The sequence below is a fragment of the Ochotona princeps genome, chromosome 11 (genome assembly GCF_030435755.1).
Source record: "Ochotona princeps isolate mOchPri1 chromosome 11, mOchPri1.hap1, whole genome shotgun sequence".
NCBI lineage: Eukaryota > Metazoa > Chordata > Mammalia > Lagomorpha > Ochotonidae > Ochotona > Ochotona princeps.
Window position 1 is genome coordinate 31,621,580 of NC_080842.1, and position 288,358 is coordinate 31,909,937.

General features: G+C 36.3%; 3 protein-coding genes across 6 annotated transcripts; 1 reads left to right on the forward strand and 2 right to left on the reverse strand.

Moving 5' to 3' along the window:
- Positions 1-32,487: 32,487 nt before the first annotated feature.
- LOC101528925 (disintegrin and metalloproteinase domain-containing protein 29-like) lies at positions 32,488-34,985 on the reverse strand. The gene is made up of 2 exons (XM_058670410.1): positions 32,762-34,985; positions 32,488-32,636 (listed from the first exon to the last, which is right to left on the reverse strand). Exons 1-2 carry the CDS (start codon positions 34,752-34,754, stop codon positions 32,608-32,610), a joined length of 2,022 nt encoding a protein of 673 aa, XP_058526393.1. The 5' UTR covers positions 34,755-34,985; the 3' UTR covers positions 32,488-32,607.
- A 17,592-nt stretch (positions 34,986-52,577) lies between these two features.
- Positions 52,578-76,570, reverse strand: LOC101529174 (disintegrin and metalloproteinase domain-containing protein 29). The gene is made up of 2 exons (XM_012931215.3): positions 76,464-76,570; positions 52,578-54,985 (listed from the first exon to the last, which is right to left on the reverse strand). The coding sequence occupies exon 2, from the start codon at positions 54,831-54,833 to the stop codon at positions 52,593-52,595; it is 2,241 nt and encodes a 746-aa protein (XP_012786669.3). The 5' UTR covers positions 54,834-54,985; positions 76,464-76,570; the 3' UTR covers positions 52,578-52,592.
- Positions 76,571-103,870: 27,300 nt separating this feature from the next.
- Positions 103,871-227,026, forward strand: GLRA3 (glycine receptor alpha 3). Of its 4 annotated transcripts, XM_004579034.3 has the most exons (10): positions 103,871-103,941; positions 135,832-135,959; positions 144,911-144,978; positions 166,322-166,545; positions 183,082-183,164; positions 196,410-196,547; positions 204,821-205,035; positions 214,935-215,078; positions 217,261-217,305; positions 226,379-227,026. In XM_004579034.3, the coding sequence occupies exons 1-10, from the start codon at positions 103,871-103,873 to the stop codon at positions 226,655-226,657; spliced, it is 1,395 nt and encodes a 464-aa protein (XP_004579091.2). In that variant the 3' UTR covers positions 226,658-227,026. The 4 variants fall into 4 exon arrangements, with proteins under 4 accessions (XP_004579091.2, XP_012786849.1, XP_058526394.1 ...); XM_012931395.3 differs by lacking the exon at positions 217,261-217,305 and having other exon boundaries at positions 226,379-226,779; XM_058670411.1 differs by lacking the exons at positions 103,871-103,941; positions 217,261-217,305 and adding an exon at positions 218,290-218,302 and having other exon boundaries at positions 135,881-135,959; positions 214,935-215,082; positions 226,393-226,779.
- The last annotated feature ends 61,332 nt before the right edge of the window (positions 227,027-288,358 follow it).

The window sequence follows — 288,358 nt, forward strand, 5'->3', positions numbered from 1 at the left end:
CTTGTCATAATAAGCATAACCACTAAAACATTTGTATTTTCATAAGTGAATCTGTTTTGTTAAATGCACACTATTTGTTAATAGTGACTATAGGATTTTTAGTGACTTACAATCTTTGTTATGTATATTCTTTAGTAATCTTTTTCTAATCAATAAGTTCTTATTTACAGATGTGGAATTGTATAACACCCAGTATAATATGAAGTTGCAACACCAGTTATCAAAATCAAGACTAAAATACCCTTCTTACACATTATTATTTACTCTCTTAAAAACATTTTGCACTGTTATTTATGTTGTGTGACTTATCAGAAGCATTAGAAACATTACTTGGTCCCAGCATGATAGCCTATTAGCTAGATCTTAGCTTTGCATGCACTGGGATCCCATATGGGTACTGGTTTGCATCCCAGCTGTGGCCTGGGAAACTAGTAGAGAATGGCCCAAAGGTTTGGGACCCTGCACCCACATGGGAGACCCAGAAGAAACTTCTAGCATCTGGCTTCAGGTCAGCTCAGCTCCAGCTGTTGTGGCCATTTAGAAAGTGAACCAGCGGATAGAAGATTTTTCTCTATGTCCTTCTTTCTGTAAATCTGCCTTTCCAATAAATAAATCTTTTTTTAAAAAATAAAGAAATGATACATACCACTTGAGCCATTACATAATGTACTACCTTCTAGGGATGCTGGATTGTAAATACAAGGAAGTGGTACAGGAACATGTATTCAAATATGTCCAAATGCTGACTTCACTGCTATCCAAAAGCCCATCCCTTGGATAAGACTTAAAAGATATGTTGAAAAATGAATCTATTGATGAATGCTTTTATTGAAAATATGTAATATTTACCCTTATTAAAGACATTTTGCAAATTAAAAACTTTTGGCAAAAAATTTGCAAATCTAAATTTAGAAGATTTACCACTTTGGTTCATGTTTTTTCTTTGTTCTTAAATTTTAGTGTGGAAATAGGGTTTTGGGGTACCTCACCTGTACTGCTGTTAAACAAATTAGTTCTTTAGATTTCTGCATTTATAGGCCATATACTCTCTTGTAAGATCAACTATTCTGTTGCTTTAACATTGTATCTGGAGGGAACATCTAAATATTTCAATATCTGACATTGTTGGAAAATAAAAACTTCGGTTTCATTTGTGCTCTCTGGAGCAAATAAAGCAGATCTATTCCCTATTACCCTCATTCATTTTTAAAGTGTTGCTGAGGATGGAATGTGTTATAGCGATTTGCACACGTTTAACATCACTTGAGGCAGGAACTAAGCATGATGGAATTTGGTCTTGTATTGGTAAGCTATAAGAAATCTAAACAACTTGTTCAGCATATGAATTCTTATTTTCTAGTAGACATTAGAATGATTACAGGAACGCGAGTGCACACACGCACACAGAGAGAGAAAGAGAGAGAGAGAGAGAGAGAGAGAGAGAGAGAGAGAGAGAGAAAGCACTCCATGTTCTGAGAAGGGATGTGATTATCTTCTAGATGTCAACTCATTCGTTATGGTCAGTTAGACTTAAATCTCTTTTAGGAGGGTAAAAGTCAAAGCAGAAATTTTTCCAAGCTTGTAAACAAATAAAAAACAAGAGGATTGTAATGCTTTAAGTAAATTAAAGCATGACATTTAATTATCCAACTTGTCTAACGTTTCATTTCTTTTCCAGACATTTCACGTATTATTGATGATACCGTTTCAAGAAGCTTCATCGCTTATATAACTACTTCCAGAAAAGCAGTAGGAGGGTTTGTTTCCATCTCAATTGAATTTCAACATTAATGTATTTAAGCATACTCACATAAATTACTCCAAAATTATTTTCTAATAATACCCTATGCAAAAGTATCATTCTGTTACTGCCTATTCTTGCTCTGTATGTAGCCCTTATTTCTTAGACTCTTCTATCATTGTCTATCTTAATTCTGGACATTAATTTCTTAGTTTTTTGTGTCTTCACATTCACATCTATTTAATTCCAAGGGATGTATTTTCGCATAAAATTTAGTTTGAATTTTTTTTTTCTTTTAGGAGGGATGTCTTTAAAAGATCTGACCCCGTGCTCGACTGCTTTTCAAAGTGCCTCTACAGAGGATATTTACCAATGCAAGCAGCTTCACCTTCTTTTCCTCTGAAATAAAGACAGGAAATCTCTGCCCACACGCTAAGACTTCCTAATGTCCTCCATCTACTTCTCCCTAAAGACAACCACTTCTCACTGAAGGTTTGTTTAGCTAGTGTCACAGATTTATAAAGATGAGTTCATAAATTGAGTGCTCCTGTGAAAGAGCTCCTCCACTTTAAATTTTTTAGAGTTTTTAGTTGATTTTATTCTCTTAAATATTCACATCTAAACTATTTGCACTGCAAATACTTCAGTACAAAACACACTTTTATGGATGAAAATGCAACAATTATATCTGATTATAGCAGTCTTCTTACTTTATTCTTCATTTTATCTTATCTGAAGTACATGAATGATCTACAAGGCTAGAAAACTGCCTAGTGCCTCATGTAAAATAAAATAGAAACTTGAAAATAGAAGTCAGTATGAAACATCATTATTCATCTAATTATTATATTTTCTATTATTGTTCTCCCAAACTTAGATAAATTTAGTTGTAACTTAGTGCACAAAATTAATGTTCAGTGTGTTGGCAGGTTATATAGTTAACTTTATTTGAAAGCAGAAAATGAAGAGATTGTGTGTGTGTGTGTGTGTGTGTGTGTGTGTGTATGACAGAGGAGTAGAAAGAGAGTAAGGGATAGAGAAAAATTGATCTTGCATGTGCTAACTATCCAAATGACTTCAACAACCATGGATAAACTAGGCTGAAAACAAGAAACAAGAACTCCTTAAAGGTCTCCCAGGTGGGTATGAGGGACCCATTTGCATCCTCACAAGGTCCGTTTGCAGGAACACGGATTGGAAGCAAATTGGCTCGGACTTCACTGAGACTTGAACTAGGCCTCTGATATGGGATTCAGGCTTTCCAAGCACCCCTGTGCTCGCCCCTTCTCCTGCATTCTAATGAAAAATCTGCTGATTTACAACAAACAAATGCCAGTTACTTATTTTACATTTTATAAAATGGATACTAGCTTAACGTGAAAAAACACACACTAAAAACAGTTCCTATTTAGATACAGCACCTGAAGTTCTGTGATTTTCTACCTTTTCAACTAAAAATGATCATGGGCCCTTTTATTCTTAGCTAAGGCATCTAAATCTTCCTAAAAGAAGCCTTTATTGTGAATTATGTCTATGAAACCAGGATCCTTAAATTAAGATTATACCTAATCTAAAATATAAACATCAATTTAATGTTCTACTTACATGGTTACATTGTATAGGTTGTGTAGTGTAGCTTTAGAGCCACATTTCTAAAACAGTGGCCTATGAGCAAAAAGTTTTGTGGGAAGTGTTCCTTCTCCATCTATCAGGGTGGAACAATCTCTCTCCTGCTGATGTCAGTCAGAGGACTATTTCAGTGCTTGCCACAAGATTATCAGCACAGGATGAAGGAGCAGGAGACGGCCCTGTGTGGTTGCTCATGAATCTTCACTTGCAGTATTCTCGCTGAAAGTGTTTCAGCTTCCTAAGCTAAAGGATACATCAAATGTGGAAGAACCCCATTTCTTGTAAAGTAAAAGAGCAGATGAAATGAATGTAAAGTAAAATGAAATATAAGTATGAAAGTAATGAAATAAGAAGCTATATGAATGAATGTAAAAAGAATGAAAAGGACAAGAAAGTCGCTCATTTAATAAGGAAACAACAGAAAAAAATCTGGAAAACCAAATTTAACAGAGATAGAATTACTAAATCTCCTGAAAATGGACACTCATTAATTAGCACATTAATGATAAATTCTGAAGGAAAAGTCAGTATTTGAGATACCATGTATAAATAAGTAAACATTTACAGAGGGGTAGGAGTGGTAGTGTGGCAAACTAATCCTCTGTTGTCAGAGCCAGTATCCGACAAGGGCACAGGTTGGAGTCCCCAGCTGCTCCACTTCTAATCCAATTCTCTTGTTATGGCATGAAAAAACAGTGGGGCGTGGTTCGAGTCCTTGGGCCCCCTACATCCATGTGGGAGGCCTATAAGAGGCTCTTGGTCCCATCTTCAAGCAAGTGCAGTCATTAGGGGAATAAACCAGTGGATAGGAGATATCATTTTCTGTAATTATGATTCTCAAATAAAATAAATCTGTGTTTCAACTTAGAATTAGACTTGATCTAAATAGAATGCAGCATCAATAATAGTAGACAAGATTTTTTTTACTTATACTTGAAAATCTATATCTGTACACCCAATCTTCCTTTAACTTATAATGGGATTGTTCGATTTAGGCATTTTGAACAGAATAAATTTAACAGAATTGATCACTGTTACCCTGACTTAGTCCATTGCCTTTTATTCTTTGTTGAACCAGTAGCATCAACATTATCTATAAACTGATTATCAATGCAAAAACTCAGGCTTCAGAACACCTGGATCAGAATTGTCAAACCGACGGAATATCCAAGTGATGTGTATACATTTTAGCATAGAGAAGCATGGTGTAGATTTGTAATTTGATCAGTGGTTCCCATACATGACTACACAGAAAAATTACCCCTGGGAATTATTTATACAGGTAGCTATCTCCAGGATGCATAAGCTACTGGATTTTTATTGAACTGTTCTTTAGTTGAGTCAGAATATAGGTAGCTTGAAATGTTCACCATCAAGTGTTTCAAGGTTAGTCACAATTGGACAAGAGAGAACAGTGAGATGATGAACATTATACAAAATGATGCATGAAAGAAGTATTTGTGACAGACTCAGAGGACTGTGTCTAGAGATTCTGAGGCATTATTTTGGAGTTTTGGGACCATTGATTTAACCACGTATGATGACAAGACCCTTGGGCAATTTTTGTGACCTGTTGTGTAAGAATCTATCTAGACTCCATATTCCCAACCTACAATTCCTCTTTGGAACTAAATTAATCAGTTTCTTTATCCTTTTCATTGGGTTGAAGTTCACTGAACCAGGGAAATATAAATACATACAACACAACTCTAATATATGCTAAACACACAATCTTAACCTCCATTTACCAGATTTACACTGAAAACCAAAGCATGTTTTGAAAGATATTTTCTTGTCTTGAATTTTCCTAGCCTGAAGTTATTGGTGTTTGTGTTTCTTTGCCTAACTTATTTCTCTTCACATAATATTCTCGAGTTCTGGCATTTCTGTTGCAAATGACATGATTATACTTTATATCTATCTATCTATGATACTCCAATGTATGTATATATCTATTTTTATTTTTCTGTTCTTATGTTACTGGATACCATGGTTTATATCCTATCTTGGCTATTGAAAAATAAAGTAACAACAAACATGCAATAGTAGGTATTTCTTTGACATATTATGTATTTTTTAATTCCCTTTGGATATAGAACTAGAAGTGGAGTTGCCTGATCATATTTTGGTTTCTACTGCATAAATTGTAATTTTTATGATATATTCTATGATTTGTGATTACCTTCTTTTCAACTTGATTAAAAGGATGTAATTTTGAATATTGCCTTAGTGTGATAGTTATGAGAATGTGATATTAAAAGACTGGCCATTAAGTAAAAATCTATAGCAATAAAATATGTATTTACTAGAATATGCTGATTCCAGAGAAATAGAGTCAATTACATATGTATATAAAGAAGTTGTAAGAGTAGGCTGATAAGATGATAAGGGTTACCATGTCCCTAAGTGTGCAGGTGAGCTGGCAGCCCCCAGCCCTGACAGAGCTGACCGTCTAGCTCTCATCTGTGTGTGTTCAAAAACTAGAAAATCAGGGAGCCAGAGGAATAGTTTCAGCAACCTCAGTACCTAAGATGAGTTAATAATTCAGCTTTAGTCTAGAAGTAGGAAAATGGTTCACATGCCATTTGGAACATTATTAGGCAGGAAGAGTTCACTTTTTCTTAAGAGATGATCTGCCTTTTGTTTCTGTCTATTTAGGCTTTCAACTAATTGGATGAGGTCCACCTTTACTATGAAGGGCAAAGTTTTTTTTCAGACAATCGATTTAAGTGTTAATCTCATTGAAAAACAGCCTCTCGGTAACATGTAGAATAATACTTAACTAAATATTTGATCATCTCTTGACCAGGGCAAGATAATATTTTAATTAACTATTACATCATGCATATTAAATGAGAACAAGATGTGGAAGTGGCAATAAAAGTTATATGAGCTATATATCATTTTTCAAAGAACCACATATAGGTTTCTAAGGCTTATTGCAAGTCATTTTAAGCTAGACCTATTATTTCCTCCATATGTTCAATATTGTAGAGTGTATATAGCTTCTTGTTTAACCTCCTAGAATATGGATTTATAGAAATATATTGTGATAGCAACAAATAACTTTTTATTCAATAAAGAAATCCACATTATTTGAGCAGTAGGGTTTTAAAATTAAAGGAGCGTTCATGCAGCATGCTGTGTTAGAAATGCTTTTACACATATTCTCTCATGGTAATAACTGGAGGCTTATTGCCTTAGAATTTCCAGGTTGCAAAGCAAGTAATAAACACTGTCGAGTCAGAATACTTATTACGTATTTGTCTAAGACATCATAGTGATTGACAGCACAGATTATTATGTGTGCAACAACACTGTAAAACTAAATGGTAATTGAGAAATGTTTCACAGTAACTCGAAATTTGAAATAGCAATTTAGTAGCCATGTTCGCCTACTTTTTTGGGGTCTATACCTTATCGAAATATGTAGTTATGCTGGTAAATAAAGCTTAAGAAGTAATGTATAATATAAATCAACGCATATGAAACTTTCCCTAATGACTCCATAAGGAGCTTTGCAAAACCCTCTAAATAAATTGTAACTGGACAGCATTGCTAAAAACATAATGGACTAAAATGGAATACAACATATTGCAAATATTTATTCAGAAAAAAATCTACCATGGAAAGCATATGTCCCTGCAGTTGAATTCCCATTTATGAGGTCCACTTTGCATATCAGAGTGCACGGTTTGAGCCCCACCTTTTTTGTGTGTGCTTTCGAACTAGCTTTTGGTTGAAAAGGACCCAGGAATGCAGCAGGTTACGGGTCAAATACTCGAGTTCAAACCTTCCACATGGAGGGATACAAATGGGGCTCAGGGTTCCGAGTTTCAACCGGATTCAATTCTGGCTTTGGAGGCATCTGAAAAGCAAAGTAGTAAATGAAAGATCTCTCTCCATCGAACTGTCTCTTTGTTTCTCTCCCTAACTTTCTCACTGTCTCTTATTCAAAGAAAATGAATTAATATATTAATATATGATATATTATATGTATAATGTATGTATAGACCAGTCTTTGAAATTCTCAAGCAAGCATTATTCATCTGTTGAATTGAACAATATTATGATTAATTACAGGATCAGCATTTAGCTTTCCTTCATCAAAAATGAAAGGGTTTAGTCACTGTGGTTGATAGAATGAAAGTTTTTTTTGTGGGCGTTGAATTAGTTAATCTGTTGTAAAACGAGGATGATGAATCACAGCACTCAGTTCTCATCAACTGTAAAAGAATGCTTATGCATGACAAGAAAATTGATTGTAAGAGATGCTTCAATACTGGTACTCATTAGGCCACAATATTAATTTCTACTAGGGATATTAGAAAGAACAAATGCATCCTCCCACCAATGATTGTCATTGTGCCTTCCAATAAAAAATTTTTCAAAATCACAATAATGCCACATGTGTAAGAAAACCTGAAATTGGGTCCAGTGGCGTGGTCTAGCGGCTAAAGTCCTCACCTTGAACGCCCCAGGATCCCATATGGGCACCGGTTCTAATCCCAGCAGCTCCACTTCCCATCCAGCTCCCTGCTTGTGGCCTGGGAAAGCAGTCGAGGACGGCCCAAGGCTTTGGGACACTGCACCCGCGTGGGAGACCCGGAAGAGGTTCCTGGTTCCTGGCATCGGATTAGCGCAGCACCGGCCCATTGCGGCTCACTTGGGGAGTGAAACATCAGATGGAAGATCTTCCTGTCTGTCTCTCCTCCTCTCTGTATATCCGGCTTTCCAATAATAATAAAATCTTAAAAAAAAAAAAAGAAAACCTGAAATTAATGCTAACTTAGGTTTCCTGGAAGATTCAAAAATAAGTACATGAAAAGGCTAGTATTCATTATATTCCAGATAATGAATCTGTGACACAGAAGTTTGAAACACTCAATCTTTAACAACAGGAAAAAATAGCAAAATCTTTATTTCCATTAAGAAACAGAAAATGAATTTCAAATAATATCGCTTCGAGAAAAAGTAACAGGGTCATGGTGCTTATAATACTAAAAATATTTTGTCATTGCTACTAAACTATAATGGCTATCACTCATCATCAACAAATATCTGTGAAAAATGATCTAACAGCTAAAAGCCTGACTGCTTCTAATGTTTAAAAATATCAAATTTTGAGCAGACATCAATCAAAAAGAAAAGCAATTCATTGAACGATGTATTTTTGCTCTATAAAATAGCGCAATTTAAAACATTAAGAAATGGTTGAATTAGCTTGTTCAGCTACAGGCACGATTTAATTGAGGTCACATCTTTGTAAATTATGTGGACTATTTACATGCTCAGTGTGTGCTCGAAATATTAAACAGTGTTGTATTTGTAGCTTGCAAGTTTAGGAGTGTTAACTGTAAGAATGAAGTAAAATTCTGACACTTAAAGGGAATATGAATATTTAATTACTTGGTGATATTAGCCTGTATAAAAAACTAACAATTAGGTTAAGGAACCAATAATCCAATCAAGGTAAGTGGAACAAGAAAAAAACACAACATACAAGATTCATTTTTTGTTAAATCATGTTTTATCCAAGACATTTTTGTAGTCTCCTACACATTAGTAAGGAAACACATTACATTACCAAAAAAAAAAAAAAAAAAGATTTAGATGATGCCATAATTTATTCCTCCTGTCGTAAAAAAATATCATGGTTGAATAATTTATAAACATCTATGTATCTACTACAGTAACAGATGTTAGTATGTTGAAGATCAAGTTACCAGCAAGGCATATGGTATAGCATGTATTCTCTGCTTTCAACATAGTGTTTTGCTGTTGCATCCTTACAAGGTAGAATGCGGAACAAAAAAGAAAGAATGCTCATTACATTGTTTAATATAAATGCAACACACTGGTGGAACACTAATGATTTATTCCCTTCCCAATATCTTAGCCTCTTAACACTTTCATTTGATGTAAGGTCTTAGTACTTAAGTTGCAGAGGGTATACACAATCAAATCCCAGCCAATGGTTTCTTGTTAATTTGTAGTGGTTACTTCACTTACGTATGAACAGTGCCTATATAATATAACATAATATTTTATTATATATATGTATATATAATGACATTTGTCTATCAAGGAAAATTATACAATCAAATCTCAAAATATTACATTATAAAATATAATTTTATGTTATATTACAAAATAACATATATTATACTATAAAAATTACATAATATTGTATATTATACCAGGGACTTCTTCTGGATCTTCCACACACGTGGGTGCAGGGTTCCAAGGCTTTGGGCCATTCTCCATTGCGTTCGCACTCCACAGGCAGGAGCTGGAAGTGAGCTGGAACAGCCAGGACACAAACTGGTGCTCATATGGAATCCAGCCACCATGCCAGCACCCATGTTCCCCCTTTTTTAATGCCTCATAATTTCCCGGATTTATTTGTTGCTGTTGTTCAGAACTTGTAGTCAAAAGTGGTGGTCCTTTATTTAATAATGTAATAAGAGAATGTCACATGCTGTCCCTTTGGAACCAGATAAAACTGGGTTAAATTTCACCGCAGTCATCTAGTATCTCTGTTGAGTACACAGGGAATTTTTACCTTTTCGAACTTTAGTTTCCTTACTTGCAACAGAGAAGGAAACAGTTCTTCTCAAGTGGGTCCCTTGTGATTATTAAATGGCATGCCCTTTACAATGAGCTCTGCAGAGTCAGGCACATATCACAGGGTTGTGTCATCTTTAAAGAAAAAAAGACAGAAATGTAAATCCAGCGTATTCAGAAGATTTAAAATTTCAAGGAGGCATATAATTATCACTTATTTGGTTTATATAATTGGTTGAATTAAATATGTGGAACCAACTCTGAAGATAATAGTTCTATGTTAAGAGCAAACAAATTAGCAGTAATATTATTAACCTGAAAACATCTGAATATTAATTTTTATTATTTTAAAATAAATTAATACATTCTTAGGGACTTTGATGCATATCACTGTATGTTAATGTCAGGATTATGTAAGAAACAGAATCCTATTTTGCCTATGGCATTTAGTTGCTATTACATAAAACATTAAAATGTCTTGAGAATTTAAAAATATAGACAGGATTAAAACAAGAAAAATGTTTATAAAATCACAAAGTTTATGTAGGCATACCATACAAAGTCTTAAAAACAGATACAATGGATCCAGAGAGAAATAGAGAAATGATATAAAATAATTTTGGTGGTTCTTTAAAATTATATGAAAATTTTGCATGTATCTATTCTAATCTAATTTTTTCCCATACATACTTCAGTTTTTAAAAGCAGCAATATCCAGGCATTTTGTATTATGTTAGTCATTCAGTTAAGCTTATACATGATTTTTATAAATCAAAATAGGTTATTATATATATTTATAACAAAAATAAGAAAAGTCATAAGATTATTTGAAAACAACTATCCAGAACATCAGAAAATGACAACAATATCTGACGTTTTTATAGAAAAACTTTGATATCGGTCACATGTTTATTAAATATAGATGTACATATAAACTAATACTGGCAATATATAGATGTATATTTGTGTACACACATATATAACCTATTGTGTTAAAAGTGAATCAATATATTTTATAAAATTTATTTGAAAGTCTTATTCATTGAGGAAAAATTAACTTTATTTTTTGAGCCTCACAAATCTGCGGTTATAATACTTTCCTCAATTATTATTTTAATTTGACTAAACCATTAAATTTTATAACCTAAAATGGCAAAAATCAATTCATCTAAAAATCAAAATAATCTCTTAATAGACTAATTCAAATGGAATTAACCTGAGATATAATGCCTAAGAACCATTTATTTCAACACTCTTAAAAGAAAATTTACTGGGCCTGGCACCATGGCCTAGCGGCTAAAAGTCCTTGCCTTGAATGCCCCGGGATCCCATATGGGCGCTGGTTCTAATCCCGGCAGCTCCACTTCCCAACAGCTCCCTGCTTGTGGCCTGGGAAAGCAGTCGAGGATGGCCCAATGCTTTGGGACACTGCACCCGTGTGGGAGACCCGGAGGAGGATGCTGGTTCCTGGCTTTGGATCAGCGCGCACCTGCCCGTTGTGGCTCATTTGGGGAGTGAATCATCGGACGGAAGATTTTCCTCTCTCTCTGTCTCTCCTCCTCTTTTTGTATATCTGACTTTGTAATAAAAATAAATAAATCTTTAAAAAAAAGTAAATTTACTACAATCCATTTATTGCACATATCCTTTTTTTATTATTTTTAATTCATTAATTACATTGTATTATGTGACACAGTTTCATAGGTCCTTGGGTTCTCCCCACCCCTCCCCAAACCCTCCCACCATGGTGGATTCCTCCACCTTGTTGCATAACCACAGTTCAAGTTCAGTTGAGATTCCCCCATTGCAAGCATATACCAAACATAGAGTCCAACATCTTATTGTCCAGTCAAGTTCAACGGCTTCTTAGGTATACCCTCTCTGGTCTGAAGACAGAGCCAACAGAGTATTATCCCGATCAATTAAAAGCTCCAACATACCATCAGCAAAAATTTACATCATTATGGAATTAATTGACATAGTAATGAGTAACCATTTTTTCCATGTTTTCAGCCCCTCCACTACTACAACCCTACGGCAAGCCAAACTCATCCTTCAATGCAGTACTCCATAAAGCACACTTGTGTGTTTCACTTAAGAAAATGGTTCAGCTTGTAGCTGCACACAGGTAAAATAGATAAGATAAAATTGTTCTGAGTTAATGATGATTTAGTTGCAGATAACCTAGTGGGTGGATATATTAGTAAGCTTCCCAAGAATTCTGACATGTGCCTGTAGATGCGTATTTTCCCTGTTAGTGGTTGGAGAGCCAACTTGAGAGAAGTGCTGAATGATAAGATTTTTGAGACTGAGCTACCCTTGAGAAATCTAAAATGAAAGAAGCAGATGCTTACATAAGCTTACTTTTAACAAAATGTTTGATTCTTTATGTTGTAGTAAAAATAGCAGTAACAATGACAGCAGCACGAAGCCCTGACAAAAATGAAGAAATACCTCATACAACTCCAGTTAAATAAATAGAAAAAAGCACAGTACTCCCAGAAATGTCTTTCTGACAACTTATTGAGCAAAAAAGTGTTATATAGTTCATCAGTAAGAAGGAATAGCTGAGACACTCAACACACATTGTGGCACAGTAGGACAAGTCATAGCTTACAATGCCCACATCCTGTACTGGAATGATGAATCAAGTCCCAACTATTGTCATTTCTGATCCAGCTTCCTGGTGCTATTTTCAGACAGAATATCATGTGCTTGGACCCCCTTTGGCTCATTTAGGAGGACTCAATGGAGGTCTCGGACCCTGGCTTTTGCCTTCCCAGCTCTACTTTAGTAGCTATTTGGAAGTGAACCAGTGGAACCAAGAAAATACAGACACATTCTTTCTTATTCTCCTTTACAAATAGATGAAAAAACAGAAGAAATAAACATTTAAAAATTGCATGTAAGTATACAATCATTTAATATGTCAAATATTTACTTTATAGATTTTTTGTCATTCTTTTTGGGAATTAAATAAGTCGTTTTCATGTAAGTGGAGGTTTTGATTTAATTTAATTTCTACAACTTTAATGTTAAGGAAGTAAGAAGATCATCATTATGAGTGTCAGTAAGCTTATTGTTCATTAATACTCTAGACTGCCATTAAGAAACTATTTCTTATAATTAAATACTCACCATGGTAATAAATAGAAAATAGGGCACAAGACTTTTAGTGGATGAGGTTGCTAAATATTTGGGGGAAAGTAATCAATCTTTGATGGCCTCCGTGGTATCGTGAATAATATGAACCATGAATTAATTGATCATTTTAATTACTTCTAGATCTAAAATAATGAGATTATAATTTAACTCTTTTGAACCAGAAAATAAATAGGAAACACTCAGAAAAAAGTGTTTAAATTATGTATGAAAGCATATTTCCAACTACCAAGTTTTGAGAAAAATTATTATAACTTAGAGATCTACAGTTAGAGAGCAAGAAAACCAACATGTACTCATAAAAAGACATTATTCTGCCAATCCCATTTTGTAATTAGATGGAAAATTATTTTACTTGTTACTGATTCCCCTCAATGGCATACACACAAACATATTCAAATGCACATATGTAAATACATTTTTTTCTAGCTCTCTTTTCAGGGCAGATTGTGCTTGCTAATATTTGTAGGATCAGTGGAGATGAGAGTCAAGATGGCAGTATAGGATGCCAAAAGGTTTGGAATGATGGAAAATCATTAACCAAGGTGAAGCACAAGGGGCAGATTCCAGGAAAAGGTAGAGGTCAGGCAGTTGGCAGAGGGGTGCCTGAAGACCCCTAGACAAGGGAAGCAGTGGCAACTGTGGAGTGGTATTGCAGTGTCCATATAACCCAGCAGGAGACAGTGAGTAGTGATCCAAATTCCAGCAATACACGCTCCGGTGACATCCAGAGATCCAGCAGCGACCAGAGCTTCTGTGGCAACCAGGTGGGAAAGGGAGTTCATCATGACCTCAGTAGGTGAATGCAGAGAAAGAATTGCCCATTCTGCTGATTTGTTTGACCCAACCATGAACAGAGGAGGAGCAGCAGATTCCAAGGGCCAGTGAAGGAAAAGGGGGGATCTCACAGCACAGACTCCCACTGGTGCCATATTGGGCATCACCTTGTATAATGGGGCAGAGAGTATGGATTTGAAGGTATGGCCCAGAGTGGGCTTGTTCCTAGCTCAGCACGCTGTGTTGATCCCACAGAGAAAACAACACTAACTTCACATCCTGCAGGTTCCAAACATGGTGGGTCTTTGTGATCCCTGGATCTGACAACCAGCATCCATAAATCTTGATTAGTACCACATAATGTGCCATTTTGTGCAGGGGAGGGCAAGGGCTGTGGTGATGGGAGGAGAAAAGGTAAAATACACATGCGGTAAAACAGGAATGATCAGCTGTGGACAGGAGGGACAACAGTGACTTGCACAAGTGATAAGCTGGGAGCAAAATTATTCCAGCTTAGTGCATTGCACTGGTCCCCCAGAGAAAACAGTTCTATTGTGGGATTCTATACGCTCTGCCCAAAACAGTTCTGGGCTGCCCTCAGCCCTACAGCCAGCAGTTGTCAGAAATATCAGAACCACTGACAAACCAGTTATTTAGGACACTGGTGTCTCCCTAATCCTGGGTCTGTGGCTTACACAGCTTAGAAACAAGTTCTAAAGAGAAGAATCTACTAAACAGAATTGCAATAACCAAGAGTAAAAGAAGAGACAGAGGTACAATTAATATTACTGAACACTCTCCTAAAAAAGGAGCAAAAGCCACTGCCACCCTCAGAGTTCGCTGAGGAAGACATCAAGAAAATGGGGGATATTGAGTTCAGAAAACTTGTTATAAAGCTTCCGAACAGCAATGAGGAACACACAAAAATTTCATGGAATTTAAGGAATATGTCACACAGGAAATAACAATACTGAAAAAAAATCAAGCTGAATTATTCAAAATGAAGGGCACAATAGAGCAAATTACAAATTCAGTAGAAAGCCTTAATAATAGAGTGAATGAAGCACAAGAAGGAATTTCAGAATCAGAAGACATTTCTTGTCATAATGGAAAAACAATCAAAAAGTTGCAAGCAGAAGTGGGTCAAGCTAAAAAATACATAATTAAAAATTAAATTACATAAATACAATATATAATTAAAGAGTAAAAAACATAAGTTAGAAGCCATATATAAAAGTTATGGGAGTTCCAGAAGCTGCAGAAAGTGAAGCTGGATTTAAAGGTGTATTCAATGAAATAATAAGTGTAAACTTCCCTAATATGGAGAAATAATTGGGAAATAATATCCAGGAGGGACACAGAATTCCCAAAAGAGTTGACCAAAGTGATCTTCACCATAACACATGATAATCAAGTTCTCCTCAGTTGAAATAAGAAAAAGATCCTTAAATCTGTACTTGAAGAGAAAAGTCATCGACCTATAGACCAATCCCAGTCAGACTCACAATTGATCTTTCAGAGGAAACTCTAAAAGCTGGAAGGGAATGGAGTGATGCATTCCAGATTCTAAAAGGAAAAAAAAAATCTACCCATAGTAATGTACCCAGCAAAGCTCTCCTTTGTCTTTGACAATGAAATATAATTCTTCCACAGTAAAGAAAAACGTCAAGAATTCACTTCTCCAGACCTACCTACAAATGATATGTAAAGATGTTCTCTTGACAGAGCATGAGAAAAACACCTACCAAAGTCAAAGGTAAATATGGAGAGCATCCCAGTAAAATGCTTACAGAAAACCAAATCAAAGAACAACCCATTGCTAAAATGGCAGGACCAAACTGCCATCTATCCATATTAATCGCTGAATGTAAGTGCTTAACTCATCATTCTAGTGTCATAGATTAATGGACTGGATCAAAAACCAAAATCCATCCATCTGTTGCCTATCAGAGACAGATCTCACCAATAATCAGTGAAAACTGAAAGTGAAAGGATGGAAAATGACATTCCAAGCTAATGGTAAGGAGAAAAAAGTGGATGTAGCCATTCTTATATCAGATGATATAGACTTTGATGTGAAAACGTCATCATTTGATAAAGAAAGATACCACATAATGATCAAAGGACTCATTCAGCAAGAAGAGATCACCATAATAAATGTATATGCACCAAAAGCCAGGGAACCTTGTGCTGTGAAACAAATATTAACAGATTTAAATGGAGAAATATTCTCCAACATATTAAAAGTGGTGGACCTCAATACCCCATTAACATCAACAGAATGATCGATGAGACAGAAACTCAGCAAGGAAACATCAGAACTCACCCAGACACTAGAGCAAGTTGACTTAGTTGGAATTTACTGAACTTTTCATCCTACAGAAAATGCACTTCTTTTCATCAGTACATGGAGCCTTCTCCAGAATTGACCATGCTACAGGCCACAAAATAAGCCTCAGCAAATAAAAAAAAATCAAAATTACATCATGTATCTTCTCAGGCCATCGTGGTGGGCTTAGTCTCACCCACTGGTATTCAAGGTGGTTTTCCCTTTTAAGGTAGATGTTGACTCTACAGCCTGATGTGAGTACTGCAAATCAACCTGATTCTCCAAAACCAACCTGTGAACCACTGGAGGTTTTGAAAGGCTGGGTTTCAAAAAGGCACCTGCCAAATCAATTTAGTAACCAAAATGTGGGTTCCTGGGCAGGAATTGCACATCACAGACTACAATAAAAGTATCACTCAGTCCTGAGGACAACATCTGCTAGCTATAGCGATGCCCTAAGTTTCATTTATAAGTGCTTTGTGGGAATGGTATTCAAAAGTCGGCTCCTGCTATATTTGGACCCTGCCCAATTGTCTTGTGTTCATTGTTTCCCAATTAAAGGTCTTTAGCTTCCAGATGTCCTTGAATGCGCAATCTCATATGACAACCAACTTTCATCACAGCAACTTGGGTGACCCAAATCATTGCTCTGTGGATCCCATACCTCCAGGGGCCCATTTTATCAGGGAATAGCTAGAAGAAATCTGCCCTTCACTCCTACAGAAGCAGGGTTTGGGGTTCCAAGAAGGGGATCTGAGACTGTCCAAGCCTGCTGAAATCTTGGCCACACTTTCAAGTGGCACAAGAAATGCCCAACCATTTCTGAATGTGTTAAAAACATCAATAAGGAATGTTTTATCTGCAGGTTTGTGTACAACAAGGAATGGTCAGGGAATGCTTAAAATTCTAAGACAGCGGTCGGGAGCTATAGACTAGCAGCTAAGTCCCTTACTTTGGATGCACTGGGATCCCATATAGACACCAGTTTTAAGCCTGGCAGCCCTGCTTCCCATCCAGCTCCCTGCTTGTGGCCTGGGAAAACAGTCAAGGATGGCCCAAAGCCTTGGGACCCTGCACCCACATGTGAGACCCAAAAGAGGTTCCAGGCTCCTGGTTTCAGATCAACCACTTGGGGAGTGAATCAGCAGATGGACAATCTTCCTCTCTATCTCTCTTCCTCTTTGTATCTGACTTTCCAATAAAAGTGAATAAATCATAAAAAATTCCCAAGACCCTTCCTCAAACCTTTGGTCTTTCTCTTCTCTTTCTCTCTCTCCCTCTCTCCCTCTCTTTCTCTCTCCTTTTCAGAGGCACCTCACCTCCCAGCTCTCTCTTGAGAGGTGCTTTCCCCTTCTCTCTTCTTCCCATGTTCACTTAGTCCATTCACAGATAAAACCACTATGTCTGCAACAGGAAAAATAATACTATTATAAATTTTATATTCTGTTTTTAATAAAAAATGTGACATTGGCCTTAAATATAAATATTAACAGACACTATAATAATAATTAGCATTTCAATTTGGCTAAACCATGTATCCTATCTATTCTATCTTTTGCAGAATGCATGTTCTCTGAAAATATTTATTGAAATGTACCTTAAGATTCAAGATTGAAAAATACAAACAAAATTCTTTACACATAGTGTTTTCCCATATTATTAGCTGGATTCTCTACCAGTAATGGGTGTTTAGTAGGAACTAGTAAACATCAGAAGACAGAGAACTAATATTCAAAGAACTCCAGAAACTCAACAACAGCAAAACAATGCAGTTAAGAAACAGGCAAAAGGCATGTACAGATGAAATTCAAATGGGTAATAAACATGAAAAAATCCTCAGGCTCTCTACTATTAAGGTAATGCATATAGAATCCATGATGAGGTTCCACCTAACTCCAGTGAAAATGGCCTACATTCAGAAATCAACAAACAACAATTCCTGGTGTGGCTGCAGAGAGGAGAGATACCCAAATCCACTTTTGGCAGAAATATAAACTTTTACATCCATTATGGAAATGAGTATGCAGATTTATCAGACAACTGAAGGCATATGTAACATATAACCTAGTGACTCACTGCTAGAAATATATCTGAATGAACTGGGAAAAGTTACCTGCAGATCCATGTTTATAGCAGTGCAATTCACAATAGCTAAGACATCTAGAACCAACCCAGATGCTCATCAGCAGATGAATACAAAAAGAAAATGTGGTGCATATATGGAATAGTACTTAGTCATTAAAATAATAAAATTTTCCTATTTGCATAAAAAATGACCCAGCCAGCTGGAAACCATCAGGTTTAGTGAACTAAGCCTGTCTTCAAAATCATGTATGATTTCTGATATGTTAAAACTAATACAGAGCACACAAACAATATAGATTCTATAAGGGAGATTTATATTGACTTAAATTGTTCATGTATGGATACTACATATGTATATTATACATATATTATAAATACACAGCATGAATGGTAGCATCAATATAATTCTTAGATCCTAAGTAAATATCCTTTGTCAAAGTAAAGAAAGCTGAGACAATTTACTTCACTAACTTGATTTATTTTAGAATATTTATGAGTAACTCCTGGCTAAAATTTTAAAAAAGCAAAAAACATTTTCAGCTGTGTTTACTCCTGTATTTGAAGGAATCCACTATTGGCACATCATTAATGCAAACACTATCCATTACACAGCAGTGATGAAATACAAGAATGTGTAATTGGTTTTCTAGCAGACAAATATCATTAATGTGAAACACACTTGATTAAGCATTGCTGGAAAGGTTTAGTGTTGCTGGATATTGATCAAAGCCTAAATGATCACTGGAAATGGTAGAATGAGTTTGAAGTGAAATGGAAAATGGTTGAAGCTTTTAGGGTATTCTAGGCAATTAACTTTAGAAATTAAAGAAAAAAGATAACTACTGTGCTACAGAATTAGCTAACAACTTTGCTCGCTTTTGATTAAGCAAGAAATAGGAGAATTTGTTTTTAATGTCTAGATCTTCTACCTCTCAGGATAAACTAAATTAAAAATCTAGGATCTATATGGATACAATGTCTCTTTTAAAGTCATTTTAGCTGTGTTAAGATGAATAAATCGCACTAGTAAATACTTCCAGTTTATAAAAATGTGGATTTCGGTATATTTGCCATGTGGTCTTACTAAGATCTACAGTGTATTAAATGTAATGACAGTTTAAATGAAAAGCCAATTGGGAAATATTCACATTGTACTGCAGATGAAAGAAAACTAGCAAAACAAAAGACTGGAAGTTGGGACCCTGCAACCATGTGGGAGACCTCAAAGAGGCCCCTGGCTCCTGGCTTCGGATAGGCTCAGCTCCGGCTGTTGCGAGCACTTGGAGAGTGAATCATAGGATGGAAGATCTTCCTCTCTGTCTCTCCTCCCTGTATTAAAAAAAAAAAAGACAACCAGAGAATCCACTATATATAATGAAGGGTTCAATCCAGCAAGAGAAAATGACTTTTGCCAATATATATGATATATATAATATATATATATATATATATCTCCAACATTTCAACACCTACATGCATAACAGAAATATTAATGTGCCTAAAGGTAGATACAGACTGCAGTACAATAATAATAGGTAACATTTACCCACTTCCAATAAAGGACAGATTATCTGGACAGGAAAATCAATGAAGAAACATTTTTTTTTTTTTTTAAGTTGGAAAGGCAGATATATGGAGACTTTGATCAGTCATCGACTGATTTCCCAGGCCACAAGCAGGGAGCTGGATGGAAAGTGGAGTTGCCGGGATTAGAACCGGCGCCCATATGGGATCCTGGGGCATTCAAGGCGAGGACTTTTAGCCGCTAGGCCACACCGCAGGGCCCTATAAACTTTCTCTTGTTACTGTATTTCCTGTATCTCTTTGGTTTTGGTATGTTTTATTTCTATTAACATTGTTTTTAAAAATTTCCTTTTTAAGTCCTTTCTTGTTTTAATTATTGAAGAGTAAAGTATTCATGTAGTTACCAACATTTTTCTAGTTGTTTATTTATTTCTAGTTTTATTGCCATACTGGTTAAAAAAAAAAACTCAAGTTGATTTTTACTCTTAAATATGTGGAGAAATGTTTTTAACAATATATCATCTATCCTGAAAAATATGCCACTTGTTTTCTGAGCTGTTAAACAGAGAACTTTACAGATGTGAATTCCAATTGATATTGAGTCCAATTTAAATTCTGTTTCTTGAGCCAGGTGTGGTGGCCTAGCAGTTAAAGTCCTTGCTTTGAATGCACCAGGATCCCATATCGGTTCCGGATCTAATCCCAGCAACTCCACTTTCCATCCAGCTCCCTGCTTGTGGCCTGGGAAGGCAGTCGAGGATGGCTCAGTGCATTGGGACCCTGCACCCGCGTGGGAGACCCGGAAGAGGTTCCTGGTTCCCTGCTTGGGATCAGCATAGCCCCGGCTGTTGCAATCACTTGGGGAGTGAATCATCGGACAGAAGATCTTCCTCTCTTTCTCTCCTCCTCTCTGTATATCTGACTTTGTGATAAAAATAAATAAACCTTTAAAAAAAAGAGAGAGAAAGTTTATAGCAATCAGAACCTGCATGTGAAAACAGGTCTCAAATAACCTAATTATGAAATTGTTCCAAAGGACTATAAAAACAAGAGCATTTCATATCCAATATAGATAAAAAGATTGAGAGCACAAATTAATGACATTGAGACTAATGAAATACAAAACTCAATAGCATTAAGAGCTGTTTCTTTAAAAAGTCAAACATGATTGACAAACTTATATAGAGTAACCAAGAAAAAAAACAAAAGTTATTCAGGTGCATAAAATCAGAGATGGAAATGGAGACATTGTTACTATATCACAGAAACGCAAAGGGTGCTGTTAGAGATTACTCTAAGCAATAATAGGTTCATAAAGTTCATGACAGAAGAAATGGACAAATTGTTTCACACTTATACGTTACCTAGATTGAGTCATGCAGAAATAAAATATCTTATTCACAGGTGGAGACAGGCAGCAGCATGTCTCTGTGCCTACAGTACAAGGATGGACTCCCAGTGGCTGAGAATGTCCTGACAGTTGTCTGTTGGACTTGACGACATTGCCTATGCCCACACTGTTGGGAGGCACCTTATTGGCACCATGATGGACTTATGAAAATTCACAAAAGACACTCATTGTAAAACTGGAGAAGAAATCAGTGGAGAGGGGAGGGAACTTAGGAATGAGGAGGAAGAAACCCAGTGCCTGTTAGACTGCCATAAAACAAAATAAATAAGTAAATAAATAAATTCTTTTAAATGAACTGATGAAAAACAAAATGATAATAAAAAAGAAAGAAGAAATGAAGTATATAAACAGAGGAATTAGTTCATCAGTCTATTGATGCACATAGATGAAAAATTTTTCAAGAAAATCGAATCAAATGATTAAGTGGGATTTATCTTACAGGTGTAAGAATGACTGAACATGCACAAAGTAATACATGGACTTCACCGAATCAACACAGTGAGGTAAAAGGTGCTCAGGTGATTCCACGTGAAGATGCCAACAAAAGCATTTTTTTTTTCAGAATGGAAAGAATTTACACTAAGTAAACTTCATGAAGGAAATTCTAGAAGCTTTTGTTCTTCACATTATGAAAATAATCATACATGGAAACACAGGGATGCAAGAATATATAAAGACCAATAAAATGTATAAATTTGGAAAATTTGAGTAAAGACTGCTCTATGTAACAGTGATAGTCAGGTCTTATAAAAATCACCTTTGGGTTAAATATAGATGATATAAGTAACTCATAAACCTTAAGAGAAATTAATAGGAAGCTTTTCAAAGTCTGTGCAATTCTTTGAGAAGTGTAAGTTATATATGATTCCATAGCTATACAATGTACACTAGAGCATCATGCATTTAGTATGAATTGTTACCTATGGATAATATGTAACAATTTAAATAGATATACATGTGAAAAATAGAGTTAAAACAGACAGAGGGAGAGACAGAGAGAAGTAACTTCCACCCACTGGGTCACTCCCCACATGGTTGCAATGACCCATACTGAACTGATCTGAAACCAGGAGCACAGAACTTCTTCTGAGTCTCTCACATGGGTACAGGGGCCCAAGGATATAACCCATTCTCTGCTGCTTTCCTAGGTCATAAGTGTTGAGCTCAGTCAGAATTAGAGCAGCCAGAGCATGAACCAGCATCCATACAGGATGCTGTCATCACAGCTGGAGGCATAGCCTTCTACTCTGCAGTGCCGGCCCCTAAAATTGATAATCTAAAATGTATATTTTTATCTCTAGTTGCATTTTTGAAAACTGTACTGAAAGTCTATATGATCCAAAGTAACATAAGGAAATTCTGAGAATCCTAAGTTCAAAATAAACACAGCGTAGGATCATAAAAATGGTGAAATATATAGAAAACATAATTGCTAGACAATTACATAAACAATGATGGCATTAAGTGGAAAAGGACCATATGGTTTAATTATACATAAATATATAAATTTATTAGAAAGGAAACTCAATTTTGTACCATCTATGATAGTCATAACCAAATGTAATAAGATAGCAAATTTGTAAAAACAAAACAAAAACCAAAAAAATGCAACAGACAAAAAGAAAGAAAAGGAATGGGGTTTATACAAATTTCAAATACATGCACCTGGAGAACCTTATATTTAGTGAAATAAGCAATACTCTAATACGTGGTGGCTGACATATTGAATATAAGAAAAGTAAGAGTTAAATTGATACTTTGATAGTTATTATTTATAGGCCTGTCTATACTCCTTTGGAACCATGGTCTTTCAACTTTCTACCTACCGAATTCTTCATTTAGTAGAGTTTTAAGCCTGTGATTATAAAGTAAATGAAAGCATATAACCACAAGAATTTTTTAAAAGCAAGCAAAGAAGGAGGAGGGAGGGAAGTCCCATTAAGTTTTTAAATTATATCTTTGAAATACATGAAATATGTTCTCTTTACGTAAATAAAAAGGAAGCTTAAATGCCATAATTTTCCAAAAACAATATGCTGAATTTTTTTCTAAATATCGAACTAGCATGTCTTGAAGTAGAATTCACCTGATATAAATATTAACCATAATACTACTGAGGTCAAATAAATAGGAAGCTGTGACAACTGTAAATTTATTTGTATGGAAAAGCATAAACTCAAGACTCAAGGCAAGAACTGACAGAACAAAATGATAACCTAGAATAATAATAAGGTAATTTAAAAATATTTATCTGTGTATTTATTTAGTTAGAGAGAGAGAGAGAAAGAGAGCTCTTCCACCTATCTTCTGGTTCACTCCCGAAATAGCCATTATACAAGCCAAAACCAGGATCATGCTTTCCCTAGTATGAAGCAGTAGAAGATAGCCCAAGTGTTGGCCCCTGTAACTCCTGTGGGAGATCTGGAAGAAACTCCAAGTTTATTCTGCAAACTTAGGAATGTTTTTCTAATACTAAAAATGCACTTAATGATTGCAGAATACACTCTCTTTTCAGGTGCAAATATAATTCCTTCAAGTGACTTCATAACATTTCAAGGAATTAAAAGTATGCTGAATGGTTTCCTATACTATTCAAGTTAAAGATCAATAATGAAAAGATGGCTAGAATATTTTCTAACATTCAGAGATTGTGAGGCCTCCTCTTTCAAATAAACTTTGAGAAAAAAAGGAAAATGATTATAAATGCCAGTAAATAGTGGCAATGTAATTGAAGGAGCTGTATTTTGATGTAACTTCTTTGAAAGGTAACTTGATCGTATCTTTGAATCAATTACATTCTCTTATCATAAAATATATATATTAATAGAATCAGTTTGTAGTGAAATATCCAATTATGTACTCATTGGGCATTAAAAAAGCACAAAAATCATTGGCAACACTAATGAAAAAGGAGACATTATGTTAAGTGCTAAAGGTGAGGCACAGAAATCAGGTACATGATCAGTCTTATGTGCAATCTCAATAAGTTCTGGTGGAAGTTGATGGTAGCAGAATAGTTACTGGCACCTGACAAGAAGCACCAGGGGCTAGAGTGGGGCGAGCAGGAAGATTAGATGGGCTAGAAACGGGTCAACAAAAGAGATGTCACCTTTTAATAACAGGAATTTGTTCTGCTGTTTAATGCCATAGATAGGTACATACGACTAAAATAGTGCACTATATACCTTAAGATAGAAGAGGGGAATTGGTATCATAATATTGATTCTGTCATAGACACTAAAATTCATTTATGCAATAATCATCTAGGGCAGCTTTTCTTAACATGTGCATTTTACTAAACAGACAAGCTTGTTTGATGATTTATCTCCTGTAACAAGCTATTCAACAATATTTAGCCTAAAGAAATCTGATTGAAGAACTCATATTATGTTGAGAAAAAAACTTCTATGTTTAATTATCTGCATTTAAAAAATGATAACACAAATCTCTTACAGGTGATGCATTACAGTTGAGTAATCCCTTCATTAACATAAAAGTATATGGCAACATTAAATTTGTGTTAACTAATTTAAAAATCTTGTAATTATGAATCGTAAGTTGTGACTTCAAACAGCATTACCGTATTACCTCAACTATGCGATATTCTTTTTCCCATGCATTTTTAACCTTTTTGTTGTTATCATTAAGAGCAGATGCTCTCTCTTGGTGCTGTTAGTCATTGGAGACTACTCAGATTTAAGAGAGACAAAAAAGAAGGCACAAACTTTCCAGATCTCAGTCCTGAGTTCGAAACACTTATCACTTACCTGCTTTTGAAGATTATAAACATGATATAGAATGCAGATAGCTGATGCATGTATCATATTCACGTTAAATAAGCTAGAAGTACATATACATACATACTTTTCTTGACAACAATCATGTGCATATCATATAACATGGAATTTGTGACAATGAATCATAAAATGAAGAAAGAAGGAATATTATATTGCTGGAATGATTCAATATAGACAATAGTTATATGCCAAATTATATTAAATTCATACATTTTAATATGATTTGGGAAATCACATTAGGTTCATATATTTTAATCTCTGTATATTGACTCTCACATATGAAAATAATGTATTTTTCTGAGTGTGATTTATTTTATTATATTTAGCATAATGATCTCCAGTTCCATTCATTTTGTTGGAAATTTTTTTTACAGCTAACTACTATTTAATTGTGTAAATCTAACATTTTATTTTTGTGCAGACACCAGAAGATAGATATCTAGGTTGATTCTGTATCTTTGTTGCAATGAATTGGGCTGCAGCTAACATAGGAATGCAGGTATCTCTTTCATTTCCTTTGTTTATTTCATTAAAATGTGGTACCTGGGTCATATGGTAGATCTATTAAATTTTCAGATCTTTGCATTGAGTTCTTATCATTTATGGATAGTTATAAAATAATCATTTGAGTTTCTGCAAAGTGTTCATTGGGAGCATCCAGTAATCTCCAACAATTCTTAGCCAATATAAACTGCATCAGTGAAATACCAACTTAATGGAGGATCTGGGGAAATCTGAAAAGGGAGTGTGCTGATCAAGTAATGATAGATGAGCTTTAATAAACAAGCCAAATGAAAAACACTGAATTTAGAGAAAAAATATTTTTAAAGATATATTATTTGTTTGAAAGACAGATTACAGAGGGAAGGAGAAGCAGACCAGAGAGAATCTTCCATCCACTGATTCACCCTAAATAATCACAATGGCTGAAGTTGAGCTGATCCAAAGTCAGGAGCCAGGAGCTCTTCCAGATCTCCCAAGTGGGTACAGGAACCCAAGGATTTAGGCCATCTTCCACTGGTTTCCCAGTTCATAAGCAGGGAGCTGGATCAGAACTGGATCAACTGGGACATGAACTGGTTCTCATGTGGGATGTTGGCACCACAAAACAGAGGACTAGCTTGTTGAGCCACTGCACTAGCCCAGAAAAAAATAATTTCTAAGATACCGTACAATATCAGTGAGTTGACCCAACAGAGAATTTAAATGTAATTATATATTATATCATTAACATGTTGCCCTGAGTGTTAACCAAAAGTAGTATCAAACTTATTCTGCATCAGAAAATTTAAGCTTAGGCCATAACTTAAAACTCTTATGGGATATTATAAGCTGATATAGTTACACTGTAGAAAAAAATAAAAGCTCCAAGGAAAGGGGGCTAGAAAATGTTGCAAAAGTAGATCAGCATTTGTTTTATGTAAAAAACAGATTCTGAGAAGGGATACAATTGAAAACTGGAAAAAGGGACTCCAAGTTCTGCCATGATTTAATCTGAGGACTAATAGATCATGGGAACTCAGTTGGTTCCCACAACCCAACTGATTATTGCATTTCTGGAGTTCCATGGTAAACCTGATTGTTACAAGAAAGAATTTTATTTCTTTAATTAACCCAGAAGTGACATTATCTGCTCTGAATTTGCTTGCAGGATCTATATCCTCAAAGTACTATGAGTTGACGGCCAAGTCTTCCTCCTGGCAATTTGTTTTTGTTTACAAACAGAAGATTCCTTTGTACCCCAACAGTTATGATTTTAAAATGTTCAACTCTGTTTCTCATTGACAATTTGTTATCCTCCACTGGCACTTCTTTTAGGCTAATACTCCTTGATTCTTAGTCATTTGTTACTGTACACTGAATCTTTTATCTGTTGAAACCCAAGATACTACCAGCACTCAGATTTCAGATCGGGTTACACACAATTTTTACATGCAATTTCCATCATCTTCCTAAATCACAAGACAGTGTGAGGCCAATATTCCTTAAAACCAGGAGTCAAATGGGGTCTTCAACCTTTGACACATTTTTCAATTATATATTCCTTGTTCCATGGTAGTATAACATTGTGATGTCATGGCTACCAGATTTAAAACTAAATGGTAAATATCAAACAGCTTAGGACCTTAGCCTCATAAAGGTGTATGCTATCCTAGCCAAGGTGACTGAATGCACAACCCAGTTTATATTCCTAAAAATGCCTTCTTCTCTACACGCTTATACTCAGAACCCCAGTATCTGTTCAAACGTCAGTGGACTGGTTTATCTTCAAATATAATTTAACAGTATACCTGGACAGTCCTTCCTCAAGTTTTTAGGATTTTCTCTCATTTCTTTGCCAATACTCTTTGTCAAGGGATATGGAGAGCTCAAAGATTACAGTTATGTTACAATATGTACATGATATACTAATACTCAGTCCCTCTAAGGAAGTAAACATTAAATCTTACTTTTTTGTGCAATCGGGATATAAAGCTTCTCCAACTAAAACTCAGATCTCTAAACAGAAAATAGTTTACCTAGGACATATCTTCATCCCAGGAAAATATTCCATATCACTTTAATGAAAAGAAGCCATTATTGCATTTTAGAAAATCATAGACAAAGAAATATCTGTGGGCATCCTTAGGGAGAAGCAGGCTTCTATAGGATCTGGATTCTAGGTTTGAATTGATAGACAAGTGTGTGTATATGATCTTAATGTGTCCAGACCCCACACTTCTTAGCTAGGTGAATGACACAGAATCTATCAAAAGACTAGGCATTTATAGAAAACGGATCTCTATACTAGGAATCTCTATTTTAGAGATATAAATTTAAAGCTGAATAGCAAAGAATGGCCACCCAAAACTGGGCCTATTTCGTATCTGTGTAATACAAAACAGGGGGACACCTTATTAAATACCAGACTCTTCCATTAGGCTGAATACAGCTTAGTTTCAGTGTGTGTCAAGTTCTAAAGCCAGTTACTGTTCTGCCATCTGAAGATATGGTTGAAGTCAGACTACTCCTTGGAATGGGACTACAGGAGCCAGTGTTGTGGCAAATTTGGTAAAGAGACTGCCTGCAAGGCCAGCATGCCGCATGTGCACTAATTCATTTCATGACTGCTGTACTTCTGATCCAATTCCCTACTCAATTTTTCTCTCTGTAATTCCTCCTTTAAAATAAATATTTAAAATGAGAGAGAGAGAAAGAGAGAGAGAGAGAGAGAGAGAGAGAGAGAGAGATGGAGTTGGTCTACATCAGCATACCCGATACAAAAGACAAAACTCTGGATATGCCACATATTAAAAGTATGCTTTGGATTCCCTAAATAAAGTTATATTGAGAAATTGATTACTTCTAGGTTGCCTACCTTTGAATAAAATGGATGTGTACAATAATTAAGAGAACCTGATGGACTTGCATAAGGCCAGTGGGTTTAGCACCTATACCTCTAGGGGAGGACTAGAGCAGGGTGTTACCACCTATGCCTCTCTGTGTCCTGAGGTACAATCATCTGAGTCTTCAAAGAGCCTCTGCCCTTATCAGAAATGTTCTTGATCCCGTTGGAGTCTTTTGATGTCACATATCTTATTAGCTTCACATACATCAAGATCTTTGATGGCCTTGTGTGGTAGCCTAGTGGCTACACTCCTCACCTTACATGTGCTGGGATCCCGTATTAGTGCCGGTTCATATCCTGGTGGCCTCGTTTCCTGTTGAGGTCCCTGCTTGTGACCTGAGAAAGCAGTTGAGGATGGCTCTTGGGACTCTGCACCTGCATGGGAGACCCAGAAGAAGCTCCTGGCTTCTGGCTTCCAATCAGCTCAGCTCTGACCATTGCAAGAACTTGGGGTGTGAATCAGAAGATCTTCCTCTCTGTCTCTTCTCTCTATAAATATATCTTAAAAAAAGATCTTTGAAGTCAGAAACCTTGGATGTGTGTCCTGGTCTCAGAGCACATGATGCTTATTAGGAAACAACCTTTTCTGACTCTGGTACGAAGGAGAATCACATAGATGGGTGCACATGAAAAATGTTTCCTACTTTTGCATATCAGCTGAAGATCTTAACTTTTCCATGATGTTGATTTTTAAAATGTGACTATTGTTTTAGGCAATTTGGCTTATACCTCAGGTCAATTTCTAAATACACAGGTTGATGGACACTCTGCCTGTCATAGCCAACCAGCAGGATTTAGAATGTACACTTACAGAACAAGGAAGCACTTGTGTGGCGATTAATGGAATTGGTCACTTTTACTCTAATGGCAGTAGGTTCATGAAAAAGTGCATTGTGCTCAATAGAGATGGTTTTACAATCTGTGCAGGGGCAATCTATAATCTATAATCACTCAGTATTTAGGAAATAATAAATGTAATCTTCCCTTTTTATAGAGCACTCAACCTGAAATGCGTTTCTTCCTGATTTTGATCATGCTGATTGATAAGCTTGTTTGTTTCAGAATCCAAGAACTTCTCAGAGTAATTGCAGCAATGTGGGTGACACAGCCGTTGGCACCGGCTTGAAACTCTCTGGCTTGTCGGATGAACCCATTAGATGAGATGGGAATATATCTATACATTGGATGGGTGAGCCCTGTATCTCAAACAACAGAAAGCAGATGCAGAAGAAGCAATGAATCTGTATCCTTCAACCACCCTTTCATTAAGGGGAGGAAATCCCCGGGGGGGGGAATGAAATAGGATAGGTAGTTAGCTATCTTAGTTCACAAGTGGGAAGCCACACTTTCCCTGCCCTCTGTGACTTTTCAAATTATGTCTTAGTGATGTATTTCTGCTCATGGGGGTGGTATTGCACAGCCACTCCCCTTTCCAGTCCATAAGCCCAGTAATGGCGAGGAGTGTTCTGTCCCTTTTCTGTAGATACAGGACAGGAAGTAAACCACTTTCTCTCTTTCACCTTCCCCTTTCCTGTTCAACCTATCCCTGACCCATCTCATGTGTGTCTGTGATTTTTAGCTTTCCCAGTAAGTCTAGATCAAGGAATTTGTATCCCTAGAAAGGCATACAGAAGTTACAGAAGATGAACCTTCCTCTCTCAGCCTCTCATACAGATTAAGGGCTTAGTAACTCTGAAGAAAGAGGGTGTGCATAGGCAGGAGGGTAACCAGTGAGAACAGGCAGAAGTCATCCACTCTTCTCCGGAGCGTCACTGAGGTTTCGGCACTATCAGTATTGTCTAAACCCTCCCTCCCTTCCATGTAATAGAAAACTGCAACATTCATGGTTTCCATACTTATAATTGATCCTGGATAAAAATAATCTACATAGCTGTCAGCTGTGTCCTGTGATCATCATAAACAAATTATAAGGACATTGTAATAAAATTTGCATCACAAACACTCTCTCTCCCATCATGCACCTGATGCCAGGGCCCAAAATAGGTATTGAGAAATGACCAGTACTCGTGACTCATTCAAAATTCCATGCCCTGTGGATTTCCATTTAAGTTCCATCCAAGAAAACATCCCTTACACTTTCAGATCAGCTGGAGGTAGACTCTCAGTCTGAGCATAGCAGCTGTTCCGAGCATGTCTGTACCTCCTTCTTCAATGTGTTCTCTTTGCACGTAAATAAATTTCAGTTTTGATTTTTTCCTGTGTTACAGAAAAGAAACTGTAGCTACTTTCAGAGAATAAACCCATTCACAATACTTGGATTCTTTGCAGAGAGCTTGAGTCCCAGTTCTGCTCCCAATAGCAACTTCCTAATTTGAATCCTGGGAGGCCAGGGAGCTCGTTCGCTTGTTGTGAAGACCAGGTGAATGTTTCCAGTTTCCGGCTTAAGGCAGGCCCAGACCTGGTAGAGGTGAATATTTGAAAAGTTATTCACTAGACTGAGAAATCTGTCTTTATTCTCAACTGGCTTTTCTGTTTCTTCCATTTGGAAATATGGACTGAATTTGTAACAACTTTTAATAATTGTGAATGAATTAGATAAGATTATACCATAGTCTTATTAAAAATCAGAAATATTATGAATTTTTTTAAAAATAAAAGATTTTCTAGTCTTTCAACTTTGAAAGGCAGTAATTGAGTGTGGATGTTCACAGTTTTAGACGTCAGTGCCCTGGCATATACTCCAAGCTCTTTTAGAGACAAGAACACCTCCCCCCTTAAAAATGTAACATTTTAGTAGCAGTGCTCATGTTTGACAAAGGCTTATTTCCATATAATATTCAATTCTTACGCAGGTTTTTCTGCCTTTAGAAGGTCTCTCCATAACATCCTCTAAAAAATGAAAATCAGCAAATGGTACAAAAGAAAATGATAATGAATTTAAAGCTTCAAAGATTCTGATTTATTAATCTTGTTCTCCTTGGGCATGAAGTAGTTCTCATTTTCCTCTAACTGGATTGGCCATGCTTATATGATAATTTACATTAAGAACCTTTAAGGGTTCCAGGGGGAGTAAAAGAGCTGACCATTCATAAAAAATGTTTTTTTTTTTCTTCAAATTGTGAGATCTTGCATTCATTTGCTTCACAGGTTTCTGACATATATAAGATAAATATTTTTTTTAATCTGGAATTTTAGGTTTTTTTTTTCAAAAGAATCACTTATCTTTTTAGATTTACTAGAGTTACATAAAAGTATGAAGTTTACCTTCTTTATTTGATAAACCTTGTAACAAAAGAAGCCCAAATGAGCTAATAGTATCATATCTCATTTTGAAGTTAGTTATTTATAGACATAGGGGATTTCCCAAAGAGTTTGAAGAACAATGGAAATGAAAAAAAAAAGTTAGTGTGATGTCTTGTCTTCTGTTTTATCCATAATTAAAGGACTAATGTTTTATTCTAGTTACTATAACAAAAAAGAGAAAACACATTAGTGGTTTTGTAGGGTTAGAATCAAATATATGCAATTGAGCAAATAGGGATTATGAATAGAACTAGTAAAGGGCTACTTACTGGTTATTAAGTCAGAAGGACTTAGTGGAAAAAAAAGTGATCTTATTAATGGAGCTAAGAAACAAATGAAAAATGCTGGGTTTCCTTGAATCTGGAAGGTAGTAAAATCTATGCCTTATATATGAGAGTTAAAACTCTAATATAAATGTTACCAAGCAATCATGGAAAATTGGGAGCATTGATGAAGAACTCAATGAACTCAAAATGTATTGGACCAGAGGGCTATGTTGTTATCACTGGGACTGTTAATGTGAGACTTATCTGCAGTAAATTGAGAAAAAAAAGAGGGATTAAAACCATACATTATTTTCAATGGGAAACCTTCAGGAAACATGAGCACAAGTAAGAAGAAATGATAGCCCAGGTTTTAATTTTCCTGATCCACCTCCTGGTTTTCTGTAAAGCAGAGTACATCAAGAAGCAATGATATAAAACAGGTACATCACCAGTATGTTGTAAGTTATTTTTTTCTAAGAAATATAAGACAACAAATTTGCAGAAAAAAAGAAACTTTAATTAAAACAAGGAAGAGTAAGCAAAAACATATTGGGACTGTTTTTATTATCTTAAACTCCTTATGCTTCCAGCTGGAGATTTTAGTGATGATTTTGGTGTCATAGTCCGACTTGAGACTTTCACGGGGGTAGGAGCAGGTGTGGCTGGCTCAGGCTTCTGATCCTTTTGCTCTTTTCTCTTTCTCATACAAAGACAACAAATACAACATAAGAAAAAAATTAAAAGAATAATCAAAATTAGGCACAAGAAACAAAACTTCTTCTCCCTCTCTCTCCTTGGGGGTGGGCCACTGTCAATACTACCTCCATGTCCTTCTATCACACAGTTGGGTGGATCCCACAAATAGTTGCAATGACAGTGATGCTTATTGTTGCAGATGCCCCTCATGTTGCAGAATTTAGGTGAACAATTGCTATCCAGAGCAGATATATGGACGCATTTCCTGTGGATACAGAGATGTTCTACACCACACTCTGTGCCATCTTTCACGTCACCAACATCAGGTGTAATCATTCCAAAGTGATAATCAGTACCCCAGCAGGTTATGTCATCATAATGAGTCCAATGCGCAGTTGTATGTTCACTCAGTTGTGGAACTTGTTTCACATTATCACACTGAAGTCTTCCGCACAGGACATCTGATGTGTTGCATTTTTTATATACAACACCACTGATGCCACAGTGTCCAAAACGAGTACCTTGGATGTTTAGTTCTTTGTAGCAAGTCAGATGTGCATTTTTTGCTTCATCACCAAAAATACTCTTGCACTGTAAAGTGCGATCACTGCATCTTTTTTCATAACAGTAAGACGTGTCGTTACAGGGAATTCCATCTTCCACATACACATCATCTGGACACTTATGGGAAGTTCCATTGCACCACTCTGGAAGATCACATAGATTGGCCTCCTTTCTACACACGGAACCTAACGGTAAGAACTGGCAGTTTTTACAGCAAAGTCCAGAAGAACAGACAGACCCAGAAGTTAAAGTACAATTTGGCATACAACATGGATCTTTTTGACAGCGCTGTAAAGTTCCACAGTCACATTCTTCTTCTTCTTCAATAACACCATTTCCACAACGTGTCCAGTTAAAGATGTCTGTTGTATACTCATGTTCCAGCAAACATGTTGTCCTTTCCACAGTGTACCACCAGAACTGTTGATAACTACAATTGCTAAATTTAGGTGTTGGTGGGTTATCAAAATGCATTATACACTTAGGTTTCCCACATGCACATGGGTGATCATCATGGGTCATGCCCAAACTATGTCCTATATGATGGGCCATTGCAATTGCACAGAGTGACAGGCTTCTCTGAAAGAAGGTAACAACTCCACAACTCTTATAAGGTACGCACATTCCTGCAACTAACCCTAGACCACTTAATCCTCTTAAGTTCTTGTTTATGAAAAGCATTGCCATATCATGTTTTTTCCGGTAATACATGTTTAGATGTTTCCAATTGCAAAAAAAGGTAATAGTTTTTCTTACATCATCAACTACAATCTTATCATCATCATTCCAGATTTCCATAGAAAAAAGCATCAATCTAATGCCAAATACATCATAAATGGAATCTGCTACGTTTGAAATCACATATAGATCGCCGATCAATGTTGAGCTATTCCTTTTATAAAAATCATATAGAGAAGAATCAATCACCAGTGCAATTTCAATTGTCCTGTAATGAACCCACCATCCAACATAGTCACTTTGCTTCAGGGTGGAATCATCAAGCTCTTGACCCATTATTTCATCTTGTATGATGCCAGATCTCATGGTGCGAGATTGTGTTTCTTCACTTTTCATCTCATATACCAGATGTTCAAACGTGGTAGAAAACACCACGGGCATGATTTCATAAGCGACGTTGTTTATGTGTAACATTCCTTTAAAGCCTCCAAAGCAGGTGCTGAGAGCAACCAGGGATTCTGGGTCCCCCTCCACAAAGCCGTGATAATAGCAGTCATTCTGCACAAAAGGCTCGTCCTCTAAGAGAGCACCCTGGTCTGTGTAGGTGAACAGTGTGGGGTGTTTGGACAGCAAGAACTTCTTGACTTTGATGTGGACAATGTGTCTATGGCCCCCAAAGCGCAGGCTGTAGGAGAGCCAGCCTGAAGGCTTTTTGCTTCTGGCACTGCTGGTTACCTTCAAAGGGATGACCACCTCTGGGGGGTTGTGATTTGAATGATGCTCAGCTTGGGTGAGTCCAGGGAAAGACACAAGTACCCCAAGCCAGTTTAGCAGAAGCAGGAACCTCATGAAAAGGGGGGCTTTCATCAGAGTCATTATAAGCTACAGGTCTAAAAACAGTGGTGGAGAGCAGAAGCCAGGAATGGGAGCCACAGCTAGTCTACCTCCTTCTTCTGAATTGGTCAGTGTGCAGTGTTCACTAATAAGGATCTGTCTCGTGGCAGTGTTGGATCACCAGAGCTGCAGCCCTATAAGTAAAATAAGAAGCAAGATATGGAGGGCAGTGATTATGAGAGTGTACAACTTGGGAAAGAAACAGGTATGGGATAAAATGACTAGTGTTTTGACAAGAAATGATTCAAGAAAGTGCCTGAAATTTATTCCTAAGTATCAATTTGTAAGAAGCAGGCATGGAGGGGACAAAAAATAAAAATTAAACTGAAATAAAAGACATTGAATTTGAATTTTAGAAAAATTAATTTTCTGTTCTATATATGTATTTATATATATCTACATATATACTTATATAAATATATACACTATGTATTTACATAAATATATTCACATCAAGTGACTTAAAGTAGTGATAAATATTATCTTGAATTGCTGCAATGCAATTTTTAATGTTAAATTGACATAAGTATCAATAACATTTCTTTCCAAGTTCAGATATTGTTATTATTGCTAACACTATCATAGTTATTTAATGGTGAAACTCTTGCTATTTTAATTGTAATTGTTATATACGTTGCCTTGTCAAAAACGTTTTCTTTTTATTTCCTTGCCTTTCTCTCCTCACTAATCCTGCGAGAAAGGGTCATGCAGGGAACAGTTGTTCCTTCCACAAATATTATTATAGAGCTATGCTTTGTTATATATCATATAGTTACGTTTTGAAGATCTGTTTATTATGTATTGATTTTAAATGTGAAATGGCAGAGACAGAAAGACACAGGGAGTGCGCAGTGCGGTGACCTAGTTGCTAAAGTGCTTGCCTTGAATGCACTGGGATCCCATATGGCTGCTTGTTCTAATCCTGGCAGCCCCATTCCCATCCAGCTCCCTGCTTGTGGCCTGGGAAAGCAGTAGAGGATGGCCCAAAGCCTTGAAAACCTGCACCTGTTTGGGAGACCTGGAAGAAGATCCTGGCTCCTGGCTTTGGATCGCCGCAGCTCATGCCATTGAGGCTGCTTGGGGAGTAAATCAACGGACGGAAGATCTTCTCTTTCTCTCCTCCTCTCTGTATATCTGACTTTGCAATAAAAATAAATAAATCTCTTCAAAAACGACACTGGGAAACACAGAAACAAGTATCTTCTGCCCTGTGGTTCATTTCTCAAATCATAACCGTCAAGTGTGGAACACATGAAAACCTGGAAACATGAATTTCATTCTGGTCTCTCACAAGTATGTGGTAGTACTTCATACACTTAAACCATCTTCTTTTGCAGTCATAATTTGAGGTGAATTGGAAAATAATGTAGCTAGTATTTGATCCAGCACTTTGTATAGTACACAACCATTGCAAGAAATGAATTAACAACATGCTGGGTCAGAGCACTAGACCAAATTCTTTAAAGAATAGAGAACATGGCCCGGCACAACTGCTCAGTTGCTAAGTCCTGCCTTGTACCCACTTGGATCCTGTATAGACAACAGTTTGTGTCCACGATGCTCTACTTCTTATTCAGCTCCCTGCTTGTTGCCTGGGCTAATCAGTACAGGATGGCACAAAGCCCTGGGAGTCTGCGTTCGTGCAGGAGTCCTGGAAGTTTTAGGGGGACTGTACATATTATAATCCATAGTGGCTGCTTCATCTTACATTCCTAAGAAGAGTATATTAGTGTACATTTTGCCCACATACTCACCAACTTTTGTTCCCATCAGGTTCCATTGTTCTTTATCTACGTCTGTGTTCTTTATCAACTGTTTGGATGACAGTTGCTCTGCAGTATGTTGATCTATTATCGTGATGCCTTTGGCTTTGTTTATATTATTTATGATTGCTTTGTCTACTCAGGATCTTTTACGTGTCTATATATAAATTTTACATTGTTTTTAAGTTCTGCCAAGGATATTCTTGGTATGTTAACTGGAATTGCAGTGAATTCATCAATTGCTCTATGTAGTATGAATGCCTTGATGATGTTGCTTCAATCCATGGGCATGAAATCTTGCCAATTTTCATTTGTTTCTTCTTTTGTTTCTTTCGCTAATGTTCTGTAATTCTAACTTAAAGATCTTACATAACCTTAAGTTTATCCAAAAATATATATATATTTTAAATTGCAGCCATTGGTCATGCTCTCTGTCAGAATATTATTTGGGATAAAAGAACATAACTGATTTTTGTATTTTTAAACTTGCAACTTTGCCAAGTTATTTTATGACTTCAAATGGAGCCTTAGTGGAATCTTTCAATTGTTTTATTTTATATATGCCTGTAAATGGCAACTTTGCTTCATCCTGTCACTTTTATATGCATTGACTTCTGTTTCTTGGCTAATGTCTCTGCTCAAAACTTTCAGAACTATATTTTAAGTAAAGTGATGACAGTGGCATCCTTGTTTGGTTCTGGGCATAGGTGCAAATGCTTCCAGGCTTTGCCAGTTAAGACGCTGCCTGTGGGATTCTCATATTCTCCCTTGTTTTTGTCAAGGCATGGTCCTTCCTGACATTCTGAAGTTATTCCTTATCATGAAATGATAAGTATAATATTTGACCAACTTTAAAAAAATGACACAGTTTATAGCTTTATTGTTTTTATGTGATGTATATCATTTATTGAGTTGGATATGTTGAAACATTCCTGCATTCCTGAGATAAACCCAACTCGTTCAGGTGGATGTCTTTTTGGATGTATTGTCAGCTTTGATTTGCTGGTGTTCAATTGAGGATATTTTCGTCTAAGTTTACTTCTCTTTTTTTGCGGCATACCCTGCCTTTTGACTTGTTTACTGAGAATTTGAGATTAGTCCTTTAAAACTTTTTAGAATTCATCAGTGAACCCATCCAGCACCGGAATTTTTGTTGTTGTTGTTCATACCCTGTTTCACTGATTCAATCTGGTTATTGATTTATTCAAGTTTCTCATTTTTCTTCTGTGAATTTATTATTTTGGGTTTTCTCTATTTTTGGCTTGGTGTTGGGTCAATTAAATGATTAAGTAATCAGTGCAATAGAAAAATCTCTATCCTTTGAGGGAAGTGAAGTGTTGAAGTCTTACATTATAAAATCTATAGGGTAGCAATATTCATATGTTTCCATTTTGTTCATAACAGCTCACACATTGATCAGATCAATCAGACCAAAAAATTAACAAGGAAACAATGAAAGTATTCTCTGTTACAGACCAAATAGACCAAACAGCAACAAAACACTTAGTCCCATTAGATTAATAGAGTATACATTATTCTAAGTCAATAGCCTAACAGATTTTAAATAAGCTAAACTATCTAAGAAAATCACACAGTCTGAGAAATAATAAGACAGTTGATAAAAAGTTCTAGGGTTTGGGTGAGTAAGAAGATGTAAATAAGTCAAACCTGCCAAATAGTTGCTGAAGAGTCACTTTCTAGGAAACACAAGAAAAACCAGTAAGATCCCATTGTGGTCTATTAGGAAAGTCCATATATAGGAATTGAAGACCATTTTACTATAGTTCATGCTGAAATGTTTTAGTCATATAGCATTTTTAAAATAATTCTCAAAACTGTCATATAAGTAGAATTCAAGAAAATAATCACAGAACAATTACAAGAAAATATGTTAAAAATGGTAACATTTACAAAAGATTGAAATTTGATTGAAATGAAAAAAAATTCACATGAGCAATCAAAGAACCACTACACAGAAACATTGTGCTTTGTAAAAGCATCAAAAATCAAAAGACAGAGCAAATTGCCCAATATTGCCCAATATTGAGGTCTGAAAAATGTAGAGGACTCAACTTCAGCCACCTGCAAATCATAATTTTTAGCCTGTTCAAATGTGTACTCCCCTCACCTATGTCCAGGCGCTAGCTGCTCTACGTCTTCTTGTCTATTTGCTTAGAATACAGCTTCTACAGGGGCTATTCGGATCCTGTATGTATTCATTAGGGTTGTTTCATCCCTCAGTCCCTTCCCTTCCTAAGGATTATTTTGCTCTTTTCAACTTGCATCCCTAAATTATCTAATCTCTTACTTAGAAAACAGTATGGGAACTGACATGCAGCAATGTAAATCCATGTCCAACAATACAGGTTTGTCTCAAAAAAATTTGAAAGAAGAATTGAGACAATAAGGAACAATTATGTTGTTATTGTTTCAGAAGTCAACAACCCTATTGTTATTGTTTGAGAGATCAAGTAGATAGGGAATCAATAAAGGTATTGATCTGAAAAAAAGTTGAATGATTTTACCTAATTGATATTTATAAAGTAAGCACTTCATTCAAGAAAAGTATAGTATATAATTATACTCACCTGGAATATTCAACAATATAGATCACATTCTGTACCACAAAACATAGCTTAAGAAATCATACACTATATTTACTCAAATTAAAGTGGTCATAAATTAGAAAAGTATAGTATAATGACAACTATAAAATCCCCATGTATTAGAAATAATGGAAGAGCTATGATTCTTAAGTAATAAATAATAAAAGTTTAAAAACTCATTAATTCAATTCCAGGAGTCACCACTGATGATATTTTAAAAAATTAAACACTTCAGACATTTTAAATTTTGCATCAAAACACAAAACACATCTATCTTATCTGTATGTAAATACTATGCATAGTGGTTTTAAAAATGTACAAACACAAAAATAATTCTTAGTAAGTATGAAAAAATTTGTATTACAACAAAACTCAAAACAACTGCATGAATATTCAGTGTGGTTATTTTCTTTTCTCTGGATTTCAATTTAGATAGAGTAAATTCAATAGAGTGCCTTACAATAGATGCTCTATTTCTTATTCTTAAATATTCAGAAATTGGTGCAACACAAGCTATTCATCAACTTGTTACTGAAATATTAAGTTTGAAGGCAGAAAAATGACACGTATCTTAAAATAGAAAGAAGGATCAAGTTTGCCGTGGTAATTTGTGGGATATTTTCCCCTATTGACCTTTGGGTCCAGGTTAGTCAGTGAATAGACAAAGTAACAAATTAAGCCAAAAGCAAATGAGGTAGTAAAACAATAAAGTAGTTTTCATTCAAATAATATTTAAAATTATATTTATCATAGATGGATACTCAATGGTTTTAACAATCTGCATTTTAAAAACATAGCTTCTGTACAGCTAGAGAAACAATCAACAAAGTAAAAAGGCAACCCACAGAATGGGAGAAGATCTTCGCACACGACATAGGTGATAGAGGGCTGATCTCCAGAATATACAAAGAGCTACAAAACAACCAAAATGTCAAAACAAACAAGCCACTCAAGAAATGGGCACGGGAAATGGGCAAACACTTCACAAAGGAACAAACCCAAATGGCAAATAAACATATGAAAAAATGCTCAAGTTCCCTGGCAATAAGGGAAATCCAAATTAAAACATCAATGAGGTACCACCTAACGCCAGTAAGACTGGCCCACATGAATAAAAGCACCAACAACACTTGTTGGCGAGGTTGCGGGGAAAAGCGAACCCTACTCCACTGCTGGTGGGGCTGCAGGCTGCTACAGCCTCTATGGAAATCAGTATGGAGAATATTCAAACAACTCAAATTCAACATACCGTATGATCCAGCAATAGCACTCCTAGGAATATATCCAGAACAATTGTTTTATGAGAAACCAACATGCACTCCTATGTTCATAGCAGCACAATCAGTAATTGCAAAAACATGGAAACAACCAAAATGCCCATCAACAGAGGATTGGATAAGAAAGCTATGGTTCATCTACTCCATGGAATACTACTCAGCTATTAAAAAAAACAAAATGCAGTTCTTTGTGGCCAAATGGGCCAAACTGGAAACCATAATGCTAAGGGAAATGAGCCAATCCCAAAAGGTTAAATACCACATGTTTGCCTTAATTTAATATGATATGATGTTATGTATAACATGTTATGTTTTGAATGTTATATGTTGTGTATAAACTAAAATTGAAGTATAGGTGAGGTGGTCACAGAAGGTGGCTGGGAACTCGCATTTACTTTTAACGTATTGGTTACTCATTACTATGTCAATTAATTCCATAATGATGTAAATTTTTGCTGATGGTATGTTGGAGCTTTCAATTGACTGGGATGATACTCTGCTGGCTCTGTCTTCAGACCAGAGAGGGTATACCTAAGAAGCCGTTGAACTTGACTGGACAATAAGATGTTGGACTCTATGTTTGGTATATGCTTGCAATGGGGGAATCTCAACTGAACTTGAGCTGTGGTTATACAACAAGGTGGAGGAATCCACCATGGTGGGAGGGTTTGGGAAGGGGTGGGGAGAATCCAAGTACCTATGAAACTGTGTCACATAATACAATGTAATTAATGAAGTTAAATAATAAATAATTAAAAAAACATAGCTGAAATAAAAAATATTCTTACACAGAGCTGTTTAGCAGGTGCTATAGTATCCTTATCCTTCATCTACATGAGTGCAATTACACGAGTGCTAATTCAACTGTCCTACATGGAACTATTATGGTTTTTACAATAAATCATGTTTCTGTTGCTTTACAAAAGAAAATAAAATTCTCAGATATTGTTTATTTACGTAATAGTAAAGAGTCTTTACTCAGCATGGATAGAAAGCCGAGTAAAGAAAGCCAAACATGTTTGGCTGTGTTGATTTGCAAGTATACTTTTTCAGAAAATATGTAATTCATTTCCTTAAAAAGTTTACTTTTAGAAAAATGTTTTTATCAAATACAAATGAAAACAATATACTTGGGGACGCTGACAACATAAAAAAAATTTAATATATGGCTTGGTGCAATGGTTCAGTGGCTAGGTCCTTGCCTGGCATGCTGAACCTCCCATACGCACTCTGGTTTATGGCTTGGCTGCTCTGTTTTCCATCAAGCTCCCTGCTTGTGGCCTGAGAAAGCAGCTGAGGATGGGTCAAAGTCTTGGGATGCTGCATATGTGTCACATACCTGGAAGAAGCTCCTGCCTTGTATTGGCTTAGTTCTGGCCCTTCAGTCACTTGGGGAGAGAACCAGAGGTTGGAAAATCTTTCTCTGTCTTTCCTTCTCTCTGTAAATCTGCCTTTCCAATGGAAATAATCTTTAAAAAAATATAGAGTCTACTATTTTAGGCCAAGATGTCTAAATAACAGAAACGTTGTCATCTATATAACAAAGACATTGTGAGAATGAAGAAGGCAGTGGCTCAGGATGAGTACAAGGCTAGGACAATTAGAATGCCCTGTTGTCATCACTACTAATCCTGCTACTACTGTACTACTACCACCATCTCCACCATCACCAATACCACCAGAATCACCGCTATTATCGTCACTACAAGCTGATAAAGAATATGGCACATAAAGCCACAATACGAAGTAATTCTACATTCCTTGCTCATTATTTTCAGACACATAAAGGTACACATTTCGGAACATATTACTGAAGATCTAGATACGGAAATTTTTTCATCTCTTGAGGCCTATGTGAGAAAGCTTCAAACATTTGTGGGAAACTCTCATTATTTAATCTCATGATTATGTCAACTTTTGAAGTTCTTTCAGATGCCACAGTAAATCAAGCACTTTATAAATAAAATTCTTTATAAATTTGTATTTGAAATTCATGAACTAAATAAAAATAAAGATATATTAATGAAATTAAATTGATTGCTGGATGGAGCTTGTGAGAGTGGAGGGGGAAGCAGTGATTGATGTTAACTGTAGTGATTTTCTTGGATTTTGAAGGACATGTGCCTATTTTGGAAGATAGAGCAATTTTGAATAATTAGATAGTAAATAGCAATACACAGAGAATGCAGGAACATTTCAGGATAAGATATAACTTCAAGCACCAAAATGTAATGAGAATTTTAAAATTTCTTAGAGGTCATTGGGTGTGTTTTGAGAGATTAGATTCAAATGTTTCTTAGGACCTGAGCACAGCTGAAAGAAATTGAATAATTTCTAATTGGAGGTGATCATAGCCAAGATGATTTTTGTTTCCAATTTAGCTTGCAGTTCAAAAATCAAGGGATAGAAAGCAATAAATAGTTCCTGAAGTCAACCCTACCTGCTGGTGAATTCCAAGGAAACTGTGCAAGGACACATACAAAAATTTGAGTTAATAGGAATTATAGTGAATGAAATTCGGCTTCTATTTTGAAACTGTACACAATGTGAATATGTAATCTCCATTCTTCTGTTAAATGGAGAATAAAATTGACATGGGATTCTTTTCAGAACTTAATTATGAAACATGAAGTTATATTTCATACCTTACATGATGTCTTACGAAGTTTGTGTTGTTACCTTTCTATTTAACTAATTTATTTGCATTAATTTACTCCAATGACTTATGAATTCTTTTTTAATTAATTATTTTGCATTATGTGACAGTTTCATAGGCTCTGGGAATCCCCCCACCGCTCCCCCTCCATCTCCCCCTCCCCCCGGTGGATTCCTCCACCTTGATGCAGTATTACAGTTCAAATTCAATCAAGATTCTTTCCTTGCAAACATATACCAAGCATAGAGTCCAGCTACTTATTGTCCAGATGGGTTGAACAGTTTCTTGGGGAGACCATTTCTGGTCTGAAGTTAGAGCTGGTAGAATATCATCCCAGTCAATTAAGAGTCCCAATATAACATCAACAGCAATTTGCAATATTATGGAATTGACATGGTTTTGAATAACCAGTATGTTAAAAAAAAAAAAAAGCAAGTCCTAACCACAACCTATGATTAGCTCATTGACATTTCAATTTTAGTTTATATACAGGACCGGCTATAACTTACGAATTCTTAAACATCTTGATAAATCAGAACAATGGCTTGCTGGCTGCATTCTTAGGAAAATGGGAGATGATATATTTATGCCCCGCTAAAGTGAGGTCTAAGTTTCCTCAAAGGAATACAATAATTTTTCCATATGTCTAGTAGCTCTACTTGAACACAGCATCTCTTGAACTCACATGGAAAAGAGAATCTGAGTGTGTTTATAATCTATTCTTCTTCTAAGAAAAAAATCTATATTCTAAATTAGCATATAATAGATCTTATGTTAAAATGTCAGCATTAAACTTAATTAATTATTCCCATTGATTTACAGTGCTTTTTCATATTGGACATCATAATGGAAATGGATTATTTCTGTCATACCTAAGATAGCCTGTAGTTTTGATTTGCTGTGGACGTATTTAGAAGACACAAAGAACATAGAATATTTGGTAATGAGCTGGGAAGCTGCTGACTAACTGGGAAGTTCTAAATTGGTTAATCTAGTGATATCTCTGAACTATTTAGATACCATTTAATAAAGCACTGTGATAAGTTCCGTGGCCATATTAAGACAGAAATTGAATGCAATGTGTTCACCTGGTCATCTAGGTTTAGACTCTGGGAACTTAGAAGTTTTAAAAGTTTGGGTTCTCAGACCCATCAAGAACTTGTCACATCAGTATCAGTATATTTTAAATGCTCCTGAATAATTCTAATGTACAGCAATCTTAAAATTCATTTCTTTGGAGTTCCTATGAGTTTCTCCATTCTGAGTAGATTCTACCTACCAATTAGAATAATAGCTGAATAAGGGAATTTCATTGCCCAGGCATGGCTGACCTTAATTCTATTGTGCTAATTACATAAATTCGCTTAGTAGTGACAGATTAGATGCATTGTTTTTTGTTTTGTTTTCTGTATCAATTTTATATTCTCCTCTTCTCCAGCTATTCTCATTTATTAATCTGTTATGTCTAAATGGAAACTAAACTCTTCAAATTGCCCTATAGGCTTCTATAAAAAGTCAAAGTGTCAAGAATTTTAAAGAGAGAATCAGAAATTTATACCTATAACTTGTACTAAGAGACTATACTATTTTGATAACATGGGGAACAAATGATAGAAAGAGAAAACAGGAAGAGAGAGGGAAAGACCACACAGAACATGATTTATTGCATGTCTTGGATATGTTTCCCTATCTTTTTTCTTCCTACAGTTCGTAGTTTAATAAGCCAGATGTTTGACACATTAAGTTCAAAGAAAATATCATATCGTTGCATGCCTTGCTTTTGAATTCAAATTCACCCTTTTCCTCTGATAAACAAGACAATCTGGTTATGTTGTTTAAGGCAATCCTAATTTGATATTTTGAAAACAATATGTTTACTACTATTGGTAATATATATCTAATTCATTCTGTATTCACCTTCATTTTTCCTTGTGAAATATTTCACTCTATAATATTGCCTTATGTAGTGTTAAACTTCATTACAAAATTTAGTCATTTCTGTCATATCCCAGTAAAATGAAATCAATGGACCAGGAAATACTCAGGTTATAGACATTTGAAAAATGATCATAAAATAGCCTAATGAAATAAAATGCCTACCTAAAAGATCACTTTTACTTAGTACTAACGAGGACAAAACTGTGAACTATGGTCATAAAACCTGCTACCACACAACCAGAGCTTGTCAGCTTTCATGAGCACTGAAAGTGATGATGATCCTCTAAAATCACTTGTGTGAATGTCTTTGGCTTAGTAAAACTCATTTGTCCTTGTTCTCTGAGTGTGACAGAGACAGTCTTAGTCTCCGCATGCGTGTCCTGAATTGCAATCATATTAATTATTCAAAGAGGAGGTTCAATTTATTGGCAGTTCATTTCTATACTTTTGTTTGACAATGGAAACCTAAAATACATATGAATGAAACAAAAAGTGAATATGAATAAACCTATAGTAAGTGATTCTAAAACATTACATTAGTTTAAATATACATATAGAAAGACAAAATCATCAAAGTATACTAGCAACATGGAATTCTTTTAAAATATAGACCTAGAAGCTAAGTCATAAGCTTGCATCCAAATCCACTAAATATATTCATTTATAAATACGAAGACATTGCACCTTTGAGATAGACGATCATTTCCATGACTGCTCTTGATTCAGTCTTAATTGAATTGTTAACTTTCTGAATCTGTGGCTCTAACTTATAAATTTGTAGCCTATGAATTTTGACTTAATTGTAACAAATATGTATGTATTTATAGTACATATAATTGTACTTATGTTGCATTCTTAGGGACAATTGCTCTTATAGTTCAGTATTCTTTCCTACCTACAACAGACTCTACTTATTTAGATTCAATTTTTTTAAAAAATATTTTAAAAATTAATTAAGAAATTAAATAATTAAAGAATTAAAATTCTTTTGAGTATAAATTCAGTGCACTAATAACATTTTTCTCCAATCATGTAATATTGTGGCATAACTTTACTATCTATGAATATGTTGCATATGCTGCTATAGTAACTATAATGATATCTAGCAATAGACCTATTTGTCTCAGCATTTTTCTCATATTCTCATTCTACAAAGTTTCAAAAGATTTTATCAGTGACATACTTCACACGTACCTGAGAATATTCTTCACTCTTAAAATTAAGAACCTTTTCATAAGTGTTCATTGTTTAACTACCCCCTTATTTCTAAATCTGCCGAATATTGAACAGACCAGAGTTTGAGCTCTGCCAGCTTTTAGCTGTGTCTGTATTATTCAGTAGAGAAGTTGTTTTTGACATGTGGATTGAGTAATTGGAAAATATTATTTCTGAAATGTCAGATACTCACAAATTCATTAACTCAATTCCACAATATTATAAATTTGCATTTGATTAGCAGTATTTAGAGAATTTCTTAAATTTCACCATGCTTCAAAGTAATCTGTTTCTATGTTGTTACTTTCTGTGAGCTATATTAAATATGTTTTTCACATTAAAATTTTCATTGACATCTGATTTCTCCTGAATTTCATCAGTGACTTTGGAAAAACAGTTTTCACAGCATCTAACAAAGTTGAATAAATTATGTTCAGTTGCATTCTTAGATGTTACTGCAGTTTGAATATTGTTTCTTCCATCAAACTGATATTGAAATTTAATCCCCACTTTGAGGTTTTAAGAGGATGGAAACTTGATCTCATCATGGTATTTAGAAGTGGGATCTTTGGGAAGAAATTAAGACTACATAAGGCAACCATGATTCAGCACTGACAGCTCTTTAAGAAGGAGAGCAACCAGGACATGTATGAGCCCCCTTATCTCTCACCATGTAACACCTTATGCCTACGTGGGATTTTGTGAGCACGATGAAATCCTTGACCTCACACAAGAACTGTAAGGCCAGATAAATCGCATTCTTTATAAGTTACACAGCTTTGATCTTTTGTACATACCAGAAAATTATACTAAATATATCTCATGGAAATAATAAGCATACAGATTCATAGTATACTAGAATGCTCTGTTTTTAGTAACTCCAAATGAGGAACAAAAATTCCAATAAACAGGATTAATAGTAATCATAAATAATGTAAGTGACAATGGAATCCTATACAACAATGAAACAGAAACCATGCACAGCAGTACATGTGTTGTAAAATTGTATTTATACAAAGTAAAAGCTGAGTTAAATTACTCATCCTATTATATGTTATAATAGTAATTGGTATTGGTTTATAGTAATTGGTAACTAGAATGAGAAACCAGGTCTTTAAGGATTTCACTACAATTAATTTCCTTACACGCATTTATCATGGTATTTATATTTTGTATAAATTTATTTGATTTGGAATTCTATAGTTATTACTATGCCTGCAAGTTTTTTTATAATTCAATTGAAGTTGAAAAATTTTAGTGTGAAACTTGATTCTCTTGAATAATAAAGCATTATTTTCTCTACTTTCAGTGTGTCAGTAAACTAATCATGACAAGCTTATGCTGCCAAAATAGTAGCAAAAAACACAGAATAGGAGCATTAATTTTTTTTTATGGTTCTCAAAACTGAGTGATCCAGCAACAAGGAGTCAGTATGGTTAGGTTCACGTGATGGTTGTCTTCTTGTAATGCAGATAACTGTATTGTTGATGTGTTCTTACACAGCACAGAGACAGAATAAAGTAAATAATTGGGATCTCCTCTTAGAAGAGCATTAATCATATGATGACAACACCAATCTACTGTCATCATTCAATTCAAGTTAATTCTCAAAAACAAATGCCATCTCAATAAAGCATTAAAGATTCATGTATCTCATTAGGGGTAGAACAGAATTCAGTCCATAATGTTTTGTCTTAGGTCTTCCAAAGTTAATTGGCTTGCATGCAAAATCTTTCGACTTTATCCAGTAGTACACCAAGAGTCCTAATATATTCCGAAGTCTAGACCAGTAACATATCTAACTTAAAATTTCCCTTTATCCTTGAATGTATGAAATTAAAGTTGTGTTCTTCAAAAGTACAATAGTTGAACATGCATAGAACAGGTATTCTTATTTCAAGAGCAAGAAATCTGAAAGAACAATGGCATTCTTGTGGCACTGCTAATGGAAAGCATATCCTCACAGCTCTAGTAAGAATGAATCAAAATAACATAGATTTACAAAAAAAAACAACATTCACCTCTTCTGTGTCTTAAAGATTGGCAAGGCAAAAACTGGGGCCACATTAGATGTGATTCAGATCTCCTCTCAGAGCACAACTAGCTTCTCTGATTTCTCACAAGGCAAAAAACGAAACAAAAAAGGTCTATGCTCTCTTTATTTTCTTATTTTTCAGTTCCATTCTGGAGGTTTCCTTTTAATGAATTCAAACCCTAGCTACTCATGAAAATCCTCACCTCTAAATATCAAGACACTAGGAACTTATGGCTTCAACATAGAAATTTGTGAGGGTCATAAATATTTAGTCCATAGCATTCTCAATGCTTTCACCAGTAAGTAAATGTTTAAAAAATATCAAAAATTATAATGTGCAAAACATAAGGACTGGCACTTAGTAATCACTTCAATATTGCTCAGAATATAAAATTATTCATATAAAGGGAAGCATGTAAGATTAAAGATGCTTTTTAACTATGGATATGTGGGGCCACATGGATCTTTAGAAAATTACAAAGCAATCACTAGTCATACTATATTCTGAAGATTTTTGATTTGATGAAATATAGTCTTTAGTCTTAAATATTATTATAAAGATTCTACTATATATTTCTATTTTTACTCACAGTTTGTAAGTTTGCCATGTATTCTGCTCAGGAAATGTACATTTTTAGATAATTCTTTTCAAAATCCAGTGGGTTGTACACTGCCAAAGCATTTAATATACAACATTTAAAATACCCAGTGTCAAGTTTCTATATAACTAATCTGATGGAGATATCACTTCATATCAGCTTTATGCATTTCTTTCATATTAAAACACTCACATAGGCTAAATGGTATGTAGCAAAAGCATTCCAAGATTTTCAAATCCTTAGACACTTTTGCTTTTGTACACATTACAGAACATTCTTTTGGCTAAGGCTATTGAACTAAACATTCTCCAATTTTCATTATTCTTCCTTATTTTTCACATTTTACACATAAGTTATATATAGAAACCCACTTACAAGAAGGTTACATTTGTCTGGAAAAAGCTACCAGCTGTAAAATATAACATTAAATTATATGTCAGAAACTGAAATACATTCTAGAAATACAGGATAATATGGTTTGAATGAAAAAGGAATTAGAAAATACTATGTATTATAATTAGTGCTGTGGCACATTTGGATTTCCTACATAGGGAAAGTTTATGTTGGCAAGAGATAGTGGTGGCAGCTAAAACATGCTTACAAAATCTCATGGTCTGAATTGTCAAATTAGTCTTTCCAGAATTCAACAGTTTATTGTAAGAGAAAAAAAAAATACTGAGATATGTTTGGCAAGGTGATTTTGATCTCTAGCTGAGCAGAGTTGAACCTAAGCAGAGAAACTATATAGAGCATGAAAAAGCTATGGAAAATGGACATTCCTCTGTGAATCTATAATAAAGTTAGAAGAATTAAATTCTCCCAGAGGTGATGTAAGCATAAGAAAAGCAGAAGTCTTTTTTTTTTTTTTTTTAGTTTGTATGATTGTTTGTTTGCTGTGAGGGGTTTTTGAAGCGATCCCGATGGTCATTGCAACGGAGGGGGGGTCCAGAGGTGGAGCCAGGCTCGGACCAGAGAAAGCTCTCCTCCCTGGTCCCGAAGGAAGTTTATTGTTCTTCTGTTTCTGCAGACCACTCAGGGCTTCTGGTTGTCTTTCCGATGACGTCGGTTTCTGCACGGTAGTGTTTGGACTTCTTCCATCCCCTGTGGAAGCTCCGGTTGCGGGTGGGTGACCTCAGAGTACTCGGCCTCCGAGGGCATCCAATTCCCTGTGGCCTCCTTGGCAGTTGGGATATAGTCCTTGTTGCTCGTATTAATAGTTTGTGGTGAAGGTCTGGGAGTCTTCATGGTTGGGATCCAAGCTTCCTCCTTACCACCTGCTCCACTCTGGAGTGCTCCCCTGCTCCACGCACATGACCTCCTGTTAAGAGGTTGTCAGGATCGCACCTGATTCCCCCCTCATGCATTGGTATAGTAGTTTTATTGTTGTTTAGTGCCGCTTTGAGTCTGTTATCTATGAATTACCAGATTTGATCTTGATAGGCTATATTGTACTTTTTTCTCACTCTTTTTATGGTCCTGAAAGATTTCCCTGCACTCCCCCCCATTACAGGTTAACATAGCGTGTTGAGGGTATAGTAGGTTTTACAGTTTTTCGATGTAGATCTTAAGTATTCTGACATTAATAGTTGGTTTATAGATTATATCGCGTAAATAAACAACAGAAAGTAGAACTTGAAATCTGACAGGAAAGAGCTGGCATGGATTGGCTCATGCCTCGCTGGGTGGGTCACAAAGATTAGTTACTCCTCACCATGGTGTTGAGGATTTTCCTGCACACCCCCCCCCCAAAAAAAAAATGTTCTGCACCTAAAATGTTGACATATATCTTGTTAGAGTTACAAGCCAGTCTGGATTATCCTAAAATCTGCCAAGATCGGCAAAATTTTACTTCAACACAACAACTGGCTAAATACTAAGATGAAATGGACACGAAACAGCTGAATGGTGCCTTATGGCCATTTTAAGGTATAGAGCAGCTGGTCCTGTATATGAACTAAAATTGAAATGTCAATGAGCTAATCATAGGTGGTGGCTAGGACTTCTTTTCCTTTTTTTTTTTTTTTTTTTTTTCTTTTTAATACACTGATTACTCAAAACCATGTCAATTCCATAACATTGCAAATTGCTGTTGATGTTATATTGGGACTCTTAATTGACTGTGATGATATTCTGCCAGCTCAAACTTCAGACCAGAAAAGGTCTCCCCAAGAAACTATTCAACCCATCTGGACAATAAGTAGCTGGACTCTATGCTTGGTATATGTTTGCAATGAAAGAATCTTGATTGAATTTGAACTGTAATACTGCATCAAGGTGGAGGAATCCACTGGGGGGAGGGGAGGGGGAGGGAGGGGGGGATTCCCAGAGCCTATGAAACTGTCACGTAATGCAAAATAATTAACAATAAAAAAAAAGATTAAAAAAAAATATTAAAAAAAAAAAAAAAAGAAAAAGAAAAGCAGAAGTCAGCGACCTTTCTCTGTATCATTACCTAGGTTTAAGTCCCATCTGAATTCCTAACACGCCTCAGCTCTACCAGAAACATAAAACAGCAGCTTCTGTGGTTAGCACACAGTGATCCTCACTAAAAGTAACCAACATAATTGCCACTATGCCCTGTGACAACCATTAACTAATTATAATGTTATTACAGTAAAATTGCCGTGACTACACTCCAAATGATAAATACAGCTGTTGCTGTGACACTTCCAGGATTAAAAAAAAAAAAGAGGTCTTCTGTTCATCTCATTTACCAATATCTAATGCATAAAAAACTCAAAATTTAATATATACATACATATATATATATAATTTTATAACTTTGGAAGAATCATTTGATTTCCCATACTGTAGTCTATGTAAAGTGATAAAGTCTAACATCTTTATCTCACTGTATAAAAAAAGGAACCGAGAAGTGAAGATTTTAATCACACCTCATTTTGAAGTCAACTCTTGATAGGTTTAAATAATTTTCCAAAGATTATGCAGGGCAGGGGGAATAAAAAGTTACAAACCAAAAATAAGCTCAGTGGTGTGCTGCCCCCTCAGTCATGCTTTTATATTATGCCAAGACTAACAATCTAACAATCTAAAGTCAGAAAAAGAGAAAGCACATCACTGATTTTGAGGATGAAGAATAAAATATAAGGAATGGGGGAAACAGATACTGAGGCATAAAACATGGAGTTACTGAGCTACTGATTGATTATCAAATCAGCAGGACTAACTGAAAAATGGCGATTTTAGTCATGAGGCTGACAAATAAATAAAAGAAGTTTCAGGAGTTCCCTGAATCTAGAAGACTAACATCTGGCACTTTGTATCACGCATTTAATACTCTTCTGTACTCACTAGAAATTAGGAATATTGATAAAGAATTCAAAGATTGGTGGTTCAGACTTCAGCATGGAATGGATATATATATTCTCTGAGGCTGGCAATGAAGTTGTCCCAGAATGAATAAAGGACAAAGTGAATTCAAATCATGTGTCACTTCCATTGTGAAACTTTCAGCAAATACTGGTAGAAATAGAAAGACAATGTCACCCAGCTTTCTGTTTTCCTTCTCTTTGTTGGAGAACCCTAAAGCAGGAGGACTAGAAGAGCAGAAATGTCCAAAAAGCAGAATAAAACATAGCAACAGAAAACAGGTACAGCATTCTTGTGCTATACTATTTTCTAAACAATATGAAGAAGCAAATTTCAGGGGAAAAGTCTTTAAATTATATAAAATAAGGAATAATAAGTAGAAATCGCTAGAAATATTTGTTTTAATGGACACTCTTTTTAAGGACAGACTTTGGTGCATTTGTTGATGCCCCGGGGGAATGCAAGACAGGAGGGCTACTGGGATCACTAATATCTGGAAGTACGATTTGAACTCGTTTCTTTCTTTTTCTCTTTGAACACATAAAAGCTATTGAAGCACAGAAAATAAATAACAGAGAAAGGAAAAAAATGCCCGAGTAAAAACTATTTTTCTTGTCTTTTCTGGGGGCTGGACCACTGTCAACACTACCTCCAAATCCTTTTATCAGGCAGTCAGGTGGCTCCCACAAATGGTTGCAATGACAGTGATGTTTATTGTTGCAGATGCCCCTCATGTTACAGGATGCAGGTGAGCAATTACTCCCCAGGATAGATCTAGGGACACACTGCCTGTTGATACAGATATGTTCTGGACCACACTTTGTGCCATCTTTCACTTCACCAATATCAGGTATAGTCATTCCATAATGATAATCAGTACCCCAGCAGGTTACTCCGTTGAAGCGAGTCCAATGCGCAGTTGTATGATCACTCAGCTGTGGAATTTCTTGCACGTTATCGCACTGAACTCTCCCACACAGCACGTCTGCAATCTCACATTTTAGATATCTAACACCCTTGATGCCACAGTGTCCAAAACGAGTACCTTGCGTGTTCAATTGTTTGTAGCAATTCAGATGTGCATTCTTTGCCTTCCTGCCAAATATGTGTCTACACTGTTCAGTGCGGTCATTGCATCTTTTCTCATAGCAGTAAGATGTATCATTGCAAGGAATTCCATCTTCCATATATACATCCTCTGGGCATTTATAAGAAGCTCCATTGCACCACTCAGGGAGATCACACATATTGTCTTCCTTTCTACACACGTACCCTGATGGTAAGAACTTGCAGTTTTCACAACAAGGCCCCGAAGCGCAAGCAGACCCATATGATAAAGTACAGTTTGGCATACAACAGGGATCTCTTGAACAAAGCTGTAGAGCTCCACAGTCGCATTCTTCTTCTGCTTCAATAATACCATTTCCACAACGTGTCCAGTTAAAGATGTCTGTTGTATACTCATGTTCCAGCAAACATGTTGTCCTTTCCACAGTGTACCACCAGAACTGTTGATAGCTACAATTGCTAAATTTAGGTGTTGGTGGGTTATTTGCATGCATTATGCACTCAGCGTTCCCACATGCACAATGGTCCCCATCATGGGGCATGCCCAAATTATGACCTATGTGATGGGCCATCGCAATTCCACACACAGGTAAGGTACTGTTCAAGAAGGTTACAATTGCACAATTCTTATATGCTACACATATTCCTCTAGTTAATCCAAGGCCACTTAATCCTCTTAAGTTCTTGTTTATGAAAAGCATTGCCATATCATATTTTTTCCGGTAATACATGTTTAGATATATCCAATTGCAAAAATACTGAAAAGATCTTCTCACATCATCAACTATAACAAGATTTTCATAATTCCAGATCTCCATAGCAAACACTAACATCCTAACGCCTAGTTCATGATAGACAGAATCTGCTATGTTTGAAACCACATATACATCATCCAGCAACTTTGAAACATTCCTTCTATAAAGAGAATATAAAGAATTATCAATCACCAGTACGATTTCGATTGTCCTATAATGAACCCACCATCCAACATAGTCACTTTGCTTCAGGGTGGAATCATCAAACTCTTGACCCATTATTTCATCTTGTATGATGCCAGATCTCATGGTGCGGGATTGTGTTTCTTCACTTTTCATCTCATATACCAGATGTTCAAACGTGGTAGAAAACACCACGGGCATGATTTCATAAGCGACGTTGTTTATGTGTAACATTCCTTTAAAGCCTCCAAAGCAGGCGCTGAGAGCAACCAGGGATTCTGGGTCCCCCTCCACAAAGCCGTGATAATAGCAGTCATTCTGCACAAAAGGCTCATCCTCTAAGAGAGCACCCTGGTCTGTGTAGGTGAACAGTGTGGGGTGTTTGGACAGCAAGAACTTCTTGACTTTGATGTGGACAATGTGTCTATGGCCCCCAAAGCGCAGGCTGTAGGAGAGCCAGCCTGAAGGCTTTTTGCTTCTGGCACTGCTGGTTACCTTCAAAGGGATGACCACCTCTGGGGGGTTGTGATTTGAATGATGCTCAGCTTGGGTGAGTCCAGGGAAAGACACAAGTACCCCAAGCCAGTTTAGCAGAAGCAGGAACCTCATGAAAAGGCAGGCTTTCATCAGAGTCATTATAAGCTACAGGTCTAAAAACAGTGGTGGAGAGCAGAAGCCAGGAATGGGAGCCACAGCTAGTCTACCTCCTTCTTCTGAATTGGTCAGTGTGCAGTGTTCACTAATAAGGATCTGTCTCGTGGCAGTGTTGGATCACCAGAGCTGCAGCCCTATAAGTAAAATAAGAAGCAAGATATGGAGGGCAGTGATTATGAGAGTGTACAACTTGGGAAAGAAACAGGTATGGGATAAAATGACTAGTGTTTTGCTAAGAATGATACACGCAACTGCAATTGCCTGAATTTGATTTTCATGAGTACAGGGAACAAGTATTAAAGGAAAGTCAGAAAATAAACTTGGCCATTGCTATTGAATATGAACTGTGACCAAAATGAGTTAATTGTACTGCTGTGTGAATGTATGATTCTTAGCAAACAATTTCACAACGATCATTTTAAAAGTAATGACAACTTCTCTGGTCACATATCTTATGTTTCTGAGAGTCACAATTTTTATGTTTTTTTTGGGGGGGGCTTATGTAACAATAAATTTACTTTTCAAGTTTGAACGATAACATCATTGCTAATGTTACCAAAGAGATATTCAGCAAAAAAAAAAAAAAAAAAAAAAGGAAAACTCACGTGTTTTCAGTTTTTATGGTGCTTACTATATGTTTCCTTAAAAATACATATTTTATTGTTTTTCATATCCTATCTTTGTCTCCACTCTAGTTATGTTGGAATGAGATATTTGTTGTTTCCACATATATTGGTATCTCATGTAATGTGTTCCTTAATTGTGTTTTAAAGTTTTTAATTCATCTCTTTATTTGAAAAGGCAGAATGTCAGAAACAAAGGGAAAATATAGAAATATAGAGGTGTCTTCCACTGGCTGGTTCACTGCCCTAGATACAATTCCTCTCCTCCAGCCCGAAAGCAGAGCCCCAAGAACTTGGGCCATCTTCAGGTGTCTTCTCACACAAGCAGCAGGAAGTTGAGTAGCTGGGACTCTATCTAAGAGTATGCACTACAAGTCTTGATTTGGCCCACTTGGCCACAGCAATTGCCTAGATATTTATATAAGAAATAGTAGTATACTTGAAAAATTATTCCTTGTAATGATGCAGCTATGATTCAAAACTGTTTAAACGTGGATTTTTAAAAAAACATATTTTTCACGATCTCTATCAATTTGGGTTCTAGAACAATTTGTAGACAAGTTTTCTTGTTTCTCTCTAAATGTGTCTCAACACATAACAGCAGCAGCATAATTAAAGCTGACAGGAAAAGTCAAATTGAAATGTGATTATCTGATATTAGGAATATCATATGGGTTCATTATCTGAGTTTTATTTTAATCTCTTAGGTATTAGATTGAATGCTGTACAAATCATTAAACCAGCATGCTTAACAAGCATAGAAATACTGATGAAAGTTTCTGCTTGATGTCCAAATGACTAAAATGAGAGAGTTCAATGGAGACCCGGTGAGATGTGCCAGAATATTCTCTAGACTCAGGATATGCAAGTGTGCTGATTCACGTATAGTGGCAATATCAGACATTTGACAGTTTCAGCCTAAATACATTTGACATCCAGGATATATGCTGTGCATCTTGTCCATGTTATAACACCCTAAAATAGATTTGTGTTCCTAATCTTCACTTAATAAACAAGTAACTAGGTAATTGAACTGTCTTCAGAGGCAGCTGCAAAATCCTATCTAGTTGACTCAAATATGTTCTGCAATTACATTTTAATTACATTACATTAACATTTGAATGTAATGTATTGAAGCTGAATTAGTCATAGAGGTACCATCCACCATTTTTTCCATCTCATAGCACTTGTCTACATGACATAAGAATACTTCGAACCAGTGACTTTTGTTCCACCCATCATCAGGTATGAAAGTGGTCCATTGGTATAAGGTGGAAAAATTTCCCTCTACCTTAGACAGGCAATTAAGACAAAACTACATCAGAGTCAGAAGGACAAGATTAAAGTAGCGTTGGAAATCTCTCAAAATTATTTTTTTTTGAGAACTAAGTCCTCCCAAAATGGCCAGAACATACACACTGAGCATAAAGAGATTTGAGGAGAGTAGGAATCACCTCGAGTGATGTCAGCAATGTAGAAGACTAGAAAGTCCACACCCTCCTATTCCACAAGCCACACGGATTGAACAACAATTCTGTGAACCCATTTCTCATGTGTGAAAGGTTGAAGCTAATGAACAGTTTGTTCTGCAAAATTAAAATTGTCATTTTTTCAGGCGATTAAGGATGCTGTCTCATCCTTCACCCAACACAGGGCAATTATCCAGGAAGAAATCTTTGGTCTGTGATCTTCACACAGGAATGCCATTGTTTATGTGTTCAGTCTCCAAACTTTCCAGAGGAGCCTTCATGAAGGACTAGCTTCTTTCTTGACAGTATTAGTCCAAATAATTTCCCACGTTCTACTCATCCAATGAGAAAAAATGATGGCATAGATTGTGTTCCTTTTCAGCACGGAGTAAGCAGAAGTGAAATGCCACTAAAGACGAAGCATGTTGTGTATATTAAGCATAACAATTCCTCTAGATATTTCCAAAGAAATAATATCTTTCCACCTAATTTTAGGATGTTGGTGGGCCTAACACTGTCACGCTTCGTACCTCACAACACAGGGAACACAGAACGAGCTCTGAATTTTTGACTAAGGACACCAAAAGTTGATGTATGTTTCCAATGTCCAACTCTATAGGGCTACCAAAACTGACTTATGTTTTATGTTTAGCTAATATTGGAACTCTGAGTGTGTTGTCAGGCATTGCTTCTGGGAAATCAATCAAGGGAGAAAAAAGAAAATGAGTAGAAAAAGTGTTGGGAAAGCTCAAAGTGCTTCTGTGACCCTTCCAAGGTCGATAAATGAAGAGTGTTGTTTCAGATAAAATATTCACAGAATACATAGAAACTGATTGCTTGTATTCAAAGCGAGATTTAGAGAGACATATTTTGCAGTAAATACTTACATTAAAAATAATAAGTATCTCCAAATACAATTAAACTTCAGGAGCTATCAAAAATAAATTAATCAAGCCCAGAGACAGAAGAAAGAAAATAATAATTAGAACAGATTTAAGTGAAGTAGAAAATTGTAAAAATGAGCTAAATTGCAAATTTTTGTTTGTACAACAGGATAAATTTAGTTTCTTCAAACTAAGAAAAAACAGCAGACTAAAGGAAGGCAGAAATGAGAGAGACAACAGTACTTCCAATGTCACAGAAACAGAAAGAATTATTGACAAATGCTATGATAATGATTTTCATGCAACATTATGGCTACAGCAAAGATTTCAATATTATCAATACTTATAGCCTTTGTATTAGATTTTTATGGTTGCTATAACAGATCACCAATCTGCACTCACTTAAAGCTACACAAAATTATTATTTGAAATTCTGTAGTTCTGAATATTGGGTCAGACTACCTAAAAACAAATTCTCACAGCATGACTGTATGCTTTCTGCATGTCCTTTTCCTTCCCAGGTGATAGAAGCTACTCACTTTCGGTTGGCTCCATTTCTCCATTATCAGGGCCTCCAACAGATGACAATCTATTTCTCCTATCATTTCATTCTCAGTCTGCCTTTTTTGCTTCCTTCCTTACCATACATGGATCTTTGTCATTACATTGACTTCATTTGGATAAAACAGGCTTAGCTCTCTATGTTATGCTCTGCTAATTAGCCAATTGGTTGTATCTACAACATTTCATCTACCCTTTCCCATGCAAATTATTATATTTGCAGGTTTCAAGAATCAGAGTAGGAACATTTCTGGGAAGCAAATTATTCTAATTATTGCACACTTTTTCTCTTTATATCTATTCTCTTTTATGGTTTCTTTTGCTAGAAGATGAAGTTACCATTTGCAAGAGTGTAACAAAGCTGAGTCTTTCTAATGTCAAATACTGTGGGGCAAGTCCCACACTTGAAGAGAAAAATGACAATATTTCTAAAAGAAATGAAGGAAAGAAACCTGATTGTAGTATTACTCGAAGTATTAGAAACACTAAAAATTTCTAAATTTGAGGAAATGGGAAATTCAATAATACTTTACTTTTATTTGGAATAGTATGCCTTTCTGATAGGTTATATTTTAAAAGGATATTAATCAACACATCAAAATTCTTGAAATTTATTTCCAAGTATGAAAACATGATAGAAAACATGACCATTATTCCAACTTTAAAACTACTATTTAGTTATGGAAATATTAATTTCCTCATATGCTTCAGGTATATTCTATATACTTGTATCAGAATGCCATGCTATAACCTGGAAATATGTACAATGCTTACATTTCTTCAAAAATATTTAAGTGATTAAAGCAGTGGAAATGGTATTACATATGCACTGAATTATTATCAGATGATGCCCCACAAATCTGTATAATTAAAAGTATTGATATCAGAAAACAATGCTTCTGTAACATAATTTTATATATTCAATAACTACAAATATTCTTTCTACTAACTTATTTTTGGCAGAGTTAGTAGTTTTTATTTTGCATTCAATTCTGTGTAGTAAAGGAAACTATTATGATGCTGCAGAAGGCAAAGATGGCAAGGACTGTTACTGTGGATTTAATCCTAAATATTGGATATTGAGAGGAAAAAGATTTTTTTAAAGAATTATCAATGGAAAAAACGTAGATCATGCACTTCACAGATACAGCTCCAAAAAAAGACAAGTCTATTTCCCTCCTTTCCTCCCTCAGCTTGCCTCTTTTTCCCTCTCCCCCTTTCCTCAACTTTTGAAAATGCATCCCATAATCATAAGTTTAATTCACCAGTAACCATAATATTCAACAAGCAAAAAGGAGGAAGACCCATGGCTCCACAAGAGTATAAAAAATAGCCAGAAACAATAGTCTTAAAGTAAGATGTCTATTTAACTACTATTCATGTTTCATTCTATTTAAATGCCACATATTATAGAAAGCATATCTTTTTAGGAAATGGCTTAGCTCATTCACCAGTTGCATCCACTATAATGTAAAAGACAAGCTTTCACCCTTTTTTCATGGCTGTGTAGCATTCTATACTGTATAAAATTACATTTTCTTTATCCAGTCTTCAGCTGATGGATATCTGGGTTGATTCCTAACTTAATTATTATTAATTGACTGGCAATAAACATGGTTGTAAAGATAAACCTCTTCTAAACTGGTTTTATTTCCTTTGGATAATTTCCCAGAAAAGAACTGGCTGGGTTATATGATACATATTTTCAGATTTTTGAGAAATCTGAAATTTGAATTGGGATATCTCTTTCCTCATATCCTTGACAGCACTTATATTATTATTTTTTTAAGTTCTTGGGTTATAGCCATTCAAATTAGAGTGAGGTGAAGCCTCACTGTGATTTTAACATTTCTCTAGTGGCTAGTGATTTTGGGTCTGTGTGTTGGATATTTTAATTTCATTTTTTAATGATGCTTAGTTGAGTTCTTTGCTCATATCTTTGCTGGGCTGTTTGTTTTGTTGTTGAGTTTCTTGAGCTCTTGTATGTTCCATATTTTCACTGCAGAGATCTTTCACAATCTTGGTTAAAGTCATTCCACGTCATTTTTTTAAGCTACAGGAACTAAGTACTGATTTAACAAGTTCTATCTCAGCCACGGCATTGTCAACGTATTCACAGTTACTAATTTTTGAATATTGGCTTTTTTATTCTGCAATTATACCAAATTATCTCATGAGTTCCAATAGCCTCTCATTGAAGTCTTCTGGTTCCCAATATATGACATCAGATCACATGTAAACTGAAACAACTTGGTGTCTTTCTTTCAAAATTATATTCTTTTGATTTCTTTTTCTTTTTTAATGGCTTGGGCTAAAACTTCTTTTTTTTTAAAGATTTATTCATTTTATTACAGCCAGATATACACAGAGGAGGAGAGACAAAGAGGAAGATCTTCTGACCGATGATTCACTCCCCAAGTGAGCCGCAATGGGCCGATGCGCGCCGATCCGAAACCGGGAACCAGGAACCTCTTCTGGGTCTCCCACGCGGGTGCAGTGTCCCAATGCATTGGGCTGTCCTCAACTGCTTTCCCAGGCCACAAGCAGGGAGCTGGATGGAAAGTGGAGCTGCTGGGATTAGAACCAGCGCCCATATGGGATCCCGGGGCTTTCAAGGCAAGGACTTTAGTCGCTAGGCCACACCGCTGGGCCCTAAAACCTTGTAACTTTTATGCTCTCAGGAATTATGTCATGTGCTCTAGTATGAAGGATACTATATTCTTAAAATTATTATTTTAACTTTCAAAATATTTAAAATAATTTCTCTGTTATCATTATATTATTTGTATTATAGTTTCATGATAGACTGTAAAAAATACTCAAAATGATTCTCAACAAGAGACCACATATTAGAAAAACTTCATACTGGCTTTCAAATAAAGTATATAGACAATGCAATCTGGTTTTAGTTATTATTGGGAGTGTTAGTTTATTGAATTATGAATTTAAACTGTGATTCAGCCTGCTTAATCAAGTCTTATACTTCTTTGAATTTTATCAATTCATGAAAATCTCACTATATCCTTTTTTTAAAAAAAAATTTTCTTCGTGCAAATCCTTCTCCAGAATTTTTCTAGATTGTGTTAGATAGTACAACTTTTGGAAGCAGTCATATACAAACTGTATGCATGTGCATCCCAGGAGAAAGAGCAGGGAAGTAAAGTTTGTAATTTATAGTAATTAATACTTAAACACAATGTTTAAAATTTTTAGTACATACTTATTTTTAAATTTCATATGAAAACTTTCCACTTGAGATTATTTATTTGTGTTTTCTAAAATGTGTGATGTTGAAAATACTTACCCTTAAGCAGGAGGAGTATTTTTAAGAGTTCTATTGTACAGCATGATGGCTATAGCTAGTAACCATTCTCTATTTTCTTGCAAAGTTAAGATGTAGATCTTACATGTTGCCACCATTAGGATGGTAACTATTTAAAATAGCACAAATTCAAATTTTAATTAGCTAGAATTCACTATTTCACTATGTGTAAAAGATGGTAGCACATCTTTCATTGAGAAATATGTTGTTAAAATATTTAAAGAAAGTCATTGATTTTGTGATTATTAGTTTTTTATTATTGTGATTGCATAACCACAAATAATGTTTTGATTATTATAATTTTATGATTATTATGATTGCATAGCATTCTGCAGAATAATTTAGTATTGATGGTTGAGACACGCATTGATTATCAGTAATGTGACATGTAAAATTATTGGGTTATTTTGTAAGTGAAAAACTGAAGCCAGGATAACATGAATAGTCACCCTAGCTTCAGTTTTCCATTTGTAGCATGAGACTTCATTTCCTGTGTACTTTCTGAAGTAATTAAGCACTAAGAACACAAGATCATCTTGGAAGTATCCTTATTAAAAGATTAGATGTAAAATTATTGCATAGCTAAAGTTGCCCTCTATTTATGTGGGAAAAATAGATGATACGAAAAATATTAAAATATTTCCACAAGATACATTTGCACTCTACAAGTGCATTGCACAAGAAAACTAATTTGCTTTCTTCAATAAGTCAATGTTGCAATTGCAATAACAAAGATAAGGAGACAAGGACAGATTTAGAGCAAAAGAACTTTAGAGATAATTTAGTTCAAGTAGTATTTACAAATCAGAGGTATGCATTTATGGATCATAATCCACATAAAGGAGTTAACTGATTTTTATGGTATCAGATAAGTTAGATTACTTACAATCTTTTAAGTTACATAAAGGAGTATATTACATCTTATGAAAACAAAATATAACTATTATAAGGAATTTGTCTAGTGATTATTGAGGGTGTACCAGCGCAGTTGGTTTGTCCAAAGCCTTCATGCTATTTTACAAGCTATTGTCCCCTTTGTGTATATTCATAGGTTTGAGAATCAGAGCCATCTTCATCTCTTCATCCTCTAACAAAAGCATCAGTAACATGGAGACTTCACACCTTCTTGTCCCGTCTAAGCATAGTTAAATTCACAAGCCCCTTACCCATACATACAATAATACTGACAAACAGGGCTTGAAGACATTAATGAGTAGTTTAAAATTCAGGCTACACGATTTTTTAAAATTATTTATTATTTAACTTCATTAATTACATTGTATTATGTGACACAGTTACATAGATACTTGGGTTCTCCCACCCCTCCCCAAACCCTCCCACCATGGTGGATTCCTCCACCTTGTTGCATAACCACAGCTCAAGTTCAGTTGAGATTCCCCCATTGCAAGCGTATACCAAACATAGAGTCCAGCATCTTATTGTCCAGTCAAGTTCAACGGCTTCTTAGGTATACCCTCTCTGGTCTGAAGACAGAGCCAGCAGAGTATCATCCCAGTCAATTGAAAGCTCCAACATACCATCAGCAAAAATTTACATCATTATGGAATTAATTGACATAGTAATGAGTAACCAATATGTTAAAAGTAAATGCGAGTTCCCAGCCACCTTCTGCGACCACCTCACCTATACTTCAATTTAGTTTATACACAACATATAACATTCAAAACATAACATGTTATACATAACATCATATCATCTTAAATTAAGGCAAACATGTGGTATTTAACCTTTTGGGATTGGCTCATTTCCCTTAGCATTATGGTTTCCAGTTTGGCCCATTTGGCCACAAATGTCTATACTGCCAAAAGCAATATATACATTCAACGCAATCCCAATCAAATTGCCCAAAACATTCTTCATGGAACTGGAAACAATGATCCAAAGGTTCATCTGGAAGAACAAAAAACCACGGATAGCTAGAACCATCCTGAAGAACAGGAAGTTAGCAGGGGGAATCACAGTTCCGGACCTCTGGACATACTATAGGGCAGTGGTTATCAAAACAGCATGGTACTGGCACAAAGATAGAGAGGAAGATCAATGGAGCAGAATAGAAACACCAGAAGGAAACCCACACAGATACAGCCAAGTAATCTTCGGCAAAAAGACAAACGACAATCCAGGCAAATGGGAAGGTCTCTTCAATAAATGCTGTTGGGACAACTGGTTAATAGCCTGCAGAAACAAAAAAATAGATCCACATCTCTCACCATACACTAAGATCAGATCTAAATGGATAACAGATCTAAACCTACATCCAGAAACCTTCAAACTTTTGGAAGAAAATGTTGGAAACACTCTGGAACACTTAGGGGTAGGCCCTCACTTCCTAAAAAAGACTCCAAATGCAGTAGAAATCAAGACCAAAATAAACAATTGGGACCTCATCAAACTAAGAAGCTTCTGTACAGCTAGAGAAACAATCAACAAAGTAAAAAGGCAACCCACAGAATGGGAGAAGATCTTCGCACACGACATAGGTGATAGAGGGCTGATCTCCAGAATATACAAAGAGCTACAAAACAACCAAAATGTCAAAACAAACAACCCACTCAAGAAATGGGCACGGGAAATGGGCAGACATTTCACAAAGGAACAAACCCAAATGGCAAATAAACATATGAAAAAATGCTCAAGTTCCCTGGCAATAAGGGAAACCCAAATTAAAACATCAATGAGGTACCACCTAACGCCAGTAAGACTGGCCCACATGAATAAAAGCACCAACAACACTTGTTGGCGAGGTTGCGGGGAAAAGGGATCCCTACTCCACTGCTGGTGGGACTGCAGGCTGGTACAGCCTCTATGGCAATCAGTATGGAGAATATTCAAACAACTCAAATTCAACATACCGTATGATCCAGCAATAGCACTCCTAGGAATATATCCAGAACACTTGTTTTATGAGAAACCAACATGCACTCCTATGCTCATAGCAGCACAATCAGTAATTGCAAAAACATGGAAGCAACCAAAATGCCCATCAACAGAGGATTGGATAAGAAAGCTATGGTTCATCTACTCCATGGAATACTACTCAGCTATTAAAAAAAACAAAATGCAGTTCTTTGTGGTCAGGCTACACGATTTTACACTGACTGCCTCAAATTCATATCCTCAAAATTAAAATGTATTCATTCCATTCCAGTATTCCAAGGAGACTTCAAGTTATTTCTAGTATCAACTCTGAGGTCCAATTCAAAGTCTCATCCAATGTGGCTGGCATGTGACATAGAATTTAGGATGCTACTTTGGACACCTGTGTGTCATATATGAGTACTTGAGTGAATCCGTGCTTAGCTCGTGATTCCACATTTTGGATCATTTCCACTCTGAGTGGCATAAGGTGATGGCTCAAATAGTTGGGCCCATGCCATGTGGGAGATTTGAATTTCAGGCTCTTGGTTTCACTTGGTCCAGCCCTGCTGCTACAGACATTCGGGGGATGAACCAAAAGATTCAATGGCTTTGTATCCTTCTGTCTCTTTATCCTTCTCTGTGTCTATTTTTCTCTGCTTCATATTAAATAAACAAAAGGATAAATCAGCCAATAAAAGGAATCTATAATCATACAGTCATGATACATCAGATGCTGTTAATCTTGAAGCAAAATTCTTAGACAGCTAAGAATCTGTGAAACTAACAAGTCATGTACATCTAAAATAAAATGGAGGAACAGGTACTGGATAGATATCCTATTCCAAACACAAAATGGGAAGAAGGTGAGTGATGCGTCCATTTGTAAACCCAAAGAAAATACTATTAAATCTTCTTACAAGTTATTTTATTACTAGGCTAGTATTGAAGCACCCAAAAAGTTACTGCAGGCAACATTCACATCACATGTAAGCACCAATTTGAATCCTGACTGATCCATTTCTGATCCATCTCTCTGTTAAAGCAGCAGAATATAGCCCCGAAGTGTGCGGATTTTTGCCATCCCCATGGAAAACTGGAATGCAGTCCCAGGCTCCTAGATTCAATCTGGAACAGCCTTGGGAAACTGTGATCAATTAATGAGCGAACCAGCCTATGGAAGATATCCTCACTCCGATTCTCCTGTCTGTAACTCTGACTTTCAAATAAATCAGTGAACAAATATTAAAAGTGTTTTTGTTGAAATGTAGTATATATATATATATACCAAGAAATAAACATAAGTGTACAAATACATGAATTTTTGTGATTTTTGTGATTTTTCACACTAATAACCAATACTCAATTAAAAACAAAACATTACTAAAAGCGAAAGAGTCCTAATTAGCTCTCTCATCTTTAATGTAAGAAAAGAGAATGCATTGTCATACACATGGCATGGTTCAGTCAGGTGCTATTTTTTTATACACTGAATCACACGAGATCAACACAATTCTTATACTCCCCATATATTGCCTAACATTTATGAAACATGATATTTATCTTTTGGTTGACTTATTAAGCTTAACATTATATTCTCCAATTGTATTCACTATATTCTAAACTTAAGGGTTTCATTCTTGTTATGGCTAAGTAACATTCTGTCATGTATATTTATGTCATATATATCCACTCATCATTAATGTCATGACGCATTTGTATATCAGAAAGTTAAGTCTATAAAAGTGAAATTAATGACTAAGCCATTGTAATAACTTAGGGATGAAATAATTAAAAAGGGGACACATGGAGAGAGGAGGGGAGGGAGACAGGATGATCCCCTAAGAATGTAAATCTGTATCAAAGAGACAGCTATCAAGTAAGAAAAGTACTCGCCAGTGGATAGATATCTGTTGAGTTCATATCTTCTCTTCACTGTTGTGGACTGAACTAGTATTAATGTGAAAGTTACCATTTCATTCTCTTTGCATCAATTCCCAAGTGGGATAGCTCTGGCATAAGGTAGATCTATTTTCAGTTTCCTGAGGAAGCTCCATACTGTTCTAATAGTTAAAGTGCAACCAACAATGCATACCCTCACCAGAACTTATTGTTTTTTTGTGTATTAAAAGGTCTTGCTTAGCTTTTTTTAACTGGATAGGGTCAAATTGATACATATATTGTCAAGTATTGAAGAAAACAACCATTGTAGCTCTCTTGTGGTGACCTAATTATTTTATTTGAATTTCATTCATACAGTAAAATCGAACTTACAAAATAAGGAGTTATAAATACTTTTTACACAAGGAATAAGTAGGTGAGGTCATTAAATTTAAGATAATTACATCCATATCTAAAATTTGAATTGAACTTTGCAATTATCAATAAACTAGAAAAGTCAGAATTTTATTTAGTTCATTATTGTTTCTTCTTGTCTTCTGATAACTGATTTTTTGGGGGGGCTTCTCTGATTTCAATATCTATTCTGAGATACTAGCTTGCCAGAAAATCAACCACAAAATGATAAACTGAGGATTTAATCTTGAAATAAATAAATAAATCCAAAAATCCCCTATGGCTTTCCTTTTCATTTAATGGGATATTTGAAATAACACTCAGCTTTTATGTATAATGCTCAGTGTCAAACTCAGACAAGGATCACAGATCTAACTACTTTAGTTAATTTGTACATTCTCTCTCTCTCTCTTTTTAAAGTTTTATTTATTCTTATTGGAAAGTGAGATATATAGAGAGAAGGAGAGACAGAGCGGAATATCTTCCATCTGATGATTCACTCCCCAAGTGGCTGCAAAGGCTGGAATTGAGCACCTGTCTGAAGCCAGGAACCAGGAACCTCTTCCAGGTCCCTGCACGGGTGCAGGGCCCCATGGCTTTGGGACATGCTTGACTGCTTTCCCAGGACACAAACAGGGAACTAAATGGGAAACAGGGCCACTAGGATTAGTACCTGTGCCCACATGCAATCCCAGGGAGTGCAAGATGAGGACTTTACCCACTAGGCTACCACGCTGGGCACATAAATCCTCTTTTAATTACTCACTTTGTGTATCTGATGCATTTGAATAGTTCTGAGATATATCGTATTACTGTTCTTATTTATAGATACTTGTATAGATTATTTCTTTTAGAATTCAGAATTCTGCTTAAATATCTTGATAAATCATAACAATTTCTTGTTGGCCACAGTAATAAGCTGATTGGAGAAGTACTATTGATCTTTCTTGAAATCATACGCTTTTTTGAAGAGTAAAATAATTGTTTATGTAGTGATTGTGTATCAGAGCTTTTTCTTGTTCAGAGTTTAGCTTTTTCAGTTCAGAGTTATTATTAGTCAGATATTATACACATTAACCCCATAAACAGTATCATATCCTTTATCTCTTTCCCTTGAATTCAAGTTTACAAACAGCCACAATTTTTACTAGAAGTACAATTTGGTTTTACTATTTATAAGACACTTCAAATATGATATTTGGAAAATGATGTATTTAGTACCGCTGTTAACACATATATTCTCCTTCACTTTTCTTTCTGAAAGTTTTTTCTCTATAATATCACCTGAGGTCATGTGAAAATTGATGAAAAATCACAGCTATTTCTACCACACCCCAGTATAATAGGGACCATGGGCCGCAGAAACACTCAAGCAACAGACACTTTCACAAAAATGATCGCACAGAACCAACCCAACAAAGTAGACTACTTTTAAAGAAAAATACTCATGACGATGAAATTGTCTGCAGTGATCACAAACGTTACCTTATGTACTAACTATCACCGCATACTAATCATAGTTTCCTGGCTTAGAGTCCCAAAAAGACAGCAAACTTCCAGTCAAAATAACTTATGTAGATTTCTCTGAAATCTTTGTTGTCTGCAAATACCAGAGGGCGCTCAGGTCTGTGCATATGCATCTAGCATAGAAACCCTACTCTTTATAAAGTTATTTTATGAGAAGTCCAATTCTCTATTTTTGCTTGGCATTGGCAATGGAAATTCAAAGACATATGACAAATAAAAAATGCATATCTATAAATATATATTAGGTGATTATAACACATGGCATAGTTTTAGTATAATTTTCCAATAAAGAAAGTATTCAAGCATGGGAAATCCCAGAGCTTATGGAGTTCTATCATAAAACAATAATAAAAAAATATTTAAAAAAATAATTTTAAAAGTCTTCAAAATAGAGTAGCAACATAAAATTGTCTAATAAATATACATGGGAGCTTAAAAATATTTTTTGAACACCACTCATTTGTGAGTTTGAATAAGCAATCCTCTTGAGGTGGATGACAATAATTCTGGATTTAATTTAGTTCTGCTGTGAAACTGTTTGAGACTTCAATTCATCCTACAAATTTGTGAAATTTTGAATCAATTGAAACAAGCATATATATACATATGATTGTATTCATGTATAATTATTATTAGGAATAATTACTCTGATGTTTCAGAGGGTTTTTTTTTTTTTTACTTACAGAAAAAAGCACTAGTTCGTCAGCTCTTATTTTTCAAACTGTCTTTTAAACAAGTTTTGTCTTCCGGGGCAATTTTAGAACTTCAATTGAGTTTACTACTAGCATATATACTTACCTAGTGATGTAATGTTTTGTCTGTAACTTTAATAAATATGTGCATGTTAGGTATGCAGCTGTGGTAAGCACAGTGATATTTGAGAACTTGGAAAAATTTAACAATCTTTCTGTAACTTAATCCTCTTGATGACTGGCAAACATTTTCTATATTCTAAATTGTGTAGGAGGTTGTACATGTTTGTAGCAAAGTTCCATTGGATGATTTCATCCTTTGAAAACATGTCTTCTGGTACTTCATACTTATTCTCTTGCAGCAAGGAAAAAATAAAGTCCCCATTTAAAATTCTAGTTATTCGCTGAGATTCTGAAAGAATTGTCATTGATTTTCAACTAACATTTTTCCTTCTGTCTGGCTCACAAGCCATGTCTTTATGTAATAATCTTGGTAGCTACTTCCTTTCTTCTTTGAAATGGATACTTTTGAAATCTTAATTTTGGCACAAGTATAATAGGTATAAAAACTTCAGATTTAATCCTGTAAAACAAATGTTGTCAGAGAGCATTTGAATTGGACAGTTCTGAAAGGGAAAAAACTGAGCTGTTTAAAGTTCCTTCCTCTTACTCTTCCTTTATCTCCTTATGAAATATTTGCTTTTCTCTTTTCTTTAACAAAAGAACCATTTAATTAATCCTGTTTCATAGCCACAGGGGCATTATCATAAGCAAGAAGAGGCATGCTCAATTTTGAAGTGAAACTTTGCTTGTTAATGCAATTTTGGAGTCAGAGAAAAAAAAAAAAAACTTACTAAGTTCCCATACACCTCCATGCTTAGTTTCACCTATCTGTAGCATTTTATGGACCTAATTTTTCAAAATTATTGGATCAATAGTGATACATTATTAATAAGTATGTCCATAATTTTTTTCAAATTTTCTTAGTTCTTGCCGATGTCTGTTTTCAGTTCCAAGATCCCTCCAGCATTTCACATCTGCTATGTCTTTTCACCCTGTTGGATATGATAGATTCACTCTTTCCTCATGTTTGATGATCTTGACTATTTGGAGGAGTGAGCAGGTGTGTGGTTGAATGCATCCCAGTTGCACTCAGATATTTGTTCTTATGAGTAGACCAGATTATGAATTTGTGGAAAGAAGGTTATAAATGTAAAAGGTTTCTTTTTTTTTTCTTTTTATACCTTTTTAAAAATTACTATTTCAAAGTGAGGAACCAAGCATTCCATTTAGGTTGGCCACATTTTTACATTTCTTCAAGGAAGATTTTGTGCTGTCAACTTTCTCAACGGAGAAATAGAGGCAACTCCCAGGAAACCTTCATTTCTTTGTTATTTTTGAAGGATATGTTCAATGTATGTAGAATTCTAAATATGTTACTTGTTTCAACATCTTATATATCCATACCACTCTTCTTTTAGGAATTCACATAAAAAGTTAACTGTAATTATTACCATTGTTCCTTTTTTATTGATATGCTTTCCTCTCTGGTTTCTTTATTTTTTAAGATTTATTTTTATTTGAAGGACAGATTTATAGAGAGAAGGAGAGACAGAGAAAGATCTTTCACCCATTGGTTCACTCTCCGTATGGCTGCAATGGCCGGGGCAGAGCCCATCCGAAGCCAAGAGCCAGGAACTTCTGCCGGGTCTCCCACAGGAGTATAGTGGCCCAAGACTTTAAGCCATCTGCTACTGCATTCCCAGGCCACAAACAGGCAATTGGTAGGAAAGTAGAACAACTGGGACATAAACAGCACCCATATGGGATCCTGGAGCTTGCATGGTGAAGATTTAACCACTGACACATTTTGCAAGGCCCACGTTCCTGGTTTCTTTCAGCTCCCTCTGTCTCTGAGTTTTGTGCGACTTTATTGTAACTCACCTAGATAATTGAGTTTATTTGTTGATGTTTAACCTGCTTGGTGTGATTTGAACTTTTTGGTCTATCGGCCTTGTATCTTTCACTGACTTTACAAAGTTCCCAGTCATCAATATAGTAAATATTTCTTCTGCTCTGTTTTCTAATATTTCCATTATCAATATGTTATGCAATTTGTCATTTGTGTAAAGTGCTCCAGTTTCCTGTTTTTAATTCCTTTTTGTCCTTAAGTCTCAGTTTGTAAAGTTTCTATTGATACATAGTAAATGTCACTTGGCTCCCTTGTGGATTTCCAGACTACTGTAGGGTTCCTCAAAGGCACTCATAGTGTTATCTAATTGAGTATTTTTGATATGAGGTGGAGAGTAGTAGTGAGTAAATATTTTATCTTTTAGAGGGGATTTGTTCATGCTATATGGCTCATGCAAGTGTTTCTTAGATCCTTCATACTTTTAAGTAAGACAGGAAAGATAAAGGTAGCTGAAAATGGGCAAATGTCTACTCCTGCCAAGTGAGATGAGGATCTAGTAAATTATTATCGTTTGGGAAAAAAATGCACTTAAAACCTGAAAAATGCTCTGAAAATACCTTAAATCTGAGTTATAAGATATTCATCTTAGCTCTCTGCCATTTCTTCCTGGAAATAAAATCTAACCTCCAGCAGCTCAACAAAAATATCTTATGTGAATTCTTATCAGTGTCCAAGTTTAGTTTCTGCTTCAGATAAACAGAATGGAATTTGACTCTGTATTTTTCTATCTCCAGATTTTCAAGTGGCTTATTTCTTCTGCGACTTCAAATTTCCCACAGGTCCAAGAAAACTCTAGTGATATGTTTACACAACATATTCCTTATTTAAAGACTGTGTAACTTTTAAAAGGCTTTATGTTTTAAAGGCATTTTTATCAATGTGGAAGAGTTGCAGAGAGAGAAAGAGAGAAGGAGAGAGCGAGAGAGACAGACCGATATACAGGCAGAGACAGAAAGAGAAATATCTTCCATCTGTGATTCAGTAACCAAATAACCACAAAGGCCACAGTTGGGCCAGACTGAAGTTAAGAGCCTGGTATTCATCCAGGTCTTCCTAATGGGTGCAGCGGCTTGAGGGTTTGCAGCCATCTTCAACTAATTTTCCAGGAACATTAGCAAGAAGGAAACAGAGCTTCTGGAATGTGAACTGGAACCCAAGCAGCTCTGCTACAACATCAGTCCATTTCCAGGTTATTTATCAGTGGAGACACAGAATTTTTCTATGATATTTTTAACATGTAAATTATTTCTGGGGACTGTCATGGTGGCATATCAGGCTAATCTTCCACTTGAAACACTGCATCCTGTATGTATGTTGGTTTGTATTGCAGATGCTCCACTTCCAATCCAGCTCCCTACTTATTGCCTATGAATGCAGCAGATGATAGACCAAGTCCTTAGGACTCTGAAACCATGTGGGAGACCCAAAACAATTCCTGGCTCCTGGCATTGGATTAGCTCAGCTCCAGCTAAAATAAAAAATCAGGCAATCAATCAATCAAACAAACAAAAACCACTGTCTTATTTTTTCATTTATTAATACTGTCTGATACACATTTTAGTTCTTATTGCATGATTACATAATTTTTCAGTTTGTCTTAATATTTAGAAACAGTTAAGGGATCTTGATACTTACATTTGCATCTATGAAACCAAGTTCCCTATGGTTATAAGAAATTGTGGCAGGGCTGGCAGTGTGGCACAGCAGCTGAAGCTGCACCTTGTGATGCTAGTATTTCTTACAGGTGTGAGTCCCAGCTGTCTGTGTACTGCCCTATTAACAGCTCTGCTAATGTGCTTGGGAAGACAGTTGAAGATGACCCAAGTGTTTGAGTCCCTACCACCCAATGGGAGACCAAAATGCAGTTCCTTGGTCTAGCCTGGATCAGAGTTGACTGCTGCAGCCATCTCTGTGTAATTCTCTTTTCCTCCCTCTCTGCTACTCTGATTTAGTCTAACTAAATATTTTGAAAATAAAATAAAATTAGCCATGGACAAATTAGTAGTTGGAGATTCAGTACAATGCTATTTGTGTCATTCAAATTAATTTTATAGCGCCTAGATGAGTCTTGCTTTCTAATGTGTTTACTTATTTCTCTTGTCATTGCCTATTTATAATTCCCTTTGGAAATTAAAACTTTTGATTAAAACTTAACAGTCACTTCTATACCCTATAAACATAGATCTAACTTGAAAGATATTAAAATAATCACATGCATGTTGATTTATATTATGCATTATACTCTATAAATTATATATTAGGTAATGTTATAAACATTATTCAGTCTACATAGAATATACAGAAATACAATACCTTAATAGACTTGCAGATTTTTTGAGAGAGGAGACTGGTAGGTCAAAATGCATGCTCAATTAAGTTAGACACTCTTCTTAAGGCTAGCTTCAGATTAATGAGGTAACATATTTCTGGAAAATAGACAGTAGTCTTTTGTGCCACTAACCGAAAATTGGTTTCTGGGGAATATCTACTGATCTGATTTTGCCCAATACACATTCATGCATTTGTAAGATAATATGTTTTTTAGTTATTTGGACCCAATTATTTACTGGACTCAACAATAGGCAATGGCATTTGTTTCATCACTAACATTGGTTGAACACAGGACCAATTTGCCCTGCATCTGAGAGTAATGTCATATATCATGTTTTCAGAAATTGACTTGAAGCCACCAAGTAGTCATTGTGAGTGTTTCAGAAGCAATTCCTTTATATGTACACATAATTTTAAAAAATGGCTATGATACAGTTTCATAGGCTCAGGGATTCCTCCTACCATTGATTTCCCCCATTTTATTGCAATAGTGCAGTCCTTCAACAGTCACAAGTCCAGCATTCTGCTACCTAAGTCTATGCCTGACATGATAGGCATAGGCAATTTAGAAATTCCAGGATTCTATTGTCAAGATATATTTAGCAGTTTCATCGAAAACCCATGATACATATGGTAGCAGAGATACATACTACAATGTATTTTCACTTCTTGTTATGCTAGTCTTCATTATACAGCTCCTCCAGATGAGTGTGTGTATATATCTGTATGTATGTATATATATTCTTATGCATGTATATATATTAGATAGATCATGTATTTTTCACAAAGGTTGAAAATATTATACTGTATTCTCTGTGCAGTATAATAGGTTGAAACTGACCTGCAGTTTAACTGAAATTTTGTACTCTGTGGTCAATATCCACTCGAGCGCATCCTTACTGCCACTACCACCACACACATAAAAGATAAATTGTTGTGCTGGTGGATATATACATAGATCCAAAATATCACATTTTCTCTCATATATGCATAATTGTGTATCATTTTTTCAATTTCAAAATATAAAACCCTTTATCTGATAACTAGTCAAAATCAGGATTCATCTCAGAAGAAGCACCTTTATTTTCTCTAGACATTTTCAGCATCATGTAGCATCCCAAAGTATTCCCATCCCTACTGTACATGAGCTGCCTTAGTCAGAAAGCTGTATCGGGAGTTACATTGTTGTCACCGAGACAGAGAGTCACCTCTCAGGAGGACTTCATTCGAGCAGTGAGTGAAACATTGCTATAACACTTACCCTGACCGTTTATGATTTCATTCTCAGGATATGACCAGAAATAAGTAACCCTAAATTTGGTTTCATAGCATGTTTTTGCACATTTCTTATGGTGTTTTAACAAATTTTTGGGACAATTACAATATGAAGTCATATGTTTTCCTCTTCTAAATGGAAGAAGAGGGGTGGGATTTAAAGTATGACAGTGAGAAAGGGAACTGTTGGAGAGAAAATATATTCCAAGAAGTAAGTATGCATTGCCAGCAAATACTGCATATTTTAAAGGAGCACCAAAAAAAGGAAAACTAGGTTATGTCAACTTTATGATAAGTCATAACATCATGTTAACAGAAGCTTGTGCCAATTTGCCAATTACTGCTATCTGCATTAGACAGGTAGCAAACAGATACATGGGTATATGATATTTGTATGGAATGATCCTATAATTTTCTGTAAGAATTGAGGTTTGGTTTATTCAGGCAATTGGCTTTACCAAATTTCCCATGAAGGAATATGAATCAGTTGAGAGGTGGTTGAAGAGTTGATATTTTTAAATTTTATGATAAAATGCCATAGGCTCTGGGATTTCCCTTACACTCCCTCTTGCTTCCCCCCACACACTGATTTCCCTATATTATTACAGTAGTATAATCCCTCATAAACAGTCATAAGAATATCATTCTCCTATTTAAGTGTAGATTTTTAAAGCCTCAAATGCCTACAAATGCTTACATTTCCAGTCAAAAGATTTGTTTAACAAAGCCTGGGTCAAGTTACATAATATTTTATCAATTTAAAAAAATTGATGGAGTACCCTAACAGACTCAGCACCACAAGCAACCTTAACTAGGAAGAGGACTTTGAATTTTAGATAAACACAGCCAGATTGCTGATGTCTCTGTATCAGGTTGGAAGAGGCTGAGCAGGGGGCTGGGCTAAGCTCAGGTGGACACCTGATCCACGAGTACTGTGACATAATAAATGTCTGCTAATTCATGCACCTCAGCTTGTGCTAATTTGTCATGGAAATGAACACATATATGTGCTCTTTTCCTGCTGAAGCCAATGAAAGCCAGTTTAAGGTTTCAAAAGTGGGAAATTTACCACCTCGACCTAAATTTTCCTTCAAGTCTACATTTTGACACAATTTTACTTTTCTTCAGAAAGCTTGGAGACTGAGAAGAGCACACATCTAGGCAGTCCTAGAACTCAGATAAACTTCAGAGTCCGACAAAGCATGAGCAACATATTATAAAGTAAAATATGGCAAAGGTTAAGGTCCTTAAGGTACTGTGTGAGGCCTTTTAGAGTTATAAGGATGTTCAAATGCCTGTACAGTCACAACCACTAATAATAATTATCAATTTTCCCAGGAGAAAGCAAGCAGACGACTTTTCAAATGAAGATGTTAAAAGAAAGTAAAACACAATTTCATTATATACTAATGGTGAAATAATATTTGAATTTGATATCCTCTAAAAATGGGAGATAATTATTCTTAAACTTTCGCTATTTGAGGCAAATTTAAATCATTACTCTTTGGATTTGTTTTCTTTTTCTTAACTTTAAAAACAAATTCTACCTAGAAAATACCAGATTTGATGATTCATTTACCTATTCAGCTTTCTAGTGATTACTATCTCTTTACGAACTGATTCTAGAAAGGATGATGAAAGTATGGGTAGAAATTTGGAGGGATGAGTCTGACATCAATAAATTCATCAAAAAAAGCAGTATAATTTGTGCCCCAAATTATGGCTACTTCTCTAACTTCTAGTATGCATTATGAGTATAAGTCAATGTTTAAACTAATTATGACCTGTTTATGATTGAATGGCTCCTCAGGCATGTCCAGCAGCCGGCCATCAGGAGAGTGTTAATTTTCCAGTGGGCACCCACGCTACTCCATTTGGTTAGTGATGTGATGTCACAAAGGAGCTAAGAATGATTCTCAGTTAAAAGTCTGAGGGTGAAAGTCATGGGCTGGCAAGTGGCAAGTGTGTGAAGACCAATTGGTTTTACATCTGCTCAGGATAGTTGTTGTCTCCCAGAAACGGTTGGATTCAAATGGCAGGATGTTTGTCAGATGTCAAAGGGATTATCAGTAGGACAACTCTCTTTGGTATTTAGAGAATTTTGCCCCTAATGTGATAATGAAACATTAGAAATACGATTCCCATAGTGGACACTGCATTAACTATTTTTCTTTTTGTTTCTTTGCTAAGACAATATAATGGACTCTCCACTGTCTTTTCTATTTAAAGTGTACAAAACAGTCTTTTTCAAAAATGCTCTGGAATTTAACATCTGAAATGACAACATCTAGTTGTTCGTGAAGCCCGCAGTTTATCCTGAAATTTGTGCTTTTTTTGTCTGATGGCAGGAAGGTGGGGAGGGGGTGGGGATCTGGTCATAGGTAAGTATATTCAAAGGTTTCTGTTATGAACAGGAAACATTCAAGAAGTCTCCAGAAGGTCTCAGAAAACACACGTTGGTGTCTCTGTGCCTTCTCTCTCTCTCTCAACTTGCTGTTGTGTATTTGCCAGAAAAATAACATGGGAAAAATGAAGATGAAAATTTTGAATTAACTGTTTCTTGCTCTTGTTAAACAGAATTGAAGATAGTTTTACTGTCAATTCTAGCTTTCCTCTTTATGTACATAAAATTTCACATTTTAACGTGTTCAACAATCTAAGCAGCAAGTAGTCACAAATGCTATTAAGATCTCCAACTTCTAACAATTTATATTCTCGGTTTAAACAATTTATACTAAGAGATAGAAGCAGTGGTCATCTTTGATAAGGTTTGTTTTTCTTTATTTGATAATTTTGACCTTTTATTTTCAAAAGCAAACCATATTTGTTATCAAAACTGCAGTATTATGACATTGATATATATTTTCTAAATTTAATTTTCTATCCTTAATATAATAGAAATTCTGATCAAACCAAGGCTTAGTTTGGCATGTCTTTTAATTTCTGTTTGTTAATTTTATATATTTTAACATCCCCACTTTTACTACATCTGTAAGAAGCACCTGTGCTTGATTTAATTTGATTTACTTAAAGCCTTCATTGATCTGAACAATATACCTTAAGAAATACTCAGGGTTATTTCAGACTGACTCAGTGTATGCTTCCTGTTTATGTTGAATTTCAGCATAAATAGCAACAATCAAGGTGTTGTCCATTGATATCCTTTTTTTAAGCTTTCTATTTTATAAAAATTAACCTTGAAGAATTGCGATGAATATGAAAAAATCAAATACTTACATAGATTTTTTCAATTAATGACAAGGTTTCTTTTCAGTCTTTATGTACAACCTGATGTTGTTGGAATACATTCCCTTTGGTATCATGATTGCATGGCAGGGATATAGGTTATCAACATGGTTTCTGACTGGAGATGTCTTCTTTGATCACACGGCTAAGGTGGCAACCGATTGCTTCACTGGAAAGGCTGCCTTTCCATATACTTTCTTTTCATACTCTATAAATGCAGACTGCTCCACACTCCACTCCTTAGATGCACGCAACTCATTTCCTCAAAATACTTTTCTTTTTCATATTAAATTTTTTTCCGATACATAATTCACACAGTAGCACAATTTTCTTCAAGAAGGTTTTCAATTTTCATTGCTTCAGCAACACATTGGTCATTCAGTAGCGTGTTATTTAACTACATATTGTTGATTTTCCATTTTTCTTTCTGTTTTTTATTTTATTTTATGGCTTTTCATTGAAGGGGATGTACAATAACAATCATATCCAGATATGAAGATATAAGGCAGTATGAGTTGCTACTTTAAAATAAAAAATGGACTCCCAAATGAACTGTTAAACATATCTTGACAGAAGGATGCTAGACTCTGTTGCTGTCCATACCTACAATGTCAAGATACATTTAAATAGCAGAATAATTAACTTACAACCATTTATGAAAAACTATATTACTATAATATATTAAGGGAAATCAGTGGGGAGCAGGGAATAAGGGTAGCGGTAGAGGGGAAATCGCAGAACCTGTGGAACAACATCATAAAATAATAAAATAAATTTTAAAAAGAAATAAAAAGAAAGAGTTCAGAAATGAATGATGGTTGTATAACAATGTGAATGTACTTTATGCCATTAAATTTGTGCTTTAAAATGGTCAAAATAAATCTATGATGTAAAGGCTTAAAAAAAGAAGCATGCAACTCTGGGCAGTCGGCTATAGATATCCACCATGTAAAGAGGAATGTGACAAAGAACTTATATAAATATATTGAAAGCATCCTAGTGCTAAATAGATTATTTCAGGCTTTTACAAAGATCTGGGAGATTATCAACAAATCAGTTGTAGCTTAATTAACCACAATGCTGGTCTGTTGTTGAAAGTCTGTCCCCTGAACCAGACCACCAAATGACCAAGGAATTTGAATCTAAAATGTTCTCAGCAGACTGAGAACAGGAAGTAAAATTCCTGCTGGGATGGCAGACAACCTTGCTGCTGAAGCCTGCCTGGGGAAGTGTGAGGCATCCTGTCATTTCCTTTCCCTTTAGTGATTGTGGCCTAACTGTATCTGAGTACAAAATTTTTGCTATGTTCCTTTTCTAGTTAGATCTGTTTGTCTACTGGTATTGGTTCCTGTGACTCATGTTTGCTTATACTGCCACTTGGAGCCTGGTGATTGTTTCCCAAATTCCTTGTGACCTATTGTTAGAGTAGCTTGAATGCTATTGTTTAGTTAACTAGTAGGTTTTACCTGCCTGCTTGCCTTGCAAAAACCATGGTGTAAGCTGACCAGGAAAGCTCAATAAAGTGTGCATTGGTTCATCTTGTCATTGCATCTCCTGTGTCCCGATTCTTCTCTATGCGGTTGACACACTTTGAGTTCTGGTCCCCAAAAGAGGGACCCCCAAGAAGTGAAGCCTGAAGAGTGACCCAAAGAGAAGCCCAGAGGAGGCCGCGGTGACATCCACACTCTACTTCTTTTGCTATTCTTAGGTATCATATTCTTAAGAAAAGTGGAACACGAGTTTCCCAGGGTCAGATAGATCCTTGCCTAAAGGTTGTTGTTGAATTTAATCCTTGGTTTCCAGAGGACAGCTTTTTAGATTTGGAAACATGGGCTAGAGTTAAGCAAAATGTGGAGAAGGCGTTAAAACAAGAAAAAAAATGGTGCCAATAGATTTTTGGCCTGTTTGGACATTGATAACAGGAAACTTCCCAAAGTATGAAGGTAATTTCACAGTTTTAATAAAAACTATATCAGGGGTTGGTATTGCGGTGTAGTAAGTTAAGTTGCATCCTGGCGCATCTGCAGCCCATATAAGAAGGCTGGTTCTAATGCCTAGTGCTCCATTTCTGATCCACCTCTTTGCTAATGTGCCTGGGAAAGTGGGAAGAGTGATCAAGTACTTGTCACCAATGTGGGAGACCTTAATGGAGTTCCTGACTTCTGCAATTCCCAGCCCTGACCATTTTTGCAGAGGGGAGGGAAGGAGATAAACACGGGGTAGATTTCTTTCTCTGTCTCCTTGTCCACTGTTTTTTATGTGATATACTGATTTTCAAAAATGAAACCAACGTCATAAAATCTTGCAAGTTACTTGCACTAAAATTAATTCCTCTTACCTTAAACTACCATTCCCAACCCACTCTTTCTTCTGGTTATTTTCCAGGCTTATCCTAAGTGTTTTTCCTTGCTAATCACAATTTAAAATAATTCTGTTTTCAGGATAAGTATTTCTAATACTGTTTATTCTTTCATTAAAAATTTCTATTGTTCACTCAAGGTCTAACACAAATAAAATAAATAATGTTGAGAAATCATCTACAATTAGGATAATGACTTGCCTGAAGCACTTTTTATACCAAATATTAAAATAGTTGTATTATTTTATAGTACTTATTCATAGCTATGAATTGTTCTCTAAAGATTGTGCTTTTCTCATTCATGATTGTATTCCACTAGATTTTTTACACTAGAAAAAATCCCAGAATTATCCAAATCTCCTTGTTGCCATTTTTTTTAGAACTACCCTCTTGTCCTCTCACTAGAGTGATCTCTCCAGCACAACCTGCTTAGTTGTTGTATCATCATTTTCTTTGTGAGGATGTGCCTGATTTGCTGTTCCCCAAAGCGTACTCAGCAAGTGTAAGATTGTTTTCGGTAAGTTTTCATGGTGAAACAAAAGATAGCCTTGGGACCTGCACCCATGTGGGAGACCCAGAAAGAAGTTCCTGGCTCCTGGTTTCGGATTGGCGTAGCGCAGGCCATTGCGGCCACTTGGGGAGTGAACTATCGGATGGAAGATCTTCCTGTCTGTCTCTCCTCTCTGTACATCTGCCTTTCTAATAAGAATAAATAAATCTTTAAAAAACAGTTGAAGAATAAGTATATGATTATTTTCATGGTCGCTACAGAAAAAATGTATTGATTGAAACAACTGATATCTATGGTCTGACCGTGGAGTGTGTGGGTCAGAGCTGGGCCTCCTCAGTGGCTCAGACAGAGCAGAGGACAGCAAATTCAAAAGGACATGGATGGTATGACAGTACATTGGAGTCTCCAGAGGAAGCTTGGTACCATGGTAGAGGACAAAGTAAATTGATCCACTACTCCAACTAAGCATTGGCAGTGAATATTTGGGCAGATGGAGACTCTCAGGTGAACCACAGCAGCCAGTGGATTCTGGAGAGATTTCATCATGATTGGAGTGGTGGGATCAACAGCAATTCAGGACTGTTGAACTATCAATGCCTTGCGAGAGCTTCATGGCATTGTACATTGCTATTTTTCTTCCTGTTGTTGATTTTGTATTGTGGCTTTTCATTTAAGGGGATGCATGGTAACTGTAATGAATACTATCATATTCAGGTGTGAGGATACAATGCAATAAGCATCCCTACTTCCAGATCAAAGATGGACTACCAATGAAACTGTTAACTATATCTTCAGAATTGATTGCTGGACTCTCCGCCATTGTCCATGCCTGCAATGATGGACATATGACTTTATGAAAAACTATACTATAGTGATAATATAGGGGAACTCAGCTGGGGGAAAGAGACTTAGGTGGGGGTAAGGGAAATCCCAAAGCCTATGGAACTATATCATAAAATTATAATAATAATTAACAATTGTAAATGAAATAAATACACAATAAATTTGGAAGATAAAAAACCGAAAAATTTCAATTTTATTATAGCTCAAATTTTGAAGATTTAATTAAATAGCAGTAAGTATTAAATGTATAAAAGCATAGAATTCTGTATGGCCTTTTGGAATCATACGCAATTAATGACTTACTTTAAGTAGCATTAGCGCATGCATATGTACCAGTTTATAACTACTTTCAGATTTAAATAGGCTTAAAATTATGCTATAAAAATTTATTGACTTATGACAAAATAACTACTTCTATATATGGTTTTTCTTCCCTTAAGGAAGCAGAAAAACAATATAAATTTCTGTGTAGAGAATAATTTTCATGTTGGTTTCTGTTGTATGTGAAGGGATCAGAAGCATCTAGGTATTAAATGGCAACCGTGAAATTCATGAGAGTTGCAAAATATTGTTGCAATAATAGCTTCCTATGTTTGCTATACAAATTAACACATTCAGTAGCTTAGAAAAAGCTTACAATGCAAACTTATAACTTTGAAACTAGAAAAACTGAAATAGGCCTAAAATCATGGTGTCAGAGACTTGCTTCCAGACGTTCCAGGAAAAAGTCTGCTAATGAGAGCTTGTGGCTCCTTCATTTGCCTTCATGCTGGCTGTGTAGCATTTTCTATCTTCTGTGCTCAACTAATTTGTTTTAAAAAGATCTTTTTGACTATATTGGGCCCACACAGTGATCCAGATGATCTCTCAGTTTTATTATCACATCAGAAAATCCCATTTTGCTATAAAAATTGAGATATTCAGATTTTACAGCATGGAATGTGAACATCTTTGGGAAGTCCATTGGGAATCATTGATAGTTATAGTTGTGTTTTTCCCCTTCATCTTATAATATGAAAAAAAATCTCCCAGTCACACATTGAAAAAGCTTCGGTTGTTCAATTCTCACTGTTTCCTTTAAGATGTAAGAGGAATGCTCTTTTATCTTTTTATAAAATGAAACAAAAGTATTTACTTTGTAAGAAACAAACTCAGTTTCTCATACTGATCTGAGTTAGATTTCTATTTGCTGTTGATTTTTCATCAGCATGTGGTGACCATGAAAGCAGAGACAGGGTAGATACATGTGCACATGCATTCGTGTGTGTGTGTGTGTGTGTTTGAAATTAAACACTATTATTTACATCAACTATACAAGCTGTCCTTGTTCATGCTTGACAGGGTGCAAATATTCATCCCTGACTCTGGAATAGCCTATTTTAAGATTTGAGCTTCACATGTTCACATGGGGATTTTATCAAATTTATCCAATGTAATGAATCTTGGCTTCTCGAATCATCTTAGTAATATTACTACACATCAACATAGCATAGCTTTGTAGTATAATTCATTATGAGAAGGTTACTATGACACATTTTATCCCCCGCATGTTCATTCCTCAATATTTCCTCTGGTAATTCTATTAAGATGCTGAATTATAGGTTTATGAAGTTGTCCTTTTGTCAGTTGGAGATTACAATATTTGAGTAAACTTTAACATAAGAGGTTGAAATTTTAATTAGCTTGCTGCTTCAACTAATCTATTTTGAACAAAGTAGTCTGCCTTTCTTTCTGAGAGTTGTATTAATTCTTGTAAATATGGATGTTACATATCCAGCCTGAAAGTAGTGGAGGATGTGTTATTTTTATTCTTATCCTATAGAGAATAAACATTCTAGCATGTATGTCGTATTGTCTGCTCTCAGTCCACGACTTTCTTTTTACCTCCTACCGATCCTTTCAAAGAATTCAAATCTATATATTTTTAAAATCCTAATGCATGTGCCTGTTAATAAAAGGATCTCTTGGGAACAGTTGACTTACCCATGGTTTTGTTGTTGTTGCTGTTTTGTTTTGCAGTTTTGGCTTTTGAGAGAGAGAGAGAGTAGGAGAGAGAGAGTGAGAAGTCTTCCATTTACTGGTCTATTCCTTAAATGCTCACACAGTTACTAGGGCCTCTGGGGTGTGCCAGGCCAACCTCGGAGCTGGGAGCCAAGAATTCAATCCTGGTCTCTCATGTTGTGTGTCAAGGACACAAAAATTAGAGCCATCCCAGGTGTCTCCCATATATGCATCAGTGGGAAGCAGGAGTACAGCCTAGGCTTGTATTAAGGCACTCTGATACATGATGGGAGCATCACAATGGTATTTTTAAAGATTTATTCTTTACTCATTTATTTGAAAGTCAGAGTTACAGATATGGGGTGGGAGGGGGAGAGAGAGAGAGAGAGAGAGAGAGAGAGAGAGAAATCTTCCATTTACGATTTCCCTCCCAGGATGTCCACAATACCCAGGACTGATTCAGGCTGCAGCCAAGAAGACAGGAAGTTCATTTGGTTCCCCATACATGTGAGCCATCTTCAACTGATTTTCACAGATCATGTGCTGTATGAGAAGTGAAGCAGTCAGGACATGAAGCAACACTCGTATGATTTATAGGTATAAGTCGGCATCTTCACCTTCAGGACCGTGACTCTGCCGCCCACCACCGGGTGGCAGTTATCTCCTAGACAAACTCCCATTCCTCATTCTTTCTTTTTCATTTAAAAAATATTCATTCTCCCTATGTCTGAAATAGCTTTTTTAGTTACTGGAATTATACCATTACTTCCATAAACCCATATCCAAATAAAATTTCTGTTTATATTTAAATAGTGATATGTATGTGTATTTCCAACCTTTTACCTTTGGTAGTATATTAAGTGCTCTTGTAACTAGAACGATTATTAAAGAAGCACTACTTCATTTATCTGTGATTACTTTTTGACTAACATTGAATGACTTATTTAATTATTTGTGTGTACCTTTTTACTACATATCGCCTGTTTTTCAAGCCTGTTTTATATTTCGTAGTCTCACTTGTTAACTTTTTATGCAATAACTTGTTAATACTAATGCATTTCCCTGTTACGGTTAGCATATTTGTGGTCCCTAAAATAACCTGCACACATTCTAACTCTGGGACCTGTGAATTTTATCTTTATTTGAAAAAACTATTTGCAGGCTTAATTAACAGTTTTGAGATGTGGGAGTTACCCTTAATATAGAAGGTTAGGTCTTAAATGCTTTGTCAGATGTCTTTTTCAAAGGGGGCAAAGGCAGATTAGATGTGTGTACGCAGAGGAGAAGAGGTTGTGAAGATTTTTGAGAGATTCAGCCAAAAGATATCATTTAGTTTATGATAATGTGTTAGCAGCAGTTACAGGATTTATTGTATCCATTAATTAGATTGTTTGCACATTTTTTATCCTTCAGTAGTCATTCTATAAATATACCTATTTTTAGCTTTCTAACTCATTCCAATCTGTCAGTAATATAGTATACTGAATAGTTCTCAGACATAAGATATTTTTTTTCTTTGCAAGAAAACAATTTTTTTAAGTCACATTATAGTCAAAGGCTTAAAGTCTCAATAAATGAACAGCTTAACGGTATAATGTGAAAAGATCATTTTCTAATGAATCTAGTTTTTGCATTCTTGCTTCATTGGCTTTTGGGATTCACATATTTTACTTTCCAGAGATGCTTTGGAAACAAAAGCAGCACATTTACCAGATGACCTTTCTGTCTAGACTCTTAGTATCCATGCTTGAATTACAATCAAAACTAACACATAGAAGTAATTACCTGCTTAATCATATTTTTTTCTCTGTTTGCTTATTTGTCTTAGAGGCAGAGAAACAGAGTGTTCTCTCAAGCTGGTTCATGTACCAAAGCCTGTGATGCATGGGAACATAATCCAGTTGGTGACATCCAACGGGAGAGCGCTAATCCCTTAAATCATCACCACTGCCTCTGATGGATTTCCGGAACAAGAGGCTGGAGCCAGGAGTGGAGGCAGGAGCTGGAGGCAGGAGCTGGAGCCAGGAGTGGAGGCAGGAGCTGGAGGCAGGAGCTGGAGCCAGGAGTGGAGGCAGGAGCTGGAGGCAGGAGCTGGAGCCAGGAGTGGAGGCAGGAGCTGGAGGCAGGAGCTGGAGCCAGGAGTGGAGGCAGGAGCTGGAGGCAGGAGCTGGAGCCAGGAGTGGAGGCAGGAGCTGGAGGCAGGAGCTGGAGGCAGGAGCTGGAGCCAGGAGTGGAGGCAGGAGCTGGAGGCAGGAGCTGGAGCCAGGAGTGGAGGCAGGAGGTGGAGCCAGGAGGGGAGGCAGGAGCTGGACGCGGGAGTGGAGCCAGGAGTGGAGGCAGGAGCTGGAGGCAGGAACCAATCTTGGTACCAAAGCACAATATAGGCTTCCAAGCTACTATGCTGAATACCTTTTTTCACTTTTAAAGGTGGAAAAGTAAAATGAAACAGCTCAACATTTGTATGATTCAAAATAACCTGTAAACTTTACAATTCATATTTGCCAATAGATGACAGAGATAATGGAATAAATTAAGTGACAATGTTCTTTCTTAAGGCTAACAAAAATGACTCAATAGAGCTAATCAATCATATTTGCAAATAAGATTTCATTCTGGGCCCGGCGTGATAGCATAGCAATTAAAGTCCACGCCTTGAACGCTCCGGGATCCCATATGGCGCTGGTTCTAATCCTGGCAGCTCCGCTTCCCATCCAACTCCCTGCTTGTGTCTTGGGAAAGCAGCCGAGGACGGCCCAAAGCCTTGGGACCCTGCACCTGCGTGGGAGACTGGGAAGAAGCTCCTGGCTCCTGGCTTCGGATTGGCACAGCTCCAGCCATTGTGGCCACTTTGGGAGTGAACCATTGGACAGTAACTCTTTCTCTCTGTTTATCCTCCTCTCCGTAAAAAAAAAAAAAAAAAAAAAAAGGAAAAAGATTTGATTCAAAATAGGAATTAAGGGACCAGTGTTGCAACGCGAGTATCCCATACCAAAGTGCTAGTCTGACTCCCACATACTTTGCTTCCAGTCAAGCTACTTGCTAATGTTTCTGAGAAACCACTGGAAGATGGCTCAGTTGCTTGGACTCAGCCACCCATGTGGAGACCAGGATAGAGTTCCTAGCTCTTAGATTGCACCTAAACCATATTTGGTGTACCCATTTGAAAAATGAATCAGTGCATAGTTGCTTCGATTATTTTTTTAAGAGTGGAATCAAAATCCATAGTATCTTCTTTGCACTATCATTAGCTTTTTATCTCCTTACCCATCAGATGTTAACATAGTTTCACTAATTGTCTCGTGGATGCAGTTTCTCAATATCTTGACTAAATATTAAAGCTTGTAAGAACCCATTACTAAGTTACACACAGTCATCAGCTTTGTATCTAGACAAAGCAGTGTTAGAATTTGAGAAAAACAAAAGAGACCCTGAATAGATGCAACAATCTTACACAATTAAAACAAAGAGGCATCACAACAATAAGCTTCAAGATAAAATAAAGGGCAGTTATAACCAAAACAGTCAGGTACTCATAAAAATAGACATATAGATAAATGTAAATAAACAGAAAACCCATATATTAACCCCATACAGCTACAACTAACCTTTGACAAACAACCAAAATCAATTCCTGGAGCAATGACAGTCTTTTCAACAATCAGTGCTGGGAAATTTGGATCTAAGAATGTAGAAGCATTAAACAAGACCCCTACCTTACACAGTACATAAAAATCAATTTATGATGGATGAACAGTGAAGGTGTAGAAATGGCCAACAAGTTCATGAGAAAATGCTCATCACTACTCATCAGGGAAGTGCAATGCAAAACCACATGACATATCAGCTCACTGAAGTTAGAATAGCTAACCAAAAAGACTAGCAAACATTGGTGAAAGGATGTAGAGAAGGGACAACTTCTATCCACAATTCCTAGAGGTGTAAATGGTACCACTATTTTGCAAAACATTATGGAAAATCCTCAAAAACTGTAAAATAGAACTGCTATAGGATGCAGCTACTCCACTGCTGAATGTATTGATCCATTCAAAGGTCATGAGATCACTGACAAGATAGCTGGACTTCAATGTTTATAACAGCCAAGATATCAAATCAACCGAAGTATCTATTAACAAGCAAATAGATTGTAAAATGTGGTCTATGTGTAAAATGAAACATTATTATCTACAAAAATGAAATCCTGTCATTTTATACATGATGAAATTAGAGTACATTATACTAAGTGAAGTACCCACATGAGATCTCAGTATGCAAGGTGAGGATTTAACCACTAGGCTACCATGCTGGGCCCAGTAAACATATTTTTATCTAACTCCTACTCAGGCGGATCTTGATATGTATCAGCCACTGTCTAACTGTTTTGAAGCTAGTATTTCATCTGAAACTCATCTTCATCCTATGAATTAGATCCTAGACTCAAGTTTCATAAATGAATTGTCACAGGTTAAATAACTTATCCAACATATATAATTATATATATAATTACACATATAACATATATAATTATTATATAATATTATATGGAACTGTATCATAAAAAATTAAAAATTACAATTTTATACTAGATAAGAATAAAAGCTCAAAAAAAGAGCCACACAGAGAAAGTGAGAGCTCCCATATGTTGATCCCTCAGCCTCACGACAACAAAAGCTGGGCCAGAGTAAAGTCAAGAACTGGATGATCCATCCAGATCTCCCAGGGAGGGCGGTCTGTATCCAGCTATTTGTGGGGTTACCTGCTGCTTACCTGAAGCTGAAATCGGTTATTTAACATGTACTCAGATCCGGACATTCAGATATGCATGTCACATGCATCCCAATAGACACAATCTATTAGGCCAAATGCCTAGCCCTTTACCGACTTTCTTAATTGAACAATTCAGATTGCAAGGAAACTAACAACACGGAATACAATATAGTTGTATTTATAGAAAGATAAATAAAGGGATTTATTCTAAATAAGGGAATGTAGACAAATTGGAAAAGACCTTGGCAGTTTCCTAACAGCTGCATACCACACTGGTAATATACTCAAGAACATTTTGAAGTGTCTTAGCATTCAGCATTAATGTGAAAGTAAACATTATTTTTGGACAGCAGGCTAATCAGTAGCAAGTTTTCTTACAAGAAATACAATCACAGGACACAAAAGGTGACCCCAAAAAATGGAATTTATTGAAATTGTGGGATCCCATATCCTAGGGGTACCACACAGCTTTCGGAAGAACTGACTTAACGAAGCTTGTAACATGGTTTCCCATTTGCTAATAAGCATTAAGATTTCATATCCATTTTGAAAAACTGTGTGTAGCTATTTATTTGAAGGGCTATTTGAGAAGAGCCAAACTTTCCCTGGAATCCATATCACTAGCCCCAGGCAATAGCCTCTCTTGTGGAATAATTGGGTTAAAATATGATGCTGGAGTGTGAAATATGTTTCAGAGATGACAGCAAATGTTTTGTGTGCAAGTTGCAGGAACAGCAGCTATCTTTTGCAGTCCCAAATCTGTTGGTAAAATTTTGCTTGGAATCAGTTAGTGAGTTATTGTTATCCCAGAAGTCCAAAAATGTAGGATTATTTTAACAGTTTTTTGAGGGTACAGTGACACAATGTATAAATTCTTATTTATTTACTTAAAAATTTTATTTGAAGGATTATTGATAAGAAAGGCAGAGTTCCGGAGAGATGGAGAGTGAGTGAGAGAGAGGTCTTCCATCTGCTGTTCCACTCTCCAAAAGGCCGTGACAGTTGGCCCTGGAACAGACTGAAGCCAAGAACCGGAACTCCTCCCCGGTTTCCCACATGGCTGGCAGGAGTCCAAGTCCGCAGGCCATTCTCCCAGGCACATACTCAGGGAGTTGGGTCAGAAGTGGTGCACCTAGGCCTTGAAACGTGCTCACATGGTTGGCAGCACTACAACTGCAAACTTCAACCCCTGTGCTCCAGTGCCAGCCCTGGTGAATGCACTTTATTTATTAAAAGGCTATTTTGTCAACTGAATAATCTAAAAGAAAAAAATAAAGCAAAAATTCAACACTCTTCCTTCACACCACACACTGATTTCAATCTATGATTATCAAGGAATAGAAATGTTCAATTCACAATCACATTCTGAAAATATTTTACAACTGATTATGAACATCTTCATTAATCAATATCAAAATATATATCAATATCAATTTAAACACATGAAGAACTAACAGAAAAATGCATGACTCTAAAAGCATTGTCATAGTCTAAAGCTGCACTTCACACAATTTGAGGCAATGCAGTTGACTTGAATTTTGTGATCAGGTTGCAGTGTTGAGAGCAAAGATGATAGTTCAGGTCAGAAGTTTATTAAGTAATAAGGACACATACTGTATAGCATAGATATGAAAACAAAAATCTAGCACTTACATGAAACATTTGTGGGATAAACTTATCTCAAACAGGAGAGTCGCAAACTCAGTCGGCAAGGAACTATAGAAAGCAAAGACACAGTGCTCCAGTTAGTTCAGGGTTACATGTGTTGAATACTCCACTTAAGGCAATTCTATCAGCCAACCGCAATTTTTTCCTTTTTAAGATTTATTTATTTTTTATTGGAAATACAGACTTACAGAGGAGAGACAGAGAGAAACATCTTCTGTCTGCTGGTTCACCCTCCACCCCCTGCCCAGTGGTCTCAAAGGCCAGAGACAAGCTGATCCAAAGCCAGGAGCCATGAACTTCTTCAGGGTCTCCCACGTAGGTGCAGGATCCCAATGCTTTGGGCCATTTTCTATTGCTTTTCTAGACCTCAGGCAGGGAGATGGCTGAGAAGTGAAGCAGCTGGGACATGAACTCGCTCCCACATGGGATCTCTGTGCATGCAAGGCAAGATTTTAACTGCTAGGTTATCACACAAGGCCCAGCAAACAACAATCATGGAAATAGTACCTGTACAAACTTTCAACTACACAGAAAACCATACTAATTACATTTTCCAATTTATGATTCCAGTAACTGTTCAGATGCATTACTTTTGTTGATTGAGGGAGGGGAGAAAAACATCTCTCTAAGTTTGTTCAGGAAGCAGCTGTTGCTGTAGAAGACAATACATCACAATTTTCTAACTAAAAGATGTGGCAGATCTTCAATTGGTCTCAAAATTGAAGAAGGGAAACTAAAATGGACAGAGTCTGAAGTAATCTACTTTGTCTAGAAGTTACCATAGTCATTTCTATTCTTTTTTACTTCTTGTGAATAGAGATGATTCCTAATAAGTTATTTACAACAGAATCACTTCTTCTAGGAATATTTTTTGTATCTTGAACATTTCATTTACCAAACTATGAAATGAAAGGGCTGGCTCTGGTTAGTACATTTCCTATTCTAGAGGAAGGTTACTAGCAAGGATGAGTCAGCAATTCTAAGACTATTAGGCCGATTCTAAGTTAAGAGCATTAATCTAATCAAGTTTGATTTTTATTTATTTGTAATAAAGATGAAGAGACAGACTCACTTATTTTCTGTCTAAATCTACTTATGGCTTCTTCATATTTTTCTTCATATTATAATATTCTTCAAAATGTTGTCCCTGAAATTTGAAAAAATAAATATTAGTATCCTTTATCACATGTCTTAATTTTTTAATTAAAATGTTGCTTAATGTATCATTATTTAATGTTTATACATATCATCCTTGTCAAAGATACAGCCACACTTGCTCCTGTAGACATATTTATCTTATAGAATACATATTATCATAAATGGGAGAGAATTCAGTAATTATAGTAGATGATTGACAGGTAGGCTTATAAATATCTATGAGGGTCTTCGAACATGTATGGAAAATTTACACTATTGTTTCACTTCTTTTTTCCACAAGCTTTTTCAGCCTGCTTCACATATATAAACATGCATTCATACATATACACTCCTGTCAGTATTCACTGAAATTAGCAGAGAAAATGGCAAAACCATTTCTACCAAGCAGTGATCAAGGAGAGCCATAACTGCACAACACTACTCCCTCAAGAATTGGAACCTAAATCATCACAAGGAACCCTTTGAAAGAAGAGACTGCAAGAATGACAGCAAACCTCGCACAGCTGAGGGTGAATTCAGACTGCTATGAACTTCCCTTTATGCTAAAACAGAACAAACAATAACACTCAAGTGTGTGCCTGTTTTCCATGGGTTAGTGTGGGGTGAGGGGCTGTTCCAAGATGTTTTTTCTACATTAAGCTCTTAAGAATTTGGTTTAAAGGACCTGGAAAAAAATCCTAGACATCTATATTCTTCTTAATTTTATATGGCTAAGGCAAATAATTAACTACCTGTTTTATTTTTTCTGGAACTGCTACACACACACACAGAAAAAAAATATGGAAAGGTTGTTTGTTGGTATTATTTTTCCTGACCTCATGATTTCTTTCTCAAAGGTGCAAATACATAAGATTCATTATTTGTCAAAGGATATCTTTGTTTTGGGGCCTCAGAAGTCTGGCATTTAAACATGGAAAACAAGGTCACTATGTAGAACTCCTCTGGCACAGAATGTTCCTACTTATTCTTCAGGATCCAATCATTAATAACTGAGAGGTTTCAAGAAGTGTTATACTTGATGCTTCCAGGTAAGTAGTTGTAACCATGGCTATTGCAGAATTAGGAGCACTTTCCTTTTCTTTTGCTTACTGAAGATTACCACTTACTCAGAATGACAACTATGCTACCAATACCCACTAGGCATATATTTTCTTGCCACTGCAAATATTCAAATGCCTGCCCCTGAAACTGACCTCAGTGACAATGTGGGGAACAAAGTGGCAATTTTGTCTCTTTTGAAGGAATGCAATTGTTGTCTCACATCTGTGTTCTCAAATTTCCTATGTTCATGTTCTCTCGATTTCTCTCTCTCTCTCTCTCTCGTGTGTGTGTGTGTGTGTGCGCGAGTGTTGCTTCTACTTTCTTTAAGCTGCTGGGAGTACAAGTACATAAAGAGAAGATTATCTACATTATAAACGCCATGTTTTGCTCAGAACCTTCCTCCTCCCTGAAGGACATTTGTATTCTTTCACCACTTGGACTCCAATATTATTTGAGCACATGTTCTTTGTTATGGGTTGTCTTAAGCAAGACATATGCCAATGGAAGACTTAAAGGTGTAATAATCACGTGACACTTACCTTAGAGGAGAAAGAAGTACATAAATAGATGATCATCAACTATGAAGTAAATAACATTGGGTGAAAAAGTAACATGGTCTGATGACTGCTTAACCTGGAGTGGACCAGGGGACCTTTTCTGATAATTGAGGCAGAAAAATAAAGGATTAGAAGAGTTTAGCTCTAACTCTGTGTTAGAGTTAAGAACAAATATAGTTAAGCAGAGGGATATGTATTTTGAGGAATTGAAATTCAGCTGATTTATCACTTACTTGAAGTGATTTAAATCTACTTTAGAAAATGTTTTCTTATTGTATTCCTCCATCGAGAGTTCTTCATCCTCTACAAATGAGTTCAAACATGCCTGAATCATAAAATACATGTCTAAGCCGACGTGAAGTTCCTTCCCGTCACAGTTTGAAAGCCCAGCAGCTTTGTTAAACTTTACAGTCCATGACATACGTTCAGTAAAAGACAGAAACTTTGATTACAGGCCATGCCTTCGTCACAGTTCACTATCTCGTTACTAACGTTACAAACACACCAACTGCCCTTCCTCAGGAAACATTCCCAAATAACAAGTTAAAAAAATATCGCAAGGCACACAATAAATAAAACACAATCTGAAAAGAAAAGAGATGGTATAGAACAAGATTTAGCCATAATAGGAATGTAGGAATTATCACACTGAAAACGTAGAAAATGATTTATGTGCTAAAAATTATAGTGAATAAAGTAGACACCATGCTAGGAGATGTAGGTAACATAAGTTATGACAGAGAACTCCACAAAAATACTAGACATTAGGAAATCATAACAGATGAGGACTGACCTGCTGGGTTTGTCTGTATATGGGACACAGAAGGACAAGGAATCTCTGAGACTGGGGACATCTGAATAGAACCCATCAAAACTGAAAAGTAAAGAGCAAAAAAGGAATGGAGAAAACAAACGCTGTTTGCAGGAACTATGAGTCAGGTACAAACCAGAAAAGGGATGTCAAAAGAAGCTGCAGATGAAAGATTTGAAACAATAATGGCCAAGACTTCCAACAAATCAATGCCAGACATCAAACTGCAGACCCAGGAATCTCCAAGAATAGTACATAGAATATACTTCAGAAAGAGATAAATTATTTTTAAATGTGTTATTCAAAATGCACAAACTAAGACATAAAGGAAGAAAATTCAAAACGAAATCAGAGCAGATAAACAACTTACATAAAGAAAAGGTAAGAATTCTTCTTAGAACGCATGCAAGCAAAAAAAAAAAAAAAAAGAATGTCAAATGAGGACCTGGTGCAATAGCCTAGTAGCTAAATCCTCGCCTTACTTGTTCCAGGATTCCATACAGGCAACAGTTCATGTCTTGGCTGTTACATTTCCCATCCAGCTCCCTGCTTGTGGCCTGGGAGAGCAGTCGAGGATGGCCCAAAGCCTTGGGACGGAGCACATGTGTTGGAAACCCAAATGAAGCTCCTGGCTCCTGGCTTTAGATCAACTCAGCTCCAGCCATTGTGACCACTTGGGGAGTGAACCAGTGGATGGAAGATCTTTCCCTCTGTCTCTGCTTCTCTCTGTAAATCTCTCTGTAAATTTTTCCAGTAGATCCGCATTAAAAGGAATGTATAAAAACTCTTCAAGCAAAATGAATATTATACTGATCTGAAACTCAGATTATTATTACATTATAACTGCAGGGATATCTAATAGCAATATGTTTTCAGTTATGTATGCTTATGCATATGCGTAAGGTATTGAATGTATGAATATAGTAAATGATGGTAATGATACAAGTAATTGCAGAAAGAACAAAGTAGACATTAATCCAGCTGCAGTAACAGTTGCTTTGAGCATCAATGTAAGTAGATGTAGGAAAATATATCACTTTAATCCTAAGCAAATAAAAATAACAGTTGCTTCACTATATATAGAGCATATCTTAGGGCAAAACAATCACATTACAGATTACACAGGACCGTACATAAATATGCACAGATCAATTCTGCTGAAACATAACAACCATTAAAGGTTATGTACCTAATGACACTGCATAAGAACACATAAGGCAAAAACTGACAGGACTTTCAGAAGACATAGATGAATCCATTATGCTTGTTCATATCCACACCCAAGTTCAACACATGGGACTGATTTTACAATTTGCTGCGTTTTATTTTCAGAGTCTCTTGTACTTGGAATTTGGTTGTAACTATAAGCAGCAGATTACATGAGAGAAAACCTAAATGGCCTCAACTGGGACAGTATTTATTCCTTTTGCATCACACCAGGCATCTGGGAAATGGAGCTCATAAGGTAACCGTCATTCCAATCTGAAAGCTTTGCTTCTCTGAAAGACATTTTGAAGAGAATGAAAAGATAAACAGCAGATCAGGAGATACTGTTTGCAAAACTTTTATCACATAAAATACTGCAATCCAAAATATATAAACAGGATTTCAAACTGAGGAATAAGGGATCAAACAATATTTATGAAAGAAAATTTCAGACAGTAACACTTAAAATATCACATCGTGTGTATTAGTCACAGAATTCATACCACAAACATTTTGTTTACATAACACAAGAAATATTAACTTTAAAACTCCAACAACGAGAAAAGTTCTGACAAAACTCCATGTTCTGGCTTCCATACTTCTTACATGATTCGAAAAAATTAAACTCTATGTTTGTATGTGACAAGAAAATAGACTACGTTGAAATCTGATTCAGTTTTGACTCCACAACAGTGTTTCTTCCACAGTGGATAATTAGGCTTCTGAATCCTAATAACTATTAGAAGACATGCCAACCCCACATATCATTTTATTAATGTAATAATTTACTTCATTTTCTAAATTTACAAACTTATGAAAAATTGAGAAATTAAATGCATGTTTATCATTTGACAATTGTTTGATAAAATTTTAAACTATAAATGGAAAAATTTTGAATTTTATCAAATGTTTGTCAAATTACTCATACATGCTTATGTTGGATAATTTCTGTATACTGAAAGAATTTTGTTTTAATTCTACAAGCCCGTCTGGATTATAGTGTGTTTTTCTCTTCAGAGATAGTACTAGATTTTTTTTCTAATGTTTTGGTTTGTTTCCTGCTTTTAAGTTTTTTAATAAAAATGTATTACTTACAGAATATTATAACCAGCTTTATTTATTCTCACTTCAAAACTAGTGAAAACTTAATAAGAGTCATAAATCTGATAATGTTATACTCATGAAAATTTTTCTCCTTGTTTGTTTACTTACCACTTCTTCAGCTTCTGACATTTTTTCCCTTACATAAAGTCCTACTTTTGTATGCTATTTCTATTTCATCTGCTCTCCAAATACCTGGTTAGTTATTTTTCTATCACAACATGTACTTCTGTGCTTCGAGACAATTTTTCTAAAGTTTCTCTGTCTCTAAATACTTCACAATTCAGTTATTAATCCATCTTCCTATCTTAATTGTTACGCTACTGAAGTATTCATCTGGAAAACAATGTTATTTTATTTTCAACAAACATGTGTAAATGGGGTGCACTGGAGTTACCTTAAGGCTTCCTGTTATTTGTTGTGCAAGCGATTTTCTGTCTCCTACAGCAAGTCTATTTTGCTGGCATGAGATCTGTTTATACTGACTGATCTTCCTCTCTGGCTGTTGGGGTTCCTTAGATGATTTCTTATTTTCTTTATTGGCCCTTAGATCTGGTGATAGAAGTAAACAAGTGGGGAGAATCTGGCTACTTTGCACTACACTGAGGTGGTGGTGCAGGGCCCCATGGGGGTACCATCCTCCCGCGGAGTGGCAGGATAAAGGCTTCCTGTTCCTGCGCCCCCAGGCATACTCTCCGTTTCAGGGGGCGGAGAACATAGGCCAGCTCCTCTCTTGTCCTTATTACTAACTTTCTTCTGAACCTTTGAGTTATAGCTTCTTTTACAATCTAGCATCTTTTCTCTAGCCCAGGCAATCCTCTAAAGAGTCCATACCAGTGCTGCCCCAGGCAGCGTGACGTAAAAAGCACCACAACCCAGGTGGTTTGAACAGTACGAGCAGATTGCCTTGCAGTTACGGAAACAACAGATACCCAAATCAAGATATCAAGAAGTAATTAGTGCCATGGTGTAACAGGTAAATCTGCTACCCTTTGATGCTGGCACCCATATGGGCATCAATTTGTGACCCAACTGCCCTACTTGGGAAAAGCAGCAGCACATGGCCCAAGGTGCTTGGAGGTCTATAACCCATGTGGGAAACTCTAAAGTAGTTCCTACCTTTAACTTGGCTCAGCCTGGACTGCAGTACCACGTAGTTCACAGCAGATGGAAGATCTCCCTATGGTTTCTTTCTCTGTAACTTTGACTTTCAAATAAATACATCTTTTTGAAGAGAGGTATTAATAAGGTTGATTCACTCTGAGGACTAAGGGAAGTATCTCTACTGGGTGTGTCTCTTTTGTTTACACAGCCATCTTCGTTAACACTTTATGGTATTTTCCCTCTATGCTTAACTATATGCTTTCATGTTTTCCCTTTCAAAAGGGTACCAGCCATAGAAGATTCACATCCTAACAACATTGCTACAAGAAGATTATCTTCACAAAGATCTCTTCTCGGGAATGCTCACCTGCTGTAACAGTTAAATGCTATTTAGGATGTTTGCTACCCTTTAATATCTGAGTGCATATGTTTGAGTCCTAGCTACATTCCTGATTTCAACTTTCCACTAACAAACATCTTCCGAGGTAGCTAGGGATGACTCAATAGTTTTAAATAATAACTTATTCCGTATATTTAATTTATGCCCATGACATTTTCCTATATATGTGTTCTACTACATTGCTGACTTTTTAAGAATTATCTTGGCAATCAATAATTTGACTATGACATACTTAAAACTACTTCAGCATTAAATAATATCTACTATTTTTCTGATCATTATTGCTAAAATATATCAAATTTAATGTCTCCTAAAAATTGTTTCTGACTTTCATGATCATCTATTTTACCTTTTCCTTCTTTTCTTGCTCCTCTCATATTTATCGAATTGTTCTAACATTTAAAGTCACATTTACATCATTCATTTTCAGCTTGCATTTTGTGATAATTTAAGACTACTCATTTCTACCAAATATTTTGAATTTTTATTATTATGTACATAAATAATTAGAAATATCATATCTCTTCTCATAGAAGCATTACTGATTAGATTAAAAACCTCTGTGCATAAATATGTTGTTTCCTTCATTTTTGTCCAATATCAGTGTGGCCACAGCAGTTTTGTCATTGTTATATGCACCTGATATATTTTTTCTCTATATTCCTACTTCCAACCCTTTTGATATTCTTATTTTGTGTCTAATTACATAATGTATGTATGTAATTTTTGATGTTTATTATTTTAAATTTAAATGATTTTATGTGTACTGGTTTTTGAGACTTCGTTTTTAGCATCAGTATATTAATTTTTAAATTTTTAATTATTTTCCATGTTATAGTTTTGTTGTTATAGGAATTCTCCTCTCCATCTGTCTTTGCTTCCTCCCCGTATCACCTCCCCATTGTCTTTCCCCGTATTATTACAGTTGTGTATTCCTTTGGCTATTTATTTTAATCAAGTATTATGTAGTTCACTGTTTTTCAGTCTAGTTGTGCTTTAGCTTTCATTTTTTTTATTTGTAAATATTCTCTGGCTTACTCTTCATATTGCCCTATCCAATTTTACAGTTACAGATAAATTTTATTTCTTAAATCATTATTTTGTTAAATATTTATTTACTTTTATTGGGAAGTTAGACTTACTGAGAGAAGGAGAGACCGAAAGATCTTCCATCTGCTGGTTCACTCCCCAAGTTTATACCTTTTTCTTTAAAAAAAAAAAGTATTTATTTTTGAAAAACAGCAAGATAGATCTTTTATCTATTTATTCATCTCTCAAATGGCCAAAACTCTCAGGTCTGGGACAAGCTACAGCCAAGAACCAAGAATACAATCCCAGTCTCCCATATCAGTGGGGTTGGGAACCCAAGAGCCTGGAAAGTTTTCTAATGCCTTCCAGTTGCATCAACAGGAAGCTGGATAAGAACCTGGAGAGCAGGAACTAGAGTCTATATATCCTGCCTCAATATAATTGGCAGCTCGATCCACTGCACCACAATGTTACCTTAACACATTGATCCATTTTTGGCTACTTTGTTAACTTTCATAGGGAGTAGTTTGTTTTTTCAGAGGTTTTGCACCTTTGATATCAAGCACATATTCTTTTTATCTGTTGAAATTTTTTTGCTTTCAACTTCGATGGTCCTTTCCAGCAGATAGCTAGGAAATTACAGCCACAGCATCAGTGGAATACATATTAATGATTTGACTTTTTCATGGCCATAGTTAGTGAAAAACTATGTGTAAGATATATTGGCGTGAATAATTTTTCCATAATTTTCTCTCCGGCTTCATTAAAAAACTATTGCTGAGGAGGACAAAATACCTTCTCAGAATCTTTTGGGGTGCAGATAGTTTATCTCTGCTCTTTTTATGTTACTAATTCCAAAGCTTTCTAGCTTTGACAAAAGTGGGTATTTTGGTTTTTGTTTGTGTTTTACTTCTTCCAGTTCTCCGGGTATACAGCAGAATTTAACTCCTTTCTGCTTCCATCCTCACTTGCTTTTATTTTCATAATGACATTTTCATCATTCAGGATCTCTGAATATTTGTTGTTGTTTTCACTATTTTTATATAATCCAAAGCAAACATGCAGATTTAGAAAACTACTTTTTTAGAGTGTTATATATTTTATTAGTGATTTTTAAAGTATATATGCCCTACCTAAAATGCTAGAAACCTTCATTAAGGAAATTTAAAGTTTTAGAACAAAGTTGAAAATTGTTATTTCTCTTTATCCATATATTTGACAGATTTGACAAATCTAAAATCCACTTTAAATCATATAATATTTATTTTTGTATAAATTCATAAACTATAATTGTTTACCTAGTGGGGTATTATTAATTCTATAGCATGTAATTACAGAGTGTTATGATTGTATATGAAGCCAGATCATTACTCAATTAATAAGTTAGAATAGGTAAATTATTAATGTTTCTTAATACATTCCTCTCAAAAACTATGGACATGGGATATATGCATCATCAAAATATCTTACGATGTAATAGAGTTGCAATGTTTAGGCTTTAAGTCACAACTGCTTAGATATGGTCCATTCCTGGGTCAAGCTTCATGATGTCCCTTTTTCTGACCAAATCCTGACCTTGGGTTCTATACTTACTCCAGTAGCTCTGTATATTTAGTCTACTTTTAATAATCATTTCTGGGCCATTTCTTGCCTTCAGTATGCGGTCAACAAAATCCTGTCGAATAGGTCTTACACCTAGTACTTTGTAATTCTTACCAACTAGCTAACACATTGTTCCTTTACAATGAATCCCAGCTACCCTTCTTTTTAGTAGGGGTCAAGTCAACCTGCACTATTCCACGATCCATTGCAGCATTGCCTGGGATAGCCTCTCCTTGAGGGACTGCTGCAGAATTGATCCTTCTGAATTTGATTTCCATTAAACTGGTAACTTTCTAACTAATTTCTAACTTAGAAGTATCTTTCAATCTTCCTTAGAAAGTGCTAATGTATCAGGAATATTTGGCTTATTCTAGAAGTGACATTACTTTTGATGAGTGTTTAAATTGGTATTTTTATTTTACATATCATCTTCTGGTGAGATGATTAGAGTGATTCATTGCTCATTAATCCAATTTTTATTAAACTAACATTAATTCTGTGTACAAACTAACGGGTGTAAGCCTAAAAGACTTGAAAACAGTGATTCAGAGTATCTGAACCATCATGTTTATAGCAGCACTGTTCACAATAGCCAAAATTTTGAATCAACCAAAATGTCCATTATGAGATGAACAGGTAAAGAGAATGGAATATTACCCTGGTAAAAAAAAATGAAATCTTATCATTGGCAGCACTATGGATTCAACTGGATACCAAATTGAGTTAAACAAGCCAGACCTAGAAAGATAAGCAGCACGTATTCTCACTTTCACGAGGAAGCTGGAATCACACACACACACACACACACACACACACAGAGAAATAAGAGAAATGTCTGTGTGTATGCATAAATTGTAAATATAGCCTTATAAAACGTTGTTATAGTTTTGTCAAACCAGTGTTGACTGTTACATGGCCTAACCAGTGGTTAAGAATGTTATACTAGAGGCCTAAACCACGACTCACAGGCTAATCCTCCACCTTCAAGCACCAGCGACCCATATGGGTGTCAGTTTGTGTCCAGCTGCTCCATTTCTGACCCAGCTCCCTACTTATGGCCTTGGACAAGCCCTCGGGACCCTGAACCCCATGCAGGAGATCCAGAAGGGACTTGCTCATAGCTTCAGTTTAGCTCAGCAGAGGCCATTATAGCCACTTGGGGAGTGAACTAGCAGATGGAAGATCTTTTATTCTGTATTTCTTCCTCTCTCTGTAAATCTTCACTTCCAATAAAAATAAATACATCTTTTAAAAAAGAATATGAAACAGGCTCCTGGCTCCAGGCTTCAGCTCAGCCCTGGCCATTATGACCACGTGGAGAGTGAACCAGTGAACAGAAGATGTTTGTTGCTGTCTCTCCTCTAAATATGCCTTGCCAATAAAAATAAGTAATTTTTTATTTTAATAATAAAATAAATTTTTATTTTGAAAAGATGTTAAAGACATTTTTAAATGATTTATTTGAAAACAAAGTAGATCTTTTAAAAAATAAAAATTTACTTTATTGCAGGGTCCCAAGGCTTTGGGCCATCTTCCACTGTTTTTCAGGCAACAAGTAGGGAACTCTATGGGAAGTGGAGCAGCCAGAACATGAACCGGTTCCCATATGGGATCTCAGGTGTGCAAAGGCGAGGACTTTAGCTGCTAGGCTGTTGAGTTGGCCCCTAAATCTATTTTTTAAAAGAAACATGAGCAAAAGAAAACAGTAGTTTTCTCCCATGAAGAAAAAAAAAAGAAAGGTCTCAGAAATCACTTCAAATCCTTCAATAAATACACCTTTCAGATATATCAAAGACATTTTCACAATGCACAGAATTTCAGATATTAATTTACTGAGGGATTAAACAAAACAAAGAATCTAGGTCTATTTGAAATATAGCAAAGTTTTCATTTTATTGTATGATGAAAAAAATGACCAACATAAAACATTTGTGCTTTCACCATTTTGAGTATTCAGAAGAATCACTGAGCAACTATGTTGATTAAAATGGCATGGCTCTGTTTTAAAGTGCAGAAATTTGTGGTAGAATCAATCATATTCCATAAGAGACTTCTAGAATTTTATTATTTAAAGCAGAAAGCCAAGACATAGAAAGTAGCATGAAATAAGAACATATGAAAAGGCATTCAGAAAGGTCTTTATTTTCTTGGAATGTAAATTAATTAATTCAGGAAAGCATCCACAGGAATATTTAATTAATTAATTAATTAATTAATTTTGCTATAAGCTCATGCGAAAGGGTTTTGGTGATATTAGATCACAAGAATAACTAATAGGTCAATCACTCTCTGAATTTAATTAGCAGAAACTGCAGGGAAGTTTAAGAAGACACTCTTGCCATGTAGCTTAGTTGTTGGAAAAGTTACAAGATGAAAGCACAATTTTCAGATTAAGTGTTTCGTTGAACTTAGGGAAAAGTTAACATTTAAGGATTGAATATTTTGATTCCAACTGATAGTAAGTAAAAAAACATACTGCATCTATATCTTTAAAATAATGAAAGATTCAGGAATTACACACACAGACATACACACACATAAATTTTGCTTCTCAGTCTTCAAGTGCAAAACCTTACTATAAACAGGGGCAGAAGTGAGAGAGAATAAAGAAAAAAGATGTAGAGGAAGGAGGAGGCGAAGGGATAGGGATGGCGTGGAACAGGAGAGGAAGAGAGGGGAGAGAGGGAGGAGGAGATTCCCAAAGATGTACTAAGTGGTACCCTGTAACCTAGTTGTCCTTTTCACCGAAACTTACTAGGAAGATATTCAAAACGGGTACGAAAGCAGTGATGGGGAGCACTGCCCCTGTAGCTGCTTCAAAAACCTTATTAATGATGGAGAAGCGACTTAGATCATTCAGCTTCTACTCAGAAGCTGGCCATTTTTCAGGAGAGAATTCTAGAAGCAGCTGATTCATCCATCCCCGTGGTGCCCCTGTCTCATATCCTTTTCCGTTTGCTGGCCCTTTGCAAGGTGTGGATTACCGTTGACCTGCATTTCGGTGTGAAGTCTGAGGGAGGGTCGTGGGTACAACCCTTTCACGACTAATCAGTGCCTTTTCCGGAAAGAGGACTCTGGAAGACCCAACCCCTGGAGTTCTGCTATGCAAATCCCCGATGCTGCGGACTCTCCTAGTCGTCCGCCCACAGGCTTTTTTCTACCCCCCAACTCCCTCCAGTCGCCCTCCGGGCTCTGCACCGTTCCTCGCTGCTCTTTTTCAAAGGGTGAGGGTCTAAGCCTCTCCCGCAGTCCTGCTGGTCTGCCATTCGTTCTGCTGTGCAGTGGCGATTGGCAGGCTGCACAGGGTCGTCTGGCCCCGCCTCGCCTCCCTTTGCCGCGCTCGCAGTCTGGGGTTCTTCCCTCCGGGTGTCGGGATTCCTGCAGGCGGCGCTGGGAGCAGGTGGAAAAGCATCCTTGTTTTGACTGTTGCTGCTGTTCTTTCTGCAATCGTGGATCCGAGCCAAGAAAGGATGAGCCTTGTTCCTTTGATGATAGCGCTTCGGTAAACTGTTACCCAGAACCTAGGCATTTCAGACACTTCATTTCCCTCGTGTTTCTGGTCATTGAATAAATAACCTGCGTGTGTATGTTCCTGTGAATCTGCCCTTTGCTCTTTAAGTGGTCGAACTCGGTTTTCCAGCCAGCTGGAGGGTCTTGGACCGTGGGGCGCTGTCTGAGGTGCTGAAGCTTCCGGAACGTTTTTCTCCACCAGCACCATATCTCCCTTTCTGTCTGATTCCCCATGCCTTCCATAAGACTGTTTCCAGGATTGTAAAAATCTGCCCGTATCATGGCTCACGTGAGACATTTTCGGACACTAGTTTCGGGATTTTACTTCTGGGAAGCAGCACTGTTACTCAGGTGAGTGCTCTTGTCTTAACAGCTGAAACACTAAGATTGCAACCACTTGTTATTGATGAAGCCACCAAATATAGAGTTCTAACTTGACGTGCCGAGACTGTCTCTTAAACTGCATTGTTTTCTACCTACGAGTCTATTATAATGTCTGACAACAGGTAATTTGCTGTATTTTCACCCAATTCTTTTAGTTGCTGGCATAATATCTTGTTCGTCTCTAAGGTTGCTGTAAAGATTATTTCAAAAGCTTAGATTTTTCTATGCAAGTCACACTTACAGTTTTAATTTGCTAAATAAATTGTCTAACGTGAATGCTATCTGTTAAAGTGTTACAAAATATTTAGCAATTATAAATGGTTCATTGGTAACTTTCAAAAAGGCAGACATATAGAACAATAGCACTTAGAGAATTAAAAAGCTCAGAAATTTGTTGATAAATTCATACATTAAGCTAAATGAGTACTCTTTTTAGTGGCCTCATTCAGTAATATATGAAGGCAAAATAGCACATGTCATTGAATAGGTGATGTAAAATTATAATGTAAAAATTTTTTTAATGAAGTAACGTAAGGGATGTGTTAAAGTTGTTTGATGACATGTCATTTTCTTATTACATTGCTGTCATATTAGGTAAGATTCTATTTTCTTTTTAGTTCATTTAAAGAAGATAAGAGAACCTAGGTGTAGATCAAAGAGTTTCATTACTGTTCTTAAGCTTACAATGTGTACAAATCAGATACTTCTCACAGATTTTAAGCCACCATTATAAAATGTATTTTACTGTTACTATATAATTACCATAAAATTTTCATTTTTCTCATTCACAGCTTTTCAGCAGTGTTTAAGTCAAATAATTGGAGTGACTAAGTTCTATGCATACTGCTTTCTCTTTGAACTATGTGAATAATCTTTGGTTTACTGTGTTCATTTTTTAATCTTTGTGCTACCTTATAAATGAGTCATACAAAATCTATGCACGTAAACCATTAGCCTGATGCCCGTTACAGAAGATAGTTGAGAGGATTACTCTATTTCTTAAAGTATTGATTTTCTTCATGAAGAGTGCAACTATTTTGAATAGTTAAAATAGTTAACTATTTTTAGTGAAAAATATTTTAATATGTCTTAGTCTATTACTGTAACTTCATACTTCAATGAATTTTTAAATGTAGTGATCAAAATTAATGTACATAGCTTTCATTTCTAAAAATGTCATGATAATGAATACAGTTATTTTATAAAATAGATCGATCATTTCATTTTAATTCGTTTCTTACTATTGTCAGTAATAGAACTAATTTTTAAGGGAAGTAATACATTTAGCTGGCAGTTGCTTACACTTAGGAAGTTTAAAGTCAGAAGTTAAGACATTTTGGTCTTTTTGGCCAAATTCATGGAATGACAATTCAACGTGACCCATAATACACAAACTAGATCCTCTAAATAAATTAGGCTTTCATTGAAGGTCACAAATCAATTTATTTGCAGTTACTGAGTATGGTTATAAGAATTTATCTTTGATAATACTAAATAATTTTAGTCATAAGTGCTTTTTATGAGTAACCCAAAAATGTAATTCTTCAAAAAAGGCCCACCCAGTTTAGAAGTTCATACAATTCTTCAGTTCTTCATTAAATTTTTCTTTTTCTTTCACAAACCAAGTAAACATTTTCTTTGCCATAGATTAGTCTTAAATGAGAGAGTAGTTCTGTTTCTCCTATAAAGAATTTTATGTAAAGACTAAATAAGCATTGTGGTTCTGATTGATGACACTGGAGAGGATTACTTTTAGTAAAGACGGGGAAGCTCCCTCTACTGGAAATGTTTCGTAAGATAAGTGTTTGTTTTTGTGATTCTTTGTTCATGAAGTCTATTAAGAGAAAAATATATACAAGGAAAAGGAAAGAGAAAATATAACCGATCAATGAGTATATGTTTTTGCTTTCTGGATTTAAATTAAAACTGTTTTTTATTTTTAGTAGACACAGACATTGCATATATTTTGGTGTAGTATGCTATGTTCAGTGCATGCATATAGGATTCACTGATACATCATGGCATCATGGTGTTGAACATATCCATAGGCTGAAATATTTATCATTTTTGGGGAGTGAGAACAATTCCTTCTAGTTGTTTTGAGACATACAGTAAAGTATTCTATAGTTACCCTGCTGCAGTATTGAACACTAAAACTTATTTTTCCCACTTAACTGCATTAAAAAAACCTTTACAGTATAATATAGTCAAAATTAATCACATATTGCCAAAATTTATATTTAACAGATTTTAATGATTTTCAGCTTTTTAAAGTATAGTCACAGAAAAGTGCTCAACTTTGTATCAAACTGAAGTTTCACAAACAGAACACATACTGTGGAGATGACTGAAAATCAAGGATTAGAAGTATCACAGATGCACACAATGAGCGCCTGCCGCTACCCTACCACATCCTTTTCTAGGTTTACCTTGCCCAGCAGTACTCATTTTTCTTGACTATACAATAAGCTTGCTTTGCTGATTTGAACTTTATATGGATACTCTTTTGGGTATTTTTATTCTTCCATGTAGAAACAAGTTATTCATTCTCACTCATATGTGTCATTCAATTACAAGAATATATTACACCAATATGTCCATGGGCCTGATGATAGATATTTGGGTATTTTGAATAGGTTTTGAATTTATTTTGAATATATTTTTGCTAAATGCACATATGTATTTATGGTAAAGGAAGAGGAATGCTGGATTGAAGGGTGGATCTGATGAGATTTAGCTTTAGTTGTTAAAGCCAATTTTGAAAGTAGTTGTGCCTATTCACATGTGTTTTACCAAGGCTTGAGTGTTTCTGTAACATAGTGATTTAGAATTTGATCAATGAAATGTCATTATAGAAACTTCTACCATTTCCTTTGATTACTGCTACAAGCCTACAGATGATATTTTGGCTCTTTTTTGTTGTCATAATATCTTCGTTTTACTGAATGAGCATTAACATAGCAAAATAAATAGAAACAAATATTTCTTATAATATTTTAATAAGTAGCTATTATCAAAATATGCCAGACATTACAAATATAATTTTTAAAGGAGATTTTTCAATAAAGAATATTTTTTAAAATCCAGTGACAAAACTTCATAAATAGTGTAATAAATCTGAATTTTCAAATAATGAAGCTTTTAAAAGTTTTCATATTAATAAAATAAAGAACAAAATATTGGTGTTCATCATTATTTGAAATGTAGATTCGTTAATATAAAAAAAACTCATTCCAAAACCAGGAAACTGAAAAAATGTGTATTTAAGCTTATTATTTTCAAACTATACTTTTTTGTTCATATTAACAGTGTGATAACAACTGAGTTCCTTTTTGAATGGATTATAGCACATTCTATCACAAACTGAATATCTGACTTTTAGAAATCTTAAGAATCAGAAACAAAATATTTTCTTTTTGTTCAAAGTCTGTAGAATATTTGGCACTGAATTTCTTGGTTTTGCTATTATGTTTTTTAGCATGAGAACAATCCTTTTTCTTTTTAAAATAAATACTGTGCTTTAAGGAAAGAGTTATTATGATGATGTGACACAGGCAAGTACAGAAACAGCATATTGTGTAGTTTTTAAAATTATACCACACATAACACAAAATTCTTCACTTTCTGTTGGTGAATAGAAAAACGACAGCTCAGCTTCAATCAATGCCTCCAACAATCTACACTGAACATTCAGAGAACAGCTTACAAAATATTACCTCTTCTCTAAAAATATTACTTTTATTTAATTAGATAACTTTGTACTGAGACATCGATCAACTATTTTATATTTTGCAAGTTGTCTTCGTCAGTCCAATAAGAATGATTTGCTTAATTCTGTGCATAAATTTCTGTGCTAAGCAGAGCTGGGCTAAGGTGAATAGGCAACCACCACCTGTTACACTCCGGAACTTAAGAATCTGAACTATAATGCAAACAATCAAGTACTGAAATAAACACACAGAGTAATGTTTTAGACAATGAGATATAGGGAGTTCCTGGTACTTGTGCTACACCTTGTAGGATATTTGTTTAGTAAAAAGAAATTAGATATTAAGACAATAATCTATGCAAAAAGAGTAACGTGTATATAGTACATGCTTCGGGTGTGTTAATGATCGAAGTCACTTGAAACTATCATACTTTATGGTTTAAAACTGTATTCTACTACAAATAAATATTGAATTTGCTAGAATAATAAACTTACATAAATATGGAAATGTTACATCATCATTTCACAATCACATATGAATGTAACAATTGTACAAAAAGTTTATAAGTAGATAGAAATCATTTTAGAAATAGCTTAATACCTTGGCAAGCAATATATCTGTGTAGCCTCTCCTTCAGAGGTTGGGTTTACAGAAAAACAGCCATAAGGTTAGTGGTGGTATGTAGAAATAGTAAGAACTGCAAAGTCACAGTGACAAAAATACAAGGGGGAGATGTTAATCCTCTTGTTTTAGAGTTTGCAGATCACATTAATTTTCTTCTTTAGAATATAGTCTTTTAAAATTAATAGAAGAATCAGATAGATGATCATGATTATTGCGACAATATGGTGACATTGTTTTAAGGCATTGTGAGTTTCCGAAGTTAGTGGTGGTGCCAGCCATACAGCCATATGCCCAGATTACACTGCTGCCATTTTATATTTAGGTAAGAGTTAAAAAGAGATCACATGGCAAGCAAAAAAGAAGGGCACAGAAGGGAATTACTGACATGCCCAGTGAAACTGATCAAAACCAAGTGATAATGACCAAGGTTTAGCATATTCTATACTATCCATCCTGAGGACCAACTCCCACATTGTGTCTTATATTTTGTATTTCTGCTTCCATTTTATGTTGAAAATTATATTGCTCTAACTTCAGCTGGGATACTACACGAGTCCACAGTTACGAAGAGTGCATTTTACTCAAATTTTCTGAGAAAATTTTTAGGGAAATAATTTTTGAGAAGGTGAATCAGCTCTTCCCTTCCATCAAGAAACATTTATAGTGGATCCTCCTTTACTCTCCCATCGAGTGTGTCTCTTATCCTTTTTCATATGATTATCTTTACACTGAATTAACAGTAAATATTTAAAGTAAATTTTTATGTAGGCACATGAATGTTTGGTTTCTGTTTTTCATTTTTTCCTGTAATGGAAAATGGTATAACTTGTGGTTTTGTCTTGAATGGAGGAGACCCATAGAATCAAATTAAGTCTCTCCGGAGAACTTGGGAGTGAAGGCAGGAATTCTAACAGAAAATCAACTGTTGGGCCACAAAAAGAAACTGTGCATAGAATATGCTACAAAATCACAAAACATGAAGCTATTCTAGTGACAGCATAGTAACATATTTTTGGGAAACAGTTTTAAATACTCATGTGTTGTGAGAAATGACTTGGAAATAGATCTTCATTATAATGTGCTCTAAAGTTTAAAGAGAATGCATTAAAAACAACTCACATGCATTTTCATGATTAGAAGCAATATTCTTAGTGAAAATCTGAAAGTTTCTAGCAGTCTCTGACAGTAGTTCACTGACTGTGCTTCCAGAGCAAGAATTCTCTGAATGCATGCAAACACACACACACACACACACACACACACACTTCCTGCAATCAATCAGAAATTCTGACGATGCCTTGGAATATTTCTAATGCTACTATACAACCATTATGAATGTAGGACAAGTACAATTGCATTAGAGCTAACTGATCCATCCAACATCCTTCCTAAATTTAAGAATTTGTGAAAAAGTACTCCTATAGGTCATTTATTTGTTTTACCTGAAAGTCAGATTGTTGGGAAAGAGAAAGCGACAGAAACAGATATTCTCTCTGCCTTTTCACTCACCGGCCTAGAGCCAGGCTCCAGGCATTTCTTCAGGATCTCCCACTAGAGCACAGAATCCCAACAACCTGAGCCCTCTGCTGCTCTCTCTCCATTCATCAGCAGGGAACTGGATTAGGAGGGGAGCAGCTGAACAGGACCTGGCACCCACCTTGGATGCCAACAGTCCAGGTGGAGGATAAGCCTGTTATACCACCACACTGGCCCCCAAATCTCCAACCATAAAGACCTACTTACTCAAAATGAACATATTTATGAAATAATTTTAATAATTAAATATGAAATGTCATTATATTTTCCTGCATTCAAGTAGATTTCTTTTTTATAATGTGCTCCCACAAATATTTCTCTTTTGTGTTGCTTTTTTTCCCTCTCTACCTAAGTTGGCAGGTCTGCTCAGGGAGCATGATGCTTTATGCAGCCAACTCTGATGCTATAGTTTCATAGTGCTCATAAATTCTACATGAGTCTCACTATAATGTGTGTAGGAAGTAGGAGTAGTAGCTACATTTCAGGCAGTGTGCAAAGTATCCAGCAACTAAATCCATAATTTTTAATACATTACTCTAGAAATAGAATGTGAGTCATTACCTCCAAATTTCTTAGATTTTTCATCAGTTTTCTTTCACCTTCAAAATTGTTACATCAAACAAAGACATGGGATCATTTCTGATATTTGTGGCAGCTTCATCATGTTTAATCCATTGTCCTTCTTGATGAAAAAATAATAAATCATCCCTGAGATAACATCTGCCTTCCTGTCACATTAATCTATGACTTTGAATTGAAATCTACTTAAACAAGGGCAATCACCTGGAATGAAAGGGGAGCCCTGATTCAATGTTCTGTGTAAACATACAGAAAAATCATAATTGCCTAGTATATGATTTACTTAAGAAGGGCTTGTGGGCCAGGCCTAATGGCCTCTTGCTTAAATGCTTGCCTTGCACTCTTGAGATCCCAGGCAGGTGCCAGTTTGTGTCCTGGCTGCTCCACTTCCAGTTCCTGTTTGTGGCCTGGGGCAGCAGTACAGAGTGGCTCGAGGCCATGGGACTATGTACCTGTGTGAAAGACCCAGAAAAGTTCCTCTTGGCTTCTATCAGCTTAACTCCGGACACTGGGGCCACTTGGGGAGTGAAACAGCAGATTGAAAATCTTTCTCTCTGTCTCTCCTTCTCTAAATCTGACTTTCCAATGAAAATAGCTAAAAAAAAAAAAAAGAGGTTGTAAGACAGACATAAGCCGCCAGACTCTACTGGGAATCTAAAAGTTTTGCTTCTTTTTCTCATGAGAGTTAAATTTGTGTGGTGTAACGCATCACCTCTTAACTTTCTTCTTCTTGCCTCTTAATGAGCCATTTTTCAGATTATTTTCTGATTATATTACATAAACTTTTAATGGCATGGATATACTATATTTGCTTATGTACTTGCTCTGTGCCTTACTCATAAAGTTTATACATATACCATTTTTATTCAAAAAGGAAACATTTTCCAACCTTTTGAGCTGATGTCAACTTATGGTATAATTATCACTATTCATTCATGATGTTTCTTAGACTAGAGTTTTGCATTTTTACCATTTGAGGTCATAATCTATAAATAAAGCATAAAACTAATACTGAGTTATTTTAAATTTTACTAGGGCTTAGCAGCTTTATAAAATAGCAAACACTTGACATATTCTATCTGTTGATACACTTTAAGTTAAACTATTCGTGAAAGCAATACAGAACATTAGCAGTATCTTTTTCCATAAAAGCATACTGTTCTGAGAAGCCATGGAGCTTTCATCAATAAACTTCAAGTCACCACTGCCTTTGCTATTTCATGAAGAAATCACTTTTAAAATTTCATAGGAACAATTTCATATTCATATAAACATTCATGTAGATATCATTAATATAGCATCTTGAATATATTATTTGGGAAGCTTATTTTTCTATGAGTCAGACTCTGTGCATTGTCTTTTTACTTCAAAGTTAGCAAAATGTAAAATTTTGTACCCCTTTGTAAAGTTAAAAGTATAGTGGTTATAAAGTAGAATTGAAACTGTCCGTAGTGAGTGGGTTTTAGATATTCACCAGTTCAGGGATGGAAGGCATTATGAAAAGCTAAAAGTAACATTATAACACACATAGAAAATCTAATGGGCAGATTATTGTACCAACACGTAAAACGCTACAACCAAAAATGTGGAAGTATAGAGTGAAAAGACATCATCAGCAAACAGCATTACCTCTGTTTCAGATCAATTTATCTCAGAAAAAAGTGTAATACTTTAAACCTTGATAAAATGACCAAATGCCTTCCACTGGTTAATTTCTACTGCAATGCCTCCACCTTCTGTAAGATACTCTCTCTCATCTGCCATCAAGTCTAAATGGTGATGCTGCTTCTTTGTAGCTATGCTCCAGTGTCCCAAGGATTTTCTGGTTTTCTGAGTACTCCCTGGAGCTCCCACTGTGAAGCTGTTAAAGGCAAGGGCATTAACAAACTCTGAGTCTTCTTTCTAAGGTTTAAATACGTTTCTTTCAGCACTGAGAGAACTCATTAATTTCCAGAACAAAATATTGCTGTTTTTGTTGCATTGGGTTTGATAACTGAAAGCAAATTAACAGCTTCAAATAAATGACATACTCCAAGCATACCCAAAATTGTCATGCTATCTTCCTTTGCTTTTACTTTTCAGAAGAGACTTTAATATGAGATTTGGTGCAGGCTTTGTTGTTTATTCCCAATTTTATTTGTCTACTTTCTGTCATTGAAAATTTTCTGAAAAAAAAAAAAAAGGTTTATTTTTTTCTATTTCCTCGCTTTTCATCTGTGCTTCACATTTTCCTATTTTTAGTCCATTAACACCTCTATACTAGGACATTGTACTCAGGTTTCATGTGGTGTCAGGGTTTTCAAATTTGGCAGAAGAGAAACAGCAGCTCAAATGAAAATGCCTGCAACCAATTAATATTTTGTATGTAAAATAGATATTTAAACCAATAGACTCAACTTATTATCTAGTTTCCCTAAGATTCCAGTGTTAGAAAGAGATGATCTAATTAAAAGACCAACATTAACTGATCAAATAAATATCAGTGAGTTATGAATTATGTCTTTCTAGAATATGTTTTATTTACTTATTTGTTCATTTTTAAAGTGAGATACAGAGAGAGAACAAGAGAGGGAGTAATCTTCTATCTGCTGTTTCACTCTTCAAATGGCCACAACAGCTACAGCTGGGCTAAAGTCATAAGCCAGGAGATTCTTCTGGGCCTCTCACATAAGTTCAGGGATCCAAACTAGAGTTTGTGGTTTTACGTCCTGGTTTTGCTCCCAGTCCAGCTTCCTGGTACTACACATCCTTGGAGTCAGCAAGTGATTGCTCAAGTAGTTGCTATCCTGCCATTCAAGTGGTAAATATGGTTGGATTTCCAGGCTTTTGGCTTTGGCCTAACCCACGATGGCCGCTGTGGGCATTTGAGGTACAAGTAAGCAAATGCCAACTCAACTTTTCTGTCACATGACTCTGATGTCTCTCAAGTATATAAATGAATGATACTTTTATAAAATACTAGAGAGCCTGGCACGATAGCGTAGTGCTTAAAGTCCTTGCCTTGAATGCACCAGTATCCCATATGGGTGCTGGTGTTAATCCCGGCAGCTCCACTTCCCATCCAGCTCCCTGCCTGTGGCCTGGGAATGCAATAGAGGACAGTCCAAAACCTTAGGACCCTGCACCCGCATGGGAGACCTGGAGGAAGCTCCTGGCTCCTGGCTTTGTTGCGGCCATTTGGGGAGTAAACCATCAGATGGAAGATCTTCCTCTCTGCCTCTCCTACTCTCTGTATATCTGCCTTTGCAATAAAAATAAATAAACCTGTTTTTATATAGCATGTCTCACTACTCAGCATAATCAATTGAGCAATCTGATGTCCTTCACATGCCTTCTCTTTTTATTTATTGTCACCTTCAAAAACAGTAGGGAATCTATAGCTATAACTGTTGGAAATATCTCTTCTGCTTTATGTCGTTTCTTTGTAAAGAACTTAAGACACTTGAAAAGATTATCAAATACTTTTTCCCTTGAAATCCCTGGAATTTTGGATATCTCTTTCTTCCTGCAATTCTTAACTAGGGTGAGAATCTTCAAAGGCATTGGCTCTTGGCAGTTCTCTGCTGGTGCCTTCTGAGAGCAACGCAGAGAATTAAGTTTTATGTGTAGCCTAAATATTTCTCCCTAAATAATAACATATGAACTTAAAATGCTGTTCTACTTCAAAAGGCCAACGTTTATGAATACTTTCTGATTTTATATATATGTGGTTGTTATATATGGCAACTTAGAGCAAAGATTACATCGGACAAGTTTCATTAAGATGAAAGAATCTTTAGTGTTACAATATGTTATAGTTCAAGCTCAAATATATAATAGTAAAAAGAAAATAATATTTGTGCCTCTACATGAAATAGCTATATTATTTTATATGTTTTCTGAATTAATTGTTGTTGCACTCTATCTTCTCTTCACGTGCATCACACGCACAGATGAAAACAAAAAGGGATTTTGAGAGAGAAATTTCAGGTCAGATCTCAGTTCTCTCTGAAGGACAGGGTGACCTTTTTACAAACTGAATGCCTGTGTTTAATAGGCTGCAAGTACTTTCAGAATGGTAAAACTGTGTGCATCTACAGAGTACGTTTTTTTAAATTAATGTGGTAACAGAATCCAGTTTGAGTACAAAATGCATGTTTAGCATTACAGTTATAATTTCTTATTTCATCAAACATTAATCATCTTTATTCCAAAAATCCATTCTTCTTTCTTGAATCTATTACAGTGGTACTGATGAGAGAGATTAGGGCGCACAGCAATCAATAGATCATTGATGAGCAGGCTAGCCTTTTTGCAGCCTTTGTTCAGATTACTTCCATTTGTGTGTGGCAGAAAGTATATCATCACATTAGTTTAAGAAATACTTTTTCCTTGACACAAAGCAGGAGAGAAGGAAGCTGATGGAAGTGAGCAAAGGTGGTAATAGGAGGTAAACAGTCTTCTTCTTTATCACTTTGCTGCCCTTCCTGTGGAAAGCAGTCAAGGACGGCCCAAAGTCTTGGGACCCTGCATCCGTGTGGGAGACCCAGAAGAGGCTCTGGGATCCTGGCTTCGGATCAACTCATCTCTGGCCATTGTGGCCACTTGGGGAATAAATCAGCGGACAGAAGATCTTCCTCTCTGTCTCTCCTCTTCTCTGAATATCTTTTTTCTAATAAAAATAAATCTTAAAATAAAAGAAGTCAACTTCTAAGTTATGGGAAAACTGGGAGATACTGAGGCAAAAAAAAAAAGAGAAACTGAAAGATAAAAGAGAACTAAGAGAAAAAGTGATATTTTCTAATTGAAATGAGAGTTTTGGAAATGCACTTTAAAAAAAAGTTCAGTAAGATCAAATGCCATGAAAATAAAAACAATATGGAAGAATGTTAAGCAATCTTTTTTTAAAGATCTACTTATTTTTTTATTAGAAAGATAAATTTTACGGAAAAAGATAAATATCTTGCATTCACTGGTTTATGCAGCAAATGTGTGGAGCTGAGCTGATCCAAAGCAGAAGGGAGCTTCTTCCAGATTTCCCAAATGCCTTCAGGGTCCCAGGGCTTTGGGCCATCCTGCATTGTTTTCCCAGGCCTTAAATGGAAAGCTGGATGGGAAGTGGAGCATCTAGGAGACAAATCAGTCTATATGGGATGTTGGCATTTGTATGTGGAGGGTTATTGAATTAAGCCATGGGATGCTGGCCTCAAACAGCCTTTTTCAAATGTATTTTTATGACAGAAATGTGTGTATAAGTATGTTAAAACAGCTTGGAAGGGCAAGCTGAAGAAAACCACCTCTGTTTTCCTTAGAGATTACTAGAAGGTAAAGCAAAGTTGGACAAGGATGAGATAGGGCAATTTTGATTTGTTTTGTTTTTAATTGGAAGATTTGTGGGGTCAGGAGTTACATGAAAAAAAAATCTCTGTACCTTTCACTCTGCTTTCTGGTGGACCTAAAACTGCTCTAAAAATAAATTCTAGCCAATAAATGTTTTAAATGAAAGGGAATTTAGGTCATCTAACTCTAGAGGAAAGAAGTCAATCTATTAGGAAATGTTTAAGAAGAGAGCAGAGAAAACATGGAACAAAATCACTGAGAAGGATGGAAAACAAGAATTTTCAAAGCAACCATTAAAGTGTGGATTTAGTTAGCAGAAGAAATCTAAGCCTTTAGAAAAATAGATTAAGCTGATGCAATGAATTGCAAATCAACACAGAAGATGGCCAAATCTACGAACAAGCGGTGCCATAGCATGCTATGCTATAGTCTCAGAGAAATCACTCCGGTCTCAAGGCAGTAGATTCCACTATCAATCCAAAGAGAAGTTAGATGAAGCCTGAAGACTTGATCTCTAAGAAGGCTGAAGACTCTGACAAAGAGAAAAGTAAAATACTGTCTATTCTGAATTAACCTATTTTTCCATGTAAGTCTATGAGACATTCTAGATAGAAAAATAACACATTTTAAAGAGAAATTTGACTAATTCAATTTGCATAATAATAAGATACTTTCACTAACCTCTTTGAAAAATGTAGCAATGAGACCCAACTTCAAATCTTCCCTTTTGTTCTCATTTCTCTTTTTATATTTTATTTTACTTTTTCAATAAATTACTTTTAATGTTGTTTACATAGTTGAGAACAATGTATGCCCATCTAGGTCACTGATTGGAATGTGAAGGCTTGAGATTTGGAGGAAGGAGGATGGGACAAATGCTTTCATCTTGTTTTGTTTTCTCCGGCATCAGTGGGATGGGGGTGGGAGGCATGGAAGGGGAAAAGGGCCACTTGTTTCCACCAAATCACGTGCACACCAGAGTGGGAGACCATAGTTTGGTATTATCTTTTTTTTTAAAAGATTTATTTATTTTTATTGGAAAGGTTGATATACAGAGGAGGAGAGACAGAGAGAAAGATCTTCCATCCGATGATTCACTCCCCAAGTGACCGCAACAGCCGGTGCTGCGCCAATCCGAAGCCAGGAGCCAGGAACCTCCTCCAGGTCTCCCACATGGGCGCAGGGTCCCAAGGCTTTGGACCGTCCTTGACTGCTTTCCACAGGAAGGGCCACAAGCAGGAAGCTGGATGGAAGCAGGGCCACTGGGATTAGATCCGGCGACTATAACCACTACATTATCGCGCCAGGACCCCGTTTGGTACCATCTTAGAGACCCTGATGTGGGGAGGTGTGTTCAGAGGGTGTTACTTGAGTGCTTTTTCTTAGTTGTAAGTCATTGTTGGCTTGATTATATCAAGGTTGCAAAAAAATTTCCAAGTTCTATTTGTTGATAAAGTCCTCCTCAGTTGAATTCACACACCCAGACACTTCATGCGAATCTTCACCAGGCCTGCTGCCAGCCCCAGTTTCTATGAAGGCCAACATATGTAGTAGTCTATTTCAGCTCACTCCTGTCCCATCCAGTTCTTGTACATAAGCTTCGGTGCTACAGCTTAATTTAGTCTGACCTACCACCAGACCCAGCCTGCATGTATGGCATTGGGTGCTGTCACCTTGTCTAGCCTGACCCATCCCTGGCCTTGGTTCTTGTGCTCACCAGCAGGGGTCACAGCCTAGCAGAGGAGTACCCACAGTTCCCCTATAGACTCACTCCTAGCCTTGATTTTGTTTTTGCCAGAGGGTACTGCGGTCCAGCCTGAAATTACTTGCACCTAGTTCTGACATGTGGCAGTAGGTGCTGTCACAAAGCCTGGATAGCATCTGCCAGGGGATTCGGTGGCCTACCTTAGTTAGCCCTGACTCTCCTGAAACCCAGTAAACATGTGGGCCCAAAGATGTTGCAGCCATACCCATCCATGTTTGCCCCTGTCTTAGCCCACGCTCACCAGTGGGAGCCATGGCCTAGCAAGGAATCCCCGAGGTTCCCCTACTGCACGTGAAATTCAGGTATGGCAGTGTTGGCACATTACTCGTACATTACTTGTGAACAAGTCTCATTTGCTTCTTGAGAATACTCAAGCATTTCAATAAAGCAGTGTCTCTAGGGATTCTGTTATACTTGATTTAAAGAAAGCATATGTTCTGATTGCCATAGGAAATAACTTCTGTACTCTAAAGCTGTCTAGATCCTTTTGTTTGCTAGGAGATTATAAACATTATTCCCAAAACAGTCTGAGCCTAGAGACAATATGATTTAAAAAATGGATGGGGAGTGGAGGGATTGAGGGTTGGGGAAAACATAAGGAACGCACCCAGAGAGGAAGGAGCAAGGTGAGATGAGATATGAGTAACCTGACATGTTAGCCTAAGGATAAGATGAAAGTTTGCTGTAAGGAAATCGTTGTATCAGTGACAACAGCATGCTGATCTTTATTTCAAAGAGCAAAATGCTATTCACGGCAGAGAAACTGAATTTTACCACATTTCCTACTATAGTTACCTTATCTTGTAAATTCTAATCATTAATTACTTTTTGCCTTATTAATTCCCTTTTTTGTTCTGTGCCATTTTTCCCACCTTAATAGGATATCATGGTTAGGTACAAATGAGCTTCCTGAATCACAAGATAAAAAAAAAATTAAATCACTGATCTTGAAAGCACTGAAGACAGAATACCTGCCATTGAAAAGTAGACATTAACAGAGGCTGGTGTGGTGGCTTTCCATTCTAGTCCTTTGTCTGTAGTGCTGCTATCTTCTATGGGTAACCAGCTTGAGTCCTGGTTGTTCCAGTTCCAGTCCAGCCGGCAGTAGAGGATGACCTACGTCCTTGGGACCTTGGAGCCACAGGGGAGACCTGGAAGAAGCTCCCAGCTTCAGCTCACCTCTTAAGCAGCCGTTGTGTCCATTTGCAGAGTTAACCAGCAGATGGGAATCTTTCTCTGTTTCTCTATAAATCTTTCAAATAAAAATGAATAGTTCTTTGAATTTTAGCTCTTCCAAAGAAATCCTAAGTAAATTGCTCTATATTGTTCTGTCTCAGCTCAAAACTATATTTGTTTTCTAAGGCATTTTGCATAGATTTTATCTGAGTAAATAATGTTCTCATTTTCCAACCAGCATCAGTTTCTTCTAGAATGTTATTGTTTTATTTTCTCCCATACAGGGCTATGTTCTCAATTGTTTTGCTAAGAGAGCATTTATAGTCAGACTGTTCAGTTCTCTCTCTCTTTAAGATTTCATTCATTTTTCATGATGCATTCACAAGCATTCCTTTTATTTTGGCTGTTTAGTCACTTCTCCCTTGATCTCCAGCTTGACTAGAATATTGGGTTGAAAATACTGAAAGAAAGAAATTTTCACCCAGAATTCCAAAGGATTCCCATTGTATGGTAGCATTCTCAAATGCTGATTTAAAAGTTTAAAGTCAGTCTGTCCTCATCTTTGTGTGTGTGTGTTGAACTCTTCTTTTGAATATTTCAGGACAGTCTCTCTATTCTTAATGGTTGACAGTTATACTTAACCAGTTCTAGACACAATTTTGTGCTAGTTCAACTACTTTGGAACTTAACTGTACTCATTTTACTTTGAAATTACATGATTTTATCCATTTCTGAAAATTCTCCACATGAGTAGGTACAGATACTGAAAGAGGAGTTCTTTATTCTCCGTTTTCATCTTCCGGATACTTCTGTGAAGTTCTCAGTTGTGATTTCATTTCCTCCAGTGTTTTAGTTGATTTTTATGTTTTAGTATTATTGTAATGGGCATTATGAAGTAGAGAAAAAATATGGTTACTCTTGAGATATTTTTTGAATATTTAGCCATTTTTACTTTTGTTTCTTCGTTATTGAAATTTATGTAGAAGGCAGAGAGATCTTCCATTCACTACTTCCCTCTCCAAATTAAAACAAATCTGTGGTTGGGACAGAAGGAAGGCAGGAGCCAGGAACTCCACCAAGTTGCTCACTTGTGTGACAGGAACTGTCACCTGCTTTCCAGATCCATTTGCAGGAGCTTGGATTGGAAGCAGAGTAGCCAGGTCTTGAACCAGGAACTCTAGTAAAAACTACAGGCGTGTCCAGTGGCAGCCTAATCTACACTATACCATACCTGATTCCTATTTCATTTTTTACATTTTTATCTCAGGAGATTTGAGCTATCTGAAATTATATTCATGCTATGAAATAAGAGATCGGGCGGCTGTTGCGTGTTACCACACTACAATTATTAAGGAGCTGTTCTTCACACCTGGAATGCCTATCCCTCTGATTTTCATTCAGCACCCAATTTAACTCGTTAGAAAGTCTTGACAGACTGACAGCCTACCAGTGTAGACTGTCCTATTGATTTACAGTTGCATCAGATTAAGTATTTTATTCTGAGGATATACATCAAGTTTAAGTATTTTATTGACTTATATGTTTATGTTTATTATTGCTTCTTTATCATAATGGATACTTCTTGGCCACAGAGAATATATTGGTATTTTCCTGTATCACATTAAAATTTGTCATTGTCCCATACTACATATATACATACACATACACATCTACATATACATACATATATAACTAAATAAAACTAAGAACAAATGCATCTGCATATGTTAATGTACAGATACAGGCATACATAATATAGGTAAAAAGGGCCTTCAATAAGTTCATGAAATTTTGCATGAAAGAATTATGCATAGGTTCAATTCTTTTTACCAAAATAAACATATCTTTCAGTTCTATTTTCCAAAGATTTATTGAATATGCATATTACACATGACTGTGTGCAATAAAATCTTAGGCAATAAATACTATTCTTGGTCTTTTAAGTTTTACATTTTTCTTTACAAGAATTTTAAATATTTCATTTGGTATAATCTAAGATTTTCAAAACTTAATTTTGGTGATTTAAAGGAATTAGTGTTCTGAAAGACTAATACATATAACCATTAATGCAATGATCTATGTAAACTAAACATTTAAGTTTGCAATTTTTATACCTTACTGTAAATAATTAATTAATTGCTGTATCTTTCCCAGTTTAACAAAAATGACTTATTGTAATGTCTTAAATTAAATAAGAAACTGCTCAACATTTAACACACTCTTTCCAGGAGAGGATATGTAAACATAGTTGACAGACAAAAGCTCTGTCTGCTCTCTTTGTAAATAAAGAGCAATTCTTTAAGGGAAATAAAAAATGTTTTTATTGCTGTCTGGAACTACACTAAATTTGGAAGAAACAAAGTTACTTACATTGTCAAATAGCATCATCAGTGAAACATATCTTCACTTAAAATGTTCTCCTTGAAAAACGTTACCTTCTATGAAACTGAAAATGATTATAAATTATATCATCTATTGAAAATGTTTATATTGTTCATTTATTATTACACGGCAGCTTTATTTTAAACTATTATTATTGCTATTATTATTATTTGGTTTGGTATTTCTGTGGTTTAAACAATAATGAGCATGTATAGCTACCAGTGTTTTGGTGGGTCAAGAATTCAGGAATTACTTAAGAAGGTGTTCTAGGTCAGTGTCTTTCATGTGGTTACTGTTAAGGTGTCACTATTGAAAGTCATTTAGGGCCTGGTGCGATAGCGTAGTGGCTCAAATCCTCACCTAGCATGCAGTGGAATCCCATGTGGGTGCTGGTTCTAATCCTGGCAGCCCTGCTTCCTATCCCGCTTGCTGCTTGTGTCCTGGGAAAGCAGCTGAGGACAGCACAAAGCCTTGAGATCCTGCACCTTTGTGGGAGACCAGGAAGAGGCTCCTGGCTTTGGATTAGCACAGCTACGGGTCGTTGAGGCCACTTGGGGAGTGAATCTTTGGATGGAAGATCTTCCTCTCTGTCTCTTCTCATCCCTGTATATCTGACTTTCCAATAAAAATAAATAAATCTTAAAAGAAAGAAAGAAAGAAACTCATTTAGCCTGGTAGTTAAGATGCTGGCTGCCAGCTAGGTCACCCATGTGCTGTATCAGAGGGCCTAGATTTAATTCTAGCTATGTGCCCTTTTCCATTTTCTTGCTAATATGAACCCTTCGAGGCAGTAGAGATGGTCCAAATTTTGGCACCCAGCTGGGAGATCTGCATGTCGTTCCTTGCTCCCTGCTCCAGGAACACTCAGTTCTTGCCATTTGCAGAACTGGAGACTAAATTGAAGCATTCTCTTGAGCACACATATTCTCTCACTCTGTCTCTCTCCCAAATAAGTGAGTAGTTTTTCCAAAAGGTGTCAGCTATGACTGAACTCATAGAGTCCTATAATCTTTTGACTAAGGTAGGATATCTGTTAGCAAATGTTTCAGCACAGAGGCCAGCAAAAAGGTGAAGCTGTTAGAGAAAGCCGTTTCTTATATAGCTTCTTTGTATTTTTAATGCAGAACTTATCCCTATCTATGCATTTCCATGTGCTGCCTAGATTTTCAAATTCAACAATTTCTTATTTGTTTAAATTGCTTCTATCTCCATTAAGTTTCTCTTTCAGAGCATTGAGTCATGTTCCTGTAACTTCTTTTCTTTTTGTCTTTACATTTTTTCAATTTCCAATATCAGGGAACAGTACACATGTGAAAACCCATAAAGCTCTTACAAACACACTTCAGTAAATATCAAAAAGTAAACTGACCTGTAGGATCACTAGCAAGATCAAAAAACAGAACATTTCAAGCATCTCATGTGACCCCATTATCCTTGAGTTTGGCTAAAATCTTGAATGGTACATTCTAAAACCCCATACTTAAAATATTGAGATTCTGAAATGTTAAAATACCAAATGTTAAAATCCTGAAAAATTTAATCACCCAAACCACAATTTCCATGTGGGAAAAGGGGGATTATGGTTTGAATTTGTGTCTCCTGAGATTAGGATAGGTAGCCATCAACTTCTACTCTTTCCAAAAGTAGTCACTCTCTGACTTCCATTTCCATAATCTAGTTGTGACCATTTTTTAAAAATCATTTTTATTATTTTCCATGATATAGGGATTTGTGCCTTCCTCTCCCCTTTCTGCATTCTCATTTTCTCCTCCCCAAATTTTCCCCCATATTATCATTGTAGTGCAGTGCTTTAGTATCAGTTACAAGTTTAACATTCTATTATTTAAGTACTTCATGGAATTATAGGTATAAACAAAGGTAGAAAAACTAGTATCTTATTGTCAAGATATATATAACTGTTTCATTGGGATTGCTTCTCTTATTTAGAAATAGAGATGCCTATTGAAATCTGTATTCCCTTCACAGTATGCTGGTCCCCATATAGAGCTCTTCTCTGAGAATATTGCATATGTATTCATTCACCTATATATCTATTTGTTTTCTGTTTGCATAAATGTTGCCTTATATCAGAGCCAACGTATAATATTTGTCCTATTGGGGTTGTCTTATTTCACTGAGCAGAATGAACTCTACATGGGACCAGTTTGCTGCAAACGATATAATTTTACTCTGTTTAATAGCTGTGTAGTATTCCATAGATTAGATGTGCTACAGTTTCTTCATCCATTCCTCTTTTGATGGGTATCTGATTTGTTTCCATGTCTTTGTTATAATTGATTGTGCTGCTATAAACACAAGGTTGCATGTTGCTTTCTATTATACAGATTTCGCTTACTTTTGGATATATTCCTGGAAGTGGGATAGCTAGGTCATATTCTCAGCTCTCTGGCACTCCTCATACTGACTCTCTTAGTGGTTGCACTAGGCTACACTTCTACCAAGAGTAGAGTAGGATATGTTTTTCCCCACATCCACACCAGCAGGTATTAAGAGTTCTGAATGTATGGTGTTCTCTCTGGAGTTATGTGGAACCTCAATGCAGTTTTTATTTGCTTCCTAAGTAGCTAAAAAGTCTGAGCATATCCTCCATATGTCTACTAGATATTTGAATTCATTCTGTTGAATAACATCAGTTTATTTCTGTCACCCATTTTTTAACAGGGTTGTTAGTTGCACAGCAAAGGAAATGGTAATTAAAGCAAAGAAGCAAACTGCATACTACACAACAGATAAGGGATTAATATACAGAATTTACAAAGAGCTTCAATTCCTGTATCTTCTTGAAGCTCATTTACTTTTTTTATGACAACTATTTTTGAATTCTCCATCTGAAAGTTTGCAGATATTGTTTGCTATATGGTCACTTTATGCTATCTTCTATTGTTTCTTTGGTGAGGTCATGATTCCCTGAACATTCCTGATACTTTATTGTATACAACATCATTTGTATATTGGAGTATTAGAGATTTATTCCACTCCTTATGTCTGGTTTTGTGCCAATCTTTACAGAAACTCTAGCGTACTGGATTTCTCTCAGTCTGTGGAGCTTCCACAATTTAAGCGCTAGATGGTGCCCTAAGTCTAACTTATTCATGACTATTCAGTGTTCAGAATGAATTAGTATTTTGCCTCAAAGGATAGTCTATCTCCCAGAATCTTCTACCTGGGCCCATTTTTTTTACCCAAGCGCCTTGTTGGTAACAAACATAGTGATGTCAGGAACTTTGAGAGTCTGCTTAGCTTTTACTTTGGAGGAAATGAAACTAAACTCCTATGAGATTACTAAGCATTCACTTGCCTTTTCTTACCCCGAATGGACAACTATTCTGTTTGTGTGTTAGAGTTTGAGATAGGAATGAGATAGCTATGCTCCCAAATTATGTTCAGCTGAATTGTTCCACAGCCTCAACTTGGTACAGCGGAACATCCATAGGCTTCACCTTTAAGATAAGCACCATTCTTAGGAGAGACCATCAGTATCTTCACAATATTAATTTTTACCATATGTTCAAAGACAAAATCCTGTGCGCTTTCATGTTTCACATTGTCTCTCCAAGTTTGTGAAAGAAGTGCCTGAGTTAGTCCCTTGGTTGTTCATGCTGACTGTAGGATTGCTCACATTTTAGCGTATCATCAACCTCATGAAGCTATAAAGTATTGTGAGTTCATATCTGATTTACATATAGCTAATGGTGATGTTGACTAAATCATGAGCTCTTTTCAACAGAGCACAGGACTTCACATGATGTGAAGAAAGTTCTTGTGACTCTGTGAACACTGACCTGAATATGGGACTTTGGAACTCTATCTGGTGTCAGTTCTTATTGTACATTACTTGGCACTGAGCTCCAAGGTGAAGTCCTACGTTTAGTTTCCTGCTCACCAGAGCCTTGCTTCTTAATATCTGCCTGAGACTGGAGGAGGAGTGCTGAAAGCAGGCTCTTGATTGTCTGTCTAATGAAGATTTTGAGGCTCAGTCTGCAGGTTTCTGCCTGAAGACAAGGGCCACTAGGTCCTGCCCAACACTAATTACCACCATGTGAACCTGCGCTTGGGACTCCAATCAAAAGTGTGGACTTAATCCACTCTCTCTCCCCCAAAGGAAAGGCAACTCTCTCCATTTTATCTACTCTTTCCTTCCTACCTTATTCATGAACATCTTCTTTTTATTATACCAAAACCAGTTTATAGTCTCATCTGACTTCCTTAGCTTGTATGGAGGTAGTCTTGATGTTTGGAGAATTATTCAAGTTTAGAACTGTTGGTGGATGGCAGATGGAGCGCCTTGCTCCCTATTCCATGTGGTTTCATAGATTTCCTCACCAAATGATCACTAGCTTCCTGAGGGCAAAATGTGGAGGTACGAGTACCTTTTATGACCCACTACCAGCAAGTCACTTCATCCTCCCAAAATTCATGAACAGGGAAATTTGTCTCCATTGATGATCGAAGTGTTTAAAATTTGGAAGAAATATCTTTAAACTAAGCCAGTAGTCCTTGAGGTGTTCCTACTCGTCACATCCAGGATTAAATACCACAAATTCTGTGGACTTTATTATTTACATTTCTTTTTGGTTTTCCTTCTTTTCCTCATCACAACTGAAAATAACATTACCAAGCCTACACTAGCCTCTCACAATGACCAAGGGAATTATCTTTAAATGAGGGGATGATGATCAAAGGCCACAGTATAAAACACTCTTGATCTGGTATCTACAGCACTCTCCATCATATTTATTATTACGTTGACAATCGGTCTCTGTTTCAATTACATTACAATTCTTCCAGTCTCATGTTTCTTTCAGTTAAATCTAAGGTACTTTTTTTGTTATCTGTCCATTCCATCTTTCTGTTCCTAGGATTCTGAACTTCTACTTCCACAGCTCTTTCTCCTATAAAATGTCACTGAGTTTTACACAAGCTAGTATACTTTCAAATTCATGAATCTTGAGAGAATAGGAAAATCAAGCTACTAAATAAAATATGACACAAACTCAAAATTGTTCTAAATATTCATTCAGTAGTTATGAAAGATTGAATGGCATAAGTCAAAATGTATTTAAGGAATAATAGTAGACAAGTCTTTCACATAAACATTTTATCATCGCAAAATTGCAACATGACTTTGAATCTTTCTTGGTAATTTGGATCAAAACGGGAGTTAAATTGATGAACCATTATAAGGCAGCTAGATATTTTTCTTCTCTAGTGTTCAGACCTTGATGAGGTTCATCTGTATTGTGTACAGTTATTTTTCATGAAATGCTACTGTAACAATTCAAAAATCTTTTCCACAAATGAGTTTCAGTGAATTTTTCTTCATTTTAATTACAATTTTGTCCCTGACCCAAAGGGTCATACTATCAAAAGGCAGAAGACATTGGCATCTTCCTAACAAATGCATGTACAATGTCACTCATTTTACTAAACTTATCTCTTAAAAATGTGTGTTGCTTTTAAGTTTATGCTTTTGAACTTGTAAAGAACGCATGCCATTCCCAAAGCAAACAATCAGTAACGTTACAGGAACAAAGCACAAGCCTCCTGTCTGTTCATCTGGAGTCTCTGGCATTGTATCATGATGTTTTCCATTTAAATATCTTGTACACTATAAACATAATAGAAACTACTAAAACTATTCGGTTTCATATTCATGTATTATTAACTTATTAATTAGTTTTCTTTAAAATGATAAGTCATTGTAATAGAAGCTACAAATCATTGAGCTAATTAGCTCTTTTATGTTCTTCTAGTTGGTTTTCTTTTCAATTGAAATAAACTAATAGTAAAACTTAAAGAGATGAATTACTATCCTTAAATCAAATGTATTCATGAAGCTGTAACAATTGCCGTAAATGTCAAGTGCAGCATTTTAAAAGTGTTTACTAAAAATAACCATTTTTTGATAAAGCAAACTTTTCTAGATAGACAAGTTACATAAAAATTATAATTTACAGGCCTCAAAATTTACATTATTTTTCTAATCCATGAGTATATTATTGTTGAATGAAGACCTCTTTCCCAACCCCACCAAAAGCCCTATTTTAACCCTTTGCTAGTATACTAATGTAATATACTAGTAGCATAATTTATCAATGGTATTTGCAAGCACCAAAGACGGATGCTACCAATAACAACCAATTTATACTACTATTAAAATATCAAGCCTGATTAGCATTCAGATTTTCTTCTTTCCAGTCTGACCATTAACAATCTTTTTCTTACATATAACTAATGATTCAAATTCCTCTTTTTAAATTCTATATCTTGATTTTCTATAACTATTTGTTCTACAGCTTCTCATCATTCATCCTTACTTGAACAGCTGATGGCATGGAGGGAAGGGTTATACTCTGTTGACTTCGAGGTCATATTCTGAAGGTTAATTTTATTCATCTTTTCTACTTAGTTTTTGTTATTCCCAGATATTATATTACAATTTAGTTACCGTTTGAGGCTTAGAATCACATTTTTGTTTTTTCTCCAGATTTTTTTTAGAGGATTACATTGCTGGAAATCTGAGGCTATTTTAAGTTCAGAAATCAAAATTAATCCAAGTGAAATTTACTTTCCTACAATGTTTCATTCTTACTTAGCAGTTGTAATACTTTGAGATCTCAACCATTTGGTTCAAATTGTCAACTCTTTTAGTTACTACTCATAAACTGTACTGGCATCGCTGAGGAAAAACAGGTGCTAATACTGAGTTCACCTCCCTAAGGTCTTCTGTTCTTACATCTCAGACATGTCATTTTTCACTGTGAATTTTTTTTTCATGTTTCTACTGCACAGGTGTCCTAGATTTTTCTCCTAGTGGTTTTCAGTGGAAAGTTTGGTTTGATGTAAAATACAGACTTTTAATTTTAATTTCTGTATACCACTGGTCTATAAAATTTAAAAACTCTGTATCCCTTGGCTTCCTCATCTGTAATACATAGGTAATAATAGCTGGTTGAAATGATTCTTACGAAAGTTAAGTGTCTGCATCCTGTGCCTGAGAGATGTAAAAGCAGCTATCATTTCTATTGTTAGACAAATTAAAATTCCCCTTACCTCATTAAATGGCATGATATAGTTATATTTCACCATTGCAAGAATCAAGATCCCAGGAGTGCGTCCATATTTAGTTACTTCTGAGTCTGCAGAACTGTTCTAGAATTTGTCCTGTTTATGTGCTTTTATAATGGCCTCCTTTTTAATAATTAATGTCAAAGAATCAACGTAGGAACTACTTCTCTGACAGCATTTTCACTGAAATGATTCTTTTTCTGTAGTAGGATGTTTTAGCCTGAAATAGTCAAAATGATGTATATTGCCAGATATCCAGTTTATCTTTAGTTTTCCCTACACTGAAGCATGAATAATTGATAGAAGAATCATCTCTTCCATTCTGCATCTTGTTTTTCAATTGTGGTATAGAAATATCAACTGCTTGTAATCTCACAGTTCGCAAAATTCCAAATAATCACAACCATAATTTTTGTTCACAAGGTACTGTAAGCATCCAGAATGTATTTGCCTTCTTCATCACACCCAAGCTTTTCCTGCTGCAGGCGCCAAGCATCGATGGGTTTCCCATGGCTCAGCCTTGCTTCTGCTTTGTGCCATTTGGTCAAGACTCATTTCAAAGCTCGACTATATACCCCAGCTGTCACTTTCATAGCTTTTCGTATAATTTCTAATTACATTTAGCAGAGAGAAAGGATTACTGATATAGCAGATATTTGGCATTTTGGTCAAGATTGCACTTGGGACAACCACATCTCATCATGTAGTGCCTGGGCTAAAGTTCCACTCTTGCTTCTGAGCCAGCACCATAAAATACAGTAGTGACACAGTAGTGGGCTCAGTTTATCAGTCCTTACAAGCCACATGAGAAGTCTGGATGGAGTCTTGAACTCCTGATTCAACCTGGCCTTGTGCAAGCTGTTGCAGGCATTTGGAGGTGGTGCTGTTAAACCAGTCTATTGAAATTTCTATCTGCCTCTCTCAGGTCAGTCTCTCCTTTTCTCAAAATAGTTTTTTTTAAAAAGAGTTATCAATAATTATGTTGTTATTTTAAAGTATTATATTTACTGTTTATTATGTCCTTCAAAATGAATGTATATCCCCACTATTGTACTACAAATTTTGAATAACCTTGATGTTCATTTTCAATACTTGAGTGGATTTTTCTGCTATTATTTAAGAATTAAAGCTCTAAACTTTCAAGTAGTGTGTCTTTATAGAAATCAGAATATATAAAACACTAGTAAAAGCAATTTTTGATAGAAATACTGTTTCAAGCAAAAATGGTACTAAATACAATATGTGTATAATCAAGTATAAGAAGCAAGCCAATTAACAGATTTGTAAGTAATAGATTATTCCAAAGTCAAGTGTGCTTTTTTCAAAGAATACTGATCATGAATAATTCGCTGACAATGTTGGTAATTTGCTCCAAATATGTCAACATTGATGAAAGTAAAAAAATAAGACCAAAAAGCTAATGAGAAACTTTCTTATCCTAATGTATTCAGTTACTTCCCTGAGTTTTACTGGTTAAAATAATACTTTGTTCATGTCCAGATGATATTGATACATTTAAAACTGTAGTCAGGTGCCCAGCATGGTAGTCTAGCAGCTAAATTCCTTGCCTTGCACATGCCGGGATCTCATATGGGCACTGGTTCATGTCCCGGCAGCCCCACCTCCCACTTAGCTCCCTGTTTATGGCCTGGGAAAGCACAAGGATGGCCAAAAGCCTGGGGATCCTGCACCTGCATGGGAAGCTGGGGAGAAACCCCTGGCTCCTGGCTTTGGATTGGCTCAGCTTCAGCCATTGTGGGAACTTGGGAAGAGAATCAGTAGACGAAGATCTTTCTTTCTGTCCTCATCTCTGTGTATCTGACTTTCCAATAATAAATAAATAAATAAATAAATAAATAAATAAATAAATAAATCTTTAAGAAAAACTGTAGTAAGATAACAAATTGATTACACAGCACGTCCAGCGAGGTATTTATCGCTGAGCTCTGTTAAATGACTACAGTTATATGGGGGCAATATGCTACTGTTTGCATGGTGCAAGGCTCAGGTATTACCATAACAGCAACAAAAACTTAAAGAAACTCTCAAGAACAAGAGATGCATCTGACAGGAAATCTTCCTGTATGCCTCCAACACTTTATAAAAAAGAAAAGGACTGAACTATACTAGAATGTTTTTTTAGGCAATGATATACAGATATTTTGCTTAGAATTTTGACTGGAAGCTCACTCTATGCCACTGAAAGGAATGTAACCATTCTCTAAAGGCTACAAAAAAAATCACAGCAGACAGTGGCTGACTTCTAAAGAGCAGACAGCAGACAGCAGAAAAATAATTTCTGGGAGTTCTAGAGAAAAGAAAGCAGAGGTAAAGCAGGTGTCAGAGCAGAGCCTACTTCCTGGCACACTGACTTTCCTAATGACAGAAGGAGAAAAGCTGAGAGCTCCAGTTTTACAACATAACCACTCACCGAGGCTCCCACCTCCTTAATGACATTACCTTTGAAGTTAGGATTTCAACATATTAATTTTGGGGAAAGGGAAAACACAAACATTCACACTGTGACAGCTGGTAGAGAAAATTGGAGGGCCTGGAGTGGTAGCCTAGTGTCTAAAGTCCTTGCCTTGCATGCTCCGGGACCCTATATGAGCACCACTTTGTGTCCCAGTAGCTTGCTTCCCATGCAGCCCCCTACTTGTGGCCTGGGAAAACAGAAGGATGGCCCAACGCCTGGGGACCCTGCACCTGCATGGGAGACCTGGAAGAAGCTCCTGGCTCTTGGCTTTCAGATCAGCTCGTCTCCAGCTGTTGTGGCTGCTTGAGGAGTGAATCAGTAGATGGAAGATCTTTCTCTCTCTCTCTCCTCCTCTCTGTATATTTGACTTTGCAATAAAAATAAATAAATCCTGTTTTTTAAGAAAGAAAACTGGAACATTTTTACTCAAAGTTTTCTGATATTTTATGGGCATCAATCCACATAACCTTGCTCACAGTATCGGAAAACAGCCCAAGTGAGCCAAGCAATACTTTCGCTCATTGTTTTCCATTTTCTTGCTCTGCTGAATTTGAACACTTCAGAGGAACAATGTGTAGAATTTTGAGCTTATTAAGATTCAAAACCATGTGTTACATACTATGTTTTGAGCAAGGTGCCTTACATCTAATAGAGTGCATAAGAACTCAAAATTCATGTTTCAAATAGGCACCAGATATTTGAGTTCATTATGGTTTAAGAAAGGGTGCCTTATATGATAAAAGTTAGGAGGCTTTCTTTCTATTTATGAAAGGATTATAAACATTTGCGTATGGATTTTAAAATAATATGTCTTAGCTATCCTCCACCCCGTTATTTCAAGTATACATCTTAAATCATTAATCTAATCAGATTACTAAATTTATCAATTTTGATGACATGTTAAAACAATCATAATATCTCATTAATCTATATTTTATGATAGATATATTTTAAATTAACATCACGTAGAAAAAATAAGGTTAAGGGCTGGCTTTGTGGTGCTGTGGGTTAAGCCACAGTTTTCAACAATGATATCACACGTGGGAATACAGGTTACTCCGATGATATCCATGCATTTCTCTGCTAATGTTCACGGGAAAGCAACTGAAAAGGGCCTGAATCCTTGAGTCTTTGCTGCCTATAGGGGCTACCTGGATGAAGTTTTAGGCTGCTGTCATGGCCTGGCAATTGCTGGCTCCTTGGCCATTTGAGGTATGTACCAGTCAATGGAAGATCAAGTCCAAGTGCTCTCCTAAAAATCAAATTCTCTGTAAAATGGATTTTTAAATATTTACCTTTCCTGTGAATCAATGTCTTGATCTTTGTACTAGATATTTGGAAAAAAACAAATTTTGCTGACAAGAACATACTTCAAATGGAATTTTGATAAGACTTAGATCAATTTTCAAGTAACTATGACTATCATATTAATCAATTTTTAATGTATCAAAAAATCAAATATTATTTAATATCAATAATAAGATACTAGCTTAAAAAATTATCAAGACTAAGTCTGTTGTATTTAAACAGTATGTATCTTGCTTTTATAAATAATGCAAAAGAAATACTTAACATGCTGAAAGTCAATGATGCTTTAAAATAAGATCTAAAAGAATTAATCAGAAATTTGGGACCATACAAGCATGGAGTATATGTTTCTATGTGTGTGTGTGCACATATGTGTCAGGGAATCATTAATGATATGTGTAAATATTTGTGATTTTCATTCTTCTCCTTGGTATACACAGAATACTGTAGGTGAAATGTAACATCCAGCTGACAGTCTCTGTATCTTTGTTATGTCAAAAGTCAAGCAAGAAATATCCATTGATAAAATCACATCACATTAATCACCTAAAACCCACTACAGAATTTTTTCCTTGCAAAGTATGTTAAACATATTTGGAGAACTTTTTTTGTTTATATTATACACACCTGAGGCAGGGATGATAAGTAAAGAAAGTTCATAGACAAAACTAGAAGCCTTAACAGGAAAGACAGCGGCATGGGAACAGTTGCATACATCCCTGGGTGTCTGGAAGGGTGTATGGACACAGGGCTGTGGTCATGCCCAGTGTTATGGGAAGATTTGTGTCCCGCCAAAAAATGAATGTTGAAGATATAATCACTATTACCTCAGAATGTGATTTTACTAGGAGAACTGATGTTTAAGGGGATCATTAGGGTAAAATGAAGCCAACAGGGGTTGATATTAATCTGGAACAGCTAGTCTTGTTATAAGAAGGTGTTAGGAAAGTCAGAGGAAAGACTGTGAAGAAATGGAGAGAAAATGTTTATCCATAAGCAAATGAAGGAAGGAAGCTCTGAGAAGAAACTGACCCTGTTGGCAACATAGTTTTGTACTTTTAGCATACAGAATGATGACAGAAATAAGTTCTGTGGTCTTAAATCATTCTGTCAGTGATGCACTGTTATGGTGGCCCTGTTCATTCAGACGATATACATGGTCAGGAAATATCTTGAAGGCACTGATCTCTCTGTTTTTTGGCTGGTACTGAAGGTAAAATGAGAGTTCTTACCTACTTAATTGTTTCGAAGGCCAAACCCCATGAACACAGAGCCCCTGCAATGATGGGAGACTTGCTTGTCCTAGAAATTTGCTAGCTACTCCTCAAGCTAACCAAATAAATAGGGTTTTTTTTTTTGTCTCTACCATAATGCATGTAGATTTTATAGCTTTAATTTTAAAAAAGTCTATTAAAACAACAGCAACAATCCATTCCTGGGAAGATAAGAAACATAATTATCAGAGTTGCCACATTGCAGGATTTAAAATACCTACGCTTCAATAGCAATTTATGAGACATGTGAAGAAATTAAAAAAATGTATAATCAACACACAGAAAAAGAGCAACCGATGGAAACTTACTGAGGAAGCAGACATGGAATGACAAGAGAAAGATTTTAAGCAGCCATTTAACATGCACACAATGAACAGACGGAAGCTATGTCTAGAGGGATGAAAAAGAAACTCTGACAACATTTCACCAAGCAGAAAACATCCACACAAAGGAATTAAAAATAAAAAATAAACCAAAGGTGCATTATGGAGGTAAAAAGTAAGATACATTAAAGTGAAAAATTTATCAGAAGGCTGCTGTTAGTTTCCTCACATATTCTATATGAAGTTATCATAAACACGGACACTTATTCATACAGTTATGGAGCCAGAATCCTGGAATCTGCTCTCTAGATCAAAATCGCACGGGCTGGTCTTTACTCTCCGCAGTAGCTCTGGGTGTGAATCTCTGCTGGTTTTTCATGACTTCTGTCATTCCTTGTCTGGGCACCTCACTTCAAGTTCTGCTTTCCTTGTGGCATTGACTTCCTTCTGCTGTTGATCAGACCTCCAGATAAAGGTGCACATTGTTGGCTGTAGTCTGGCAGGACTGACCTGGATAGGATAGTTGAGAGATAGCTCCCGCATCCAGTGCAAATGTTTAGTATCCAAAGTCATTTTTTTTGATTTAGGAGATGGAGTTAAGAAAATCATGGATTCAGAGAAAAATCTGCTATGTATGTTGGCATGAAGATGTAGAAACTTACTTGCTGATAATCACAAGGAGGGATTACGCAAGGGAACCATAGAGATGGTTTAGAGGCAGCTATGAAGTCACCAACAATGCCTTTCGGCTCCAAGCTTTTGGGCAAAGCAGTATCCAACTCATGCTGCTTAATACGATGGAAAAATGTTAACAAACACCAGATGATGCAGGGAATGTTTTAACATCATTGAACATATAATGAGTCTTCTTTTTCTTTTTTTGGTTTTTGTTTTTCTGGTTTATTTGCATCTGAAAAGCTTTCTAAGTGATCAAAACACTGATTGAGCAGTGTTTTCTAAAAACAAAGGGTAATAAAATCACTGGTAAATAAAATGAAAGCTTATGTCTGGGGGAAACACATGACGGAATGAGGGTCACTGAGGTCATAAGTAACTTACACTACCCAGATTTAGAACTACTAGAATGGGCAATAGCTAATAGTGTTATTTGTGATGCTGTGCTTTGAGAAATATCATTCTCACTTAGATTAGATTTTTAAATTGTGTCCATGAATCACTGCATATATCTTTCTAATAGACAATTTAAAGATGATGAGTCTAGAGTACATTTTCATCACCCACTACAATTCTGGCAGGATAAATCAAAAGGATTTAATGATTTGATTATGTTGTGATGTGGTTCGTGACTTGGCAATGATGGTTTGAGTGATAGAACTGGAAGGATGAAGTGGTTGATGATAATGAGAGAAAGTTAACATCAACTCTGAACTCTCAATTTGAAGCACAACACATACTCAGAAGGTTAGCACCACATTATTGAACTAAGTTCTGTAGAAAGCATCATTTGATTTTAGCAAGTAATCCCAGATCTTCTGTTGAAGACCAACATGCAGTCAAGTGTCAAGCTGGAGAGAGGCCCAGCAGTCACACCACGGGCTTGCAGGACTGGCTACATTAAAGCAAAAATATTTGTGGGGAAAAAAAAAGAAACAATGCAGGGACATTTTATTTTTCTTAGTCACACATTCTAATCATAAAACGTCCAGATGCACAGATCACATATATGCAAATTTTTCAATCTGGACCTATAATTTCTAGATCTGAACAAAATGTGCCATAGATTAATGACACATCAATGAAACAAGAGTGAATTTAAATGGATGTGTTAACTGACATAGGGACATTCTAACTGAAGAAAATAATCTTATGTTTTATCTTTTAGAAAGATATTTTATTACCACAGAGAAAAATTAACAAAAACTGAAAGGTGTTGTTTTTCATCAATAAAAGCAGTAGGAAATGTATTTCACAGCTAAGCCTTCATATTTTTATTTTACTAAGGATACTTTTATTATGAAATTGAAATCAGAAATCAACTTTGGGTAAATACAGAGTTGAAAACGTATCAGTTTGGAACTAGTTTTTATTTTCCAGGTTCAACACAACGTAACTCTACATTTAACAATTGATGTGAGTGCTTATGAAACTTTATACATTTGCATTATAAATTCATAAATATCTGCCTCTTTATGACAATATTTACCACCTGGCACATAAACTTCTGTTTTCTACAGTCGATCATGTGTTTGTTTAGCAGTTTCTACTTTCTATTTGTACAATTTGTTATACAGATTTTTTTAAAAAATGAAATCTGTCATTTGTTCTCAATTTGTAGTTTGGTTGCCACAAAGGAAACAAATAGTGCCAGATCTCGAACTACTCCAATGTCACCTTCTGACTTTCTGGATAAACTGATGGGGAGGACTTCAGGGTATGATGCAAGAATAAGACCGAATTTCAAAGGTAACTATTCTGCTTACTACTTTAGATGCAAGGTCATTAAAATCTGTTTAAACAAAATAAATTTTAAGTATATTCTAGCAGAAAGTCTAATGCTTAGTCTAATAATTTTCAAAACACCGTATTAGCTACAAGTTTGTCTTTGTCATTGTTGGACCCATGTTATTTGCCCTCTCTATTAGTTGTAATTCTTGCCATTGTTACCATTTGTTTCAGGCAATTATACACTACCAATATCTTTATAAGTTTTGACAAATTCGTAATTTGTATGTACTATTATTGTGTCATAGAAAATAGCTTCATAACTAAAAATTCCCTGTGCTCTTGGTTGTGAATATTCACCTCTTCCTCCCTGCCACCACCTCCAATCTTTAGCAAACAGTGATGTTTTGTTGTCTCCTGAAATTTCGACTTTCCCAGAAAGTTATGTTATATTAAAAAAGACCACTCGACCTAGTGTTTTTAAGCTGCCTCCATCTCTCTCTCTCTCTCTCTCTCTCTCTCTCTCTCACACACACACACACACACACTATGAGTCCAGCACTATGAGTGTGTGTGTGTGTGTGTGTGTGTGTGTGTGATTCGTTGGCTCTTTTCTTTTCACCATTGAATGATATCCCAGGATATTCTCTCTTTATGTATTTGACATTGAAGAAACTCTGCCTGGTGATCAAGTTACTGAATTCCAGCTCAGAAATTTGCAGATGTTCACAGTCCACTGACATTTCAAGTTGCAGAGAACAAAATTCCACTTTGATTGCTGGTGCCTTATATATAACCAGTTTTTCAACCTAACTTTAGGCATATTTTCTGAGAAAGATTATCGTCTACGCTGGCATTGTTTCGTGTTATTTCTCCCAACAGCTCTCCTTTCAAATAAAAAATAGAATTCTTTCTTCTGATATGTTTCCAACATATTTCCCTCATGTATTTTGCCTCTTTGTCTTTTTCCTTCACATGTAGGAGAAACTTGTTTAGGTTTGCCTTCTAAATCACTGTTTTGTTATTACTTTTTGTCATTTATGTATTTCTTGAATGTTAGAAGGATTTTAACTCTGTAATCGTATTCTTGTCTCCTCATAATACTCCTCATTATTAAGCTACTTTCTGTGAAGGTTGTGGAGATTGCATTCTGAGTTACTAGACTGGTATAATTTTGTATACTTATTTGATTTTTAGTTTTGTTTATTACTATAGTGAAAATTATGTGAATGAACTTGGCAAAGTATTTAATCTGTCTAAAAATACCACTAAAAAAGGTAGCCGAGGGTCCAGCACGATAGCGTAGCAGTTAAAGGTCTTGCCTCGAAAGGGCCAGGATCCTATATGGGCGCCGGTTCTAACCCCTACAGCCCCACTTCCCATCCAGCTCCCTGCTTGTGGCCTGGGAAAGCAGTCGAGGACGGCCCAAAGCCTTGGGACCCTGCACCTGCATGGGAGACCTGGAAGAAGCTCCTGGCTCCTGGCTTTGGATTGGCTCAGCTCCAGCAGTTGCAGCCACTTGGATAGTGAACCACTGGACAGAAGATTTTCCTCTCTGTCTCTCCTCCTTCTCTCGGTATATCTGCCTTTCTAACAACAACAACTACAGAAAATAAATCTTTAAAAAAAGGCAGCTGACATTTGTTTCCGTACTCCTTATGCATAGTTCCATGTGTTTGAAGCAAACACTCCAAAAATTAGGATATTTCTGATAATGTTGCTTATAATCAGGTTGTTATTTTCTAGTTTGTTTACAAGTCTGACAGTATAAAATTGTCTTGCGTTAATTATGCTACTAATTTATTACATCTCATTACATTAAACCACTCACTTCCGCTTTTCTCGGTCTAAAGATAGATCTCTTCTTTTAGGAATGATTATGTTTATCAATATTTTTCAGTCTCTTTAAACTACTGATTTTCTTCTGTGTGATAGAATACTGTTTACCTGAATTTGTCTATGTATGGATAAAGGTTCTGTCTGCTCTCCATGTGTTTATGAGGGATGGTGATTTCTCTATTATTTCTGTGTCTTGCAAAGCAAATCTGACAGAGATATCATGGTCTAGGCCAGAGTTTCACATTACTTAAGTGCTGAGTTTCAATTAAACCTGAATCTGATATCATGCAGATACCAAAATAGAAAGTGCTTTAGTTTTGAACAACTGACAGGTCTCCAGTCTCATCTGGCACTTCATTTGGCATGTAACTAGCATCATCTTGGCCTTTTAAAAACATCAGGATTGAAAATGTGGCAGAATGTAACTCACTTTACATTTTTACTGATGTTTCCTAATAAATCATTTCAGTTAGTGCATCTACGGAAATATTAGGGCATGCATGCCACATTGATTTTAACATTAGATCATGTGCACTTTGATTGCTTGATTAAGCTGGTGCTTGCATGCCAAAAAACAGCACATACATGCACACCAGATACATGTATGTACACAAAACATACGTGTATGCATGTAAGTTTCCAGCACGATATTAACCCCTCTATTTAGGGAGAGCAACGGTGTCAGAGATCCTAAAAGGATGCCAAACTTGAGAGTCAGCAGTACAAGGTTATTCAGTGACGAAAGGGGAGGTGTAATGGAAATGCAATAGAAATAAATATGTCATAGGCAGATGCAGAGAGAAGTATATCCCCGTACTTGCAATACAAGCACGGTCTCACAGTGAAACCACAGAGAAGCCCCTACATTGTTGGGAGACACCTCAGTGGCAGTGTGATGACTTCTGAGGGCACACGGAAGACACTTAGTGAAAGGCTGAAGAGGAGAACACTGGGGGGTGGGGAAGGCAGGGTAAGCCCCAGTGCCTATTAAATTGTGTCATAAAATAAAGAATTTTTAAAAATGGAGTAGAGGGGAGAGTCTTAATAACCAATCATCTTTCCCATCAGTTGGGTGCTGTGGAATCATAAATACGAGGCTGCAAAATGAAAAGGAAAGGTATGTGAAAAGTCCTCCCCCTCTAGACACAGGGGTTCCATACAGGCACAGGTTGTGTCCCAGTTGCTCCACAGTTCCCCACTGTGGCCTGGAAAAACAGCAGAGGATGGCCCCAAACCTGCGGACTCTGCATTCACGTGGGAGGCCCAGAGGAAACTGCTGGCTCCAGCCTTAGGGGCCATTTACGGAGTGAACCGGCACATGAAGCTCTTTTTCTCTTTCTCTTCTTCTTGGTCTAAACCTGTCGTTCTAACAAAAATACATAAATCTCTTTCTTTAAAGATTTATTTTTAAAACTTTATAACTAAACAAGAAAAGAAAGCAAGCATATTTATGTTTTTCTGGGAAAATGATAGTTTACTCCTTAGATTTGGAGATACTTCTTTTGGTCTTCTGATCACTTCTGGTTCTTGTCATAGCAATTAATCAGCAGTCAGAGTGCTGCTGGGAGTGACCATTGGTGTGAATATTAGATTATACTAGACTTTAAAGTCTCCTGGGAGTGATTCAGACAGCCCTATTGGGTCTGACTTGTTCTAACCAGAATGAGGAGAAATATCTGACCACAAGACCTCCTAGTCTCAATGGAAAGCGATGACAAGCTAGGACTGAAACATTAATGAGGGCTAGTAAACACTGCAGTGGTATACACACACACACACACACACACACACACACACACACACATTTACTTGTGCATTTTCTTCTTTGTTGAAAACCTGAAATTACCACTGCTATCTCTATTACCGCTGAGGTTTTCTAGTTCCATCTGACAGGAGGAAATTCGGTCCCTTTATTCTCAAAACAATTATTCGGTTGATCAATATGTAGCAAACCTCTCCCTGCTCAAGTGTCCTGTTAACCTTGATGGGACTCCAGAAGTTTGCTCATTTTCTTCTCCCTATTCAGCCTCTGACTCTGCATGCCAGGATGCACCTGTGCAAACCCTCTGCTCTTCCTTCCCTGATTCTAACACTCACACTAGGTGGCTCAGCATTCTATAGACATCCCCCTCTCTCTGTTACCCCTCTCCTCTCAGCCACAGACACCTTAAACTCCTTGCCTGAGTGGTTCCGGGGCTTCACTTTCAGGTTGGAACAAAAAGGGAAGATAAATATAAAGGAAAAGAATAAGCCGGATTTTTGTTTTGATGCTATAATTTACAAATAAGTTAGAATCACCTAACAAATAATTGGAAAATCAAACTTAAAATCGTCAAATATGTTTTGTTGTTTAAAATCAAAGCAGAGGAGGACATTATTGTACAGGACACCAGCGTGCCATATGAGAGTGCCTTCTTTGCTCTCAGCTCCTCCACTCTTGTAACCACTTACTATGAAAGCCCCCGAGAGGCAGTATTGTAGCAAAAGTACTTGCATTTCTGTGAACCGAGGGTGCGTCTCTGGCCTTTCCTTTCTCTCCCCACCTCTCTCTCTCACTCTGCTTTTAAAATAAAGAAGAAATATGCAATATTTATAATTATTTCAATAAATCTCATGTCCCTGGTGAGATACAAATATATATGTGCATTTATGTAAAATGATCTATATCTATATGGAATGATTTTGAATGTTTAAAACTCCATAGCATGATCCTTATTCAGATATGACTTTTTCATTTATTTGCTTCTTACTACAGAGCTGCCAGATGAATAATGCTCTGACATGCAAATAACAATAATATCATGACCAAGGCTTTACATCATATTTTCTTATCTTGCCACCAGTTTATCTCTGTTTCTTTAAAAGAATGTATGAAAACAAAACAAAAAATTCTCCTGAAGACATCTGCAACTACTGACATTTGCTTTTTGGCCAACTGTGGCTAATGTAATGAACAATTTAAAAGCACTATTTGCCATATGGATGCCATAACGGTTATTTTCTCTGTTGCTAAATATAGTAGTGTTTTGAATAGATATAACAGCTTTTGCACTGGCACAGAGAAATAGTAGATTGGCCAAGAACTGCTAAACAGGTGTTCTCAGTAATGGCAATAGAAGATTCACAATTTTCTGTGAGCTTCATTCTCCAAAAAAGTTTTGAGTATACACAAAGGAAAAATAGGTATTTCAAAATTGCTGCTCTAATCTGAGTCAGAATCTAAAATGTAGACACAGCAATGTTTAAACTTTACGATTCTGTCTCCCTTGTATTTCTTGCTATTTATTGCCACTGGCACTGTCCTGACATTTTTTTCCACCTGTGTAATTACAAGTTTGTGTATTTCTGTCTCCAAGCTTTCTTCCATCCATGCAATCAATTCTAGTGTCACTTATTTGCTGCAAAACCAGAATCAAGAATCTGTAGCAAATACCAAGTGTTCCTGAAATAAACTCTAAATACACGAATATCACTTTGACAAATCTATGTTATCTGAAACAATTACTTGGGATGAGTGTAGTGGTACAGCAGGTTAACATACCTCTTGTGATATTGTATCCCATATTAAGAGTGTCTAGGATTAAGTCTAGCCTCCTCCTATAACCCTGCTTCCTAATGCACATTGTGGGAAGCAGAAATAATGGCTCTAATACCTGACTGCCTGCAATGCAATGGGACACCCAAATAGAACTCTGTCGTACTGGCTTCACCCTTTCCAGTTCTGCTGTCTCAGGCATTTGGGGGAGTGAACCAGCTGGTAAAAGATTCTCTCTCTCTCTCTCTCATCTCCTCTCAGTTTCTGCCTTTCAAGAATCCAATACAATTAAATCAATTTTGAAAATGGCTTTGTCTCCAAAATGCCTTCTATTTTAATACATTTTAAAAGTTCACTCTTATTCATATATGTACATATGTCTTTCAAGGCAGTGTCTGCTGTAGTTTTGAAGTCTAGAAATGGGATTTCGTGCCTGAAATCATTCACTGATTTCTTTTTGAAGAAGAGAAAACACACACAAATAAATACCCAAGTGGGAACCAAATGTCATCATTATACGTTCTAACATCCAGGCAAGGAACATATCTGGTAATCAAAGAATGAAGTTTTGACCTGATACTATGTGAGCTATTTTATTTCCACGTGAAATTGGGCTTTTACAATCAGACTGATTTTTGCTTTTAGAGAGAGCCTTCTGCACCTCCTTGTATGCATAATGGAGAGGCAGAGACTGAAACCTGCTGCATACGACAGGAAGTATCATGATCCCAACTATTAGGAAGCACCTATGTTAATAATTCCTCCTTCGATCATTATTCTTCTACACAAACATGCCGTTTTCCATATTTTATGAGTGACCTCTACAGTCAATTAGTTGGTAAAGTAGAGATGCCAGGAGAATGTTTTCTGAAGAAAAGAAAACAAAACAAAAGGATATGCATTTACCTCTGCAGAAAATAAAACCTAATGCGTGTCCTTTCAGGATTTTCTTAGATGCCACATATCACTTGCTCTCAAGAGATTTTAAATTTTTCTGAACAGGTATTACTAATTTCAGATTTTTAAAACCTATGCTAGTTATTTCCCTCCTTTCCAATTTTATTATCCCTAATGATAATGATGATACAAAACAATTAAATTTAATTAATTCAGCAAAAATGTGCATACATACATAATTTATTTGAAGATAAATTAACCCTAAAGAAATTCTCCAGTGTTTTGCTCAAGGGCAGTCAATAGAGGACAGAAAACTTTATCTCAAGCCAAAGTTATGTTCCCAGATATATATTTCCGTATTTATACAAACGGTAGGGTTCAATATTAAATGAAACAAGAATGGACTAATTTAGAAAATGTAGAGATTTAAAAGATATCAGACAGCCTGTGCATGTTTTGACAGACTTCATCACTTTTGACCCAACACATTTTCTTCTGAGAGCAACTTTTGACCTCAAAGTTCCCTGACAATGCCTAGTAAAAAGACATGGGGGCCAGACTCATGGTGCAACAGTCTAAGTCTCTGCTATTTCATGACGAGGCTGATCCATTTCTGACCCACATCTCTGCTGATGCGTGGGCCCCTGAATCCACTTGGAAGACTCAGAAGACACTTTGGAATTTGGGCTTTAACCCAGTCCAAGCCCAGGTCACTACAGCCGTTGGGGCGATGAAGCAGCAGATAGAAGATCTCTCTTTTCTTTCTGTCTTGGCTCTTTTCTCTGTGGCTCTTACTTTCCAGTAAAAAATAAATCCTAAAAAATTAAAAATTAAAAATAATACAGCAACTAATGATTTTTCTTGTCTCAGCAACATAACGGAAACACCTGTCATCTTTCGAATTTTAGAAATTTGTAAATATTTCAAAAGATTTATTTATTTTTATTACAAAATCAGATATACAGAGGAGGAGAGACAGAGAGGAAGATCTTCCGTCCGATGATTCACTCCCCAAGTGAGTTCAACGGCTGGTGCTGCGCCGATCCGAACCCAGGAACCCAGGTCTCCCACACGGGTGCAGAGGTCCCAATGCATTGGGCAGTCCTTGACTGCTTTCCCAGGCCACAAGCAGGGAGCTGGATGGAAACGGGGCTGCCGGGATTAGAACCGTCGCCCGTATGGGATCCCGGCGCGTTCAAGGCGAGGACTTTAGCCGCTAGGCCACGCCGCCGGGCCCCTCCATGCATTTTTGTACATTCCAATTCCAAAGAAATTGTTTATAAAAATACTACTGCTTGGTTGTGTGTCATAGCAACTAAACAGAAGGTGATAGGTATTAGCTAAGGTAATAAGACTTACATAAGTTTTTATATGTGGCTTTTCTATTTTTTTTCATTCTTCTGAAATAGCAATGAAAAACACTGTTAGGATTATCAAAATTAGCCTTTGGAATTCCAAAAACAAAGAGACAAAAAGCTTTGCACGGTCTGAGAAGTATTTATTGAAGAAATACTGAAAAGAAAGCATTTTCATGTGGCCCCATCTCCAGCTCCAGAGCAGCCTTTAAATCCTGCAGCCTTAAAGCTACTGAAAGCTGTCAGTCATCAGAGAGGAGCTGACCACATCTGGCCCTCCTCCAGATGTCCATACCCAGAGCTGCATCACTATTTGACTTAGTTTGCAACTCCTTGGAAACATGTCACTTAAAGGGCTTTAATTACTCAGTTTGATTCAGGAATTGCTTGTTGGGAAAAATTTCCTATACACAGAGTTGTTGAAAACAGCTAGAAAATTACTCATCATCACAGTTGCCTAAGTCTGTGACTCCAATAAGGGAGAGAAGGCTGGGAGGGGAAGGCATGACAAACCTTGTGAAATCTTTGCAGGCAGCTTTGAGGAGTCCTGGCCAATTCTTAAGGATCTACAGGTAAGACCCACATACAAGGTGATATTTGTGGCCGGAAATGTCCTACTCCAATCTCCTCTGTCAATCCTCAGGGCTTTGGCAAGCAAGAGGTAAAGGGTAAGGCAGAGTTGTAAGCTGCCTTAACATAGAAGCCATTGACCCCCCCAAAAAAATAAAGCACAAACAATGACTAATTCAGTGGCCCCTGGAGTTAGAGAGATCTCTGACCAACCACTGATCACTAAGCTCACCAGTTAGAGATTTCAGTAATTTTACAGTTTATAGAAATCTAGACATTGCAGTTCAGGGAAGTCCTTGACATCAAAGAAAAAAAAAAACAGTTAAAAACAGCAACAAACATTGGGGGTGGAGATGAAGGCAGTCAGGTTACATTGTCACATTTTCTTATCCAAATTATCTGATTTTCAGCAGAAATGTACGAGACATGAAGAGAGTCAGAAAATTGCACTTACCTGAAGAAAAAGATGACCCAAAACTGTCCTTAAAGGACTCAGATGCTGGAAAGCAGACTTGTATGAGTGATGAGCTCAGGGAAGAGGAGAGCGAGACAGGGTGAATTCCTTCTACAACGGTCAGCGCCAATGTTCAAAGAATACCATGCATTGTGGTGGGTCTCCATTCAGAATGTGCCATGGAGTGAGAACCTCCAATTCTGCGCATCTGCGGATATACACATATAAATAAATAATTTTTCACTACTAAGCAGAAGCACTGGATGATTTGAACAATCCTAGATGTGTGTCTAAACAGTCCTTATGTCTTCATTTTTTTCAGGCCCTCCAGTCAATGTCACATGCAACATATTCATAAACAGCTTTGGCTCAATTGCAGAGACAACCATGGTAGGCATGCTTCCTTTGTAACAACTTTCACTCTGGACTGATTAATCATCATGGCAATGGAAATGTTCTGCTAATGCTTTGTCATTTAAAACAAATTAATGTAATGAGACTTTAGAAGATAAAATTAGTGAAATAAATTGCAATCAAGTGGATAATGTTCTATTTAGAAATGGTGTATTAGGTGATTAATATAAATAAAACTATTCCCAATTTAGTACCCTAATGTTAAAATTCAAATTAAAACTCAATTTTTACCATGTAAATTATTTCTTTTTAATGTTCCTTAATAGCCAGATATAAAGCTATAAAGACTTTTCACACAAATTTATGTTTATGTCAAATCTCTACTTTATTACTTTTCCAAATTAATTGAATATTGCCTAAACATCATGAATAACAATTTAGAAAACTGATATATATCTTCATTTATTATTATGTAATAAAATCAATTTACTAAGGCCAAAAAAATACAGATCAAATTTGTTCTATTTTGAATCCCTACGACGTTCACATTGCATATATATTTTTATAGCTCTTAATTTTCAGAAGAAAATAAAATGCAAAAATAGACAGATGAACCATGCATTCCATGTAAAATCTTTTTAAATGAGCATTTTTTAAATTAAGCATATGTAATCGTTCTTGCATGAAATATTTGATTTTAAAATTTAGTAAGTATATCAATAATTTTCAGAATTGATTTTAGCTAAAATATGGTACAAAATATTTAAAAGATTTATTAATTCTCAAACTCATTATTAAGTAGAGTATTATATTTTTTACATATTTTAAAATTATTTGATAGTAAATTTAATTTTTAATTTTAATTCTTGGTTAGCACTTAACAGAATTAATGTGATTTGTATATGTAATTCTACAAATACAATAATATTCTTTCCTCTCTTTTCCCCCTCTCTTACCCTGCTTCATTTTCCCTTTTTCATTTTTGTTTCTATTCTGGGATAATATACTTTATATTTACACTGCAGGAACAGGCTTTTTACATTGTCAAAGAAGTGTATCAGGCATAAAGTAAAAACACTTTAGTTAGAATACAGACAATGGCTGTAGACAACACATGAATAGGAAAATCACTGCAAATACAGTTTGTAAAACTGTTTTATATCTTTGACAAACCAATGATTATGAATGTGTGCTGTAATATTTCAATGATCTGTAATTACTTTATTATATAGGACATATGAAAGAAGGGGTAGTGAATTTTCTAAGATAAAATAAGATTAAATGATTGCTTGGGTGGGAGGACGCAGATGTGTGAGTAAAGGATCTATGTCAGCTAAAAAGAGCTTCATAGAGACATCAACTTTTAAAAATGCTTTTCTTCTCATGCATATAGTGTTCGATCTGTTGGCAGTATCTCGGTTATTCTGTTCAAATGCAGTGTAGCTACAATTAGGGAACTAGCAGAAAACAACAAACCTCACATTTTGGTATAACATTTTAAATTATATTAAAAACAGAGCATAGGTTATAATAAATGTCTGTATACAAGTACAAACACAGAAAACTTGCAGATACCTTGCTTGTTTGTGTGCGATGTGATTCTGCGGTAAGTCTGTATCTGCAGTGCTTACAGTCTTGCTCAAGACTTATACATGGAATGGTCTCTGGACGTAGGCCCTATATTGTGCACACCCAGTCCATACCTTCCGAACACAAAGGAATTTGCTCCTGGCTTTGTTGTTCTAAGACTTCCTACATTAATTTTTAGTTGGTAACATTCTCATTTTAATTGCTTCTATGTTTGCTATGTAGTTCCACAAAGTTAAAAATACATTTCTATATTTTTCTTTTGCAAGATTGCATCCACAAGGTACTTTCCAGAGTAGCAGTTGGAAAGATTTGCAGCTATACCTGACTTTATGAGTAGAAGAGACTTGAACAAAGAAAACAGAGGACACAGCCAGGTTTCCATCCTATTAAAACCTCAAGATGGTCAAGTTCCTGCAGGTTTCAGTTTATATGACATAATTCATCATTCTACCACTAAAATGGTTGTAACACATTATGAAGACAGAGCCAGCTAACTTTCCTTTCTTTAATAACTTTGGGCTGACTTCCTTTATAGAGTAATATTCCATAAAATGCTTGCAGAATATTGCAAACATACTCCCACAGTGACCCTTGCTCGGTTTCATTTCCCTACTCCAGCACAGCAACTCTTTCCATTCCTGCATATTTCACCATCATTCATTCCCTTAGAAATTGTTTTCACAGTCACAAGCAACATCATGGATACTGACTAAACACCCTGAAACTTATATACTGAAAATTAAATATGTCCATCCTGGACTATTTGTTTTTTATTTTTCCAAATTGCTAAATATGTGATGACATTATTTCCATTTAAATAATCCTATTCAAGATTCATAAATTTTGAATTATATCAGTCAAAATGCAGAATTAGGAAGTTATGGGGAGTCGCCCCAATTAGGCTGCAGCTCCCACTGGTTTGCATGAGGACTGAGTATGAAGTGGGTAGGATAGAGCTAGACCACAATACCCATTGGTCCAAGTGGATGACAGTGCTGGAAACAGAACTGACCCAGCGGAGACCGGTCACGTTAAGCAGGGCCATGCCATCAACAAACACACTAGAGAACCATATCCGGGGGAAGATTCTGTGGGGGATGTGTGGGCCAAACCCTATGGAAAATCTAGCCCCACAGGTTACTTCAAGAGATGGAGTAGTGATGAACTAAACTAGGTGTGACCAAGGAGCCTGCCATCAATCACAGATTAAAGAACTGACAACAGTCTGGACTGGTCAAGGCAGCAGCACCAGAATGTGCATCCTGTATAGGGTGTGGGGTGGGCCGAGCTGCTATGTTCACCGGCTCATGCAAGGCCAAATGGAAGGCCAGACTGCACCAGGCACTGGCCTAAAACCCAATGGCATGTATGAGAACTAGGTCTGGGAGGGGATCAAGGGGAGAAACTTGGGAAACTCCCCTGGCGAGTCATAGCTCCCACTGGTGAACATGTGGTCCAGACCTGGGGGTCTGAGAAGCTGGGCAAAGTAGCTCCAACTGCTCATCAGTGTATGAAAAGGCGAAGGAACGGGCATACCAGGCAGGACTGAGCAAACCTTAGCCCACAAGTAAAATTAGGAACCAGGATGGAGCATAAGACATGCCCAGCTAGGATCTGGCACCAACTGGTATGTATGAGCCACGGACGCTGAGCCACAGTGTCTAAGGCAGGGGTCGCGACAGGTGACGGGCTGTGCCAAGCTGAATCAAGGCAACCACTGGCATGCTGAACACTGGCTGGGAACAGGCCTGGTTGGGGAGCTAAGGGGACACCCTAGCTGGGTGGAGGTTCCCACTAAGGGGCGCATGAGCTGGAATGGGGCTGCATTCTGATCAGGTTACAGTTGTAGTCTCCCTTGGCACAAGTGTGGACTGGGACTTGACGCACCGGGCCGGGTCAGACTGCAACACCATCTGGTGTTCTGGAGGACCAGGGTAGATGTGGGATGGACTAGGCAAGGTCTAAACCCTACTGAGTCATGTGTGAGCCATATGTGGGTATGGACGAGCCGTGGCTAGGCTGAAACATCCAACAGCAAGAACCAGAATGGGTTGAAGGCCAGTTAGGAAAAGCCACTGTTCCTGCTAGGGCAGGAGGTGAGCTGAGTAGTGCTGGCTCATGGACCCACTGGTATGCGGGAAATCTGGCACTTGGAGGGGTTCTGATGGAGGAGCCTGGGCAACTCCTCTGACAGGACACAGACTCGGCAGGTAAGTGCAAGTAGCATGATAGGAAACAGCCCAGAAGAGGTCATGGAAAGTGTCCCACTGGCATACATGTGGCATGGGTCAGGGGCAGACCAGGCTGAATCAATTCACGTCATCCACTGGCAAAACCGAACACCAGAACAGAGTGTGGGTAGAGTCAGGTTTGGTCGCAACAAAAACTAGTGCACAATACGGAATGCCAAGGTGAGGTTGCCTGTGCCAGGTGTGACCTCAGCACCCAACCAGCACACGTGAGAACCAGGAAGGGAGGGGCCAGAACTGGCAGGAGCATAAGGGGTGGTTCCCTTGCTAGACAGCTACTCCCACTGGAGAGCATGAGATGGGATGGGGGTAGACCAGACTAGGCAGGGCTACAGCACCTGTGTGCCTCATGTGGACCAGATCAGGTAACAACCAGGATAGGATGATTATTCCTACTGGTGCAATCTACAATTAGAGTGGGTGAGGGTTGTTGGGGATTAGCCACAGCATCAGCTGACAGAAGCTGGCACTGGGGGCTAGTTCTGTCAAGTCAAACCACAGAACCACCTGGAGAGTGCATAATCTGGGAGTGGGAGTGGCCTAGGAGGGAAATAGTGGGCTCCTCCCTCTTGGGTTACCACCCCCCACAGAAGGGCATGAAAAACTAGGACAGGGACTGGGGTGGCTAAAGAGACACCCAACAACATCCGTGAAGGCTGGATAGTTGAGCTGGTTAGATGGAACAAGGTTTTAATACCCATTGACATGTATGAGAGCAGAAGGGGATGTGGGATGGACTGGACTAGTCTGCCACACATACTGGCAAACCAGGGCAGGGGGCGGGCCTGGTGGGGGTTATTGTCGGTGGCTCCGACTAGGCTGCATCCCACATTGGTTTGTGTGAGGGGTTTGTATGTACTAGGCGGAACCAGGCTGGACTGTGACACCCATTGGTTCCAGTGGAAGACAGGGATGGAAACAGAACCAACCCCACAATTGCAATCACCAGCTGATCAAGGTGATGGACTGTGCTGGGCCCTGTGCTTGCTAGTAGTACATACAAGAATCTGGTCTGGGAACACCTCACACAAAGTTTCTTTGGGGATCCCCTCACTCGAGCTTTCCGACTCAGAACCCTAACTATCAAATGACAGAGGACAGAACAAGTCAATCAACCACCTCAGCTATATGTTGGCAATGAAAATACTGGGCAAACGGAGACTCTATGATAGACTATGTCAATCAGTGGATTCTCCAATGACCGCATCATGCTTGGAGTGGTGAGAGTGGCAGCAATTCAGAACTGTTGAACTACCAAAACCATTTGAGCAAGACCCTCGGAGCATGTCCCACATCCGGGACCTGGGGTGGGTGGGAGACTGGGTGGGACTTCTCCCTTAAAATCTCCTTTTACATCAGATATATTAAGGAAACAATATGAAACTAATTGTCTTGCCCATCTTCCTGTAGCGCTTGAACCTTTTTACCCTAATTATGACAAGATTGTCAAAAAATAAATTAAAAAAAAGAATTTTATTTTGTTCTCATCTTGTTTAATTAGTGAAGTCCTACAATCAACCATGTAATTAAACCTTATACTATTTTTAGTGGCAGTATTTACATTAATTTTCATGTAAATACATGTATGTTTTAAACCTATTTACTTCTGTAATGTATTAATGCTACTTTTCCTGAGATGAAGCACACTTTTTTCTGTAAAGAGAAGCTTAGGTGTCTTTTAAGTGAAGCACAGTCCCTCAAATTTATGGTGAGTTATGAATAAGGTTTATATGCCAGAGAAAAACATTCCCAAGTTTGACTTTCTTGTTAAAGCACATAAATATATATGTAATTGCTTGAATAGAAGTTTGTACATTTATATAACAGTATTGTGAAGTGGTTATACTAATTTAACTACCAATCTGCAGAAATCAGTTGATTCTACATCTTCAAACACACCTTATGAATTCACATATATGTACATATGTATAAGTCTTTTTGAAAAACCAAGCAAAAATAAAACTAGTTTACCATCATTGGAATGCCATAATTCTCATTCCATGTATCATCTTGCAACATGGCCTTGGTAATAAAGTCATGACTGTTCTTACTTTTCTGCTTTTTACTTATTGAATACTGTTTTTAGTGCTGCATTAAGTCTGTAATTATAGAATAGATTGAAATCATGTTTTATTAAAAATTCAAGAAAAAAAGAATGGAAAGAAGAAAGGTGGCTAAGGGAGGGAACAAAGCATCATCTTCTCAGCATTATACCTACAAGATCCATAGAATTTTTCCTGTATATTTAATAACATTTTTTAAAAAGAAAATTATAAAATAAAAAATAAAAATATTACGGTACAGTGATTTCAGAAATAGACTGTGGTTTACTGTAATATTTTAATGGTAATTGCAAGGAAATGTGTAATTTGAAGGAAAGTGCATTTCTTCTGTTCTTTTATAAAATTGTCCCAAGGATGACGTACTTGATATCCATTGCCAATGATGTAAGTTCTTTTAAAAGCATGTTCATTTGAATGCCATGATGATATTCAATGACTATTGCTATGTCATTCATGTGTATACATTCAGCAACGTTAGTATAGCCTGTGATGAAATTGACACTATTTCACTTCTTTGGGGGTTATTCTGGAAACAGACTTGGTCTCTTAATATTAACATATCTGTTAATGTCTCATCCTCATTGCCTTATTTTTCTTACTTTGAGAAATAGGTTAAGCCAGTCTTTTTGTAGTGATGCTTTTTTTCTGAAGACTTTTTAATTCCATGGATGAGTAACCAGGGATTAGCTGCATGAAAACGCTTTGACCTATCATTTATAAGCATCAGTCATAAATGAGCTTATTTATGAGATGGTTGCAGAGAGACATGCATGAATGCTACACACACCAGGGAATCCAGCAGGAATATGAATTAATCTTTTCTTCATGTAGTCATCCACAAGATCATCCTTATAATCAGGAAAGGGAAGATCTCAAAATTTTATTCACAAAGGTAAAATTTCTTAGAATATTACAAAGAGTGAAATTGCTATTGTGATACTACAATGTTAGTAATACAAACACAAGTTAACAAGCCCATTTCCAGCTGTATGTTATGAGAGAATAGAGCGTAGTCCCACAGAGAAACTGACGTTAGTGATGACAGAAAGAATCTTATGTGAGATGCATGGAGTTGTCATGCACACACCGCTGTCACCTGTTTTCTTTATTTATCATCATAGAGTCTGGCTTTACTTTGTAATTTTTAAAAAATTAATTGCATGCTGATTCATCATTTGACACACTGGATTGAGAAAAATAAGGAAGATTGCAGACACACGTCATTTCACTTGTCTGTGTATTAATTTATAACAAAGTTCAAGAGTTAACTTAATAGGGGATAACTTCCTATAGAACTCTGTTATTAGAGCCATTTAGCATGTTGTTGTTTACCAAACACAGCACAGACAAGATCTGATCCCTGTGGATGATTCATGAGTTCATTCATTTATTCAAGTGGCACTTGTCTTCATGGCATTTACCACCATCCACTTCTTCGGAGAGGTTTTGATATTCTGAAAGCATGCACTTCAAATTGTCATTTCAACCTCCAAAAATAAAATGAGCAGCAAGACAGGAAATTGTGTTCTCTAAAATGATTAGCACTAGTCATAATCTGTTACTTAGTCATGGAATTAGCATGTTGATTAATGTGAAGTATTCAGCAATCAATTGGAATTGCAAGTAGCTCTTCAGGTTTTAGTTGAGGTGTGATGGATGAATGAGTAAAGTTTAGCACTTAAGTTCTCTGTGCTGGAGCTGGCATTTTTGGTGCTGTGATAAATGAGAATGCGCTCAAACAAGAACAACTGAATGAGACCTGGGGTTGTGCCTAACACCTTGTCAAAACAAAAAATATGAAGGCAAAGAGATATGTAGTCCTTATTACTTAGGAAACAGATTTTTATAAAGGGAAATTTACTGTCCGAGTACACACAAATATAAAAATATAAAAATATGAATTGTAGACTTGGAAATTTAGCTTTAAAACTAAGGGAAATTTTCTTTGTCAGTTGCATCAATTAGTAAGTAAATAATATAAATCAATTGTTCCATGGGAACATGAAACAGAAGTATTTCACCTATAACAACTCCCCTTAGTACTTTCCTGGAATACTGCCAATGCTGGAGACTGAGTAAAACATAAGATACATAATCCTTCTACATAGTTTTTAAAAAGGAATTAAATTAGTAAAAAATAGACATATCATGTACATCAGCATTAGTTGGATTAAAATGCAAATATTCAGAGACAAACCAGGGCAGTATTCATCTGTGAAAATGTTTCCCTCTATCTGCAGAGGTTGAAGAAGTATTTTTCCTGCTCAGGTAGAGAAGGTTCGGGAGTTCTTACTTCTCCATTAAATAACAACTTTTTGGGAACTCCATTCTCTCCTTCTGAGTTTTGGAATATGAAACAAATCCTCTTTATTTTCCCATGTCAGTTTTCTGTCTTAACTGTGTATGGCCTATCTAATCTGGCTTCCCATCTCATCGTCCGTTCCCTTTAGTGGTGTTAGGCCATGATGTTTTACGTTCACTCTTTAAGGAAGCCTTAAAGAATACAGCCAGAACCTCCTGGAGCTGATGAGATGAAATTACACAATTTCTCTAGAGGCTCTCTTTTATTTCATTCTTTTTTTTTCTTTTTTTGGCTTCAGATTGTTGTTTCGCTGTTTCTTGCTCTTATGGAGTCATTTCTCAGAGGCATCAGGATCTCTCCTGATCTCTCTTCACTCAGTCTGTCAGTGATCATTTATTGTGCGAATATACAGTGTGTCGTATGCACATTACACACATTTCCCAAGAAGCAGATACAAAATAGCCTGAAAATTCTGATTCTAAATATATTTTCCTCTTTATCATACTGCAACTAGCTATACAGATTAACGCTGTTCCTCATCCCTGCACTTTAAGATTAAAATGATTAATCAACGTTTAAAATGATTAATCAAAGTTTAATGGCAGACAGGAAAGAAATGAATATACTCTTGCATCCATTTTCCTCTTTATTTTCTTTTAAGACAATATTTCTCAACCACTTATTTTTTCATTAAGGTCCTTTGCATATATCTTTTTTCTTAATTGCCTTTTCCATGAAGTTTTAATACTCATATGTACTTTATATCTGTTTATATAGTCAATACATCTCTGAATTATATATGAAAATAATAAAATTTTTACACATCAAGAATTGATTCTTGTTCCTTTAGGGTGAATGGTGTTCCCTTTAGGAATGCTTACTCTAAAGTATTTGTGGAATACTCCTAGCACATTGGCCCAAAGATAATATTTCTATCTCATTGCTGGATGCCAAATGTTGCAGCACTGCTAGCCACAGAAGTACTGAGTTGTCTGCACAGAAAAAAGGAAAAATAGCTTTTAGCATCGCTGTTTGCAAGACTGCTAATACACATTAATCAACCTGTTGAATGAATGTATTCTTTTTGCAATTTTTAAAACTTTATATGTGTACCTGTGCATACCAATACATTCACATTATAAATACGTTTTAACTTACTTACCATGCCTGACAGAGTAACCAGATGTGTTTCCTTTTAGATTGTTGTGGTGTGTGTATTCTAATTTTACTATTTTAGCCACTGTTGCATCCTATCAATCATTATTTGATAAAATTTTGCTTAAAAATATTTCCCATAAAGTTCATTCTTCTTGTGTATTCCAGCTTCAATCTTTGTAAAGTATGTATGATATTATTGTGATGGCTAAGTTAGAAAAAGAATATAGAAAAATATAGCTTACTAAAAAAGAGATGTTAGATAAACTAGATATATATATAATTAAAAAAATAACTACTTGGGAACCTACGTTTGATCCTAGAACAGAAAAAAAAATGATATTGGAAGAATACCTCATGAAATTTAGAATAGCTCTGTAGATAAGTTAATAGTATTATATCATGATAATTTTTTGGTTTTAGAAACCATACTATAGTTTTATAAAACTATTAGCATTAGGGGAAGCTGAGAGAAGGTTTTTAGTGTAACTACGCTGATTTGTGACTTTTTGTCTTTCCAAAATTAGAAGGGAAGAAATAATAATTTCTGGATTACCCTAACCAATGCTTTTATTACCTAACACATGCAGAGCTTCATATAATCAAATAGACCCTCCTTTGCTGTGGCTATTAAATGAGAAGAATAAAGTGAATGAATGAATACTCAGTAATATGACATCACTTTCCTATGATATAGTTTCCCTCAACTCTGCTACTTGGGAGATAGATTGGGCCTCACAAGCCAAAGGGTACCTCGAGAAAGAAAAGGGTGTAGTCACAGCAATTCTCTTTCAATAATTTAAGTTCTTCCAGGTTGGGGCATGGAAAATCACCAGTCATGCTTTGAGGACCATCATTAGCCTGCTGTAATCATGATGCTGGAAGTCTGAATTTCTGTGTGCCTCGTTTTCATTCTCAAAATAGTTGGAAAATAAAGCAACACAAAACAGAGATAATCGAGATACTTTCTCTTCTTTATTAGGCGAGCAATGTCTGACCTTATAAAAGTTTAGTGGCTATTTGATTCAGAATATAATATATTTTTTTAAACCTCTTTTCTTCCCAGACGTTCTATTTCTTATAACTTATTAAGGCAAAATTGCTTGTCCTTGGCAATTTTTAATACCACAGACATTGTGGGATATGTTGTAAAACTTAATTCATTCTGAATGATTCAATATTTTAAGCCAGTTTTAGTCTTCTTGCTCCTCAAATCATATTTCTCAGAATAGCGTATTAAAATAATTGAACAATACGTTTTCAGAAAATGAATTAGGTAAGCCCTTGGTCAATAGCATGCAATTATTGCACTGTTGTTCAATTTTAGCTTGTCAGCTTGCTAGTGCAAAAACATTCCCTTCAATTCTAAATATTATTGTGTTCTTACTTCTGTTTAAAGAAAAAAGAAAAATAGAAATGTTTAGATACATTGTTTCTTGCCATACTTGATTTTTTGTTTAGCTTTTGCTTTTAAAAAATCATTATTCTTATAAAAACCATGCTACAGAATTTGTCTTCCATGGAAAAGAAAGGAAAATGGATATAAATACCTGTAGAAAACTAACTCACAGTGGACCACTAACATAAGCATGAAATAAGGTATTAAACATTTAGACATTTAGAAGCAAAAGAAAAAAAAGGAGAGAGAGAGAGAGCGGGAGTTAGAGACAGAGTGAGAGGGAGAGAGAAAATCTTTATGACTCTGGGTTGGGTAATAATTAGGAATTAATCTAAATATAGTCTAAAAATAGACATTGGGTACAGTGAATATTTTTACAATTTAATAGCTCAACTGAGTACTGGTATAATGGCTCACTTGGTTACCCCTCTACAAGTGTTAGGATCTCACATGGGTGCCAGCTCATGTCCTGGCTGTTCCACTTCCTATCCAGCTCCATGCTTGTGCCTGGGAAAGCAATGAAGGATAGCCCAAACCCTTGGGCACCTGCACCTATGTGGAAGCCCCAAATGGGGGCTTCTGGATCCTGGTTTAAAATCTGCTCAGCTCCAACCATCATGGTCATTTGGGGAATGAACCAGAAGACATTTCTCTCTACCTCACCTTCTCTCTGTAAATCTGCCTTTCCAATAAAATTATATAAATCTTTATTTTAAAAAAGTTCAACTGAAAATGCTCTTACCAAATGAAGCTGCAAGTTATGGAAAGAATCTTTTCTGATCTAATGACTGGCAAAGGATACACACCTAAGACATAATAAGAGCTCTAAAAATATAACAAAAGGGAACTTGGAAAATTATTCATACATCCCATTAAAAAGATAAATTGCAAATATGCTCCAAACGTTTCCTACTAATCAGCAAAATGCAAATGTATGTCACAACGGGTTACCATCATTTTAGAAAACATTAAATAATTTTTTCATTTATTTTTTAAACTCATAGGGATAGGGATAGGTACTAAACATTTTCGATCTATTTATCAGTGATGTAAATTCTTCAGCTTTATTCAACTGGAAGATCAACTTTCATTATGTTCAAAGCAGCTTGATTCACCTGCTTGATGCCTTAGTGAGGGTGACTGGAGATTTAGACCCAATTGTAGTCATTGACTGGAGCTATTATATAAGAATCCTATGGCATAATGTCTCAAGGGTATCTTATCTCTAACAGTTTGTCTTTCAAGAGCGGCTGCTATTGTGAAAAAGCAGGTAAAGCCACCAGCTGTGACACCTGCATGCCACATGAGTACCAGAACATGTCATGCTTGCTCCACTTCTAACCCAGAACTCTGCTATTGTGACTGAGAAAAGGACTGGAAGGTAGTCCAACTAAAAGGATCCTTGCTATCCACATAGGAGACCTAGAAGAAATTCCTGTCTCCTGGCTTTTGCCTGGCCAAGCACTGGCCATTGTGGTCCTCTTGGAAGTAAGACAGTGGATGGAAAATTTCTGTCTCTCTCTCTGTGTCCCTCCCTCTCTGTAACTCTGACTTTCAAATAAAAAAAACAAACAAAAGTAAAAAGAATGTTTCAAGAGACAGCATGAAAGCTACAACATTTATTATAGCCCAGAGATTTATTAATCTTCCTCAATCTTCTCTCTAGTAACATATTTACGTGCTTCTAACATGCAAAACCACAGCTTCCTTTTCACATTCTAACACTGTCTGGCTAAAACATCAAACAGAAAATGAGTCTCCCTGAAGACAGATCTAAACTATGCTTCATTTTGGGCTAAAGATCTGTGTACTATTGAGGCAACTATTCTATCCCATACGCAGTCAATATACAAAGGTGAAGCAGAATAGGTTAAATGCAGCATGCACTCCCAAATTTAAATTCTGGAGACAGTTGGAAAATTTATAACAAATTTTTATGTTTTATGAGAATTTGAGAAGTATAAAACACAGAATACTTTGTAGACCACTTAACAGTGAAATTGACAATAACAATATATACTTTGTGCAGACATGACCATCCAGATGTATTTATTCTAAATAGTCAACAAGTTTAATAGTTATGAGCAGATGTACCATGTTCATAAATAGATCAAAACCAGACATGTATAAAATAATATCACTATAATAATAATATTTTGGCAGGAAAAAATAAGTCTTTTGACAAGATTGATCTAAAACTATGATGGGTTACCACTACATTACATAATTGCTCAAAGAATCACTATCTTGAAAAATGCTATCTTTGATAAATGCAGGTCTATGAAAAGACCATCTCTTAAGTTACTGAAAAATTGTACATACACTTTTTAACATACACTTAGATAATGTTTACAAATAGTCAAGGTAATATAATTTCAGGAGTTAAATTTGCAAGGAAAAATACAATTTAGATTTCTCTAAAATATTTACATAATTTTTATTTCCAGTGTTGGAAATGATGTAATGAAAAAATATGTAGACTAATACATTATAAAAAATAATGCTGACAATTTAAAATAATAAGGAAAAACTCTAAAAAGAGAGGAAAAAATGAAACAAAAACACTAAAAAGATAATTCACACTTGAAAGAATTTATTGCATGGGTAGTTTATGGGCAATTAGATGCAAATCTTTCATAACAGCTGGGTATCATTCATGAACATTAACTGCATTTTGAAGTTATGCATTGCCATGAATAACTACTGCTTTATTTTTTTTCTGTTTGTAAGCATAGCTTCCCTAGGAAAATACGTTTATAGTCATTTTCTCTTGTTATTGCTCTTTGTTGTTGTTGAATTTTTATTTTGATTTTTTGAATTTTATGGTACAATTTCATAGAGACCGGGGTTCTCCCCACCCCAAATCCCACCCCCTGACAGATTTTTCCCACATTGCGACAGTAGTATAGTCCTTCATAAGGAGTCATGTTTCCATCAGTCTGTTACTTAAGTGCGCCCTGACATTGCTGGTACAGGCAATATCGGTTTTATTCTTTTTAAAATTCTTTGATTTCCCCATCCATTGGACTCATTTTCATATGCTAATCTGTTATGGAAACATTCTTACAGAAACAACCAAAATAATGCATATCAGGTTTCTAGTTATTCACTCTGCCTAACATGGTGGGACCATCTGGCATGCAACTAAAAAACCACTATTTCCAAGAATTTTTACTCTTATGTAGCATTGGCTTTTCTTTCAGGAGTTTAGCTTGCACATTTTCAGCATTCAGGATTTTATTCATTGAGGATTGTGTGTGCATGTGTGTTGTTGTTGTGTCTTTTGGGATTATGATGAATATTAGATATAAAATATTCACAAACTCTGAGCAAGTATATCATTCCAGATACTCACAGTCAATCATGCTTCCTGAAAATGACTCTTTCAGCATCTCAGTTTCACCTACAGGTTTTGATTCTGTTTTCTGAGTCATTATTTTCCTTCTGTGAAAAACAAACCATGTTAGCTGTTGACACAGTTTTATATCACTTCCTGCTCATAGAAATTAGGCATCTTGCAAGCTCTTTCGATTTTGAATGATCCTTTTGTAGAAGCTAGTGGTGTTTAACTGTTGCAATTTTTGTGTTTTCTTCCTGAGAAAAATTTATAAGCATCCTTTTGCTCAAAAGCATAAGCAGAAGTATTATAGCCATATCCTTTTGAAGTTATTTACCTACGTGCATAAAATAAGATGAAGCAGAAATTTCAAGATTTTGCCAGCAAATCTCAGTCAAACCCAAAAGCTCATTAGTTGGATTTTTATTGTTTCCCATGGCTGAAATGGCAATAATGTCAAACTTTCTGCTCCCCAGAGCAGAAAAGATGCATTTTTCTTCATTTTCTATGAAAAATTTCCCCTAATCCATTTAACCATCACAATATCCTCACAGCATGTTAACTGAAACTAAGGTCAAGGACATGTATTATTATTATTATTATTATTATTATTATTATTATTATTATTATTATTACAGTAGCACGTATTTCCAGTTACCTAATTCTGTTTTAGTCATTGCTGTATAGCAAATTGCTTCAAAATTTAGTGGCTTATAAAAAATATGTGCCCTATTAAATTTCATCATGTTTTATATCTGAACTTTGCGCAAGGCTCACTGGACTTTCTCCACATGATTTCAAGAGAAGTCATTCAGGGTTATTTACAAGTGGGTGTGCATTAGACCTCAGAGAAAATAACCTGTCACCCAAAAGAGCCCTACCTTTGAAACAGTATCATTTGCAGTAAGCAGTGTAATGTATATCATGTTGAATAACTTTGAAAGTGATAGGTTTGAGAATTAGGAAAATCTCAACTTTTGTTCTGCCCAAATATGGCATTAATAAAAGCACTTAATGTTCTCCATGTGCTCTCATCAGTTAAAATAATTTTCTGTCATTGTATTAGTCAACTTTTCATCATTACAACTACATTTCTCCTTAGGAAGGAAGATTCATGTCAAGCTCACAATCTTGGTGGTTCGCGGTTCAAGATTTACTATTCCATTGGTTTCGTGTCTGATGAAGGTTAAGGGTGGTCTGAGGCATGCAGATGAAGTATCACATGATGAGTTGGGAAGAGAGATGGGGAAAACACTCATGAGTGTCTCTCTGCCTGGTGTTGCCATATAAAGTCACTTTATTCAGTCCCTCTGCTCCAGCAATCTAATAAAACCTAATCACTTCCCAAGCACTTTCAGAGAGCAGAGGGATTAATTTTCCACCATAATCCATTATCTTCTAACAGTGATTCACTGATCATTAATAAGACTCTGGGACTACACGTTTAATAAATAAGGTTTGGAGATACCAAACTAATATTCAGATCATGTGAGTCATTAAGGTATTCAAGTATTAGTGGCAGATTAATACTACAGAGGAATAAATGGATCAATAGATTCAGTAGCAGGTCAGGTCAGGGATTAGTTTCTTGACACAGGGTGTTAAGGTACTGCTTATGCAGTATGCATCCTGTATCACAAGGCCAATTTGAATTCTGTGTGCACTGTGTTTTCCATGTAACTTCCTGCTAATGTGCCTGGGAGGCGGCAGACAACACCGAGCAGCAGGGATGGAATTCTAGGAGCAGGGATGGATTCTAGGAGCAGCCTAGCTGTTAAAAGGATCTGGGGAGTGAACCAGCAATAAAGGTTCTCTTTTGTTTCTCTCTGTATCTTCCTCTCTGTCGCTTTCTTTTTCAAATAAAGAAATGCAAAGATTAATGTTTCTTTGAAAAAAAAGAGGTAAGAGAGGACAGAATTATAATATGGAAATTAAATAACTGTAAATAAATATCCTTAAGAGTGTCAGCATTATCATTGGGCTAAATCCACTCAATGATCTGCATTTAATAAAATATTCATGTCCACAAGTTTTATCTATTCAAGTAGAAGATATTACAGGTTGCCAAATATTTACATTGGAAAAGGAAACACTTTCCAACTTGACTTTCACCTGTAATACTCTATACACAAATACTTGTGCTTATGAATAATCTCAAATGTCTTAAAAAAAAGTTTACTTATTTGAAATACAGTGTATAGAGAGAAGAGAGATCTTTCTACTGGTTCATTCCTCAAATGGCTGCAATGGTCAGAGCTGGACCAGTCCACACCCAGAGACCACAGGCTCCTTCTGAGTCTCTCACATGAATACTAGGCTCCTGGGTCATCCCCTGCAGCTTCCCCAGGAAGATTATAGGGAGCTGGATTTAAAGTAAAGCAGCCAGGACTCAAACCAGTGCCCATATGGGATTTGGGTGCAACAAGCTCAAGTTTAGCCAGCTACACTATAATGCCAGATCCTCAGTTATCTTTAAATAAATATTAATTTGGTTGTATTGTTTGTCCAAGAGGCAGAATACTTGTATTTAATTTTCTTCTTAATTCTGATTTGTTTGGTAAGTTGTATATGCATTATTCAGATAATCAAATGTAAATTATTGATGTTTTAAGTGGCTATTTCATTTGGGTTAGGAAGAGGAAACATTTCATCATACTCCCAAGAACTATTCTGCATGGTGTTCTAAAAGTCGACAGTTTCTAAAAGGACTGAATTCCTCCAAGGCATTATCCTATAGTTAACAGCACACCACATGGTTTCTTAGACAATCTCCAAATCAACAAACAGTCAGTTAAAAATTATCTGGGGTCCTGGAGCTGTAGCCTAGCAGCTAAAGTCCTCTCTGCATGCCTCAGGATTCCATCTTGGCACGAGTTCTTATCTTGCAGCCCTGCTTCCCATCCCGCTCCTTGCTTTTGGCCTGGGAAAGCAGTCAAGGACAGCCCGAATTGGGACCCTATACTTGCATGGGAAACCCGAAGGAGGCTCTGTGATCCTGGCTTCGGATCGGCGTAGCTCTGAGGATTTGCTTGGAGAGTGATCTTTCTCTGTCTCCCCTTCTCTCTGTATATCTGACTTTCAAATACATAAATAAATAAATAAACCTTTTTTTTAAAAAAAAATCATCTGGATTGCTCAAAAGAAAAACATAATTCCAAATACAATTTTGTCTCAGATAATGACATAGCTTAAAGTTTTCCAAAATGGAGAACATTTCTTTTAACATTCAACGTATAGCTTTTCACAGTAAATGATATGTAAGCCTTAATGATTCAGAAGATTCACACAAGATGCTGCTGTTTAGCAAGTTAAGCTATTAGTTGAGATGGCTGCAACCTGTATGCAGATTCCTGGTCCAGCTACTACAGCTGTGGTCCAAATTCTGCTTTATGTGCATGGTAGACACAGATGTTGACACACATGTATGATTTTGAACCCCCATTTAGGAATCTAGATGGTGTTCTGGGCTCCTGGCTTCCACATGGCCTAACCCTGGCTTTTGTGGCCATCTGACGAGTGAACCAGTGAATGGAAGATCAATCTCTCGGTCTTTCTTTCAGTAACTCCTCCAAATAAACAGAAAATAATTTTTTTAATGGAAAAGATAGGGCCTGGCATGGTGGCCTAGTGACTGAGGTCCTCGCCTTGAATGCGCTAGGATCCCATATGGATGCAGGTTCTAATCCCAGCAGCTCCACTTCCCATCCAGCTCCCTGCTTGTGGCCTGGGAAAGCAGTGGAAGATGGCTCAAATTCTTGGGTCCCTGCACCCGTGTGGGAGACCTGGAAGAAGCTCCAGGTTCCTGGTTTCAGATCAGTGCAGTTCTGGCCATTGTGGCCATTTGGGGGTTGAACCAGTGGATGGAAGATCTGTCTCTCTGTCTCTTTCTCCCTGTAATCTGTCTTTCCAATAAAAATAAATTTTGATAAAAAATTTTTAGAATTTTGGAATTAGAGCCCCACACAGAAGCCTAGTGGCTAAAGTCCTCACATTGCATAACCAAGGATAGCATATGGGTGCTGGTTCCTGTCCTGGCTGCCCCACTTCCCATCCAGCTCCCTGCTTTCTGCCTGAGAAAGCAGTAGTGGGTGGTTCAAGGTCTTGGCACCCTGCACCCGCGTGGGAGACCCACAAGAAGCTCCTGGCTCCTGGCTTTGGATTAGATTGTCTCTGGCAATTTCCGTCACTTAGGGGGTAAATGAGCAGGTGGAAGATATTTTTGTCTCTCCTTCTCTCTGTAACGCTATCATTCCCATAAAAAGGAACAAATCTTTGAAATACTTGGAATTAAACAATAACAGAATGAGTGAATTTGTAATGCAAATTTCAGTTCATGAAGTAAATTGGGAAGGACAGGCTTTCATTGCAGGTGTGCCCTAAACGACGAAAAACATGTAAGCATCCACATCCTATTTGGAGTATCACAAACGGAAATAGGATGAATTTAAGAACTGATGAACTGGCAAGTGACATGGGAATGGCGTCATTGTTTTATGTGCAGATTTATTTGCAATCAAAGGTGATTGAGCAGGAATGGGATGAGTGAGTGAGTGCACTGGATGGGCTGCCTTCTGGAGTGAAGTCTCCCTGCTGTGCAACACCTTGAGGAGGTGAAGCACCTGACATCCATAAATCATTTGTCTCTATCAAAGGCAGTGGCAATAAGCACAGGCTTTGTTGCATGCTTACTGTGAAAGTCAAGCATCAAGGAAATCTCTAACTTCTAGAAGAATGTCCCATGGACCAAGTTTACTTCTCCAGCAGTTCTGACAATGGCGTAGAACGATTTGATAGAATACAGATTTCAATCATTTACTATTTCAATTTTCAGTTTTGTATTCACATCCGGGTTACTGAGTGTGAAATGAAGAGTGTTATCCCATTGATGGAACACCTTTTATATTCTAACCATTCCTTCATAATTTTGTTTCTGGAATTGGTTTATTTTGAAATTTTGTTAATAATTTTAAGATAGTCTGCCATTTTCAGAGAGAAATATTAACCATATGGATCTTGAAGAACTCAGAGAGAGAAGTCTGAGGTAACCTTTCTAAACGTCTAACATGTTACTATAAAATGATCTTCTCCCCTGTTGGTTTAGTAACTGAGAATTAGTAATGTGCTCATCCATAATGTGCAATTATTTCAGAATCAGTGGCCCCAGATGCCCAACCTCCCTGGGGAGCTGTTCACAGAGCAGATGGTGCAGACAACAAGAGGGGTATTACAACTTTGATGTTAGAAACAATTATTCCACCAAGGAGAATTAATGCTCTGTGCTTTGTTGCACATGCGAACCTAGTTGTATACTGCTTCAGAACTGAGAAATCTTATAAAATAAAACTATCAAGCCATGTGTCAGGGAGTTTAAACTTCTTTATTCCTTTGATGAAGGTTAAGTTGCTTTCTGATCACCTGTAAGTTAGCCCAGATCTCTGATACAGACTCTGTAAAATAGAAAGGATTTGGATTGACCTTCTTGTTTGTACAGTTTCCAGTTTTACGTAAGACCAAGGATCAGAAATACTATATATGGTCCCTGGGTAAGCTGGGAATCATCTTATTTTTTAAGAGATTTATTTATTTTTATTGGCAAGGCAGATATACAGAGGGAAAGAGAAATAGAGAGAGATCTTCCATGTAATAGTTCACTCACCAACGGCCGTAACGGCCGGAGCTAAGCTGATCCGAAGTCAGGAATCAGGAGCTTCCTTTGGGTCTGCTACGCAGGTGCAGAGTCCTAAGGCTTTGGGCCATCCTTGACTACTTTCCCAGGCCACAAGCAGGGAGCTGGATGAGCAATGAAGCATCTGGGACACAAACCAAAGCCCATATGGGATCCTGGCCCGTTCAAGGCGAGGCTTTAGCCACTATGCTATTGTGCCAGGCTCCTGGAAATTGTTTTAAACACATTATTGAGGTGCTAAATATAGTTTGGTAATAAAGAACTTTTCTATCTCAGTATTCATTTGTGTGCAAATAAAATCTAAATAATGTGGACTCTTTAAACTTGAATTTCCAGATATTTAGGACATTATCATTTTATAGTTTTGTTTTAGAACATGGCTGTGAATCAATGATGTAAGTGTATTTCGAAGCAAGGTTCTTCTGCTGCTTCGCAGAAGGAGACCCACAGTGAATACCAGATAGCATTTAGCCTTGTCGATAGCTGATTTTTCTTTCCCTGATTCAGACACCAAAACAAAAGGATATTTAATGTCTTTTTAGGTCACTTTCATAGCAGCAAATGTTTGTGGAAGCTCTGAAATTACGTCAATAAATTTCATTACTAGTAGTAATTACATTAAGATAGATACAACTTGAACTTTGGTATATATACTGTGGCTTAAAAATACTTTTATTCTGGCCTAAGAATAGGAACAGCTGCAGAGAGTTCAGGGGAAATATGTTACATCATAACGATGCTGAGAATAACTGTTATACATCTTCTGAAGGAGTTAGAAGGAATTATGTTTCCTGGCAGCTAGGATGATAACTTGCCTTTGTTAACTTTTCCTGTCTACACAGACAGAATAAAACTAATTGTAGACCAGCCACTTTCTCCTAACTCCAGTTGCAGTCATAGGAAGATGGTGACCTCTGTCCAAAAACATTGACTTAAAGGTTGTATAGATTTGTAGGGTTCATTATGGTTCCTGAAATTTATGTACTGGTGAGATAAGCAGTCTCATTGGTCTATATATTGCAAGAATTTTTTAAAAATTCTTGGTTTCTATATTATGGTAACTCATAATGTATTAATAAATTTTAAAACATTGAAGAAAATTTGTTTTCCATTTTTCTAAACATCTTCAGCCTTCACTGATTTTCACAGAGGTTTTTCTTTAAGTTTCTTCATTGTGCTTATAATTAAGTCCCTATTTACTTGCTTGTTTCAGAAATCTAAGGAGAAAAATGCATAGTTAAGTCATATACTGCACATACACCAACTAGTTGTCTTTGTCATTTTGCATGTTAACTCAGAAGTTATGAGCTAGAATCTGGTTGAAATCAATGATTCTTCTTGTTTTGAATTACCTATGTAGGGTCTAATGGCAGTCCAATATTATATGAAGACAAAATAGCAAAGTAAACTTTGCATGGAGGAGCAAAATATAAAATGATAAATTGTGTCTTTCTGAGGTCTTTCTGGAGACACCATGAAAAACTCAGCACTGATATGCATCTTTTAGGTAGTAGTAAGTGAGGATTGAAGGGTCTGCGAAGCTCCTAAGACTCTAACTCTTTGTATATATTGTCCTCTGTCTTTTTTTTTTGTCCTAGGATTACAGAGTGAATATCTTTCTGCGTCAGAAATGGAATGATCCTCGCCTAGCATACAGTGAATATCCTGATGATTCATTAGACCTCGACCCTTCCATGTTGGACTCCATTTGGAAACCTGATTTGTTCTTTGCCAATGAAAAGGGTGCCAACTTTCATGAAGTCACTACAGATAACAAATTGCTGAGAATTTTCAAAAATGGAAATGTTCTTTATTCGATAAGGTAAGTCATAGACAAATTTCTGATTTCAAAGTGGTGTACTGTTTGTTTTGTTTGTGAAGAGTTTCGAAAATTTTCAGCATTGTAATTGTTGTAATTGAGTTTCTCTCAAATATACTGTTTTCCAAATATGCCTGATCAAAAATAACAGAGTAAATTGTCAGACCAGGAAGAACATGATTGATTCTTAGAGTTTTTGTTTTGTTTTGTTTTTGTTTTTATGAATGACCTGGGTGAATTTTAAGGGAGCAGGGATCTCAAAGGCAAATAGAGAAGCTGAATTAATATTACCATTAACTTTTTATATATACTTACCTCTTTTGAACTTGCACAGGTGAGAAGTACTTAGGTGTACTTACCTGGGATCCATTTCACACACATGTCTTCCCAGGGTATGTATTTTTAAATGATACCCTTATACCCCTCTGGTCACAGTTTTATATTTTAGGCTGGGCTGTCAAATTTCTATCCTTTGAAACATCCTGCCTAGTGGTAATTTATCATAAACTTTAAGAAAAGGAAACACTTGTCCCAATCCCTGGAAAAGATTTAGATTTTAGTTGTCCATGATGCATTTCTCAGAACTATGCAGCATTTAAAATACAGTGATAGTTAACATTAAGGGTAAACCCTAGTCACAAAATTTCCTGACTCATTTAACCTTGTCAGTTCATTAAATTTCAAACAGGTACAGATTCAACAAATCACAGCTTACAATGAGATACTTACTGATCTGTATCACTTTAGAAAAGTACTCTGACTTCAAGATCTTTTCTCAAAAGACTCCTCCAGTTATTTCTTAGGTCAGTTCAGTTGGACAAAACAAGATATCAAGAACAGATGTGCCATATTTCCTATAGAAAAAGAATAGGCTCAACTTATAGCAACAAGTGAATATTTACATGTTTATATCACCAGTAACATAATTTCTAAGTTTTAAATATGGTTAATGTAGAGGTGGGGTGTGTATGGTGTGAGTGTGTGTGTGTGTGTGCATGTGCGTGTGTGTGTGTGTGTGTGTGTGTGTGTGTCTGAAGATGTGTCTAATGTACCTAAGTCATTTGAAAGACAAAGTTAAACAGAAGGGAAAAGAGAGAGACACTTTCCATCTGCTGGTTCACTTTCCAAATGACCACAGGTGCTGGAAAGACAAGTCCAAAGTCATGAGCAAGGAGCTTCTTCCAGGTATTCCACATGCTTTCTGGTGTCCACATCTCTGCTGCATTCCCTGATGTGTTAGCAGGGAGCTAGATGGGAAGTGGAGCAGCCAGGAGTGGCATCAGTGCCCATATGGGTTGCCAGCACCACAGATAGTAACTTCACCGACTGTGCCACAGTATCAGACCCCATAGCAAGGTTTTACACTTAAGAGTGATCCTTCGTATTTTATTTCTGTCTTATTTTCCCTCTTATGGACTTCCTTCAAATTGGGGATGAAGATATTTGATTTTGTGCTTAGCTGGATATGAAGAATATTCTATCTTTGTGGAGAAATAATGTAAAATCACTTAGTTAGAACTTAATTTAACCTAGTTGCTTAATTATTTTGATTATTCTTTTCTGCAGAGTATTTTACCCTAAGATGGGTTTCCATCACCTCATTCCAATATACCATGTATGCTTTTCACATTTCCCCATTTCCCATTTAAAATATTTTTTTCCTTTCAAAATACTGATTGCTGTTTGAAATTGACAGGGTGATGTCACACTATAATAAACTGACACTCATCAGGTTTCTGAAAAATGACTCATGTGTTCATATAACCTTGAGTGATTAATGGTCACTCTTGATATAAAGGAAGCTTTTGGGTAACATTACTACTTAACATTCTTACTCTCATATAGGAGAATAGTGCATTGTTTTATGAGGCAAGATCACTTTAGACATTTTAGAAAATTACCCAAATTATAAGCATAAGCAGATAGTAAGAATTTGACTTTTCGGAAGATTAGGAAGAGCTCTTCTTTTATATTCTGCATGCTAAGTAGAAATAAAGTCATGGACAGTACACAAAACAAACCTAAGGAGACTTCCAATGGTACAGACAAAAGACAGAGTGCCTAAGGAATTAGAAACTCAAGGAAAAACAATAAGCTCCAGAGATTGTTTTTTCTTTTTTCACGTAAATCTTAGAGTTGGAGATGTAAAAGCTGTCAATTTATAAACATCAGCAGGTATAGCTGCAACACTTGCAATCCAGCTTCCTGCTAATGCACCTGGGAAAGCAGTGGAAGATAACCCACGTACTTGGGCCTCTGAGCCCACCTCAGAGACCTAGATTAAACCCTTGGCTCCTGGCCCCACCCTGGCTCAGCCCTTGGCATTGCAGTCATTTGGGGGTAAACAAGTGCAGGAAAGATTTTTCTTTCTCTCTCTCTTCCCCTCTCTACATAACATTGGCTTTCAAATAGACAAACTAAACCAAAAGGAAATTTACCTAAACAGAGACATCACAGATTGGAAGAAAGGTATGAGAATAGAACCTCAGGGACCTGTGTGAATGCAACAAAAATAAAAAAGAGAAAATACTGGATACGATTTCAATGAGTTTTATAAATGGCATAAACATAAACATTCAAGAAATTAATCTCCAAAGTGGATTAACTCAAAGATATTCGTACTAAGACACATACTATGTAAACTTCTGAAGTGTATCAAAAACACTGACTATATCTAGAGACTAATGGCACCTCATGCATAGAGAAAAAACTATTCAAATGATAGCAGACACCCATCAGGAATCATGGAAACCAGAAAGAGATATTGCATATTTTTCAGATATTGGAAGAAATCGTTATTGTAGAATCTTAGACTCAGTGAAAATACCATTTAGGAATGAAGGTAAACTCTAGAGTTTCTTGGATGAAAGAAGACCAAGAGAATCTATTGCACGTGAACCCAGTATGGCCAAGGAAGATTCTCCAAGCAGAAAATAAATGATAAAACAATGGACAGAGGTATATGAACAAGAAAGAACGAACACAGCAATAAAAGATGTGGGTTACTGTAATAGATATTTGCTCTCATTTTAATTTTCTACATTATATTTGACAATTGAAGTAAAATTGCTAACATTCCGGTTGGGGGATGGAAATTAAAGTAACAAATTTAAAACATTTATTGTAAAACTATTGACAGAAATTGGCTATTTGCTAACACTTAATGTTCCCTGATAGACTTTCTGTGGGCATATTACTTGATATTAACTGGGAAGATTATCTGTTAAGATACATTCAAATAAAAAATGTACTTATTCTTCAAGTTGGCAATTCTATTTATAGGAATCTAAATTGAGTATGCATTTAAGGGTTTCTAAGATACAGTTACAAACACATCCACAGCAACACTTAATTGACAACAAGAGTCTATGTTTTCGGCAATAAAAATGTTAAACTCATTAATAGAACCATATCATGAAACTGTGTGCATGTGATAGATCTAAAAGTATTAAGAGCAAAAAGTCTACAAGATGTATTTATGATATGTTTTACATTTCTATATGTTTGAAACATTTCTATTCATAATTATATCTGTGTATGTGAAAACTGAGACAACTGTGTAACTGCAGTCCTACAGATGGACTAAGTCACTTAGTTGCTCTAATTAAAATACATTATTTTAAGGAATACTACAAGTTATTTATTACGTTGAAAGTTTTAATAATTTTACTAGCATTATTTAGGCCTTGTCATTACATGCCTTAGAAAGAGACAAGTGTTTCTTGTCTTGAAACAGAAGATCAAATTGTTGTGCTTCAATATGATGTCATCCACTATGAATTGCTCCCATCTTTCTAATACTTTGAGGGAAGATATGGAATAATTCAGAAGGAAAATTTTTTTAAAGATTTATTTATTCTTATTGGAAAATCAGATATACAGAGAGAAGGAGAGACAGCGAAAAAGATCTTCCGTTTAATGATTCATTCCCCAAGTGACCACAATGGCTGGCTGCTGCACCAATCCAAAGCCAGGAGCCTGGAAATTCCTCCAGGTCTCCCACACTGGTGCAGGGTCTCCAGGCATTGGGCCGTCCTATACTGCTTTCTCAGGCCACAATCAGGGAGCTGGATGGGAAGTGGAGCTGCCGGGATTAGAACTGGTGCCCATATGGGATCCTGGGGCATTCAAGGCGAGGATTTGAAATGCTATGCACCGCGCTGGGCCCTCAAAGGGGCATCTTTTATCTCTCAGCATAAATTCAGATGAAATGGATGGTTTCTCAGTCCTAATTTTATTTGCTGTATCTTGGCTCACATGATCAAGGAAAAAAATTATTTTGTGAGTGTATATGAATTGTTTTTGGAGATCTCACAGAACTTTAAAATCTTCAAATACTTAGACTCTTCAGTTTCTTGATTAACAGAAACGGTTTTAGAAAAAAAAATTGTACATTTTACAAATGCAGCATCTGTTTCACGAAAGAGCTGTGTTTCCTGTTCATTTAAAGAGTCAAAAGTTCGTGCAAATGCAACCACTTGAATAAACTTACATACTTATTTGTGTCACTTCTGTAAATCGTACGAAGACAAAGATACAGAGAGTAAAAATAAGAGCAACATTAACAGGCCAGATGGATGAAATAATGGAAAAGGAGACAGCAGAAAAGGTGACAACACTGCTTAGGAAGCTTGGAAAGTAGTTCACATTGACAACACAGAGAACCTGCACAAACCTAGGCCAAAGTTCCAAAAGGAGGAAATTTGGACTTCAAAACTTGGGATTATTAAAGATCTAGAAGAAAAAAAATATTTACAATTTGTGGTTACGGTGACCCCTCTATTACTGATTTCTTCACCTGCACCCTTCAGATTAGGAACAGTCTGTTTACTTTTTAGTCTGGAAAGAACTCAGGAGAACAGCAAGTATCAGGCTGGCTTTTCTAAGCACTCCAGGAGGAGACACTCCAGGCACAATCAAGGCCTCTCCTGAGGCATCCAACCAAGAAAATGAGTATGATGTGAGTTCGGTGCATCAGAAAGAAGTATTCATGGCCTGCTACCAAGCACTGAGGGATGACCTGAACCTCCCCTGAGTGGTAGAACTTGTCTAAAAAAAAAAAAATCCACATTTACTGAAATCTGCAAGCCTCTGAAAGGTCATGTTATCATCCTGTCGTTCAAATCATTTCTCAGTTTCCCGGCCCACTTTAAAAAGATATACAGAGATTTGATGACATCTGTGATTATTTTTAAAGCTGAGAACAGAATACATACACAGGAAAGAAAACATAAAATATAAAATAAAATAAAAATAAAAGCAACAAAAGATTTTGACTCAAGAGAAAAATACAGGAAGTAGCAAAAGCTATAAAAATGTGACTGATTGCCTCAGACAATTAGAAAATGAAACAAGATACTTTTACGAATGAGAAAATTGCATCATTCTACACATAGTAACAGCAAACTCTAAGGTAATCTGGGCAACAGTCAATGGAATATTTGGCAAAGGAAATGAAGAAATATACCAGAAGTAATCAAGATGCAATGAAATAGAAAATGGGAGAAACAAATGAAAAAAAATAGGAACAACATACAAACTATCAATACCTAACTGGAGAGAAAAGAATAGAAAAAACAGAGGACAGATTTATAAAAAATGGAATGCACATCTCAGCTTCCATGTTTAGCTATAGAGAATTATTTTGTATCTCTGGTGGGGATTTGAATTTGAACCAGAAATAAAATTACAGAAGCTGAAGCTACTATTAACATAAGACATTTGCTAATACAAGGAAATTCAAGGTTCCAAAGCTATAATTAGAGCAAACTACCAAGTTTACCTATAAACAATAATTACATATTCATAGCATGCAAACCCAGAACATTGATTTATCCACAAATGCTTATATAACTGAACTTTGAGTATTGGTGGAAATTATATGAGGTATAGTTTGTGATAAATTAATTCTTAGTTTTCCCTTGTGAGAAATTCATGCTTCAACTCTTTTAAAATTAAAGTGCAATTTTAGGGGAATCAAGATGGCGGAATAGGGTAAGGACACATTTAAACAGACGGAGAAACATTTACTCAGGATGAAGCAGAGAGGACATATTCCAGGAAATTGGAAAGGACAGAACAACAGCAGAGAGGTAGCTAGAGACTGACAGACACAGGAAAGCAGCGGACACAATGGTGTGGTGTTGCAGTGACTGATACTGCAGCGGCATTCAGCTAACAGCGATCTGAGCTCCACCAGCAGCTGGAACTCCACCAGCAACCAGGTGGGAAGGGACTTTCACTGGGAGCTTGGGAGGTAAACCCAGACAAAGAACTGTTCATCCTGCTGGTCCCTTTGATTTGAACAGGAGCAGAGACAGAGCAGCAGTTCCCAGACGGACAATGCGAGAACAGAGTGGATTTCACAGCCTGGTCAGCCCCCTAGAGCTGAAGTAGAGCAAATTAAAAGTACAATGGAGAGTCTCCAAAATAGAATGAAGCAAGCAGAAGAAAGAATCTCAGAATTGGAAGGTATTTCCTGTCATCAGGGGGAAGCAAACAAAAAGCTGGAAGCAGAGCTGGATCAGGCCAAAAAAAGTATTCAAGAATTGAAAGACATTATTAAGAGACCTAATATGAGAGTTATGGGAGTCCCAGAAGGTGCAGAAAGAGAAGCTGAGTTTGCAAATGTATTTAATGAAATAATAAAGGAAAATTTCCCTAAACTAGAGAAAGAATTTGGAAGCAAGATCAGGGAGGGGCACAGAACTCCCAGCAGGCTTGATCAAAAGCGATCTTCACCAAGGCACATGATCTTCAAGCTCTCTTCAATTGAACATAGGAAAAGATCCTTAAATGTGCACATGAAAAAAATCAATTGACATATAAAGGAATGCAAATTAAACTCACAGGAGATCTCTCACAGGAAACTCTACAGGCAAGAAGAGAATGGAGTGACATATTCCAGATTCTAAAAGAAAAAAATTGTCGGCCTAGGATAACATATCCAGCAAAGCTTTCTTTTGTCTTTGAAATGAAATAAAATTCTTCCACAGTAAAGAAAAGTTTAAAGAATTTGCCTCTTCCAAACCTGCCCTACAAGATACTTCAAAATGTTCTCTTCACAGAGAAGAGGAATAACACCTACCCAAACCAGAGGCAAATGTGAAGAACATCCCAGAAAAATGACAACAGAAGACTAAACCAATGAACAACCCATTCCTAAAATGACAGGACCAAAGTACTATCCATACATATTAACCCTTAATGTAAATGGCTTAAGCTCAATCAAACGTCATAGATTAGTAGACTGGATTAAACAACAAAACAACATCTATTTATTGTCTAGAAGAGACACACTTCACCAACAAAAATCAGCAGAATCTGTATCGCATGGGTTTTGTTGTTTTCTGTTGGTTTCATCTCTTCAAAACACTTTCTTCTGGGGCCCGGCGGCATGGCCTAGCGGCTAAAGTCCTCGCCTTGAACGTGCCGGGATCCCATATGGGTGCCGGTTCTAATCCCAGCAGCTCCACTTCGCATCCAACTCCCTGCTTGTGGCCTGGGAAAGCAGTTGAGGACGGCCCAAGGCTTTGGGACCCTGCACCCGGTGGGAGACCTGGAAGAGGTTCCTGGTTGCCGGCACTGGATCGGCGTGTGCCGGCACCGGATCGGCGCGTACCGGCCCGTTGCGGCTCACTTGGGGAGTGAAACATCGGTTGGAAGATCTTCCTCTCTGTCTCTCCTCCTCTCTGTATATCCAGCTTTCCAATAACAATAAAAAATCTTTAAAAAAAAAAAACAAAAAAACCCAACACTTTCTTCAGATTAAATCATTCAAAGACTCATAGATCATACAGTAGCATCATTTTCTTTAAGAAGGTTCTTGATTTTCATTTCTTCAGCTACACGTTAGTCATATAGTAGCATGTTATTTAACTTCTTGGTGTTGTTAATTTCTTTTTTCTCCCTGATGTTGATTTTGTTTTGTGGCTTTTCATTTAAGGAGATGTATATTAGCTGTATGATGGAGACTGTCATATCTAGTAATATGTCATTTAACTTCATGGCATTTTAAATTTCTATTTTTCTTTCTATTATTGATTTTGTATTACGGCTTTTCATTTGAGGGGATGAACAGTAGCTGTGAAATGGAGACTAACATCCAGATGTGAGGATACAATGTAGTATGCATTTCTACTTCCAGACAAAGACAGACTTACAATGAAACTGTTTACTATATCTTGACAATAGGATGCTGGACTCTCTGCCATTGCTCATGCCCGCAATGATGGACATATGACTGTGTATGAAAAACTATATTTCAGTAATGATATAGAGGAACTAGGTGGGGGGAATTGGGGAGGGGATAAGGGAAATGCCAGGAGCCTATGGAATTGTATCATAAAATAATAACAATAATAATAACAATAAAATGTAAAAAAAATAAAAAAATAAAATATTTTTTATCGAAAAAAATTAAAGTGCAATTTTAAACAACAATTTTAAACAACTTAAAAAAAGAAAGTGCAATTTTAAACAATATTCATATTATACATATGAAGTGCTAGAAATGTGGGTAAGTATCACTACAGCAAAGGTGAAATAATGAATTATTTTAATGATTTTGAATAAAGTAGTATTGAAGTGAGAGCCTTGAAGAAAAACGCATGAATGAAAATTGTCAATTTGGAAATTCAACTTTACTTGCAAAGTTAGTTTAATACTATTTTGTGGATCATGACTGAAGACATCAGACTCCTAAGTCAGAGACAAACCAAACATTGCTGACTGTAGGCAAGCAGTGATTACTAGCCAGTGCAACTGTTAATCCACCTGTCTAATTTCTCCCTTTTCCTCAAGGCTCACTGGAACAATGCAATAGGTTCAAATGGAAGTCAAGCACAGAGAGGATTTATGACACTATTGTGAAATACAAGGTTCAGCAAACGCGTTACTTTCAGAGGAGGTTAAAGCAAACCTTCTCTTTGTCCATGTGGATGATGTCATCGCTGAAACTTAGAAGCTGAGCAAACCACCTTGAGACATGTTTCAAGCAGAAGAAAAGTCAGGCCCTTGTCATGCTGGTATAGCAAGCAAGAGAGGCAGTCGAACAAGATGCCCCAGGAGGACCATTTACCCGATCAAAACAGTTTTTGACTTTTACTAGTTGTGATTTGGGGCAAGACTCTTTGTGTTTGAAAGGTCCAGATACTGATTGTCTGGAGCCTGAAATAATTTAGCTCAAGAACCATTATTGTGTCAGGTATAAAGCTTTTAATTTCACTAGAGCTGTTATTTTTTTTTTTTTTACCATTTCTAGAAAGAAAACATGAAAGAAAGTAGCATATTTTCCAGAATTATAGAAATCAGTACTGAATGGATTCTTAAAAGTTATGAATCTACCTGAGAGTCGGTTTTATCACTTGTAAAAGGTTATTTACAACATCCTAACCCAAGGATAAGGGAAGGACAAGGCATTTGTCAAAGTCTGTAAGATGTCGACATTCCATGTCCTGTGCCCAGGCTTGACTTTCAGCTCTGCTGCCAGTTACAGCGTCCTTTGTGTTCATAGCCTAGAATGTGACAGGTGGCAGGTCAAGTATTTGGATCCTTGCCACTCACATAAGAAACTGGATTGAGAGCCAGCACTTCGAACTAGCAGATAAAGCCACCTACAGTGCTAGCATCCCATATGAACAAAGCTTCAGTTGCAGCTTATATTTCCCACCCCACTGCTCCACTTGCAGGCTAGCTTCCTGCTGGTGGGCCTGGGAAGGCCCCAGAGCACAGTCCAACTGCTTGGGGCCCTGCAAGCCTGTGTGAGACCCAGGGAGTCTCCTGGCTCCTGGCTTGGCTCAACCAAAGCTGTTATGGCCAGTTGAGGAGTGAACCTCTTCAATAGATGAAAGGTTTATGTCTATCTCAGTCTGTGGCTCATCCTTTCAAGTCTAAAAATAAAAACAAGAAAGGAGAGAAAAAAGGAAGGAAAAGAGGGAGGAAGGGAGGGAGAGAGGGAGAAAGAGAGGAATGGAGAGAAAGAGAGAGATGGAAGGAGGGAGGAAAGGAGGGAAAGAAGAAAGAAAGAAAGAAAGAAAGAAACAAACAAACAAAGAAAGAAAGAAACAAAGAAAGAAAGAAAGAAAAAGAGAAAGAAAGAAAAAGAGAAAGGAAAGAAAGAAAAAGAAAAGTTTATATTAGGTTTGGCACTGTGGCGTAGTTAGATAAACCACTGTCTGCAAGACTGAAATCTCACAGAAACAGTGATGCAAGTACCTGCTGCTCCTTTCCCAATCCAGACTCCTGCCACTGCACCGTGGAAAGCTGTAGAGATTGGTCAAACTACATGGGTCTCTGACCCTGAGGGAGACCCAAATGGAGTTCCAGGCTCCTTCCTGTCTTCAGCTTGGCCCATATAGGCCATTTGGATAGCAAATGCATCTGTCTTGTGCACTCTTGCTGTCACTCTCTTGCTCTGTCACACTGTCTTTCAAATAAATCCTAAATAATTCCTAAAAAAAATAAAGGAAAGGGAAAATTGGTTTAAACTGTAGACTCTTGACTTGGACCTGGCCTGGCTCCAGGTGTTACAAGCATTAAGCAAATGAACCAACAGAAGTGAAATTCCTTTCTGTGCCTTTCTCTCTCTCTCCTTTTCTCTGTCATTGATACACTACCATTCAAGTACATGAAAATAAATTATTGTTTAAAAATAAATAATGGAAGAACATCACAGTAAATACTATATGCTGCATTTTATATTCATACTACTAATTCATACTGATATATACTCTTTACCACTGATACTGCAGAAGCATTGTTGCATTGAAATTGAATGATAAGAAGAAATTTTGAGCTAAACATGGCATGTAGTTTTCAGACAGTAATACACTTTCAACTTCTATTTTGTCTGAATATAATCACTCTCTTCAAAATTCAATTGTAAATGAAAGAATTGAAGACTGCTTGCATAATGTGTGTTCATTTTTTTGACATTTTAAATAGAAAAGCAAACTTATTTCAGCAGTGCTTTTAAAAAGATTTTCATTCACTTTATAATGATGGAAAATAAATGCTGTAAGAAGAATTCGATGTGTATGCGAGAGAGACCAACAGAGAGAGAGAGAGAGAAAGAGAAAGAAATTATGCTTTTTTCCAAAGAGATCTATAGGTTGCTTACAGTATAGCTTCTATAAAGGACTATCAACAATATTGACAGCGCTTTGTGGAATCATAATATTTATTATTGTGTCTAGGATCAAATAACAAGAAAACTCCAAAAGCAGTTGATAGAAATTGTCATCTCTTGAGATGTTTTAACAATCTGATCTAATTATATGAGCTTTATAAAGTCATTTATCCAAAACACAAAATCATTCAAATATATGAAATCCATGGGGGAAATGTCTTATGTGTTATATATATATACATAACATATAAATACATACATGTATTTATATGTATATATGTATTTATATGTTACATTTCCTTGATTTCTTTTCAAAGAATATTTTATGTATGTTTTACTTTTTTGCAAATCTATCTTAGTATTTTTTGGAAATGCAGCTATACAGAGAGAGGGAGATACACAGAGAAAAATCTTCCATCGGCTGGCTCACTGCCCAAGTGGTTGAAATGGCTGGACCTAAAGCGGATTCAAACTGATCTGAAGCTAGGGACCAGAGATTCTTCCAGGTCACTCCACAGGTGCAGGGTCCAAGGCCTTTGTTCATCCTTTACTGCTTTTCTAAGACCAAAGCAGGGAGCTGGATGAGAAGTGGAGCATCTGGGACATGAACTATTGCCTATATAGGATCCCAGTGGATGCAAGGCGAGGATTTAACCAAGGCTATCAGGCCAGGCCCATGTATTTTACTTTATACTTAACAGCTAATAATGTAGTTAATACATTGTTTTTCTTCTTAAAAATATGAAATTTTAAATGTTATGTTACAGACCTCATTTTCATGAAAAATATTCTAGCCACTAGGTTATTCTCCAGGCCCTATAATTTTGACTTGTAAATAAATAAGCAAAATATCTTAAAAAGGAACACAGAATATAGAACTATAATTACTTGAATTACAAGCTCAGCTCATTAAATTCTACTGTGTAGTACCAGATAACACTCTTAAATTCTAGTTTCCTCATATCAAAAGTAGAGTAGTAATTCTCCGCCTTGTAAGTTTTTAGGATAGAATAAATGAGTTGACAGTATAAAATATATAAGTACACAGGGAATGCTACAAATGGTTTACTAACTATTTTATAGCAATTATGTTTAAACTGATTAAGTTACTAATTAAGATGTCATTATCTTTATGATTTGAAATTTAGGAATATTAGAAAGTGAAAAAATACTCATTTCTATTTAACATCTATAAAGATTTTTAATTCGAATAATGCTCAAGTTATGAAATGTTTGTAAAAAATGGGTAATAACTAAATTTTAATGAGGTCAATTATTCATCACAGATTGTAATCAGCTTTTTCAACATTATTCATTCACTAAGCCAAAACTTCTTAAGGGAGAATAAGAAATGTCATATCCTGTTTATGTGTCTTGTCTCAGAAAGAGAACTTAGTGTTCTTCTTATATAAGAAGAAAATCATTTCCAAAACAGTAGAATGTGATTAATTGCCTCTTGATTGTGTTTCCCTTTAATGTGGTCAGAACATATCTTTAATTTATATGTTTTGATAAAGAAATTCAGTAACACACTCACTAAACAGGCATAATTTCATCAATACACTGTTGGTTACTCATTACTATGTCAATTAATTCCATAATGATGTAAATTTTTGCTGATGGTATGTTGGAGCTTTTAATTGACTGGGATGATACTCTGCTGGCTCTGTCTTCAGACCAGAGAGGGTATACCTAAGAAGCCGTTGAACTTGACTGGACAATAAGATGCTGGACTCTATGTTTGGTATACGCTTGCAATGAGGGAATCTCAACTGAACTGAACTGTGGTTATGCAACAAGGTGGAGGAATCCACTATGCGGGGAGGGTTTGGGGAGGGGTGGGGAGAATCCAAGTACCTATGAAACTGTGTCACATAATACAATGTAATTAATGAATTAAAAATAATAAATAAATAAATTTAAAAAAAGAAGAATTCAGGGAAAAAAATATAATGTTAAAGAAGCAATTGTACTGTATCCTAAACAAAAAGAAAGAAAAATCAACAAATAGATGTTTTTCAGGATATGATTTATGACAGGAGTTCTACAAACTGTTTTTCTGTGCCAAATATCTCCTTTCAAGTGCTATTTTTCTTTTAGAATTGTGTAATGTCTCTCATTTTATGCCAGAGAATTAGCCAGGATATGAATTTGACATCACTTGCCTGGTGAGAGTGTGGAAAAGACTCTGAGAATGCTATTTACTTCCATACAAAAGGTCACAGAATTAATTCAGCAAGTCAGTGTTTGAAACTGGCTGGCTGAGAGCCTCAGATATTTGGAAAATTAATGTGTGTATGTTCAAAATGTACGTGTGCACACTCCTAAAAACCCTTTCACAAGGCAGAGAACATTGTGTCCACCTAATTTTACAGTTGCTTTTTCAGAGAGAACTTTGTAAACTTGTACGATCTTATTCACAGAATTTCTTAATCTAGGGGAACCAGGGGTGAAGGTTCATTTAAATTTTAAACTTTTTGAATTAATCTAATGTGCTATGGATTGAATCCAATTCATTATCAAATGACCCTCTTTCTATTCTTAAAAACGTAACAGCTTTATGTTTTTTATGTCTCCAATTATTTTAATGGAATCTAACTCACCAAGGATATTTACTGTAATTTATAGATCCTTTTAACTTTGTGTTTATGTTCTAGATAAAAACACAATTTGTGGAGTGGGTAGTTGGTCTAACAGTTGGACACCTGCCTCTTTCAGAGATCCTGGGTTCAAGTCCTAGCTCCACTTTTTATTCCAGCTTCTTGCTAACGAATATCATGGGAGGCAGCAGTGATGGCTTAAATACTCTAGTTCATTCTCCCACACAAGGAGAATTTAATTTGTTCCCAGCTAATTTCAACTCCAACTATCCCTGACATTTGAGGGAGTAAGCAGCATTTGGGAGAGCCCTATCTGTGTATTTTCTGTCTGTGATTCTTCCTAACAAATAGAAAAGAAATATTTTTAAGCACCATTGTAGAATATATGACTACCATTAATAGAATTCTTGTTTTTTTTATACAACTTAAATCCTTCTGTGTTTAAAGGTTTATTTTCTATTTGAAAGATTTACAGAGAAAAGGAGCAAAGAAAGAGAGAGAGAAGAAAGAAAGATAGGAAAGTGGGGAAGGGAGGGAGAAAGGAAGGAAGGAAGGAAGGAAGGAAGGAAGGAAGGAAGGAAGAAAGGAAGGAAGGAAGGAAGAAAGAATTTTTCTATTTGTTGGTTCACTCCCCCAAAAAGCTGCAAAGATCAGAGCTGAGTTGATTCAATGCCAGGAGCCAGGAGCCAGGAGCTTTCTCTGGTCTTGCATGAGGGCCAGGGACTTGAACAATACTCTGTTGCTTTACTAGGCCATAAGCAGGGAGCTGGATGAGAAGTGGGGTGGCTAGGACTAGAACTGGTGCTCATACAGGATGTCAGTGCTATAAGGCAGAGTATTAGCATGCAGAGCCACTCTGCCAGCCCCAAATCATTGTGATTTAATTCACTCATCTTTGGGCCCACATTATAGAAATTGTGGGCTGAGTAAATGAGTATGTTCTAGTGGGAGAATGCATTGGCAGTGATTAGGAACTAAATTTTTTGAATGTTTCCTCTGTGACAATTATTTGTCCAAGAACATGACAAATGTCAATAATGTATTGCTCATGCTAACTCTCTGGAGTATCATTATCTTCATTTAGGAAAAAAACTATAATATAGGGAGATGAAGTAACATAGCTATATCATGATGTTTGGGTAAATTCTTCTGTGTAGAGTGTTCACAAATACACTTATTTTCACTGGAAACATTTTAATAAGAGACTTTCTGGATAGCCCTTAAGAAAGAACTTGATTTTATTTATTTTAAAAAGATTTATTTATTCTTACTGGAAAATCAGATATACAAAGGAGGAGAGAGAGAGAGGAAGATCTTCCATCCGATGATTTCACTCCTCAAGTGACCACAAGGGCCTGAGTTGTGCTAATCCAAAGCCAGGAGCCAGGAGCTCTTCCTGGTCTCCCACACGGGTGCAGGGTCCCAAGGCTTTGGGCCGTCCTCGACTGCTTTTCCAGGCCACAAGCAGGGAGCTGGATGCGAAGTGGAGCTGCCGGGATTAGAACTGGTGCCCATATGGGATCCTGGTGCGTTCAAGGCAAGGAGGACTTTAACTGCTAGGCCACGGTACCAGGCCCTAACTTGATTTTGACAAACTTGATTTTGGATCTGGCTCTCTTTCAGATTCAGAAACTGAAAATTGTTGATGGTTCTAGAAGAGATTTGGGTAGTATTGTTTTCTAACAAGAAGTACTTAAGAGTGATAAATTATTAGAATATCAACACAGTAATAATCTCTAGAAGTGGGAGGAAGAATTTTTCCCAAGGAATGTCCCTTGTGTTAAACAAAATTAGAATTTCATTAGGTAAGCAGGAAATTATACAGTGGATGTTAATAGATTATTATTTCTTGACTATCAAGAGGTTTGAGGGAGAGCTGTGATCCCACAGAGGGAATTCTGATTCTGATAATATTCCAAGTCTTCCAGATTCACCGCAATAAAAATTGCTGGTTGTTCTTTGGCAACTTCTCCAGTGTTGTTATAAAGCTGTGTAAAATTTGATGTGTAGACTGTGTTTTTGCATTCTGCTATTTATGTTTACAATTGCATTGCCCTTGTTATACTTTCCCCTCAAATAATCAATGTAATCTTGGAGAGATACATGCCTTCTGCTTGGTATTAAATTTACAAGTCTTACTCACAAATGTATTTGGGGAAAGCATATGAAAAACAAATGTATTGGGTCCGGCGGCGTGGCCTAGCGGCTCAAGTCCTCGCCTTGAACGCCCCAGGATCCCATATAGGCACCGGTTCTAATCCCAGCAGCTCCAGTTCCCATCCAGCTCCCTGCTTGTGGCCTGGGGAAGCAGTCGAGGACGGCCCAATGCATTGGGACACTGCACCCGCGTGGGAGAACCGGAAGAGGTTCCAGGTTCCCAGCTTTGGATCGGCGCGCATCGGCGCGTTGCGGCTCACTTGGGGAGTGAATCATCGGATGGAAGATCTTCCTCTCTGTCTCTCCTCCTCTCTGTATATCTGGCTGTAATAAAATGAGTAAATTTAAAAATAGATGCATAAATAATAGTGATGGGATTTTGTATATTCAATTATTCCTAACAACTCCCCAAAAGACAGATTTACATATAAGGTTGTCTTCAAAATGTTCATGGAAAATGCCTATGTTAAAAAGATATGCATGATTGTCAACATTTTTGCACTGAAATAGCTCCTTCATAATAAATAATATACCTAACCTCGAGAACACTGCTTTACATTTGGTAAACATTACCAGTTGCACTGTTTTGATTTAACAATATAACATTATCATTGCATCAATTTCCTTTACAATAACTAATTTAAATTCTTTCAGACTGACATTAACACTTTCCTGCCCAATGGATCTCAAGAATTTTCCCATGGATGTACAAACATGTATAATGCAACTGGAAAGCTGTGAGTATGAATGTTTTACTTGTTCTGAGCCTTTTTAAAGTATAGCAGACTTGAACTTTTCATGAATTATATACAGAGTTTGTTTTGGGATTGTTTTGGTCACATGTTTACTAAATAGACGTGTACTCTCTGGCCAGCTGTTGAAGCAGTGATAGCTTGTCAACACTTGATAACTATCAACTCTGAGAAAGAAGTAAATTCAAGATCTATTAATAACAGATTTTTATTTTGATATTAAATATTTATCTTTATACATCACATGGCAGAAAGCTGGCACTGAGTCACACTTCTGCTTCCAACCAACTTCCTGCTAATATGTCTAATAAGCAGTAGATGATAGTTAAAGTATTTAAGTTCCTGTCATTCACACTGGAGACAGGGCTCGAGTTCTTGCCTCCTAGCCTGAGCCTGAATCAGTCCTGCCTGTTTCAGGCATTTGGGGAATGAATCGGCAGATGGAAGCACACTCACACATGCTATGTATCTTCCTCCACCATGCTGTTTTTCAAATAAAAAAATAAAACTATTTTTAAAAAGTAAAAAATGACAAATCATTTAAAATAAACCATCATTCATTTTTGAGTGCCAACTTATAGGGCAAATATTTCTGTATGTATTAGTTCTTACAACAAGAATATTGTCATTATTCTTATGTTTCCAAGGTGAAATGGTTATTCAGAATGACTTTGCGTTGTATTGGACATCTCAGAGAACTAAATACAAACTACTTCACCCCAAAGCCTGCATACCCTTCAGTTAACTAATATGTATTATGTTAATATGGCCCTATAGAATATATTACAGATGTTTTCCCAGGAGAAAATACATTTCTCACACATTTTCAGAGTCACACATGATCAGAAATTTGTGCAAGCTTTTTGAAACTTCTCTAAATTTTGTCTATTATTTTTAAAATAATTGTTTTATTTGAATGCCAGAATATATAAATATATATCCTAAATTAATTAAACTACAGTGTTTAATGTAATTAACAGAAGTAAGCAATTTGCAGTGTTTCTCCTCTAGGCATCCGGTTTGTTGGGTAAAGTCTTGTTTGGATGTGTTTCTTCAAGAATGGGAGCACTGAGCCTGTGATTAGAGTCAGTTAGCAGTGTATTATCACAAACAAATGTTTAAAAAGTGTGTGTGGCGGTGGTGGAGACAGGACCAAAGAGGGGAGGGAGGAAAGAAGGAGATAACAAAGTATAATACAAAGTATTGTATTTCTAGAATTACATCTATGAAATTCATACCATCTATTCTCTATAAATTCATACATTTTAAAAAGCAACAGTTAAAGCAAAAATGAAAGTGGATTCTGTGACTTAAGTCTCAGAAGTGGGATTTGTAGTGTGGTACAGACTTGTAGGGGCACACAACCAGCTCCCCCTCCACCCAAACTTAGTTTTTCTGAAGTGAAACCAGTCTTCCAAACTTTGTGGTTGGTGTTGTAGCACAACGTGTTAAGTTGCCATTGGGGATGCCTGCGTTTCATATCAGAGGGTTAACCCTGAGTCCTAGCCTTATCACTTCCAACAGTTTCCTTTTAAATTCACCTTGGAAGGCAGCAGAAAGCGGCTTCATTATTTGGGTCCCTGTGACCCCTGTGGGAGACCTGCATGAGCGATTGCGTCATGGATTTTGCCTGGTCTACCACCAGATGTTGCACGTATTTGGGAAATGGATCAGCAAACAGAATCTCTTTGTTGAGCTCTGTATCTTTTTGTGCCTGTACCTGTATGTGTGTACACGTACCTCTCTGCCTTTCTAATAAAATATTTTTAACCTTTTGAAGTTTTTCATCTTGCAAAATTTGTATACTATATCCATTCAATCACAATCCATACTTCTTCCCCTCCATCATTTCCTAGAAAACACATTTTCTTATGCTTCTATGAATTCAATAACTTTAGGATCAGGCGCCATGGCATTATAAGCTAGGCGTCTGCCTGAAGCATAAAAAAACAAGTCAATTCACCTCCTGGCTGCTCCACTTCTGACCCAGCTCCCTGCTTATGAACTGGGAAAGTCACACAGGATGGCTCAACCCCTTGGGCCTCCGGACCTGTAGTGCAGGCTCTGAAGAACTTCCAGCTCTTGGCCAAATTCTGCCCATGATGGTCATTTGGGGAGTGAACCAATGGGTGATAAATAGGTCTCTCTTTCCATCTCTGCTTCTCTCTCTGTTTCTCTGTGCCTTTAAAAAAACAATTTTATTCATGTAAGTGAACTCATACAATATTTATTTTTCTTTGATTTTACTGAGCATTCTCAGTTTAAAATTTATCCACTTGTATCAAACATTTATTCATTTTGACTCTGAATAGTATCCTATGCAATATACACTATATTCTCTGTCTCCATTACTTTGTCAATGGATACTTGCGCAGCTTTCTGATTTTGATGACTCTGATCAATAATACTATCAACAGGGATGTAGAACTGTCCTTTCCAGTTTGCTTCACTTGCTCAAGGTATATAGCTAGAAGTAAAGTTGTGGGTAATATAATTCATTTTTGACTTTTTAAGGATCTACCATGTTTTTATTAGCAGTTACCATTATAGTCACCAACGTGCACAAAGGTCTAATTTCTTCACATCCTTTCCAGGATTTGTTATGCTTTAAACATGCTGGTTAACAGTCATTTTAATGAGTGTGTGATTCAGTGGAGTATTTTGAGTACCCAAGATCATCTGTAATTTAAAGCTTTTCAGTCTTTCGTTTTTAACAGTGATTCTGTCATTTATCATTCTTTATTGCTTAGACCTGCCACTGTTTCCCTTCTTTCTCACTCCAAATAATCAAACTTCTAAAACTCACACTCTTGTCGCGGACCAAATGTTCTTTTCAGAACATGCTGCCTCAGAACTTGAGATGTACTTCCCCTGGAGAGGACTTCAGTGTCCAATCTCTGTGATCCCTTAGAGGATGCAATCGGTACATCATCTGCTACCTGTCTCAAGAGAAGAACTGCAAGAAAATGAATTGAACCTTAAATCTTCCATGTAGAACCTGGACAAGCTATATGAATCCATTAATATTTTACAGACTCACTCTTCTCTTTTCTAAGATAAGTGAACTACATTTGAAGGTAGCAGAGGTCTTCCAAATTCTAAGAATTTGTGAATTCTCTAAATATACAGCATAATGAATCTAAAAGGTAAAATTAAGACAATAATATCTAGAAATCACTGACTACTCAGAATGAGAAGGATCAAGGGTAAAAAAACAAAACAAAATAAGCAAATGAAGAGGAATATTCTATATTGACTACAAAGAGGAAAATCAGCCAATGAAAACTAGAGAGAAAAACTGGGTACAATCTAAGAGAAAACAATGCTAAAAAAAATTTAAAAGACACACGAATACTGGAGACGTGAACCTTAGAAATGTTTTATACTGAGGTCAAAACCTCAGAAGTGTGAGTCATTCTGGCAACGGCTTTGGCTGTTTACTTTGTGTCTTTGTTCTGGGGCAGCCAGGTTCATGGATCCCTACCAGTGGATTCTTACTGGTTATGTAATAAGCAGCCCGCTCACATTTCAAGACTTTGAATCTCTAAAGTGGCTGACTCTTAGTAATTTTTTTTTTTTCAAAGTAGAATGAAACACACAAATACAGTCCTAGAAAACAAAAAGGTCCTGCCAATGTATTTGTTCTTAGTCATAGCAAGAAGGGTCATATCATGTCTAGTCTTCTGGCCTGTGGAAGCATTGATGAATGAACATGATTATAGGGGTGTATATTTGACCTAGCAGTGAAGATGTCATTTGGGACACCCACACTCCAAATCAGGGCTCATGCATTTAAGTCTCAACTCCACTCTCAACTCGAGCTTCTTGTTAATATGCACCTCGGAGGAAGTAGATGAATGCTTAAGTAGGTGGGTTCTTGCCAACCAAATGAAGGTCATGGATTGAGTTCAAGGGTCTCAGCTTTGCCTTTGCCAGTTATTGACTTTTGCAGGCAACTGGGGGGTAAACTTGTGAATGAAAGATAGCTCATTTTCTGTCTCTGGCTATCAAGTAAATTAAGAAAGCTGAAGGAACATTTTAAATCATCATAATATATAAGATTTTATGAGAATTTTCTGCATTTGTCATTGCACATAAACATGATAGAAATACACCATCAGTATAAGTTACACTGTTTTCTAGGAATAGTGACTTTTTCTGTGTTAATAATATTCTCACAAATTTATCCTACACAGGTATTTTTGAAATGATGGACTATGTCTGAGTATTTAGCACTATTGTATGTGGCTATCATGGTCATTTATAATTGAACCTCCATCTCAACTTAATTATAATCAATGATATATTATCATTTACACTAAGAAATAACAATGATATATCCTTTCTACACAAAACTCTTGTCTCCAGGAGTTAGCTTCTCATATTTGACTGAAATAAATGAATATTTAATTAGAAAGTTATGAGTTAGAATGCCAAAAAAAATCTTGAGAGCATAACTTATGATAAAATTTACTGAGTTGAAAAATAATTTTATAAAATATTAAACAAATATTAATTATAAAAAACAATGTAAACATATTTAAAGGGAGTGAACAAATTTTTACTTTTTTGTTACAAGCAATTTAAGACTTGTACATTTTAAAAACTAAATGACATTTGAAAGCATACTAACTTGGGTAGCACTTTATCATTATAATTATACTCATCACTTTATTAAGTATACTACAAAACTTGTTTTCTCAGGGTCATCACTGATTTTGATAAACTTGAGTTTATTAGATGAATCAAATAGAGCTGATCCCTTTTAATCACATGAAAGTTTTCCTCTACACATGACATTTTTATTTTAGGTGTATTTGATATCATAGTGTTTAGTTGCAAGTAAAACATCAGCTAGGTTTTGTCTTGTTAGGCCATCTTTTTGTTTACATTTAATAAGTATTTTTAAGATAATTATACTTGCTAGTAGACCTAAAAGGAACATTGATGCTTCATTTGTATGGCAAATTATAAATAAGTTATTTAAACTAGTATGTGGATTCCTAGAAAGTGTAACACAAACTCATTTTTATTAGACCATGTATTAAGTTTGAGTTCCAGTGCTTACTATGCTAAGTATTTTCTGTTGAGCATGTTGATGAATGTATTTTAATAATATATTTCATATGCATTTTGAGGATAAGTCATACTAGAATTTCATAATTTTATTCTCTGATGTTTAAACTATTAATCACATTAAAATCTGAATTTGATGTCATAGCACCATTCCTCAAATACTTTGAAAAGAAAGAATCTAAAGTGGATATTCCTGTGAGGCTTTCTTTTCTAGACTCGGTTGAGATTTTTTTGGTTTTTGAAAAATGAGGAGTGAAACTGAAATAATAGGCATCGAAAACCTTGAGCTAAAGAATAATGATAGTGCTTTTTGATTTTCTGAGAGGACATCAGACATTTTAGACATTACCCAGCTGTACTGGCTCAAAATGTATTTGTGAAAGTATTATTTCATGGTTGTGCACAGCTCTGAACCTCCTGCCTTCAGAGGCAGACCTACAACACTTTCCAGCCACACCATGTCTATTCCAAAGACGTGTTCAGTCCAGCCCCCTCCTGAAACTATGGCTAATGGAGAAATCCAACCAATCAGGACATATTTTTCTCATGAAAATGGACTGAAAGTCATGACCTTTTCTGTTCAACCTGAGATATCTCAAAAGCATTTTCAACACTTTCTGTCAATGTGTGAATTTTCTGAAGTTTTGAGAAATACGAATAAAGTTGCTGGTATGAATGTCATTTAAGAAGAGCAGTTAGTAGTTACCAGTTATGTTTTTATTCAGCATTATCCAAAATGAAAGGAGGAGAGTTTAAATCTGTGATTCAAAACCAAGTACCTCAAATCTTCCAACAAAAATTTAACTAAAGTACTTACGGGGTGATGGATATAGGTCAATTGCAACAAAGAGTTTTAGAATAAGTGTCAATTGTTAAGAAGATATTTAAGAGGCCTTATAACTTAAATGGAATCATATGTAAAGCCTGATTTATAAGATGATTCAAATTAAATGCACAAATTATAAATAAAAATCTCCTAGATAAATACATTTTGACATAGCAGTTGTTCCTTGTCAGTTCAATAAGGTTTACTTGAGTAATATGTCTTCTAGCAATATGTCAGCATGTACCAAGAGTGAGCGTGTTCTCGCTTTTGTTTTTAAAATTCCAACTGCTGATTAAGAACATAAGCATTTGCTAACTGGGTCATACTAGAAGTCTTACTTTCATGCTCTCTCTCTCTGCTAATAGCATTTGAGATAACTGAGCCAAATTTGTTTCTGGTTGAGTTTTAAAATTAAATGTGAATCTATTATTTATTAATAAACTTCTAAATTCATTGTTACTGAAATGTACTCTCAGTCCTCCTTTGCCCTTTGAACACCTTTTTCCTTTATAGGAAGAAACTCTAGAAAGTTCATCCAAACATGAAATTAAGATGAGTTACTGGGGTTGCTTCTGTGATACAGCCAGTTAAGGTGTTGCTTGCAATTGGTGGTTCAAGTCCTGGCCCTTTCTTTTTCAATACAGCTATCTGCTAATGTTCCTGGGAAAAGAACAAAAGATGGCTCAACTGCTTGGTCCCTATTGCCCATGTTGCTGACTTTTACAAAACTCCCAACTCTGTTTATCTCTCTCTCTCTTACTGTCATGTGAAATGTTAAATAAGTAAATAAATATTTAGTAGAATATGTTACATAGCATAAAAAGCTTTAGCAAATCTGCCTAGGTTTTTCACAACATACATTTTCTGTGAACTTTTTAGAAGTACCACATTACCAACCATTGTAGTATTATTTAATAAATTTTTATCATATTAACTTATCTGTTCTGTTGAGAGGCAGAGAGAAAGACACACAAAAATTGATAAACAGAGTTCCCTTATGTTGGTTCACTCCGCAAATGCCTGTAAGAACCCAGGCTAAGCTTAAGTGAAGCAGAAAACTCAGTTTTGTTGTCCTACTTGGGTAGGAAGAATACAAATACCTGAGCAATTACTTCCTTCTTCCCAGGGTACATGTTAGCAGAAAACTGGAATTACAACCAAAGCACGAATATGAATCCAGACATTCTGATGAGGAAATATGGTTCTCTAACAGGCCATTCCTGAAACCATTTAAATATTAGTTTTATTTGTATATTTTATCCTTTGTTAAACAGGACTATTTACTTCACTTTCTAGATTTTAAGATTCACTAAAGGCAGATGAAGAGGGACAGGCAGAGAGACAGGGATAGGGAAAGAAGCATGGAGATCTTCCATCTGCTATTTCACTGCTCAAATGGCCGTAGGATTCAAGACTAGCAAAGGCTGCAGCCAGGAGTCAGGAATGCTATCCAACTTCCCCAGGTTGGCAAGAGGAATTTAACACTTAATCCAACACATTCTGCTTATCAAATCCATTAGCAGAGGGCTGGATTAGAAAAGGTGTTGCAGAGACTTGAAACAATATGTGATGTGATTTTTCTAAGCCACAGCTTAACCTAATGTGGCATAATGTTCACATACTTTTCATTTTCCAGTAGAGTCAGATTAGAATTTTCACTTAAATTGTGTTATAGATCAATTCTTGGGGAATAATATTTTCATCGTAATGAGTTTTCTTAGCTTTAGACTATATTAAGGCTTTTGGTTTTGTGTCATTTTTTTTAAAGATTTATTTGTTTTAATTTGAAAGATTTACAGAAGGAGAAACAGAGAAGGAAACCTCTTCTATCCACTTGTTAACATTCCAGATGGCTGCAATGGCCAGAAATTAGCTGATCTAAAACTAGGAGCCTAGAGCTCTTCCAGGTATCCTACATGAATGTAGGGTCCCAAGGACAGGGAGCTGAATGGGAAGTGGAGCAGCAAGGACACAAACCAAACCCATGTGGGAAGCAAGTGCTTGCAGGGAGAGGATTAGCCTATTGAACCATGGTGCCAGCTCCTATTATAATTTCTTTTTGTTTCAATAATGCCCCATGATTTAAATTTTAATTTTGTTTGTAAAGTTGTGTCTGTGTGGTAGTTGAAGGTTGTAAAGTGGGATGATGTTATAAGATAGATAGATGCATACGTTGATGGATGGGTAGAGTTTAGGTAGACAACAGAAAAACATCAGACATTTAACGAAGCTAAGCAATACTTCCTATGGCTATTTTTTTTTAAATGGCTGTTAAAAGTTTTTAGAAAAGTTTAGCTGTAGCTAGTAATTTCAATTACCAGTTGATTGACCGTGGAGTTTATAACAGAAAAGACTCCCTTTGTTATTATTTGGTGAGATTGGATGCTCTTAGAACAAAGACTGAATGCTAATCAAGATAAGATGTACTAGGAGTGTGTATGCTTTGGCCACAAAGCACAATAATGCCAAGAAAACTGAATATGAATATTACCAGTGTCAGACTTTTTTGGGGGTTAGTATACAGCCCAAATCAAAAAGCCAAGCTTTATGAAGTGAAAGGTAAGAGTCCAGAAAAACAATGTGAGACCAGATAGTTCCGATTTTCTGGCTCCCCAAGAATATACTTAGCTTCTTCCTACTATTAGAGTAATCATATCTCTTGTTATCAAATTGGAGCATTCTTAATAATAAAAGAGTATCGTGAATATTTGAATCAATATATTTTTGTAATATCTGTTTACTAATTGGCAGGTTTTATATTAGTGAATAAATAAATTACTGCTGAATTATTTTAAACCTTGCTTGCTATTTTGTATTTGTGCACAGCTTAAAGCAAATGATAATCAACTAGACTTATGGTTAAAGTAGACATTCATGTTACTAAATTTGTGATTTTTGACCATCTACTTATCCCTGTTTTATAGAGTATAATATTCCTTTACTAACAGGAAGTAAGAACAAGATCAATTCTCAAATAATAAAATCTTCTCTTAAGATTCTAAATTCCCTGAAAAAGATGATATTTTAAAGTTAAATTTCTTTTTCTGGAATTCACCCCAGATAGACGGAACACAATGTTTTATAAGATGTGAATGGCCATAAGCAAGTAAAATTGAATCATTCTGTTCTTACATAAAAGTGTAGTATATAGTTATCAGAACCTTGCTATGTCTGAACAACTGGGACTAAATCTTACAGTCCTAAACTCTGGAAAATACTAATGATAGACCTTTTGGTACAATGTCGTAAAGATCGTGGCAATAATAAACACTCAATAATTTATATGCATTAGTAAGTTGAATTATTTTCCAGGTAACATCTCAGTAGCATGGTTTTTCCCATTTGATAATGTTTGATTACTTATATTATTTTTCCTAAGTACATTTTATTTCTTACAGGAGTTTTAGATTCACTGAAAATTTTAATAGAAAGTACAGGATTCCCCTGTCCCACCTGTACCATCACAATACCACAACAGAATGTGCATTGACTATCCTGATGATACTACATGATATATCATCCAGAATCCCAGGTTTATAATAGCATCCAATTTAGTGTTGGGCATTCTATGAATTTTGAAACCATTCTAATATAGTACAGAATAGTTTTGTTGCCCTAAAATCCTAATAAACCCTATCTAACCCAGAAGAAGCTCATCGCTCGTGGCTTTGGATGAACTCAGCTCTGGTTGCTGTGACCCCTTAGAGAGTCAAGCAGTAGATGGAAGACCTCTTTCTCTGTCTTTCTCTTTCACTACACAATTCCATCTTTCAAACATAAAACAAATCTTTATGTCTATAAAAAGAAAATGCCAAATTGCCTTAGAAAATATTATACCACTTTTGCACATCCACCAACGATTTTGTTCCACACCAGTTATTGTTGTTGGTAGTGTCCTACTAGGTCTGTGTGGTAGCTCACTGTTCCTTTAATATGTGAGCACATTATGATCCATCATAAAGTTTTTAGTGATTGTAACATGAAACCCCCAGAGATTTACTGAACACTACAACTCCAAATATCTTCCAAGTGCATACAGTTAAATATCAACAAATAATATGTTATAATTATTTTTGAGCACATCAGGAACTCTACATATTGGAAAGATATTTTAATGCTTCTCAAACCTGAAAATTTTCATTAAAAATTTAAAATCTACCATTGACAGCAAATACCTTCAGAGGATTCCGTTGACATGGTATGATCAATTCTTTGTCTTGTAAAACAGTATTCTAAGAATTAAGACATTGCAATCATAGATTTTCAGACATTCTTTTTAAAAGAAAACACTGTTTTATGAGAAAAAAGATGGCTAGGTCAGGTTCCAGCTCCATATCATCCACAATTTCTCTTGAAAGAGTTGTTGAATTAACAAAATATTGGGCTCAGTGCTTATGTGGACTTGCCATGTGCACATACAGGTCATTCAGATGAATGAGTTAAATGTATCAAAATGTAATAAAACTAGTAAATGTTATTGCTTTATCAAGGATCACACATTTTCAGCTGAAGTAGCATTAATTTTACTGAAGATGTTTACTGCTTCATGAAGGATCAAGGACATTTACAAGTAAAGGTAGCATTGTGTTCATTTACTGACATGGCAGTAAGAACTATGTTAGTTGTAAAGTACTAACATTTGCTTACCATTGGTTTTTTTTAGCATCAGGACCAATGATGACACAATGGAAAAAGGCAAATAATGCCCTATCATGATTATGAAGCTAATTTGAAAGGATATGGCATTATTCTAAACCATATTTTTTAAGATTTATTTATTTTTATTACAAAGTCAGATATACAGAGAGGAGGAGAGACAGAGAGGAAGAGCTTCCGTCCAAAGATTCACTCCCCAAGTGACCAAAACGGCCTGTGGGGTGCCAATTCTGAAGCCTGGAGCCAGGAACCTCTTCCTGGTCTCCCACGCAGGTGCAGGGTCCCAAGGCTTTGGGCTATCCTAGACTGATCTCCTAGGCTACAAGCAGGGAGCTGGATGGGAAGTGGAACTGCCGGGATTAGAACTGGTGCTCATAGGGATCCTGGTGCGTTCAAAGTAAGGACTTTAGCCATTAGGCCATCATGCCGGGCCCTAACGCATATTTTTAATGCCATTCCCTTTTCAATGATTCTAATTGCTCATGTCATCCTTTTCTAAAAAAGACCCTTTTTAGAAGTCATTTTTCAACCTAGATTTTAAATATTATACAAACATATTAATTTGTCCACTTTACATGCTCCTCCGTGCAAACTGGCTCTAGATAAATGAAACTATTAACTATTACAATCCATAGTGCTTAGTATTCCCTTTAAACTAATTTTGTTATTGCTTTTACCTGAAGTGTTTCACCTTCTCCACCTTCTATACATGTCGGTCTTGTCTTATTTTTAGGGTTCAATGCAGATGTACCCTAAGCACATGCCATACCTGGATCCCTCTTTCGAATATGCAAGGCGTTTAATACCTCTCCATGCCACTTATTCTCCAGAAATAACACCTCCTATTCCTAAAGCTTAGCTAGTTGCCTTAGTCGGGGTTCACTAAATATTTCTTGAAGAAACAAGAGTTTGATTGTACTAAGCCATTCATTTGCATGATTCACTGCAGCTGACGTATGACACTGTTGGCTGAAGTTACAGATAATGTCTTTGTTCCCTGAATAAATTGTTTTTCATTGTGAAACGTGCAGCAATGTGAGAAAATTCAGTTCATACATTTGATCTCATTAGTCGATCTGCTCTGCTTAACACTCAGACATGTACAAAGGTTTGCTAACTAAAAGCAAAAGGACATTAGCATACTTTGAGTTGTGTACAAAACGGTTGACTTAAAGCCATGTTTTAATGTTTATTGAGACAAGTTTACTGTTTTCTTTTTTTTTAAAAGATTTATTTTATTACAAAGTCAGATATATAGAAAGGAGAGACAGAGAGGAAGATCTTCTGTCCGATGATTCACTCCCCAAGTGAGCCGCAACGGGCCGGTGCGCGCCGATCCGAAGCCGGGAACCAGGAACCTGTTCCAGGTCTCCCACATGGGTGCAGGGTCCCAGTGCATTGGGCCGTCCTCGACTGCTTTCCCAGGCCACATGCAGGGAGCTGGATGGGAAGTGGAGCTGCCGGGATTAGAACCGGTGCCTATATGGGATCCCGGGGCTTTCAAGGCATGGACTTGAGCCGCTAGACCATGCCGTCAGACCCAAGTTTACCATTTTCTTAAATGACCAGCCAAAATAATTTAGAATAAAGACACTAACTCTTGAGCATGACCCTCTCACTATTTTCCTTCCGGTGTCAAAATTCAGTATTTTATGAACTATACTAAAATAGTTAAGTATTCTTATGAAATGTCCACATTATATGGTTATAAAATTTTTTTAGTGTTAGTTATTTCACACAAAACAACTTCATTTTACTATCTATAAAATTGGATTAAAGGCCAGTTTCTCCATGCTTTGCCTGGCCTCTTACTTCAGAAGCTACAGCATACTTCTTTTTTCTACTTCCATGGTAATTTATTCCTCAGGGAAATCACGGATCAAGATTAACAGCCATCCTGCCCCATAGGTACCAGTCACCTCTGATTCTGTCTCTGCAGTAGCTTTCAAGCATATGTTTCAGTAGTTTCTCAGAGGAAACTAAGAGAAAACCATACTTTTCACAAATAATTCCCACTTAGATACAGAGTTATTATCAAAGGCTGTTGATAACCTATAAAATTCATTAGTTAATGTTATCCTGCACTAACTGATACTGTGTGCCAGCATTTCCTTCTTCACCAACTATAACCTGTGGGCTCTCTTAGTGCTCTTATTTTTCATGAATTACAGATTTTTGTATTTAAGTATTACTTTGTGAGCGTATGAGCAGATTTGTAAACTAAAATAGTTAATAATTAAATCAAGAAATGCATTGATGGTGATACTTTTCTTTTAAGGATGTTATAGGTTAATTCATTTTCTAACCAATAAAAACAAAAAAGATTCTGTTGAAACAGTCTTTAGTGGATTGGAATAAGGTGAGTGTAACTCAATGAAAACTGCTGATGTCACCCAGTAGTTGTCCCTCCCAGGGAAGGAATGCAATGTTTCTATGTCATATTGCACATTTTGTTAGCCTACTTGTGATTCTTATATTATTTGTAAAATGCTCTGTTTAAATAAGCTTCAGTACATTTTTGTGGGAAGGAATCGGGCAATGCACAGTGAAATCTACAGTTAAAATGATGGAGTTTGATCCTCTAATCCAGTTGAGATTACACACAATTATTTTTCTTTCTTTCCTTTGAAGACCTTTTCAAGGTTACTAATTTTTTACTATGCTCTTTCTAGTTGGGTACACAATGAATGATCTCATTTTTGAATGGCAAGATGAGGCGCCTGTACAAGTGGCAGAAGGACTCACTTTGCCCCAGTTTCTGTTAAAAGAAGAAAAGGATTTACGATATTGTACTAAACATTACAACACAGGTAAGAGTTCAATGCTCTTCTATATATTTGTGCTTTGTGGTTTTATATCCAGGTGTTTCTTAGGTATGGTACTAGGCTAATTATTTCAACTTTTGTATCTCATAGTCATAAAATAAAAATGGATGCATTAAAAGCTCATGGATGCTTTACCTTATGGGACCAAAGAAATGTTTACATTCAAATATTTTTAAATGAAAAGTCCTTGGTTACTGCTGTGATTTCTTATTGTTCAATAAGAACAGTATGAAGTGACTTCAAGGCTTCATGTTCTGGAAGTTAGATTCCCAGTCCGGTGATTGGAGAGGTGGTGGTAGCTTTAAGAGATGGTGATTGGTGAAAGGTGGTTAGATCAAAGGGCTGCTGACCTCAGGAGGAAGTTCTTGGAAGACCTTCATTAGTCCTCACTTGAATTGTTATAAAATGGGCCATTCCTGAGCTTGGTCTTTTCAGTATATGACTGTTGCCTTTTCTACCTATATCCACACTTATGACTTGCTGAGGGAGCCTTCAGGTTGGCTGAGAGGATGTTGGTGTCGTGCTCCTGAAGCTTCAAAATTGAAAGTTAAATAAAATGCTTTTATGTATGGCCACTAAGCTTCAGATATTTTGTTATTTTAGCAGAAAATGAAATCATTCATTTACACCATTTTTGATATATAGAAATATTCCTTAACTTTCTATGAACTATGAAAATGTTTAAACATCCTGCTAAGAAAGATAAACTCCTTTGTAATTAAAGGTAAATTTTCCTAAACTTTTCATTTGCCACATTTTCAGTGATTTTTAGGGTTTTTTTTTAGTAAATGCTGAATATTCATAGTGACAAAGAAGTCCTTTGTTGCATATTTATTAGATATATTTGAAAACATAAAAGTTGAGAAACTCAATGTGATGTTAAGACTTTTATGAAATCTGCTCATTTCTTTCAACTAGATGAGCTATTCTCAGTATCTATTCTAAATACATAATTCATTCCTATTATTTCACCAAACCTCCATCTCAAGGTGGTGGTTGAGCTGTATCCCCTACTTAGCAGGTATATGGTTTGCCACTAACTTAAGCTGTTACTCCTACCATTTCATTACAGTAACTGCTACATCAGGGGTTCTGCGTTTTTCAAAGATATGATCTAACCTTTCATTATTTAAAGTCCCTAGTCTCTCTCATCTCCTTAATAAATTTATAATGACTGATCAAAAGGTCATTGTCATTAACTCAAAGATATAGCTAATATTAGAGAGTCCAAGGTTTATATCTCAACGTAATGATGAAGGACAGTCTAGTCAATGGCAATGCCCTTCGACTGCTCCCTCAGAGCAGAGCAGTTGTGTTAACACATTACTTTCAAAGGAAGGCTAAAAAAAGCATTCTGAGTTGGATTATGGAGGTGTATAAGTTTATTAAGGTTGACATAACAACCACACAGTCTCAGCGGTGGTAAACAACACAAATGCATTCTCTTACTGTCTATAATCAAGATGCCAGCAGGATCATGATTTCTCAGACTCAGGCTGATTCCTGCCCTGCCTCTTCATATTTTCTGTTGTTGGAAATCCTTGGTTTCAGATGCATCACTTTAATCTTGACCTGCACAGTCATATGGTATTCATTCTCATGCCTCTAAGAAATAAGAAAATTCTCAAATTTCCCTTTTCTTATAAGGACACCAGAAATACCTAATTTTGAACACAACTAATTCAACATAATTTTATTTTAACTTGATTATAACTACAGAAACCTGATTTCTAAATAAGACCATATTCACAGGTACCAGGTAGACATTATTTTTAGTGGGACATCGTCTGTCTTAGAGTCAGAAAGGGACTAAAAACACTAGCTAGGGATATATATTCTTTCAAAATGATATACCCAATCATTTGAAAGAATACAAAGAAAGTGAGCAAACTAGCTATCAAGTGAGAGAGAAAGAAAAAGAAATCCACTATCTACAGATTTACTCCCTGAATAGCAGCGAAGGACAGAACTGGGATGTTGTGAAGCCAGGATCCACGTGTTTGTTCCAGGGCTCTCACTTGGGAGGCAGAGGCACAAGCACTTGGGATGTATAACCTTTCTTTCTCAGGCACATTAGTAGGGCTGGATTGCATGTAGAGCAGTCAGGACTGACACTGACACCTCTGTGGGATGCTGATATTGCAGGAAGTGGCCTTACCCACTATCCAGTAGTGCAGGCTCTAAAGGATAATTTTTTATATATATTTTTCATTTTATTACTCTTCTGTGATACAGTTTCATGGGCTCTTTGCTTTCTTTTATTACTTCTCCAACCCATCCCCAGTGATTTCCCTATATTATTATAATAGTATAGTTCTTCATAAACAGTTATAAGTTCATCATTCTGCTCTTTAAGTGTATCCTGATACTGTGGCCTTGGATAATGCCAGAGAGTCTGGCATCCTATTGTCAAGATATATTTCACAGTTTCTTCGAGAGTCCATCTTTGATCTGGAAATAGAGATGCACACTACATTGTATTCTCACTTCTGGATATGAAAGTCTCAATTACACAGTTACGGTACATCCCCTTAGATGAAAAGCCACAAAACAAATTGACTACAGGAAAAAAAAAAACAGAAAAAAAAGTAAAAAAAAAAGTTTAATGACATGCTACTGAATGACTGATGTGTCAATGAAAAAATGAAAAGGAAAATCAAGAACCTTCTTGAAGTAAATGTTACTGTATGACCTATGAGTCAGTGAAGAATTTAATATGAGGAAAAAAAAGCTTCTGAAGAAATTAAAGTAAAAACAAAAACATCAAAATCCATGAGATATGGTTTCTGCTCATCTTTGTTGGTGTGCTGTATCTCCTGTGGGAAACAAATAGATGGATTTTTTTTTTAAATCCAGCCAGCTAATCTATGACTTTTGATTGATGAATTTAAGTTGTTTACATTCAGGGTTAATATGGATAGGTGATAGTTTGGTCCTATCATTTTAGCAATGGGTTATTCACTGTTTGATTTAGTCTTCTGTTGTCATTTTACTGGGATGTTCTCCATAATTGTCTTTGGTTTTGGTGAGTGCTATTCCTATTCTCTGTCAAGAGGACAGCTTTAAGTATTATTTGTAGAGCAGATCTGAAAGAGGCCTATTTTTTGAGACTTTCTTTACTGTGGAAGAATTTTATCTCATTTTCAAAGATGAAGGAAAGCTCTGCTGAATATGTTATTTTGGGCTAACAATTTTTCCCCTTTAAAATCTGGAATATGTCACTCAATTCTCTTCAGGCCTGTAGAATTTCCTGTGAGAGATTAGCTGTGAGTCTGATTGGGGCTCCTCTAAACCTTAATTAATTTTTTTTCACGTGCATATTTCAGGATCTTTTCCTTATGTTTGACTGAAGAGAGTTTGATTATCATGTATCATGGCAATGATCATTTTTTGTCAATCGTATTGGGAGTGTCATGCCCCTTCTGTATGTTATTTCCCAAATCTTTCTCTGTATCAGGGAAGTTTTATTAGACACTTCAGTGAATACACCGTTAAACCCAGCTTCTATTTCTGTGCTTTATGGAACTCCAATACATCTTATATTGGACCTTTTTGTAGTGTCTCTTAATTCTTTGATACTTTTTTGGCATGAGTCAGCTCCATTCCCAGCTTTTAATTATCTCCCCATTGTGGCAAGAGGCATTGTCCAATGTTGAGATTCTTTATTCTGCCTCATTCATTCTGTTGTTGAGGCTTTCAACTGAATTTGCTGCATTGTGTCCTTCAGTTCCAATAATTCTGCTTGATTTTATTTCAGTGTTGCTATTTCCCATGTGACATATTCCTTAAAATTCCTGTATTTCTTGATAAGTTCTTTATTCCCCAATTCCTCTATGTATTTCTCAGTTAACTCTGAGGTTGGCAACGGCTTTTGCCCCTTTTGTATGAGAGTCTTCAGTAATAGTCATTGTGCTGTCTCTTCTGCTCTTGGTCACTGCACTTCTGGTTGGCAGATTCTTCTCCTTATGAAAAATTTCTGAGCTTTTTCATTCACAGGATATAAGTTCAATTTTACTGCTTGCATTTAGTACCCCGTTACCCATTGGTAGTCACTTGTGCCCTTGCATCTAACAAATTTTAGACCTGGGCTCTTGTATAATGTTTCTATCAAGGTCTCTGAAGCTCCAGAACTTTCTTTACCACTCTTCACCTCCTGTAATTCTGTGCTGTGGCTGCACTGTTGCATGTACAATCTTTCTCCCATGCCTGGTTTGAGCAGTTCCTAGGATTAGGGAGAAGTCAGGTGTCCTAAATATCTGAGTTGTTTGTGATTTGGATCTTGCAGGAACTTGCTGATCTTTAGGTTCTAGGGCCAACTGGATCTATTTTGGGTGGGATCCGTAGGCTGCTAAAGTTGGTACTACTTTCCCTGTGGGACCAGTGCATGCATGAGCTGGAAGTTAGTTAACTCACAACTTAACATATGTGCAGTTCACTCTTGTCTCTCCTGTCTCACAGCCTTTCACACACTGTGCTAAATGGTGCCCAAAATGGCACTGGTGGAGTTGTGGATATGCTGACCATTAGGTCTGGGGACTACCCGGGCCTATTTTGGGTGGAACCTGTAGGAATCCATGTATGTGCAATGCATTGAGCCAGAAATGATTTTGCTCCTGGCTTGGCACAAGTGCAGCTTCCTGTTGTCCTTCCAGTACCACAGCCTTTGCCACGCTATGCAACATGAAGCCTGATGTGGCATTGCTGAGGGCCTGCATTTTGAAATCCACCCCATTCTACGCTGTCTGCTCAGGGTCTGCTGCTATGTCTACTCCTCATCAGATCAAACAAAACAGCAAGACAAGCGGTTCTTTGCCTGGGCTGTTCTCCTGAGCTCCTGGTGAACCTGGCTGTCGTGGAATTTTGGCTATTGGTGGAACTTGGATCACCACTTGCTGACTGCCCACATTTCTTTTAAGATACAAGATCTGAAGACCCCATCTTAATTGGCATACTACAGAATTATCCATCAAGCTATTACAGCTTAAATGAAAAATATGACATTTATGAATGCTTGCTATACACAAAGAATTGAGCAGGTGTTTTTCGGATGCTATCATTAAATAACTCACAATTTCATAGCATAAGAATTTAAAGCACAATAGTTTTATCCAATTATAGAGGAAATGTAAACATCTGGTGGTATTCTCAATAGATATGTGGCACATTTGTTTCAGACTCTTAAATGTTACTACAAAAATATGCATGCAAGAAGGGCTCAGCACAGTAGCCTAGGGCTAAAGTCCTTGCTTTATATCCTCTGCAGGATGCCATATGGGCCCTGCTTCCCATTCTGCTCCCTGCTTGTGGCCTGAGAAAGAAAGCAAGAATGGCCCATAGCTTTGGGACCCTGCACCTGTGTGGGAGGCCCAGAAGAAAATCCTGGCTCCTGGTTTCAAATGGCTCATCTACAGCCGTTGTGGCCACCTGGGGAGTGAATCAACAGATGGAAGATCTTCCACTCTGTCTCTCCCCCTCTTTGTATATCTGACTTTCCAACAAAAATAAATAAATCTTAAAAAAAACTTTAAAAAATGCAAGAATACTTTGTTAGACCTTGTCTAATAACAGATTCATACTCAGCATAGTTCTCATATTTTACACAAATGCAAAATGGAAAACAAAAACATTAAGTTAGATAAAAAACACAATTATGAATACATTTTCTCTTAAAAATGAAATATACAGGTTAGTTAGGATTTTATACGCAAATGAATTGGACATACTGGGAGATTTTTTTAAATTCATTTTTTAAATGAAAAGGTGGCAGATTCTTTAAAAAGATTTATGTACTTTTTTATTGAAAAGTCATGTTTTAGAGAGAAGAGAGACAGAAAGGTCATCTCTCTCCTGTTCACTACCCAAGTGGCTGCAACTTCCAGAGCTTATCCAGTTCAAAGCCAGGAGCCAAGAACTTCCTCCAGGTCTCCCACACAAGTGCAGGTTCCCAAAGCTTTGGGGAATCCTCCACTGCTTTCCTGGGCCACAAGCAAGGAGTTGGAAGGGAAGTGGAGCAGCCAGGATATGAACCTGCACCCATATGGGATCCCAGTTCATAACAGGATCCAAGGTGGTGGATTTTATCCAATTTGTTCATTCTCTATTTGTAACCCCACACATTCAGGCATGAACAGTATACACCCACATATACACACAGAGGAACTGAGCATATGAGAATATAAATCTTTATCTTCATTTTACTTTAATTAATCAATAATATTTATAAAAGGACCAGCATGCAATGTTTTAGCGCAGCTTCTAGTCTTGGCTGTGGCAGCTTTGATCATGCTGGTTGTTAATGCACCCGAAAAGGCAGCAGATTCCCCAAGTGTTTGTATTCCTGTCTCTGTGTGGAAATTGATCTGGAGTTCCTGACTTCTGAGTTTGGCCTGATCCACGGCAGCCTGATCCAGCAATAGCACTCCTAGGAATATATCCAGAACAATTGTTTTATGAGAAACCAACATGCACTCCTATGCTCATAGCAGCACAATCAGTAATTGCAAAAACATGGAAGCAACCAAAATGCCCATCAACAGAGGATTGGATAAGAAAGCTATGGTTCATCTACTCCATGGAATACTACTCAGCTATTAAAAAAAACAAAATGCAGTTCTTTGTGGCCAAATGGGCCAAACTGGAAACCATAATGCTAAGGGAAATGAGCCAATCCCAAAAGGTTAAATACCACATGTTTGCCTTAATTTAAGATGATATGATGTTATGTATAACATGTTATGTTTTGAATGTTATATGTTGTGTATAAACTAAATTGAAGTATAGGTGAGGTGGTCACAGAAGGTGGCTGGGAACTCGCATTTACTTTCAACATGTTGGTTACTCATTACTATGTCAATTAATTCCATAATGATGTAAGTTTTTGTTGATGGTATGATGGAGCTTTCAATTGACTGGGATAATACTCTGCTAGCTCTGTCTTCAGACCAGAGAGGGCATACCTAAGAAGACGTTGAACTTGACTGGACAATAAGATGCTGGACTCTATGTTTGGTGTAGGCTTGCAATGGGGGAATCTCAACTGAACTTGAGCTGTGGTTATGCAACAAGGTGGAGGAATCCACCATGGTGGGAGGGTTTGGGGAGGGGTGGGAGAACCCAAGTATCTATGTAACTGTGTCACATAATACAATGTAATTAATGAAATTAAATAATAATAATAAAAAAAAAGCAAACCAGAAGATGGAAACTCACTCTCTCACTTTCTCTTTGTCTTGCTCTCATTGGTTCTCTATCTCCTTCTATTGCTTGGTCCCTTAATGAGTAAATTTTACAATGTTGGGGGGAAAAAGAGAATGGTGTAAGCTAGGAGAATTTTTTCTTTAATATCCTTTTATTTTCAAGGGGCAGAGATAGCATTCTTCCCAAATGCCGGCAATGGCTGTTGCTCTGTTGGGGCCAGAAGCAAGGGTCATCAGACAATCATGATCACCCACCTGAGTGTCAGAAACCTAATTCACACCGTCACAGCCTCCTCCCAGAGTCTGCACTCCCTGGGAAGCTGGAGTTGTGAGCAGAGCTACTGAATCTAAGCATTCCAATGTGACATCCCACGTTATCTATTAGCACAAATGTCCACTCCTGAAGAATTTTAAGGAGACGAGTGGTAGAGATAGTGGAGTATATATAAATAGATCAGCAGAAAAATCAACTTCATGTTTAGTTGAAACTTAATTTTCTGTTCTGTTTATTACATCTGGTGACAAACGTAAAAAAATCACAAAGTCATAAACACAAAGAACAGATATTTGTTTTTAAGTTACTACAGAGCTATTAATAGGAAACAATATACATGTTTCTATTTGCTTGTGTTGTGACTTAAGGAATCCTTCATCTGTGATTATATTTATCCTTTAGTACTTACTTTAAAATAATTGTAACTAAAGGTCTCTGAAAAAAAAAATAGCACCGACCTCTAAAGAAAATACTTAAAGCAACCAGAAACAGTCAATAAGAATGGAAGACTTTTACATGGTAAATATGCATTTCTCTAGTCTGCCTCAGAGCAATTTTTAGAATCAAGGGAAATAATAGATCTTGGAGGACTCTGACAAGCTTAAAATATTATTTAAAGGTGAAATACTATCCTCTGAAAGAGTACACTGTATTGCTCTTTTATCCTAGATATTAAAAGAAAACTAAGAAATAATGATAATGGGAAAATTTATGATAAATTTATTATATTTAATGCCACAATAAAGACCCATTCTTCATAATCACTGTACTTCTTTATGATCAATTAGGGAAGTTCACATGTATAGAAGTACGATTCCATCTTGAGCGACAAATGGGATACTACCTGATCCAGATGTACATTCCCAGCCTCCTCATTGTTATTCTATCCTGGGTTTCATTCTGGATTAACATGGATGCAGCTCCAGCCAGGGTGGCATTGGGAATAACCACAGTGCTGACTATGACCACGCAGAGCTCAGGCTCACGGGCTTCTTTACCAAAGGTAAGTGTTCTGGGACAGCATACATGTGCTAGCTTATAGCCTCACACAAATATCTTCCGATATTTCCTGCGAGAATGTTATTGCTCGTGATTGATTTTAAAAGCAGTATGCAAATAGACTAGAAAACTTTAAAACACTGAAACAGATGAAGGAAAAAATTCTACAAATCACTGATATCTACTATTTCACATTGTCTTTAAATGTTATTTAAACATCTGTGACATTCCTATGCCTTGTGAAATTCCACAATTGTAAATATTTAAAAATATATTGAAGCATCTACTTTTCTGAATCTTTGGAGTTTTTTTAAAGATGATGCACTACTACATTGTGTGAGCAAACCATAATTATTCAGTCTCAACATCCTATTATTTATATAATGAATGTTATATATATGTAAGTGTAAATACACATTTGCTTATAAATATGAGTGTGTATAAATATGCTATACACATTTCATGTGTATTCATAGAGCTTGATCTGTTGCATTGATTATCTGTGTGCACTGGTGTTTACTGCCAATTAATCTCCAAAATAAATAATAGAATTACACACCCACAAACATTCTATGAGAATACTTGGAGAGCTACTCTCTCAGACAAATATGGTGATGATTTTTGTGGTATTTTTTTCCCTTTGGTCTGAAGTAACCATTAATATAGGAAACATATACCTAATATCTTGAATACAGTCTGTGTTGAGTTGCCAGAGTTTGTGTAAAACTCGTCCTTCTGTGAGGTTGGCAGAGGGCCCAGTCTTTCAACATTACTTTCCATATTATGTGCAAAAATAAAATGTAAGAACTACTCTCATCCACTCAGCCACACAGATTTTTAAAATTATTTTTCTCTTAAAATGACTAAGAAATTTCCATTATCTAAGGTAGTAATTCTGTGAAACCTTGAGCGAGCTTCACTATTTTTCCCTTTTGAAGGATGTACTTAAATGTGTTACAATTACATAAACTTTGCTTGTATATTTTATGCTTTTTGCTGCATCAAACACACTATAAATCTGTTGTGATGGTTTCTTTTGCCTTTTTCTAGGATCTGCATTCTGCAATTTACTTGATTAGATTAAGATGCCTAGATTTTTTTGAAATATGAAACAGAACATTTTTAATTCAAAATATAGCTTAGCGTAAAACAATGCTTAATATTTAAAAATACTTATGCTGCCTGACTAGGATTTAATGATTGTCTTTGAAGTTAATGTCTACTTTCATCAGCATTTGATTTTATTTTCAAAATTGCCCATATTAACTCATTTCATAAAATATTACCTATGTGAAAATTGTAAATGCATTTATAATGGAGCTAATAAGTCTCAATCTTTATGTGTAAATGTCTCAAGGGCTGCCAGTAATAGTGAGAACTGCATAGTTAACTAGTAAAGGAAATTTACTTATTGATCCTTTTCACAGACTAAACAGAAATGAAGCTCATTTGTTCTATAAGTCATGAACCACAGAGAAAAGAAGCATATTGCTTCTATGAGGCATGACAGAAAGCATTTAAATACGGAGAGCATGGTAGAATTGAGTGATCATAGGCATGAGTACAAATGTCAGAATCATGATAGCAACAAATATTATAGAATGATTAAAAAAAAGGTTTGAAATGGCTTCATACTTTTTCTCAAAAAAGAGGAATAGCTTCTTAAAAGAGGAAAGAAGTTTTCAACCCTGAGCATTCAATTATACATGAATATTGTATCTCTCTGCTCATAGAGATAATACCCACTGGGGATGTGATGACAGCTTTAGCTGTGACTCACAAGAAGAGTGGTTTGGTAGAGTTACAGCCGAAGAAAAGGTGACCTGAGACTGCCCTTGGTGTGCAGTGGGGTAAACTGCTTCTTGGGGTACCCACATGACATGCTGGACTGTCAGTTGGAATCCTGACCATCCTGCAGTTCTTACTCAGTTTCTTGCTAATGTGTCTGGGAGCCAGGAGATGACAGCCCAATCACTTTGCATTCTTCACTTCAAATACAGACAGAAGTTGGATACATATTTTGAGCTTTGTGACAAGTAAGAAGTGAGAGGTTGGACATACACAGTTTTAAGTACTACAGTTTAAGAAGGCATACACCAAAAACCCAGGAGAAACAAGAATTAATCTTTTTGGAAGATACCACTCAAAATGATAGAAATCACTTAAAATACAATGTGCAATAAATGCAGTATCATAATATACAATACAATATTACAATGTAATTCTGATTATGTGGTGGGAAGGCTTAGAAGAAAAACAGGAGATAAGGGCTAATGGTTGCATTTAGAAACAGATATCTAAAACCATATTCCTTAAGATCTGCTGTTTTAAATTGTCACAAAAGAATGAAGTGCCTAAAAGTCCCACCATTAAAACATTTATCATTGGGCCCTGCATGGAAATCTAATGGCTAAAGTCCTCGCCTTGCATGGGCCAGGGTTCCATACAGGAGCCAGGACCCTGCACCCATGTGGGAGACCTGGAGGAAGCTCCTGGCTCCTAGCTTCGGAATCAGTTGTTGCCACCACTTGTGGAGTGAACCAGCAGATGAAAGATCTTTCTGTCCCTTCTTCTCTCTGTGAATCTGACTTTCCAATACAAAGAAAAATAAAAATCTTAAAAAGTGAGAGAGAGATCCTTTTTCATAGGGACTAACTACTGACCATATCGGTGTTGGCACACTCTTTCTGTTTTTGCAGAGTTACGCTTTTATAAATATGCTTCAAATACATTACATCAGAGGTCTTTGAACACAGAGCATCTACAAAGGCATGCATACACACACATACACTGTGTACACTGTATATCCTCCCATACCAAGCTATAACCTCAGAAGCGGTGTCGGAATGTCTAGATTCTCAGTTCATTTAAATAGTAGCTCTTACTACAATACAGTGTGAGATTTGTTGGTACATTGGCTATTTCAGTACACTTTCTTTACTACCATTCTGCATAACAAATAAACCCCAGATCACAATGTTTGACAATTATTCTAGTTTTCATATCTGTAACTGTGTACGATGGCCATGGCTGATATTAGATCAGTTTGCATGGACTTGGTTCTGGGTTACAGAGTAGATTCAGGGATGCTGCCTCTGTATTTTTGTTTTAGAACCTCAAGTCCCAGTAATGAGTTCTTTCAATGGTTGTAGGCAGAAGAGCACAAAAGCAAGCAGAAACATGCAAGGTTTTGGCTCAGAAACACCCACTTGCTTCTGTATTCATTTCATAAATTAGACTGCATCTCATGACCAAAGCCAGTCAGTAGGGTATGTGCATGCATCCACATGGAAGCCTTGTGGAGGAAGGGAACAAAGACGATTGCAAACAAATATTAATATCTAGTCCAAGGAAATGGCTGCTTTAACCTGTCTGCCTCCCAATGTTTTGCTTGTATTTGCTGGTACATACTCATCAAAACAAGAGGTGAAGAATAGATGAAGAAGAGAGAGAACAGATGGCCGTTTAACTTGCTGCACAACACCGGCCCCCAAATTTAAAATTATTATACAGAATTTTGGAGTAGAGAGAACTGTATAACTAAATGTACTACAATATTTTAAAAGAAAGATTAAGCGTGTTGTTAAAGAGATCCGAAATCAAATATCAATACACAAGGATATGGCACAAACAGAGAACACCTCAGCATACTTCAGAGGAAATGAAATTATCTATATTCCTGAGTCAGTCACCCTTTCCACAGGCCAAATTACTCATCACAATTTGTTTGCAACTCTGAGGAGCCAGTGGAATTCTCCAAATTGCCCTTAAACTGAGAAAAAACATCCTTTTCAAAAGCTACTTAAGATAATTAAAGGATATTCTGTGTGGCTTCTTTTTTAAGTAAGTTGGATGGTTTTAGAAATTTAGAGAGAGAGAGAGAGTTCTTACCCCATGATTCAGTAGCCCCCAGCGAGGCAATGGCCAGGAGAAAGAAGCTGGTGAGCACTTTAACAGGAAACCAAAATGGGAAACAAAACCAAACCCAGAACCTAAGCACTGCGGGAGAGGATGCCGGCTGCCCAAGTGCTGTTTTGAAAGTTGTGCCAAGCTCATGCCAAGACTCTTTCCTCTCTAACCAACCTAATCACATTTTCTATTCCGGATAGCCTTAACAGTGATGAAATCTTAAATCATACATTTCCTCAACCTGTGCCTTTTGTTTCAGAAGTACATAGAGTGGAAATCTCTTCCACTTGACTTGCTGTGGAATTTTAAAGTACATTTAGTCACATAAGCTGCGTTTTTCTTCTACAGGCATGTAACAGGGTTATATTGCTAAGTTCTCTTGGAGTCAGGGTTGATTGTGACTGGTTTTGGCTGATAAATTTCAGTCAAAAGTGACCTATGCTATGTATAGCGTAGAATGTTGATTATCAGGTCTCCTACATAAGCAGAGGCCCAATGACCTGGGCCTTTCTCGGCTGCTTTCTTAGGCTATAGGCAGGGAACTAGACCTAAAGTGAAGCAGCTGGGACAAACAGTACCCATAATGGGTGCTAGTGCTATGGATGAAAGCTTGCTATGCCACGACATAGGCCCCAGAGGCAGACTTTCTAATTCGATCGAGAAGATGTGTTTAAAGAGACTAAATTTGTAATATCTCTTTATTCAGACCAAAGGAGAGGTGTGTGAGCCATTGAAAAGTTTTCATTGCATAAGAATTTGCATGTCGAGAGATCTAATCAGGAAATAGAAACGTGAAGTTGGGAACACAGAGAAGAAACTGGATACATAAGAACAGAAGTCTGAAGTATGAGAGAAAGAAAAAGGCAGAGACATAAGGCCAAGAAACTTGTGAAAAGCAAAAGGAACCCACAAGAACACATGGTTGTGCCAATGGAAGGAGACCCGAGAACACTGTCTCCAGAAACTGTGGAAGAGCATGCTTCCAAGAGAAAGCATGCCTCCATGGGAATGCCTACGAATGGCTTCCAGGACATAGGTCTCCTGACAGTGCATCTAATTCACAAGCCGTTAGGCTTTATTTTCTCTCACCATGGTATTCAAGGAGTAATACTGAGAACAGATTGAGCCTCATAGCAGAATTAGGAAGACTACTGGCACACAGTCCAGAGGAACACACCAAACTGAGTGGCACTGTCCCAAAGAACAGCAGGGAGTAAGGAGTGCACAGAAATTAATAATTCTGAGTCACAGGATGGCGCGTTGTATGCCGTGAGCTACTGTGAATGTGATGGAATCACAACTGCCATCTTCATTTTGAAGCCACTAACTGTAAAATGCCAAGCTTCCTAGTTTCTGAGTTTGTTTGTACTTGGAGATGAAGCTAGCCTGGAGGTGAGAATAAGTTGAAACTGGTGAAGGAAATCAAAAGACAGGATGAGAAAAAACAAGTTTTAAGAGTTGATCCCCAAGAACTACTCACAATTAGCAAAACCTCAACAACAATGTTTCCATATATCTGTTGTCACCAAAAACATTTGTTGAATTAATTTAGAAATTAAATGTCTTATCCAATCTCTGACTCATGCTATAATAGATTCAGGATGCTAAAGAATGTATACAAACTTTATGAGTAGTATTACAGTTCCTGAATAAAGTGGAACCTTTGCTTTTTTCCTATTGAAAATTGTGTTGGTCAGCAGAAGTCACACTTAAGTTATGGTCAAAATATTTCATACATAAGTTAACAGCCTTTCTAACCATCAAGAAAATAATCCCAGCATAAAAGAAAATATTCTTTTTAAATACCTCTTTATTTTTATTGGAAAGTTAGAGTTACAAAGAGAGGAGACATGGAAAGAAAGATCATCCATCCATTGGTTGACTCTCAAAGTGGCTGCAAGGGTAGGAACTGAACTGATACGAAGCCAGGAGCCAGGAACCTCTTCAGCATCTCCCATAAAAGTTCAGGTTCCAAAGCCTTGGGCAGTCCTCAACTACCTTCCCAGGCCACAAGCAGGGAGCTGGATGGAAAGTGGAGTAGCCAGGACATGAAACAGTGCCCATATGGGATCCTGACACATGCAAGGTGAGGACTTTAGCCACTAGGCAATCATGCTGGGTCCACATAAAATATTCTAAACCAAGGTATTAACAGAATGATTCTTCAGAAAGTGGATCTCGGGAAGGGGTGGGGAGAATCCCAGTGCCTATAAAACTGTGTCACATATTGCAATGTAATAAATATATATATATATATATATATATATATATATATATATATATATATATATATATATATATGTAAAAAAGGACAAATGAAATGGGAACAGATTCCTTATATTCATGATGGAACTTACATCATTAAATAGCATTTATGACTGTTAAAAAAAAAGAGAAAGAGGATCTCCACATGAGTCATCCATGTTTCACTCTTCCTCCTGTATTTGAACATTTGATTCCTTCATCCGTCTGTCTATATTACCCAGCAGGTACGGATACAGGTACTGCAGACAGTTGTGTTAATGGGAAAAACAGAGATACTATCAAGTGGAAAGGTAACAAAGAAATGAACAATGAGAGTGCAACATGTACAGACAACACAGTAATAAGCATGGGTGGCATGGGAGTCTGAATTAGATTTGGATAAAGCCCGGTCTGATACCCTGAAGAGCCAGTTGGGAAAGGGGCAGAGAGCTTTTTCCCCCCTACTCTATTTAGTCTTTCCTCCACCACGACTTTTCCATGAATGTCAGAGTGCTTATCCTTTCACAGTGCAACCGAAGCTTCATCAAAATTTCCACAGGTTGGCACTTGACTTAAAAACACAGATGGGAGGGAGGACCCAATGTAACGGCCTAGTGCCTAAAGTCCTCGCCTTGAATGCGCCAGGATCCCATATGGACGCTGGTTCTAATCCCGGCAGCTCCACTTCCCATCCAGTTTCCTGGGAAAGAAGTCAAGGACAGCCCAAAGCCTTGGGACCCTGCACCGGCGTGGGAGACCCAGAGGAGCTCCTGGCTCCTGCCTTCACATCGACGCAGCTCCAGCCATTGTGATCACTTGGGGAGTGAATCATCAGATGGAAGATTTACCTCTCTGACTCTCCTCCTCTCTGTAATTTGGACTTAGCGATAAAAATGAATAAATCTTTGAAAAATAAACAAATGGTACCAACAGCATAAAAGTAGCCAATTTTCAAAAATGTGGGATGATAATCCTTAAGGCAAATGAAAGCCAGGTCTGAACCCACTCTAACTTTCTTCCTCCTATATGCACATGTTCTGGGGAAAGGAATTTTAATGTCTGTTAGAGGGAAGCAGGCTTCCAGATATTTTACCATTTCCAAGTTAAATGGAACAATATCTTGCCCCTCATAAAGGTTAAGAATATTTTTAATTTGAAATCTTGGTAAATGAATGAACTTTCCACATCCAAGCTGAGATATACAGCAAGATGCTGACATTGTTTGGTGTGGCATCTTAACTCTGGAATGCATGCAGATATCCATACAAACCAAAATGATAAGAGGAGGCATTAATAAAGGATATTTTTATCCTTGAGCAATTGGCACATACATAAAATTTTGTTTGATTATAACATCAAATAACTGCATCATCAACCTAAAATCATAAAAACTTTTTCTTAAAAATCCACTTGAATGATTACCTTTAAAGGACAGGGGTTTGAATATTTGTAGAAAATCTGGGCCTAGCACTCCCTTGTATTAATCCCTTTCTGTCTCTTTCCTTTGTGTTATTTTTCATTTTAAAATCATGTTGTGTCCTTTCCATTCCTTCCCATGTCATTTCCTTCCAATCTTTGTGGTGACAGGGAGGAACAAAATCTATGGAGTTCTAGCTTAGGAGAAGGTGGTTGACTGGGGCCAGGGGAACCAGGAGGAAGGGTGAATCCACGTGGCAAAGATTCATGGATCACAGTACAGACAGCCAGGACTAAGGCCAATGAGGGCTTTACCATCAGGACCTAAACTAAGCAGGCGACTGCAATCAATAAGGTTCACACTGAGAAGGAGACCACAAAAATGGAAACATTAATTATACTCGGTATGAACAATCAAATACATGTTGACAGTAATGAGAACCAACTTTCACACTTGTGGAAAGCAGCGTCACATATATAGAAAGTGTTAAGTCTAGGGTGAGCCATGTGCTGTTTAGTTAGAATTAGAGATGTTAGTAGGAGTTTACGTGTAATGAATAGATACAGACAGATACAGATGCTAAGTTTTATGTATATAGCAAGTGTACGTGTGTCTATGTCTTAGATCTGTCCAGGGACAGGGTGTAAAAGAATGCCACCAGGAAGCATTTAGCACACCTGGAGCACAGATCATGTTTTAAATATGGGTTTCTTATAAATAATAAATGACTATAAATAATAAAGAATTGACTGCGACAGGAAATGTACAAGTTGAGCCTGAAATACCTTGTACCAGAAAAAAATAAGCAAGTGCTAAAATGATGACTTGTCATCACTTCTCAGACTTTCGGCTAAGATCAAGTATAAATGATGATTTGTCAAAAAGATCCAAGGTATCAACACCTAGGAACTCATATTTGCCTAAGCTGGGATAAAGTTTTCTATGAAATTAATAGATAAATATAGAATATACTAATGAATAATGTAACTATCCATTGAGTATATTGATTTAAATAAATCAATGAGTAAACAGATAACTGTGTGAGACAGGAAACATCCTTACAATCCAATGTAAACAATAAATGGATGAAAATGCTGAAACTAGAAAACCACAATTCCGTAACTAGCATTATAATAGCTTCCAGAAAAACTCTTCAATAATTTCTAAATCTAGTGTAGGAAAGCTGAAAGAATAGTAACAGAACATTTACATACATTCAACAACTCCAGATATAGGAATATTAGAATATATGAAATAAGAAATATGGGCAACATGGAAATGGGTTGTTAGTGTTAGGTGTTAGAATTTTACTATGGGCAAACTCTTGATTTTATTGTTTTAATGATATTGTACCCATGAATTATACTCAAATATGAGGGGAGTTCAAAGTTTATGGGGAATGAAATTTAAAAATACTATAGAATTCTGTTTCCTTTTTTGAAGTAACCTGATAGTTTGAAGAAGCTATTAGATAATTATATTCAAATATTGACAATTGAGTTACCTAAATTTTTTTTTAATTTTCTTATAACACTTTCAGGGTTAAAATCCTTCAATATAGGCAGCAAGTAAGAATTTTAGTACTCATTTTTAAGCACATTGAAAAAATGATCTTACTTGAATTAATTAAATCTTAAAATTTTAAAATGTCAAATGAATAAATGAAACTAAAAAGTCAGAAGTATTCTGTATATCAACATTTATATGTTTCAGAAACTATGTTGTTCTAAAACTAAAATTATATTTATATATGTTATATAAAAATTATATTTATGTCTGCATGAATGCTAATTTGAAGAAAATTTAACAAAAATGTAACTTTTAAGCCTGATAAATTTTCAAATTTTGAAATATTCATATTAAGAAAACATTGTCAGGCCCTGCGGCATGGCCTAGCACCTAGAGTCCTCGCCTTGAAGGTCCCGGGATTCCATATGGGCGCCGGTTCTAGTCCCTGCGATTCCACTTCCCATCCAGCTCCCTGCTTGTGGCCTGGGAAAGGAGTCAAGGATGGCCCAAAGCCTTGGGACCCTGCACCTGCGTGGGAGACCTGGAAGAGAGTCCTGGTTCCCGGTTTCAGATGGACGCAGCACCGGCCGTTGTGCTCACTTGGGGAGTGAATCATCGGACTGACAGATCTTCCTCTCTGTCTCTCCTCCTCTCTGTATATCTGACTTTGTAATAAAATAAATAAATCTTAAAAAAAAAACATTGTCACATACTTTATTTTCATCATACACTATAATTCAGAAGCAGATATAACATTTAGTTTGGTCTCAAATAAATTAATAGCATTAAATTTATGTGTTTATTCTCTGTTTCTCCTTGACTAGGTTTCCTATGTCAAAGCTATTGATATATGGATGGCAGTTTGCCTCCTCTTTGTGTTTTCAGCCCTTCTGGAGTATGCAGCTGTAAATTTTGTGTCAAGGCAGCACAAGGAACTTCTAAGATTTCGACGAAAGAGAAGGAATAAGGCAAGTGATTAAATGTATTGAGTTTGGTGAGATATCGATTTTCACTGCCAAGTACATTGTTTTTAACAGAAATTTACAGAGAGGACATTGGGAATGGATGTTTTATAAAGTGTCACAATAGCTTCGGAGAGAAAATAGTGACACATAGCTGTATTCTAAACAGTAGATGTGGTGAAAGAAGAGCTTTATCAATTTTTTCTTCTGCACTTCCTGGAATAAAAGCGTTTTGTTTCAATTTTAAAAATGCAGAATTTCTTACCTGAGATGTTAGACTGTTTCTAACAGCTTCACTTGTTGTAATTCATCAAATACATTTATTAAAAATGTCTCTTATTTGGAGATAAGTTCCTTTAATATATTCCAACAAATACTGCTTATCACTTATATGATGGTAAGTTTATGCAGCTCTATGTAATCATTTTATGCCTAGTTTCCTATTCTTGACGTTTCTGCTGAAACCTCATGGAAAACACAAAGCTATTGTTGCTTTGCTATCGTCTGATGAAAAATGAACTTAGAAGGAATTTGGTTAAGAAAATCATCATAACATGAGAAGGTGTGGAAATAATGTTCTAATTAGATTTGGATGCCAAAAATGGGGTTTTCCCCTCATTTTGTTCGAACTGCAGTGGAACCTCCCTTTACACATTTCTAGCTTGGATCCACACTTTTCCTTGTGTGTGGAAGAGTTTCTAGTAAGAGTTTGATTCCTTCTAATCTGAGTATCCTAAATGATATTTCAAAAATGGATGGATTTCTGGGGCAATAGAGTAATGTCAAATTTACAAAGAATTATGACCTGGATCTGAAATACTGAAATAGTGAAGTCAAATACAAATGTGAAGCATAATGAGCTGGTGCATGTATTGCAAAATGTTAAGAATTTTTTGATATTCCAATTTTAAAACTTTCTTTTTGAATTGTGAATTATATATTATAATTCATACATTTTAAAATTTTAAGGCCCTAAGCTTTTATTTCTCAGTACTTCTGTCTACTCAAGGTTAAAACCATCCTAAAATAATAATTAGTTATTTTCAATTGGCACTCAAAAATCTGTCCCTGCTCTAATCATTAACAGCCAAATGGAAACCTCAACTCTGGGTAATTGACTTATTTCACCCGGCAAAAAATAGTGTTTGAGTTTGCATTTGATTAAATCTTTATGAAAACAAAAACATACTATTTCTGTATCAGATGCATTTTGCAGGAGAGATTATCTTTTCATTATCTTCCTGTCCCACCTCTACCTGCTCTTCTGGTCTAATTACATTTCCTAAGTCTTTGTAACTTTTTTATCTCTATTTTCTCTCCTTCTTTGTCTTCTGCCAACTACCCACTGCTTACTTTCTACTTTCTCTCATGATCCTTGGCATTGCCTAAAATACTGTAATAGGGTAAATGCTGTATACTGGAGTAAGGTAAAGTTCTTATGTTTATTTCCATTTAGTGTCTGATGAAAACAATTTCTGTCTAATGCCGATAATCACAAACTATGCAGTATTTATATCCCTATCATTATGATCAGCTTTTTCATTTTAATTTATATCTCTTTATCCTCTTTTCTCTCCTTATGACATGTATAAGCCTTGTGCTACAAATACGAAGATTGAGAAGTATTACATATAATGGTGTCTAAATGGGAGAAGTCAGAAAACTTAGATATTCTATATTCCCTATCCAATCTACAATAGTCACAGAATCCACTGGATAAAGTTATAAAATTCAATTTAAAACATTTAAATTCTTGTCCCTAATTTTGATATTTGGATAAAGTGCCTTTCCACTTTGGTTTACTGCTTTAAGTGTAAGTTAAAAATATCTTATGTCTTCTATACTATTATTCATAAAGTGACACAAAGATTAATTTTTCCAGTGAGTGCTATTCTGGGAATATGTAGAAATTCAAAAATAGCCATGTCTCTTATTTCTAATGAGTACTTGAAATATTCAGGAGCAAATGTCATGAAATGTAATCAAAATTTATTGCGGAAAGAAGCTAATTATTTCTAAGATCTTTCACGCTTTAAAGTAGTTTTCCTGCCTATGTGAAATATCTACTGATACATATGTATGTTAAACAGTAAATGTGATTAGAACCAATTATGTAATTATATTTAATCATTTATGACTTGATTCTCTGGTTTCTCAATCCCTGTTGGTCCACTTTACCTTCCCACAGACAGAAGCTTTTGCACTGGAGAAGTTTTACCGTTTCTCAGACACGGTAAATTGACTTTCTTAACTCTAAGTAGAGAAATGCGGTCATCAAGGAAAAGCAGACAGCACATTCCGCAGCAGGACAGTGTTTGGTGGGGAAGCGCAGCACTGCTCATACTGAAAGCCAAACACCACCTTCCTTTTTATATAAGAACCCCAATCATGTCTTCCCTCACTAAATAAAAGACTGATTGCAGAGAGTAATATCCTTCATATATTTACAGAGCAATTTTACTGTCCAATAATTTTCAGGATATAGTGAAGGGAAATAACATATGCATCTTGTAATCATCTCCATAGAAGGAACAATTTTATACCTGAACAAAATCAAAGTACATGGAAAACATCCATGCAATCAGTTTCTAAAATTAGCTGATTGAAAGACATCAAAACAGAGTTAGAAACTGCTTGGTACAATCAATGCACATTTAGAAACCATTATTACTGTTAAAATATGATGAGATTATTGTAAACAAAAGTTAGTGTTTTCAGAATTCTTTTTTTACTCTTTGAGAAGCAAAGAATCAGCAATAGAGGATAGGGACTAAGAGAGAAAAACAGGAACAAAAGAAAGAGAGAGAGGGAGAGAGAGAGGGAGAGAGAAAGGGAGAGAGCATATATGTACTGGTTCACTCCTTTCAGATCTGCTTCGTGGGCACTCTTGATGCCCTTCTATGTTAGCATTGAGAAGCTGAACTTAGGAGTGCAGCCAGGACTAGAACTCATGCAGAGTGTGTCAACCACTGGGTCACATGACTCACCAAATTTTAGCCTTGGTGAACACATTCCTAGAGATTTGTGATTAACCAGAGATCACAAGGATGCATTTCTAAGAATTATGACAAAGTATTTAGACAGTTAAGAGTAGAATATTGGTCATAGATTATTTGTCTTGTAATACTTAGTATACCAAAACCATGGTTCTGACATGGGAACTCACATACCATTTGCTAAAATTTCTGAGACAAAATGTTTTAATCTAGCTTCCCAGATGATACTACAAGGTTCATTAAGAAGTTCATGGAAAATATGCACTTAAAAAAAGTGTGCAAAGATTTTTAAAATGTTTGGGCATAAAAAAAGTTTCCTCTAATTTTTGTTAATTTTTTCAAATTTCTTCTTACTAAATATTCCTGGTAAGCATAATGTTAAGAGATGCTCACCTTTCGGGTGCTATTGAAATCCATTAATATTTAAAATCCTTTCTAGTTTCTCCTATAATCTAAAATCGCTCAGCCATGTTATTTTGATGTTAAAATTTCATATGATTTCACAATATCCTACTTCTTCCTTTGTTTCTTAGCCCTGATAATAATCTCAGGTAATCTGTTTGCTTTCATTGAATAAAATTATTTTAATTGCATGCAATTTAGCTAATCAAATGTAATATTTGCAGAATATATCATGTGCACACACAGACACACACAAACACGCTAGATCTCCTCTTGGAAGGCAAATCATGTTATCTCTAGTAAATAAAAAATTGATGTCTATAAAAACTATGGAAATAAAGACACTTATTCTACCAATTATTACTTAACAAAGAACTCTGCTAGGAACTTAGGATAAACTCATGAACATAGTCAAGGATTTTATTATTTTTTTTGAAAGAGGCAACAAGGTAATGCAAGTCTGTTTATGTTCATTAGAAAGTATATTCACTTTATTTTTAAAAATATGCTATCCATTGGACTTCTTTGGAGATAGTTTGTCTTCTGTCAGATTTCCCCACCCCACACTGTCATAACCTGCCGTGTGCTGATCACCACTGCACCATGTCATGGATGCTAACTCCAGTGCTGCGTGTGTGTGGACAGATGCATGATACGAATATCTTCTTGATGGAAGCTGTTATTCTCATGTATGAGAGCATTAGTCTCTAGTTCTGTAGGTGTGTGAAAACATGCCAAAATATTTCCTAAGGTGTGCTATTTGGATCAAAGACAAATGGACTATTGAGATTGCTTTAGTGCATTTCATATAGCTTCTGTCATGCTGTAGCATAACAATGCAAAAATTTGCTAAGAAATCCACAGACTGTCCTTCTGCTTGTTACCATGTGTTAACTATTATTTCTATATGCAAATGAAATGAGAATGGACCATTAGTTGATATTTAAGAAATTACACGGTTTCCTGATCATGATGGTTACTTCATATCTTTTAAAATAAAGACATCATTGACTGCATTTTGACTATTCGAATATTATTTTATAAACTTGGTAATGTATATGCTGTTTTGTCTTAAAATTAACTCATCATGACTTTTAAGGAAAAGAAATAGTTGATTTTCTGCCTTGCATATTTTGCCAGCTCCATAGTCTTAGTACAAATACAAATACACATGTATACTATGCCATGTATGAATGAAGACATGAGACTCCACGGTTGAAAGCAGAATGGAACCAATATATTCTGATGTGATAACCTTTTCATTCTAGGCCAGTTTACACTATAGAGTAAAGATTTATTTTCAATAGATTATGTATTTCCTTTAAATGTCTTTGATGCCTGAGCAAAAGTAAGTTCATCAAGAAGTTAAATTCAATTTAATTCATATTGGTGTATGAAATTTACTCTTTTTATGGTTGACTATAACCAAATATCATATTAGATTTTCTTGCAAAAAATTCATAATTAAACATTAAGTAGTTACTCTTTAGAACTTTGCCAGTGTAAATTTCTGTTCAGAATAATAACATGCAATATAGAAATTTGCTGTATCTATTTAAACTAAATTCATGTGCATGAGGTGATTTCCACAATAAGAGTAGTTAAATAGAACATTGCCTTTAATATATGCTGTGTAATGTCACATACCCCTCTACAACAACTTAGCATTGATAGAGTATAACAAATTATATTAGAAATAAAATATGGATTTTTAAAATAAATTACTCCATTGATTTCCCATTTGTCTCAAGATATCACATGTTCACAATATTTAATCTAAAACAGTCAAATTTAAGTATTGTATTTTATCACTAGTAGTTTCCAAACTGTTCCTGAACTGAAGTTCATTCTGCTAAGCATAAACTTGGTTAATTCTTAACTAACTTACATTTTGTCAATTGTAAATGCAAAGTTCTCCTGGAGCTACATTCAAACACTTTCATACTAACAATTTCCAGGGTGAAATCAGGGTCTGAGAGCTCAGTCCAAGTCTCCATAGTGGTGGGAAACAAGTGCTTGAACCCTCACTTGACTTGTCCTAGGAAGGGTATGGGCAGAAAGCTGGACTGAAGAGGAGCCAGGACTCAGTTGTAGGCATTCTGCTAGGAGACACAGGCAACTCAACCAGTGTCCTAACCAACAGGTCAAATGTCTGCTGTTTCCATTTTTTTTTTAAAGATTTATTCATTTTATTACAGCCAGATATACACAGAGGAGGAGAGACAGAGAGGAACATCTTCCATCCGATGTTTCACTCCCCAAGTGAGCTGCAACGGGCCGGTACGCGCCGATCCGATGCCGGGACCAGGAACCTCTTCCGGGTCTCCCACGCGGGTGCAGGGTCCCAATGCATTGGGCCATCCTCGACTGCTTTCCCAGGCCACAAGCAGGGAGCTGGATGGGAAGTGGAGCTGCCGGGATTAGAACTGGCGCCCATATGGGATCCCAGGGCTTTCAAGGCGAGGACTTTAGCTGCTAGGCCACGCCGCCGGGCCCTGTTTCCTTTTTTTTTTTTTTAAAGGATACAGTAATGGGAATAGATGTATATAAACAGATATTTGATTTTGAACTATTTCATAAAAAAAAATCATTAACTTAGCTCAGATTTTTTTCTAATGTCTCCTTACAAAGTAAACCATTATAATGTTTATTAGCAACTTAAAAATGATGCAAATGAAAATTGACATTACATTCATTACTTTTCCATTTGACAATAAAAGTAAGAAGGTTGAGAAAATTACTTAAATGAAAAATCCTTTAGAGCAATCTACATAGTATCTTGCTTATATAAAGAAAATTCCAAAGCTATCCGCCAGGCAGGAACTTTAGGATGGATGCAATGTAATTAATGTTGTTGCATCCTAAAGGAACTCTGATGATCAACATTTCACATTGTCTTACATGCTTAATTTTTGTTACCATTCAATAGCAATTTGAGCTGGGATTTTATTTTGAAGTAGCCCTATAGTGACTCAATATGCCTCATTTCAGAGGCATACTTAAAATATTAATGTTGTTCCATGGAATACATGTAAGAAAGTGAATTTCCTTGATTGCAAGAATTAGATCAAAATCCTGGTAGTGATATGGTAAACCTGTGTATTGTAACAGTCAGACACTACAATCTGCAAGAGTAGAGCAATTTTCCAATGTTAACAATCTACAAGTGCAAATCTAAATGGGAGCAGGAAACTGGGGAATCTGTCTTACACAGTATTTATTGCCAGTTTTGTAACTGAGAGTTTAAACCATCTAATAAAAAAAGAATTTTTATTAGCATTTTCTATCATATTGTGTTTCATATAATTTCCATGACAGAATTATTATAATAAAATAATGCAAATAACAATTTGAGTATTATTTCAGTATTTTTCTGTATTTTCTCTCACCCTAAAATTCTTTTTAAATGATATAATAAAGCTCTCATAAAATGAGAAATAAAAATCATAGTTAAGTACAAATATAGGTGTCTTAACTGCTAGGCTAATCTCCTACTGGTTTACTTTTGAGAGTTACCTCACCAAATTGTTCTCTATAAAATTATGGCAATAGGTTGCAGGATTGAGGTTTCCTTACAGATGGAAGGAAGATTATAATTGTTCCTGGCCCATATGAAAACACACTAAATGTGACAATTACTTTTTCTTACTGAGATTAAAATGAAACTGTTAGTCAAACCTAGCAAAATCATACCATTTTCTTTTTTCCTGCTGAAATTCATGAGTAGTTTTTACCATGTCCAGCATGGTGGAAGCTAGGATTCATTCATCCTGGAGGATCCACCTAGTTTTACCAGAGCCCAGACAAGAATGCCTAGATAAAAATTAATGAGTGGAAATCTTAGTTTAGCATTTCCTTAATCACATTTTAAAGTTCCCATTATCTTCTTGTAATCTTGCATGGCTTAGTACTTATTATAGATGCAGATTTGGACTGTTTTAAGGGTTCAGATTTTAGTACAACCAATTAAAAATGGACAACGGAATTACTCGATGAAATAAAAAATGTCAGATCCTCCATAATGTGTGTCAGATCTTTTCAGTTACACCTGAGCACAGACAGTACTCACTATTGTACACATTTTATTCTCTTTTTTCCCTGTTTACAATTTGAGGTTGACCATGATCTCTCTCATCTCAGCTGGTCACTCTTCCTCCACCCTGCTACAATATCATTGGCTCTTCATATTGCTATTTTATTTTTCTCCCAGAACTATGAACATATAATTTGCACTGACATATGGGAATCCCCCAAAGCCATCCTTGGCAACTAAACTTCAGCCATAGCTTTTTTTTTTTGAGTCCCATTCAATATTGGGCGAGGAGATCCTGGGCTTCAAGGTAACTATGTTTCAGCTACTCTGATAACAAATTTAGCACTTTATGCTTCCATTCTCCTTTGACATTATCCGATTTAACTTTTGAGATGAAAGAAGCAAATGTAATGATATTCTTTGTGGGAAAGCTAGTGAATCTGTCGCAGGAAATAATTTTCAGAAATTCTGTCATTTTTCACTTTCTTCATGTTTCTTGCCCACATAAAATTAGCTAATTAATTAATGTCTGGCCATGATCATTCTTCTGAATAGCCCAGGTTTTCTTCTCATTAGTAGAATCCATCATGACAGCCACAAAGAGAAATGTGCTCATGAATTTACATACCCTCCTGACTTTTGAATAGAGTCACATGGCTAAGAGAGTCTCAAAACCACAAGTGTCCACCAAACGTAGCTCAGAAGATGTGGCTTGTGTAGGCTCATTTTTGATTGTCAGATGACTAGCCAAGGTTTGCTCCAGCTGCCATCTCTATACATCTAATAGCATCCAGTCTTCCATATCATAATAGGCAATCATTTTCTCTTCTGAGAATAGATCAACAGCACCGTATCCAGGGTTCATCCACTCCAAGGGGGTTGCATGTATTATCCCTGTCCATGATTCCTCAAAGAGAACATTACAGTAAACTGGGAATAAGCAGATACCCACCATTAGGATTCCCCCATTGAATTTTGCAATGTTCAGTATATATATAATTAGCTCCTAAATCAGTTAATCCAATGGTCCGGGAAAACACGACTTGCCCGCATGTTTCCCAGTTCTTAGGAAAGTGACTGAGCTTCTGTGTAATGGCTTTGTCTAATTTACTCACATGCAGCTATTGAGCACTAGAGATGAAATAAAATAAATCTGATATTGCACTCATAAAGCGTACATATGAAATACATGAAATCTGATCCTTTTATAGATTCTAAAATTGTTTGCGAAATACAAGAGAAATAATTTAAATTGAGATACATTATGACTTAAAATACATACCAGATTTTACTGAATTGAGAGATATTGTAAATTTAAAATACATACCAGATTTCAATGGCTTCATAGGAAGTAAAGAATATAAAATATATCTGCAATTTTCACTTGGAATAAATATTGAATATTATTTTGGGAATATTAATCTAAATTAAAATTGATTTCATTTTTTCTCTAACTGATGTAAAAATTTTTTTGGTCATTGTAAAATTGAAAATCACATATACAATTTTTATCCGTGGCTCACATGATCCTATTTTTACGGGAGAAGGCTGCACTTTGTATTGGTGTGTGGGGTCTCCTGCCTGAGTTGTAGAGGAGTGACATGAGGATGAACTGTGACATTCTTCCAAGTCACAATTGTACTTTATTTTCAAACATCTGAAGCACAGATTACTAAGTTGCTTTGCTTTCTGTTTCTCTTTCCTCCAACTGATGTCTCTCGTCAGGGTAATTCACAGGAAATAAGATCTTAAATATTTTTGAGCCAACTTTCCCTCAGTTTGATCTCATCAATCATGCATCTGCCCATTTGTTGAGTATTCTAATAACAGATTTATCCCCCAGCTGTTTTCCTCCTCTATCATTTTGATGTGATGGTTGAGCAGAAGATTCCCTTCAGAACTCCCTCCCACCAATTTCAAATACATGGAGTCCTAAACAATGTAAAGCCTGGACAGATTGTTCCTGTGGATAAGATTTGGGGTTCAAATTATCACTCAGAATCCCCAAACACCAAGAGACCTTAACCTGATTTTACGTTTAATAATATTATATGTGGATGTGAGGTAGGAGGTAATCAGGTCTGCAGCTTGTTCACCACATGGAGATTTAATGGTTTCTGAAGTACAGAACTTGCCTCCTTACCCACACAGGAAACGTAGGTAAAGCAGCCAAGGACTAAAGTTAGGATGTATACAATTGCCTTGTCACAATGAAGTCACAGCCTGTGTTTTGGAGGAAACTTGTATATATCCAGTCATATGGGTCAGAAGTCTTAAGTTCAATGTGTATTGTCCAGAGGGCAAGAGTGCTTTTTTTTTTTATCTTTACAGTAAATTTGACTATTCTCTATTTAGCTTAACTACATTGTTTTCAAGGAAATGATGCACAAGGACCTAAGGATAATTATTAACAGTCCTGAAACAGCTCAGGCTTGATGTTAACTCTTTACTCACTCACAGTCAGCTCTGTGGAAAGATACAAAAGTGAAAAATGTAGTTGTTCACTGAATATCTTCATTTTAAATAAATTATTTGTTTTGAGATCAATACCATTTTTTAAAATTTTTCAAATTAAGTTCTCCAAACCAGAAGAATAGCAGATATCACGTAACTGTCTTGTTAAATATATGTCACAATTCCAAAACCAGCATTTTGATAATGACTTTCCCAATTGCTTCAATTACTGTGTCAACACATACGAATGCTTGCTGAAAAGTTAATTTTGTTCTTTTTTGAGTTAGGCATTTTAAAACCTATCTAGATTGATGTAGTTTAAAAGGCAGTTTAATACGTCAACATTCAGATGATGTGCACACAATCTAGAAAAAAAATTACCCAAGTGAGCAATGTTAAGGAATATTAGCATGATGTATTGAAGTGTAACGATGCTGTTTTCACCACTTACTTGAAAATACAGTAATCCCTAGTAGTTGTTTCAAAATACACAAAAGTGGAGGCAAGCAGTAAGATCATACTAAAATTTCCATGGAAACCAAAGAAACAGTCTAAATAAGCATGATAACAAACAGTGTTTAGAAATCAATGTAAATTTTTTCAAGATTATAACAAAACTCACAAAGAATATGATTGTGAGCTTTAAGAACAATTTGATTCCCCAGAACGCACATATCTTACAGATGAAGTATTTCTCAATAATTGTATGTTTTCGTTTTTCAGGTGCACTAAACATTTTATGTTCATATTTTCATTATACTGTGTACTGAGAAGCTTTTACTGATCCAAAAATACAAGCACTTGAGTCATTGCTTTATCTCTCTTATACTATAGAAGTAAAACATTCATGTCAAACAAACCAAAGCACGTGAAGAGTAATTTTATACAGACTAGAATATGTAATGAGTTGAGAGATCTTCTAAAAGGATTAGCATAAGCAGAGAGATAGCATACAGTAAGGATGACACAAATCAACCTGTGTTATTAACCTAGATTATACTTGTGTTTTTCAAGCAGTAACTTGAAATTGTAGGAAAGAAGCATTAAGCGGTTTATCTCTGTCTGTGAAAAAGGAAAATTCAGTCAATGATACTAGTATGTTCCCTTGGACATTATGCAATGATCAATTTGGATCTGCCATGTACATATGCACATTATCCCAAAAACTTTCTTTCATAATCTCATTTGAATATGTAGACTATATCGAAATTTTAGCTTTTCGTTAAATAATATGCTTTGAGAGCTTGTTATTTGTTGTTGGACACAACAACAATATATCAATATAACAAGAGGACAAATAATATAAACCTGGGTAAAAAGGAGCTCATTTTTATGAGTTATTCAGTTACTTTGTATATTATTGTAACTATCGTAATTCTGACATGACTGCTTTACATGTCCTTGAATTTTTTCTTTGATAGGATGATGAGGTCAGGGAAAGTCGATTCAACTTCACAGTCTATGGGATGGGACCATGTCTACAAGCAAAAGATGGCGTGACTCCAAAGGGCCCAAACCATGCTGTTCAGGTAATGCCAAAGAGTCCTGATGAAATGAGGAAGATCTTTATTGATCGGGCCAAGAAGATTGACACCATCTCCAGAGCCTGCTTCCCATTAGCCTTTTTGATTTTTAATATTTTCTACTGGGTTATCTACAAAATCCTTAGACATGAGGATATTCATCAGCAACAAGATTAAGCATTATGAGCACACATATGCAAATGTTCAATTCAGAAGAAAGTTTCCTCCTGGTAGATGTGCACAGGCGTGAGTGTGTGTGTGTGGTGCACAAATTATTACCTTTGTAATAAAACAACATATGAGGAAAAAGTGTACTTTTCATTTGTAAAGTCCTGAGTACAATGCTTTTGACTAACACAAGACATATGCTATGAAAATTTTTATTTCATATTAAGTTCTGTTTTTTCATAGTAAATCTATAACTGGAAGTTTCACTGCCAATGTCTTTGATGTATACAATAACACATAGTACTAGATGTGAAACCTTCTTTGAAATTCTTAGATTTTTAATTCAGTGATACTCTTACAGTTGCAAGATTTGCACAGCAAATTTTATGAAGACAAAGTATAAATAAAGAAGGTAATAAACACTAATTATAGAGAGATATAAAACTATTTTCTTACACTGTAGCTACAAATTAGTAGAGGTTGGTACAGCAAGTACTATAGAATCAATACATCTAAGAATAAAAATATTCAAATTAGAAGACTAAAAATGAAAACTTGCTATTTAGAATATTTAATTTTACTATGTAGAATTCTGAATTTCCTTCTGTGAGGATTTTTTAAAGAAATAACTGAAGGAATCATGTTATACACTAAATTTGCTTTTCCTAAAATTTGTATATGTAGAGGTGAAGATATAATACTGAAAATGACATTATTATTCCCAAATAAGTATTATAACTATCCATTTTTAATTATTGCCAAACACTGAAAGATTCTAACCAGCATTTTTATTTTGTTAGATTTTTAATAGCTGGCTAAATGTCTGTGTAGTATTATGTGTAATGCTTTGATATAATTAAACAAAGTTCAGTAAGACTTTTATATTTTAATTTAGAATAAGACTTTAAATTTAACGAGGTACGAATGTTTACATTTTGATAAAATGAGTTTAACGGATTCACAAATATTTTTCATGGCAATTTTCCCATCAAAGTTATGTGAGTTCTGATGCATACCTTCAAATACAAGGTGGGAAAATTTAAAATCTAAAATGCATAAGATAAATCAATTAAATAGAGCAAAGATTATTTATTAATTTCAAAATACAAGCTTCTCACAGGTATTAATTAAGTGAAATTTTAAATTTTGATTTGTCAAGAATCCATAAGATTGTTTCCACTCTTATAGGACATGTGCTCATTTTGTGCAGTCTAAATGCAAATTTGTGACAGTTACAAAATTTTATCATACTTTGATTCTTTTCCAGTTTTTTCTATTTTCTAGATTATTTTTCATATAGGTTATACTTGAAAATGTTTTAAATTGAATTTTAGAGATTTTAATTACTAGTCAGATGCGCTGACAGGAAACGAATTATGCCAAATTCTTTACAGAAAGAAACAGGAACGTTAAATGATGATGTTGATGAATGAAAGAGAAACAAGTCAGTTAGGGTTGATGAAGATGGTACTATTGCTGACCTTCTGCCACTTCAAACTAGAAGCAAGAACTGCCATTTCCAGCTAAAAATGCCTCAGTGCTACTGTGCTTAGCTTTATCCCCTGTAGTTTTTAAAATATTTTTTTTAAAAAATAAGATATGGTCAATCGTTTTTTCTAATAAAAGACTAAATTTTCCTCCTGTATAAGTAATTTAAAACTGTAAACAATCAGGAAAAGGATCACAAATGTTTGGCATTATTGTAAATTCCACTTAGATACTTTGGGGACTCTGCACTTAAAACATATACTTTTTCAGTTGATATGCATGAACTAAAACTGTAGAAATACTCATCTATTCTTATACCTAAGATTAGAGCAAGACATGCTTGTGCTCCCTGAGAATTAGCTGGAGGATTCAGATAAATGATAAACTGCTTTGTGTCAACATATCTGAAAATCTGAGTATGTTTTTATATATATTACATAACATTTTAAAAATTCTCTGACATTGCTTAAATTATGTGAGTTCTGCCAGAAGGAAACAAAACTATAATGAACTTAGGCATAAATATTCCCAAATGAAATCCATAGATATTGCTTGTTTTTATTTTGAGGATGTTAAAATTTTCATTATTTTTTTAAAGCTTGAAACTTGAAATGTAAAAATACCACTAGGATACAACCTGTCAACAGTAACACTGGTGCAGTAGAAATTCCCAAATCTCAGAAACAGTATACTTTCCATAGGTGTAATTTTTCTTTTCCATTTTATGTATTACTATCCTGTTACATTAAGAAAACACTCTTTAGTCACAAGGCAACAACACAGAAGCAAAGTGGCTGAATTCATGATATATAAAGAAATTTGTTCCCCATAATGGACTCTTACATTCTCTTTAGAGTAGGGAAATTACATCGTAGCTAGTATCTAGAGGTAGTATTTGCCACAGTAAGCCCATATGAAGTCAGAATATTAAAACAACCAAGGGGAGAGCATTAACCTCACACTTAAGATGCTGACATAGAGTGCCTGAGTTCAATACCCAGATGGCCCGCCTCTCTGGTGCAAGCAACACAGAACCCGGAAGCAACGGAGATGGTTCAAGCATGAAGTTTCTGTTTCCATCTGGGAAACCTGGATTGTTTCTGGGTCCTGGCTCTGAACTCAGTCAAGGCCTTACCACTGCAGAAACCAGTAAATAGAATCATTGTCTCTCTCATAATTATCAGTCTCTATTCTCTCTGTCTGCCTTCATTCGGCCTCTCAGATTAAAAATAAATAAATCAACAGGAAAACCACTGAGTGATAAATTTTAAATTGTGTATATATACTAACTACCACACACTTAAATTGAGATATAATTTGGACATTCTAAAGTATTTTGAAATAGCCATGTTAGAGAAGATAAAATTTTTGTGCATGAAGATTTATATCACATTTTAGAAATAATTATGTATCATAGCCATAACAATACTTGGTTTTATACCATATGAAATTTTATTAAATCTTATAACTTACCATAAATGTGTTATATATTCTCTTGCCCAACATTAGAACATTTAACAAAAGAGAGCAAGAACTAGATATGTATTTTATATTGTTATCACACATGCTTTTTGAATGTTTCTTATTCTGTTTTCTTTTTTAATATGCTTTTTTATTCTTAACATGATACACCTCAGTCTATTAGTCACTTGTGAGAATTAAACATCAATATCGACAGCTAAATTTTTCTTTCATTTATAAGTATACATTTCATGAAAGTACACATTACATGAACTCCACACAACCTGAAACTTCCCAAAACTAAAAAAGAAAATAATTTTAATATTGAAACTAGGAATTGGCAATACCAGAACTCACAATTTTCTCCTAACGACAACTTGGTGGTGCAGATCCCAGAGATGGAAAATAAACATCATGACCCCGGGACAGATCAGTGAGATCATGTCTGCTACTCTAGACAATACAACACACATTCTCAAATTAATCAGCAAATCAACTATAGTTCTCAAGCACTTGCTGTTGGATTAGCAAAGATAAGTCTTTAAAACATACAGATTAAAATGTTCTTTAATGCCAACAAGGCAAAGACTATAAAACAATGGACTTAATCTACACCTTAAGAGACAATGCATCATTTTTACCCACAATGCAATTTAGCAGTCTATTCAGGGCAAACATAATCAATAAAACATAACTTATGAACATGATAATTATCTTCTTTCATCGAGGGAATTCATCATAAATCATCTTAGTGACTTAGAGAATAGTTTTTGTGTATTTGTAATTACAGGTTTGTCTTCTAAATTATGCCCACCAATTGCACACATAATTATATATTTTGCTTGTTAAATAAGTATTCAGTTTTTGAGTTAGGTCACTTTATGTTTGTGCTTATTTTCCAAACTGGATTGTGAGCTGTTACAAAGGCATTGGAACTTTCAGCCAATTACCTCTAGTAGATTGTAAATTTAATTTATAATGTTAGGGGTTGATTCCATAATTGTCTTCAAGAAGTATTTAGTCAAAAAAGCTGCACAATTGTTTTCATGTCAAATTTTAATATATTTTTATAACTAGAACTATACAGTGGCGTGATTTGCTCAAACAAAATATGCTGGTTTTTGGGGTGCAATTCTTTTTTTCAATTTTTGACAAGGCTAGTTTCTTTTGCTGAGTCTGAACAATGGGCGGTGGAGAGGTCTGACAATGAGGATTAGAATTTTGGAAGTGACTTAAACTGTAATGTAATAAAAAATGAGTCTGATTCCCTGTAATGCCTTCATAATTACTTAGGACATCCTCTCTTAAAGGGCACAATTGCATTCATAGCCTGGTAGGAATAATAACTATCTCAATGGGCAGTGAATAATACATAAATTCTAACCAAACATGCAGTCACAATGGAAATTATACACGGACCACAGGAGATTTAAGAAGAAATATTGGGCTTTTATTGTCAATTTTAAAATTTAGGAACTCATCACTCTGACATTTAAAAAATTGGTAAACATTCTAGAATTATAGTCTATGGTTGTAAGAAAATCTGGTGTTTTAAAAATGCAATGCTCATATGTTAGAAGATATAATACGTGCAAGGAAACAGATGTCCTTTTTATTGAATGTAACTAAGACACCCCACAACCCAATACACTTTTTCAGAAACTTCTTACTCAGTAGACACATTGCTTTTAAAGATTTTAAGATATCCACATATATTTTCAAGGCAAAGAAACAGAGACAGAGATAGAGAGACAGATTACCTGCTAACTAATTTCCCATAGCATTTATATCTGGGCCAGATCTAAGCCAGGAATTACAACTTCAGGCCAGGTGGTGGGTACTGCATGCTTGAGCTGTTCCCTGGGGCATCCCTAGGTGTGCATTAGAAGGATGCCAGGATAGAAAGCACACTTAGAACTTGAACCCTGGCACTCTGGAATAGGATGTAAGTGTCCCAAACAGCATTTTATCTGTTTCTCTGTAATACCTGGAGTTGAATATTCACTCCAGATACATTGGCTATCATTTTCTTATTCATGGAAAGAATGGCAAAATGTGCAAACTTACACATATATATTCTCATTATTATATAATTTTTCTGAAAACAATGGGTGATGCAAACTGTAAACTGTTATCTAATTTAGAAGTTCACCCTTTAAAAGCATACTTTATTTTAAAAAGTAGACTTTTGTGGGAAGATAGTTACTTTTGGTATTCTAATTTGTGAAAAAGTAAGTTAGGCATATTCTTCCATAGCAAAGAAACTTTGAGCCCATATGTAAACATAACCCATACAATTTAAAGATCACTGATGCAAGGAAAATATTCAAGTACCCTGCTTCCAGAGATCAAGGCACAAACCTCAAACTAATAGCCAGAAAGCCTTATCAATAGTTTCATCTACATATTCCTTCCTAATGCTGCCCCATCTCTCTTTTTCTTGATTACATATGCATATGTACATCGTGTTTTAAATGTTTAACACCAAAATAAACATATCTTCTAATTCCATTTGCAAAAACTTTCTAAGTACCTTCATACGCACAGACACGCCTGCAATTTTGTGTGGTCAACAGATTAAAATTAATTATACAAAGAAAGTTACTTTCCCAAAGATAATGCCATAACCTGATGATGTGTTTTATATTGGAAATAATTGCTACAGTAGATATAAATAGAGCAGATATTTCATTCGGCTGTGTCTTTCATAAAATGGTGAGGTTTTGCCTAAAATATCCTTTCTTTGCATTCAACATAGACTTTACAACACTGTTTGAACTCTTATTAAGAAGTAAATATTACTGAGTTTCTCCAAAAGACAACTAGTAATAATGGATGACTTTGTAGTTTTTTTTAATTTATTTTCATTTGCAAGGCAAATTTAGAAAGAGAGAAGGAGAGACAGAGAGAGGGTTCTGCTATCCACCGATTCACTCTCCAAATGGCTGCAAAAGTCAGAGCTGAGCCAGTCTAAATCCAGGCGCCAGGAGCATCCAATCAGTCTCTAACATGTGTTCAAGTGCCCAAGAATTCGAGCCATTCCCTGCTGCCCTCTTAGGCCACAAATGTAGCTGACTGTTGGTATAAACTGTTGTCCAAAGAGGATGCCAAAGCCAGAGGTGGGAGCCCAGCCCATCATACCACTGTGCCAGACTGACTTTGCAATGTTGTAAAGGCTGTTTTATTAGCATTTTTGTAATGCACAAATAATAAAAGTAGCAGATTTATAAATAGTAATGGAATACTTTTGGAAAAATAATTATAACACCTGACTGTATGTTAGAATCACTTATATAATTTGTTTTGTTTTGGTTTTTGTTTTGTTTTGTTTTGTTTTGTTTTAAAAGTAGAAAGGGACAGAGAAAAGTAGGGAGGGAGGGATGGGGGAAGAGAGAGAGAGAGATTGTCCTTTGCTGGTTCATTCCCCAAATTCCTGCCAGTAGCAGAGATTGAAGCAAGCAAAATCCAGAGTCTTAGAATTCAGTCTGGGTGTTCTGCATGGATGGCAGGGACCCTCCTCCTTGAACCAGCAACTACTGTCTGCAGGATGTGCAGTAACAGAAAGCTACAATGAGAAGTTGGATACCCTGACATAGGATGCAGTTGTCTACAACCATTTCTTCACTACTTAACCAAATTCCAACCTCACTCCTTCCTATAAATGTTTAAATGTGTGTGGTCCAACATGGGAGTTTAGCCAATTGTTAGCAACAAACTAGATAGTCACTGAGCATCTTACATTTGCCTGATATGCTGAAAAATGCTGAATTCAGTATCTGTGGAATATGATTAAGTTATTGATTACTCATAAAGTTTGATGGTAAAATTGCTATAAGCATAGAAGCAATCTCGAAAAACTCATAGAAAATGTGTAATAGGCAAAAATTATACCTGAATTTCAAATTCACTGTGCACTAAAATCATTTTCTTTTATCCATGCACTTCCTAAAATTCTACTTGAACATAATTGTTTAAATAAGACTCAATTTAGCACTCTTAGTTTTGTATTTTTTCTTTTTCTTAACCATTATTTTATTTGTTGGTCATTTATATCCTAAAACAAGAAATAAACCCATGAGCTATTCTCCTACAGTCCGATTTTTGATGTCACATTATTTACATGCTCTTAGCATTTATATAGAAGCAGGTAGCTTGTGACTGACAGTAGCCAGTTCCATTGTGGAATAGCTCTCTATGATTTCAAAAAAAGTTCATCTTGAGCCTATGTTTTGGGCAATAGGTTGCTCTTTTTAAGCTGCCACCTCAGAGGCAGCATCCCACAGGAGCTGCAATTCAAGTCCCAGGGACTCCATTTCCATCCAGCTCCTCTAATACCCTAGATAAATATGAAAATTTACTCAAGTTTTTGGGCACCTGCCCCACACACAGGAAACCTGGATGGAGTTTCAAGCTGCAGGCTTTGTCCCAGCCAAACTCTGGCCAGTGGCAGTCATTTGGAGAAATGAAACAGCAGATGGAAGATTCTCTCTACTACTTCCTTCTCTCTTTTTCTCTCTCTCCTTCCCCTCCCATAATTCTACGTTTCAAATAAATCAATAATTCTTTAAAAACAAACTATTTATTGATGACTGACTTTCACTTCATAAAATGCTAAATAAATCTATCAATTTCTATTAGACAACCACACTATAGCTTCTAATAGTATTTCTGTATATTTAAGCTTAATCCATACATATTTTCAACCCCTTCTCAGTAACTCCTTTTTTTAAACCTTGAATAAAACGCTTTATATGTTAAATAGTGATAAGACATTTTCAGGTTTTTAAAATAAACTAAAATTTAATACATAGACCAATATAAATTGACTTTTAAATCTATATAAATTATTTATAGTAACTCTAAATATCTTCCTGTAATCTAGTAATATTTTAGGTATTTAAAATGTTATTTCAGATATAAAAATATATAAAACTAAATAATTGTGAATTTTTAAAACTATCATCTAAAATTTTTTAGAAAGAGGTTATGATTACATTATAATGAATTGATTAAGTTGTTTCATTTAAGTGGTTGACTTTTCTTTGAAAAGGTTTTAGCAAAGGTGCCTTCAGGGAACTGCACTTACATTTACATTATCTTGCCTGGCTTGTTAATGTAGCAGAAGAGGCATGAAGCTGAGGATTAAATGTCAAGAAAGGCTTCAAATATAAAGCTGTACTTGCACACGTTTGAATAATTGTGCATTCTTTCACTTTTTACTGTATGAATTATGCGGCAGCCATTCCTTAAGTTTGTATTTTAGGGCATGGTAGATGATAATGGGAGAAAATGTTGAATGAAGTACCTCAGTGTTCTGTGGAATAATATATATATAGTATATATTATATAATATGCTGTGGAAACAAAACAAGAAAATGTGCCATGTATTTTCCATGAACCATTTTAACATGATATACAATGACTTCAGTATTGGTGAAACAAGATGTTTAAAAGACTACCAAAAATAAAGGATTGCTGTGTTATGATGTTATATTTCTGTAAATCTAAATCATGTCTTCCTGAAACTGATTTCTGAGTCTGCTTTGCTGTCCAGATGTCCTATTGCTTTGATGTCCTATTTTTTCAGGAAATTATAATGAAATATATTTAAAATTTTATGCATGATTCTATCATCTTGTTTTTCATTATATTATCATTAGTCAAGTCTGTAACAAACCCGCTTATGAAGTTAAATTATGAATAGTATCTGCTATTTATCATGTAATAATTTGATCAAAATAATAAAAACTATCACTTTTCAAAACTAATGGTCTTTCTTTTTTTCCAATCTATTTTTATTGCTTTTTGATACAGTTTAGTTGGCACTGGGGTCTCCAATCTTTCTTAAAAACAAATTTCATCAAAGTGTTATTTTTTTTTTTACCAGAAATCATTCTATAATTCTGTTCTGGTGGATGATATTGGTTTGTAGGTTGCAGAAGTTTGTCTTGCCTCATTCAAAAAAGCTTTAGCTTGTGTATGCCATTTAGAAAAAGTACAAAATAAGAATGACAAATGGAATCTCAATAAAAAAATGACCTGATATTATTATTATTACTATTTTTGTTTATGTGAAAGCCTTTTCCTTAACAAATGTATATTGAATAAACTACTTCAACTTAACGTACATGCAGAAATTATTTAAAAATGAAATGATGATTCTTTTAAGTCTAAAATTTACCATTCTTTTTTTCCTCCAATTAGGAAGGATTTTAGCATTAGTAAAGGCATATGATAAAATTTAATCTGTATAAAATCTTTACAGTATTACAATATGGTAGGTGATCACTAGTCTTGCATTTTCATAGTATCTAAATTCATACATATCAATGTTTCATATAACTTTATATATTTTCTTGTTAAATATTGACCCACAGAATTACAGCTACGAAACTGATTACTGAATGGGCTCTGGATGTTTCCAGTGAGCTGGGTTTCTGTAACTGCCTGAGTTATTCAAGTCATAATAGTAGAAACCTTTTACTGAAAAGGTGCTGTAGAATCTGACAAGGTTATATAAGTATACATGTAATATTGGTACCCTAACATTGGAGACATGTTAGCTAGTGAACTGGTTTTAAAATATCAAGTTACAATATGGTTTAAAACATTCTTTTTCTGTTCATATTCACCATTTTCTTTCCTTTAAAAAAAAACTTTATTGATTCATTTTAAAGTTAGAGTTACAAACAGGGAGAAGGAGAAACAGATCTCTCATCCCCTAGCTCACTCTCCAAGGGCTGTAAAGGCTGGGACTGGGTCAAGTTAATGTACATTAATTACAAAGAAAAAATGCTAGGAAAAATATTAAAAGAAAATATCAGGATTGAATTCTGGATACGCTGACTCTGCTATATTATTGCTGATGGCAGAACATGCTGATAAAATAATGAGAATGGAAGTGAGAAACTTGACCAGAAATTTTCAGCTAACGTCCCAACAGAATTGTCACTAAAATTAAATTAACTGGTATAAGGAAATCAAACATGGAACTTAAAGGCATGTGATGAAAATTTCGTCAAGACGAGAATCTTGCCTCCATTTGTTGTCCAGTCTGTTTTGTGACATGAGGAATGGTTGTCTACTATCAAAACAATAAACCAACTTAAAATCAAATGGCGTTTACTCGCTATTGTGTGGCCTAATGACTCTTGGTCTTCCAAACAGGTCTCTGTTCTTCAGTCATCCATTAAGAACGCCATTATTTGATTTGTTGTATTTCCCTCCTGAAGACAAAATTTTCTAGATAATTAAGTAAAGATCAGTGACATAAAATATGGAACAGAAACAAAGTCAATTTATTCAAGCTATCAAAATATTTTATACAGAGAGAAAATCAGAAAGTGTAGATTTACTTCTCTAATTGCCATAAAGTTTCAGAAATATGACTAATAATCAATTATTAAATTCTTTTAAGAAATACAGTTTCAATCTATTGCATTTCATTTGCTAATTACCAAAATTGGAGTTACAATTCTGCCTAATGATAATATTATTATATATGGATGCCCTCTTTGTTCTCTTCATCACAAGTAATTATTTTTTCTTTTTTGAAAATCTCATGGGGGTGCCAAACAGGAAAGTTTCCTTCACTTTAAGGAACAAAGCTAGGAAGGAAATACCATCTGCAGGAACCATATGTCATAGACAAGGGGCTTATCTTATTTTTGCTATATGTTTCCACTTTTCCTACATCATTTATAATTTATAAACAAGGCCAAACCTCTCTAACATTATGAGATCTAAGTTAATGTGTTCCATAGACCAAACAAAAATAGCTTTCCAATTTACTTGTTAATTGCTGTGAGTTTTTTCCCCTTTTGGATGAAAAAGGGCAATAGTAAGAAATAAGTGGAGAAAGTATTATCTTTAAAAGTTACTTTAGATCAAACAAGTTAGACTCTTTATTAATGCTTAATTGATTATGTTTATAATATCCTCTTCATAATATCTCTGAAAGTTAACTAATGAAAGTGGCATGATAAATGAAAAAAGAAGTCCTTTAAGTTATGAAGAAATTCATTAACAGAAATATGTTCATATGATTTACCTAATGAATATAATTTAATATCTGAAAAGAAACTTTGCCAGGTAATATTAATGTGGTATGATTTGATGTTGTTAGCATTTTTATTAACTTACCTATTGTTATTAATTATGCAAAATATTCTTATGTTTGAAATTATGTATGTCCTGTTTGTAAGCAACAAAATAAGTTCATATGTCACAATTATCCTATAATAACTATTGAGTGAGCAAATATGAGAAACTTATAACTAAAAAATGCAATTGAAGAGCATAAAATATAATATAGACTTGTCTATTTTAATGACGTGATTCTATCTTCTAAGTTATTTCCCAATTGTGCTGATCTTATTCACGTTATTTTCACAAAACTTTGTAAATATTCAGGAAGTACTAATGCAGATTTCATTAAATAACTAAACAATGAGAGCCACACACTATATGCTGTACATCCTTAGTTTCAGACAAATCCTCTGGACTGGGTAAAGCACTATTACTCAATCCAGAATTGGAGTTATAAGAACCTATAAATTAAAAATGTAGACATATTCATAGTGCACCAGGGCAATTAAATTTTCAAAGATTATACATTCGTTTTTCTGATAACTTTTGATGAGACACAAACCACTTTGTGTGCCTAAATCACAAGATGACTCCATCTCTTTCATTTGGGAATTGTAAATGTCATTCAAAACTCCTAGAAGGTTCCTTTCATTAAGGATAAAGAATGTTGTTTTGCTAGAGAGGATGTACTGCAGTGAAAAAAAAAAAGATGGAACAAGCCATTGCAATACTCTTTTTTCATAGTTTCATCAAATGTAGTTTGAGCATGTAAGTTACTCAAAACATTTATGCTACAAGGCAATTTTGCTGAACATTACTGATCCTGGTAATTATTGAACCTAGAACTACACACTAAGTCATTGTTCTCCATTTCAAATCGAAGTAAGAAGATCAGAAACTATTCAACAAATATTAGCATCCTTTTGTAAGGATAGTATTACTATAAGGTTGGAGAAAATGTATCATAAAAATTAAAAAATAGGGTATAAAATATGAAACAGGCATAAAGAAATTTCAGTGTTATGGAGGAAATCATGTTGCTAGTATCCATTTTGTTTTCCAATACTATTCACTTTCATTTAAGGATTTTTATTGAAATATCTGCAGTCAAATGCTCTACCACTGAGCTATACCCTCTTTATTGAAATATCTGTTATTGGGAGCCACGCTCCATCCTTAGGGTTAATGCTGAAGTAAAGAAAACAAGTAGATTACCATGTACATCCTTAACATTAACGTCATGTCTCATGTCTCTGTGCTTCAATTTGTTTCAACTCATTTTTCCAAAATTAAGCAAAAGTCAAAAGGTTAGAAATGCAAAACGTAGACAATTTTATATGAAAAAGGAAGGGGAAGAGACAAGGAGAATTCTTACCTAGTCTTGCTATCATTCCAGGATATATGATATCCTCATCTTAGAATGCTGATATAATTGATTTAACATGCTAACTGGACACTACTGCTGTCAAACATAGGCCCAGGGGCCAGCACTGTGGCGTAGTAGGTTGGCTGCCTGAAATACCTGCATCTCATATGGGGATTGCGCTGTGTCCCAGCTGCCCACATGCTAACCAGCTCCCTGCTAATATGTCTGGGAAAGCAGCAGAAGATGGTCCAAGTTTTGGGGGCCCTGAATCCATGTGAAAGATCTTGAAGAGACTTCAGGCTCCTGGTTTCAGACCTTGGTGTCCCTTTGGGGAATGAGCCAGACTATGGAGGATCTCTCTGTCACTCTTTCTCTCTGTAAATCTGCCTTTCAAATAAAAACTAAATACTTTTTTAAAAATCACTCAACCTGTCAAATATTTTTAAATGTTTGAATTTTAAATATGCAGGATATTAAATGTGTTGTGAAGATGAATAAACTAAAACAGAAACATCTTACTCAGATATTATAAACCTATATCTTACAACTGAATTTCATTCAAAAACATTTAAATAAAATTCCTTGATTTATCTCTCCTATATGCTATTCCAAGGAAACTATATCATATATCCACACATATTTACATACAATATTAACTTGGAATAAAAATACGAATGCTCTTCTCCTCCAACTTGAAAAGATTTAAAAATACAAAAATTGGCATTAGTCCTAAAAAAGCACACTGAATTTAGAACGTAATCCAGAAAAAGTATGTGTCAGAAGAAAGCAAGCATGAAATTGCGTTAAACAGGTTTCAACGTTAATGTAGATGTCTCTAAGCTGTTCATTATTCATCTTTCTTTAAGTATACTTCCATTGTTTAATAAATTTAAAGTTATTACTTGAAACCATTTACTTTTAATTTCTGTATATAAATAGAAACAAACTGTTTAAATGCTACAGCTTATAAATAGCTTAGCAGTCATTTTCATATTCTGAAATGAAGTACATACTTACAGTAGTAGTTATAGTTGAATTAAGTTACATGGATTTTTAATGCCTCAAATAATTTTAATGCAACTTCCTGGGCAAGTAGGAACTATTATAATGTCAACAGGTTGTGATTTTTAACTGAAATATTCCCAGGTAAGCACGTTATTTTCATTGTCACCTCTAAATGTTTGCTTTCCCTATCTTTTCCTCAGCTGTTACAATTTAGGAAATATTGATTAGGTTTGAAGTTTCTGCTCAGGATGGATGTTCTGTAGAACCAGAGTAGATAATGAAAGAATCAGACCACACGAGGTGAGACGATTATCCCCATAAAAGCATTCTAAATTATGGGGGACAGAGGGTGAGTCTTGGCCTAATGGTAATACAGCTAATCCTAAACCAGGTTAATTTTGTTTAGTTACCCTTAATGAGAAACAAACAAACAAACAAAACTTAGTAATGCTATTAACTCTGCTTGGTGTTATGCTTGTTCAGTCACCTAGACCTGTGCCTAATCCTAGTGAAGATGACTTCATGCATGAAATCATTAGCAAATCTGTTCTTCAAATGAAGATAAGTAGATTTTATAACATTTCTATTAATGGAATGATTTAGTTAATGATCAGGACCTCTAGGAAGTTCACGTTCTCCCTAATTCTAATAACTCTAATTATTAATGGTTATAGTTTCTTTCATGTCATCAATAAAACTGCATTCTTTACAATGAGGACCATATATTATCTATGTGTGCAACCTGACTCTGAAGCATTTATATAATAAGTAAACAAGGGCTATATGTTTATTTTACACTTAATCAACAAGTCAAACAACAAATACGGGTTATTACAGAAACAGAGACAAGCACTAGATTGACAGTGTGATAATAGTCCAGCATCCTCAATGATTTCCTTATGAAAGTTAAAGCTAAATACTGTAAGTAGGTATAAGAGGTTTAATGGTTTATTTTGCACTGATGTTCTTCCATATTAGGAACTAAGTTATTTTTTTCCAAAGGCTTACCAAACACTTCTCACATTACTAATTTGTGGTCCTGCGGTTATAAAGTTGAGAATAAACAGATTCTGAATCACAGGATAATGGTCAACTTTTATACTAAGTATTAATGTGGTTAAAAAGTCGTTCATATGGGACTGGCATTTTGGCACAATGGCTTAAGCCACCACCTGTAACACCAACATCCCATATGGCACAGATTTAGGTCCTGGCTACTCCACTTCAGATCCAGCTCCCTGAAAGTGGGCCTGGGAAAGCAGCAAAACATGGCCCAAGAGCGTGGGCCCTTGCATCCACCTGGTAGTCCCAGAAGAAGCTCCTGGCTCCAGGCTTTGCCCTGGCTGGAAGCTATTGTCCACACTGGAGGAGAAAATTGGCAGATAGAGGATCTCACTCTTTTGCTCTCCCTCTCTCTTTCAAATAATTAATTAGTCCCAGAATATATTATTGTAAGGCACTGTTCAATTCTGATGTCTAACATGTATAATTATGTTCTTCAAATTTTTCAATTATCTAGGTTCCTTATTGTAATTTAGTCTAAATATTTTTTCTATTACAATATTTTAATGTATTCCTGCTCTCCAAATTCCTAGCAATCCAGTAAACTCAGATTTTTAAAATTGGTTGAACTATTTCTAATTAATTTTACTGTCTGATTTGCTGCTTTTTCATTAAAAGGAAATACGAATGTTCCTTATGTTATTCTTCATGATGTTGTTGTATTTACAATTGTAACAGGAAAGTTAGCTTCCAGCTGCACTCTGCAAAATGGGCTTAGCACACACATAAACCTTGGGGATCTGTGAAAAGCAAATGAGTGAGAGATTTACTAACATTTGCAATATGTTTCCTTGGTAACAAGTTCACACTTTGGGAGATAAATCTGAAAGCCACCTGCAGCATTTTGAACATTCTAATCCTTTTACACTAGTGAATGTCATAGGAATGTGAATTTTAATAAGCATCGCCCCAGTGAGGGATGCTGAGTATCAAAAGCATCTGTGGTACATTCTAGGATCTTGGTAACTTCTGTCAAGATTCAATATGTTGAAATGAATTTAAATCATATTCAAAGTGTATTTGAAAGTGATTCATTGTGAAGTTCCTTGTATTTAGTGTCTATCCCAGGACTGTAAACTAAGCAGGCAAAATGAGATCAACTGGATGTTGTGTATGAACATCAAGGATATGCGTATTTGCACAGCTTTATAAATTGAAATAACCAAAGGAAATGCAAAATTATGTATACAGGAAAATGAACACAGATTTGCCACATAACAAAACAGAGACAATAAGGAAAACGTTCTCAATTATAGTATGTAAAAGGTAATGTAAGTCATATTTCAGAATTACTGAACTACCTAGTTTTATTACATCAATTCATCCCTGTGACTCGGAACTTTTGTTATATAAAAGATATGTGTATATGCACATACCTCTGAGAATCACCATGATTCATCAGGATATTATCATATGTATGTGTTCGTGTTTTTAAAATAATTAGTGATTCAGAAAGAATTTCAAAAAGTGATTCTGATAAAACTGTTGACAAAGATAACTAATTATCATGTCATCATTCCACAATATTTATGATCCCTTAGCAATAGATATTTGTGATAATGTGTATTAATGATTAGAATGTCTTTTATCAAGAAATAAAATTAGGAAATATTTAAGTTAATATTAAATTACATGATCAAATCATATAAATATGATTTTGTATATGAAGTTCAAGGAAATTCTACCACAAAAGAAGTGACTAGAAACATTAGCATTAAAGTCAGCATTGTGATATTAGTGGGTAAGGCCATAGCCTGCAATACCAACATGCCATTTGAGTTTCAATGGCATGTTGGTGTTGCTACTCCTAGTTTCAGTCAGCTTCTTATTAATGAGCCTGGGAAATAAATGGTAGATAACCCAGAGGGTTGGGCCCCAGCACCCAGCTCTGCCTTGCTGGTTTTGTTCTGGTCCAGCCTAGATTATCCAGGAGTGAACCAGCAAATGGAAGAATCTCTGTGTGTTCCTCCTTTTCTTCTGGCTCTGTAACTCTGCCTTTCATATCAAGAAATAAATCTTAAAAGAAAAAGCAAAGTAAATATTGAAAATAAATTACCTAAATTAAATTACCTAAACTAAACTATTATAAATACTGAAACTGAACTACCTAAATTGGTTACACTAATATTGAGTGACAGATGGCTCAGGTCATTTTATTTTATTTCTTTTTGCTTTTATCTTCTGTAGAATTTAGTAAACTTTAATACTGTAGGATTTTAATAAATTAGTATTTTTAATAGCTCCATAGAATAATGTCTATCATTAAATGAAATAATAAATGAAATAGAAACAGAATTTTTATTAGTGTAGACTCATACTACAAAAGAATAAAGGCATCCATGATTCATTGTGGTGATAAAAATTTACTGTAATGATGCAAAGAAAATTGTGAAGTTAATACTGGTCATTGGAATACAATCTCCAAAATGATGAAACTTCACTGTTTATTAATCCCTTCCCCACTTACATTATGCACTTTGATCATTGGCCCTTTATAAATTTTTCTGGTGAGGAGAGTGAAGGAAGCACTAGAAAGGTGATATTCCTGAACTTTTGAGTGCAATTCAAGACATACTCTAAAGCATGAGCAATAAAAAACTACCTGACCATAACTGTGCGCACTGCTATGGGACTCAGACACATTCCATTTTTATTTCAGCTTCTCTTATCTGCAATAGTGGAAGTTCACTTCTATATACAGCTTTTGACTTGTAGCTTCTATATACTTTCTCTCGGCCTCTAGAATTCCACTACCAACAGTGAGCAACCTCAATAAGTCCTGAAGCCAAGCCCACTCTTTCCCCATCCTCTGACCCCTGCAAAGAGGATTTTTTGAGACAACTCGTCACATTCCAATATTATCTGCCCTCTATTGAACAGCTATCTGTATCCAGGCCACCTCTCCATTTGTTAGCCACTTTATAAATTGGTATTGTTTGATCTAGGTAACCACTCTTACTTAAATTAATTGTGTCCAAGATAAAGAAGTGTAGTTCTGTAGAGGTAATTTAGATCACGCAATCTGTTTATAAGAAAAATGTAGGAAGCCTGCAAAAATGACATTTATTTGGAGCCTTCCTAGGAAGGATTTATGCTAATTGGCAGAAAGTTTAATTACCTGATGTAAAAGATACTATGTTTTACATTATAAATTCATTATAAATATGACTGTGTGAAAACAAGTATCCTAAATAATAATAATGTAGTTGATCAGATACATTATTCTCTAGTAAATGAATACTGTAGAAAGATAGATGTTTCTTGACGTATAAAAGGGTTATGTCTCAATAAGCCTTTGTGGAGTTAAAATACCTAGAGTGCACTAAGCTTTCCAAACAACAAGACCTAGCCACTCACATTGTATAATATTAGCTGTTAAACATTATGACTTCATAGTTGAATGGAAGCTGCATTTCCTCAGATAGAAGCTCAAAATACTGTTTCTGTGATTTTTTTTTTTTTTGCATTTATATCATGGTAACTTCAAAAATTTTGAGTCAAACCATTATAATTCAGAGACTTTCTGAAGTTCCATTACCAAGTATAGTCTTAACGCTGGTGAAATCCAGTTTAAGATGATTAATCTTTTATTTGCCAATCAGCAATACCAACAAAAGTAGGTTAAGACTTAAGAAAATAGGGAATGGCCATTAAGCTACAGATCTGTGTGTGTGTGTGATACACACAAATGAATATTTTTTTCAAAACCCTGTGGAATTAGCCCCAACTGTCAGTGGTTGCTTGTGTCCCTGTATATCCAGTTTTATACCTTTAAGTGTTGCTCAAATACAGCCAATTATAGCATGTACAACTAGTGTTTCTCGATACATATAAGTACAGCTGTGGCACACAACAAAATATTACAATTTCTAATATACTCACTTAAATATAGAATTTTGCATAGAAGGAAGTGGTGGCTGCTGGCTTTGGCCTAGTTTAGCTCAGGGTGTTTTAGGCATTCAAGGAGTGAACTGGTTCATGGAAAAATCTCTCTCTCCTATTCTACCCTGTGCCCTTGAACACCACACACTCTCCAACTCTTTACATTCTGCTACCTTTAAAGTAAATAACCATTTTAAAAGTTTGTACGTATGCATACATACACTCATATGATTTTAATGCTTACTTGTTACCTTTATTAAGTACGATTTGGTAAGAAATTAAAATCATATTGTTTCAAAAGATGAGAATTTAAACAAAATGCAGTCTGAACATAACATTTGTTATGCAATTATATACACTCAAAAGTACATAGATAGCATGTATAAGTAATTTGAAGTGATATTGAAGAAAATCAACCACATAGAAAAAGCTAAGGAAAATAGTACAGAACATAAAAATGTCACTGCCATACTAATTATGCATATTGATTCATTTGTTAAAATAGCATTGTGTTTCATTAAAATGTAAGATTTAGACATAGCATAATTATATCTGGCATCCACCTCATTCATTCTATATAAATCTGCCTATGAAAAATGATCTTAAAATTGTCAAAACTTAGTGAATACTTTTGTGACTTTATGAATTTCACTACATTACCTATATTCAAATTTAACTCTTTTATCTCACACTATATGCCCCATTCACAGACTTCCATCCAAATAAAATACTCTCAGTATTATTCACATGACAGCAACCAGCAAATCAACATCAACAGTCTGGTTCCCTGGTATGAGTTCCAAATTTCACAATGACATGTTTCTCATCAATTTCATTTTCAGCGCCAAACTTAATTCAACCTGGACTATAGCTTTCTAAATTTTCTCAATCTCAAAATATCACCAGATTATGTCATAGATTGCTTGATTCTTATTAGAAAGATATATATTTGAAATATATATTTGAAATGTATATATATAGTTATACATATTGAAAAACACAAGTTTGAAATGCATATATATATATATATATATATTTGAAAGGTAGAGGCACAAAGAGAAGGAGAGGAAAATAAAAAGAATATTTTATTCACTAATTAATTGTCCCCAAACCAACAGCACCAGGGCTATGTTAGGCCCAATCCAGATGCCTGGAGCTCCATCCAGGTCTGGTGGCAGGCACCCAAGGACTTGAGCTATCACCTACTGCCTGCTACAATGAGCATTAACAGAAAGCTGAGATCAAAGGCAGAGCCAGAGCTCAATGCCAGACACTGATGAGGAATGTGGGTATCTCAAGCGGCATCTTATCCATTACCCCAAACACTCAGCCTAGTATTTGAGTTATCAGAAACTCCTCTTTCATCATGCTTCAGCTTAATTGATCATTCTATGTTTTGATTATTTCGTATTTGTTCTCTCTGGCACTGATATACTTCAGATCTTCTTGTCTCATGTGGATTCGACCCTCCCTTCCCCCACATCAACCAGCTTCTATAGCTCAGACTTCATCCCTTAAGTAGTTCAGAGGCCTAGCATCAAAAAGAAGGGCAAACTTTGATCATGTTACCTAACTGCTTAAAATTCCGTGGAGGAGCTCCTTGCTGAAAAAGTATTTAGAACGTCTTCTGTGGTCTGGTGAATCTGTTGTTTCAGCCGAGCCCCTCACCTGGAACTTCAAGACCTTCTGTTGCAGACATATTAAATTACTTATAAACCTTTAAATATGGCATTATTTCAGCAAATCCTTTTTATATGGCATTCCTAGTGCCTACTATGCATGGTTAACAGCATATTATCATCTTGTAGTGTATAGCTTACACTGAGAAAAGGCTACAAGTGCACTGCAGAAACATGCTGAATACAGCAAATTCAAAATTTTTCATCAGGCCTTTTCTGATTTCCATAACACTCTATGTTCATCACTATTATAGTCATTACCCTACGTGTTTGCTTTCTTGACCATTTCCCTAAATTTTCTCTGACTCCTTGAAATTATATTTTATATATTTTGACTTCCACACGCTAACACATCAGTTAGCAAGTTACCAGGTATTCAATACATATTTTGAATAAGTTAAATAGTGAACACCTTAGAAGCATAGTAGGATCTTCAGCAATGGTGGAAGCATAGTACAAAAAGGCAGGCCCAATCTGTGATAAATGTCACAGAAATCCATTTTAGAGGTAGGAAATTATAAAATGCCTCATATGTTGAACTTAGATGTTTCTTCCTTTAGCTTGTTTGTTTCATCATGTGAAAGGATTAAGCGGGTCATAAATATGCAAACATTTTTTAAGCTCTTATTTATTTCTTATTTACTTGAAAGAGTGACAGAGAAGGAAAGATTTTCCATCCACTGGTTCACCCCTCAAATGCCCACAAGAGCTAGTTCTTGACAAACTGAGGCAGGGAGTCAGAGATTCCATCCGAGTCTTTCACATGGATGGCAGGAACTCAATATTTAGGTATCCTTTTGCCTCTTAAGTGCGTGGGTGAAAGACAGACTAGAAACAAATGTGGGACTCACTCTTAGGCACTCTGATAAGTGATGTGGACACTACAAGCAAACATGTAAAAACCCGACTAAAAATGTAAAATGAAGCGGATAGCTGCAAGATATGTCAAACACTCAGACTTTCAGTGATAAAACAGTGAAGAAACTAGAAATGATGGAAAAAAAAACAGATGGAAAGTAAATAATAAATCCACAGAATTTAGAAAAATAGAACACAAGCAGATAAGAGAGATCTTAAACATGGAGTCATCACCCTGCGTACTCCAGTCTGACATATCCAACTTGATTCCTGCTAACTGTGTATTTCATCCAAGGTGCTTTTGCTGTACACACCCACGCTTAAACACACCCTTCCACACACCTACACCTTACTATGACTTGCATGTAAAGGGAAGTAATAAAACAATGAAACCTTTTCCAACAATCAGACTGGAATATCTACATCAATATGTTTCTCCCTCTCTCTCCTTTTTTCAAAAATTCTTTATTTTTCACGATATATTTCTTTAGGTTCAGATATTTCCCCTTCCCTTCTGTACCCCGCCCCTTCAGTTTTCCCCTATCTTGTAACAGTAGTTTACTCTCTCAACAGTAGTCCCAAGTCCATCATTCTTCTATTGCAGAGTATCTTTGTATTACCGGTATAGGCAATGGTATAAAGTCTAGCGTTCTATTGCCAAGATATATGTAACAGTTTCTTTGGCATTGCTTCTTTTATTCAGAAGTAGAGATGCACCCTGCAATATACCTCCTCTTCACAATAGTTTTGCCTCCATTGTATAGTTCCCCTGCAGAAATTTTTGTGTTTCTCTTTTTGCCTCCTCTGTCCTGTGATCCTTAGTTCTCAAGCCAGGCTTCCAGTAACATGTTTCCCCTTCATTTCCAGTGATTTTTCACCCACTTAAGGCTTGACATTTGTTGAAGATATCCCTGAAAAAGCCATGTTTCACATTGTTTTCCTAGCTTGACACTCTTTGCTACCCTACTTACAATAGTCACATTTGGAAATTCTAATGTAGCACATCTATGGAAGAAAGCAGGGGAGAAATAATCAGGCTAGGAAAAAGGAAGAGTCTTCTTAAAAGAAAGCTTCTATCGAGCTGATCTGGACAGTTCAGATTAGCCTCACTGCTCAGAATAATTTTGTATTTCTTTTCTTTTCACTTAAGACATTATGTCCTTCTTTACAAAATAAATAAACATCTTAATGAGAAATCCATCTAGCATAATAATGACAGCAAAATTATTTTAAATGTTAGTTGAAGGATATAACCTTAAGAATATTAGAGCAAACCATAACATCCGATTCCTTGCATGTTTTACTTGTACCATTGTACCAACAACATATGATTAAGTTAATAAAGTTAGCGTGGCTGCCATGGCCACTGATATCTTTTCTAAAAATGGTCCCAATGCTGCCTTTCTCTTTAGTTACTGCTGCTTACATAATATGATTTCAATGAACGGAAGGAAATTGTAATCAAAAGACAGAAAAACATACCAGGAGATTCATGTAGAGTTGCAGATAGATACAGAGAAGAGATAGAGATGAAGACAGAGGTGAGAAAGAGAAATGATGGACATAGAGACAAGGCCTGCTAGCAATAAAAACAGAGATGGAGGGAGAGATGGAGACGGAGATGAGGTAGATACAGATGATAGGGATGGAAGCAGAGTCAGTGGTTGGGAATTACACAGGTGGAGATGAAGAGCTAGAGACAAAAGTGGAAGAGATAGACAGAGCTGGATCTACATGAATAACATGTTAAATGAACTTTTTATGAGGAACAAGTTGCAAAGGAATCGGACTGCTTTTATTGTCATTGACATGCATTGTTTCCAAAATGAGGAATTCCGTGGCCAGCATTGTGGCACAGCAGTGAAGCAGCCGATGGAACTGGCATTCCACACTGAGCTAGTTCTTGTTCCAGCTGCTCCTATTCTGATCTAATTTCCTGTTATTGCCAGAGAAAAGCAGCAGATTATCCAAATGTTTGGGTTCCTGTTACCCACAGGAAACCCAGAAGAAACATGTGATTCCTGACTTCAGCCAAGTCCAGCAGTTGCCATAGCAACCATCTGGGGGAATGAACCAGCAGAAGGAAGATCTCCATGTCTGTCTTTGTCTCTCTCTCTCTCTCTCTCTCTCTCTCTCTCTCTTTCTCTCTGTGATTGCTTCTTTATAAATTGTGACTTTCAAAATAAATAAATAAATCTTAAGAAAACACAAGGCATTCTGTTCCTCGAGGCTAGAAATAGTTATTATTAATTGTGATTTAAAAATTTTTACTTTTGAAAATATATATTTGCTTTTCAAAATATGTTATATTATTTAATCTTATTGATACCCTGTATTAGTGGTAATACTCTAATTTTACAGACAAAGGAATGAATGCATTAAAAAATGTTAAATAAAATTCTCAGTAAAATGCCTGACACATTTGAGAAGTGACACAGGTAGATCAACCCAATTCAAAGAATGTGAAAATACACTGATTATCAATATTATTTGTTTTATTTTAATTCTATATGAATTGTTCAATATGGACAAGATCTTGTTTAGATATGCTCTTGTTTTGTATGAAAAGCTCAAGAAATAGCACCCAAAATTGGTAACCTTACCTAGTATACTTCCGTGTATTAAAGCACACCATAGAATGTTTTGGGAAGGCAGAGATAGTCCAAAGCACATGATAAAAATGCATTTCTCTTCTGGAATAAATTAGCAAAGGCAAGGCTGTTTCAGTGAGAACTCTCCAAGGATGTTGTAACTCCAAAGGGAAAGCCAAGAGCACTGGACATTCCACTTCTCTTTACCCCACGTAAAACACAAAGTGTGGTAATGTTTGGATGCTGTGTAAGATGACCTAACTCTCACATAGGGCTTTTGCAATGAAGAAATATTAAGGCCATATGAAGACAAAAAGAAGATGAAAAGGAGGTTAGCAGATCCCAACATGTGGCATTAAAGGAATTCACACTATTTATGTGGGGAAGTAAAAATTTGGTAGCCAGAAGCAACATGGAAATATGAGATTAGTAACAGTGCTAAGCAATGAAGTTGTCTCATAAATGAGTTTACAAAGTGCAGAAATTAAAATAAAGACAATGGATAATGTTATGAGCACGATGAGAAAACACTTGACTGTTTTTTTCAGCAGAACAAAATAGGTATATTTTGATCTGGCTTTCCAAATTTTCTGACTCCAGGTTGCCATTCCAGCGTTGAAATCCTACATTCAGTCATTTTAAAAAAAATGTAATTTGTCATGCTCCTCATGCCAATTGGTGTTTGTATAGTTTGAAGATCACTTTTTAAAAAAAAAGTCCTTCCTTTGGGCCTGGCATGGTAGTCTAGCGGCTAGTGGCTCCACTTCCCATCCAGCTCTATGATTGTGTCCTGGGAGGGCAGTTGAGGATGGCCCAATGACTTGGGACCCTGTACCCATGTGGGAGACCTGGAGGAAACTTCTAGCTGCTGGCTTCAGATTGGCTTAGCTCTAGCCATTGCGACCGCTTGGGCAGTGAATCAACAGACAGATCTTCCTCTCTGTCTCTCCTCCTCTCTGTATATCTGACTTTCTAATAAAAATAACATAAATCTTTTCAAAACTCCTTGTTTTTAAAAAAGGACTGTAGAAAGATTTTTTTAAAAAATTATTTGAAAATAAGATTTATTTATTTGTATTGAAAAGTCAGATTTACAGAGAGATGAGACAGCAAGTGCTTCCATCCGCTGGTTCTACTTCTTTGTACTCAGTTTAGATACCAGTTTATTACAGACATTGGCTAAGAAACACTCACTTCCAGTCACTGCATCTGCACCAGGAGATCAAATTCCTTTTATTTAGGCTTCTTGGAACTCTGCATTTCTTCTCACTATTCTTCTTTAGCATTTATAGTAAGATATTATAATTGATTGCTTTGTTTTCTATCTGCTAAGGACCAGTTTCTCTGAAGACAGAAATTTTTGGTTAATGTTCTTCTTTTAACTCTTTACCATCAGCATTTATATTTGCTATCACACAAACATTAACATTATACTTGTATACCACACCTATATGTCTATTGTCTGGCACAATTTGGTACGTAATTAAGACTTCCTGATAGAAGAATCATAGAAAGATAGAGGTACTCAACTAGGTCCATTAATTGGTTGAAAAAGCGAAGAGTTTTTCTTGAAAGATGAGAATCAGATATTCAAATACTTAACTTTTGGTCTAATCTTAATTCTCAGATGTTAACATTAATTTTATGTAAAACTGTACATAATTAATTATTAAGTTTAGAACTGCATGAATCTTCATAAATGAGTTAGCATATCCTAAGAAATGGTTACTTATCCTCATGTTTGATTTAATCCAAAGTTGTTCTATTTAGTTAAAAATCTTCAATTTATTGTTCTCAGAGTAAAATCAGCTCCCCAATTTTCTGTTTCCGCTGTTGAAAAAATGTTTCATTGCCTTACATCTCTCTTTTGTGGTCAGATTTAACAACAATTCCTTTGATTGGAAGGGATAACTTGCCTAAGTTCAGAGATTTCTCAACTATGTGCAGCTTCTTTTTGTTTTTATTATGATTTTTCATATTTTCCATTCCAAAGAAAATTGAAAATCTGGAAGATCACAATTAAATGTCCAAAATGTTCAGTCTACTGTATCTTCCTTGTTAGCTCATTATTTCTCAATTAACCATTTTAATCTTGTTATGCTAAATGTAGTAGCTTCTACAAAGACGAAAGTTTTAAAATTTATTTCAACATTTTTTGAAAATAATAGATTAACACACACACAACGGTATTAAATTTGTGGGTAATAGAATTAAAGGATACGCTTCATTTGGTTCAAAAATGACAGTTTATGCACTTTTTATATAATGCGCATCTTCTATGAGCTTAACGTGCTGTGATATATAAAAAGTGCATGATATTTATGTGCAACTGTGAGAGATTAATTAATAACATTCATTTTTAATTCTTAATTTTTGATTTTTTACTGGAAAGTCAGATTTACAGAGAAAAACAGAGACAGAGTGAAAGATCTTCCATAAGCTGTTTCAGTCCCAAGTAGCTGCACGGGCTGGAGCCAGGAGACTCTCCTGTGTCTCCCACGCAGGTGCAGGGTCAGGTCCCAAGGTCTTGGGCCATCCTTGACTGCTTTCCCAGCGCACAAGCAGGGAACTGAATGGGAAGTAGAGTAGCTGGGACATGAACCAGCACTGATATGGAATGCTGGGGCATGTAAGATGAGGACTTTAACCACTAGGCTATTGTGCTGGAACCACAATATTTTTTTGTAACGATTTTATTTTCTAAATATGTAAGTGATTTGGGAACATAAAAAGTATTTAAACACATTTTCATACTGACTCCTTTATAAAAAGCTGATACTTATACAAAGTATCAAATGTTCTACGTATGGTTATTATTAAAAACTGTAGGGGCTGGTGCTATGGCATAGCAAGCTAATCCTCCACTTGCAGTGCCAGCATCCCACATGCTTCATGTTCTGGTTGCTCCACTTCTTATCCAGCTCTCTACAGTGGGCTTGGAAAGCAACAAAGGATGGCTCAGGTTCTCGGGTCCCTGTACTCACCTGCGAGACTTAAAAGCTGCTGCTGCCTTTTTCTGTATTTTTCTCTCTCTGCCTTTCAATGAAAAAAAAAGTTTAAAAAAAACTCTAGGTAATACCCTTTCTGGAGATTTTGGGTTATTTGTATTGTGAATACAACTCAAATTTCAAAATGTTTCGATTTGCATATTGGAAAAATTGGAGTAATTATAGTACATAGAATAAGAATTTTATGGGAACCTTAAAACTTGAATTAATTAAAAAATCAGAGATCTGTTTATCATTTTTTTCTAAATTACATGATAGTTCCATTTTCCCATGAAAGTGGCAGAATGTCTCACCAAGAAAACATGAGACTTCTTTTTTATTTTATTTTTTTTTGAGAAAAATATGGTTAAAAAGTAGCAACTAAAAAGGCATCTCTAACTGCTCACTTTTCTCTCTAGAAACTGCAATGAAATTCTCACGTGAAAGGTGCCCTCTCTACACCTGGAGGAAACAAATGTTCTCTGCTTCTTTAAATTTTATTTTGATATTGTTTATGTAGTTGAGAGAGATGCATGCCCATGTGTATATCTGGATGTGCTGTCCACTGCACAAGAATCAGCAGCTAAGGAGGCCCATTCCTGTTACATGCACACCAAGGTCAGACTACACATTCCGCTATTTTTTTCCTGTGGGTGGGGTCTGAGTCTGTTGATCCAGCCAGGGATTCCCCCAAGAAACTTCACCTGTGTTGGCCATGGACTTGACTCTTATGTGCACCAGCAAGTGCAGGTCAGGTGTAGTCTGTCACTTGTACCTGCCAACTCGTTTGGTCAGTTCCACCCCAGTCCTATACCTCACATGAACTCACAGGTGTAGCTCAGAGCAGCCAGTCCTCCACAGACCCAGGGTCCTCAGACATACATGCATACTGGCTGGTGCTGTGTCAAGGTGACGCCCAATAACCACAACCAAACCCACCCCTAATATTGGCTTTGAGCATGCCAGACTCTGTTATGTCCTCGTCTGACCCAGCACACAAACCATCAAGCTTTCATACATACATGGGTGTTGTGGTTTAGCTGAGTCTGACACAACCACAGACCCAGCCCTCACACATGCTGAAAGTTCCCAATGCCTTGTCCAGCCTGGCTCACCATCAGCCCTGGTTCTTGTTCTCACCAGCAAATGCACAGCAAGTCAGAAGAGAGCCCACAGTTCCTCTGCCAGGCATGCTCAGCCAGATCCTGGGGGTACTGTGGTCCAGGCAGACATAATTTTCACTCTGTCCTGGCACTTGCCAGCCTGGTATTGTGGTCTAGCTCAGCTGGCCTACACCCCTTCTGGCTCTCTTATACTCCTCTAGGTGCAGCAGCCTTGCTGAGCCTGACCCACCCCCAGACCAACCCGCCCCCATTCCCAGCTCTCATGCTCACCAGTAGAGCAGCAGCCCACTGAAGGGGTCCCAAAAGTTCCCCTACCAACCCAACTCCCAGCCCTAGGTCTTGTGTGTGCGAGCAGGTGTTCCTGGGTCAATCTGAGAATGCCAATCCATGAGTCTCAGCACTCCCCAGCAGGTGCTACAGCCTGGCACACCCTGGCCTGTCTTTAGTCCCAGCTCTCACGAGTCGAGCAGCCTAGCCCAGCCTTACCTACTTCCAGCCCTCATGTGAACTTCTGGGTGTTGTGGTCAAACCCAGCCTGGCCTGCATCCTGTCTTGCTCTCACTCATGCCAGTGGTTGCTGTTGACTAATCCTGGCCAGGTCCAGCTCCAGATTGAGCTCACATATCTGCCTACAGGTACTCCAGCTGGGAGCTCTCAGCCATGGTTCTTGTGCTTATCAGTGAGAGCTGTGCCGAGCAACAGAGTTCCCCAAATATCACTACTAGGCCCATTCCCAGTCCTGGATCCTGCATGTGCCAACGGGTGTTGCTGCACAGACTGACACAACTGACTGTCAGTACTAGCATTCATTGGTGGGTACTGCAGCCTAGATTGACTGGTCCACACCCATTCTAGCTCTCACCAATGGGTGCTATAGCCTAGCTCGGCCTGTCCACCCCCAGACCCAGCTCTCATATGATCTGGCACATGCTGAAGCCTAGCCTGACTATTCTGGCTTTTATAAGCGCCAGAGGATGTTGGAGCCCAACTCAGTTTGGGTCTGCCCCCAGGCCCAGCCCACATACATGCTGATGGGTGCTGCAGCCTTGACCATCCTGGTACACACATAGCCCCATCTCTTGCACTCAACAGTGAGAGCTGCAGCCTAGCATGGAAGTCCCCAGAGTTCTTCAACGAGGCCCATTCACAGTTCCAGTTCTTACATGTGCTGGTGGGAGCTTTTACTTATTCAGCCTGGCACAGCTCATCTGCAGTCTCAGCCGTTGTTGGTGGATGTCGCAGCCCAGCCCAGGACCCACACCCTGTCCTGGCTGTCATGGATACCAGTTGGTGCGCAGGCTTGGCCCAGCCCAGCTTGTCCCCAGACCCAGCCCACATGAGCACTGAGGAGTGTTATAACCTTGCATGGCCTGGCCTGCCTCCAATCCTATTTTTGTGTTCCAAAGATGAAGCTGTAGACTACTAGGAGAGTCCCCCATGTTTCCCTAGCAGGCCTTCCCCAGCCCCAGCTCTCATATGTGCCCACAGGGGCAGTGGCCCTGCTTGGCACCATCTGCCCTCAGTCTTGGCTCCTGCATGTGCAATCAGGTACTGCAGCCTATCCACCCTCCCATCTTCTTGCAGGACCATCATTCCCCCCACTCTCCACATCAACCGGTGGAGAGGTAATATTCCTCAGAGGCTATCCCAAAATTCCTCTACAGAATCTGCCCCCAGATCCAGTTCTCATGTTCTGGTAGGTGCTGTGGTCCAACTTGACATGATTCACTCCTTGCTCTGACACTCATGGATAGGTGGGTACTAGTTTTAATCACTATCAGAGAACGGGGCTAAGGCAGCAAGCACTCTGTACCAGTGCTGGGGTATTTCTAATCCTCCTTAGTCTCTCCATATATTTTAGTTTCTTTTCCATATTTACATCTTTTTGTACAGTAAGCATTTGGACTCTTGATTATAACTGCTTCTTCGGACCTTCTTGTAGGTCTTCTATATCCATATAAAATCTGCATACTTGCTTCCTTTTTCTTAATCATTTTTATGCCAACTTAATGTTCAGACCTAGGTAGAAGCCCTAGCAAGTGGAGAAATAAGGTTTTGTCTTCTCTATAATTCTAATCTGAAAAGTAGATATTTAATCATATATTATTACATTCACTTTGATGATTCTTTGGAGACAAGACAGTAATTTCCTAACTTCTGAATACGTTTTTAAGGTCTATGACTAATCTAAAGCTGTAGACCCCTTAACCACATCTACATCAACCATGAAAACAAATTGTACCAGTAACCTTGGCATCCAACCAAAAAGGTTCATATTAAGCTTGTGTTTTTCCTACATCTTGAATAATATTCATCCATCAAAACTATTAAAATGTTATCCATCAGTTAAAATCTAAATCAATCTGACTTAGCATTAATTTCTCTCCAGTTTTGTTTGCATTTATACCTGTACCTTCAAGCCGACAGAAGTGCCTCTGAAATTAAACTACTCTTTAGCAGTTTTTGCAACATAGGCCTGATGTTTACATACTCATTTATTAAAGAAACAGAAAGAGAAAGAGACAGTGAGACAGATAAACAAAGGTCCTGTTCACTGTTCATTCCCCAAATGTTCACGATGGCTATGGTTGGAAGCTGGAAACTCAATTCAAATCCAATCTGGCTGCTTTAATTTGTCCGTGAGAAGCAGTGGTTAACTGCCATCCCCCTGGGAGCCTCATGTGGAGCTCCTGGCTCCTGCCTTCAGTATGGTTCAGCTCCAGCTATTGTTATCCTTTGGAAAATGAGGCAGCAGAGGAAAGATTCTCTCTCTCCCTAGTCTTTCTCTCTTTCTTAGTGTCTAGTAAATAAACAAGCTAATAAATCTTTTAAGTGAAACAATATTATGATAGACATCAATACTGAATATTTGTAAAATACCAGAAATGGAGGGCAAAAATGATAAGTACTTGGCAATGGACCATTTAAATTACCTTAGAATGCAATAAAACAAAATGATTTCTACAAGATACAGTATAGTTGCCAAAATAACAAAACTAGAAACTACTGACAGTTAAGACACTATTTATTACTGATAATGGCTTATTGATAATTGACAGAGAAGAATCCAGCGTAAATTGAGTTCCACTTTGATCTTTGCAGAAGTGACTTGCCATTTTAAATGGAGCATGAGGGAGGAGGGTGGAGAGTGAGCATAGCGTAGTCAGAGAATTGAGATTCCATAATGACACTACAAGAATTGGTCAGAGTTAGCCATTTGTGTCTGCTTGCTAGCACTTACCAAAGTTAGATTTCCATTCTTCCATATAAGTTGGGAAATGATTACATTTTAAAGCAACGGATGCCAGAACTTTCAGAAAAGCAAGTCTGATTCATGGGAGAAACACACATTGTACTTCTCAGAGGGACAGGTGACGCCTTTACACTTGGAGGTGTTTTGTTTTCTTTGTTTGTTTGTTTTGCCCCTTTTCTATTTGTTTGAATAAACTACTCTAAGAAATGGAGTTTGAAAGCTGGATGTGGCCCATTGATTGTGAACCATTACAACATATGATGTTAATACGGAAATTTCGGTGAGGCACACATGGGAGATCTTTGTATTACTATCTCACAATTTTTGTTTTGTAAATTTGAAATTACACTGAAATAAATATCTTCAAAGAAAAAAAACAGAGCAAGTCAGGGGTCTGTTGAAAGATATTAAATAAAAAATGGCAAGTTTTGGGCATCCTTGAATTTTTCCAAGCAGGAACACAAGGGTACTGGGTCACGCCACCATGTTAGAGTCAAGGCTCGTTCTTTGATGAAAGGGAGGGATCAATATTAGAACCAGTTCTTTGCCCTTCATTTCTTTCAATCATTTTTCAATTATTTTTTTCTTAATTTTATGGTACAATTCCATAGGGTCTGGGATTTCCCTACTCCCTTGCCAATTTGCCATCCCTCACTGATTTTCCCCACATTATTACAATAGTATAGGCCTTCATGAGCTGTCAGAAGTTCACCATTCTGTTATTTAAATGTGTCCTGACATTGCTGGTACAGACGAATCCAAGCAGTCCAGCATCCTATTGTCAAGATATATCCAACAGTTTCATCAAGAGTCCATGTTTGATTTGGAATTAGAGATGCATAATCCATTTTTTTCTTTGTTTTCATTTCACAATGTCTTTCAATAAGGGGCGAGACTTGTGGAGCAGGTGATCAAGCCACCACCTGCAAGTGTGGGATGTTCCACCTCCAGTACAGCTCCCTGTTAATGTTTCTGGGAAAGCAGAAATAGATAACCCTAGCATTTGGGCACACTCACCCAATTGGAGAGCTGGATGGAATTCCAGGGCCCTGACCTGACCCAGTCCCTGTAAATAAGCCATTTGGGGAGTAAGCCAGCAGATGAAAGTGATCTCTCTCTCTGTTTCTGTGTGTGTATGGTGTGTATCTCCCACTCTCTGCTACCTTTCAAATAAATAAATAAATAGATAAATAAATAAATCCCAATAAAAATAACTGTAGTCATCTTCATCAGTTAATAGGAAAATGCAAATAAAAATCACATTAAAGGGCCCAGGGTGGTAGCCTAGCAGCTGAAGTTGTCACCTTGCATGTGCTGGGATCCCATATGGGCCCCAGTTCTAATCCCAGCAGCCCCAATTCCCATTCAACTCCCTTCTTGTGGTCTGGGAAAGCAGCTGGGGATGGCCCAAAGCCATGGGACCTTGCACTCATGTGGGAGACCTGGAAAAAGCTCCTGGCTCCTGGCTTCAGATGGGCTCAGCACCAGCCATTCTGGTCACTTGGGGAGTGAATTAGTGGATGGAAGATCTTCCTCTCTGACGCTTATCCTCTCTGTATATCTGACTTTCCAACAAAAATAAATTAATCTTTTTTTAAAAAAGAAAATCACATTAAAATACCACAATACCTCTACGATAATTACTAAAAAAATCAGAAAAATTCAAATATTTATAGTAGGACTTGAAAATTTTGACATTTTTGTATAGAATTATGTGTACAGTTACAATGCAATCTAGCAACTGACCCATCACATATTCACACAAGAGAATGAAAGCATGTGCCCACAGAAATGTGTGTAAGAACATTCTTGGATGCTTTCTTCATTATAGCCCAAATCTCTAAATTGTGTTTACACACCACAGATAAGTTTTGTTATTCATTGAAAAACTTCTAAACAATAAAGACATGACCTTCTTTCATTGCCAGAGAATCATACAAGCTATATGATGAGAAGTAAAAGTCAGACACAGAAGTATACATATTGTACGAGTTAATTTGTGCGAAATTCCATAGCAGAAAAATCTGTGGTTAAATATGTATTGGTTGCTCCACGCTGGGCGGAGAGATGGTAATTGTGTGATAAAGGGGTATGGGAGAGTTTTCCAGAGTGACGTCTATATCCCTTTCTGTATAGGGTTTGGGTTTTATGGATGTATGCATTTGTCAAAACTGTTAAAACTGCATACTTTGAGGTTTGGGAATTTTTTTTTTTCTCTTGAAGAAATGGCTGGTAACTGATTATAACTGTTGTACAACTTCTGTATAGTACAATTTTTGCTATGATCATATAACACCAAAAGTAGGTAAAACTTAAAGGAAAATTAATTTTTGCATAGAATTAAAATGTTTAATGGGATATTTGGCCCAGTCTCAAGCATGATTGATATGCATCTCGTTCTTGAGCTGGCATGTATTTTCTCAAATGAGTATGATAAAGCAATCTGCAGAGATCACAGAATTTGCTGTAGCAAATTTTCGTGAAAATTGTCTCATTCTTCCCACTCCTGAGTATTGAAAGCCATCAGAGGGAACCCAAAGATTACTTAAAAAATAATTATTGTTTCAGCATCTCTCATTCTTGGGTAGAGAAAGTCAGCAGCTGGGACAAAGCCTAGAATTCCATTATGCCGTTTGGTTGGCACTTGCTTGCTACTAAATATGTTTAACTTGTTTTTTTTTTTTGTGGACAATGATGCACAGTAAAAAACCAAACCATAATTGGTTATGAAAGCCTGAAAAGAAAAAAAGTCTAGAGCCCATGGCAGTTAGTCTTAGATATGCTGCCTGACTTAAAGTAAGGAATGAAGTCAGTATCTTAGCTGGAACATTTTGTTCCATGAGAAGCTAACATTGTATTATGAAAAAAATGAAAAAGACATCTGAAGCTGCGACTTGTTTTGGTGCATAATTTCATGTGTAAATGATTTTAAAGATACAACCTTATAAACTTGTTGTAAACTGACTACTTTTGTTGGAAATTATTTATAAGAAACCAGTGATTTCACAAACCTTAATGTATTTTAAGGAAAACAACATGAAGAACTTCCAAAAGTTCATGGAAAATGAAGCCAAAGAGTAAGTTTATTTCAAGAATTTTTTGAAACTCATGCATAGTTTTAACTTTTTAAAGTCCCCTGGTGTAACAAAAACCAGCTTTTGAGTGGCAATAGCATGTAGGTAGATGAGAATGTTGGCTCTGGCTCTGTGGAAGCAGAAGCTTAGATGAGGATTCACTCAGAATTGATTCACTGAAGAACACTCAATAAGGAACTAAGGATAGAAGGAGGGCCTGGTGCCATGGCTCAATTGGCTAATCCTCAACTTGCAAGTACTGGGCTCCCGTATGGTTGCTGGTTCTTGTCACAGCTGCTCCACTTCCCATCCAGCTCCCTGTTAATGCCTTGGAAAAGCAGTGGAGAACGGCCTGAAGCTTTGGGGCCCTGCACCAGCATTGGAGACCCGGAGGAGGCTCCTGGCTTCTGACTTTGGATCTTCTCAGCTCCAGCCATTGCAGCCATACAGCAAATGAACTAGCAGATAGAAAATATTTCTCTCTCTCTCCCATAAATGTCTTGCTTTTTCAATAAAAACAAATAAATCAAAAATAATTGAGAAAAAAGGCAAAAGATGTGACCAAAATATGAGTCCCACAACGGATGGCTTTCTGATTGGTCTAGTCAAAAGCTGAAATGAAAGTTACATCTCTGAGTTTTATCTCTGAGTTATTTCAAACAGAATAAGGAGGTAAGGTTTCATGCTTCTGTATCCAAGAATCACTCCTTAACAGCAGTCTAGAAGAAGGGTATAAGACAAGAGCCATCATTTCTGCCTCTGTGTCTGCTGGCAGATCAAGTATGTTGGCTGCGAAGCAGTTCCTCAAGAAGGTGAAGCTGAAAACACAACTCCCACTCCTCAGAGAAAGTTGAAAGTACTCTGAGCGGAACAAAACACTTCCCAGTAAACCTGGGAGACTTATCTAAAAAATTATCCCAGAAAAAGTGGTGCCTGAGATTATAAATTTTCATCTTTTGGTAACTTTCAAAACATATTTATAATATAGATTCATGTATATTGGTATGTATACAAACATATGTAATATATGCTATATATTAGCTGTGTCTACATGTATTCACACACAGATCATTATTTTCTTTAAATTATTGGAAATGTATCTGTTCATTCCTCTTTTAATGCACATCTATATTTGCCATTTAAATTGCTCTTCTTATAAACTATTTCTTTGCAGATTTTCATAGTCTGTATTCTTGTACAGGTTCTTTGTTTTGTGCAACTGTTTCAGAATAGCAGAGACTGGGTAAACAATGATGAAGAGAAACTGATTTCTCACAGTTCTGTCATCTCTGACATCTATGGTGCTCATGTCTGGTGAGAATCTTCCTGCTGAGTCATCCCTTGGGAATGGGGAAGGGAGGAAGGGAGAGACAGGGAGAGAGAGGGAGACTAATAGAGAGAGAAGGAGAGAGAGAAAGAAAAAACAGTCTAAGTGAATCCTTTTTTTTATTGAACCCATTCCTGCTATCTGAGGAATCTGCAAAAACTTCGGGGAAATGTGTGTCATGAAGAAAAAAAAAAATTCCTGGATTTTAAAACATTTCCACACCAAACTAAATTTGAAATTTTCCTTCAAAGATTTTGAAGTATACTTGTAATGGCATGAATGCATTCATGAGAGCAAATATTTCATGGTTGATTACTTCATAAAGGCCCTATCTCTTAACACATTAATAATGCCAATAATTTCATGGTCATTAAATTTCACATTGAGTTCCAAAACCAGATACCATCCCAACTATAACAAATGTGTATTCAACAATCTATCCATGAACATGTACAATAAATTTGCTCATCAGTGTTCTGTAATAACATTTATTGATAGATTTTACCAAAATCAATAATGGCTGTGATGTTTTAAAAATATAGTATAATTGTAAAATTGCTATTATTTTCATAAATTATATTTTTTCTAAGAAAAAAAATTCCAGTAAGAAAACTGCTGGGTGGAAAACTATTCATACCTTATTTTCATAGCTATCATCGAATTATCTGCCAGAAGCAGTGCACCGTGGTAGTCTCCTGGCAACAGTACACAAGAAAGTCTGTTTATGAACCACCCCACTAGGATTATCAATTTAAATTGTTCATCAATCTATATAATTTTACCTAGTTTAAAGAAAAATATCTGTGTTAATTTATGTGTTAATGAAACTGATGAACATTTTTGTATACTATTGGCTGTTTCAAGTTCATTTACTTTGAAGTGCTTCACCATGTGTATATAGTCACTTTGAACCATTTTTCTCTTACAGACTGAGTGGGTGGTATCTGCATTATACGTGCTTTGGCTTTTTTGTCTCAAGAAGTAAGCTATTTTAATTTCTTTCACTTTATAATACTTATTAATTTCTGTGGCTACATACTATTTTCTGCCTTAAGATCTTTAGAATCTCTTCGATGTTTATACTTCTTAGGGAGGAAGATGCTACTCTTTGGAAACCTATCTGCAAAATCTTGTTCAACTATTGATGATATTTTAACTTAAGGGTTAATGCATTGAAAATGACCTTTATTTAACACATTAAGTATTCTCATCAAAGAACTGTTTGCAATTTACAATTCTGAGAGTTACAAAGTTGTATTCATAGCATGCCCATTTCTTATTAAACATATATCAACATAATATCACTTGACGTGCCTTTCTGATAAGAAATTTTCTTCTTTATATAGTGCAATGTTTATTTGTCTTAAGAAATTACATAATTATAAAATACTCAGTAGTCCAGTATCTTACTAAATTCTGTTTAACATAATTTCAGTTATATTTCCAGAGCTATTATTTGAGTGTAAATAACACCTCTTATTTTCAATAATTTTATAAGTTTTAAAAATTTATTCACTTACTTTCATTTTATTTGAAAGAGATAAGAATAGAGATAATTTGAAAGAGATGAGGAGACAGAAAGAAGGATGGAGATTGTCCAACTACTGGTTCACGCCCTAGTTGTCAGCAGCAGCCAGAGGCTGGGATAAACTGGGGCCAGGAACCTGAAACTCAAACCAGGTTTTCTATGTGGATGTAACGGATCCAGGTATTTGAGCCATCACTGGTCGTCTCTCAGGATGCATGCTAGCAGGAATTTGCATAGGAAATGAAGGATCCAGGACTCAGACCAGATAGAGACATGTCTAGACATCCCAAGCACTGATTTAACTGCTGAACCAAAACGTCTCTCCCCACACTTGTCCTCTTGAGATGTTAGCTGATGAAACAAAAAATGGTCCAAGGCTTTAATACTATATATAATTCCGTCAGTACAACATGGAGGAAATGAGAAGGAAAATTTCTACCTTAGCAGTCCAATCATTTTATAAGAATCTGAATCATAACTTATTTGAAGTACTCATGTATTTATCAAGAGGTGTGTCATCATGTCATATAATTGACTCCCTTTGATTTCTATCATTAAAACATTAAACAGGCTAAGACAGCTTCACTCAGGAACCTGAATGTTATCCTAGCAGTAACCCTGAGAGCAAAATCCCATTAAAAATGTGACTTATTCTATGGGACTGTTGACATAAATTATTGCTTGATTATCTGATAAAATACATCATAAGCAAAAGATAGTTATGAACTCCATAGAACATGGAACTTAACCTTCTCTTAATATAATTACACATTATATTTATGTTGATGGGAAAATAAAAATGAGGGTGGAAAATGAAATCTTTAGTTATTTTTCTGATAGATTTATTTTCAATTGTTTAAATGACATTATCTTTGTTTTCCACTGTTTCCTAAGATGAATGAGAAGTTGATATCTCCTTGAATGCAATTTGTAGTTTCAGTATTCAACATTCTCAGTCTCCTTGTCTGAGTAGAGGAAGAGTGGGGAAAGGCATTCAACTTCACTTACAGTTTGCAACTTCAAATCCTCTCGTGCAACTGTAAAGTCGGGAAAGAGGATTTTTTTTTAAAAAGAACATTGACAGTGTCATTTCCCTGAAAGAATCATAAGTATAAAGTGACAGGACATTAAGAATTGAGAAAAGCTTGAAAACTTTACCTGCCAAAAATCAATCACAAAGAGTGCCTGAGTTCTTGCTAAATTTAGCAATACTCCTGATGGTCTCTGTATCCTTTGTTTTTGCTGACGCACACACACTGGTCAAAAATGTTCTCCTACTCCAACAGGTATGATAAACATGACTCTAAAACTTTGATTAATAGGACAGATCCTACACTTCTTGTCGTTTGTCTCTGATTTGTCTCTGATTTGCAGCTGGTTACACAATTATAACAGTCTGGAAGAGCCTTTGACATTCAAAGTGTATCTTTTCATGTTGCACCTGACATTCTCAACAAAGGTCAGAAAAACACAAACCTCACATGGGACTTTTAGAAGGCTAGCTTGATGGCAGGTATATGGTTGCTTTTTCAAGTGATGACATCTTGATAAAAGAAATTACTGTGCGTTCATACTAGCTTTCTTAGGGGGTGGGCAGGCATTGGGATGCAGCTAATTTACATAAGCTTTTAAGTGATGATATAGACTCCTCCAACACTAAAAAATTATATGTGGGAAATGGCTTGAATATAAAAAATGTCTTAGTAATCCATTTGGAATCTACTTGAATCAAAGATGATTCAATATTACATGTAGCTAAGGATAAAAAGTTTAGATTTTTCTTAAAAAAAAATCTGTCTGGGCCCAATGCAATAGCCTAGCAGCTAAAGTCCTTGCCTTGAACGCGCTGGTATCCCATATGAGTGCCAGTTCTAATTCCAGCAGCCCCACTTCCCATTCAGCTCCCTGTTTGTGGCCTGGGAAAGCAGTTGAGGACCCTGTCTTGGTACCCTGTACCCACATAGGAGACCCAGAGGAGGCTCTGAGTTCCTGGCTTCGGGTTGGCTCAGGTCTGGCAGTTGTGGCTGCTTGGGTAGTGAACTATCAGACTGAAGATCTTACGCTTTGTCTCTCCTCCACTCTGTGTATCTCCTTTTCCAATAAACATAAATAAGAAACTGGGCCCAGCGGCGTGGCCTAGCGGCTAAAGTCCTCACCTTGAACATGTCAGGATCCCATACAGATGCCGGTTCTAATCCCAGCAGCTCCACTTCCCATCCAATTCCCTGCTTGTGGCCTGGGAAAGCAGTCGAGGATGGCCCAAAGCTTTGGGACCCTGCACCTGCGTGGGAGACCCTGAAGGGGTTCCTGGTTCCTGGCTTCGGATTGGCGTAGCACTGACCGTTTTGGTCACTTGGGGAGTGAATCATCAGACAGAAGATCTTCCTCTCTGTTTCTCCTCCTCTCTGTATATCTAACTTTGTAATAAAAATAAATAATAAATCTTTAAAAATAAATAAATAAATAAATAAATAAATAATTCTTAAAAAATGTTCTGTCATGCACACTCAGTGCAGAAGCAATGATGACTCCACTAGTTGAGTTTTTACCACTGACAGGGCAAATGCAGATTAAATCCTAGGCACTGGTGCCAGTGCAGGAGCATGCTACTCTTCCTGCAGTCCCAGCTTCCTTGCAGGTGCCAGATCTAGTCTTGGCTACCCCACTTCTGTCCAACTCCCTTCTAATTGCCTGGGAAAGCAGTGGAGGATGGCTGGGGTATTATGCTCCTACACCCATGTGGGAGATCCAGAAGCTCCAGGTTCCCACTTTCAAAATAGTCCATTTCTGACCATCGTATCTATCTGGGGAGTGAGCCAATGACTGGAAGGTCTCTCTCTCTCTCTCTCTCTCTCTCTCTCTCTCTCTCTCTCTCTCTTTCTCTCTTCTCCTCTCACACTTTTTCAAGTGAGGGAATCAGCAGATGGAAAAAAAAAAGTTTCGCTACCTCTGTTTGTCACCCTGTCTTATAAATAAAATTAAAATAAATGCATTTTAAAATAAATTAATTGACAAGCCTTAATAGCAAAGAAGCAATCTGCATATTAAGCAAAAGTTGAGGCTCAGCATTTTCTAACTTGAAACAAATAACCTGAAAACACTGAATATCTGCTCGAGCGATCATTTTCTTTTGTCGTTATTCCACATCAATGTTTGGTTTCAATTGGGAATTCATTCTCAATACACTTGGGATTTAGGGGTACTCTGATTTTCTCCATCTGCAGGATGGAAAGTTTGAGCAACAGAGTGGCTGTCAGCTAATGAATGATTCATGGCTCACCCCGGCTTAAAACACAGCTTTGTGGCTCTGTTCATGTGCTAAACAAAAAAAGAAGCAGCAGCAGCTAACTTGATGGTGGCCACAACCCATGGTCCAGGCTTATCATGGTCATCTTGAGGAATGTTCCTGGCCTAGCCTCAAGCCAGGAATGGATGCCACTGTGTGGCAACATTCCTTAAAATAACTTGAGTGGCAAGAAAAGTACTATTTATTCCTAATTAACAATATGTTAATGGGGAAAACTCAAAAATGCTGGAATAATAGAGCGGACACAGAGCTCATCCAATCATCTTATTCCACATCATCACCCTTTGTATCCAGCTATCATGCAAGAATTTGCGTGTTCCTTCTCATCTCAATATATTAAGCAAGCTTGGAAAGGGCCTGACTATTCTGAAATTTAAAATGAGACTCAGACACAGACAGAAGCATTTTGTCTCTAAGTGTAACACTGGTACAAGAAAAATGACTTTTTCATAGCATTTATGTTTTCTGATTTAAATGACAGCATGTAATTCACTCCTAATTGCTGGTTCACTCTCCAAATACCAACAGCAGCCCCAAACGAGGACAAGGACCAGCGCCAGCAGACGCAGAAGCTAAAGGCAGCTCCCTCAATCTCCATTGCCTTCTCGGATCTGCAGTGGGACGGAGGAAGATTAGATAGCACATCTGCTTCTTGCTTATCTCTTTTCAACTAGCGCTTCTTATATCATCTAATACATGAGAATACCTCATTCTATGGGGAAAAATTAGCTATTTAAAATACCTATCAACATTATCTAAAGCTAATATCTACAGGTCAAATGATTGTGCAAGGTGATACCTGAAATGTTCATGGAGAAAATGACTATACTACAATTGGGAGGAGGTAAGAAAGTTGCCTGCTCTCAATCCCTTAATAATAATAATAATAATAATAATAATAATAATAATAAAGCATGTATAACTTTAAAAGAAAAAGTTATCTTGATGCAAATCTTTTTTATGAACTTTTTTGAAGATTTCTTGTAAAATAACTTATTGAGAAGAGTACAGCTATCAGATATTCATGGATATATTATAATTTCTGTGTAAGATATTCAGACAGCTTTTTTATGTGAACTCTCTGGTTTTAAATTCTTGAAAACCTCAGACAGAAAAATCCATGTTCCTTTCTAACCCTTGTTTATGACAGAGGAACAAATTACCAGAGTATGGATTAGACATATTAAGTTGGAGCCCAGTGACCTAGGTGTGTATATCTCAACCCTTTGACTAACGCTCTTTGTGAACTTTAGAAAGCTAACCCAACATGTGTGAGCTGAGCCTTAGCTACTACACTTATTAAATTGAATAATATTATTCCTGCTTAGAATATTGAGTTAATATTTTTTATCCAACAAGTGGCATGCAATAAATAATTATTAGTTCCTTCAACAGTTACACTTATCTTCTAAATCTGATATGCACAGATTCATGGTAGTTTCTAAAACACCAAATGAAAATACTACTTGCGTATAATTGGAAAAGTACAAGACATTTATCTACCTTTATGTCTCTCAAAAACATGCATAAGAAAGCCAGTGTTGTAATATGGTGAGTAAAGCTGCCACCTGCGATGCCAGCGTCCAATACAGGTTCTGGTTTGTGTCCCAGGTGCTCTACGTCTGATCTCTCCTGCAAATGGCATGGGAAATGTAGGGGAAAATGGCACAGGTGTTTGGAACTTTGCCACCCATGTTGGAGACCCAGATGAAGTCCCTGACTCTTCAGCCTGGCACAGCTCTCGCTGTTGCGGCCATTTGTGCAGTTGTGGGTAGCAGAAGGAAGGTCTTTCTGTCTCTCCTGCTCGTAACCTCTCCCTCTCTGTAACTCTGCCTTTCAAATAAATGAATAAATCTGTAAAAAAAAAAAAACTTATGTATAATTTTATCCCATTATTGTGTAGTGAAAAAACGGGGAAAATACACACACACACACACACACACACACAAGCCTGCTTCAGAGAATGACTCTCCCCCAGCCTTCTCACTTGCCATCAGTGGACTGACGCCGGGGGTAGGTATCCAGGTTACTTTCCAGTTGAACCTGATGGCTGCCCCCAGTGCCACAGCACGGACAAAGCTTACTGTGAAATGATGGCAATCTATCACAAAAAATGAAGAGAAGGGATTAAAGCCAAATCCAAGGGCATGGTGTATCAAAAGCCTGGAATAGGTCCCCTGGTGTGATTGAAACTAAAATTAACAGGAATCCCATAAAATTGACTTGAAATGTCTTCTCTGTAGTATCAACTATTTTTTTTTTTTGTCTCAACGGAAAAATATTCTATTCAAAACTCCAGTTAGGTGACAAGGCAGTATAGTACTATTTAAAATAATACTAATTCAAGTGGCGCACAAATTGTAAACATTTATATGTATAGATAAGTTGCCAGTTTGAGTATCAAACATGCTATGAGAGCTCAAGTTTTGTCTGATCGTGATGCTAAAGATAACATTAAACCCTGGAATGTCCCATTCAAAATCAGTTATCCATGGCAGCTATTTTATTCCATGTTTTATTTGTGATGATAATGTGATTTGATTTTGGAATACATGGCAATACCACAGTGCAAGAGGTCAAACCAAGCTTCAATTTTTGTTTTGAAAAGAGTCAAGAGAGGCTCAAGAAGAATAGCTTAATAATGTCATATTTTTGAGGGCACGTTTATTTTGAAACCTCCATGGAAACTCTTGGAAAAAATCTAGTCACAAGTACAAATTCTTTTAAAAATATTATATTCAGAGATTGAAATACACTTTGAAAAAATTTATGTGGCCCATATTGTTACTACAAATAAAACTAACTTAAGGAAAAATGGAATTATATACTTATGGTATTTATGGCTAATTTATGATTAAAAATGGTCAATAATTTTTTTTTTTTGGCAGCTTAGTAAAAGCTGGCTAAATAGTAACCTGGCCAAGAGAGATGTTATTGCCTCTAGGTCACTATTAAGTAGAGAAGTATTTGTTTTAACGAGTCCCTACTGAATCGAAATTAATTTGTCTTAGATTTAAGTCAAAATATATTTCCATTCCACATACTTAGTAGTTCAGGGGCAGCTGGACATGCTAAAATGCAACTAATATTATGTTCTTGTCATTTGCTTTAGCATCATTCTGGTCATGACATCTAAAACTCTCTCAAGAAAACACTAACAGGATTTATTTATTTGCTTGCATATTTGAGATCACAGGTTCCTCCAGGCCTCACAGGAATGTCTTGGTTTTGTTGAAGTTTTCCACTTACATGGGAGCACTAAGGCCACAAACACCCTGCCACAAACAGCCACTGATTTTGAGGTCCACCATTGCCATATTTCCAATTTCAGAGCGGTTAATTCCCAAGTTTCCCTAAGGTTCTCCATCCTCTAAAAGGAAGCTTATTTATGGGATGAAACCTGCTCTTTTCCCGTAATTCTTTGATTAGCTAAAGCATGTGGAAGAAAGCATTTGCTCAGCTGAGGAATACTCACATATTAGCAATTCTGCCCAATTTATGTCGGTAATTTATGTTGATTTACTAGATAAATACATTAATGAGTGTTAAGTTATAGACTTCATTCCCATATAGACCCTTAGCCTTTTCTATATTTCCTAAAAATCAAAAAGTGGAAGCCCAGGGCTAGTGTTTTTGTCAAATGTGTTGTGTCACCATCTTCGAAGCCAGCGTCCCATATGAGCACCTTTTCACGTCTCAAATGCTCCACTTCCCATCCAGCTCTCTACTAATGAGCCTGAGAGAATAAGAGAAGCTAGCCCGAGTGCCTGGGTCTCTGCCACCAATGAGGAGACCGGGGTGGAGTTCCTGACTGCTGAGTTCTGTCTGGCATACACCCAGCCATTTTGGTCATTTCAGGAATAAACAGGAAGAAGGGCACTCTCCCATCCCTTCTCTAGACACTCTATCTCCTCTTCTCTCTTTCCCTTACTACCTTTGTCTTACCCTCTATGTGTAACTCAGCCTTTCAAATAAATAACTAAACTCAATCATTTGACCCACCTATATCACTCCTGGAAGTAACTCCAAAGGAAACAAATTCAGAGTATCAGTTATCTATACCTCACATCAATTCACAACAGCTAAGATATGAAATAAATCCAGATGTCCATGAGTTAATGACAGTACAAGAATATGTGATTTATATACATAATGAAATTCTACTCAGCCATCAAAGGTTGAAATCCTGTTTTTTGCCATAAAATGAATGCAACATGAGACCATATGCTCAGTGAAACAATTATTGTATTTTCTCTGATTTGTGACAGTTAATATATAGAATACATGAATGTGAAAGAGAGAAATTGACAATTTATTATTTAATTATTATCTATAATCCTTGGCTAGATTTCTGTGTTACAAAGGCCTTTGTTCTATTTCCTTTCTGAACACTGTATTTAGTGAAGCAATAACCTCGTGGGTATAAAACAAATTGAAATATATTACAGAAACATTAAAAGAAAAAGCAAAATGAAGACAGGTAGGGAACAAGAGAAGGAACTATCAGGATATAATCTTATGATTATATCTGAAATACGTGAAACCTATTCCCTTTAGATTAATTCTAAAAATCTTTAAAATTTGGAAGCCTTGTTTTCTAATAAGAAAGAGCTAAATTCCTGCACATAATTACATATATGTTGCATGTGCCATTGACATTAACATATGAGTTATAGTTTTAACATGGCATATTGTCATTAAAATGAGAATTACATAAAATATTAACTCAATAATATTTCAGAAAATGTTAAAATTAAAACTTCATTTTGACTTATTAAATTATGTGGAATGTATCCAATTAGTTATACTACACACACACACACATTAACATAAACATATACCTATATAATAAGACCAAATGGAATTTTAAAAATAATAGTAAGGAATAAAAGAATAATATGAGGATATGTGCTGGAATTGTATGTGATTGTATCTTTTTTTTTTTACATTCTGTATTGTTTTACCATGAATAAATCAATAAGGAAACACAAAGAAGCAAAGGACAAAGATCAGATATCACCAAATAGTTCATAATCTCATTTAAGAAGATTAAAGAATCATAACAACTTTCAGTAGGTAGCACTGATTTGTTTACTTGCTTTATAAAAACAACTAGTAATCAAACATTTATTCACTTATGTATATTTATGACTTCATGATCCATGCCATGCTCCCCTCCTGGTTCAGGCTGCCATAAACTTGGTTATTTCCAAAATCTGGGTAGAGTTTCTCAATAATTTCCAACTGAAATAAGCTCTTTTATTTAGTGACAATTTATCAACTTAAACATGCAGTGTAAAGGGAAAATTTGAACCCTTTTACAATCTCTTGTGATATTCAGCTTTATTCCTTATTGCAATTTGTTTTTTTCATGATAAATTGTTCTGTCATGGAATCCTGAAGACAATCTAGTCTTAAATAGCAATATATCTGCTTCTTTCTGTGTGCTGTACTAAGGAGGAGGTAATACACAAATGTCTTAATTTATTTGTTAGCAATTTATAGTAAGACAACCAGTAACTCACTCAAATAACTGCTATGCATGCAATTGTTGCAAAAAATGCATCATTTACATGAACTTTTTAAATGTTGATATTTTGTGTAGTTTTTATGTAATATCCCTTTTCCAAATAATTTTTGAAAATTTACTGATGTATTTACTTACATTTATTTGAAAAGGAGAGAATCTCAAATGTAAGAAAAAAACTAGTATTAAAAACTGCATCATGTTTTCACTCTTACCAAATATAAAATTAAAAATCAAAGCAAGTAATCATAGTTCCAATTTTATATCATAGGTACCTGTTCTGTTCCCACCTCCAAACCAACAACAACAAAGCCAAGCACCATTCCCCAGAATACCATACACTGTGTAAGAGAAAAGTATTGCTTTCCGAAGTGCTTATGTGCCACAGATCGAAACCTATAAACCTGAGACTTTGCTCATTTTAATATGTTTATATTTCATTTACATACTATTTCTCTTTTATGGAACACTTTATTGTAAGCTACATCCTGTTCTTTAAGAATCTCTTTGCATGTTTCTCCTCTTAGCAAGCTTTTATAGGCTTTTACGTCCTATTTCAATTTCGCTGAGTAGTTAATAAAGAGTTGCTGAAGAACATCATGCCCTATTTCCTGTTATTTTCATTTTCATGCTCTATATTCCTGTTAGGTTTTGAGGCTTCTGTGAACTGTCAAATAGAAGTGTATTTTAACTTGTTTCTTAATACTTTGTGACTTAAAAATCCCTCCCCAGAATCGCAAGAATTGCCCAATTCAGTGACTTAAATATCATTCTTTAGTATGTTGGTGCTAGCATTCTTCGGTCAGAAACAGCAAAAAAACTAAAAACAAATATGTACATTTACTCAGGGCCTGATCAAAAATAGCTGTTTTTCCATCTGTTCTTCAATAAGGTCTAAGAACATGTGGGTCACTAAGAAAAGCTGGAAAAATTCAACACTGCTCCTGAAAGCAGTGGCACCCTTTCCTAAGTGAATGAATTATCACTGTGTTTTAAATTAAGGATAACTTAGCTCTCTAGCATCCCAAAGAATTTTTCTTCATCAGTTTAGAATGTTTCCTCTGCTTTTGATTTCTCCCTAAAAATTTTATTTCTGTTTATTTCTTTATCCATGAAACATCAAATCACATTTTATTTTCATAAGGGATGAATTACTTTGTAATATAAAGCATCCTAAATTTTAGTTTTGTTACTTTAAAGTTAGCTTTAAAATCTGGTTTAAGAGTTCACCTCTCTCAAACAAGAAAATCTGAATTTAGCCTGTTTCATAGACATTAATGCATGTTGATTATCTAAACATTTTTTGCAATAGCCATTACATTTGTACTTAGATACAAATAAAGTATTATCATTATCTTTTGCTACTTTCCTTTTCTGGATGTATCAGTTATGGCCCAGTCAGGAAAGAGGAATCCCATTAGTTATTCAAAGATAAAATGATATGCAAAACTTGTAACTAGATAATATAGAGCTCTAAACTTGGTCATAAAATGATGAAAATGGCATTTGAGAGAACCAGGTGATGTGATTCGGACATGATTTATTCTCCCAGTGTTGTTGTGTTGAGAGCATGGTTTCCAGCATGGCATTGAGGTGTGATGGACTATTTTAGAGATTGAACCTAGTGGGCAGCTCTTAAGGGAAAAGTTGTTCTCCCAAGCGCCTGAGCTAATTCCCACCAGAATGAACAAGTATAAAATTCTTAACCTGAGGTCCAGTGTTGTAGCCTAATACGTAAACCTGTTGCCTTAAAAGTTGGCATTGCAATAAGATGCTGGACTGTATGCTTGGTAAATACCTCCAATGAAAGAATCTCAACTGAATTTGAACTATGGAAATGCAATAAGGTGGAGCAATCCACCGTGGGGGGAGGGCTTGGGGAGTGGTGGGGGGAATCCCAGTGCATATAAAACTGTGCCACATAATGCAATGTAATTAGTAAAAAATAAATAAATTAAAAAAAAGTTGGCATCGAATAGCCAGATAAAGCTCCTGGCTCTGGGCTCCTCCTGTGTGGCAATCTAGCAGAGTGGGCCAGAGAATGGCAAAGCTCGCTCTCTCTCTCTCTCATCTCCCTCTGTCTCTGTAATTTTGATTTGGATATCAAGAAAACAGAAACCTTAGCCTGCCTGTGAGTCACTCTCTGGCCATCTATGCCACCATGCAGGTTCTGTGTGTGCTCACCCACTCACAGGCTCCCCTGCTTGGGATGCCATCTCCCAGGATGTGATACAGCAAACTTTGGCCTACACAAGAGATTACAGTTAGTGGAGGGTCTCAATCTTGTACTTCCCAACTACAAACCTATGAGGTAAACAAGCATCTTTTCTTCAGAAGTTACCTAGACTCATAGTGGCTCAAGAAACTAATCTTTCCATCTTGTTGTGGCAGGATCCCCTGTGGGCACCGTTCATGTCCCAACAGCTCCATGGCCAATGCAACTCTTTCCTTGTGGCCTGGGAAAATAGAAGATGACCAAGTCCTTGGGACCCTGCACCCGTGTAAGAGACCTGGAGGAAGCTCCTGGCTCCTGGCTTTGGATCAGTTCAGCTCTTGCTATTGCAGCTATTTGGCGAGTCAACCAGCAGATGGAAAACCCTCTCCATCTCTTCTCTCTCTGTAAAATCTGCCTTTCACATAAAAATAAATTTTAAAAAAAAATTTTAAGAGAAGCTAATCTCAGGCATTTCATTATAATTATAGTAATATTTGGAAAAAGTTAATGATTTTAGGACCAGAAAAACAAATACACCCAAAGAGGTTGTCCCATGGAGGTGAAACTGAGACACCTGAGGAAGAAGCAGCGTGTAACTCCGGTGCTGCAGGTGAGGTCCAGGAAGCTTTCCTTGGGCCTGATGCCAGTCAGTTGCTCTCTGCTGGCTGGTGCCAAAACCTGTGTGGTGAGATTCAGGAGAGCTGGTCCTGCAGGTGTTGGAAAAGCTGCCAGCTGGAGTCAGCTGCTGCTATGAAGAGAAACTGGTGTCACAAGGGTGAGAACCATCATAGGGCAGCGTTCTGAAGGGAGGTAAAGGTCTCCCCCATGGAACTGCTGCTGTGAGGGAGACAGACAGTAAGGCTAGATTGTATTTAGAAAGTATTTTAATTGCTTTCTGCTCCCAAATTAAATGTCAAGGCCACAAAATCTTACAACACAATTCAAATTAAATATGGTTTTGTCCAAAATCACTAATCTACTACCCAAGTCAGTGAAAAACATGATCACTAAAAAAATGATCACTAAAAACCTGATTTTGACTAACACAGATTCGAATGGAATACTTTGAATCCTTCAGGCTTCCATTCGTAAAAAATTGGAATCACTTAAATCACATGATTATAAGAGGCATGAACGATAAAATACCATCTTCATATGTGACATTTTTGGAATTTATAAAACAATTCTCAATCTAGACATGTTTAGGGAGCTGGCACTTGGGTTCAATTAGTTAATCCTGTGCGTCCAAGCACCAGAATCCCATATGGACACTGGTTCCTGTCCCAGCTTCTCTACTTCTTATCCAACTTCCTGCCAATGGCTCGGATAGCCAAGGAAGATGGGCCAAGTCCCATGTGGGAGACCTGGAGGAATCTCCTGGCTCCTGGATTCAGATCAGCTCAGCTCTGACCTTTGCGGTCAAGAGCGAATGTACAGAGGGAAGATCTCCCTCTCTGTTTCTCTTTTTGCCAGTTAATCTGCATTTGCAGTAAAAATAAATAAATCTTTTAAAAGCTCTGATACAAAGAGTGTTGTTGCAGCCATTCTTGTATTTAATAAATACCCTCAAACAGTCTTCAAGTGGTTGTACCTGATTCACATTACCAAGAACACTTGACGTGAGTAATCATTTCAGTGTTAACCTTTCTGGTTAGTGCTACCAGACACAATGCAGGGTGTATCATTTATATTTGAAATATTGATAACACCCTGAAACCTTCAAAATGAGATAATTTATTCTGGTACAAAAGAAGTACATGTAAACAATGGGTCTTCAGAAATTCATGAAACTACTGAGTGTTTGGTATAGCAGTTAAAAACACCACTTGGGAAGCCAACATCCTGTTTTGAGGGCCTGGGTTTGAGTTCTGGCTCCCTACTCATTTCAGCTTCCTGCTCATTTGCACCATAGAAGGCAATAGGTAATGACTGAAGTAATTAGGGACCTGCCATGCATGAAGGACACCAGTTTGAGAGCCCAGCTCCAGGCTTCACCATGGCCTCGCTCCAGCTTTATAAGCAATTGGAAAATGAACCACTAGATGGAAGTATTCTCTCTTTCTGTCTTATTGTGTCTGTCTTTGTCTCTGCCTCTCTAAAGATGTAGATTTTTTTTTAATTTATCACAATATGTACTATAAAAATGTATTTCAAAATTTCTGTCTCAAAATGAACTTATTTGCTAATTTCATTTTTCAGAATCTTAAAAAAGCATCTTTTGGTTTGTTTATTTGAAAGGCAGGGTAACAGAATGAGGGAAAGACAAAGAGAGAAAGAGAGATCAATTCTCCTTGTACTGGTTCACTCCCCAACTGGCTGCAATGGCCTGGACTGGAGCAGCCCAATGCCAGCAGCTTGGAACTCCCTTAGAAACTAGCCATTCTGACTTGAACTGAGCAACAGAAGTTTATGAAAGGGGGAGGTTACAAAATGGAAAAATGTAAGTAATTGATTAACTGAGACATTTGCACTTTAATAGATTTATTGACAAGTATTGGACATATGGGGTGAAACATTTGCGGGAATATTAGGGACCAGCATGTTGATAACTAGGCACCAGGTAAAATAAAGCATTGCTAAGTCACAGATACATAACACATTGTATGAGAATGCAAAGCTGATATGAAGAGCTATCAGGTCTGAACTGTCACTAATGACAGACTCTCTCTTTCTGTCTCCCCCTTTCTCTTTCTACTCTCTTCATCTACTTTATAAAGTGAGTACCACCGGTGGTAGTGTACTAGGTGCAAATAGAGAATAAGTGCTTTTAAGAACTACATCCATCTAAGGCCTGGACTTGAGTGCAGAAAAGAATATTGATATAAGAGAATGTTATTATCATTCAGTTTTTCTTAATTCTTAAATTATATGCAAATCTCTGACTAAATCACTTGAATGTTTAAAAATAGAAACCCTATTGATTCTCTAATGTTGCATAACATTTCAGCAGGCAATTAAGTATGCAAGACTAGAACCAGGCACTCTGATACAGGCTTCCCATGAGGCAACTTCATTGCCGAACCTTGTTTTGCCTTCTTTTTAATGCTACTGCGTGGCCACATATTTTGTTTACCTTGGGATTTATGATAAATATTTTGAGAGATTGTTTGCTATGCTACCCTGATTGATAAAAGGCTATATCTATAACATAACATAGTTCTTCAGAATGTGTATTTGGTTAAAGTAGAGGTGGAAGGAGGGTAAAGAATTTCTATGTAAATTACTGTAAACTGTCCCTCCATATCTTGTTTCAAATGCTGCTATGGTTTAACTGCATCCCCTAAAACAAATGTGTTGAAAAATCGAATCCCCAAAACAATGGTGTTAAGAGGTGAAACTTAATGAATGTGCTTAAGAGCACTGCCCTCATAAACGGGCTAATGCCATCATCACAGCTGCATGAGTGGGCTAATCAAGGCAGTGGAGGATCTGTTACAAGCTCAGCCCTCTCCTGCTCTGTCTCACTGTCGTCTGCCCTTTACCTTCTGCCCTCCCACTGCGGTATGACACAGTGACAAGGCCCTCAGCAAATGCTGGAGACTTGTGTTTGGACTTCCCAGTCCCCAGAACACCTGCCAATAAGTCTTTGTTCTTTAATAACTACTGACTCTCAGGTGATCTGCTATAGCCGCACAAGCAGGATAAGAGAAATGCATAGAGGTAGGTGTAAATCAGAATGAATACAGTTAAGAACAGTACACTGAAAAGGAATCATACTTGAAAATGTCAAGGTAATGGGGCTCAATTTATGATAAAATAGTTAGATACTTTTAATCTAAAGGCCTAGCAGTGTAAAAGAAATTAATCATTATAATCACAGAATGAACCATAAAAGGCAGAAAATGTACATACCACTTGCCATGACTAATTTGGTATACCTTTTCCAGCATCTCCAGCTGTTTTAAAGTAACTGTTAATCATTCATCAAGGTATATTTAAAGTAAATTCCTTTAAAATGAAGTTTTATCTTGTAAAAACATAAAGGCAATAAATCAAATTACTGCTTTTCAATGCCAAGTAGCACACAGGAAGGAGCCTGAGGAGTTATTTCCACTTATCATTGGCTCCCACTCATGTGGGTTAAGTTGGACTGGTTTCTATAATTCCTTTGATTTTGTGTAGAGGCGCCACAAATCTCCTACCACTAATTGAACCATATACCCTTGAATGCTGTGCAGTAAAATGTTTTTCTGTGGTTAAATCGGTTAGCCAGACTTCAGTGGAGCTAAGGCTAATAGAAACTCCACCAGATGAAAAAACTTTAAGATATGATCGAATTTATAAAACAGCTCCAAAAGTATCACAATGCCTTGGTCCTATCCAATGACTGGGAATCTACAAATGAAACATAGCCACACGTTAGCTACCCAGATTATTTTTTGCCGGAATGTCTGAAAAATTAACCTGACCTTTCTTTGACCTGAAATGCCTGTTGCATTTTTAATTTTAAGAATGCCGGGCACGGTCAAAAGTTGGCATCTCCTATGACAAAGAAATGTCACGAGTTCTACTCATTTTGACTATTTTTTGTGTGTGTGGTGAGCGCCTCTGTTTTCCTGTGTTCCATTTATACTTCACATACTGATTGACTATTTCCAACTCAAAATGTCCAGGAATCCATACTCACTTTAATCACTCTCTGTAGATTTTAAAACATTTTGTTTCTTAATATTTATATTTGTATGTTATTATTCTAATATATGGAAATGCTGTTATGGTTCACACAAAGGTGATTCATTCATAGATTTTAGATTCATAATAGAAAATTATGATTTGTTTTCTAGAGAATTAATTCCAAAATGCTTTACAAACTTCTAGTGATCCTGGTTTATATTCCTAATATGTTTAGATTGTGTCATCTTCATCACCTTAATATATATGCCTAAATACCGTGAGGGAAGTTAAAAGTGATATTTAAAAACATGTCTTCAAGAGATAACAACTAAACCATTGCTTAAAATGGTTGCATTAGTCTTGAGTAGAACTACATCTGGTTTCATATTCTGTTCTGTGCTCACTTAATTAAAAGTTTCAACAAGTAGACCAGGCACGGTAACCTAGTGACTAAAGTCCTCATCTTGCATACAGCAGGTTCCCGTACGTGTGCTGGTTCATGTCCTGGCGGCCCCACTTCCAGTCCAGCTCCCTGCTTATCGGCTTGGAAAGGAGTAGAAGATGGCCCAAAGCCTTGGGACCTTGCACCAGCCTTGGGAGACCCAGATGAAGCTCCTGACTCCTGGCTTCAGTTTGGCTCTACTCTGGCTATTGCGGTCACTTGGGCAGAAAACAAGTGGATAAAAGATCTTTCTCTCTCTGCTTCTCTGTGAAAATCTGCCTTTCCTATATAAACAAACAAATAAACGTTTGGAAATGTTTTTTCAACAAGTATCATATTGCTTTGAGTAAAGCTACTCTAAATGAAGCCACTCTGGTTTGATAGTTATCTAACATACTATGACGGAAAACAATCATTTAACCATCAATTACATTTACACACATTGCCATCATTTCTCAACTTAATGACAACTGCTCATAACACAAATGCATCCGACTGTTAGATTCAAACAGTTCCAAAAATCGCATCAGAAAAAAATTTATCAAAAAGATGCTTATAATTTTTTCAGAAATTTCATTAATTATATCTTTATATGGACATAATAAAACATTCCAATAATCATCATTCAGTTCAATAATTTATCTGTAAGTAAATCCAAATTTTCATAAAACAATACAAAAGTACTTAGTGTAAGTTAGTATACACTGTCCTGAGGTTGAAAGCACAGCCAACCAATAGGCTAAGACAAGTGTGTTTAAAAGGTAAAAACAGGGAAGTGATGCATTTGCAAGGAAGATGTGGAATTTGGCAGATTTCTTCCCACAATTTAGCCCAGAAACACATATTTTAAGATACCATGATGACTTTACAAATTTGAAAATATTTGGGTAAAATGAAAGTATTTCCGGACAGAAATAACCTTTCATATATTTTTGGAAAACAATTGATGCCAATATGGTGAAGAGAGTCTCTTAAGAAAACAAGGAGTTCAGATTTAGAAGAGAAAAATAAATAACCAATGTGTGTTTCTAAAGTAGCATATTAAAGAGAAGACATTTGCTTGGAAAGCGCAATTTTTTTTTCAAGCAGCAGAAATAAAATTTCCAACAGAAAACAAAGTTCCTTTATTACTTAATTTGATGTGAATCAACTTACTTTGTAGATTGATATAGTCACTATTTTAAGTTTGAATATTTAAGTTTAAATATCATAAAAGCTAATATAGTCATGTGTTTGGTCTTTTTATCTTGTCAAAATCAATGAGCAGTGAATTTAAAAAGTTTAATTGGGTGCCAAAAATTGAATCTTATACATAATTCTTTTACTACCAACATTTCCCATGAACTTTGTGAGGACCCCTTGCTGTTACTTGATTTTTTCTTTAAGATTTATTTATTTATTTTTATTGCAAAGTCAGATATACAGAAAGGAGGAGAGACAGAGCGGAAGATCTTCCGTCCAATGATTCACTCCCCAAGTGACCAAAACGGCCGGTGCTGCGCCAATCCGAAGCCAGGAACCAGGAACCTCTTCCGGGTCTCCCACATGGGTGCAGGGTCCCAAATCTTTGGACCGTCCTCAACTGCTTTCCCAGGCCACAAGCAGGGAGCTGGATGGGAAGTGGAGCTGCTGGGATTAGAACCAGTGGCCATATGGGATCCTGGCATGTTCAAGGTGAGGACTTTAGCCGCTAGGCCACGCTGCCGGGCCCAATAAGCTTAATTTTAACACTTTCCCTATCACAATATTTGTTTTAATGCACATATATTTTTTTTTAGAAATAATGTCACCAAGCTGTTTTGGTGTATTTGATCAATCTACCTCATTTTCTGAAGAATAAATCTAATTTTGTACTGAACACTATTGTGTGGATAATTGTTATTGGGTTGATTAATGGGAATAACTCATTGCTAATGAATTTTCCTGATTTCAGGCAAATGCTATTTGTGTGTGATGGATTTAATTTAATTTTCAAAAAAAATCAACAGAATTTTGCCACAAAATGAGGACATTTGAAAGTAACTAAATCCTGATAATTGAACTTTGGAAATAATATTCAATACATGCAAAAAATCTCCCAGTAAATGTATTTGAATTTGTTTTTTGAAAAGCTATAAAAAATAAAGTTGAAATCAATTCTTTTTTTTTAATTAAGCATTGACTTATTTCAAAAAGCAAGTGTCCTACATTATCACCTTTTTTTGGCCTGTGTTTCTTTCTTCGTTTTATTTTATTTTTGATGATGTTTACGTAGTTAAGAAGGATGCATGCCCATATGGACTACTAATTAGGATAAGAAAGGTCGAGGGATAGTAGATGGATGAGACCATTGATTCCAATTTCCTTTTACTTCTTCTTGTATCTGGGGAGAAGGGAAGGAAAGGGGAGAAGTCACACCCAGCATCCTAACTGATCATTACCCAGGAATGGGGGATGGCTACTCAGTGTCATCCCAAGGCTCCTGATGCCGAGCATGCTCTGAGGGCACTTTTCTGGAATGCTGTTGATTTGTTTTCCAAGGATGAGGAAATCCTTTTAAGATCCATTTGCTGACATAGTCCATCTTAAAGTCTCCATTTGTACAATTTGTTCTGCCCTCCATGTGACTAGAAATCATCTCCAGGTCTGAATGAACAATTTTTATGTCCCAGTGTGCATCTGGGCATGACATCCATTGCACCAGCTTCAGCAACCAAGGAGGCCCAATTCTGACACATGCACTCCGTCATCAGACAATGCATCCAGCAATTCTCCCCATAGTAGGAGTTCTGAGTCCAACAGTTCAGTTGAAACCTCATTTGAGGTGGCACCAGACCTGATTCCTGTGTGTGTGAGCCAATGTGGGGTTCGGCTCAGTTTATCACCCACATCGGCCTACACAAACACAGGTGATTGTAGTTGCTGGGCCAGTTCTGTCTCCAGATCCATCTCTTATGCAAGCTAATGGATGCTGTGGCCCAGCCCAACACTGTGCATGACACACTGGGACCTCACACAAACCAGTGGGAACTGCAGACCAGTCAGAGCAACCTCAAATAACCCATATCAGACACACCCCCCACCCCATGTTCCTGCACATGATGTTTGTGAAGCAGACTGGTCTGCTCTGCCTCCACTTCCCATTTGGTTTCTGTACACACCAGTGGGTGTTGAAGCCTGGATCAGCCCAACCAACCTCACTTTCCAGCCCATACTTATGCTGGAGAGTGTTACCACCTGTCCAGAGAGGCCTGATCCCAGCTCTGACTCTTATGCTATCCAATCGGAGCTACAGCCCATCAGAGGGGTGCGCACAGTTTCCCTAGTAGGCCCACTCCCAGATTTGGATTTTACATTTTAGAGATGGTTTTGTAGTTGAGCTTGACAGGTCTTGTCCCATTCCCAGCACTTATCAGCTGATGTTAAGGCAATGCCCAATCAGCGTGTACTCACTCTGGCTCATGTATGAACCAGCAGATAGAGTTGCTTTGCCCAGACTGGTTCTCCCCCTAAGCCAGCTTGCATGCCGGCCAACAGGTGTTTAGCTCTGCTGAGCATGATCTGCCCCTATCACAGTTGTCATGCTCACCAGTGGGAGCAGTAGCCCAGCAGGAGAGCCTGTCCTAATCCCCTTTCAGGCTCGCACAACCCTTCCCCCACCAGATCTCATGTGTGTTGGTGGGAGCTGCAGACAAGTTTGGCATGGCCCACCTCACCTCAGCGTTTTTGGGTGGTGCTGTAGGCTGGTCTGGCCCAGCCCACTCCTAGTTCCAGCTCATGTTAGAAGGTGCTGCAGCCTAGCCCAGCCAAGCCAGGCCCTCGTTCTGACCCTAATGTAAACTTGCTGGCATTGTGGTCCAACCCAGCCTGTCCTGCACCCTGTCCTGGTTCTCACATCTGCCAGTGGGTGCTACAAACTGGCCAAACCTGGCCCACCACCAGACCTGACCCACGTGTATGCCAGTGGATACGGTAACCTGGCTTTGTCTGGCCTGCTTACAGCCTTGATTCTTGAGCTCACTTCAAGGATTGTTCCCCAATCTCCTCTATCATTAAGCCTCCCAGTGGGAGATCTCACACACAATAATGGGTTCTTGGCCCAAACTGACATAACCCATGTCCTGTCATGACAGGTACTGCTGCCTTGCCCAGCTGGCTCACACTCATTTTTTGGCTCTTACTATTAGGTGCTACATCCCAGCCACATCTGGTCGACCCTCAGATCCAGCTCTCATGTGGTTCAACAGGTGATGAGACCTATCGCAGCCCATCCTACACCCATTCTGGCTCTTGCAAGCACCACTGGGTGCTGGAACCTAACCCAATCTGGCATATCCCAGACTCAGTCCACATCCATGCCAAGGGATATTGCAGTCATGTCCAGCTCAGGTCACCATCACCATTCCAAATCTAATGCTCACCAGTGGGAAGTACAACACAATCAGTGTTCCCTTGACTCTCCAAATAGGCCTGCTCTCAGCCTTAGATTTTGCCCATTTCAGTAGTTTCTCCAACCCAGCCCAGCATAACCTATCCTCCATCATGGCCTGTGCCATTGGATGCAGAAGCCTGGTCTGGCTTGACTTGCCACCAATCCCAACTCTTGCAGGTGATTGCTGCAGCTTAGCTCTGCCCAACCTGCCTCCATCCTTGGTTTTCATGCAAACCAGTAAGTGTGATAGCCTAGCCTAGCCTAGCTCTGCATGGCCTACCCCAAACCCTTCTCCTGCACATACTAGGCATGCTACAGTTTGGCACAGCCCTGCCTGGTCCTCATCACCGTAAGCAACCCATGTATTTGCCAACAGGTGGAGCAGCTTTGCCAAGCATGACCAACACCCAGGCCTGAATCATGTGCTCATCAACAGTGGCTGCAGTCCACCAGGCAATTGTGTAGGTGGATTTTGTAGTCTGGCCTGCCTCACATGCTAGTACTGAATGTGCTTATGAATGCTGCAGTATGGGACAGCCCAGCCTATTCACATCCCCAGTGCCCGTGTGTGTTGAGGGGTTCCATGGTCATGCCTAACACAGCCTGTCACCCCCACCAGTTTTTTTTTTAAGATTTGTTTATTTTTATTGGAAAGTCAGATATACAAAGAGGAGGAGAGACAGAGTGGAAGATCTGTCTGTTGAATCACTCACAAAGTGGCCACAACAGCCAGAGCTATGCCAATCTGAAGCCAGGAGCCAGGAGCCTCCTCTGGGTCTCCCACGCAGTTGCAGTGTCCCAAGGCTCTGGGTCACCCTTGACTGCCTTCCCAGACCACAGGTAAGGAGCTGAATGGGAAGCAGGGCTGCCAGGATTAGAACTGGTACCCATATAGGATCCAGCGCATGCCCCACACTGGGCCCCCACCCGAGCTCTTGAGCTAACCAGCTGGCATGGCAGTCCCTTAGAGGTGAGCCCACAAATTCCCCAGAGCCTTCCCGCAGACGTGGTTCTCTTACATGCTGGTTAGTGTCACGCACCAGCCATACGACATCACCTACACAAGCCCCAGGACACCCGAGCATCCCCCAGAACCTATTCTTTGTTCACACAAACACACATACAGATAGAGAAAATAAGCCCTCATCATTGATAATAATCACCGCAAAATTTTCTTGTGATATCTTTGAGGTAATTAGCTAATTAAATTCACATATAAGATAAATCAACTTTGAGAACTTGTGTCATGGATTTACAGCAAATGCATCTATTCAAGTTTAAATATGATAGCTGTTAACCTGTTCAAAATAAGCAACTTAAAATAGTAATATTCAGTCAAACTGAATTATTATTATGATTAATATTATGGAAACAGTATGTAAGACTTGAAGTATAGAAAAATACATAACACCATCATTTTAATAAATACCTCTAAAGTTATATTTGTATAACCATGGGCTTCCAGAATCACACTATTTCTCTATTTTGCATTTTATTAAATTAGAAGGAAACTCTCTCTCAAATACATATGTAAGTATAATTAAATTGAGGAAAAAAACACAAAATCTTCTCTTTGGGGGATAAAATTTTTATTCATTCAAATTTGTAAGTTGGCATTTAATTATTACCGGCAGCACACAGAGTCTACAGTAATAAACAACAACTTCAAACCTGTCAATAGTTCATACTGCTCAATGAACTTGGATCACAATTACTAATATTTTTATTACACATGCTATTGTTTAACTGCTGTGTTTAATTGCAATTGTATGGCATTCTGGAAAAGGCAAATCTATGGAACAGTAAAATGATGACAAATTACCAGTTTGGCAAGAGAGGTAGAGTACAGAGGAAATTTATGTCATGGGGCCTTTTTCAAAACCTGTAGAAGGTACAGCTCAAAGAGTGAGCCTAATGACTTCAGAGCCGAGGTGCTAGAGTCAGCCCTCAGGTTGTTTCAAATGTGCCACATTTTGTTATGAGATGTTGATGTTGGGGAGGCACACTGAGGTGAAGAGAAATAGGGAGAATAAAAGGGAACTCCCTGTACTTTTCACTAAATCTTGTTGTGACATTAAGCTGCCTTTTATTTTTTTGTTTTTATTTTATTTTTTTTTAAAGATTTTATTATTATTGGAAAGCCGGATATACAGAGAGGAGGAGAGACAGAGAGGAAGATCTCCCATCCGATGTTTCACTCCCCAAGTGAGCCGCAACGGGCCGATGCGCGCCGATCCGAAGCCGGGAACCAGGAACCTCTTCCAGGTCTCCCAGGCGGGTGCAGTGTCCCAATGCATTAGGCCGTCCTCAACTGCTTTCCCAGGCCACAAGCAGGGAGCTGGATGGGAAGTGGAGCTGCCGGGATTAGAACCGGCGCCCATATGGGATCCCGGGGCGTTCAAGGCGAGGAGGACTTTAGCCGCTAGGCCACGCCGCCGGGCCCATTAAGCTGCCTTTTAAAACAGATTGTCTGTTACTTAAAAAAATTAATTTTCCTCACCAACTTCAAGGTCATATGTTTACTCTACATTTATTGGTTATGTTCCCTTGAGTAAGTGCTTCCAAGAGCCTGAGTGTCTTCACTAAAACAGAAACAAAAACAATCCTGAAGTCACAGAAAGGATTAAGTAAACACACTGAGAACATGTTTAAACAGTGCCCTAAAAATGTTGGCTGCTGCTGCTTAGGTCACTGTCCGTTCAACAGCCAACTGTAGATGGATTGTTAAAAATATATGTAAAATATTCAAAATCCCAACAATGTACCTCACAGAAATAGAAAACGCGATACAAAAGTTCACCTGGAAACAAAACAGAACACGAACAGCCAGAGTTATCCCAAAGAATAAAAATCAAACTGGAAGAATCACAATTCCAGATCTCAAGACTTACTACAGTGGTCATTACAACAGTCTGGTACAGGCTCAGAAACTGAGAAGAAGATCAATGGAACAGAATAGAAACCCCAGAAAGGAGCTCACACATGCACAGCTACTGATCTTTGACAGAAAATTGAAAATAATCCACAGAAAAAGTCTGGTATCTTCAACAAGTGCTGTTGAGAAAATTGAATAGCCATGTGCACAGGTAAGAAGCAAGACCTGCCCCTGACACCTTATACAAAAATCAGGTCCAAGTGGATTAAGGACATAAATCTGTGCCGAGAAACCATGAAATTATTGCAGGAAGACATAGGAATACTGTTCAAGATCTAGGAATTGGCAAGGACTCCTTGGAAAAATCACCAAAAACATAAGTAGACAAAGCCAAAATTAACAAATGAGATTACATCAAGCTGAGAAGCTTCTGTACAGCAAAGGAAATGATCGACAAAGGGATGAAGCAACCAACAGAATGGAAGAAAATCTTTGCACACTACACACCCAATAATGGATGAATATCCAGGATCTACAAAGAGCTTCAGAAACTCAGTCACAAGAATGAAAACAACCCTGTGAAGAAATGGGCAAAGGAAATGAGCAAACATTTTTCAAAAGAACAAATTCAAATGCTAATAGACTTATGATAAAATGCTCAAACTCCCTGGTCATCAGGGAAATACAGATGAAAAACCCCATTGAAATTCCACCTAACTCCACTGAGATTGACCTTTATTCAGAACTCCACTAACACCACATGGTGGCATGGATATGGGGAGAAAGATACCTTCCTTCACTCTTGGTGGGAGTGTAGGCTAGTACAACCACTATGAAAGCCAGTATGGAGAGTGCTAAGAGAACTGAAAATGAACCTGGCATATGACCCAGCTATCCCACTGCTTGGAATATATCCAAAGAAAAACAGATCTGCATGTGAGTTAGGGATCTGTAATCCTGCATTTATAGCAGCACAATCTACAATGGCAAAGTCATGGAAACAACCTAAATGCCCACCTAAAGAGGAGTGGATAAAGGAACTGTGGTACATCTAATCCATGGAATGCTACTCAGTCATTAAAAGAATGAAATCCTACCATTTGCAACCAAATGGTCCCAACTACAGACCATTATACTCAGTGAAACAAGCTAATCCCCAAAGGAAAAATACTATATCTTCTTTCTGAGGTAAGGCAACTTTCATGCAAAATACAAGATTAACGGATCCGTAAGTAAGCATATTCATATACATATATTTATCAAGAAGATCTGTACAATGTATACCGTGATGTACAGATACTTTGTAATATGCATCTCTACTTCTGAATAATGAAACTGTTAAGCATATCTTAAGTATACATGTTCATATATATACGTGTATACACATAAATATACACATGGAAAAAAGTTCACAAATGGTAACGATTGGTGAGGAGTTTATTGTTCTTTCTTCTTGGTATTTTCATGAATTGCTAAAAATTTTATGAACCATATAAATGCTTAATAAAATGAGAAAGTTATTGCATCCCAGAGGATTAATCCCCTG

What these genes read in the sequence shown, in the direction of transcription:
- LOC101528925 (XM_058670410.1), bottom strand. Translation starts at nt 34,754, where the DNA reads ATGACTCTGATGAAAGCCCCCCTTTTCATGAGGTTCCTGCTTCTGCTA. An exon ending in TGTGATAGAAGGACATGGAG is followed by an intron (nt 32,637 to 32,761) that starts GTAGTATTGACA and finishes TGTATGAGAAAG; the next exon opens with AGAAAAGAGCAAAAGGATCA.
- LOC101529174 (XM_012931215.3), bottom strand. Translation starts at nt 54,833, where the DNA reads ATGACTCTGATGAAAGCCTGCCTTTTCATGAGGTTCCTGCTTCTGCTA.
- GLRA3 (XM_004579034.3), top strand. Translation starts at nt 103,871, where the DNA reads ATGGCTCACGTGAGACATTTTCGGACACTAGTTTCGGGATTTTACTTC. An exon ending in TATAATGCAACTGGAAAGCT is followed by an intron (nt 183,165 to 196,409) that starts GTGAGTATGAAT and finishes TGCTCTTTCTAG; the next exon opens with TTGGGTACACAATGAATGAT. An exon ending in TTTACCGTTTCTCAGACACG is followed by an intron (nt 217,306 to 226,378) that starts GTAAATTGACTT and finishes TTTCTTTGATAG; the next exon opens with GATGATGAGGTCAGGGAAAG.